The sequence below is a fragment of the Hemicordylus capensis genome, chromosome 4 (genome assembly GCF_027244095.1).
Source record: "Hemicordylus capensis ecotype Gifberg chromosome 4, rHemCap1.1.pri, whole genome shotgun sequence".
NCBI lineage: Eukaryota > Metazoa > Chordata > Lepidosauria > Squamata > Cordylidae > Hemicordylus > Hemicordylus capensis.
The window spans coordinates 204,580,881-204,869,238 of NC_069660.1; the positions used below are offsets into that span (position 1 = coordinate 204,580,881).

At 43.1% G+C, this 288,358-nt stretch overlaps 2 protein-coding genes and 2 long non-coding RNA genes across 10 annotated transcripts; 1 reads left to right on the plus strand and 3 right to left on the minus strand.

The window, feature by feature from the left end:
- Window positions 1-7,216: 7,216 nt before the first annotated feature.
- Window positions 7,217-74,354, minus strand: WRNIP1 (WRN helicase interacting protein 1). 2 transcript variants are annotated; one of them, XR_008306132.1, is made up of 8 exons: window positions 73,501-74,354; window positions 51,687-51,878; window positions 50,234-50,478; window positions 28,747-28,967; window positions 23,157-23,203; window positions 15,780-15,935; window positions 10,706-10,785; window positions 8,129-8,181 (listed from the first exon to the last, which is right to left on the minus strand). XR_008306132.1 is itself a non-coding variant. In XM_053245452.1 (7 exons), exons 1-7 carry the CDS (start codon window positions 74,110-74,112, stop codon window positions 7,906-7,908), a joined length of 1,782 nt encoding a protein of 593 aa, XP_053101427.1. In that variant the 5' UTR covers window positions 74,113-74,354; the 3' UTR covers window positions 7,217-7,905. The 2 variants fall into 2 exon arrangements, 1 of the variants encoding a protein (XP_053101427.1); XM_053245452.1 differs by lacking the exon at window positions 23,157-23,203 and having other exon boundaries at window positions 7,217-8,181.
- Window positions 50,405-208,777, plus strand: MYLK4 (myosin light chain kinase family member 4). Of its 2 annotated transcripts, XM_053245450.1 has the most exons (15): window positions 81,568-81,650; window positions 88,801-89,017; window positions 155,946-157,021; window positions 169,269-169,335; window positions 172,901-173,345; window positions 178,085-178,356; window positions 179,749-179,854; window positions 182,955-183,048; window positions 183,828-183,937; window positions 188,391-188,532; window positions 191,588-191,658; window positions 193,025-193,153; window positions 193,312-193,464; window positions 194,525-194,603; window positions 199,881-208,777. In XM_053245450.1, the coding sequence occupies exons 3-15, from the start codon at window positions 156,368-156,370 to the stop codon at window positions 199,983-199,985; spliced, it is 2,427 nt and encodes an 808-aa protein (XP_053101425.1). In that variant the 5' UTR covers window positions 81,568-81,650; window positions 88,801-89,017; window positions 155,946-156,367; the 3' UTR covers window positions 199,986-208,777. The 2 variants fall into 2 exon arrangements, with proteins under 2 accessions (XP_053101426.1, XP_053101425.1); XM_053245451.1 differs by lacking the exons at window positions 81,568-81,650; window positions 155,946-157,021 and adding an exon at window positions 50,405-50,541.
- LOC128323000 (uncharacterized) lies at window positions 104,707-143,522 on the minus strand. Of its 5 annotated transcripts, none has more exons than XR_008306136.1 (6): window positions 143,451-143,522; window positions 138,542-138,647; window positions 137,792-137,857; window positions 130,158-130,329; window positions 110,377-110,469; window positions 104,707-104,888 (listed from the first exon to the last, which is right to left on the minus strand). It is a non-coding gene; the product is annotated as an uncharacterized LOC128323000 (long non-coding RNA). The 5 variants fall into 5 exon arrangements; XR_008306133.1 differs by lacking the exon at window positions 143,451-143,522 and adding an exon at window positions 141,949-142,303; XR_008306134.1 differs by lacking the exon at window positions 143,451-143,522 and adding an exon at window positions 140,670-140,942.
- A 21,297-nt stretch (window positions 208,778-230,074) lies between the features above and the next one.
- Window positions 230,075-241,551, minus strand: LOC128325054 (uncharacterized). The gene is made up of 4 exons (XR_008307242.1): window positions 240,326-241,551; window positions 234,628-236,782; window positions 233,794-233,868; window positions 230,075-230,089 (listed from the first exon to the last, which is right to left on the minus strand). It is a non-coding gene; the product is annotated as an uncharacterized LOC128325054 (long non-coding RNA).
- Between the last annotated feature and the right edge of the window lie 46,807 nt (window positions 241,552-288,358).

The following is a 288,358-nucleotide window of genomic DNA, read 5'->3' on the forward strand; positions in this document are numbered from 1 at the left end:
ATGCCTTTCAGCATCTTCCCATATCGCTGCTGCCCGATATAGTACTAGTGGGGATTCAAACTGGCAACCTTCTGCTTGTTAGTCAAGCACTTCCCCACTGCACCACTTACTTGGGGTACTCATTAGGTATGCAAAAGTAGATAGGTTTGTACTTCCAAATAAAATGCTTTTTAAAAGGAAAACCAAAATGCCCCCATTCTCATTTAGAACCTACATAAAGTTGAGAGCTCTTAAGCCAAAGTATCAGTTGGTTTAAAGAGGAAAGAAAAGGGAAATGGAAGAGAGCAGGAAGTGAGAAGAGATTGGCCTGCTGCTCAAGCAGGGGCGTAGCAAGGTTGGAGTGGGCCCAGAGACAAGATTTTAAAATGGCCCCCCTCACTGAAGCTCAGCTCATGAAGTAAAGAAATCTTAAATGAGGCTGAAGTGGTAACAAAAAGCATTGTGTGTGTGTGTGTGTGTGCGCGCTATTTTATTTATTTATTTATAGCATATCACTAAAAGGTTATCTATCTACCTACCTACCTACCTACCTATCTATCTATCTCCTATGTGCCACAATAGAACATTATCCTAAATTTAAAAGGTTTTGTCAATTGTGGACGATGTAAGTCATTTAATGGTACTAGAGAAAGACATTCTGTTCTGGTAGTTCCAGGTCTTAACACTCACATCAATTTCAGAGGATGAATAGAACTGAAGGAAGCCGGGCAGGTGCACACCTGAGGGAGTCAGTCATGTGGTTTGCCTCTGCCCCCCCCCAGGCAGTGGGCCCCCAGACAACTGTCTCCCCTTGCCCTATTATAGTTACGCCCCTGTGCTCAAGCCTTGTTGCTGTAAATAGCAAGTATCCTGAATATGTGCCATGAGACTAAAGAACATCCCACTCTACACTATACAAAGACAAAGAGGAAGGAAATAAAGGGGGGGCACACCTTTTTTCCTTTCCCTACTCCCCAGATACCAGCCAACCTCCAAACAGATCCTTTAGTGATACATAGCACTTCTGGGGAAAGCCTCAAGGCAAAGAGGCGGCGGTGGGTGGGGGGACGGTGCCCTTTGCCCTCATCCCTCTCTTGCAAGTCTCCTTCTCCTATAAGACTTGAGCATCCCTACACCACTATGCATCAAGACTGGTTGCTGTCTTGAAGGTGAGCATCCCTTAGAAGCTGGAGATATACTGCAACATTTTTCCACTAGTTCCACACCTCTGGTATGTCATTGTTATTACAGTATTGAATGTATACATACCTCTGTGACCCTCTTCACTTGCTCCTAGCTTCATTTGCCTGACCTTGTGGAACAAAACCACTCATTTGTGGCATGGCACAATTTGCATGGCTGGAGTGGGCTTGTTCTCCGTTTCCCAAGGGAAGGACTAGAACCAATGGGTTGAAATGGCAAGGAAACAGATTTAGGCTGGAGATTAAGAGGACTTTCCGAATGGTAAGAGCTGCTTGCCAGTGGAACCATTCACCTTGTGCTGTCAGGGATGTTGTAGCACTTTCCTGTAGGGAGTTGGCTTTAGAGACCCACAAGGTGCCTTCTAGCTCTAAAGTTCTACAACTTTGTGAGGTTGGATTCCATTTTAAAATGCCATTTGCTCTCCAAAGACCATTTCTCTTTAGTCAGCCTTGAGTGAACTTAATTCAGAAACTCAAGCCAAATTGCCTCCTTGTGAGCGGTAATTTAGTCTTTTTAATTTCTTAGTCTTGCTAGTTTGGTTAGTTAAATATTCTCTCTCTCTCTCTCTCTCTAATTCTCTAAGGTGTACCCATGGCTAATCCCGTGTGTGGCAGTTCTCGTGACATTTCCTGGCAGGGCAGGGCAGAGCAGAGCGAGCACAGCAGGGGGAGCCTCTTTCTGAGCCAGCCTGCCGAGGAGGGAGGGAGGTCAAGGAGGAGGTGATGGCGCCACTGCGAGTCAGCGGGAGAGCGCATTGTGGGCTCCAACCACTCGCCTCCTCGCAAAGACGGCCAAGCAGGCGGCGGCATGGGCAGCGAAACCAGAGCTGAAGGGATGGGGTGAGAACTAATTGGCCAAAGGGTGAGTGTGTGTGTGGGGGGGGGTGAGAATGAACTGGCCGAAGGGATGGGAGTGAGAAAGAGCCAGCGTAGTGTAGTGGTTAGAGTATTGGACTAGGAATGGGAAGACACGAGTTTGAATCCCCATTCAACCATGAAACTCACTGGGTGACTCTGGGCCAGCCATGTATCTCTCAGCCTAACCTACCTCACAGGGTTGTTGTGAGGATAAAAATAACCATGTATGCCACTCTGAGCTCCTCGGAGGAAGAGCGGAATATAAGTGTAAAATAATTTTTAAAAAACAAAAACAATGAACTGGCCAAAGGGATGGGGGAGAAGGGATGGAGATGAAATGAAGATGCAGCAGGGAGTTGGATCGGTTGTGGGGTGGGTGGGACAGGGAGAACTAGGGGTACAGATGCTTTGCACCATTTCTCTTCCTAAACCCCTAAACCCTATAATAAACCTGATTCTATTTTTGAACTTTAACGTCTCTGTTCAGTTCTTCCCGCATCTGAAGCTTTGAACATATCTATTCTCAAGTGGGCTGCTCCATTCAAGCTCACTAGTTCCCCACACAAGCATAAAATGTAGCCAGGGGTATTTGCCAATTCCCCGGGAGCAGTTCCATTAACAGAATCAACATTAAACACACAACCCTGATATCCTCAGTTTTATTGAGCATGTTATGTGCAGGGGGACCGAGGTAGGGGGCTTCCCTGGGTACAAATGCTTCCCTGCCCAAAAGCACTTCATTTTGAAGCAGTGTGTCATCAGAGATATCTTTATCTGAATTTGGTTTAAAAAAACAACAAAAACTAGATGGAATTTCTATTCTCCGAGTACCCAAGGAATGGATATGAATGTGCTACATTTGGCACTCAGCCCACTCAAGTCAGGCAAAAATTGGGCTTGCTCTGTATGCTTCAGTTTCCATTCATATTGGCCAGTCACACGCGGTTTTCTTTCGGCTCTGAAATACATCCTTGGAGGAATTAAAAGGGGCTAAAAATGAGGCGATGCAAGGTCAAGTTACTAGCAGGGGAATGCTACATACCTGTGTTAAGCCGTGGAGCATGCTCAGTGTGAATGTAATGTTTTCCAGATGCCTAATGGAGCAGGCAGGGTGAGTTGAGTATCCATGAAATTTAGATTAGTAAGCTACCAAACAGCACTATGGTGCCTAAAGGGCAGAGTGAAGAAGACTCTCCTCCTTCCTGAAGATAAGTTTGACCTAAAGAAACACTCACATTTAAATGATCTCATGTTACATGTCCGTCATGAGACCCATTTTGTGGTCCAAAGGTGAGAAATATATATGTAAAAATAAAAAAACCCAAGTATCAGGAAATAAAGGCAACTGGTTTTAAATTTACACAGAATCTTTGTAGCAATATGTTTTTGGTTCCTCAGTGAAGGGACCAAAGACTATATTAAATACACGAGGAACAATATAGAGGCAGTCTCTATACATCCCCCCCCCAATTAGAATAATGCACCTTTCACAGCTCTCTTCAATTTATCTCCAAAAGATACATTAGTACCATGGGAGCTGTGAAAGAGCATATTGAGAAGTTGACGAGACTAGATTTTGCATAAAATGAACTGACAGGTTGGTTTAAGTTTAGAATCTTGGAGCTGCTTCACAATTTACAAGAAATGGTGACAAATTTATTTGCAGATCCACTCAAATGTCTGCTGTCATTTTTTGGAGGAGAGCGGGGGGAGAGAGAGAACACACAACCTTTCAATAGATCCAGGCTGGGGAAAGTATTCCTGCAAATAGTGTGTGAATAAATGGTATAATGTGGCTGGCTATGATACTCCAAGATTCCTGGCTTGTCAACTCTTGGTAGGGGTCCTTCCACTGTGGCTAATCTTAAGTCACCTTCTCTTCAGTAGATGCTAACCTTCTCTGCAGAGGATTGAATTTCTCCCAGCTCCTGGCAGCTTAAGGAAAAACCTGGAGGAACCAATTTTTTTTTTAAAAAAAATAAATAATAATAGGTCTCTTCCAAGCTGAAAAGGCATAACCAAGAGTTCTTAAAATCCATCCTTCAGTGGCCTCTTGATTTTCCAAGGCAACTATTTGTTAAAATATACTCCATCTTTCCATTCTAAGTGACCCTGAATCATTGTAAACACATCCGCCAATAAAACAACATTAAAATTATTTTAAAAACAAAAGTGGTAAAGCAAGAGCTTTAAACCAGTTAGACATAAAGGATACGCAAGGGAGCACTCTTAGCAATTGCAAACACCCACTTGAACGATAGTATCTGAATTGGTTGTTGCAGGGGGAAAGGGAGGTTTGCTGAATCTTTTGTGGCAAGTAGCTCCAAAGGGTGTCACCCCTGAGAAGGCCCTTTCTCACATATTCTTCCCCAAAGAAAAACAGAGATAGCATGTTGTATGCATTCCATTTTACATAGCCCTTGGGTCTGTCTGGGAGAAAGTCAGACATGTCTCTGCTGGTCCACTCCATTTTTCCTTCTAGACTGGGCTTGATGGTTGGGCTTGATGGAAGGGGAGACACTGATAGATAGCAGGGTGTAGCTCCCTACCCTTGCCCCTCAATATTTCCTAGCAGCTACTCATCCATAACAAACTTAAGTGAGAAGACAAATGCAAATGACCATTTCCCCCATTTTGTAAAAATGCTTCACAGTTAGGGCCAAGGTGAATGCCCCAGGTGAATTTTTTCAGCTTCTAAATGGCAGCTTTAGCAAAAATGTTTCATGAAACCTTTCCCCTTTTTATTTATTTAGCCATCTGCTTGTGGTCCTGACAGCAATGGTGATTGCACTTCCCACTGCTGCTGGGTACTATTTCATTTATTTATTTTTGCCCACAAGATGCCTGAGTAAGGGCAGGATATTACTGATTTAGCTTCAGTTTCATTGGCTGACATTGCCATGAACTCCTTTCAGATCAAGAGGTGAGGGGAAAGAAGTATTGCCCTGACTTTGATTTGGCTACATGATCATGTCTGAAGTCAAATCAGTGCCCTTATTCTAGTAGTGTGTGCATGTGTGTGCGCGTGCACACACACACACACACACACACACACACACAGCCTGTGAACAGGGTGGTGAAGCTGTAGGGGCTGCTTCAGCATAGACATAGATGAATCCATGTTGCCTGTTAGTCAATGTTCTGTTGCTTTCAGAGTAATCAGGAGCATCCCCAATGATTTAAATATATTTGTTTTCAAATATAAAAGTATGGAAATAGATTGATTTGGTTTAATATACAGGAACCTGGAACACTGTAAACAGCAGAAGTCGAATAATGAACACTTAGGAGAAAACGGAATACCATCAGCCCCCATGTTAAACAACATTCATTCATGTAAAGGAGAGAGATGAGATTTCTGATTTTCCCTTCTGATAATATAGCATTGTAAATGGGTGGAAGTAAATTGTTCAATTTCTTAGGTGTCTACAGCAGCATTTCCAAAACTTTTGAGAGCAGACACACCTTTAAAAATAAAATTGGAGGCATACTTCACTCATGCCTGAAAGGGCTGACTTTTCAAGTGTACAATAAGAATGACTTGTCCACAGAAATTCCAGTCGCCTTTGTTTCTGCATAAGTCACAATCCTAAGCATGCTTTCTGGAGGGATTCAGTCACACCAGACAGCCTCCATAGATGGACAGATAATTTTGCTGAGTGCTCCAGTGGGAATGATGAATGATTCAGTCCTACTTAATGCAAAGACAAGAGTCCTACCTAACTCACTAGAGGCTGGTTGCAAAGAGGCACTGTTAGAGCAGTGAACCATGCAGAGGCAGCAAGCATGCTCCTTTTGTGAGTGGATGCTTTGGGTTCACAGGGACCATTATAATTAATTTCCTTGTGGGATTCTAGTCTGTTGAAAACCACAGGCTTCTATCCTGAGACCTTCTTCCTCTAGAACAAGGAGTCTTGTTCCTTTGGAGGAAGCTGCTTCCTTCAGATGAAAGAATTCTTAGGAAACGACCCATTGTTTGGGAATTACTGTTCTATAGCACAGAACATTGTCAACAATCTAGCACAACTTGACAGAAATTAAATCCATCATTATTTTTACCTAGTGGAATGATTCCTTAGAAAATATGAGCTATGGAAAGTGAAAGGTCAAGAGATGGTGCTCTTTCTTCTTCAGCTAGAAGTGGGATGTGATGTGGGGAAAAATCTCACTTGAGATCAGTTCAATGAATGGAGGCATTTACACCATTTGCAGGAAGTTCAGAGAAAACCTTTATTTGTTTAACAACATCGGGAGCTCTCTAAAATGGAGACACACCGGAAAAGGAAGCTACAAGGCTAATATAGTAATAGTGATGTCATTAGGCAAACAACCTCAGGAGAGATAGTTTAGTCCAATCACAGAGCATAGCATCAGTGGCCAATCAGAAAACTAGTTCACAGTTTCATTTAATACAGCAACATATTAACTGTGCGCAAAAGGAAGTAACCGTGTGCAAAAGGAATAACCCAAATATGATTATTACATTCATATTGCCACCTGCTGACATACACAGGTCAGAACCAGCCAAACCTGTTTTTCCTTCAGCAGATGCCAGGCATTCATAGTAAGGATTAGGGATGTGCACGAACTGGTTTGGAGGCCATGTTGGAGGCCTCCGAACCGGTTCGGAAACGGACCGGTCTGGCGGTCAGGCACAGGGGGGGGGGTCTACCTTTAAGGGTGGGGGGCGGGTAGAACTTACCCCTCCCGCCGCTCTTCCCCCTCCAGTGCTGCGTTTAAAATTGAAGTTTTCAGGGCGGCAGTGTTCCTCCCTGCCGCCCCTGCCCCCGTCGTTGCCCGGAAGAAGCTGTAATAGAAGCACGCATGGGCGCGTCGCGGTGTGTGCTTGTCGCCGGCGTGTGCGCACATAGCAGCGACAGGCACGCGCACGATGCGCGCATGCGTGCTTCTATTACAGCTTCTTCCGGGCAACAACGGGGGCAGGGGCGGCAGGGAGGAACGCTGCCGCCCCGAAAACTTCAATTTTAAACTCAGCGCCGGAGGGGGAAGAGCGGCGGGAGGGGTAAGTTCTACCCCCCCCACCCTTAAAGGTAGACCCCCCCCCGTGCCGGTCCTGACCCATGCACATCCCTAGTAAGGATGAGCAAGTGGGAAAGAGGAGAACATTTAAAATATTGTTAAGTAGCACAATCAAGATCCTAACAAAACCATACACATGATTTTAAAATCAACTTTTATTTACAAGTTTTATATATCAAAACTCTGATAATGTACTGAATTTCAGTTATATTGTTTTGACTTCCTAAGGTGCAAATGCACTATTTTTCTTACTCATTCCATTTTCACAGATTTTGAGTAATTTAAATTAAAATGTGTTAACCAAGGGCACAATCCAGCCAAAACTATCCAAGGGCACAATCCAGCCAAAACAAGGGCACAATCCAGCCAAAATCCAAGCATTTTAAAATCCCTTTGATTTAAATGGGGGAGTTAAACACATGTTTAAATCAATCCCAGTAAAATAAAAGGAACCTTAAAAGTGTCCAGCTTTGGCTGGAATGTAACTCAAATGTTTTCTTTTGATGATAATGGCTGCTGTCCAACGCAGAAATGCTTATTTAGGTCCCAATGAGTTCAGTTGCTCTTAAGCTCATGTAACTATAAACTGAGTGGCAGCCAATGTTTTTCTGTATACCTTTGCAAAAGACAAAGTGGCTTAACTTCAGCTCCACAGACTTCAATAATTAACAAATAATCAATATATGGGTAAAAAGGGATAGAGGCATGCCACTATGAGCAAATTCACTTAACGTCATAAAACATGGTAGCTTTAAAACAGAATTAAAATGGTAAGAAAATTACAAAGTTCACCAGGGGAAAATAAGAAACAGTCATAGGCAGTTCATCACATTCTTCTTTCCATAAAAAAATTGATCCCTTTCAGCTCTTCAGGCAAGTATTCCTGCTCTACAGGTTCCTTATAAATCGGGTTATATTTATAACCTTTAGCATAGCCTAGGTCTTTCATGAGCCTGGTTGGTGCATTTCTTAAGTGCAGAGGAACCGGTGGAAGTGGTCCTTGATGATTTCTCAGGCATGCCTTGACCTTGCTATAAGCACTGTACACTTCTATGGACTTTGGTGCTCTGGCAAAATAGAGGACACATTGGGCTAGTAGGACCTGTTCAATGAAAGGAAACCCAACAGAAGTTAGGACTAAAGGACTTTCAGGAGGCTCCTGTGACCATCACCAAAGCCAAACCTATGCATGGTCTGGGCCTCCTCCCCTGTAGGCTCTTGCTGCTTCCGTGACACTTAATATCTCCGCAACTGGCTTTGAGCAGCTGCTCATGATTATTCCAGGGGGGATGCAGAGTCAAGTGGCTAACAACTTAGAGACAATGCATGCAGTGAATGTCCTTGGTCTATAGTTTCACCATTTTATGGGGTACAGCTGACAATTGGTCATGAGAAAACTGATATCAAGACGGTGAGCTCTTCAGATAAATTTAAAATGGCACTAAATGCAGACTCAGAGCTAAAAGATGTGAACAAAAGAGTCATAAGGTACAGCTGGGGTGTGTCATTTCAGAGCGAGTGAGACTGGACATTTTGATCATATTACGCCAGTGCTTCATCAGCTGCACTGGCTCCCAGTCTGTTTCCGGGCCCAATTCAAAGTGCTGGTATTAACCTCTGAAGCCCTAAATGGCTTGGCACTGGGTTATCTGGGAAAGCACCTTGTCCCATAAGTCCTGACTCAGACCTTAAGATATTCTTCAGAGACCCTGCTCTGAGTGCCCCTGACAAACAAGGTGAGGCCAGTGGCTACTAGGGAAAGGGCCTTTTTAGTGGTTGCACCCCATTTTATGAAACAGCCTCCCCAGTGAGGTTCACCTGGCATCATCACTTTGTTCTTTTAGACACCATATAAAGACCTTTCTGTGCACTCAGGCTTTTTAAATTTGATTTTTTAAATTGACTTACAAAAACAAATTTTAAAATATTTTATTATGGGGTGTGTGTGTGTTGTTATTTGATGTCTTTTATGTGTTTTTGTTGGATGTTTTAATGTTGTGTTGTGAACTGCCCAGAAAACAATTTGTTAAGGGGTGGCTAATAAAGTGCATTAATTATCATTATTAGTGAGACAAATCACATTTCAATACTTTTCAGACATATAAAACAAATCCCTAGACTAGGACCCCTCCTCCCAACTAATTACTTATATATTAGACTTAAACATGCAGTTCTTTCCCATATCCTAGTCTGGAATAGTCCCAGCAAAAGCTGCAACATTTTATTAGACTGACCACACTGTTTCTGAGACAACAGTAGCCTTTGAAATGATTGATAATAATTATAATCAATAAGCTGGTCTTGTTGTGACAAACATGGATTGCCCCCTTTGTTAATCAGGGTCCACCCTGGTTGCATTTGAAGGGGAGACTACATGTGTGAGCACTGTAAGATATTCCCCCTAGGGGATGGGGCCGCTCTGGGAAGAGCACCTGCATGCTTGCATGCAGAAGGTCCCAAGTTCTCTCTCTGGCATCTCCAAGACAGGGCTGAGACAGACTCCTGCCTGCAACACTGGAGACGCCGCTACCAGTCTGTGTAGACAACAGAGAGCTAGATGGACCAATGGTCTGACTTGGGTATAAGGCAGCTTCCTATATTCCTATAATAAATAGTGGAAGACTCCCCAAGTTGATGCATAATTGGCATCAGCATAAAGAGCTATTTTCCCCTCCCAAAACTATTATCAGGAAATAGCTCAGTCTATTCTAAGCCTCTGAGAGTTTCCACACTCTCTCCCATATGCTTACCTGGCTGCTGCTCTAGTGGCAAAAGGAGGGAGAAAAGAGATGAAGGTTTCTGCCATGCCTGGACTCTAATATAGAAGTGACCCAGATATCAGTAGCTTTGGGAAACATAGCTTAGTAAGAGAGACCTCCCCGCATATCTCTTCTGCAGCTGCCAGAGCAATTGCCAGCTAAGTGGGTGGGAGGGGATTCAGAGGCTGACTTGTGGAAGGAGTTGAGTTCTTCTCTAGTTTTGAATTGAAATAAAATCTGTGCCCGAGAAGAACTCAGGGGTGGTGGAGGTCACAATACTCTGCTCTTATTTAAGGTAAGCATTACCATTTGCCAAGATTTGTATCCTATGCCAAGGAAGCACTAACTTTAGCAGTTTCTCTAATTATACCAGTAATAAAATGTTTTGCCCTACATGAGGAGAAAGGGAGTTCTATGTGAGGAGAGAAAGGTCTAGTCAAAAGAAAGCAAGAGTAAAGAGAAAGTAAACATTAATGGTTAAATTGTTTACAAGTGAATTAATAACTACTAGCTTAACCCGTGCAGAGCATCTGCATGCTAATACTTGTTCGCCCTCCTCACCTCAGAGATCTCTCCACCTTCACCTGAACTGCACGCCTGCTCCTCCTCCATCCCCCTCACCTCTTTTGGTCACTCCTTCATCCCTTTACTCTATCCCCCTCACCCCTCTTGGTCGCAGCTGCAGTGTTGCTGGCACCAACCGGACAAGCTGCAGCACCCTATCCCCAGAGACCTCCCCACCCACACCTGAGGCCCGCTCCTGCCCAATCGCCACGGTGCTTCTGCTCACGAACTCTCATGAGAGCTGCCACACACAGGATTAGCCACAGGTATGCCTTAGAGAATTATATAGATAGAAGATTTTACCTCACACTCCGGCATTCCAATAAAGTGGCAGCCTTGATAAGCAGCCACTGCTTGTGATAATGCCAAGGGATCAGCCAATCCTATAAACAGAGAACACAAGGGTACATTAAAAGCAGAAATGTACTCAAACCAGTGTCTGCTTTATATATCTCACATAAGGTCTCACATAATTCAAGTATTAAATGAAGGGTCCGTTTTATGTATCAGACATTGCACCAAATGGAGAGCAATCTCAGCCAACACCTAAGAACAGCCTGGTTGGATCAGACCCAAGGCCCATCTAGTCCAGCATCCTGTTTCACACAGTGGCTCACCAGATGCCGCAGGAAGCCTACAGGCAGGAGTTGAGGTCAAGCCCTCTCTCCTGCTGTTACTCCACTGCAACTGGTACTCAGAGGCATCCTGTCTAGGAGGCAAGAGGTGGCCTATAGCCCTCCGACTAGTAGCCGTTGATAGACCTCTCCTCCATGAAGTTATCCAAACCCCTCTTAAAGCCATCCAGGTTGTTGGCTGTCACCATATCTTGTGGCAGAGAATTCCACAAGTTGATTATGCATTGTGTGAAAAAATACTTCCGTTTGCTGGTCCTAAATTTCCTGGCAATCAATTTCATGGGATGACTCCTGGTTCTAGTGTTATGTGAAAGGGAGAAGAATTTCTCTCTATCCACTTTCTCCACACCATGCATGATTTGATAGACCTCTATCATGTCTCCCTGCAGTCATCTTTTTTCTAAACTAAATAGCTCCGGGTGTTGCAGCCTTGCCTCATAAGAAAGGTGCATTAGGCCCCTGATCATCTTGGTTGCCCTCTTCTGCACCTTTTCCAGTTCTACAACGTCCTTTTTTAGATGTGGTGACCAGAATTGTGCACAGTACTCCAGGTGTGGGCGCACCATCATTTTGTAGAAGGGCATTATAATATTAGCCATTTTATTTTCAATCCCCTTCCTAATGATCCCTAGCATGGAATTGGCCTTTTACACAGCTACCGCACATTGAGTCAACACTTTCAACGAGCTGTCCACCACAACCCCAGGATACCTCTCCTGGTCAGTCACCGACAGCTCAGATCCCATCAGCGTGTACTTGAAGTTGGGGTTTTTCGTCCTAATGTGCATCACTTTACACTTGCCAACATTGAACCTCATTTGCCATTTTGTCACCCACTCACCCAGTCTGGAGAGATCCTTTTGGAGCTCCTCACAATCCATTTTGGATTTCACTACCCTAAAGAGTTTGGTATCATCTGCAAGTTTGGCCTCCTCACTGCTTAGCCCTACTTTTAGATCATTTATAAATAAATTAAAAAGCACCGGTCCAGGTACAGATCCTTGGGGGACCCCACTTCTTGCTTCCCTCCATTGTGAAAACTCTCCATTTATCCCTACCCTCTATTTCCCGTCCTTCAACCAGTTAGCAATCCACACATGTACTTGTCACCTTATTCCATGACTGCTAAGTTTTCTCAGGAGTCTTTGATGAGGAACTCTGTCGAAAGCTTTTTGGAAGTCCAGGTATACTACGCCAACTGGATCACCCTGATCCACACACTTGTTGGTGATTCTCTCCCCGCACGTATGCTGAATTTGATCGCAATATGGTCACTAAAGGATTGATGACACTGACATAATGCACCAGGTCCTGGGTGCCACTCAGGATTAAGTCCAAGATTGCCTTCTCTCTGGTTGGTTCCAAGACCAACTGTTCTAGGGCACAGTCATTCAGCGTATCTAGAAATTTGACCTTTTTGTTATTACTCGACTGAATTTACCCAGTCTATGTGTGGGTAATTGAAGTCACCCATTATTACTGCTCTGTCTCTCCTTGAAGCCTCTCTGATTTCCTCCTGCAACTCCCAGTCACTGTCAGCGTTTTGATCCGGAGGGCGATAGCATGTCCCCAGTAGCACATTTCCTTTCAGGCCTTGTATTGTCACCCACAGGGTTTCTGTGGACTCAGGTCCACTTAGGTTTTCTAGCTTGTTAGATTCTATCCCTTCTTTAACATACAGTGCTACTCCACCTCCAAGGCACCCCTCCCTGTCCTTTCCATAGAGTTTATATCCAGGGATAACAGTGTCCCACTGGTTCTCACTGTTCCACCATGTTTCTGTTATGCCCACTATGTCTATTTCTGTGTTAGCAACCAAGCACTCCAGCTCCATCCATCTTGGCTCGGAGGCTTCTGGCATTGGCATATAAGCACCTATTCACGGAATCTCTTTCCTGGTGTATGCTATCTTTCTTTTGACTCTTTGACCAGCTGGCACAGCCTTCTGTCTGCTCTTTAGGTGGTTCTACTCTGTCCCCTTCTCTTTTATCTGAATCCTTTGCACTCTCGCACTTTAAAGGATGGCATTTGCCGAACCAGATACTGCCCAGCTCCTGTCGGCTATTCCCCAGGCGTCATTTTAAAAGCTGTTCTGCAACCTTTTTGATTTTAAGTGCCAGCACTCTGGTTCCATCTTGGTTCAAGTACAGCCTGTCCCTTTTGTACAGGCCTTGCTTGCCCCAAAATGTATCCCAGTGCCTAACAAATCTAAACCCCTCCTCCCGGCACCAATGTCTCATCCACGCATTGAAACCCCTCAGCTCTGCCTTTCTCACTGTGCCTGTGCATGGAACAGGTAGCATTTCTGAGAACTCTACCTTGGGGGTCCTGGACTTCCACACATATTGAGGTGGTGTGCCCCAAATCTTGTGAAGCCCAGTTAACAGAGGCTGGTTCAGCTACAGCTAAACGACTGCAGCTATATAGACCACTGCCAAGCTAACAAGTCAACCCTTTGAACTTCAGTTGTCCTAGTGGTTTAATATTTGAGCTCTCTGTAGTTTGTAATAGCAATTTTAATTTTGGCATGACCAAATTCTACCTGAGATAGGTCCAGCATAATTTTGAGAGCCATCTGTCAGTCAAACACATGTTTGACTGACAAATATTTGACTGTACCAGCTATTGGTTCTTATTCAATAGCTGGTACAGAAGCAAGCACACCCCAAGTTTCTATGGACCAAATCTCTCTCTCACTAAGTTTGTTATTGAACAGTTGCAAGGCCGCTGCATGCACTTGGTTAACATGGCCCCAAATGATTCTTGAATTAGCTTTATGTGGAACTGATCCAGGGCAATACTTACTATGTAAAAATACAAAGGAGGAAAATGAGGCGTAACGCAATGGATTCAAAAATATTAAGAAATCACAAGCGAATCCCCAAACAAACAAAAATCCCTAAAAAATACTGAGAAAAATACAGTGTGTATATTACAAAGCTTAAAGAAATACAACAGAGTGAAGAATTGTTTAATTCTGTGCTCATTTATATTGCTTTTGGCTTTTTTTGTTTGCTTTTAAAGAAAGTTTGCATCATCTTTTGGATAACTGTCTCTCTCTCTCCAGCTGATACTTTGGGACATGTGCTTCTTGACCATGTCGTCTTAGGTTACTTTGGATTGGGTTTACATGCAGTATTGTAATGGATCATTTTAATTAATTGTTCTTTTTAATTCTGTACTTTTTTGTATTGCTTTATAATATTATTAGTGTTTTCAGGCCCGTTAAATAACGGGCGCTAGTAAGTGCTCCGGGCCCACCCCCACTCCCTCTTGCCCTCCACCCTGGCCAGAAGACTCTTCTACCTTTTATTCGCTCCCTGCGGCGGGCCCTGGCTTTCCCCGCGGCAGGGTCGGTTCTGCCGCAGCCGCCTCTGCCCTCCCTGGTCCCCGCTTCTCCTTCGTTCCGGGAGACCCCGGCCCCCTGAGTGCGGCCGCCAGCGGGCCCAGTCCTTTCCTGTCTGTCCTGTCGCCCCGCCCTGGCCCCCGCTCCCGCTTGCCGAGGCGGCGGCAAAGCCGCCGCCTTGGCCGCACTTCCGCGGCAGCGGCCACTGCCATGGGGCCAGTCGCCCCGCTGCCGCCTCACCAGCACTCCCGCCGCCAGTTGCCCCATGGCGGCCACCGCCACCTTTGGCCGTGGTCGCGGCTCCGCCGCCGCCGCCTCGCCCACACTCTCCTCCCGGCGTGGGCGGCGGCCACTTCTCCTTCTCCCGGCCCCAACATGGCCGCTGGGTGCTGGCGTTCGCGGCTGCCTTGCTCTGTTCTGGGCATGCGCTTCGCGCATGCCCAGAACAGGCAGGCACAAACGCACACTTGGTGTCCGTCCACGGACGGACACCAAGCGTTTTATTAGAGAGGATTATACTTTTCTTAATTATTCTATGTAAAAAGTACAAACAGGTTATTTTGTAATAGGTTACAGACAACCAATGAATAAATGCATATAAAATGGGGTATCATTTGTTAGAGTAATACACAGATTGGTACTTAGTGATGAACAACACTCTTAAGAACTGATCTATTCTCTAGAAACTGTTTTTGAGCACTAAAAACCATCAGTGGTTACTAGTCATGATGCATATCCAGAATCAAAGGCGGTCTGCTTCTGGATACCATTGCAGAGGAGAAATGGCAGGCGAGCAAGATGCCTTCATCTCCTGTTTGTGGGAGTCCCAGAAGTATCTCACAAACAGGAGATGAAGGCATCTTGCTCACCTGCCATTTCTCCTCTGCAATGGTATCCAGAAGCAAACCGCCTTTAATTCTGGATATGCATCATGACTAGCAACCACTGATGGTTTTTAGTGCTCAAAAACAGTATCTGTTGCCCCCTGCTGGAAACAAGATGCTAGTCTAGACAGGTACATAGGAAGACCATAGGTCCATCTAGTTCAGTACTGGAGATGCCAGGGAGGGAACTTGGAACCTTATGCTCTTCCCAGAGCAGCTCCATCCCCTTACAGTGCTCACACATTGTCTCCCATTAATATGCAACCAGGGCAGACCCTGCTTAGCTAAGGGGACAAGTCATGCTTCCTACCACAAGACCAGCTCTCCTCTCCTTTAGATTGATTAGTTCTTGACCTGCTTGATTAGGTCAAGAAGGGCCCTTCTTATGTTCGTGTATAAGACTGGCATAGCATTAATTTAAAATCAAATGAAAAAGCACAAAGGAGGGTTTGCATTTCATTCATTCATTAATTCATTTAATTGATTGAATTGATTTTTATATCGTTACTCACCTATATCTTCACTTGCAAACCTTACCAATCTTCTTGCCACATACAGTGGATCCTCACCACCTTCAAGCATTCGGGCAAGCCAGTAAAGGGAAGCATTTTCATCAGAGCCTCGCATAGATTTATGGAGTGCAGAGATGCAATTATAATGCTCTTCACCTATTTAGAAGCAGATAACATGACAGGTGTTAGCCATAACATGCTGGGTCATCCAGCACAATCATCGGTATGTAATTGCTACAAGAAGTGGTGATGGCCACTAGTTTAGCCCTATAAAAAGGATTATATGAAAACTTGAGACAAACTGCCATGAGAGATGCACGCAGATTTTATGTTCAGAGGCAATATATTTCCAATTACCAGATACTCAGGCTGAGCAATAAGGGATGGTCACCACTTTAATGTCCTGCTTACAAGTTCCTAAAGATATCTGGCTGACAATTCTTAGAGATAGAATGCTGGACAAGAAACTCTTGGTCCAATACAGCAAAGGAACTTATTAGGGCATATACATCCTCACAGATCTTAGTGGTGCTTGCAGACCTAGATGCTTAGGACTACAATTCCCATCATTCCCAGCCTTTGGCCACTGAGGCTGGAGATGCTGGGAGTTATAGACCAACATCATCCAGGGACCCAAGGTTGGAAACCACTGATTGGGGACCCAAGGTTGGTAACTAAATTTCATTCAGTTGCACATCTTTATGCTAATATAAACAAACTGGACCATGAAAAGTAACAGTACAAATGTGACTGCTGTGCATTGGTACTCGCTCGGCCCAAAACTGTTTCCTGGTGTGATGAACAAGATCAAGACCATTATTCTAAAGACATAACAATAAAAGGCCTGCAGAGAGCCATCACAATCGTCATCTCTGAAATTAAAGCAGAACTTTACTATCTCGATTAATGAAGGGATGAGCCTGCATCCCTGTTTCATGCACTTCTCCTCGAGTTATTCTGTCCAGATCTCACAAGGGTGGTCTCTTCTGGAGCGCACAAGGCCAGCAGACAGCTATTTTTAATAGCGCTCCACACAAAGAGCCCACTGGTATGCCAACATGATCAGGCCAATATAAACAGCATGTCTGTGCTCTGTCACAGCATTCAGGCTTTCAACTTGAGCTGGCGGCAATAAACCAAGCAGCTGGGAGTCTCGTCACACTCTCAGGAATGGCGTCGCCTGGTCTCTTAAAACCAAGATGGCCTTTAAATATTTGAAAAGGCAAGTGCAGCCTCTCTTTTTCGGCTGGTCTTCTTTCATGCAGTAAGTTGCGAGGCTTCTTGGCAGTATTAGAGGGGAAAGGGCAGGAAAAGGCCATGGTAAGAATGATGATCACAATATTACAAAGGATACGCACTGTATAGCAACAGTGGAGCACGAAGAAGAAAGGCTCTTTCTTTTCCTTGAAAATATTTCCATGTAAGAAGATCTGGAGATAAAAAAGCTTTGGATAGAGCAATTTTTAAAAATGCTTTCATGCATTCGAGGAAATAGGATGGAGCCTATGAAAGCTTAATTTAAGCTCTGAACTAAAGCGTTTCCAAGGTTTCTAAAGAGTTTCCACAAAACTCAGTGCATCTCCTTAGCACTAAAGGTGAACATGGCTCCTAGCCTATATTTTTTCCTTAGTTTATGCTGCACGAGAATATCCCATATTCAAATTCAGGCTCCAGCAATGTCAGACTTGTCAACAATGTCAAACTAAATTATGGAACTTTTTTTTATAGGACCATCTAGACATAGGCAGGAACCATTTTAGTGTATGGTTAATCTTTCTGGGCTATGTCAAAATATATTACTATCTTAGGGTTGCAAGTAGCTGAATATTTTAGTTATCTGTAATTAACTTAGTTTCCATTTCCTTTCCATTAGCTGGCTAAGGTGCACATACTCCAATTACCGGTTAGTTTGCACAACCTTTCTGGATTCTTTTGAAATTCTCACCCTCCAGTATTTTAAAAAAACAAAAACAAACCAATCTTGCTCTATAGACTGGACACTTATGGAAACTGAAAAGAATAAGTAATAGGACCATGCTTATCTTGTAAACCACCCTGAGCAGTATTGTATTAGAGGAGCAGGATATAAATATTTGAAATAAAAATCAATATAAGAGACTTCCTTTTGCTTCTCTGGTTTCTAATGCTTTTGCACTTTCACTCAAACACGTTTGTCACTGCAAGGGGTAGAAAGGTTGGGCAGCATTCTGCCCTTGTGTTAGAACATTTTGCACACACAACCATTTTTACCAATCCCCTCCTTGCTTCTGCTGCCCCCTATATATGTCCCTGAAGTCCCTCAGCTCTCAAGGACATATTTTTTGAGTAGCTTTGGGGACAGCAAAGGAAAGTGGAGGATTGGCAAAAACCAGTACATGTGCAAAATGTTCTAATGCAAGGGCAGCAGTAGTCTGGATGCTGTCCGTTATTTTTAAAAGGCCCTTGCGGTGGTGGTGATACTTTCATGTTCCTAAATGCAGTGGCCACATAACATCTAAAAAGCAAAGCTATATTAAAGCCTAGCTAGCAAGTTTGAAGATGATCAACATTCATTATCCATAATGTGGTGGTGAAGGCAATTACTACCAAAAAAACCATGTGAGGTTTGCTACATCTATCTACACTGTTGTACTGGTTGTGTGTTTTTGTCTTTGGAAGTTTGGTTGCATAGGGTAGCTGTCACCAACAGTAGATTGATTCTATGCGGTAACAGCTGAAGCCAATTATGGGTGAAATCTATTAGGATGAGGTAAAAAAAAGGGAGCAGAAAGTTAAGAAAGTGCTGCTTCTTCAGCTTCTTCATTATTCTTAACTGGAATAATAGCAGGTGAAGTAATGCAACACTTATTAACTAACAAACAGCTTCCAGTTGAACAGAAAGGAAATTGCCCAAACACCAGAGGCACAAAAGACCAGCTGCTGATTGACAAAATGATTTTAGAAAACTGCAAGAGAAGAAAAACCAATCTAAGTGTTGCATGGATTGACTACAAGGAAGCCTTCGACTCATTGCCTCACACATGGATACTAAAATGTTTAGAAACAACTGGTGTCAGCAAAAACATTCAGATATTTATTTAAAAAGCAATGAGCATGCGGAGTACACAGTTAACAATCAATGGCAAGACACTTGGACAGGTTAGCATTAGAAGAGGTATTTCCCAAGGGAACTCACTATCCCTCTGTTGTTTGTAATCACCATGACCCCACTTTCACAAATACTAACAAAACAGGCCTCGCATACCAAACATCTAAAACATCAAGTAAAATCAACCATCTGCTGTACATGGACGATCTGAAGTTGTATGGAAAGTCCCAGTCAGAAATCGAATCACTGCTAAACACTGTCCGTATATTCAGTAGCAATATAGCAATGGAGTTTGGACTAGACAAGTGTGCTGCATTAATAATGAACAGAGGGAAAATAAGAAAAACAGGAGGAATAGAACTGCCCAATGGAAGCAACGTCAAGAACCTGGAAGAGAAAAAACATTACAAATACTTGGGCATTCTCCAGGCTGATAACATTGCACATACTTGGGCATTCTCCAGGCTGATAACATTGCACACACTGAAGTTAAAAGAAAAATTGGAAGTGAATACATCAGGAGAGTTAGAAAAATCCTCAAGTCCAAACTCACTGGCGGGAACACCATACAAGCCATAAACACCTGGGCTATACCTGTTATTAGATACACTGCAGGAATAATAGACTGGACCCAGGAAGAGCTAGAGACGCTAGATCGTAAGACCAGGAAAATAATGACCATCAATCATGCTCTGCACCTCCGCAGTGATGTCGATAGGCTATACCTCCCTTGCAGCTCAGGTGGAAGAGGAATGCTGCAAGTCCATCAAACAGTAGAGGAGGAGAAATGAGGCCTTGAAGAATATATCAAGGACAGTGAAGAAGATGCACTTCAAATGGTCAATAACGAGAAACTATTCAACACCAATGAAAGAAAGCAGGCCTACAAGAAAGAACAAGTCAAGAACCGAGCAGAAAAATGGAGAAATAAGCCCCTGCATGGTCAATATTTGCACAATATAAGTGGGAAATCAGACATCAGAAAGACCTGGCAATGGCTTAAGAATGGCTACTGATGGTTTCATACTGGCTGCACAAGAACAGGCACTAAGAACAAATGCAATAAGAGCAAAAGTAGAAGTCAACAACAAACAGCAAGTGCCGCCTTTGTAAAGAAGCAGATGAAACTGTGGACCATCTAATCAGCTGTTGTAAAAGGATCGCACAGACTGACTACAAACAAAGGCATGACAAAGTAGCAGGGATGATACGCTGGAACATCTGCAAAAAATACAAGCTACCTGTAGCCAAACATTGGTGGGACCATCAAATTGAAAAAGTGGTAGAAAATGAAGATGCTAAAATATTATGGGACTTCCGACTACAAACAGACAAACATCTGCCACACAATACACCAGCTATAACTGTAGTTGAGAAGAAAGAAAAACAAGTTAAAATAATCAACATAGCAATACCAGAGGATAGCAGAATAGAAGAAAAAGAAATAGAAAAAATCACCAAATACAAAGATCTACAAACTGAAATTGAAAGGCTGTGTCAGAAAAAGACCCAAATCATCCCGGTCATAATTGGTGCCCTAGGTGCAATTCCAAAACAACTTGAAGGGCACCTCAACACCATAGGAGCCACAGAAATCACCATCAGCCAATTACAAAAATCAACTTTACTGGGAACAGCGACATATTTCTGCGACAATATCTATAATAACAGCAACAACATTGATAATAAAATTCAGCCATCCCAGGTCCTTGGGAAGGACTCGGTGTCTGGATAAAACAAACCAGTCAATAACACCTGTCTGACTGTGTAAATAAATAAATAAATAAATAAATAAATATAACCACCTTGTACGAGCTGCCGTGAACCAAGTCAGACCTTTGGTCCATCTAGCCAAATACCATCTGTTCCAGTTGGCAGAGTCTCTCCAATGCAAAACTCAGGGATAATTCTCAACCCTCCTGTCCCAAATCCTTTATATCTGATCATGCCGGGGATTGAATCTGGGACCTGCAGTCAGGTCAAGTGTTCTACCATGGACCTATGTCTATGGTATCTCCTCTGCCATATTGCTGAATACTGGACACTGTAAATAAGTAAGTCTTTTCTGAGATTTCCCATGTAACCTGAGCACACTGATGATGTGAAAGTGTGCTGGTACAAATAATCAGGGTAACAGTTTGTGTCTGTGTGTAAATATAAAACACGCATAGGACTGGGGCATAATGGGGTATTAGACACTGGGAAATGAGGTCTAACACTATATTATCTTAGCATCACTGGCTAGATTTAATAAAGTTGTACTGAGCTGCTTATGAAGGATAGAAATGGATAAATAATAATTACCAAGACTTCATACCAATGTGTTTGGGTTAAGAGGGGAGCACTATTCTTGCACTGCAATGTTCCCTTCGTTGTTAGAGTTGTCTTTTTCAAGAATTTAGAAAAGAACTGCACACAAATCTCTCATCAAAGGATTTACATTACGTTGTTAGAGATAATCCAACATATTTACCAGCTGAGAAATGGATAAGAAAAGCAACAGAATAAAGTCAAGGAAATAGGAAGTGCATTTCTTCAAAGGCTAGTTAAATATGAGCATGTAACAAGGAGACAAGTCTAATCCTCAGTGCGCACCCTCCAGTTCTGATCTCCACCACCAAAGACAGACAGAAACAACCAGCGTTTGTGACACGTAATGGTGCCAAGTCACGACTTTAGCAAGAGCTGGTATCAAATTAGGAATCCTTGTACGCAGTTATACGCAAGTGGCCTGACATAAGCAAATTACAAAAATTCATTTCCTTAAAAAGGAATGCCAAAAATAAAACAAATCACTGAAAATTTCTACTGAGTATTGGCATTAACTGAAGCCATGGAGGTGGCATAGAAAAAAAATGCTCTAATTAAAAAGTGAAAATCCTGAAAGTGACACCTTCCAAAATAGCCATCAACTGGAAAGTGCTTAATGTGAATAGACGTTTTAGTAGAAAAGCATCTGTCTACAAATCATAGTTGAATAGTTAGTTCTCCATAAGCCATGCTGGGAACTGAATGATTTCTCTAGTATTCCTCCAGATTTGAGGGTTACACTTTTTAAAAGTTCCATCATTCACTATGTAAGATTGTGTGTTGCATAAAACATCAATTCCAAAATTAAATGTTTAGATCTGGTGTTAGGTTTATTCCTGTTTCTCCAGGAAATAAAGGAACATGTTTTCACTAGATCCCAGTGGATAGCACTGCTGTTTGATTTATGACAGTTATACAGGAGAACCTCATTAATCACAGGTCCAGCACCCACAGATCCATGTATCCACAGTCAGGTAATGGACACCTAATTTTGGTATAAACGGTACACAGGGGGCAGGGGCAAAGAAAGGGTTTAAGCCTTAAATTAAACCAACTTGTATTCACAAGTTGGAGGTGGTCAGAAATGATCTCATTTTTGGCTGCCATTTTGAGTTTGGAAGAGATCAGGAGCCATTTTATGGCCCATCCCCCCCCCCCAACGCTGGACCCAAAAACCCCATGATTTTTGGCCTAATTTTTACTCTTGGGGGACATTGCTGGAGTGCTGGGCACCCATGGAGCATAGTAGGTCACTTCCACCCACATTTCTAGGGCCATTTAATGCCCTTTTTGAATATATTTTCCCAACCTCTGGGAACCTAACCTCAGATTTCCTTTGCCCCAATTACTCAGTATTCACAGTTTCCATATTCACTGTAGGAGCGGAGAATGGACCTCCCCACTAATACTGAGGTTCTCCTGGTTCTCCACCTTTTTTCATGGTGGTCCTTACCACCATGAAGAGGTATCCCATCTAGACAATAATCAGCGGGTGTATGCTGTGCCCTCACACAATATCCTGGGATACTTTAAGAGTCTGAGTTCACAGAGTTCACCACTAAAGAGTAGGTTGGTTTAAGGTGGTTTCAGAATTGTATGAAATGGCTCATCAAAAGCTGCAATCATACAAATAAGATGGCAAAAAATTTCATCCCTGCAGCAGGTGAAGGGGAGGGATGTTTGAATTATCCCTCTGTACACGGTGGGGGGCAGGGGCAGGCAGAGATCAGGCTAAACCCTTCCCCCCAACATGCTAGTTTTCTAAAATTCAGTAATCCAGAAGTTTGATTTAAGATTAAAGTTAAGAAGTTTTACTTTTTCACTTCTGCTCTAACAAGCATGGAAATTGCACATTAAATTGCCCATCTTAACTTTCGTGCCACAGAAATGGCAAATAAAAACTTTTATACAAAATCTTGTAGCGATTCAGATAGAAATTTATCAGGGGCATCTCTAATAAGTGAAAGAGGGAATGACACCTGTTGAATTTTTGCCAAGATGCATCTCTCCCCAGCCCAATCTTGACCTGAAAGACAAAGACAAGGTCTGGGTACTCGATGCTTAATATCTAAAGGCAACATAATATATGAAACTGTACAAAGTCTTTAAAGCATACATGGCAGGCAAGTTAAGATGGAAACCTTAAATTTCCACACTTTAGAAGGCAAGTGAACATTTAAAGCATCTTAACTCTCATCTTAATCTCAAGATTTTTAGATTAATGAATTTCCAGCCTAAAAAACCCCCAAACAAACAGAAAACCTATGGGACACTGTGAGACAGAGAAATGCAACAGCGGCTCTTACCTATGCTGGCTAAGGGAAGCCTCCATATCCACAAGCCGTATACTTCTGATGTAGAATCTCCATGGACAAAAGCATTCCCCCACTGCAGGGCTGCTCAACTTTGGCCCTCCTGCAGATGTTGGCCTACAACCCGCATAATCCTTGACTATAGGCCACTGTGGCTGTGGATTATGGGAGCTGTAGTCCAAAAACAGCTGAAGGGCCAAAGTTGAGCAGCCCTGCCCCACCGCCATGGGTGCCTGCACACCTGTGTGCCTGCACACTGCCATCACCTCATAAGCCCATTTGCCACTCCATCACTGCCTCACATGCCCTCACCAGTCCATTTGCCAATTCACCACAGCCTCGTGTGCCATTGCAAGGCCCAGTACCACCTTGCTGGCACTGTTTTGAATACATTTGCCACCTTGCTGCCACCTCAGTTTCCCTCACAAGGTGCCTTGCCACTTCGTGAGCCCCACCCCCACCTTACGATGAATACAACAAAAATTTTATACACGTTATATACAAACCAAAGTTCCCAAAAGTGGTCTGGCTGAATAGATAGACAGACAGATATAGATAGACAGACAGACAAAAATAAAATGGTTCCCTGTCCCCCAAAGGCCTCACAATCTAAAAAAGAAAAATAAGGTAGACACTAGCAAGTCTCAATGGAGGGATGCTGTGCTGGGGATGGAGAGGGCCAGTTGCTCTCCCCCTGCTCAACAAAGAGAATCACCACCTCTAAAAAGGCACCTCTTTCCTCAGTCAGCTGCTGTCTCAGTGGAGGGAGAGATAAAAAAGTCCATAAAACGAATAGGAGAAGGAAGAGAACAACTAACTATAAAATGCCAAAGTTCTCCTAGACCAATTATCATCAATATTTTTCAAGTGAGGGATACTTTGGCAAAACCACCACCACCACCACCCTTCAATGTAAGAGTGATTTCCTACCACACTGACCTCCATGCAGTGCAGTGCTTTTCTCAGACCTGAGGAGAGGCCCTTTAACCCTCTGTCAAGCCCCAGTACCATCATGGAAGGCATGAATGGAGTGCTGGGAAGTGTCATCCTTTCCACTGCTTTTCTCATAGGAATCTATGGGGAAAGTGCTCTACATGTACCTTCCAAAATGGTGCTGGGGCTTAAGAGAGCTCCGCTTCCATAAAGGAGTCCACAGGTACTGGATGAAGTGCAGCACTGCATGATGGGAACGGTCAGCTCTGCACAGTGCCAAGGGAGCTGTGAAAAGTATTTGGCTTCAAGTGAAATTGACACACAGGCCTAATACATAATTAGGAAGCCATCCTTGGGGGTGATGCAAACCACAGGCTCCTGGGCTTTGCAATAAGGAACACTATCCTAGATTCCCCTTATCAAGCAGCTACATTCAAAATCAGGAAGTCACTCTCCAGAGGTTGCCAGGACTTTTTCCTCCCATCCCTGGCTTCAGAACCCTCAGTGGGCAGAATTGTGGATCTGTGCCCTTAATTGTTCTTCACACAGTTATTATGGGGACTTTAGGGGCTAATACCGGAGAAACACTGGATCCCCCCCCCCACAACAAAGGATTGTGCTGAATTTTTAGAAACAATTAAGGGACATTAAAAATAAATGAATGAATTAATGAGTTAAAACATGTTTAATGTGTGTTAACTGGCGGCAAAAAAGGTAGCCAACAGTAGTTTCCTACAGTTTAAGGTTCAACTTTTAAACTGTTACATATTAACCATTTTACATCTGATCTGCGACAGATTAGGAGTACTGGTGTCACTTGTTACTTAACTGAAGTCTGCAAATTGGAGAGCAGGTTTTAATTTTATGACCAAAAAATCAAAGTTCAGGGCTTGAAGAATGCTGAAACAATTTATCATCAGTACCAATACAGGTACTACTGTGCTAGTATAATGTGTCGGGAGTGTTTTTATGTTGAAGCATTCAAACAAGCAACCCCTCTAGTGAGCCAGCTCAATGCAAACCGCAGTTTGAACTTAACCGGAGCAGTTCAGCTGGCCCAAGATCAGACTGGACTGGACCCAGTTCTAAAACAACTGGTTCGAACCAGTTTGGGGATATATTTGTGAAGGGTAATCCGGCGAGGATAGGAGTTTTCCCTATCCTAAGGCCAGTGGGGGTAGGGGGGAGAGAAGAGAAAGGGTACTTTGTACCTTATCTGAGGTGGTGGCGGAGACATCAGCAGTGGGCTCTTCTAAGCCCCCAGCCAGCCTCCTGAAGGACAGCCTGAGCCAGCTGTGGCCCAGTTTGGACCTCTGTGCATGCATGGAGGTCATGCAAATGGCCTCCGGCACGTGTGGAGGCCCGAATCGGCTGCAGCTGGCCCAGGCTTTCCTTCAGGAGGATGGCGGGGGGGGGGGAGTGGTTGAAGAAACCCAACCACTGCCCCCTGCTGCCGCTAATGTCTCCGTACCTCTGATAAGGTACAAAGTAACCTTTCTCTCTCTCTCACATACACACACACACCCAGCCTTAGGACAGGGAATGGCACTTTACTTATAAAGAGGAATCCTTGTCAGATTCCCCTTTACAAGTATATTCTCGAACTGGCCTGCAAACCAGTTTGGCCCAGTTCGATGGCCAAACTGGAACAGACCTGGTCAGTTCAAATCCAGTCCAAACTGGAACTAAACTGGTTCCATGGACACATCTAAACCCCACCACCACCTCCCATCTGCAACCTTAAGTGGTCCAGTCCTGGAAAAAAGCCTAAACATATGATTCTGCTGACTGTATAATCAACCCTTAAGGGTGCATCACTGCAAGTGAGGACAAATGGTTTTGGGATGGTGGTTGTTTTCCAGGAAAAATGCAACCACATCGCAGCTGAAACACAAATACACAAAGCTACACTTTGCAGCATTATACACAAATTTTAGGAGACAGATTCTTATCATTATGGAACGTTGCTGAAACTGTTCTTGGGCAATGCACAAAACACCAAAAGCTATTATTAGTCAAGAACAAAGTCATTTTATTCAACTGCCACACTGTCCTTAGGGAAAACCAGTATGTGTTATTCTATCCCTTTAAATGTTGCTCCCTTTAAGGAGATAATGAACAGTTCACAATATGTTCCCTCTTTGCCAGTCTTGCCTCATTAGTTCCCTCTTCTCTAGCAGCATGGCCTCCTCACATGCTTCACACCTATTGTTGAAACAGGTGCAAAGAGCAATTCAATGAGAAGCAGGCCCTGACATGTTCCCTCTCAAGCCAGATAGAGATATCTGAACAGATGCAGCTGCTTGATACCAAATTAGACGTTTGTCCGTCTACCTCAGTATTGTCTACACCAGGGTTTCTTAACCGTGGGCCCCCAGATGTTGTTGGACTACAACTCCCATCATCCCAAGACATGGCCTTTGTGGCCGAGGATGATGGGAGTTGTAGTCCAACAATATCTGGGCGCCCAAGGTTAAGAAACCCTGATCTACACTGACTGATAGTAGCTCTCCAGATTTAAGAAAGAGATCCTAGCTGGAGATGATAGGGATTGAACCCAAGACCTTCTGCAAGCAAAGCAGGTACTCTACCACTGAGATTTGGCCCATCCCCAACTGTGAATAAAATGCAATTGCATCTATAGGTTTGTACAGCATCTCCTAAGAAATCATTGTAACTGCTGAGTATCAGAGGGCATTGACAACCTTCTAGTAAAGAGTTCCCTCATATTTCTACAAAACACCTCTTAGGTTGGATCACTGGAAGGGGGTGGATGGAAGTTAAAGTGAGTTAAACTGGGTAGGTTTGTAGTGTAGACACTTTGACAGTGCTGTTGACGGTCTAATACTATATCTAATAACACAGTAAAAGTTAGGCTAAGCAACAGCATCTTAGGTACAGTTTCACAGCTTATACCCTGTTTCCCCGAAAGTAAGACCTACCCCGAAAGTAAGACCTAGCAGTAATTTCTGATGTACCGCTAATTGCCCTAGTGCATTTTTTTGGGCTAAAATTAATATAAGACACTGTCTTATTTTCGGGGAAACACGGTAGCTATGTTGATAGGCCTTAAAATGCAGGGACAGTATTTATTTATTTAAACATATTTATATACTGTCCACTACTGAAGTCTTTAGGTGGCTTACATTAATAAACACAAACCAAGCAATTTTAACTATTAAAACATATCAAAAGATCGAATTAAAATACCCATAAAAACTATCAGCTAAAACAGTTTTGTTTGGCCTGGCCTTCCAAGGTTTGTAAAGTGTTTTTAAAAGTATTTTAATTAGTTTTAAATATTGTAATTGTTTTTGAGTTGTTTTTATATTGTTTTTAGCACTGTGTTTTGAATTGTATGTTTTTATGTCTTTTTAAATTTGTTGTGCACCGCCAGAGCCTTTGGATGGGGTGGTTTATAATAAATACATAATTAAAAAACCTGGCTGAAGAGGTGCGTCTTTAGTTGTTTCCTAAAAGCCAACAAGGATGGTACAGCTCTAATCTAAGCAGGAAGTAACTCTGGGGCAACTACAGAGAAGACTCATCTTTGAGTTATCACTAGACAAGCTGGCGGCACCCTCAGATGAACCTCCACTGAAGATCTTAATAGGCGGTGGGATTCATAACGAAGAAGGCATTCTCTTAAATACCCTGGGACCAAGCCATTAAGGGCTTTATAGGTAATAGCCAGAACTTTCTATTTTGCCCAGAAACCTACTGGTAGCAAGTGCAGTTCTCCAGAATCTCCCTTCCAAACATGGCTCAGGGCGGTTTACACAGACTAACAAACAAACAAACAAACAAACAAACAAACAAACAAACATAGATGACTCCCTGTCCCCAAGGAGCTCACAATCTAAAATTATTAAATAATTATTAAATACAATCCCTCCAATCATACCTATATGCTTATTCATATGAACAAGCAGCTTTTCTGTGGTCACTGTGGAAGCTTGCAGAAGGAATTTGCCTTCATCCTAGCCCTATTCAGAAATTATATTGTATGTGTATGCATGTATGTTTTTGTGTAAATGTCTATACATGCATTCATTTTAAAAATAAACCTAAGTACAGACCCTCCTAAATATAGGTGCAGATAGGATGCATACTACTGTAATTGTGTTCCAAAAGCACATTAAACAACAAACAATAAAGAGCCCTGTGGCACTATAAACACTCACTGTTGTTTTTGCTGAAACAGACTAACATGGCTACCATTTTGGAATGTTGAACCTATTTTAAAATGTATTTGAATGAGAAAATCCACAAAGCACTTTAGAAAATGTATCTGGCCTCATTCACTGATATTTCAGCTGCTCACCTGCTCGGTCATACAGAATGTGGGATCGCTGGAGTCCTTCCTTCACATGGTCTTCCGTTATGACCAATCCATTAGCAGAACAGCCAGTATTACTCTGATGGGGGAGTTTAGTTAACCTGGCCTGGACAGCCATCTGGAGTCCATTCAGCCCAGTTCTTGCATCACCGTCACAAAGGTAAGCAAGGGTGCTGATAGCTTGTCTCTCGATGCACATGCAAGATCTGAAATAAAATTATGCCATATTGCTTTTCACTGGTACGTGACATCTAAGCACATTATGTGTGGTTCACAATGCCAAATTTCTTTCTACTGACTGTTGAAAGCCAGTTGGATTTAAGCTTTATCCTTATGAAATGCCATGGCAGTCAAACGCTACAGGGTCTTTTTGAATAGTATGTAATTTAGGCACTGTGCCTTAGGGAACATAACATGATTGAAATGTACATTTTAAAATCATCATCTCAAACCTCTGAACCTGAACTCAAAACCAAACTGAACCTTCCCCCCCCCCCGAACTGGCACAGAATCCTAAAAGAAATTAAGCCCTGATGTGGGGAAACACATTCACTGGCCCCATTCAGCATGTAAAACTAATGTCTGGGGGGATTTAAACACATTTTATGTTTGTCTAAGTGTTTATCCTCTTAAATGACTCAGAAGCAGTAGGCAGGATAAAGGCCGGTTGCTTCAAAGTGAAATCCACTTAAATTCTATAGTACAAATTTGTGTGTATTGCAGTGCAATAGCTTTACACCACATTTGCTTTTACTAGACATTACCAGAAGAGAGGGGAAGGGGAAACACACAGCTTCTGCTTTCAACAGGAGTTTTGCATTCTCTGTAACATCTAGTTCTGGCCATCAAGTTAAAGAAATTCTCAGAGATGGGCAGGCTACACATCATTTCTGCAATGCTCACATGCTGGATACCAGCATAGTAGAACCAGAGGATTGGCTTGAACTATATATTTGTTAGGCCATTCCGCATTATGTGGGGGAGCGGGGAGCATGTGCATGCATGCCTCCATCATCTGGTGAGCCACTTTGTTGCCACATAACTGTGTGGGGCTGGTTTTCATCCAAATCATCTCACAATGTATGTATTAAATACTCACATTTGGGGAACAGTTCATCCAAACCACTTTCCCCATGCAATTATGCAGCAGTGGGATAGGATGCCTGGTGGGGGAGAAAAATTGTGTGCACATGTCCCCCCACCGCCCCACCCCCATACAATGCAGAAGGGCCAGTGGCAGAAACATCCAAACCGGTCCACCATTTGGAAAAGAGAGAGAGTGAAGCGCTACTGTGCAAACATTCTGTAAAAGACTGATTAAAAAGTAGGAAAGACAGAGGAAGGGAAAGGGGAAAAGATCTTAAATCTTTAAAAGGTCCTAAATAAAGACCTCTAAATCACATAACATAATCAATGGTGGCAATACTGAAATTTAATACAGCTTGCTATTGATTCAGAAGTGCTGCCTTCTCCTTTCATTTGGGGTGTGCAGGCATGATTTGTACATGCATGGTCAGAAGCATGTATGCACCGATGTCTGAAGATCTGTCTCCCTTTTAAAAAAAATTGTTATGAACAGATAGTAAAAATGTTAAGGAATCTCACCCGAGAAATACAGCCCGTTTTATTTTTAAGAGCAGAAGCTACCATGCTTAACAGACTGGCACACATAGTGTCTCAAGCTGTGCTGTTTCCAGCTCTTGACTCATTGCACCCAGTATCCAATAGGGATTAGTGTGTGGAGACTGGAATAAGCAGCAATTCCTTACAGAGTACGCTGGCCCTGCAAATAAATCCTGGATTGCCAGCAGTTCTGCACTTCATTCACTGAAAGATTTATTGATATTTTCCTTAAATGGTTTGCAAACTAGGTTCAGTAGGTTCAGCTTTAATTGAGCAATCACCAACTCATCAGTTAAATTTAGATACATCTGCATCTCAACAAAACCTCAATATATGTGCATTTTGGGATTCTGAAACAAGCGTGACATACAACAGTTTAACAACAACCACCACCACAACAACAACCCTACCACTCTTAGTAAGAAGTAGTTTCTTTTAAAATTAAGTAGGATGGTTAAAAAAAAAAAATCTCTATTCCAGTCAAGAAATATTCTACTGGTTTCTTCCTAAACCAGTTCTAAGGATGAGACATGCAGCCCAATCCTAAACAGGTTTACTTGGAAGTAAATCCCACGGAGGTCAGAGGGTCTTACTCCAGATAAGGATTCCTTTAAAGATGTATAGATTACAGCTACAATCTTTTCATTGCAGCAGAGGAGAGGGGAAATTTACACTATGCCTCCTCAGGCTTTTCCCACCCGGAGGCTGGGGTAGGGGCTGGAAGCATCTTGGGGAACATTCCTAGACAGGGGTATTCCTGCTGTGTCTTGAAAGTTCCTGTGCAGGCAGGTGGTGTGTAGGCCTCCCAGTTAAGCTCTTGAAGCAGACCCTTTTTTTCTCCCTACACCCTGCGGGGAGAAGTAGCAGAGTCCCCGCTTCTGAGTTCTCTGTGTTTGTTCCCTCCTCCCCCGCCCCCTGCACCCATCCAGATCGTACACAACCATCACGAGAACACCCTCCACAGACATAGAGGGCTACCTGCCACACAGTAAATCCACTAGACCCAACATGTAAAAAAACCAAAACATGCCAACCAACAAAATATGCCCTTAAAACAATAAGGGGGCCCTCACAGATTAAAACTGGCTATTACCAACTAAAGTTCTGTCTACCAGTGAGCACTTGCAGCCCTAAAAACATGTCTTATATCTAGAGAATACCCCAAAGATTAGTAGACATTGAGCCCTTTCTCACGAGCAGAGAAAGGGCTCCGACAGGGCAAGGGAAGGATGCCTTGGAAGGCTGACCTCCCCTGCAGACGAGCAGGTCCTTGCCTTTGGCCAGGCGGATCAGACGATCACTGGCTACTGCCGGTAGCTCCAAGGGTCGGGGTGCCCGAGTGCATTGCCCCGCCCCCCCGAGCTCCAATAATGCCCCATGCAAGTGTGCAGTGCATTAGGGGGATCCCTCCTCCCGCTAGAGCGCCACAGTCTGGCAGCCGCAGCTGACAGATGATCCAAAAAACGAGGACTTGCCACTGCGGTGCTGCCTGGATCGGGCCGGTCTCGGCAGTACACACGAGCATGCAAAACCGTCCTGGGCTTCCTTTGCCCGGTTTTGCAAGCGTCGGTGAATAGCTTCAGTGCCTTGTAAATCTGAACTATACACAAAAAGTTACCTAATCCTTTACTTAATTCAGGTTACCAGGTGTGCATCCCCAGGTAGCTTGTGGAGTCCCAGAACTCCAGTAAGGCCCACGGTGCTGATGCCTGCTCTTGGCCCCAGCCCTGCTCTCAGGGAGGACTGAAGTTTAGTAGCCACAATCTGACTGATGGCTATCTTTTTATTTTCCCCACAATACTCCATAATGTCAATCTGGGGCACAGTGGGGAAAATAGTGGCTCCCATGCTTTTGTGGTGGCTGCCATTTCCCCCCCCCCTTCAAAAAACACCCAAGCATTGTGCAAAAACACAAAATGGTGGCCTCCAAAAGGACACTAACCAGAGGAATTCTGCCATTTCTTTCCATTTAAAAACATTTGAAAGAGAAAGAAAAGGCTGCCGCACCAAAAGGTAAGCCTCACTCCTGGTGAATCCCAGGGGCGCCCCCAGGAGAGAAATTTTGTCTCATACCTGGAGCCAGCCCTACAAGTTATGCTGTGCTGGCCACCATGCCATCTTGTGGCAGTGAGTTTCATAGGTGCTAAGTGAAAAACAGTCATAATGTTCTTTTAGTTTAAGCATGATTCTTGTTTATTAATGCTAGGACTAGAAATCTCTATGGTGAACATTAAGTTGATGGAGCCAACTATTATTTATTCTTTTACATCCTGGATTTGAAAGAGAACAGCACTCAACTCTCAGGACTGTATACCTCAGATAGGAAATGGGGGACAGATCAATGGTTTCAATCATCTTCTATGCCAACATCCCTCTGCAGGCCCAAAGCTAACACATTAAAAAGAATGCGTGTAGGGTTCAGCCTTCTTCGCAATTCATAGCTTTACACGTCCTGGAGATATTATTGCTTGGAGAGCATTCAAATTGGCTATCAGCCATGTCCCTGTCTGGATGTGACCCATTTCTAGGAAGGAAATTTCCATGCAGGACAGTTTGCCATATCCTGCAACCTAATATTGTGTTACATAGGTTTCCTGCCTAGGTAACGAGTGAGAGGCTATTGCCTATATATGTAACCAGATACAGACTCACTATGAATAACTGTTGCTACTATGAGATATAAACATTTGGCCACTTTATGGCCAACTGACAGTGGCCAGTGGACCTACATAACCATATGGCTTCCTATTTCAGTGGTTGACGGAGCTACAAATAACGAAAGGCAGGGCCATCGACCTCCTCCCTATCACTGCCACATGTAGAATAGCTTCAGATGACTCAAGCAAGCCACCACATAAAGGGGGCTGCAGAGCTTGAGTTGACGGACACAGCTGTAAATTGTCCACACACAAGTTCTGTAGATTCTATTACTAACACAATCAGAAAATGATGAAGTAGCCCACTTCTTTCAATCCAGAGAGAAGTCTGTTTTCAGCATTCAGTGAAGCCAGGAGAATATTACATCACATGCATGGCTCATTTCACCATTATCTCTTGAGCCTAGTGAAGCAGCTGGACTATTTCAAGGTAGCTTCACAGTCAATTTGGGAGGAAGCACAGTAAATCCCATTGTCATAAACACAGCAGCATTTCTCTACAGTGCTTCTGTGGGCCATTAGGTTGATGTCCAATTGCTGATTTTCAGGAGATGCTACTATGTTTCTCAATGAGCTAACTAAACGGTTATTTTTAAAAGCAAATTGAGCTGTGCAAGTACATATCAGATCACAAGGACTTGCATGAAATGAAGGCCAAATAAAAAGCAGCTTAAAAAGAAACTGGATCAGTTAAAGAGGCTGAAGTGAAAAGCTTCTGCAAAGAAAAGTAAAAAGAAGGGAGGGAGTGTTTTGTTTTATTTTATTTTTTATTTCCTGATCTGTAGCCTGATTCCAGAAGAACAACCTTTCTGAGGCATACAGATAACTTTTCAAGGTACTTGACAAGCTTGTCCCAGATTCTTAAGAAAGTACACAACAAAATATGCTCAATTTCTTGTCATTTAGTGTCAGCATGTGTAGTGAACAGAGCATTTGCCTTGCACCAGGCAGGCCTATATTCAAATCGACACATGGCCAGGAAGTTCACCGAGTGTTGCTGGGTAGGTTATTCTCTCAGTCTAATCTACCTCACAGAGTTATTGTGCAGATAAAGCTCATATATCATCATGAGCTCCCTGGGATACATACACATGTAATAAATGACTGCCTGTTTCAAGCAGATCAAGGTGTAGGAATATCTCAAGAATAAGTATACATCATCATTCTGTCAACCTTACACAAAGTTATGTAGTCCTTTTCTTAATGCAAGTTATACTATCTTGGCCATGATCTTGTGGCAGCAAGTTCCACAGGTCAACTGTGATTTGTGTGAAATAGAATTTTTTTAAAAACCATTGTGTATATTAATGCTTAATTAAAGAACTAGAATCTGCTCAGAAGTATTACATGAAAGGGCAACCAACCATTCCTTGTTTTTTTCTTATAGTTCGTTCATGACAGATTTGCAAAATAGCAGCAAGGATTCCAAAACTGTAAGTCAACAATATTCTTTGAAGATGGGATAAGTACATACAGGTGAAACTCAGAAAATTAGAATATCGTGCAAAAGTCCATTAATTTCAGTAATGCAAATTAAAAGGTGAAACTGATATATGAGACAGACGTATTACATGCAAAGCGAGATAAGTCAAGCCTTAATTTGTTATAATTGTGATGATCATGGTGTACAGCTCATGAAAACCCCAAATCCACAATCCCAGAAAATTAGAATATTACATGGAACCAAGAAGACAAGGATTGTAGAATAGAACAATATCAGACCTCTGAAAAGTATACAGTGTACTGTGCTTGATTGGCCAGCAAACTCGCCTGACCTGACCCCATAGAGAATCTATGGGGCATTGCCAAGAGAAGGATGAGAGACATGAGTCCAAACAATGCAGAAGAGCTGAAGGCCGCTAATGAAGCATCCTGGTCTTCCATAACACCTCATCAGTGCCACAGGCTGATAGCATCCATGCCACGCCGCATTGAGGCAGTAATTGCTGCAAAAGGGGCCCAAACCAAGTACTGAATACATATGCATGCTTATACTTTTCTGAGGTCCAATATTGTTCTATTCTACAATCCTTGTCTTCTTGGTTCCATGTAATATTCTAATTTTCTGGGATTGTGGATTTGGGGTTTGAGCTGTGCGCCATGATCATCACAATTATAACAAATTAAGGCTTGACTTATCTCGCTTTGCATGTAATGCGTCTGTCTCATATATCAGTTTCACCTTTTAATTTGCATTACTGAAATTAATGGACTTTTGCACGATATTCTAATTTTCCGAGTTTCACCTGTACTAGGTAGGCCCATGTAGTCATTTGAACAACCAGTGTTGGCCCTGGCCAATTTCACCTTTGGTATGATGATTAACTATCTTGCACACACTCACCCCTCTAACCTGTCATGCACAGAGAATTAAAAAGGATGATCATTTAAAATCTACTGGCTCTAACCGTAAATCACACATATTCTCCTATCCCTAGTTCCCTTCTCTTTTCATTAGTCCCTCTCCAACACTGGCAACATTTCCCCCGCAAATGTTCAAATGAAAAGAAGGATGGGCCAAGTTACCAGATTTCTTCCCATGCACTTCTGTTACCAGTAACAAAGCTGACGGGGGGAAAGCACCTGAACCAGCTATCAAGACCCCCTCTGCATCCCACCCCACAGTGTTAGATGTGGTCTATGATCAATGTCACAGAGAGCCAGAACTCTTCTGATAGATAATGGGCTGGTTCAGATGAACAATGACCCTACAACAGCCCAACACACAACAGTGTTTGGAGCTACTGATGCAAATGCACCTGCCCTGATGTCATGTCCTTGTGCCAATGGGATTGTGGCACATCCTTTAATCACGTGTGAGGGGCAATAATCCAAATTGCCCCTCTACACACACTACAAAGCTTTGTTTAAACAGGATTTTGCAGAGCCTGTAGAAGGGCAACTCGGATTATCGCCCCTCACGCGTGATGATAGGATGTGCTACAATCATGTCAGCACATCCTTGAGTGATGTCAGGGCAGTCACATTAATGCCAGTGGCCTCAACATCACCACATGTACCACAACTATAAATATTTATATACTGCTCTTCAACCAAAGTTCTCAAAGCATTTTACATAGAAAAATAAATACATAAATAAGATGTCCCCAAAGGGATCACAATCTAAAAAGAAACATAAGGCAGATACCAGCAACAGCCACTGGGGGGTTGCTGTGCTGGGGTTGGATAGGGCCAGTTGCTCTCCCCCTGCTAAATATAAAAGAATCGCCACTTTAAAATGTGTCTCTTTGCTCAGTTAGCAGGGCTGTATGGCTGCCCTGGGCCTTCGCAGGAACTGGCCCAATAATGGGATAAAGGAAGACATAAAAATAAAACAGGGAAGAGGCAAGATACACAACATCTGTAAAAGAACTTTGTTCTCCTACTTGGTTGGAAAAAAATAAGTGGATAAATCCCAAGTACTTTGTTATAGGGCAAAACTGTACATAAAACCAGAAGGATTTCTTTTAATGGCATGCAGGTTTATATCATCAGCCACAAAATCATCTTCTGGCAAATCCCTGCTTGTCTGCCATGGAACCAGGGTGTCGCAGAGGATTCCTGGGGCATGCTCTACACTACAGCACCAACTCAGCAGGCTCCTGGCAACACATGATGGGCCCTGCTGTCACCCTGTAAAGACTTCACTCCTAAACATACCCAACACTCCCCTACTGGTGAGCACTGCATGGGAAGATCAGTAGTGGTGAAGAAGCAGACAGAGAACATATGAAACTGACTTGGTCAGACATTCCATCTTACCCAGTATATCTGACGAGCAGTAGCTGTCCCAGACCCTTTTCACTACGGAAGCAAGGGGTTAAATCTGGGGGCCTCTTCCTGCAGCCACTGAGCTATAGTCCCTCCCCTTGCCTGCCTACTGATGAACACCTAAGAAGCTTCCAAGTGGCCTTCAGAGTTTGAAAATCACTAGTGTACATAATTAAAAATAGAAATACACCTACTACTATGGATATTTATATACTACTTTTCAACAAAAGTTTATCAAAACAATCAACAGACAAATAATACAATCTTTTGACAAATAGATAAAGGAGGCAACAGCCACTGGAGGGATGCTGTGCCAGGGTCAGATAGGGCCAGCTGCTCTATCCCTGCTAAATACAAAAGAATTGCCACTTTAAACAGTACCTCTCTGCTCAGTTACTAATACTACCACCAAACTCTAATACAATCTTTTGCCGAATATGTCCCTATCATAGCCCCATTTAATAGAACAGTTATGGGGCAAAAATGAATGATTCATCAAGAGACCTGCCTTATATTGAAGAGAAGTCAGTAGAATAACCACAAGCAGATAATGCACTTTCTCCAGAATAAAAATGAAATGCTGACCAATCAACAATTTCCACAAAACAGTATTATATTTTAGATCTGAACCTTGAAAGTAACACCCTTTTCCCTTACTAAGAACTCTGAAGGGGAAGATAAGATCCTTTGGCTACCACCTTTCCAGGATAACAGCCAGTCCAAATCATCATATAATAATTTAAAAAGATGTATGTTTAAAATGACCAAATATAGTATAGAAGCCGAATTAAAAATAAGCTGGGCAGTAAGCAATCTAAGTGATTAAAAAAAGTTTCAAATAATATTTCAAAAAAGTTTCTAATAAAATAATAACAGTATCATCATCAAATACCTTTTGGTCATTGAAATATATTCTCATTTTCTTAACTACTTCTCTGGTGAAAGTTTTCCAATAGCCAGTATTTGATTTTTCAAGCCTGATGGCTTTGCATTAAGGTATATTCCATTTTCACCTTGTTTTCATCTGATATTTGTGTCTACATCTCTTTGGGGGCTGGCTCTATCTTACATGAAGTAACAATTGCAAGACAGGAAACTAACCCACTTTCCAACCTCTGAAAACATCCATACTCTCATCTTACACTTGCACTATTCCGGATTTTTGCCAGTCTCCAAAATTAACACAGGACATATTGGACACCAAGCCTTGATGTTTGTACCTTGTAACCAGTGACACTTGGAGACAAAAATACAAACAAACAGAGTGGGAGGCCACCCCAGGCCCTAACACTGGCTGACCTCAAGATGGTATGTCGACTAAAAGGTGAAGGAAAACTACAGCTATTGCACAAGTAATGTTGACACCTTAACTGGAACATTGCTAGTTTTATCCTAAATGAACAAATCTATCAGCATTGGCCCATTACTTTTTCTTGCTTTCACACATGAATCCCCTGTTGATAGATATAAGTAATGATCTTTAGTCAAGTGCTAGACACCACTTGAAGACACTGTATATACTGGGTTCCAACCTTCAGAATAAAATATCATGGGGCACACTATCCACAACTAATTGATTCTGAAGTAGTCCTCTTAATATATCGGCAGAGTATTTATATTCTGCTCTTTTCTTCAAGAAGCTTAGAGGAGCAAGGAGCTCATTTTACCTGCATAACAACCCTATGAGGCAGGTCAGGCCAAGGGTAGAACTATATGTAGTGACAGCAAACTCATGTCTTCACACATGGGTTACTGCCCAAACAACTATAAAATGAGGGGATGGAGGCTGTGGTAATCTTTTCAATTGAAAAGAAGTATGGAGAGGGTACTTACCTTTCCTCTGACTGTCCCTCTCCCCCACACCCACCAGCTGCTTTTCTCCCAATTCAATAGTTTGCTTGGGCTAGAGGGGAAACAATGAGAATAGGAAACATTCCGATTTTCTGCATCAAAATACGTTCATCTACCCCACTTCACTGGTGCTTAGACCTGTTGCTTCAAGCGGTCTTGTAGTCCTGCCCCGAGTCAGAGAGTGATTTGCCCAGGCTCACCTAGTGAACTTCATAGCCACGCTTAAATGCCTACATCCAAGCTCACCTCTTGAAGTATACCAACCACACTGGCTCTCTTTAGAATAAACTGGGCCCACTCTGGGAGAAGTAGATTGCTTCAATCTACTTCAGTCAGGCCATATTCTGATAGAACATTCAAGGTGACATACTGTTTGCATTAGTAAACAAGTGTAAGGCGCATGGACTTTGTATAACTATGTGGAACTGAAAAGCACAGAGAACCTTGTGTGGATATAATTAAGCAGCTTGCTGGATAACTAAAGAAGAGTAAAACCATCCTGCCTGTCAGTTGCAACCCTACTGCAAAAACCTAATACACTAACCAGGCTCATAGTTTTTCACCAATATACTGGTTTTAGGGCAACTAAAATTCCCACTGGACAGCAGTACACAAGTTCTCGCCATACTACCCCGATCTCACCATAATACACTCTCATGCAATCAATTTCTCAGCTATTTTGCAACTTGTATAACTTGCTGGGTGTCAGTCATTGCCTAGGCCAGTGGTTCCCAACCAGGATTCCTCCAGATGTTGCTGAACTACAACTCCCAGCATCCCCAACCTCAATAAATTGCCACTGGCTTAGGCAGTAGCTATTCATTCACTCTGTTGAATCACCTTATCAGCATAGGCAGGAGGCCCATCCACTCATTATGTTCAACACTCACATGAATATACAGTGCACACGGATACAGATCTGTACACAGGTGCAGTCATGAACGTAGGTACAGAAGTACATTTCCTATCTGTACCATGCAGCTGAAGGGCCTGTATTCAGGTTCACTTTTAAAATGACCAGTAAATGGCCTCCAGGTCAGATGAGTGCCAAAGCTGTGGCAGCCGCTGGGTGGGATGCCACTGCTTGTGCCAGCAGCAGGTGCCAGCAGTATTGCCAGTGTTTACTTTTTAAAAAAGGTACCTCTTGCTGCCACAACCCCCCAGCGCTGCTCTCAGTGGCTGCCACTGGGTACAGCCATTCACACAAACTCACGTATGAGTGTACAAACATATGTACACTCATGCAGCATAATTTCTGAATCAGGCTTCGGTCACAACTGGCACACCATCCCAAACACTACTGCTGCATTGGCAGAGTGGTCTCTGCAACATTGGATGCTGCAGTTTTAATAAACTATATGAATGGGAGATTGCAGTACACAACATGAACATTTACTTGAACTGTGCCACTCTTACAACAATATATAAAAATGTTTGCTGCTCCTGGTTTCTACTCATTCTTTTCTTGGTGTTCTCCAAAATTCCTTTCCTTCATACAACTGCTTGTAGAATACTTTGGTTGGCTGTACCCCTATTCAGATATTATGCTGGACCTGTATTCAGATGTCCAAGTTTTTGTGTTATTGACAGCCTCTGTGCATTCCACATTCTGTGGGGTTCACCACCGAAGTGAGCAAGCTAGCATACACTACAGAGTTTTGCACACTACAGCTCTCATTGGTTCATTTTTAAATGACAGATTTCTATCCTTCATAACTGCGAAGATAAGATGTTGGCAGAGTCTGTTATGAAGACTCAGGAATACAAGAAGAACCCTGCTGAATCAGAATCAAAGCCTAACTAGTCCAGCATTCTGTTTCCCACAGTAACCTGCCAGATGCCTCAAGGTAGCCCACCAGCAGGAAACAAAGGCACGCCCCCTCTCCTGCTGCTGTTCCTCTGCAACTGGTATTCAGAGGCAAACTGCCTCTGAACCCAGATGTAGTATATTGCCATCAAGACTAGCGGCCATTAATGGAGTTCATGGATTTGTCTAATAAGCCATCTAAGTTAATGACGATCACCATATTACGTGACGGCAAACTCCATAGATTAATTATGTGCGGTGTGAAGGAGTACTTCCTTTTCTCAATCTTCTGCCAGTTTCATGGGATGACCCCTGGTTTTAGTGTTGTGAGAGGGAATGGGGGAAAACCCCTCTCCAACCACTTTCCTCCAAGCCATGCATAATTCCAAATGCTTCAGACATCTCCTCCTTGCTTATTTGCCTCTTTCTAAGCTAAGAAGCCCCCCAACACTGTCGCCTTTCCTTGTAAAGAAGGTATTACAGCGCCTGGCTGTATTCCCTCTAACAGGGATTCCCAGATGTTGTTGACTACAACTCCCATAATCTTCAGATGCGATGGCTTTTGCTTGGGGATTACAGGAGTTGTAGTCAACAACATCTGAGTATCCGTGCTAGAGGGAACAATGGCCCTGGGATCATTTTGGTTACCTTCTTCTGCATCTCTTCCGGGGGCAACCGGGCTTTGGCAGGCCAGACCTTCCGAGTGGTCAGCAATAGGTTTCACTCCCATCCATAGTAATCCCCACTTCTCTCTCCCCCCCAGCCCCAATTCTTGCCCACAAATACTTTGCTCCAATCCTTTCAAAACATGACTCTTGGAAGCTCAACACATTCCACAACGAAAACATTTACTTCATTTATTCACTTCACAAAGTGGGGAGGGAGGGGATTAACCTGGAGCAGAATTTCTGGTGTCGTCTGTTTGTTTTGGAGGAAGGGAGAGAAGAGAATACACTGGCCCACACAATGTGCAAGGCAATGCTGGCATTCCCAAACAGCTAGCGCTATTGCACAGATGGAAGCCAGCCTTGGTGGTGTTACGCAAGAGTGCAATTGCACAACTTAAAACAATGTGCCTACACTTACACAACACTACTTATACTGTTTCCAAAATAAATAGTGCTGTGCAAGTGCAGGTGTGCTGTTTTAAGTTACCACACAATTGTACTCTTATGCAAAACCACCAGGGCTGGCTTCCATGAGCACAGTAGTGCCAGCTGATCAGGAACACCAACTTTGCCTTGTGCATCACGTGGGTCATTGATAAGCTATCTTGCCTCACTTTTGGCATGGACAAGAATGTTTGAAGCAAAATTTTTAAGCTTCTAAAGGGGTTTAGTAAAATTTGCAAGATCCCAAAGGAGTACTTTGAACAGAGTGCATGAGGCAAAACTAGTAAACTAAAGGACTTGGCATTAATGTGGCAAGCATAATGGCATCTTACAGTAAAATGTGGTGAAATACCAATGAGATACCAATGAATCTGCTAGGGCTCTCCGCTCATCATCTCAGGCTCTGTTCATGACTCCGCCACTAACAGAGATCCAGTTGGCAGGGACTAGAGACAGGGCCTTTTCGGTTGTGGCCCCTTGGCTTTGGAACGCCCTCCCTGAAGAGCTTTGCCGTGCTCCCCCTCTCAGTGTTTTTAAAAAACATCTTAAAACACACCTTTTTAAGGAGGCTTTTTAATGCTCCATTATATATTTTTTGTTATATCTGGTAGGTTCTTTAACTTTTTATAATTTTCAGTTTTAATTTGAACCTAATGATTGTGGTTTTTAATCTGACAACTTTTTTCTTCTTTTTTCTTTTCTTGTTTAATTTAGTTAATTTTATTTCTTTTATTGTATCTTGTGGCTATCTTATTGTTGTGAGCCGCCCCGAGCAATAGTGCAGTGGAGGGGCAGGGTATAAATATATTTTAATAATATAATGATGATGATGAGATCTTCCTGATATGTATCAGCAGTGCTGGGGCCACCTCTCCATGGCTGATCCCCATAACATGGTTTAAATGTTTCAAGGCCTGGCACCGCTTGAAAGGGCTGTTGTCACAAAATGGTTGCCCAGTCAGAATCAGCAATCGGGTGGGAAGGACCCATGCACTTGGCTCCACCCAGGGGGTGCCTGGCTTTCAAAGATTACTTCGGTCCTATGGAATAAAGCCACCAGAAGGCAGCAGCTGCTGCTCTGAGGTATAAGAGACACCTAAATGACCCCGGTTATTTCTTGGTTCTGCCTCTTGCTTACTATGCGACCTTGAGAAACCCTGCTGACCTTTCTGTGCTTCTGTTTATACATGTTGACTCAACACACAGAGCTGAGAGGATAAAGTACTCTGATTTCCTGCAACTAGTAATATTACACAACAAAATAATTAACGAACAACCTCATTCTTTGTGTTAAGTGAGATAATAAAACATTTGTACCCAGAAAAATCCTAGACACCAAAAAACTAACTAAAGGCCCTTCAAGTTGCAGGACAGAGGTTAAGGGATGTTTCCTTTTCCACAATCCTGGAACTTTGTTCAGAAGGCAAATGAGCAACACTGACCCCAACGGCACCCAGGTCATTCAGTCTCTGTCCTTAAAGATAGAATTAAAATGCTTGACTAACAAGCAGAAGGTCACCAGCTCGAATCCCCACTGCTACTATATCGGGCAGCAGCGATATAGGAAGATGCTGAAAGGCATCATCTCATACTGCACAGGAGGAGGCAATAGTAAACCCCTCCTGTATTCTACCAAAAGAAAACCACAGAGTGTCAGTATCTGGCCACCTGGCAGGGAAGTTCATGGTCTCAAACAGAGTTGCAGAAAGAAGATATGGCTCTGACACAGTTCTTCTTATCGGGCTTGGCTGCAAGCTGTCGACACGGAAGTTTGACAAATGTTGCTTTCCAGCAGTGAATAGAAAGCTGGTGACGCAATTTATAGCACAAGCCGAGAGCTCCCAGCTGGCAGGAATTCAAGGCTTATCAGCCCTCTGCAAGAGGTGTTTACTCCTCCTAATAGTCTCTAGCTGTGCCCTCCTAATAGTCTCTAGCTGTGTCCTTCGTCTTGTGATTCTCCTCTGTTGTGGAGTCAGTGGAGGTTGCTTGCATAGCTCCTCTTCTGATTGGTCCGTCACGGTTTCTGCTGTCTCAGGTTGTTGTGCCTGCTCTGAATCATCTGCCTCAGCCATTTCTTGGAAACTGACAGCCGGGCTCTGCCCCTCAGGCACCCCAGCTTTGGCTGGAATGTCGACAGCTTCCCCTTCCTCCTCGGCTCTGTGGGAGCCAGGAGTCGAAGTTGACTTGACAGGACACTTTACCTTTACAGCGAACATATGGTACAAACCTGCAAACTGCCTAAAGCCTTTGGAGTCAGGCGGTATATAAATTTTAAAAAATAAAATAAATTTGCCACAGGAGAGAAAGAAGAGGCTCTCTTACACCCACTGCTTCTTCCCCATGAGGCCCTCAAGGTAATTTTTCCTCCAAGCCAGGCTCACCTCTGGTTTTGAAACCTCACTTGAGGGGAAGGGTTCCCCCCTCCCGCCCTGCAACAAACAAACAAACAAACAAACAACCCTAGCCAGGGCTGGTGTGGCAAAGAAGAAAGAATGCAATTTGCAGGGGAGAACTGGCAGGCAGGGAAGGGTTAAGCATTAATTTTTGGCCACAGATTTTCTCTTGAAAGTGCCCTTCAGCCCCTGAATTGGGAATTCATGAAATTGAGTGGGGGTGGGGAGAAAATGAAATGGAATGTCAGCAACTGGCTTTTGTATATCAATAATGAAAATTTGATATTTGAATTTAAAATTGTATTTCTACTAAATTTTATTGACTAGTTAGTATAGCATATCCAATCAAAATGCTGGTGAAACCTTTCAAAATTTCCTGTAGGTTGATGCAGTCACAACACTGGGCTCCCTGTTAATCATGGTTAAACTGAGAGCCCGCCTCAAAGTAGGGGTGTGCACCGGACCGCGGACCTGCGGCTCGGCACTGGGGTGGGGGGTTCCATTAAGGGCGGGGGGGGCTTTACTCACCCCTCCCGCGCTTTGCAAGTTTGGTGCCATAATTATTTTTAAAAATGCGCCGCAGAATTTCTCGTTGCTCGCCGCTCCTTCTTGACTTCAAAATCGGGCGGCAGGATACTTCCCTGCCGCCCCCGAAGCCCCCTCAAGCCATTTGAGCTCTTGAAATCTCGCCCGGACCGAGTGCCAAAGCGCTCGGGCGGGCGGCGGGGAGATGTCTGTCCGTCCGCCCGCCCCCTTCCCTGCCTTCTGCGAAGTGCACTTCGCAGAAGGCAGGGAAGGGGGCGGGCGGACGGACAGACATCTCCCCGCCGCCCGCCCGAGCGCTTTGGCACTCGGTCCGGGCGAGATTTCAAGAGCTCAAATGGCTTGAGGGGGCTTCGGGGGCGGCAGGGAAGTATCCTGCCGCCCGATTTTGAAGTCAAGAAGGAGCGGCGAGCAACGAGAAATTCTGCGGCGCATTTTTAAAAATAATTATGGCACCAAACTTGCAAAGCGCGGGAGGGGTGAGTAAAGCCCCCCCCCGCCCTTAATGGAACCCCCCACCCCAACCCTCCCGAACCAAAACCACCCCTTGTCCGGATCGGTTCGGAGGCCAGTGGAATGGCCTCCGAACCGATCCGTGCACACTACTACCTCAAAGAACACAAACTCTTTCTTCATAGCCTCTTCCCCAGTTACCAATACTTGCATACTTTGTCAGCAACACTGATATTAAATCACAGTTAAGCTTTGCCAGGTTTCTCATTTAAACAGAATCTGGGTTCAGATTTTGAACTGGGGAGCCTTAGTTAATCTTAACCATGATTAACACCTGTGCCAAAAAAACCCACAAACCATGTGGTTTTGGGAATGAAGAAGGCTGATGATTCATTAGCCAGGAAGTGAGCAGTATGTCTGTCTGCACCAACCTAACCAAACCCATTATCCTCTTCATAAATCCCTTCTGTCTTCGGGAATGAAAGAACAGGAAAGGAACTGCATAGAATGATGCTCAGTTATGATTTTCAACCAAAGAACTTCTCCCACAAATCACTTCCATAATCAAAATGCTAAGAACTAGAGCTGCTTCAAACATGAATTTCCTTTGCACAAATGTTTTGGCCTTAGGTTCAGCTGCCTATATAGGCAACTGGCTACAGCTTCTCACATGCGGCCATGCAGTGAGACCGACCTGCTTACACATAGTTTTCATGCAGATATCATGCCAAAGCATGATCTCAGTGGGTTTATATATCCTGGTCTGTGCCTGCTGAGGTCTGACATGATGTCTGAATTGACAAACCATAATTTGGGCCATTGCTCTGCCTCTTCTGCTGTGGAAACAGGAATGAATTCATGAAACTTAGTGGGCAAAAAACAGCAGCTCTGTCACCTATTATAGCTGTGGAAGCTGAAAGTAGGGCTTGCATCTGAATCCTTATTTATTTTATGAATTTATACCCCATCTTATCCAAATTAAAATCAAGGTGGCTTACAAGATAAAATATCACAAGTGTTAAGAACAGCAGATAGCATACAAGAGGACACAGCAGTTAAGTGAGAACTACAACCACAGCCAATTAATGAAGCCATAGTTTGGCATGATGTCTAAATGGAATAATAATCGTTTAATGGCACATTTTTATCCATGGAGGAAATCTATCACAGTGCAAACACACTGACAATTTTTAATACTTCCAAGGAACACAGATACAGAGTACCGAATATCAGATCTCGAACAGAATTACAGCTGGCTGACATGTGCAATGCAACACAATCAGTTCTGAGCCACCCACACTGCTGCAGGTGTCTAAAGCAATGCCCATGCAGTTGCAGTAGAGGGTTCATCTACTACTATTTAAAATCATGCCATTGCACTTCTGCGGTGCTACATCCATTAGAAATAATAGACATAGTGCCGTGGAACTGTGATTGTACCATTTTAAGTAATAGCAGACGAGCCCTGTTCTGCAACTCCACAGTGGCACAGCAGTTGATCAGGCTGCGCAACATCTCAGCCACTTATCTTTTGTGTGTATAGCCAATAGACATTACAATTATTTTTTACTACTGCATATTACATCAACAGCTGACTTGAGAATTCATTACCAATGGTCTCCTTTTTACTTTTTGGAATTCATGCTTCTGTTCTGCATGTTAGTCCAATATCAACTTTTTGCAGTGTCCCACCAGTATTCCTTTATTTGAATTTCTAACCTGAGCCCTCCTTAAGACTTATGAAGATACAATTTGGGCTGCTAGACAACTGGGGGGGGGGGGGAGAGATGATCATTTAACTGATTATTTGATTAAGACACTGGCTACACTGAAATGAATTCTGCATATTTTCCCCAAAACAGGGGGAAAGAAGCAGCAGCACCAGAAATGGAAAAGGTAATTGAAAAATTATGGATTTGCTTTTAACAGCACAACACATGGGCAAAAACCATTTCTTTCTGTTCCGTCTTTAGGGTCCTTTCCTCAAAGCATGTATTATAGTCTCAAAAAACCAAATGAATTTCTAAGATGTGAATGAAGTGTGAGATAACAAAAGTTAATATTCATTGTTTGACAACAATATATATCTAATATTTCCAAACCCCGTTTTTATGACAGCAACACAGCAAAACCAACATTCTAAAGAGAATGAAGACATGTGCTCTTCACTTTTGGCCCAACCTACTAATGTGTCCCCCAGACCCCCACCAGCAAATCAACTGATTAAAAGCTTGCAAAGCTAATAACTTACAGGTTGATTGACCTCATGCATTTCATTATTACACATTATGAGAAGAGGGGGAAACTAGACTACTGTTTCTAGTGCAAGCCTAGTTTCACCCATAGTATAGACAGGATTTTATGGGGGAGGAGGGAGGGAGGAAATAGGGGGGAAAATTAAGCATTTTAAAATCCCACCATGACATTTTAAAGCTCATTTTGTGAACTGATGGGATGGAATTGACAAAAGCCTTTGCATACATATTATCAAGTTGAACCAAGAAAGCAAGCTTGTATCTGACTAGTGAGTTTATTTTATTTGTCCCAACTACTCCATATCAGTTAAATAATATTTATTCAGTGTACACCTATGGACACAAAAAGTGTCTAATAAAGTGTAAAACCCAGGACAGGTGGAGCTGAAAGAGTTCCCTTTACCTACATTCCATAAACATGGAAAGCTTCCAAGACTGAAGCCAAGGAGCCGTCACATAACACAGCTGTGCCATTATATTAAGCCTGACATACTCTATTGAGTCTGTCCCATCCCTCCAACCCCATTTATATGCTGCTGCAACCAGAACAATGAATGGTGGTCGTACAGTGACAGGTGTGACATTCTAAATAAAGAAAGAGAATTTCCTCATGCTCTCTTCTTATCACTGAACTGCAAACTATTTAGATAACATTAGTAACATCTTCTAATTAATTGTGCTAATGTTTTGATTGTTGTGTTCTATATTGTAAACCAATGAGAGATTTGTATATAGGGCATTATCAAAATGTGCTAAATAAATACACAGAATTAGCCAAATTAGACAGTGACCCCAACCTAGAGCAAATTAGTTGCATGCCAAGTCTCATTGAAATTAATGAAACTCAAGTTAGTCACAAATCCTTTATGTCCCACTGATTTCATGGAATTTAACCAATCTACTAATTTTCTCTGGACTGGAGCCAAAATCTAAATCTGCAAAAAGATAATTGATTCTATGTGTACTTTCTTTCACTGTAAAATGAATACACATTACTGAATTATGTTCGGAAAATTGGGAGAAATATGGAATCCAATGGGTTAAATTTTATATACTACGGTAGTAGGTGGGGCCTGTCATTGGCAAAGTCATGTTGCATAGATTACACTTCTAGGAAAGTTCAATAAATTAAATATATGTAATAGAATCTATATATTTATTTCTCCAAGACATCTATATATTTTTTTCTCCAAGACATACCCGTGGCTAATCCCATGCGTGGCAGCTATCGCGAGAGTTCGCGAGCAGCTGCCAGATAGCCACAGGTACGTGGAGAGAAAATGGTGGCCGCCGCCAAGCCAGCTGGGAAGGAGGACAGGGAAAACTAGGGGTGCAGATGCTCTGCGCCGTGTCAGCTAGTTTGTTATTAATATGCTTGCAAAAGGGAAGTAAAAGCAGTTTGAAATTTGTAGAATTGCAACTTCGAACATTGTTCATTTTATAGTATAATGACCATATATAGCAAATTTGAAACTTAGTAATTTTGAATCTGAGGAAGATCTTCTGCTTCTCTTGGGCATGATGTTGCTTGTGAATTATTGATTCATCTAATTTCAGTGGCAGGATTGTACATGCAAAATTTGGGGTCTGCAGGTCATCGGGAAGTATGACTATTTTATTTATTTATTTAAAATATTTCTATACCGCCCAAAACCCGCATCTCTGGGCAGTTTACAATTAAAATCATTTAAAACATCAAATCAACTAACAATTAAATCATTTAAAACACTGAAAACATTTAAAACCCAATATTAAAAACATTATAACTATAAATCTAATTAAAAGCCTGGGTGAATAAATGTGTCTTCAGTGCCTTTTTAAGAGTTGCCAGAGATGGGGAGGCTCTTATTTCAACAGGGAACACATTCCAAAGTCCAGGGGCTGTAACCGAGAAGGCCCGTTCCCGATTAGCTGCCAGACGAGTTGGCGGCAACTGCAGATGAACCTCCTCAGATGATCTTAACAGGCAGTGGTGGGGCTCCTGACAAAGAAGACGTTCTCTTAAATACCCAGGGCCTAAACTGTTTAGGGCTTTATAGGTAATAACCAGCACCTTGTATTTTGCCCGGAAATGTATCAGCAGCCAGTGTAGTTCCTTCAACACAGGAGTGATATGGTCACCCCGAGATGACCCAGAGACCAACCTGGCTGCTGCATTCTGAACGAACTGCAGTTTCCGGACTACGTACAAAGGCAGCTCCACATAGAGCGCATTGCAGTAATCCAGTCTGGAGATTACCAGCATATGTACCACCGTTTTGCAAACAAACCAAGTCTTAACATATGTAATAGACACTCCAAGTTTCTGTTTTGAACTTGAAATGGCCGCTTCTCTAATTTTTAAAACTTCAGAACTTATTGAGCAATTTCAGACACAGAAAAAAGAATGGGCAAGTTTAATATTTTTAGTTGGAAGTCTGTTTTTAGTTACTTCTTTTTACTGCCCAGAAATGTTTGGTTGATATCATTTTTAAATGGATAACTCATATATTTAAATAAAAGATGGCATACAGCACTATTATGTGAGATTAATTCTTACTTCCCTTCTTCATTCCCAAACAAGGTACCCAGCACATAATGGCATATTTGAGTGACAGAATCAAGACAAGGAAGAAAGGGATGTATCGTCTGTGCTTTGCTGTAACATGATGCATTCACAACCAACAAGAAATTATTGCATGCAAATGAGACAGAGACACCCAAAGCAAAGCCTCAGTTTTAGAACAAATATAAATGCCCTATGGGCAAACCCTCTCTGTTATCTTGAGCATATGATTTTTGAAAAGCAAAACTGATACAGGAATTGATGCACTTCTTTGCCTCTACCATTTGTATCCAACCTACACAACTTATTTTCTTTACTATTAAAGGAGTTTAACTTTTCCCATTCCCTCCTCCCCTTATCCCCACCCCATAACCTCTCTCACACTTCTGTTCTGGCAGACTGTCAATAGATTCTTTGGGTGGTGTGTGTTAACACACTGCAGTCCGTGAAAAGCATACTTACTCTGAGCTCTTGCTGTTGCTGCCATTCACAGAGCCTGTGTGTTGCTCTTCTTGGCTCAAGACCTGGATCCCTAAAGACCTGATAGCTCGCATCAGAATAGCTTCCATTGCCTCGACTGAGAGCTTCTCAAGAACAATAACACGGCACCGACTTAGCAGAGCAGAATTGACCTGGAAAGAAGGGTTTTCTGTGGTTGCCCCAATCAGAGTGATAGTGCCACACTCAACGTGAGGAAGGAAAGTGTCCTAAGATATGGGAGGGAAACAGAAGAAATTGGTCCCAATCAGTGACAACCTGAAGCATCCCATGTGAGTACTTTATTTCATAATTCCAACTGCATTTTTCAGGGCTTTCATTTGTTCAGAGGGTTGAGCCATGCACATTTGATTTTTCTGACAGCTCATCCTGTTTCTTGACTAGTTTCTTGCTAGTCAAGAAACAGCTTCATTCATTTAACTGACACAGTGTATGTTTCAGGGATCTCCCTAGATAACCCATCACTAAAGATATATTGTTAAAAGCAATATATTTTTCTGAAGGTGCCATTTGTTTCTGTAATTGCCCCTCTCACTGTTTGGGAGAGCAAGTGAGCAACCTGACTTTATGAGTAACTGATGTAGAGTTAAACAAATGACAATAGGTTTTTGGTAGTGCTTTCCAAAATGATTATTCTGAAAAGCTTTAATACCCTATGTATTTTTGATATTTTGGATTAAAACAAAACAAAAAATCAGTCTAAATCCAATGTTATGAACTTTTGGAACACTTAGCATAGATCTTTTCTTGTATCATTCATTTCATGTGTTTCATAACTTTAACCCCATTTGTGGCCAAAATTCTCCATTATTGCTATGTTCTCACGTTCACTTTCAGCTACTTAATTGAAATGTTAAGGAGCAAATGGAACAAATAAAATAAAATAGCAACAAAGCTGTTAATGCATTGCCTTCCTCCAGCCCTCTCCTGAAGGCTGGGGAAAGATGCTTTTGCAGTTTTAAATTATGGGGCGTTTTAAATTATTGGAGTGCCTGCCACAAGTTTGTGGTTTAAATTTGACTACCATGTCTTTATTATTGCAAATCGGTTTGGCAAACACCAAAAGCATGTTTTCAATACAGATTGAACCTCAGCTTCTATAACCAAGAGTATGTAAAGCATGAAATACGCGAGTATTGCGTAGGAGATCAAGTGTTGGACTTGGATCAGGGAGAGCCAGGCTCAAATCCACACCCAACCACAAATCTTACTAGGTCACCTTGGACCAATCACTCTTTCTTATCCCAACCTACTTCACAGGATTGCAAAGACAAAATGAGATAACCAACAGGTACATAGCCTGAGCTTTATAATGAGAAAGAGAGAAACAGCAATTTCCCAAAGCATCAAATATAAGCTACTAATTTTCACAGGGAAACCTTTCAATTACACACTTCTTGGGCAGAGCTATCAATACCTGCTGAGCCTTATTGAAACGGTGTATTTCATCAATAAAGAGGATGGTTTTCCTCTTGAAGAGTCTCTTTTCATTTTGGGCTTGGGAAATTACTTCACGGACATCAGTGGTTTTGGCACTAGTCGCTGATAAAGTCACAAATCTTGTGCCATTCTTCTTACTGTTATTTGCTATGATATGTGCCAGTGTAGTCTGAAACAAATAAAGAAACATGCATGTTGATTTTACTTTGAGAGCAGAAAATTCTTGGTTAAAAGACATCAAGAAAAGGAAAAGCCCAATTAGGGATATGTTTGCATTGTAAAAAGAGAACATCCATTTTTCATTTTATTCTAGTGAAGAAAGATAAATAAGTGAAAGATTTACTTGAAATAGGTTTTAAAAGAAACATTATTCTGGCTGAGACTGGGGCGGGGGTGGGGGGAGAGAATTCTATGCTCTGGCTATGATCCAAAGAGCTACTTTAGTCATTTGGGATGCCCTGTGGGATTTTAGAGGGGTTTTCCCTTTGAACAGCAGACCTTCATGCCAGACCCTCATGCCTGAAATGCTTTTGAAAGTTCCCCTCAGATTCAAAAGCAGTTTCTCATGAAGCATGAGGAGCTGCTGTTTGAGAAATGCAGACACAAGGGCCCCCACTGGAATACAGAACCAGTTACTAGATTCTGTAAGCAATAGCTGAGAGAAATATCATGGGCTTTTGGTGCCTGTGTTGTTTTTGAGAATTTTGTCTGCAAGAAACCATTGTGCACTACTAGTGAGTCAGGCTTTTAAAAAGCCACCTGGAAGGCACTTGCATACTGTTTTAAAATAAGTGCAACAATAATATTGGCCGACCTTAAAGTTCCATTTTAAGGATTGTTGAGATAATATACAGTATGCAAAGCATTTTGAACAATTTGCCATGGCTGCTAAAGTCTTAATATTTAGTACCGCTCATTTAAATAAACACTTTAATTGAAAGTGTTGTATGTATTTCAACAGGCTATTTCCTCTTTAGCCATTACTTGGCCTACACAAATGTAATATAATAACTACATGTTATTGGCTGCCAGACAAACTGTTGATTTATCTTAAAGGGTGGTTATTTTGGTTTCCTGTCTTTGCCCTCTTGATATGACACAATTTTATGCCAGCAATTATTTATGGGCACTTTTTGGTAGTCTGCAGCAGGTCACACAATGTGTGACCTGACAAGCGGAATGCAGCCACCAACCATGCATTGCAGCCTGTCAGATGTCTAATAAATGCTCCTCTTTTTTTAGTTCCATAAGAAGGGTTGGGGTTTTATGGAGCTCAAAGTGGCTGCTAAGCATGGCTGGCGGCCTGTGGTTAACTTGGTGGGTCACAAGTTGTCCGTGCCTGCCTTATTATATTGTACATCAAATCTACATCTATTTGATGTAGAAAGAACATCAGATCCATGAGGGTTAACATAGGGCTGGTTTGGAGGACAGCCCATCAGCACACGATATAAGGTCGGGGATGTGCTGAGAATGTGCCCACCCCAATGAACTCTCAAGGCATCCCTTAATCATCTAAGCGGGAGTTATTCTGAATCAAGCCACTACAGGTGCTCCAAAATCCTGTTTAAAACCTAATAAGAAAATTAAAACAGGAGAGTGAAAATATACTCTGCATGGCTGTCAGAAAAAGAAATGGTGGCTGGAAGGAAGGAGGAAGAAGAAACAGAAAAGGAGGGGGAAGAAGAAGCATAGGAGGAAGGTTCATGCATCACAGCTATCTGGGAAAACTTGTAAATTTGCAAGTGAATCATTGCTGCCAAAGAACAGGAGAGGCAGTCCTAGGAACCTACTCAGCCACTCAATTGTCTTCTCATGGATCTCCCTAAATTCAGCAGCACCTTTTAAAAGTCTGACTCTTTTCTCTCCCTGCATTTTACCAGATCCTATTTTCTCCCCTCCCCCTTGTACTTCCCACATCCCTCTTCATTCACTTCTTGCTTGCACTTTTTTTTTTTTTTAGTAATTACTCATGAGGAGGTTTGGAGATTTATTCCTTCAAAAGGGTAAATGTGGATCCAGTGCTAGTATGGCCAGTAATGTTTTAATTCAAAAAGGAAAGTGACAAGGCTTTCCTTTGACTAGGGAGCAGAGAGAAGGGCAGGAAATGGCAGAAGAACAGGCAGGCCTCAGAAATAGTGTCAACAATGGAGAGAAGGCTAGCATGTAAGCAAAGTCTGTCATCTATCAGTCAAACACTGCCTCAGTGGATTGTACTTTGGAATGTCCGAGGCCAAATAATGTGTACCACCCCTTTAGAACTGCATGGAGGTGGCTGCTCAGCACTGCCCACTTCTGGCATGGAGCAGATCCCATACTGCCCAGTGACAGCTGGGAAGGTGTGCAAGAAGCAATGGGAGGTATAGTTCTTTCCCCACAGGGGGAAAAAGGACTACATCTCTCCCAATGCACCCTGTGCTCCTTGCATGCCTTTCCAGCCATTGCTGCTGCAGCTCAGCCTCTGCTTCCCATAAAGGAGCCCTGTCTGCTCTGCAAGCGTGCAGTACTAAACAGAAACAGACTTGCTGCCTCCAAAGGGGTGGTACACATTATTCAGCTTTCGGCATTCCAAAGCTTAGCCCTACTTCCTCATTTATCGAGGAAACCACACTAAAACATGTAAAGGAACAAAAGATAAATCCATAATAAAATCATTAAAAGATCAAAATGATAGCAGTAGTTTAAAAAACAATGTTAAAAGTAATTTAATTAAAAGCCTCAAGGAAAGGAGGGCTTTCATAGCCTTCTTGAATATTGCCTGGGAGTGTGTTCCACAGATCTGGTCAATTCCAAGTGAATCTGTAACAATCGCGGGCCAGAGAGAAGGGCTTGCAAGGCTGATCTTAATTCTCAAGCAGGTTCAACTGAGCATAAGTTCTCCTTCAAGTATTCTGCACCCAGACTGTGTAGGGCTTTTGACGTTTCCATTATGGCTCTCCTTCGAGTAAGAAGCACAGGCGACTGTGGGGTTACCAGTATTCAGCAGAAATCAATCCCAGTATATCCTAAATCTGGGTTTTGCACATCACTGATAACGTGGGAATTATGGGAACTGTAGGCCAACATCTGCAGGGGGGCCAAAGTTGAGCAGCCCTGGACATAGACTGGCAGTAGCTTCTCCAAGGTTGCAGGTAGGAGTCTCTCTCGGCCCTATCTTGGAGATGCCAGGGAGGGAACTTGGCACCTTCTGCATGCAGATGCTCTTCCCAAAGCAGCTCCATCCCCCAAGGGGAATATTTTATAGTGCTCTCATTCATAAGCAAGCAGGGTGGACCCTGCTTAGCTAAGGGGGCAAGTCATGCTTGCTACCACAAGACTGGCTCTTCTCCCATCTTCAAATCAACATTTTGCAAAATAAAAATGTTATGTCTCCTCTAGAGATTCGGGAATACAGTATATACAACTATAACAACTGTTCTGCCAGGGCAGGGGGAAGTCATATACTTAGGGGGCAGCATCCGGACTAATGTTGTCCTTGCAAAGAAGATTTTGCTCACACAGCAGGGAAAGGTGATATCACTTATCCCCACTTTCCTTTGCTGCCCCCAATATATCCCAAAAATATGTACCTGAAGGTCTCCCAGCCCTCAGGGAGATATGTGGGGAAGCATCAAGGCAACAGAGGAATGGGGAGACCAGAAAAATTCGAACCACCACACCAACATTGTACATGCAAAACATTACTACAAGAAGGCAATGTTGGTCTGGATGCTGCCTATTGTTTTTAGCTGGTTTAAGTGTACATCACAGCAACATCACCGGGCAACATCTCAGCCTTCCCTCTTATGAGCGAGTGAAGGGAGGGGATACCTGTGTGTGATATTTTACTGGTAGATAGTACTGAGCAGCAGTGTGCTGGAGGGATGGGATATAAATATTTTACATAATAAATACAATGGCTGCTGCCATCTTTAGTTATAAAAACTACAGATGGTAGCTGCCATTGTATTTATTATTTAAAATATTTATATCCCACCCCTCCAGCACACTACTGCTCAGTACTACTACGGATATTTATATACCTTCAATCAAAGTTCTCAAAGTGTTAAGAAAAATAAATAATACATAAATAAGATGGTCCCCTGTCCCCAAAGGGCTCACAATCTAAAAAGAAACATAAGGTTGACACCAGCAACCGCCACTGGAGGGATGCTGTGCTGGGGTTGGATAGGGCCAGTTGCTTCCCCCTCTGCTAAATAGAGAATCACCACTTTAAAAAGATGCCTCTTTGCTCAGTTAGCAGGGGTTTTCAGTAGTCATATTAAAGTAAAGATTTCTTTAAAATTGTAGTGGACAGTTTAAAAGCTTTTAATCAATTAATCTAATTGAGCAATCAAAGGTTGCAGCCGTAGTTCCAATAGACAGATGGATGGATAGACACACTTTTCAAATTGGACCTCTCTTTCTCACTGCACGTAGTTGCATTAGGGTGCTAGGAGAGAGAAAAAGGAAAGCAGAATGTTCTTTAAAACACAGTAATGAAGAAGCAGCTCCTTACAGTCTTCTCCTCCAATAGCCATTTTGGCCCAGAAAGCTAAAGGGAAGAGATTTTCAGCAGCTGGTGTAGACAGGTGGTGACAGGCCTAAACACTGTTTGAAAAGATATTCCGAAGATCAGGATTACTGCAGCAGGTGGTCTGAACCTGATCCTCTCCAAGATTGAGCTTCTGAGTCAGACGTTGTCTCCTGGGGACTGTTAACTCACAGTGGAGCAGAACACTCTTGTGTGATCCTTTCCTGGCAGGCAATGCTTTTTCTCACTCTTCAGTTGCTCCCTCTTCTTGTCCTTTAGCAAGCCTGGAGGAAGACTTGCCCAAGTTAGGCCAAGAGATGCCTAACCAAAGTACTGGGCCATATTCTTCTACTTGTAGGACTGCGGTGGGCAGCCTTCAGGTTTCAGAAATCTACCTGGGCTTTTTAAAAACTAAAATTCTGAGGCCAGTGAACTGGAGCGAGGTGTAAAACAATAGCTCAGGATATGGAGCTAATTACTGCTACAATGCATGTGCCATACATACACCTTTATGTATGCATACAATACATACAACTTTGTATACAACTGTTGTACTGGGAAGACTCTGGTTGAACTTGCATAAATAAAAATCATTCCTGCACCATTTGTATCTAGTGGGGGAAATAGGATGGGCTATGGCTCAGATGTCACACCAAATCATAATGTGCATTAACAGTCGTTTAGAATTCAAACCATGGTTTGAGCTTCCAAGGCTACAGGCAACTATGGCTAAATTGCTTCTCTGCTTTGGTCTGCTCAGCACTCCTGTGCAGGTACAATGGCCTCTGGACACAGATTAATGATAATAACTATGGTTTATCAGCACAGATTCACAGCAAACCTTGGTTTGTTGCAAATCCACTTCATATCAGAACGGACCACCAGGGACCTAGTACTTTCATGAGAGGGCCAGTCTACTGGGGAGAACCTCCGGCTCGACAGCCTTTGGTCTTCCATCGGACTACACACATGAGTTGAGCCATCAAAAAAGGGGGGCTGCTTGAGTGGGGCCCCCATTCTCGCTGGTTAATGATAGTACTTTTGTGTTGCAACCCCCTCCTCTCCTGGGGAGCCTTTCATGCACCCAAAGGGACTGGGGACAGTTCCTTACTCTCATTCAGATTTTCTGGGTTTGGACTGGCGTTTGCAGATCTGCCACTGTGGGGAATTGCAGGGAAAGGGGAACCCCAGTTGTCTGCGACCCCAGTAGAGTGCAGTCGCCATTCCAAACAAAAATAAAGATGGACATGTTCAAATAGGCAGACGGGCTGACAGAGGGCCTGCTTTGCTTCTTAATGGCAGCTGCCAAGAGAGGGAGAGGTGTTGCCAAGGTACCAGGCTGGGTGGCATCTGCTGTCTGGCCCACACACGCATCTCCATGGCCTGACACTCTTGTGAGAGAGTAATCCATGGGAGAATAGTTGTCAACACACATTATTAGTGATTCTACCTATCACCCCTGTACCCACAGACGGTTCTTCTAATGAGTTGTGAAAGGGTATACCCATGGCCTTATACGCTCGTGAGTGAGTAGTCTGCTCAGGAACAGCATCTGATCATCACACGTGTAGAATCACTCCTTTCACTGGAGGCAATGCTGATCCTGCTGCCCAACCCTTCTCATGAGTAATCCTAGAGACCACACACGTTCAGGGGCTGCTCTCCCCTTAACAACATCACTGTACACAAAATACACCGGAGCCATTCAAGAATTCTTGGTTGGGGGTGCCCTTAAAATCAGACCCCGGGTATCGCTGCCCTGCCATATGTCCCCGTCCCAGTGATCTAATGGGGTTGCCCTGTTCATGTTGCTACTGCCACTGCATGTGCTTGTGAACATACATCTTGGTTGCTTCATTTTCGGAGAGCTAAGCACATAGTGCCCGTTTTACCATCCTGCCCCCTTTCTCGCCGGATCGCCTGGGTAGAGGGGGCAATACAATGGACAGACTGGGAAGAGGCCATGTCTCCATGTGATTTTCTACTTTGACAGGCTTTGAAGATTGGGATGGGATGTGCCAGTGTTCCTGTTGCCAGGCAACTGCTTTATTGAACCAGGGACAGGGCAGCAGGGCAAGTGTTCGGAGAGGCGGCCAGTGAGAAGCGCTGTAGGCACGGAGCAGGCGCAACCCCAGATGGGTCTGGGCCACCCTCTCTATGATTACAGTTCCAGAAACTGCACAAAACCACAGTTATGGTGGTATCTGAGTTTGGAGATAACACTGTTGCCAAAAAACCTCAGGTTGGGGCAGCCAACATCACTACAAACTAAAAGTTCAATCCGGAGTTTGGCGAGGAAAACTGCAGGTCACTTTTGCCACAAAACCCCAGTAGCAAACATCTGGACATTCACAACAGCAAACCTCTGCCCCATTTAACTGTGGTTTCATGTTAAGCCATAGTATGTTCTGAGCTATCCCCACTTGCCTATGATTAAGAATTTTCACATTCACATTCTGAAGATCCAGAAAACAGAACTCTCTGGACTACTATGTAGCAAGGAGCAAGGATTCTGCACAAATTTAGTTGGGCAGTGTATTATCAAATCACTTAGTTCTTTCATATTTCTTAATATTACCTTAACAAGAAGTGATACGTTTGGGGGTTTTCAGCCGAGGACATCTGAACTTTCTAAATGGTTGCTGATTCTGTAAGGTATACAGTCTTCTCATAGCTTAAATTTGTCAGAACTTCAAATATATAATTTTTAAAAAAATTATTGTGGGGCAAAATTTTTCCACATCGACTCCTTAGGCTATAACTTGCAGTCTGATCCCACTGCTTGTTTACTCACATGTACACCCTACTGAGTTCAGTGGGGCTTACTTTCAGGTATCTGTTATACGATTGCAGCCTTAATTACATACAACAGGTGTAAGGCAACAGGTGTAAAGCATAAGAATACTTGACTTTTTTTTAAAACAGGATACATAAATAGATGGTAAATGGAGAGGATTTTTTACAGTATGATATATGGCAGTTACTCTCAATTCTGCCATGCTCCATATTTGGAAAAGGCAATCAAATCTCAAGAATTTATTTCCCTCACCCAACCCACTTCTATTTACAAGTTGTTACATGGAATCCATATTCTACCCCACACTCCACTCTTCTGTTTCCAAGAGGTAAAAGTCAAAAGAAATACCAGTTAAGAGAGATGGCTATGCATTTTCTTCTCTATGTTTTGTACAAGATAAGTTATTTGTTTTTACACAATTCATTAATTGTCTTTCCTTAAAAGCTTAAGAATATGTACATATTAAAACAAATAACCTTCTAAAAGACATACGACAACCACCAATGCAAAAACCAACACAGCCTAGTTTTCTCCCTCCCGACATCACACCAAAGTTAACAGTTCTAAAGTCTGGAGAAGTAAAAAGGTCTCGAGTAACTGAAGCTGTATTAATGGTGTTGCAAGCCAAGCCTCCCTGAAAGAGACTATTGCACAACTGAGGCACCACCACTGAGAAGGTCCTGTCTTATCTCCTGGATGGATGATATCCAGAGAAGAAGCAGGTTTTGTATGTCTGTCTCAGGGGAATTAATTATATACTACACACAAATGGACGTAACAGAACCCTGATACTATTTTGCCCTTGTAAAACAAGTTAAAAAACAAAACAGTAAAATGAGAGGAATGAATTCAGAATGGAGAAGTGACAGGAATTGTTTCATTCTTTCCACACACTTCCAAGCCACTGCCTCCCTTTGGCAGGATTCAAAGTGTATAATTGCCTCATTAAGCAGCTGGGAGCTGGGAAGGGGATTGATGGGTGAAGAAAGAGTTAAGCATTCTCTCACTTCTCCATTGCAAACTTTCCCCTCCCAAAGCTTTTCTTCTTCCCAAATAGTCTTGGGGTTCTATTACAAAGTTTTGCATGTTAATCCACCACTTACAAAAAAATGTATTAAAATTATAGTTTATAACAGTTTAAGATGATATACCAGCAATAAAATATTCATTGCACTGCTCCAAAGACAAACTTCAAATGACCTTTTTAATGTGTAAAATATAAAAATAACTTACTGCTCTTTTCACAAAACATGTACACTAAAACAAAACTGAGCAAAGGTTTCAGTGCAATATCCTCAATGCTCCATTTAGCATGCCAGCTGAAAACATTTAAATGCAGAAGCTGAGAAGGAATGCAGCAAACAGAGAATAGATAACACATGAGGGAGGAGAGAGCAGACCTTTTGTAGAGAAGATATTAACTCTTTCAGTTTAGATAATTCTTGTCCTGGAAGTAACCTGCATGGGCACACCTACCAGTCAACCATTAGAAAACGTCCTTTTCTGCTTAGATCAACCTTGTCCATAGGCTACAAGTCCCCCAAAAATGTTTAAAGAAAAACAGAAACAAGTTTCTGAGCGCTACTATAAGATTAAGCCCAGTTCATTTCTGTCCGCCTCCCCCACTCCCACTTACAGTGAAAAGGAAATTTATTTACAGCCTTATTTCTGAATAACTGTGTGTAGGATCAGATTGTAAATCCTACTTAATAGCACTTCCTGCCACCTAAGTATGCATAGAACTAGGTTATAATATTTTGGGCACCTTATCTGGGAGTAAGACCCTTTGAACACAGTGGGATTCAGGGTAAACATACATAAGATTGAGTAGCATATCTGCAATCCAAAGCACACAAGTGAACATACATACATAGGATCAGGGTGTTGATTAGATTAAGGCCATGGGCTTCCTGTATCTCCTAGGACAAAAGCAGTCATAATGGAGAGAACCTGTTCACTTTGATAATATAAAGAACAACAGTAAACCATGTCTGTTCCTAGTCCTAACTGAAATTAATGGGTTCCTTGGAAGTCCAGCACGGATATAAAGTCAAGCTTACTAGTCTTTTGTTCTTGCACTACATATTCAAAAGCGGTTAAAGTGAATCAGAGGTACAATTGCACTGAGCACTAGTAAGTAATAGGTTTATTGTTGCGACCACTGGTCATAAAAAGACATAACTGCATAAAGGTAAAGGTAAAGTGTGCCATCGAGTCGGTGTTGACTCCTGGCAACCACAAAGCCCTGTGGTTGTCTTTGGTAGAATACAGGAGGGGTTTACCATTGCCTTCTCCCACGCAGTGTGAGATGATGCCTTTCAGCATCTCCCTATATTGCTGCTGCCCGAAATAGGTGTTTCCCATAGTCTGGGAAACCTACCAGCGAGGATCCGAACTGGCAACCTCTATGACATAAAAGAAACAAAACAAAAAAGAGAAACGCAGCATAGCATGAAGTTACTTCAGCGGTCAAATTAAACTAAACCACTGCTACAATTTAGAATAGGGCATAGCAGTTATAAATTTCTTTCTGAGTTTTAAAGAAAGCAAGGCAAAAGTAGCAACTTGACAACTGACATATGGAAACACATCGGCAAGAACATAAGTCAGAAATTCCACATCAGAACCCTTAAATGTATCTATAATCTGTCCCAGCATTCCCCCCCCCCGATCATATCATAGATGGGATAGTGTAAGACGTAGTGGCTAATGTCCTCCACTTGGCCAGAGCCTGTTAATGGGACTGCTCCTGAGTGCTGGCTAAACACTCCAATTGGGCTTTTGGGCTAACGTGGGGAATCAGCGCTAGGGATGTGTGAACAGGTTCAACATTAGACACGTTTGTTGTCGAACCAGTTCGGTTTGAAGGTCAAACTGGCCCATTCAGCTGGCTCTTCGCCTTCCCCCTCTGGCGCGGTAGCCATTTTGGAGGCCACTGTGCCTGTGCAATTGGCCTCTACGTGGCCTGGGTCATGCAGAGGCCAACTGCAGGTGCAGTGGCCTCCAAAATGGCCACCATGCCTGAGGGGGAAGGCGAAGAGCTGGCCGAATGGGCTGGTAGGAAGGCCAGTGGGGGAGGGGGAACCTCTATGCCCCCCCTCCAACAACCCCCCTGAAGGGGTTAAGGGAAAAAAATTTTTTTAATTTTTTTTTTTTTAAAAAAACAAGGTTCCGTGAACCCCCCCAGACTGAACCAAACAGGGGTGGGAGAGTTTCGAAGCGGTGCCAGACTGAACTGGCCCGGTCTGCTTCAAGTTTGGTTCAGACTCGGTACACACCCCTTACCAGCATGACTATATAGAAGAGACCTACATAGTATAAATGTAAACAAAGTTTTGGTCTGGAAAACGATGAGGAGGTGGATATGTAATACAATCAGATTTATTTAAGGATAGAAGGGGGACAGGAAGAGAAAAAATGTGATTAGGCAAAGCAATAAAATTTTAACTAGCAGTAACAGCAAGAATCTTGCATAGAGGCGTTTGAGCTTATGGTCCAAATTGTCAATGAATTGGCTTATGGCTTACTGGAGAAAGGACTAAAATGCAGGCTTAAAGGAGGAAAGAGAAGGGGGCAAGGAGTTTTAAAGTAATAGGAAGTTAGTATTACCAACCCCGTACCACTGGTGCATTCGGTGCACTTGCAGAGTAATACCCGGGCAGGCCTCCTTGCAGGGGCAGAGCAGAAAGGCAGGAAAAAGAAGAGGTAAGTGGCACAGCATGGCCACTCACAGGCTGAAGAACCAGCGTGGTATAGGTCCATGTAAGTGGGGTTCTGAGAGTTCTCTAGGTGTCCTAAGTATTCTAAGCGTGAGCTTAGATCTGGGATACAAATAGGCAAATTCATGCCCTGGGGCAATGCACAAGTTGCGCACCCTGGCTGGAGGGGCTGAAATCCATGTGGAACAAAGGAATTCATGTTTGTATTAATTCATCAACTTGGGTGTAATCCTGGGGAACAAAAGGCGGAATGGTTTGGAAGGAAGAGCACGTGAAGGGTTTGAATGGGTGAACTTAAAGCTTATCTGCCAACTGGGATGTTTCCCGGTGGAGAAGATATGATTCTTTTTAATTTTAACGTCTTTACCTCCTGGTCTTTGCCAAATCATTAGCGTGCTGATGGTGGGCTGGGGATGCGCCATGCTTATCTGAGTTCCTGAGGAAAAGATTAGCGAAGCTACTTCTCTTTTGCAAGAAGGGAGTTTGTTATTTCTTTTGTGAAGGTCTCCTTGGCCTAAGGTCTACTTTGCTAGCTTTCCTTTTCTTTTGAAAGACAGGCTATGGGGATAACTCCCTATAGTCGCTTGTTATTTTATTGCCTCATGTTTGCTTGTGCTAAGCGACATAATTGTGTAGTTTGCCAAATATGGGCATGTGCAGAGTTCATGATCCAGTGAGCTCAGGTATCCAAGATGGAGGTTGTGAGCCCACAGCTCCAAATCACATAGAAGGGTGCTGACTGCAGCCCCAAAAGAAGGTGTTCTGGCAACACACCATAAGGGCAAAGGCACTGTTCCACTGGGAGTTTGCAGAATCTCCCTTCAAGATAAACCGTGGGCATAGTTTGGGAGTGTAAAATTGTAAAAGCCTTTCTCAGTCATACACAGCTAAGGTTTATCAGATACTGTTATAAACTTCTGTGTCTTTTATAAAAGCGGTACCAAAGTGAAAGCTTTGGAGACTGTACCACAGCAGCACATATACTGGCATCCCATTCAAGGAGCTAATCTCAAATGTTTTCTCTGCTGCAAGATCTAAGTTCTCCCACTAGAGGCAGGGAACACAACCGCAGGATATGAGAAAGAAGCTTGGTCCATTGATTCCCACCCACAAAATGTGAATAACAAAATTTGACTAGATGATGTTCCAGGAGGCTGTCTAACTTCTTGAAATGCCTTAGCAATGCTAGATGGATTCTAATGGAGACTGAAGGTAGTCCTACCTCCATTCTTAGATAGGCAGCAGGAATGCCCTGGGGAAGGCCCAAAATCTTCCTTAGGAAATTGTTCTGGACTATTTTCAGCTGGGCAATAATCTTTTCATCTCACCCCCAAATCTCAACACCGTACAACATCTGTGATAGTAGACACCAAACAGTTACCAAGATAAGCATCAGAACTGGTCTTTTCTACTTCTAGAGGATGTCTTATAGCCCTCAGCACTTTCTGATGGCAACTTTGTCACCCACCATGACGACTAGCAATCACCTCCCATTTGGAAATTATGACCCCAATATCCCACTCCTGTTGTGTTTTGAATGGTGCTGTGGCCAAATGCTGCTTCAGGCCCTCCTGGTGGGCTCCTTCAGAGGATAGGCTGGGAAACTCCATGTATTACAAAAGCACGTAGCCAGCTGGGAAGAAGGCAGGTGCTGAACAGACAAGGAAGCAGTAGCTGGATTCATTTCACAGAACCTATTGACAAGATTCTGAGGACACCAGCTGTGAAAGCAGTTCTATAGAATAATTAAGTTGGGAAGTTGATACAGAGGATCCATTTGCATTCTAAACTATAAAATACTGGCCAATATGCAGTCTAACGTCATGTGCAGGGAATAATATTTTGTGCACACAAAAGGAAAGGGGATATTTTTTGCCAATCCTCCCTTACTTCAACAGTCCACTGTCCCTCCTGAAAATTGTTCCTGAGGGTTGTATGACCTTCAAGGACATATTTTTGGGAGGGAAAGAGCAGCTGCAGAGCGCAAGAGGGACTGCCAAAAAATCAACCCTCATGAATTGTTATTCCACACATCTGACATTAGTCTGGATGTCAGCCACTATACATTCATTGATGTACATTACCTTTACACATACTCCCACCATATATGCAAAAGATGTGATATGCGTCTATGCCCAAATTCCATGATTCTTCTGCTTCAAAAAAAGGGATGGAATAATCTTAGAAATTTGAGACATCTGTGCATTTGGCCACCTCACTCATCACATCAACATGCAGTGATATAGACTGCTATGCCATCCGAAATGGAGACTGTGTAAATTAGCCCTAAGAGATAGTGGCTTGCCTATGCAAGTTTCCAACTTAGCTGAGTTTTTACCTGGGGACTCTTTGGCTCAAAGTTCATGCTTTGCTACGTGAGCTCTCAGTTGAAAAGCTTCAGCACAGAAATCTATTAAACAGTAATAGACCCTGTCAAGACAGATTCTGTTACACTTCAGCTGATTTACCTCAATAAATCACAGTGCCAATTACTGTGAAAAACAGTTTTATAATCTGATTGACAGTTTCACACAACATCAGCTCTAACCTGGTTAACACAAAGACAAAGCCACCCAACTCCAGATAAACCATGATCACACTGAATAGTGGCTGACATCCTGACTAACAAATAGACACTGAATGGCTATTGCCACAAAAAAATACTTCTGTATTTGAACTGTATTGGGTTTGATCCATAAGCTATAGTAACACCAAAGTAATATGTGAGATCTACAGAAAACCCTATGTCTATGCATCTTCAACAGGAATATGGCATTTCGATGCATTCAGTCATCATAGCAGAACTATAATGTTAAATTTTTCTTTTGAGAAAAACTAACCTAGTTATTTTAGGCTACTTTTGTACTTGTTTGGTACTTCTGTAGGAGAAATAAGAGTCATTTTCAAGTCATCCCCCAACACCAGGAAGATAATTTTCAGTGTTCCAGAATTCGTTTCTACTGTGATTTTCCCCATAATTAATTGCAAGTGATTACTCTGTCTCTAAACTGGTAAGCTGATTCCTAGAAAGGAACTAATCTCTTCTGTGGTCATGCATACAAGGGGGGAAAACTATTTATTCATGAATGTTTTTCTATTCTTCACCCAAGATTGGCTCCCAAAGCTGCTTATATCTACAAAAAGGTATATGACATTCAGACCAACACTTCACTAGTGCAATGAACAAAGATATGCACACAGTAGAAGGTTGTGTAGCTGTGTGAATGCTCAAAGTTGTGCAGAGTTGCTGTCTCCGTCTACTTATGCAAGCATTGCATCTGTACAACAAGGACAGCAGATATCTGTGTATCATCCCCTGCAACACTAGTCTGGAACGCCAGCTCCTCTTAGCAGAACTAGCTAGCACACCGTCTTTCCATTAGTAAAACATGTTTGCCCTAGTGCAGCATTAGTCTAGATATCAGCCAAAATGCAGAGGTGGTTATGGCAGTCTCTTCAAGTTCCTGGCAACTGATGACATATTCAGGGTTCTGGGCTATTCATTCCAGAGGGATAGGGAAGAAGGACTTGCAGACAGATTACAGTCACACATAGCATGGATTATTGATACTAAACTGAAACCCAGAGCAGATAAGGGAATCAACTTATTCATGCATCTCTGTGATTAAAGTTGTACAACCTGGAATTAGCAATTAGAATGGAAACCCATTTAATCTAATATGCTAGAATTTTACTGATTTGTTATTTGAAACTGAATTCTATATGTTTTAATGTTTTTAAATTTCTGGGTTTTTTGTAAACTGCCTTGAGACTTCTGCAATAAGTGATATACAAATGTGATAGATAGATATCCACCCCGAACAGTAGTGTACTGGAAGGGCAGGGTATAAATACATAATAATAATAATAATAATAATAATAATAATAATAATAATAATAGATAGATAGATAGATAGATAGGGCCAATAAGAACCACAGTGGGACTATTGCCCTTTATAGTAAGAAGTAGGGCCCTGGGAAGGAGTGGGGCACATCAATAACTTCTGATGAATGGGCAGTTCTGGAGAAGGGTTTTGTGGACCAATGACGCAACCAAGTTGTCAAAATACACACCATAAAACTAAAGCTCTAAAACATATTAGTTTTCAACTTAGTTATAGAAACCATATGTATCCCAGGCCTCAACTACAGATAGTTTTGCCTTGTCACGATGGGGTTTAGAACAGAACACACAGAATGCTAAAAGATAAAAAGAAGCCCAATATAAGCTTTGAGAACAGCATGTTGCTTTGAAGTTAGCACATTCCTACCAACTATTGCCTACATTAATTTTGGATAAGATTGCACATGTAAAATCAAAAACAGCTGGTTTGCACTTTTCACAGTCAATTTATTGAACAATAGTGTCATACATTCAGTGACAAAGCCCTTTTGCAAATGTGTTAAACAACATACTTACATAAATAAGGTTACCCCTATGCAAATACCAAAGTTTGGCAGCCCCCAAGTCCATTTGCAACACTGAAGTTATTCTGTGATTGGGTTACAGCAGTGGATGTTCCCCTGCTGTCTCTCGACTAAAATTGGGTGCCCCATGGCAGACAAGCAAAAATGCAAATCTCGCACATTAAAGGGTCATAAATCACAGCACAGCTTACTCAGATTGCAAGCTTGTGTTTAAGCAGCTGGCCACTGGAGATGGTCATAAGTGCTTTTTGATTTTAATCTGCGGTCAAGTTGAACAAACGGATGCCCACTAGTTCATATTGCTTAGTCCTGGACATATCCGTGATGCTTAAATTGGGTGTAGTTTATCAGTGCTTCCAATCTCTGCAGAATCCAGATATGCTGGTCACTTTAGCCCATCCTATTCCTTGTAGTCTACATGGCTGATGAGATGACCAGTCTGGGCTTTCAGTGTCTGCATCTGGCTTCCTGGAGCACCTGTAATTGTGGTGTAGGAAACATATTCTGAATCCTTAGTGATATGCTACAGAGCCAAAATGACAGAAGGCAGTACAGGTGTACCCTCGTTATCTGCAGGGGTTCAATTTCCACAGTTTACCACAGATAACAAGGTATTGAGTCAATGGGACCCGTGGGGTGGGGGGGTGTTAGGTTCCTGAAGGCGCGGGAAATGGGCAAAAAGAGAAAAAGGGCCCTGGAAATTGAGAAATAAGTGCCCTACTGTGGTCCATGGGTCTCTGGGCATCCAGCAAAGTGTCAAATGCAGGGGAAATCACACACACACCCTGGTGTTGTTGTTCTTGCTTTTTCTACACAAATGAGCCACAAAATGGCTCTTCTTCCTAAAAAGGCAGACGGAAATTACCACCAAAGCCATTTCCAGCATCCTGAACCCAAAGATATGCAGAATAATTTCCTGGGTGTCAATTACACGACAGCGGATACGTGAAACCGCAGGTGTTGGATCCACGGATTATGAGGTTTGCCTGTATCTGGATATACCCTTTTCTTTTTACTTTTTTATGATGCTTTATTCTCAATCCATCCAGTTATCATCCATGAGTGATTTATCAAAGCTTCACAAAACAAAAGTGTGGTTCATAGCTGCTCAATGTTTATGGATCAATTCAGAATTTGTTGTCAAAACATAATGAAATAACTAAATAATGGAAGGTGTAAGAGGAGTAGGTATTAAAAGGCTGTGGAAAAGAAACTAGGATTCAGGAGTCAGACTCACATTTCCGATTTTTTAAAATTATTAATATTTCTTGTTTACACAGTCAGACAGGTGTTATTGACTGGTTTGTTTTATCCAGACATCGAGTCCTTCCCAAGGACCTAGGATGGCTGAATTTTATTGTCAGTTGTTATAGATATCGTCGCAGAATATAGGCTGTTCCCAGTAAAGCTGCTTTTTGTAATTGGCTGATGGTGATTTCTGTGACCCCTATGGTGTTGAGGTGCTCTTCAAGGTCTTTTGGAACTGCACCCAGGGCGCCAATTACCACTGGGATTATTTTGGTCTTCTTCTGCCACAGCCTTTCAATTTCAATTTGTAGATCTTTGTATTTGGTGATTTTTTTCTATTTCTTTTTCTTCTATTCTGCTATCCCCTGGTATTGCTATGTCAATTATTTTGACTTGTTTTTCTTTCTTCTCGACTACAGTTATATCTGGTGTATTGTGTGGCAGATGTTTGTCTGTTTGAAGTCGGAAGTCCCATAATATTTTTACATCTTCATTTTCTACCACTTTTTCAATTTTATGGTCCCACCAATTTTTGGCTACAGGTAGCTTGTATTTTTTGCAGATGTTCCAGTGTATCATCCCTGCTACCTTGTCATGCCTTTGTTTGTAGTCAGTCTGTGCGATCTTTTTACAACAGCTGATTAGGTGGTCCACTGTTTCATCTGCTTCTTTACAAAGGCGGCACTTGCTGTTTGTTGTTGACTTTTCTACTTTTGCTCTTATTGCTATTATTATTATTATTAATTTATTTATTACATTTATAGACCTCCCCATCCAAAGGCACTGGGAAGTGCACAACAAATTAAAAAAGACATAAAACAAATACCATCTAAAACATACTACTTTAAACAACATTAAAAAAATTAAAAGAATTCAAAACCATTTAAAACTAATTAAAATACCCCAAAACAATTTAAATACCTTGGAAGGCCAGGCCAAACAGATAGGTTTTAAAGGGTCTCTTAAAGGCCAACATCGAGCCTAAACTGCAGATATCTGCTGGGAGTGCATTCCATAGGCCAGGAGCAGCTACATAGAAAGACCGGTCCCCAGGTCTTGAAAGACTACAACTCCAATCCCAGCCACAACAGCCAAAAGCTGGAAGAAGGGGACATTCTGCAGGCCAAAGTATATCGCAGCTGGGAATGGTGGGAGTTGTAGTCCAACAATATCTGGGGACCAAAAGTTAGGAACCCCTACCACAGCTTTTAATTTACTTTTGGCAGCAAAATTACATATTGCCCCAACTTGGGAAATGATGAATTATAATAGGCTTGTTATTTCTAAGCTGGATTGATATCTAGAACGTAAATTGTAATGACCTACCTCAAAGATTTTGTAAGACAGACAATGAAGAACCATACAGTATTTTGTACTGTAAGGCTACTTAGGAGTAAATCCCCACTGAACACAGTGGGACCTACTTCAGAGTACAGAACAGGGCTGTAAATGTACCATATAAATGCTTTTTAAATTGAAATTTGGATTATTTTTCACTTTCCATTGACAGGAAATGAGGTAACTTAATCTCTGCCTACATTCTGAAGCCTGGATGACCTGTTTTGACAGTTTGTCTCTATATACTGACATTAGTTCTCAATTGTTAGGTATCATTTTATAGAGCAATTCTAAACTGGAAATGTTCTGAATGGCAGACATGGATAACTCTTCCACACATTCTCCAAGGATCATCTAACAAATTATTCAATGCTTCTTTCACTCCACAAGATTAACACCCCTTTTTTAGATTTTTTACTTAGTCATACGCCATTGGAAGAGATGACAACTGTTAGTATACAATCTAATAAAACAGAAGGCAGACTGCCTCCAGTGAAAATGTAAAGTACTGTATTCCATAAATTCAAGTTTGCTCCATGTCAGCTTAACTCTGGCCACCAAAACAACAACAAAAAACCAGAGAAGAAAGATTTAGTCTATTAGAGAAAAGTACTTCTTTGCCTCTTCCCCCATTATAAACATTTGGCAGTACACGCCAGTATATTTCTTGTACCAGTGATGCTCTCCACAATACACAAGAGTCAAATGAGAACTTTTGTTCACCTATACATTGGGTGAACACACTACATGGAACCTCACTTGTCTATGGCTCCCTGTGGATACACAGAATTAAAAAATGACTAGTTTTGTTATCACATGTACTATGACTACATCAGGCCCAGTGTTCCCTCTAAGGCGTGCACATGTCTGCACGCTCATACAATTTTTGATGTCAGCTCAGTTAAATTTAGATCCCGCTCAGGTTGAATCAGGAAGGCCCCACTCTGAATGCTGGTGAGCACACACTGCCTTGATACTGCCACCCAGAACAAAACTCATTCCGCACACAGATGGAAAAAATTAGAGAACACATTGATCAGGCCTTGACAATTTTTCTCAGGGTCTAGGAGCCAGCCCCAAAATGTAGAAGCAGACAACGGACAGTTGGCAAAATTACCAGACTTAGTGACAGATGCTGTGAGGGAGGGGAGGGGATAAATTGGCTTCTTTTTATTCCTTTTACAAACAACATATTTAGAATAGAAATTGGGCTGCCTAGGGCAAATAAAATAATTCTATCTTTGAAGATCCTAGTCTATGGAACACAGTTAAATTTGTAGGCACCTTGGCTCCCTGGCACTTGAGATTTGTCAGTCCCTTGAGTACAACACTGTATACTAGCATGTTCATTTCAGTGCGATTCGATACATGCTCACTCGAACACACGTCCCACAGTGCTCAATGGGGTTATCTCTACTAATTGCACTCAGGACCACAATCTTTGACTTTCACAAGCCTCCAGGAGAAGTGTACAGTTAAAGAATAGCCACCAAGAATGCTCTCTACATACTTTCTAATGTGTACTTGGTGCTGACTCTAAATATATGCAATTTGCTTGAAATGCATTATAAAATTATACTTTGCGATTTTGAAGTAGTTCTTACTGGAAATGTGCATGGAACAATATTTGTATTCCGTTCTGAGCTCGGAACAGAATGCAAATGCCCAGAAAGTTCCATTTGAACAACTGGTTGGGCTTGTTGTTCTGATGGAATGAGTTTGGAACACTTGAAATCTTCTGAGCGCCATTTTGGACTCCAAAATGGCACTCTTCTGGCTTCTGTGCATGCACAGCAACCATTTGAATGGTGGTACTCACCATGCAAATGGCTGTCACATGTGTACTGGGACCAGAAGAGCACCAAAATGGTGCTCAAACACCTGAAACATTCTGGCTTGGAATGGGGTCATTCCATTCCGAGCTCAGAACAGGCCCTTCAATTGTAGTGTGTTCTTTTCCAATCTCGGAACACTCAAAATGGCCCATTCCGAGCTCAGAATGTTCTGCACATCCCTAGTCCATACACCCAGACTTAAACATGTACTTCCTGCTATAGGGTGGATTCATTTATTCTCTCTGTTCACAGTATTCAATTTGCTTAAAAATCCTAGTTGTTTCTTAAACATAAGAGACATAACACAAGGCCTGTATGCAGTCAGTCATTATCTTGCAAATATTCCATGGACAGATATTTCTACCTTCCAGTGTCTGTTTTTGCTTATGTGTAAAGTGGAAATTTTAATCCACGCTAGTGATCATTTCTACAACTATATCCACAATTTCATAAGTGAACAGGTTAAGGCATTTCTGCAGGAGTTAGCCAAGATGTGCCTCATTCTTTCAGTACTATCCGTACACATTTCTAAAACCAGGAACACATTGTTTATTTATTCAATTCGATTTCTATACCGCTCATCCAAAAATGGCTCAGGGCGCTTTACACAGAGAAATAATAAATAAATAAATAAGGTGGCTCCCTTATTTATTATGCTCTTCCCTGCCCCCCACCCAACACAGGAGGATCATAAGTAAGATATCTCATGTTTCATTGTTTTGCTTTCAACATAAGTACTACTGAGTTCTGCTTTATAGTACACAGAAAAGCCCTTGGAAGGTGAACAGCAGACCTACTCTTGCAGTGTTCCAGTTAACAGCAGAGCACTATTACTTCTCCTTAAGTCCTCTTCAAATGATTTTTAAAAAAGGGACATTGTACACACACACAGAGCATCCTAAGAGTGGCACCACAATCCCTTTCCTAGTGCTGCTGTACTCAGAAGTCTCAGCCAACACTGTCTTCCTGCAGAGACAGTCTTCTGATTGGGGAAATAATCCTTACATGCTTACAGCACTTGCTTCTGCAGACAAACGCTGTGGTGTGACTATCATGGGGTTGAGGCTTCTGAGCACATGGACACTGGGACAGGGTATGCAGATATGCTCTTGGGATGCTATAGATGGGTACAGCATCCCCACCCACCTTTCCACCCCCCCTTCATGTCCGAAGAGGCTTAAGAAGAGCCTATATAGCACTTAGCAAGAGCACTTACATTTATATACCGCTCTATAGCCGAAGCTCTCTAAGCAGTTTACAATGATTTAGCATATTGCCCCCAACATTCTGGGTACTCATTTTACCAACCTCGGAAGGATGGAAGGCTGAGTCAACCTTGAGCCCCTGGTCAGGATCAATGACTCAAACTTGTCATTCTTGGGGAGCTCTTGGACATTAATCTGTTTGGTAGAAGAAGAAAATAGGCACTCCCATTTCACCACCACATGGAGACTATCACTGGCCTGGTCGAGAGTATGAAGTGAGGTTTAAAGAGCTCTTAAAAACATAAAACATCTTTGTGATAAACTTTAAACACAACCATCTGTAAAAAACACAAAAATCGAATACAACACTAGATGCATAGTAGAATGGAGAGATTCTGAAAATTTCTTTCATAGTTTTTAAGGGTGCTAGAACTGAGGGGTCTGCATGCCACCTAACCCGTTGTTCCTTAAATCCCAAAGTAAAGAGCAGGCTGCAATTACTTGGTGGGCTGTAAGGCAGAAAGATGCTCAGCATATACTCAGAGGCATTTTATATATGCTTCAGTATTTTGTTTGGGTCTTGGGAAGGGAAGGGGGTGATTCTGGGGGTTAGAACAAACCAAACTCTGGCTGTGATGTGTATGCTGAGATTGCCACCAAAGGGAGAAAAGACCAACGTGACCAGGGCAGCATCGGAATGCCACTCACCTTGCCGCAGCCAGGTGGCCCCCAGAGAATGAGGGAGGGGATTTCGTGGGCTTCCAGCAGAGACCGCAAGAGAGTCTGTTCTCCCAAGACCTGATTCTGCCCCATGTAGTCTCGCAAGTTTTTCGGCCGCAACTTATCCGCCAGGGGCTTCCCCTCCAGCTTTTGGGCCAGACTCTCGCCACTCAGCTCAGGTACCGAGGCATAGAGGCCTTTTCCTGGACTCTCGCCATCCGGCTGCTTTTCTTCTTCCTTAACCCGGGTTGGAGACGCAGCCCTGGAAGTCCCCGGTTTCCCTCCTCCGGAGCTTTTTCCTTGGCGGAAAAGAGAAAACACCGGGGATTTCTTGAGGCTACTCCCCGCTTCCCTGTAGTCCTGCTCCGGGGACTTCGAGAGGCGCGATTTCTTGTTGCAGGGCTGCTGAGACCCCATCCCCGTGTCCTCCTCTGAATAGCTGCTACTGCCCGCCCCACCCTCTGTGACTTCCCGGTCTCTCCTTTCTCCCTGCTGCTGCAAACATCTATCCAGATGCGAGTTAATTTGAGCAGCTGGCAGCTCCCGTAGGCAAACCGGGCAACTCACTAGAGGCTCTTCCTGTACTCCAACTCCTTCCATTTCCCGCCAGATGGAGGAATTGAAACAAACAAAAACAAAAAACCCACCCCCCACCAAATTAATCCTGATCTGCTGCTGTTCCCACGCTTTCCGTCTTCAAATGTGATCTGTTTTGGAAATGCACATCGTAAACATTCCCAGCGGGAGAAGAAAGAAATCAAGATACAGGAACAATGTCAACAACTGTCCAAAGTAGCCCGAGATTTTCCCGGGCAGGAAGAGAAGGTCAACACGCCTCTCCACCTCTGATGGGCGCCTGCAACGCGCAGACTTTCGGGAGTTGTAGTTCAATGGCGCTGGAGGAGGAGTGCTTTGCTAGACGTGTGTTGCTATGTAAGGTGCACAGTTTGTATGTCTCTCCTATTGTCTTGTCGAAGCTCAGAGGTACGCGGAGATGTTGATACTCTCCAACGTTTCACAGTTAGAAACAGGACTACTCCTGTGTACTTATAACACTCCTTTGAATTTCATTCCTCGCCCCAAGGACGGAGGGAAAGTATTACATATTACTGAGATTGTCAGCTCTGGCTGCAGCTATTTCTAATATCTCCCCTCCCAATATTTTCTTTTTCATTTTCCTCCCCACACCATAAGATCAAGCTATTTCCAGTTTGCTTTTTAAAAAACTCTCATTAGACATATAATAATTGCCATACATTAAATTTCAGTTGTGAACACATTTTAAATAGCTTGAATATGAACAATGCCATGGGAACTAATGCAACATTGTAGTTCCAGATTTTATATGTGAACTAGACACACACAGAGAGATTTCTGTTCTGTAAGCAGGATTTAATTTGTCTGCCTGCGGAATTTCAATTTTTATTCAGATTCTTGCAAGTCATGATCATAAATTACAGCTCTGAGATCTGTGGGTTGCATGATACCAAAATTGTGTACATACATATTTATTCTCAGAAGAACTGGAAGTGTTATTTACTTTCAAAAAGAACTGTATGATTTTCCTGCTAGCTTGTCTTGCTGATGGACATGAGCAATCTTGCCCACATCTGAGGAAACTGAAGCTTTTGCCTGACTTGCCCATAGAGCAATTGGATGCTAAGAGCTGGATGGATGCTTGTTCCCATGGGAGCAATGGTGGATTACCGCACAGGCAAAAGAGGCATCTGCCTACAGTGGCGAAATTTGACGAGCTGCAACTTTTGCAGCTCCTCAGATTTTGCCATCGCCACTGCCTCAGCTAGCTGGCTGCAGGGAGGGGGGGTGAGGAGGGGAAAGTACTTTTTAAAATGCGCCAGGAGTGGTGGTGGCCCGACTCCAGCCCCGCCGCCCTCCAGGAACTGTAAGATGCCTTGCCTTGGGCTGGCAAAGCCCAGCGAGCTCCTTTCCCTGTCTTTTCAGGCAGCCATAGCTGCCTGAATAGCCTTTATTTCTCTCCCTCTAGCGAGGGAGAGAAAGGGAAATAAACACTGTTCAGGCAGCATCAGCTGCCTGAATTGCGAGGGGGAGAGGAGCTTGCTGAGCTCCGGAGCCCTGACCACTCCCCCTTTTGGTGTGACATCCCACTCACGCACGAGCATGTGCACGAGTGCGTGCCCAGCGTGTGCACTCGTGCCTGGTACTTCCGGCCACTTTGGGCCGAAGAAGAAGGGGCAGCAGGGAGGTACACTGCTGCCCCAAGGGATTTTGCACAACTCCAGCGCCGGGGGGGGGAGCGGGGGGGGGCAAGTGCACCCTCCCCTGCCCTTAAAGTCCTACCCCCCACCCCTTTGAGCCACCTTCTCTCGGTTCCATGCACATCCCTAGGAGAAAGTAGACAGCCTTGTCTTACTCCTTTGCCGATCTGGAACCAGTCTGTTTCACCATGTTCCGTCCGGACTGTGGCTTCCTGTCCTGTGTATAGGTTTCTCATGAGAACAATTAGATGTTCTGGGACACCCATTTTCCTAACGGCATTCCACAACTTGACATGGTCGATGCATGTAGTCAATAAAACATATATTGACTTCTTTCTGGTATTCCTTGGCTTTCTCAATTATCCAGCAGGCATCAGCAATGATGTATCTTGTTCCCTGGCCTTTTCTGAAACCAGCTTGAACATCCTGCATTTCTCTTTCCACGTAGGGCTCTAATCTGTGTTGGATGATCCTGAGCATAATTATGCTAGCATGTGAAATTAAGGATATTGTGCGATGGTTTGCACAATCTGTTAAGTCTCCTTTCTTTGGTACGGGTATATGTAGACTGACCTCTTCCAATCTGTTGGCCACTGTGCTGTTCTCCAAATTTGCTGGCATAGTTTGGTTAGATCCTTGACTAATTCTTGATTGTTAGAGTTGCTAGCTCTTGTTTTTAGCCTACTTTCCAGTAGGCTTATGAGATTACCCAGCATTCTGTGTCTGTGTGTCCATGTGTCCCTCCCATCAACTTTGCAACGCCTGGACCAATATGAACCAAATCGGGTACAGTTGTAGGAACACGTAGGGGCACCTCAATGGCATAGTTTGTGATGATGTCATCCACCCCAATCCAAGATGGTGGATGCATAAACCTTTGAGGTGCAAGTGGGCTAACTTGTGAACCACTTAACCAATTTGAACCAAATTTGCTACAGCTGTTGGGACACAAAGGGATGTCCAAATGGCGTGGTGTGTGATGACGTCATCTACTCCAATTCAATATGGCGGCCATGTGAACATCTGAGGTGCAAGCAGGGGTAATTTGTGGACTGTCTAACCCATTTGAACCAATTGGATAGAGTTGCAGTGAGTGACACACAGGGACACCTCAATGGGGTAGTTTGTGTGATGTCATCCACCCTGATTCAAGATGGCAGACGCATAAACTTTGGAGGCGCAAGTAGGCTAACTTGTGAAACTCTTAACCAATTTGAACCAAATTTGCTACAGCTGTTTGGACACATAGGGACACCTCAACGGCTGTCGTGAACTGATAGCCCAGCTATCCCTACAGGATTTACAACCCCCGGAGAGAGAGTAAACAGAAAGCAGCAATGAAACTGGATGAAGGAAAATAAAAGGCTCACAAAGAAAACAGTAAATGAATTAAGTCCCCTGAACTGAAACTAGGTACCCCTCTCTAACAATAACTGAGTAATAAGTGGAAGAAAAGACAAAACAAGGAATGAAACAAGCAAAGGACACAGAACAAGGAATTAAGGGAACAATACAGGGAAGTACAGACAAGACAAACTGGAACACGGAAAAGATATAATTCCAAGAGCACAGTATCTGCTGCCAGCGAAGTTGCAAACAGCAACTCAGCCATGAGAGACTATTGAATATATAAGGCTCAACAGAACCAGGACCCAATCAGGCTTCCCTGAGTCAGCAGTTTGGCTTTCTTCCCTGTTATCTCCTGCACCTGCGTGAGTCCCTCTGAGCCTGCCTCTTGATACTTCGTCTCACTATAGGTGGAATCCCAGGCTCTTCCACATCGGAATTCAAGTCTGGCAGCTGTTGAGAATCCTCAGGTCCCGAGTCTGGTTTCTCTGCCAAATCTTGCTGCTGTGGCTCACTAGCAGGCGAGTCTTCCTGCTCTGAATCTTCTGATTCTGAAGTCTGAGCCATGACACCGGCATAGTTTGTGATGATGTCATCTACCCCAGTCCAAGATGGCAGACACATAAACATTTGAGGTGCAAGTGGACTAACTTGTGAAACGCTTAACCAATTTGTATCAAATTTGCTACAGCCATCGAGACACATAGGAATGCCCAAATGGCATGGTGTGTGATTATCTCATCCACTCCAATTCAAGATGGCAGCTGCTTGAACATCTGAGCCGCAAGTGGGCTGGTTTGTGGACTGTCTAACCAATTTAAACCAAATTAGGTACAGTTGCAGTGAGTGACTCACTGTCATGCTCTCACCCATGGATAGCAATGAGGAGTGGGAGGCTGGCACCCTCCAGTGGGCGAAGAGGCACCTGAAAGGGAGAGCTTAGTTGTTGGGCTGCAGGAGGTAGCTGAGACGGGCCATGGTGAAGGTTCAGGACAAGAAGGCCCTTCGGGAGCAGAGGAGACCGGGGGTAGAAGTCCAAACGCTGAGCCAGAGGATGATCAACCATTAACCCACCCAGAGACATGCAAAATGCCAACAGCAGGTGAAGGCACTCAGAAGAAGTCAGCGCCTCCTCGGCAAACTAGATAAGTATTGAATCTCTGATATCTGGCTGGAGAAGCAGAGCAATTAAGCCAAGGGACATCTCAACAGCATAGTTTGTGATGATGCCATCCACCCTGATCCAGGATGGTGGACGCATACACTTTGGAGGTGCAAGTGGGCTAACTTGTGAACCGCTTAAAAGATTTGAACCAAATTTGATACAGCTGTAGGGACACATAGGGACACCTCAACAGCATAGATTGTGATAATGTCATCCAATCCAATTGAAGATGGTGGACACGTAAACATTTGATGTGCAAGTGGGCTAAATTGTGAACCGCTTAAATGATTTGAACCAAATTTGTTACAGCTGTAGGGACACATAGGGACACCTCAATGACATAGATTATGACAATGTCATCCACCCCAATCCAAGATGACAGACACGTAAATATTTGAGGCGAAAATGGGCTAACTTGTGGATAGTTTAACTGATTTGAACCAAATTTGCTAAAGCTGCATGGACACATAGAGATTTCCCCAATGGTGTAGTTTGTGATGATGTTATCCACTTTGATCCAAGATGGTGGAAGTGTGAACTTTTGAGGCACAAGTGCACTAACCTGAGGACTCTCTAACCCATTTGAAACAAATTTGATACAATTGTAGTGAGAGACACACAGGGATACTTCAATGGTATAGTTTGTAATAATGTCATCTATGCTGATCCAAGATGGTGGATGCATGAATATTTGAGATGCAAGAGATCTAACTTGTGAACCTCAATTTGAACCAAATTTAGTCCAGTTGTAGAGATAGTGAAAGGAAATTAGCACTTAGCAATAGCAATAGCAATAGCACTTACATTTATATACCGCTCTATAGCTGGAAGCTCTCTAAGCGGTTTACAATGATTTAGCATATTGCCCCCCAACATTCTGGGTACTCATTTTACCGACCTCGGAAGGATGGAAGGCTGAGTCAACCTTGAGCCCCTTGGTCAGGATCGAACTTGTAACCTTCTGGTTACAGGGCGGCAGTTTTACCACTGCACCACCAGGGGCTCATTAGGCTGATTAGTTCTTACTAGAACAACTTGTGTTCCTATTTTATCATGTCTATTAGGTGGCATGTCATTAATTTAACTTGTAGACCATCTTGAGTGTACTGGCAGAAAGGCAGTATTTAAATGGAGTTGATTAGCACATTAATTAATTAATTAACTGTGATTGTCTGCATACAGTTTGCATGTTATTTCCTATATGGAGGTGCTTTTCCTGCAACGTGTAAATCAGCCCTCTGCACAGCTCTACATAGAATTATAAGGGAATTTTGCTGAAATTAATAGTTGTCCATGATGTATAGCTTATGGCATCTTCCTTAGAGGTCTCACCTTATCTCATCTATTTGTAGAGGTTCCTTTATAAAATAAACCCTTTCTTACAAGCCCACTGCCACCAATCATTTTCAACCTCTGAATCAGTAACTCAATTCTTTGATAGAATGAGATAGAGATAGGAAAGAACCAATCAGCTACCTGGTTTGCAGGGAGGAAGCCAAAAAGTGCTTACTTCCCTGCAGACGATCGTTCGGCTGTCCCTTGCCAGGCGGATTGCCCGCCCAAACGAGCACCGGCTGCTGCTGGAGGCTCTGAGGTTCGGGGTGCCAAGACACACCACGCTGCATTCCCCCCCACCCCAGAGCTCCAATAATGCACCACATGAGTGTGCACTGCATTATGGGTAGGGATGTGCAGACCGGCTCGGATCCAAACCGGTTCAGATCCGAACCGAACGGGGGTGGTTCATTTCGAACCTGTTCAGACCGGTTAGGACCAGTTTGGACACCTGAAAATTGGTAGAATAGTAGCTGGCACCCAGGGGTACCTGTCCCCCAAACCCCAAAGCAATCGGACACTCATATGATTTTTTATGAATTTTTGAAAATTAATTTTATTTTTTCTCATAGGATATAATGGGACTCGAACCAGGCCATTATTCCTTATTGTGGAGCACCCATGGGTGCCAACAACCATGCAAACCCTGAAGCAATCAGATACACCTATGATTTTTTATGAATATTTGAAATATTTTTAATCATTTTTCTCATAGAGTATAATGGGACCCGAACCAGTCCATATCCCCTATTGTGGAGCACCTATGGGCACAAAAGCGGGGTGGGTGGTAGACATACAGGGGTGCCTACCACCCAAAAAATCTGAAGGCAATTGGACACTCCTCTGATTATTGGTGAATTGTTAAATTATTTTTGAATTCCTCATAGAGAATAATTAGGATTGCAGCAAATGTATAGCTTCACGTCGGGGGGGAAGGGGTGTTGTAGAGTGCAGTGTGGTGGCTGGTAGTTCCTAGGGTGGGCAAGGAAGCTACCTGAATTATTGGAAAGGAATTGGGCAAAGGGGTGATTTTTAAGTGATTTTTGAAGTTTACGCGCCTTTAAGGTTTTTCTCCATAAAGAAGCATGGAGGTGTCAGAAAATGTATAGCTTCACGTCGGGGGAAAAGGGGTGTCGCAGAGTGGAGTGTGGTGGGTGGTAGTTCCTAGGGTGGGCAAGGAAGCTACCTGAATTATTTGAAAGAAATTGGGCAAAGGGGTGATTTTTAAGTGATTTTTGAAGTTTATGTGTCTTTAAGGTTTTCCCCCATTAGGTATAATGAAGGGTGTATCGCTTCACGTCGGGGGGAAAGGGGTGGCCTAGAGCGGTGTGGGGTTGGTGGTAGTGCTGGTTAGGGGCAGGGAAGCTACCTGAATTTTTTCAAAGGATTTGGGCAGAGGGCTGATTTTTGGTTAATTGTTGAAGTTTACGCGTCTTTAAGGTTTTTCCTCATAATAAGTTATAATGGAGCTTTCAGCAGCCCCATAAGTGCACTTGGGGGGTGCTGGGGTGGCTCAGAGCGAGTGGTGGTGTACTGCACATAGGGTGCCAACCACCCCCATGGGTTTCTAACCTATGGGGTACAGGGTTCTCTTGTTTCTGAGATATTGAGTGTGGATTCTATGATAGCAAATGAGATTTTCAATGAGACACCATGAATCCCCTCTAATATGAAAGCTCCATTATCGGGGGGGGCGGGGTCATGGCACTTTTTGGCGCGCCCCCCACATGACCCACCAAAGTGGCACCCAGGGCACGTGCCCTGCCTGCCCCCCCTATAGTTACGTGTCTGTCTCTTTGGACCCCGCATTAGACTTAATCAGCTACCCTTGTCAGCACTTTCTAGCCATACCCCCTGCCTAGCAACAGTATCATTTGCTAGTATCATCTGCTGCTTAGCAACAGAGTGGCCAACAGAGGGCCACACCAACAGAGGGCCTCAGCCTCCTTGAACAGTAAAAACAATACAAAACAAGACAATATTTTACCGCAGACAATCCTTTTAAAAAGAGTTTAATTCTCTATACAGCCCAGTCAAATGCATGTTATATAAAAGTAAGCCACACTGAACTTAGTGGGACTTAGTTTCAAATGAGTTCTGCTTATCAATCAAAAGTGAGGGCTAAAAGCATCTTTTTAAAAGTGGAAGCTCAGTTTTGGGGTCAGGGAATATAGTGTGCTGAATAACATGATAGTGAAGCAGTGCAACTAGCAACCTGATATATGGGTAACCCATATGTGTTGGGGAGACACTTAAAAGGATCTGAATATGATCCTGTCATAGATCTGTTTCTCTTCTCCAGTTAATATATTTAGTGTAAGAACATAAGAAGAGCCCTGCTGGATCAGGCCCAAGGCCCATCTAGTCCAGCATCCTGTTTCACACAGTGGCTCATCAGATGCCTCTGGGAAACTCACAGGCAAGAGCTGAGGGCATGCTCTCTCTTTCCTACTGTTGTTCCTCTGCAACTGGTATTCAGAGGCATCTTGCCTCTTAGGTTGGAAGTGGCCTATAGCCCTCATATTAGTAGCCATTGATAGACTTGTCCTCGATGAATTTATCTAAGCCCTTCTTAAAGCCATCCAGGCTGGTGGTTGTCACCACATCTTGTGGCAGATAATTCCATAGTTTAATTGTGTGTGTTATGTTAAAAAGCACTTATGTCAGTCCTAAATTTCTTGGCAATCAGTTTCACGGGATGACCCCAGATTCTAGAGTTATGTGAGAGACAGATAAAAGTTCTCTCTTTCCACTCTCTCCATACCATGCATAATTTTATAGACCTCTATAATGTCTCCCATTAGTCATTTCCCCCCTAAACTAAATAGTCCCAAGTTTTGTAGCCTTGCCTCGTAAGAAAGGTGCTCTTAGTTTCAATCCCCTTCCTAATGATTCTGAGCATGGAACTGACCTATTTCACAGCTGCCACATGTTGAGTCGACAGTTTCAGTGAGCCCAAGATCCCTCTCCTTGTCAGTCACCGACAGCTCAGACCCCATCAGCGTATATGTGAAGTTCTGTGTGTGTGCGGAGGCGCTCTAACCCCCGGACCTTGGGGCCCCAGTCCATGGCCTCCAAGGTCCGGGGTCCTCTAAATGGTGGGGGGGGGCTCCTACAGCTTCCCCATGACTGCCCTCCATGCCACAGCTAATCTATGTGCCAGGTTTTTAAAAACAAAGCTGCCACGTGACTGAGGGGTGGCTGTGGGCGGGGGCAAGCCGAGTAGTCGACCCTTCCCCCCCCCAGTGGTGGCAGTGGTGATGGGGGGAGCAACCACTTGGCGCATCCTCTCTGTCCTGCGGTTGCTATGAACTGCGCAGGCGCACCACGCAGTTCATAACAGCCGCTGGGCAGAGAGGATGTGCCCAGCAGTCGCTCCCCCCGTCGCCATCGTCGACTACTCGGCTCCCTCCACCCGCAGCCACCCCTCAGCTGCACGGCAGCTTTTTTGTTGTTGTTGTTTTAAATGGCAAGTAGGTTAGCTGCAGCAGGAGGCCCCCCAAAAGTAGTTTTTGGGAGCCTTGCGGTGGGGGGCCACCTGGTGGGGAACTTCGTGGAAGGGCTAGTCCATGCGCCAAAGCCATCTAGGTGCACCCCTGTGGGGGGTTTCCCCCAATATGCATCACTTTACACTTGATCCCCCCGGATCCCGTTTTGAAAATCAGTGTTACATTGGCTACTTTACAGTTCTCTAGTACAGAGTCTGAGTGCAGGAATAAGTTAGATGTTTTTGCAAAGGAGGCCAGCAATTTTTCATTTGAGTTCTTTAAGGGCCCTTGGTTGGGTGCCATCTAGCCCTGGTGATTAATTTATTTTTCATTTTTACAGACAGTTTAGAACTTAATCTCTTGTCACCTCTATCTGACTCAGTTCTGTAGCCTCTGTCCCTGATAAGCTTGGTTCAGGCACAGGTTTACACTCAGTATCCTCTGCCATGAAGACAGATGCAAAGAACTCATTTAGCTTCTCTGCAATCTCCATATCCTCCTTAATAATCCCTTGCATTCCCTCATCATCTAATGGTCCAACCACCTCCTGGCAGGTTTCCTGCTCCTGATGTATTTAAAGAAGTTTTTGTTATTTCCCTTGATGCTTTTAGCTAAATGTTCCTCAAATTCTCTGGTTTTATTCGGATCCCTTATTGCGTCCCTTATTGTCTCCTTACATTTCTTTTGCAAGAGTTTGTGTTCTTTTCTGTTCTTTTCATTTGGGCAGGCCTTCCAATTTCTAAATGAAGTCTTCTTCCCCTTGGCTTTACTTGTTAGTCATGCTGGCATCTTCTTGGACTTGGTGGTACCGTTCCTCCTTTACATTCTAAATGGGATTCTATTACTATGGTTTTAAATAAACTCCATGTATTCTGGAACAAAGTTACTCTCTTGATTTTCATTTTCAGTTGATTTTCATTTTCAGTTTTCTTTTCACCAAACTCCTCATTGTAGAGAAGTGTCCTCCTCTGAAATTCAAAGTGTCTGTGTTAGACTTGGCAGTTCTCTCCTCACATATATGCTGAATTTGATCATGCTGTGATCTCTGTTCCCTAAAGGTTCCACAAGACTGACATTTTGCACCAGGTCCTGTGCACCACTCAGGATTGAGTACAAGGTCACCTTCTCTCTGGTTGGTTCCAGGGCTAGGGGTTCTAGGATCAAGGGTGTGAGAGCTGGCCCTGACATGGAACTGGCTTGGCTCAATGGGTTTATGGTTGAACCAGAGCAGCCGAGTCTAGTCTGCATTCAAGCCAAACTGGGCCTGTTTCGAATTGAGCCAGTTTGGAGCTCTACTGGTAATGGGGATTCGGGTAAGGATTCCCCTTTACCAATAAAGGGGCAGGGAGGCTTCCTTAAACCTAAAGGAGGTGGGAGGGGAGTGAGTGAGTACTTACAAGTCCCTGCAGCAGTGGCCGCAGGTGTGGGGGCAGTGGCGGCTCCCCCCTCACCCCAGCCAGCGTCTCCCAGAGTAGCCCGATATAGTGGTGGCTCAGTTTGGGCTTCTGCACATGCGTGGAGGCCATTTTAGTGAGCTCCGTGCATGCACAGAGGCCATTTGCATGACCTCCACTGCTGCAGTACTTGTAAGAATTCACTCACTCCCCTCCCACCCTCTCTAGGTTTAGGCAAGCCCCCCACCCCTTTACTGGTAAAGGGGAATCCTCACCGGATTCCCTTTTACCAGTAGAGCTTCAAACTGGTTAGGCACTCCAAATTGGGTCCAGTTCAACTGATGCCAAAACCAAGCCGAGCTGGGTCAGTTTGAATCTGATCCGGATTCAAACCAAACTGGCCTGGCTGGTTTTGTGCACATCCTTATCTAGGGCACGGTCATCTAGCATACTATTTGTGGGTAACTGAAGTCACCCATTATTACAGCTCTCTCTCTCTTTGACCACTCCCTGAGGGAGTACAGGTGGGGAGCAATGGAGTTTGCACCTCATGGCAAAAGCTAGCCTGAAGAACTCTCTCATGGAAGGACATCTGCAGATCCTTGGGAGACAGGATTTCAGGAAGCTTGAATCAACTGCCATGGATTTGGTGAATTCAGAAGGGAAGCTTTGGTTTCAGGGATAGGTTTAGCTAGGGAACTGTGTGTTAGGCAGCCTGCAATGGATTATTTTGATTTTGTTCATTGCAAGCTCTTACAACTGGTTTAGTGTGTTTTTACCTGTAATGTAACAAGCTAAGAGCAACGCTAGCCTGAGCCCTTTCTTTCCAACAAGGGGGCTTTTGTATTTTCTTGCATTTATGTTCTATGCAACTGAGTAACCACGATCTTTAAAGTGTGCCACTCCAAACAAACCAGCCGAAGTGCTTTTTGGAAGTAATCTTGTAAAGTATTGAGCATTTTTTCACCCTGTAACTAAAGCTGCTAGAGCCTCAGACTGAAGCAGTCTGTAGTCTTTTGAATAAAGTTTTCTCTGTTTATTCTTTGTAATTTTACCTGCCTCTGAGTGGATTTTTAACTCAGGAAAAGGTTTTACTCTGGTGCAGACACACTTCAAGGTTAATTGTTCAGCAACCTACCAAGTTCTCTCACCACGTGTAGGCTGCACATGGGAGGTTTTTGTATTTTTCCATTTGGTAAAAGAAAGAGAGTCTCCTTGGACACTCACCCAAATCCAGAGAGGAGTTAAACTCTGTAATTAGGGTGTGGTGGCAGCGATTACCAAGAAACGGTTAAGTTTTAAAGGAACAGCCTTTGCTGAGCAAACATGGAGAGAATGAATCAACATTTATTTCCCCCCACATGGACTTGCTCTGAGACAAAGGCTGGGCTTAAATCCACTATTCGCTATTAGCGACATCCTCCGAGTAGCCTAAAGTGCATGGTTATGTTTATCCTCACAATAACCTTGTGAGGCAGGTTAGGCTGTGAGATAAGAGTCTGACACAGAGTCACCAGTGAGTGTCATGGCTGAGTAGGGATTTGAACTTGGGTCTCCCCAGTCCTGGTCCAATATTTCATTGCATACACAGTTAAGGAGCTTCAGAGATATGTGTGTGTGTGTTATTAATTTTTTTAAGAGTCTGTACCATTAGAATGGTTAGGGGTCTAGTGTGCAACCTTTGAAAAGACTTACTTTTTTCTTCACTCTGTGCTAGTGGTTCTTTGTCACATTTGGTTATGTCTGCCCCAGAGCTCCATTTCTTTTTCTTCACATTAGGCCTTCACTGCCAATGTCACACACGGCATGTCCCTCTCTTTTGTTTTTGTTGCTCTTTGTATGTTTGCAGTCCACACGTCAAAGACCAGTAGAGGCACACTGATAGGAAGGTGCTCAGTTTTGATACTGAAAGTGAGGCAGGCAAGAGAACATTGCTTTAAAAAATAAAGTGAACATGCATGCAGAGGAATGGGTGAGTTTCATTCCTCTTCCCTGTGTTGTCCTTTTTTGGTTAACAGCAGGACCCACCACACACACCTGCTATGTGAACAGGGCAGATATGTACATAAAGCACAAATGGCTGCCCCATCACTTTTAGTTTGGCCCTTAGGTTGATGCTTAAATGAAACAACCACCTACAGTGTCTCTTCACATGTATATCAACTTGTGAGGAGGAGGTGCAGCACTACGCATTACCTCAGCAAATGCTATTTCCTTAACTTTCAAGGATTTGGCCATTATAAAATGGCCATTTTATATGGCCATTTCATACGCACTACCCTCAAGTAAAGTACAAAAGGAAGACTGTGGCCAAAGGCATTTATTTATTTATTTATTTAACATTTTTATACCATGCAAAACTTACATCTCTGGGCAGTTTAGAACACAATTAACAAAAAAGTTAGAACATTGGTTAAAACAAATAAATGACAACAACAAAAATTAAAACATTGGTTAAAATAAATGACAGCAAAAAGTTAAAGCATTACAACAATTTAAAATTTTAAAACAATATTTTAAAACAATGTTAAAACTATCAAAACAGTATTTAATTAAAAGCCAGGGTGAACAGATGTGTATTTAAAGATTTTTTAAAAATTGTCAGAGATGGGGAGGCTCTTATTTCAGCAGGAAGCACATTCCAAAGCTTTGGGGCAGCAGCAGAGAAGGCCCATCCCCAAGTAGCCACCAGAGGAGCCGGTGGCAACTGCAGACAGACCTCTCCTGATGATCTCAATGGGCGGTGGGTTCATGGCGAAGAAAATGTTCTTTTAAATACCCAGGACCCAAGCTGTTTAGGGCTTTATAGGTTATAAGCAGCACCTGGTAGTTTGCCCAGAAACATATCGGCAGCCAATGAAGCTCTTTCAATACGGGAGTAATATGATCTCTCTGAGATGACCCAGAGACCAACCTAGCTGCTGCATTCTGAACCAGCTGTAGTTTCCGGACTACATACAAAGGCAGCCCCACATAGACTGCATTGGAGTAATCCATTCTGGAGGTGACCAGCATATGTACCACTGTTCTGAGGTCATTTATCTCAAGAAACGGATGCAGCTGGCGCATCAGCCAAAGCTGATAGAAGGCACCTATGGCTACTGCCTCAACTTGGGACACCAGGGAGAGGCTTGGATCCAGAAGCACCCTCAGACTGCATACCTGTTCCTTCCAGGGAAGTGTGGCCCCCATCCAGAACAGGCAGATCAAACTCATCTCCCGAGTTTTGACCCCACACAATGAGTACCTCTGTCTTATCTGGATTCAGTCTCAGTATGTTATCCCTCATCCACCTTATCACCGCCTCCAGGCAGGCATTTAGGGAGGTTATGCCTTCTCCTGAAGATGTTGACATGGAGAAGTAGATTTGGGTGTCATCAGCATATTGATAGCACCCTGCACCAAATCTCCTGATGATCTCTCCCAGCGGTTTCATGTAGATGTTAAACAACATTGGAGACAATACAGAGACCTGAGGGATACAATACGAAAATTCAGGTTTTGAAGAACAGCAGTCTCCAAGCAACACCATCTGGAACCTGCCCCAAAAGTCAGAGTGGGACCACTGCAAAGCAGTGCCCCCCACTCCCAACCTCCTCAGACATTCCAGAAGGATACTATGGTCAATAGTATCAAAAGCTGCCGGGAGGTCCAAAAGGACCAACAGTGTCACACTTCCTCTGTCAGTTCCCAATTGGAGATCATCCATCAGGCCAACCAAGGCAGTCTCCACCCCATAGTCTGCCCAACAGCCAGTCTGAAATGGGTCTAGATAATCAGTTTTCCCCAAGACTGTCTGGAGCTGGGAGGCCACCACCCTCTCAGTTACTTTGCCCAGCCATGGAAGGTTGTAAACAGGCCTGTAGCTACTCAACTCTGAGGGATCCAAGTTAGGCTTCTTCAGAAGTGGGCTAATAATTGCCTCCTTAAGACAAAGAGGCATCCTGTCCTCCCTCAGAGAAGCATTTATGATCTCTACCAGGCCTGCTATAACAAGCCCCCTGCCATATAGGCCATGTCGGGCAAGGGTCATGAGAACGGGTGGTAGGTTGCACCACTCCAAGCAGCTCGTCCATGTCCTCAGGAGTCACAAACTGGAACTGATCCAACCTAACCACACAAGAGGAGTCACTAAATTAATACAATAAAGTGCAGCTGTGCTTGTTTTTTGTATCCTTGTAGTATATGGTGTTCTGAATGGATCATAGATTTGCACTGTTCTTATATATAACCTTGTCTCTGCATACCATATTGCTGTTAATTGGCAGCTTTTGTGGGTACTGAATTGTGTCAATATTTTATTTTTATTTTTTCTGTTGCAGACAGCAAAAAGGAGAAATCAGGGGTCACTCCTATTCACTGATTTATGGAACCAAGTTGGAGAAATGTCAATATAGTAATGTAAGAGGGATTTCTACAAAGTTCTATAAGCTTAACCGGTTGGATGAAATCAATACACGTAACTTCGATAGCAGGCAGGATAGAATGGCTTTCTTCCATGGCCTGGAAACAGTAGAAAGTTTCACCAGGGATGAAGAGGTATGTGAAGGCTTAAGTAATACTTTCTTCTGCACATGTTTGATTTGTTGCTTTCTCTCTCTCTCTTCCATTATCTCTCTCTCTCTCTCTCTCTCTCTCTCTCTCTCTCTCTCTCTCTCTCTCTCTCTCTCATTACACATATTAAGCTGAGTTACTAATTACAGTTGTATGGGACATGTAAGGTTGATTTGACTGGTGAAATAACTCACAGGGCACAGAAGTAGTAATTGAGGATATGTCTGAGGGTGACTTGGAAGCCAAAGGGAAGGGAACCAGAGAAAAAATACTCACTTTAGGCTTGACTGTTTGCTGCTGGAGTAACAGAAGAGAAAAGGACTCAGTTGCAAATATTTTATTCAAAGTAATCCTCTGGCTTCAAATCTATGGTAAACTCTCAGATGTAGAAGATACAATTAATTTCAGGTTATTTCACACAACATTATACCATTCTTAGTTGCTTCAAGATTTTTGAATAGAGTATATATCTCAGATTAAGTACATTTTTAGCTCATGGACTATATGCAGGGTTGGATTATTATTATGCATTATGTGAAGTTAGTTGTACAGCGGAAGCAGAGCCAAACTGGTCTTCTGCTATAATTCCATTTTCAAAGAGTCCCTATATGTAGAAAGAACATTTCTCATACCCCCTTTGCTGGCCTGTTTAAAAACTTCCCATTGTTCTATCACACAGTAGAGGAGGCTGTGTTCTTGAATGTGGGATTCCTCTTGATTGAGGAATTTAAAATACTATTAGTATGTCTGGCTTGATAAATAGAAAGACCAGAGGCCATGCTTTGATAGAATTTATGTTGGGGATTGGTAGTATAGAGGATGGGTGCTGGACTACCAGCTGATGCTCCACGTTTATTTAGTGTTGATCTGTATGTTAGGTGCTCTATGATAAATACAGAAATGGCATGTTCCCTGCTGAGATAAAATAAACCAGACGATAGTACAGGGGGGATCACCAAGTAGTAAGGATAAGGTAGAGGGGATGATTGTTATGTTTAATACTTACTGGGGCCATTCACATGAACTACCAGGTGGGTTGGGGGAAGGCTTTGCAAACTTGGCCTTCCCCACAGATGATCATCCTGTTCTTGGTGGGAGCATGGAGCACACTCCCACATGACCCATGTTTCTCCATGCAGCACGGAGCAGGGCAGATCACTCTGAGGCTGGGACGCATTGTCCTAGCCTCCAGGTATCTCAAAATATGCCATGTGCCGAGCATGGTGCACTGGGGGATTCCCCCAGGGGATGGGCACTCTTGGCACCCGTCACTGTATCAGCGTGAGCTGCAAGTAGCCCGCACAGACACACAAGCTGAGAGCCAGGCTTTGGCGTTGGGTTTGGCATGGTTCTCACGGGCTTGGCTGCTCGTGAGAACAGCCTCAGTATTTGTGTGGTACTCTTTGAGTGTTCAAAACACTCCACTTGAATTTTTTTGATGTAATCCTTCCAACAATCCTGTAAGGTAAGCAGTTATTCTCATATTACAGCTGGGGAGCTGAAGCTGAGAGAGGGTGGCTTGTATAAGGACACCTACTACATTCATAGCAGAATTTACTTTGTGAGTTTCAAACCTTGGTGAGTGCACTTTGGTAAGTTTCAGTCCAAGGAAGTCCTTATTTGCAGCACAGTTTCTTCACCACTACCAGTTCAGATTAATTAATTGGGAGCAGAAAGCATAGAACTCTGATCAGCCTAGTTTTACTGTATAAGAAGCCCACTTAGTGGAGTGGTGGAGGGCAGACATAGGCACCACCTCCATCCCTCAAACAAGGACTGTCTGCAAGTTCTACAACTTCTCTTATAATAGCCATATATTCTTCTCATAATCCTCTTGGCTTATCTAATTATTAACTTCTCAAATTACCCCAATTGGGATTGGAAGCATAAAAAATTCAGAGGAAGGAAGGAAGAGAAAATTAACCATCTCACCTGTCTTTCCCCTTTTCTCCATTCTGCTTCTATTCAGAGACTGCAGAATGCCCACCCTGTAAAGTTACCATTCATTTTGGTCCACTTAAGTGCACCAGAAACCGAGATGACTGGGCAAAAGTAAGCTTGTAAACAGATAGTCATTACCACGTGTGTTGCTGTTGTGAGTAATCTTACAAATCCTTCAACACTCATGATGGTTTTGTTTTGTTTTGTTTTGCAGAATCCTTTGTTGCAAGCAGGTTGTGCAATGTGGGAACGATATTTTAAGGTTGTTGATATATTGAACTGATTTAAAGGGTAAAATACATTCTTAGAAAAGACCTTCAAGCTCAGCTAATTGTTAAGGATAGCTGTAAAATTAGTTTCACTCAAGTAGCAGCTGTTTAATCTGCCTCTAGATGGCACTCTCCTCCATGTTAGAATCTATGACTGCACTTCAGATTCTTTATCACAGAATACTGCTGCCCGCCAGCTCCGTCACATTTAAAGGGGGTCATGCAGAAGCAGCTCATGGTGAACTTCATTCACTGTAAGGCTGTGGTGCTAATTGGTTAGAAGTAAGTACGATGCAAAGCTATCTTGAGGTTTACTTGCAAGTAAATTTATTGAAGTTAAGTTTCTGATTGGCAGATTTCAAATAATAATTTATTTATACTAGCTGACCCTGCACAGAGCATCTGTGCAGTTGTGCACTGAGCCTGTGGCATTCCCCCCCGTAGCTCGCTCTCCCCCCCGTAGCTCGCTCTCCCCCCCGTAGCTCGCTCTCCCCCCCGTAGTTCGTTCACTAGTTCTCTCCCCCCGCAGCTCTCCCCATTGGGTGGGCCAGGGCCAGGCCATCCCGCCACCGCCTCCCACCACCTCCTCCCGGCTGGTAGGGCTTTGCCCGCTGTCTGCCCACTTCCTCACCACCACCATTATTTCTCCCCGCCATTGCCTCCTCTTCCTGGCCGGCGGGGCTTCACCTGCCATCCACCCACCTCTTCTGGCCGGAGGGGCTTCGCCTGCCGGCCCTCCACCTCTGCATCCTGGCCGCCGCCATTATTTCTCTCCACTTCAATGCTGGAACTCTTGCACGCTCAAGAGCATCTGTGCGTTAGTACTTGATTGCTCCCCTCACCTCAGTGATCTCTCCACCCTCACCTGGTCTGCACTCTTGCTCCTCCTCCATCCCGTTGCTTCCATCCCCCTCACCCTTCTTGGTCATGGCTGCAGCATTGCTGCCGCCTATTGGCCAAGCTGCAGCCCCGTATCCCCAGAGACCTCCCCACCCTCACCCGAGCCCCGCTCCTGCTCCTCCCTCCAGGAGCAGCAGCAGTGGTTGACCAGGGCGTTCCTCACTGCTGCCACCACCATGGTTGCTTGTTCCCCTCAGGCAGCTGACAGGCCCGGGCCCATCCCTTGCCTGGCTGCCTTCCTCTGACAATGGCCTCGGTAGCCCCAAACAGTAGCAGTGGTTGACTGGGCCCTTCCTTGCTGCTAGTGCTGCCATGGCCGCTTATTTCTCTCAGGCTGCTGACAGACTCAGGCCTGTCCCTTGCCCTTGCCCTTCCCCCTCCCTTCTCTCTTCTCCCTCCCTTCTTTTTCTCTTTCTCTCTCCTCCACTCGCTCTTCCCCACTCTTTCTTCCCCCTCCCTTCATGTTTTTTTCTTCTCTCTCTCCCTGAGTTATTTAATTCACACAACGGCATCCTCCTTCTCCTGAAGGGGCTCTTTCCTCCCTCACAACCCGTCTTTTTGCAGGCCCCTGCCTGCTATCCTTTTATATAGAGAGATTCCTCTCCTCTACAATCAAGAACATCTTCCAACCAGTAACAGTTGCTTTCAAACTGACCTTAACCATCACAGGCCCCTCCTCCTTATCTGCATAGGGAATCCCCACTGCCCAATCTCCATGGTGCTTCTGCTCTCACAGGCTCCTTCTCCCTATCTGCATATGGAATCCCCACTGCCCAGTCAGGTGCTTCTGCTTGCAAACTCTGTCAGCCAATCACCTCCTTTCTACCACGTCCCCTCACATGGCCCGTCTTGGAGAATTAATAATATAGATATTTGCCCTTTTCATAGCCTTACATTCAGATCAGATCTTTCATATTAATTTGTGGGGTGGGGGACTTTCAGGAAATACATGTGCCATGAGGGGGGGGGGATCAGAATACCAAAAAACCCACACCAAAAACAAACAAAACCAAGAAAATTAATGATTTCAGATCTCATTTTGGTTCTCTGAATTGTGTGCTCCTTTTTTGTACAGAACCCAGCATTCAACCTAGATTAGGGCTCAATTTGGATCACTTTGGAATCGGCTCATCGTTTATGAGTTTTGTCAGAAAACTCTTGGACAAATCAGTCCTTTGTTTTTCATGAGTTTGATTCCAGGTCTTAACACTGGTGCATGTTTGCTGATACAGCATGTGCACGTGAAATGCCAAGTCACTGCTATGCTTCGCTTGAGATAAACAGCAGTAAACCACACTGGCCCCACCCCCTGGGCAGGAGACTGTACTAAGGCTGTGCCCTGTCTCTTGCTAGCCCTTCACCACATCACTGGCCTAGACACCACCCCTCTTCCTCCTTGCCATTGGCCCTCAGTCCTGGGGTGTACCACTGCTGCTGAATGTTTCTGTGGCACGTACGAGGCAATGTGGAGTGTGTCTGACATTTTCTCAATGCTGCTGTGCCAACAGCAGTTCTCTCCCTCCCTCCCCCCTTCCCCTTTCCTCTCTATCTCTTTGCTCAAGCACCAAACTTGTCCAGAGACAAAGTGGACAAGTTGGATGCTGAAGGTAAGAGACAGCAGGTGAGGGGCGGTGAGGGGGAGAGCTGATATTGGCACAGCAGCATGGAGAAGAGGCCAGCTAGCTCTGCTGGAGGTACACTCCACACGGTCTCAAATGTGCCAAGGAAACAGCCAGCAATGGTGGCATGCCCCTGTAATTGAGCCAGGGTAAAGGGACAGCACCTGGGCCATCAAGGTGGGCGGCATGCCAGTGAAGGAGGCATGCGGTGGGGTAAGTGAGGGAGTGGGGTGCCAAGTGGGGAAAAGACTGACATGAGATAGTGATGCCAGAATTAAGGTGACCGTGGCCGGCAGTCATTTCTCTGTAGCACACTCGGCACCTGAATCTCACCTGGCTTCATGGGAGGAGCCATGCATGTGCCATTATAGTTTCCCTGGGAATTGTAGTTCTGAGCACCAGCCATGTCAAAGAGCCACCTAAAACTGCACCTACTTCATCCAAACAAAAGCATCAAAAAAGAAGGGAGGGTTTTAATCTGGCTGGGGGACATCAAACACATAAACATTTGCAAGAAGCCATCAATTGAATCAAACAGAGAAGTTACTGAAGGCTGTTTAGATGTTCTGCTTATGTCTTTCACAGCAATCGGAGTGAGCAACAACAGTACTTATGAGCATAGTTTCACTGAGAGCAGGGGCTCTGTCAGCGGTCAGCCAGATTGGGCATGAGCCGTGGGCTCACTGCCATTGAAGAGTCTGTCCACTTGCCCTTTACCTTTACCAAGTTGAACTCTTAGGCTGAGCAGTCCACTTCCTGTTTTAAGTTGAGTTTAATGCCATGTGTAATTTGACCCTGAAGGGTAAAATCTGAGGAATGGGACTGTAGCTCACTAGTAGAGCATAGAGCTGAGAGAGATGCTTGCCTGAAACCTTGAAGATCCACTGCCAGTCAAGGCAGAAAGAGGTGACCAATGATGTGGGTTTTCTGGATTCCCCCCACCCCCTTGTATTTGCAAAACATTTGCATAAGAAACTTTCTCAGAAAGTTTAAATATGCAAAATTCCCAGATGCCCTAAATAAGTTGTGCTCTGATTTGGTATGTTATTTGTAGTGATATGGGGCTCTCCATCTGGAAACCCCAGAGTCTGATCGTTTTAAACAGTTCCCCACTCGCTGCCGTACGCCATTGCCCAGCATTTTTAATATTTGCTAGACTATAGCCTGAGGAACCATTAAGAAAAAACCTCTAAAGAATCTGACTCTTCCTCTTCTCCAGCTCCACATAAGTATGCCATGATTTTCATGGAATAGCACTCATTACACTGTTCCTTAGCTTCTTTTCTGTATGCTCTTTATGGAGTGCTCTACATACTTATGGAGTGTTCTACATGCTCTTTAATATGGAGTTTAATATGGAGTTTGTTTTTCCTTTCTAAATACACATTTAATAGGATCTCCATTACTGACATCAGGATGAACAGATATCCAGTAGCAGCTTCCCAGGGTCATTTTAAGAGAAGCTGGGCACCATTTTTTCCTAGGGACATATTTGCAAATTGATTCACACTCCTTCATCTAAGGCTGCTTCACACTTGGATGCCGCTTGAAATTGTGCTTGCACAGCAGCTACTCACATGCTGAGTTGTTGGTGTGCAACGGCTTGCCATATGAATCGGCCATCATCATGTGGCTTCTCTCCATACTACCACAAATCATTCCTTCTGGCAGTGCAGAGAACACAGTATGTCAGTGGCCAAACCACGTAGTCGGTTCTGGAAAATCCCCTTCTACAAAAACTGTAATTCAGCCTCTGTTTCCCGTTCGTAAAGGGAATAATAATGGTTTGATTCAATGAGCTGCTGGAATGAACAAACAAGGTAATGTTCATAGGTCGTTTGCACATTAAAAATGCAACTCTCAAGATAAGCTATAATAAGTGTGGCAGTTTTCTTGTGGTTGTTGCTCTGCATGGGAAGACATTTGTGTGCAGCACATCTTTATGCGGTCTTCCCATGATGAGCAAAAACCACAAGGAAACTGCCACATTTATTATAGTTCATTTTGACTGTTGCACTTTTAATGTGCAAACAACCTATTAACATTACCTTGTTCATTCCAGCAGCCCAGTGACTCAAACTGGTATTGTTTCCTTTTACAAATGAGAAACATAGGCTGAATTATTGAATGTACTGAAAGGAATTTTCCAGATCTCCTGTGCTGCAGTACTGCACTTTTCAGTTCTGTGCTGCCTTTATATATTATATAGTGTTGTAGCAAAAACAGCAGAGTCCTTCTGGTTTACCTTTAAGACTATCAAATGTATTGTGTCATAAGCTTTTGTGGACTAGAGTGCTGCTGTATATGCTACTGAAAGCCTTCACAGAATTGTGAAAACCATGTTGGTGTGTGTGGATAATGTATATAGTAGGCCTGAGGCCAGGGGCTTGGCTAATCCAAGGATAGTCCAGACAAGTAAAACAGAAGATGGGATTTGTTTCTCCTCTAATGTCTCTTTATTTGTCAGTTAACACAAATCAGAACTCAAGCACTGACATGATGTCAAGGTACATAGCTTCATTACAGGTATTCAATTTCAAAAGCAGTAGCACTACAGTAGCAATAACAAAAACCAAAAGATGTTAAGGATGCAAAAAAACCCTAGCTGAAAATTACAAAACTGTTCCTCTCTTTTTCTTGGAGGGCTTGCTAAAGAAAAACTTGCAGTTGATTTTTCCATCCCAGATATCTTCCAACTACTTCAGTGTCCACGCCAGATCTTTCCCTTCTGCAAGGCTGGCATTGTTGAGCAGCTACTGAGGGCCCAGGTACTTCAGAGGAGCCCATTTCTATTATTTCTGGTTTACAGTTCAGTTTTTAGTGTGCTGATTAAGGTTAGTGTGACTTCTCTTCCCCTTCCTCTTCGGTACTTTCTTCCTATGACCACAGTTTTGATGGCAAATTCTATTCAATAACATAGGAACATAGGAAACTGCCATATACTGAGTCAGACCATTGGTCTATCTAGTTCAGTATTGTCTTCACAGACTGGCAGCGGCTTCTCCAAGGTTGCAGGCAGGAATCTCTCTTAGCCCTATCTTGGAGAAGCCAGGGAGGGAACTTGAAACCTTCTGCTCTTCCCAGAGCGGCTTCATCCCCCGAGGGGAATATCTTGCAGTGCTCACACATCAGGTCTCCCATTCATATGCAACCAGGGCGGACCCTGCTTAGCTATGGGGACAAGTCATGCTTGCTACCACAAGACCAGAGAGAGCAGTGGGAGATTTTAATAGCCACATTGCTGTTTGCCAAGCCCTAACGTTTAAACCATAAACTTGCCTCATGTTGAGTTTTGAGGTTCCAAAATGTTCTGTTTCTTTGCGTCTTTTCCTCTTCTTCCTTTTCACCTCTAGGAAGATTTAAAAGGAGTAAGCACATGAGCTGCAGCATGAGCTGTTAACTTCTAGGGTTGATGTTCACAGCCCTAACCCATTTGAGAGCTCTAGAATGTCAGAGTGAATTATCTTCCACAAGATGCTCTGTACATCATATCTGTGGGCTGCAGCACCTGTTTCATGCTTGTCATTGGACCATCGTGTCACTTCCCTTATAGGTACAAGAGAGTGTGTGGGTTGCTGTGACAGGATTCTTTTCAGCTGGCAGCATGTCCATATCTCCTGCAGCTAGGCAGTGCTGGCTGAGCTGGAGGGAAACCATTGAATATGCCCAGGAAGATACTTCTAGTCATGTCAAGGATCTAAAAGCAATCCTAAAACATCCCAAAATGGAAATTCTTTTGAAAGGAAAAGCTGTCTGGATTGCTGGTAGCTTCTGCTCTTTAGCCTCATTCTTCTGGCACATGTTGTGGACTATACTAACCCATGGAAGAAAGAGAAAGACTAAAGCATCTGACGATACACAGGTAGTAGAAATGCTTTTAAAGAATTCAATGTGGTAGGTGTGCTGCTAGATCCAGAGCCAAGTGTTATAGACTGCAAGGCAGATTATGGTGTTCAGACAACATTCTCTGTATACATTCTGTACATTTTCCTAAACATATATGTTCTTTCAGATCTGCATTATTTCAAAAACCAATTTTTGTAATGGAAAGAAAAAAAGACCTAAAGAGAATTGCAAGATGTCACTCTACAGAGCCATACACCTTGATAGCCTGTTTAGAATTCTAGTTCAGTGTCATTTTTTTATTTCACTGTCAAACTGTTGCACCTTCCCATCTTTGTTATCCTAAATTCTCATTGATACAGCCTCTAGTGACCTCTGCTGGGAGAGGTAAAGTTAGTCATTATCTCAGTCATTGTTTCATGATAAACCCTGAACCACTACTTGAATCCTGTGGATATTATGCGAATCCTGTGGATATTAGTAACATAATATCCACTTATGTATAATAAGTGGATATTATGTTAATATCTGATATAAAGCTCACTCTGCACTGAAAAATACAGTATTTAAAATTCTGACCATTCCTATAGGAATTGATCCATTGTCTATTATCTTGATCCATTCTCTTGATCACATGATAAACCTTTCAATGCTTTCCCCCTTTCCCCCCCAGATTTCCCCCGTAGGGTTAAGTGTTGCAAGGCATACTGTGGCTTTTAGATAGTAATTGCTTATTGATTTCATGGTGAATAACTGGAGCTATCTTTGCCATGCATATGTTAAAGTAAGATGTATTCATTTCAGAAATAAGAGTATATGCTTGCTTTACTAGGGAAAAATAACAACTGAGTTGCTTCAGTATGATGGGCAGTAGTTAACCTCAGTATAACATAGCATAACACCATAGCTTGAAAAACAAAAGGTAACTTAGCGACAAACCAACAATATTTGGGAATTCCACTGTCACCCATCAACCATGATGTTACACACTGACATCACCCCTACATTACCCATGCATGGTAGGGACACCAGTCAGTTCATAAGGATAGCCTGATGACCACAGAATGTTACCCAATCCATATATAGCATTAGGCCATACCAAGAGGCCATACCTGCCCTGCACAAGCTGCCATGTTAAGCAATCTCCATGAAGAATCTGGGGGTATCCCAAGAGAAGGGCTTGAGACTCACTGTGGGAACAGTGCCCCCATGTTTATATTGTTGTCCATTGCTTTGAAGGAGAAAGAGAAGAGGGCCATATCACAAGAAAGGAAGGAAGCTACCGCAGCAAGCTCACAGCAGGCAACACTGTAAGCTCCTATTTGTGCAGTTGGAAAATATCATAAAGGAGAACAGGAGATGAGATTTGAGTCCCCCTGTGGAAAAATGTAGATGTGGCCTCCACAAGGCACCACCCTACTTTAGGGTGTTCTGTTGTTGGCTATTATTTTAGACAGGGAAAGGGTGATTCAATGGGACTAGACTTAAGCTACTAGATCCAGAAAGTGACTCTCTACCATGTAGCCATGGAGAGGGGTTAAACATCACAAAAGCAATCACAGCAACCACATTACTATAGGTATATGTAAAGGGTCCTTGATATAATACCCAGAACAGAATGATGTGGCATCAAGCATCTAGTAATATCCAACTGTAGCCAAGCTTTGAGTCGACCACCAGTTCCTCAGTCTTTCCCAGAAAAAGCAGACTGGAAGCTGTGTTGTAGTTGGGTGAGGAATGAGGATCAACAATTGGTTAGACAGATCACTATAAATCTGTTGCTATGCAGTACAACCCTAAACTAAGGTGTTGATAGCCCCATTCATCAACCCAGATGGCCTCTACCAACCAGGATTTAATATGGATCCAGCTGAGTGCTGGTCAAATGCATTTCTACAGGGATTAGTTGGCAATAGCAATTGAAACATCCATATGAACAGGACTAGTTACAGTTCCTTTGTTAAACTTGTGCCCCTGCCCCCACAAAAGTTGTGTGGAATAGACATAAACATTGTATTATCAGTGAAGTATGCAGAATGAATGCCTAGTTCTAGTGGATATTATAGGCTGTTATCCACTCAGCTGGATGATAGTTCACAGATGCTAGAGTAGTAGTGGCAATACATATTTTGTATACTAGTCCTTACTGGGGGGCAGGGGAAGCAAAATGTGTGAATTTGAAATTAAATTTATTGTTGCAGATACTAATTATGTGGATACATTTTGCTGATCACAGAAGCTGGGTCCCCTTCTTGGTATTTTTTGTTAGCAGTGTGCTAAAAACATATCAGAAGCTGCACACTTGTGTGTGTGTGTGTGTATTTGCTTCTAATATAAAATGCATGGCTATTTGCTTGTTAAGGCAAACATATGTACACATTTGTCATAACAGAGAAAATAGCTGGTTTGGGTGGTGGTCATGGCGGTGGGGTGATTTTCATTTGGAAAATGGTGCAGGGGGAAAGGGTAACCCCGCCTGCACATACAGGTGAAACTCAGAAAATTAGAATATCGTGCAAAAGTCCATTAATTTCAGTAATGCAAATTAAAAGGTGAAACTGATATATGAGACAGACGCATTACATGCAAAGTGAGATAAGTCAAGCCTTAATTTGTTATAATTGTGATGATCATGGCGTACAGCTCATGAAAACCCCAAATCCACAATCCCAGAAAATTAGAATATTACATGGAACCAATAAGACAAGGATTGAAGAATAGAACAATATCGGACCTCTGAAAAGTATAAGCATGCATATGTATTCAGTACTTGGTTTGGGCCCCTTTTGCAGCAATTACTGCCTCAATGCGGCGTGGCATGGATGCTATCAGCCTGTGGCACTGATGAGGTATTATGGAAGACCAGGATGCTTCATTAGCGGCCTTCAGCTCTTCTGCATTGTTTGGTCTCATGTCTCTCATCCTTCTCTTGGCAATGCCCCATAGATTCTCTATGGGGTCAGGTCAGGCGAGTTTGCTGGCCAATCAAGCACAGTACACTGTATACTTTTCAGAGGTCCGATATTGTTCTATTCTTCAATCCTTGTCTTCTTGGTTCCATGTAATAATTTTCTGAGATTGTGGATTTGGGGTTTTCATGAGCTGTACGCCATGATCATCACAATTATAACAAATTAAGGCTTGACTTATCTCGCTTTGCATGTAATACGTCTGTCTCATATATCAGTTTCACCTTTTAATTTGCATTACTGAAATTAATGGACTTTTGCACGATATTCTAATTTTCCGAGTTTCACCTGTACATACTTCCCCAGCACCATGGTCGCAAACTATTTTCTTCCTCCTCTTACACCATGACTTTTGTTTGCCAAAGTTTAAAGAGACAGGTGATCTGATGATAGGTCTGAGAGATTGCAGAGAAGCTATTTTAGCTCTTGGACAGTCCTAATCTTCAATGTCATTGTTTAGAAAGCTCCGGTGAAGCTTACATTGATCACAATAAAGGCAAAGTTGGGAGATCAAATGTCAAAGTAAAAGCTCGGTGGAGATAAGCCTTCAATCTGGATAAGCCTTAAACCTGTTGGCCACTGGAGAGACTAAAAATCGTAGGTAGCCATATTGGTCCATTAGAAGAAATACAAAAGCTGGTCAGGTAATACCTGTATTAGGGTCAACTAAAAGATCACAACATAGTGAGCATGCTTTCAAGTAATCCAGAACTCTTTTTCATTAAACAAAATGAATGTTAAGCAAAACAAGGAAAGTGGATGAGAGAAAGAGATGGGCATGAAACTGAAGCTCCAAAGTCTGCTGTTTATGACAGCCTTAAGATGGAGTGCAGGAGGTGTTAGGCATCCTTAATTAGATTAGAATCTAGTCAGTGCAAAACAGATTTCAGGTTGCACCAAGGGTCACTGCCACAAAGAAACAATAATGGCTGTTTCCCTGTTTTCTTGAAAATATAAAATCTAGCTGTTTCTCCTCATTAAACAGGTCCCATGTGAGGCAGAGAGAAAAAGTAAAGATACATTTAATTGTCTTCAGCAAAGCTGGAGATTGATTTTAGGTGGTACAGAGACTGTAGACTCAATTGAGACTTCAGTACTCACATGTTTCATAGGGTTACATTAAACATGTGCTTTACACTGACCTGGTTGTTTCTTTAGATAGCAACTGGATCAGACCTGCCCCATGGATTGGAACAATGGTGTGAAGAGAGGGGACTTTAACCCAACCCCCTACTCCCCCTACTAAGTTTTAACCTGCATTCCACCCCCCCCCCCACATGGCTGTTATTTGCCATGGGAAAAGCAGCTCCCACTGGTGCCAGTGGAAGCCTTTTCCTCTGGGAAGAGAGCTGGCCTTGTGGTAGCAAGCATGACTTGTCCCCTTAAGCTAAGCAGGATCCACCCTGGTTGTATACGAAAGGGAGACTAGAAGTGTGAGCGCTGTGAGATATTTCCCTTAGGGGATGGAGCCGCTCTGGGAAGAGCATCTAGGCTCCAAGTTCCTTCCCTGGCATCTCCAAGATAGGGCTGAGAGAGATCCCTGCATGCAACCTTGGAGAAGCCACTGCCAGTCTGTGTAGACAATACTGAGCAAGATGGACATATGGTCTGACTCAGTATATGGCAGCTTCCTATGTTCCTCCCTCTGGCAAATAGCAACCAGAGGTTGGGGGAGGAGGCTATATGATCCAGATTAAAATCATGGAAGTGGTAGGCTTTAGGGATGTGCAAAACAGTTCATGGTTGGAATGTTCTGACTGCGAACTGAGCCATTTAAAGTGTTCCAAGCTTGGAACAGAATGCCTTTCAAATGTAGGGCCTGTTCTGAGCTTGGAATGGGATGACCCCGGATGGGATGAGCTTGGAACGGGATGACTCAGAATACTCAAAATATTCTGAGCGCCATTTTGAGATGTAAAATGGCACTCTTCTGACCTCTGCACATGCATGGTAGCCATTTGTGTGGTCAGCACCATGACCATACTGAGAGGGTATTCACAGCCATAGATCTGTTTTGAAGTAGACTAAATACTGGATCTTGAAGGTGTATCGGTAGAAACACGTCTGGCTCAGGACATCAGAGTATCAAAGTGTCTCCTTGCACTGCACCACAGTAGGAGTAGGAGTAGCAGTAAGAGAGAGGGAAGCCCACAAGCCTTTACCTGTGGGCTTCCCAGATTTATCTTAATGTGCAAAGCAGGATTCTGGACAAGATGGGCCTTGGGCCTGATCCATCAGAGCTCTTCTTGTGTTCTTATGTTCTTACACCACGGCAGTATAAACTACATGTGAAACAGTTCATTTCATATACCTCTATAGACATTTGTTAACACCCTTGTTGCTCAGGACTCCCCATTGGGGAACCCATTTTGGGACTTTTTTGTATATATTTTATAGGCTCACAGATCTATCTGTATATTTTTGTGATGGCTTTTTTCTTTACCATGGAGAGTATATTTTGTTAATTGTCTTTTTAGATACACGCTGTCTGAATTTATATAAGTTTTACTCAGATTACTTTACTTTACTTATGGTCATATGTTACCTATCTTTCGTAAAGTAAGAATATAGATTGTGGTTCCAGATTGTCAATATATTTATATTTGGGATTAAAATTAATTCAGACAAGGATATTAATACAGATAAGGACAATATATATCTGTTTCTAGTGGGAGCTCTTTTTTGTTCACCAGTATATTTTCTCTGAGACCCTATAAGGTTTTGTATCATCATGGTTCATGTGCATTGAGGCTAGAAGAGTGTCATTTTAGAGTCCAAAATGGTGATCGGAACATTCTGAATCAGAATGGGGCCAATTGGTTGTTCTGACAGAATGTCCCGAGGATTTTGCATTCTGTTCTGAGCTCAGAATGGAACGCAAAATCTGTTTTGCGCACATCCCTAGTAGGGTTAACAACCCCTTCTCCCCACACCATGGCTGCAATCAACAGAATGCTGATCCAACTGCTCTTTAGGGGTGGGATTTTTTTAAAGCACATGCTTAACATAACCTGCAGTTTACTTGTAAAAAATATTTCAAACTCAGCTCCAACATTAATCATTCAGTCATTTTAGTCAGTCAGAACGTTAGTGACAAATCTGATGGTACCATCTACTACATAAAATTCCATGATCAGAGCAGTTTAATACAAATGCATATGGTTGCCAGGATTAAAAGAGTTATTTTAAGCATGCCCAAGGGCTTGGGCACAACCACTTTGTTTAAAAACAAAACAAAACTTAATTCCCCTGCCAATTCACAAACTTCATTTGAAAGCCCCCTTAGTTTAAAAGTGGTTTCCCTTGTGGCATTGGAGGCTGCTTTTTCAGAGACACAACTCCAAAGTCCCTTTAAGCACTACTGGAGGGAAACTTACCAGCTGAGGGTTCAGCTGACATTTTCCCCTGAGGGCTTATCTCCCTTGACTCTGGCTGATAATTTTTATTCAGGCTGGATGAGAATCCTTGAGGAGCAACTCCAGAGTTACAAGCATTCTCCTCCGGCTTTGGAATCCTTGGCTTACCCAGGAAACCATAAAACAATGCATTAGGGACACTGACCTTCAGAGGGACACTAGCATGGCCTCTTGCTGCCCAGAGGTCAGAAATTATAGTGAAGATCTTCCTCCAGCAAAATATCTCTACAATCTTGTTACAGTAAATCACTGGAGAGCTGAGGGTTGGTGTAATGGCTATCCAAACTGGTGGCCCATCAACACTCAGGCTTCTATAAGATACAGTACCTCATTAACAAGCTAATGTGTGAAATAAACGTCTGTCTCTTGATTCATATTTTCTATCCACTCTGCTGTGCCATGGCTGTCAACATATGTGTGAACTGTCCAGTGTTATCACTAATCTCCTCTGGTCTTTATTACACCTTTGGCACTTCAGACCGACATTCTTGGGCATTGCTGTCACTTCCATTGATTCTCTGGCATGGCTTCTCTGCTGGACCATACAAGGAGAGGGCAGCATAAGATCTTAAAGTTTGGGTCTATCCTGACTTTGATCCAGAGGCATTTACATTTCTGATGGAATCTCTACAATGGTGAAACAGAATAAAAGTACTGTAAGTTGGCATCTATGCCAAGAAGAGATAAAATAAATTAAAACAATCTCCAAGGCCCAAATGGTGAAAGAAAAAATGGACACATTTTTATTTAGTTAAGTGCTGGTTGCCAAATGGAGGATTATTTCACAGGTCTCTGCATCTGTGCTTGTCGGTCAAAAGAAAGGCATGTTCTTGCATTGCTTTGAGGCTTTGCATCAGTTTCTTGTTACATGTCATGCTTGCTATGTGTTAGCCACTTGTCTACAGAATAAAAATAAGACATAAGAATTTGTTAATTAGTCCCACCAGATCTTCATGTTTGTGTATGATCATTTGATAACTTTATTACTTTTCTTTCTCTCCTGATATGGAAGTATTGGTTCTTATCTGGTTACAGTCAGGCTGCATTCACACATAATGCAAAAACGGAGGTCACTGGACCCATGGATTTAATTTGAAACCATGAATCATATTGCAGACGTCTATTCAACTGCGGCCCGGCAACCTCATTTTTCAGGACAAGGAGCCCCTTCCTCTTCCTGGTCCGCCAAGGCCACATTCCAGCAAGGTCCATAGTGCTGGCATAGCCAGACTGTGGACAAGGCATCAGCATGTCACCAGGGTGCCTGCCACTGGCCATGATCTTGATTGTGCCAAGCATGATCATGCCTTTTCAGAATGGGCCTCCCATCCTTGGCATGGAAAGGGCATTTCTTCATCCATCCATCCATCCATCCATCCATCATATTTTGTACCACCTGATATGTACATCTCTAGGCGGTGTACAAAATTTAAAATATTTAAAAGTCACAAATTAAAATACATGACAATAAAAACAACAGAATAAAATAATTATTAAAACAAGTTTTTAAAATCATTAAAATTAATTCTAATTAAAAGCCTGAGAAAACAGGAGAGGTTCTTCATGAAAACAAACAGAGAATGAGATGCTTTTATTTCAGCAGGGAGCATATTCCAAAGCCCTGGGGCAGCCACAGAGAAAGCCCAGTCCTGAGTAGCCACCAAATGAGTCATTGGCAATCATAACCAGACCTCTCCAGAAGATTGTAACAGGTGGCAGGGATTATGACAAAGGAGGTGCTCTTTCAAATAGCCTGGACCCAAGCCATTAAGGGCTTTATAGGTAATAACCAGCACTTTGTATTTCACCTAGAAACAAATCGGCAACCAGTGCAGTTCTTTCAAAACTGGTGTTATATGGTCCCTTCGTGTTGTCTCAGAGACCAATCTGGCTGCCACATTATGTACCCACTTTTGTTTCCAGACTATGTACAAAAGCAGCCCCACATAGAGTGCATTACAGTAGTTAAGCCTGGAGGTTACCAGCATATGTACCACTGTTTTAAGGTAATTCACCTCTTGAATTGGATGTAGCTGACGTATCAGCCAAAGCTGATAAAAAGTGCTCTTGGCCACTGCCTCAACCTGAGAAAACAGGGAGAGCTTTGGGTCTAGGAGCACTCCCAAGCTACATACCTGATCTTTCACGAGGAGTGTAACCCCATCTAAAACAGGGAGATCTACACCATCTCTCAGGTCTGAGCCCCCACAGTCAGTACCTCCATTTTATTTGGATTCAACTCCAGTTTGTTATCCCTCATCCAGCCCATTACTGCCTCCAGGCAGGCATTTAGGGAAGATATGCCATTTCCTGATGAGGTTGGCATGGAAAAGTAGATCTGGGTGTCATCAGCATATTGATAACACCCAGCACCAAACCTCCTGATGATCTCTCTCAGTGGTTTCATGTAGATGTTAAAAAAGCATTGGAGACAGTATGGAGCCTTGTGGGACTCCACACTTCAGTTCTCACTTAGCAGAATAACAGTCTCCAAGCAACACCATCTGGAATCTGCCAGAGATGCAGGAGCAGAACACCTGTAAAACAGTGCCACCCACCTCCCTCAGGCGATCCAGAAGGATACCATGGTCAATGATGTCAAAAGCCACAGAGAAATCCAAAAGGATCAGCAGAGTCACATTCCCTCTGTCAATAGCTAGTTGTAAATCATCCATCAGGCCAACCAAGGCAGTCTCAACCCCATAGCCCACACGAAAGCCAGTTTGAAATTGTTTGAAATCCCTTTAAGATTTAAGAAAGCAAGATTTAAGAGCAAGTGATATAGTGGGGAAAGGGAATGCCACTGTGTGACTTTACTGTTTGACAGGGTGACAAGCTTGGTCTGGGATGTGGTGGTGTTCCTATTACCAGGCAATTGCTTTGTTGGATTGAAGACAGGAGGGGTGAGGTGAGGGCTTGGAGAGCGACCAGTGAGAAGCACAGCAGGCATGGAGTGGGCACAATCCCAGGTGGATCTTTGCCACCATCCCTATGATTGCAATTCAGAAAACTGCACAGAACCGCAGTTATAGCAGTGTCCGCATTCGTACGTAATGTTGCAGTGGGAAAACCTCAGCTTTTGGTGGCGGATCTTACTGCAAACTGAATGTTCAAGTTGGAGTTTGGCGAGGCAAACTGCAGGTTGTTTTGCTGCTTAACTGCGGTTGCATGCATTCACATGTAACAGAGTTAAAACCTCTGCCCCGTTTATCTCTGGTGTCGTGTTATGTCTGAATTCGGCCTCAGTGACATTGAAGGAGACTCAATTCTATGCTTAAAAGTCTACAGGATGACACTAAATTCAATAAATGTTATTGATTCCATAATATGTTACCTTGATTCTGTTTTCTACAAACCACAATATTTTCTGCCAACAGTATTCTTATGGGAAACTTATTTAGGTTAAAGGAGATCACTGTTAATGTAGTTTGAAGAGAAGGTTTCCACTTATTAGAAGCATTCAGTTCTGGAACTGGATCCCTAGAACAATCTTTTAAACAATTAACTTGGTTTATTGGCATACTATCAGGTGGAGAATCAATCACCTCTAGCAGCTATTCATGTAGTAAAGAGAGTTTTACCACTCCTTGGTTTCCTTGGATTTATCAGGTGCTGATGTGAGACAAAATTCTGCTCACAGTAAGGGCAGATGCAACATATGCCCAATACTGCACATGTGTGTATGCTGCCCAGAGTAATTTATCCTATGGTAAAGTAAAGTGTGCCATCGAGTTGGTTTTGACTCCTGGTGACCACAGACCCCTGTGGTTGTCTTTGATAGAGGGGGTCTACAGGAGGGGTTTACCATTGCCTCCTCCCATGCAGTATGAGATGATGCTTTTCAGCATCTTCCTATATCCTATGTATTCCCAATCTTCCTATATATGCTCAATATGAGTGTTGCTCATAATCTAGGAAACATACCAGTGGGGGATTAGCACCGGCAACCTCCGGCTTGTGAGTCAAGTCATTTCACCTCATTTCACCTAATTAGTAAAATGTGTCCAGTTCTAGATTGAAACAAAGAGTTTTTCTAACAACTGTTTCCCAGAATTCCCCCTCTCTAGAGGTGAGGAACTATCATCTCCATCCTATATTCATTTATTATTTTTATTATACAACTAGTAGTAATAGGTGGCCTAAGCCTCTTACCAGTGAGTGGGGAAGGTTCTTTCAGACCAGCAGGAAACTAGATCACAGGTTTCACCACTACCACTACTTCTCCTCCTCTTCCTCCTCGTCCTTCTCCTTCTCTACTACTACTCCTAACCTCCTCCTCATTATTATTATTATTTATTAATCAGTCATATTTCTATACCACTAACTGATGTTAGCATCAGTTTGCCTGCTCTTTCTTTCACACACAAAAGCATAGACAAGTAAGTGCTCATTTATTTATCATTTAGATTTATAAAGTTACTATAAACACCACCTGAACTACAAAGGCAGTATCATCTCCAAGATTTTGGGGATTCCTGAGAAGAGCATTCTCAGTAGGTGTAACCTAAAAGAGGCAAGGGTTGCAAATTGAGCATTCTTTCAGGCTGCTTAGGCTGTCCATGTTGTTCTGAGCAAAATGAAATGGTGGTGCTGTTGGGACAGTGGGCCCTTTGCCAGTCATGTAAGTGAATCCTTTATTGCAGTTTTTGATCAGATGCAGTAGGACATAGTGATACTATAATGCCAGATGTGATGTAACAATAGGAAATATAAACCATATATATATATAAAATATGGTTTATAATATGTGTTATCTATCTATCTATCTATCTATCTATCTATCTATCTATCTATCTATCTATCCATCTATACTGTATAATATGTAATAATAGTTTAACCATAAAGAACTTACATATCAGAAATAATGACAGAATAAAATAGAATCAATTTTGCACAGAGACCAATTAAATTCAGTAGTTTAGCATTAGTCAGTTCACCCAATTATAGATTGGAGGAGTCCTTTGTTAATTCATGACGCACTCTACTAGCCATAGTGCAAAATTTTGCCACTAAGTTATCACTGGTTGCTTATCTGATAATAAAAAAGACACACAAAATTCTTCTGAATGACACGGCAACTGTGAGAGAAATGGATCAATTATCTTACTGCAAAATTGGTTACAGAAATTGCAGTATAACAACACATGTCCTACTGTCTCTACCTTTCCTGCACCACAGGGGTAGACAAATTAGTTATATGGCATTTTATTAAACCTGCCCTCCAGAAGTGCTGATGGAAGCACATTAAATCTGGCCATAGAAAACAATCTTTGATGTTTAGGTACTTCAAGCATAAAGATATACTCAGCTGGGCACAAACTGTGAGCTAATCTCCATGATGTAATCTGTTCAGAGACTAGCTCAAGATCTTGTTGATGTGCTACATCTAATATACACTGTTTCAACAGATTTCTAGCGCCCTCATAGCCCAAAGGCATCATGATTTCAGGTGAAACCCCGCAAGTTAGGAACTTTTCCATCAAGGATCGTTTCCATGATGACTGAAAACTATCTAACAACATTAGACATGCCAGTCCTTCGGGTGGGGAAAAATAATTTTAGCCAATAACTAAGGCCACAAGTCCAGGCACAAGATTCCCCTGTCTGCAATCCCGCCCCCAAATGCAAGGCTTCATTGGGAACACACCTAGCCATCTGCAAAACTGCTCTCAAAATTTTTGATTGGATAGTCTCTAATGGGGCACAGTTGGCTTGAGGGCCCATCTAGGCTCCGTAGAGAAGCTGTGATAGAGATTTGGCCTTTAAAAGTTTGATGGCCACAGGAACATAATATCCTCCTCTAGTACAAAAGTACCTCAGAATAGCAGCCACACTTCTTTGTGCTGTGTTGCATAATCAGTGTAGGCCTTCTTTCCCCTAGAAACATGAAAAGCCATGCTGAGGTATTTAATGCATTTAACCTGTTCAAGATTGTTACCATAAATAGTCCACTTCGAGATCCTAGGTCTTTTAGCAAACACCAGTATCTTGGTTTTCTGATAGTTAATCATTACACGATTGTCCACACAGTAGTGAGTAAGTGCCTTTAATGCTTTCCTTAATCCAATTGAAGTCTGTGATAAAATCACTGAAAGAAAATGGCAATGGCAATATCAATGGGCAGGCCGTTTTTGGAAGGGCGGTATAGAAATCAAATAAATAAATAATGAATAAACTAGCTGGGGTGGGTGCAGAGCATTTGCGCCTCTAGTTCTCCCCCCATTCCTGCCACCGCCATTTTCTTTCCCACCCTGCCCGCCACCGCCATAATTTTCTTGTCCACCTACCACTGTTTTCTTGCTCACCCACCGCCGTTTTCTTCACCAGCCTGCCCATTGCTATTGCCGTTGCCATTTTCTTTCCCCCGCACCATTTTTCCCGCCTCACCTGCAAGCCCGTCCAATAGCGCTGGCGCTTTCCTCTCCCCCTGCTGGCAGTTCACTCGCAAACTCTCATGAGAGCTGCCATGCATGGGTACGCCTTAGAGAAGTAGAGAGAGAGATTAGTTCTATAGGGATGTAGTCACATCCTGGGGCTTTGCTAGTTTTCAATTGTGTTATCAACTTATTGACCACATCCACTCCCACAACAGGCCAGTCTTGAAGACAGTCACTCCTAAAACCTAATTGCATAGAAGTTTTATCCTGATTCGTGTATAGTGCTCTAAAATGGGCTTCCCATGCCCCAACCGGAATATGACAATCTAACCAGCACATATTTTTTTCACAATTTTCTGCTGTAATTTGTGAACAGGAGGCTGTATCATTATTTCTTACTGAAAATATTATTTCCTTCCACATCTCTAACATATCTTCTCTCTTTTTTTTAAAGAAAGATTTTAGATTGCCTTTTGTTTGCTAATATCACGTGTGATGAAATTAACATTGAATTGGCCTTATAGAGCTTATAGCATGAAATAAGTGCTTTCTTGGTGCACTTATTTGTGGCCAAACTATCTCTTATATCTAGGCTGGAGATGTTGATTACTCTTAAAAAATTTTTACTAACCAACTCTCCTTCAACTTATGAGTGAGCATGTTATAGTTGTCAATAACTGAGTCTTCCAGGACTGGGTGCAGTATTGAAGCATGCAAGGACTGGAAAACATCTGATTTAAGCAGTTGAGAAGTGGAGTTATTCAACTGGTTCGTCCATCTGATCCTAGTAGCTCTACAATCTGCTTGAGTTCTTGGCTGGAATACAGACTCTGTATGTGTCTGTTGTCCAAAAGATTTTAGTTTTAGGACGAGTGGGAAATGGTTACTTCTGTGGTGACACTCAACCTCTAGATTTTCAATTATAGTGTAACATATTACGAGTGACCAGAAAATAATCAATTGTATTTGAATTTTGTCAGGCCCAATGGGTAAATTCACCAGGAAGAGCCCCACAACAAAACAGTCTCGCACAAGCACAATTTCTTGAGGGAGGGGATGCTGAGGGGCACTATTTTTCTGTTACTCAGGAAAGGGAAGGAATCATGATGACTTCCTAGGAGGGGAGAGGTATATGTGGGAGGGCAAAATATCCTAGGGTCTGGCCTGCTGTGACCAAGGATGCTCTTGCAATGGCTCACACTGCCAAAGCAGTCCATGGTGACCAAACCACACTCCTGCCCCCGTGGTGGCTTGCTGTCAGGGCACTAGTATTCTCATGAGGGGTCCAGTCTACTGGGGAGGACCTTAGGCTCACCAACCTTTGGTATTCCATCAGACTGCACACTCATGAGTTGAGCTATCCAAAAGGGAGGCCCCCACTTATATGGGCCCCCCGTTCCCTCTAGTTAATGATAGACCACAGTGACCCCATCTTCCCCAGGGAAGCCAAAGGATAATTTGATGCTCCATGTGTCTGGGCATTGCTGGGTGGGCATACTAGGGGAAAACCTGGATCGATGACAGACCTTTACTCTCATTCAAATTTCCTGGGTTTGGAATGGTGTGGTGGTGTATGCAGATCTGCTGCTGCGGGGAATTGAGGGAGAGGGGAGCCCCTGTTGTTTGTGACCCCAGGAGAGTGGAGTCACCATTCTGGGCAAAAATAAATATGAACATGTTCAGATGGGCGGACGGGCTGGCAGAGGGCCCACTTTGACTACTTCTTTGTGGCAGTCACCAAGACAGGGAGAGGTGTTGCCGTGGTACCCATCCCTGTGACTTGCTTGCATCAAGCAACCAGGGTGGGCAGCATCTGCCGTCTAGTCCACATGCATGTCTCAGTGGCCTGACACTCTTGTGAGAGAGCAGTCCATGGGAGAAGGGATGTTATCGCACATTATTAGTGTTTCTGCCTCACACCCCTGTCCCCACTGATGGTTCTTCTCATGAGTTGAGAAGGGGCATCCCCATGGCCTTCCACTTTCATGAGAGAATGGTCCACTCAGGAGCAGCATCCATTGTCATCCCAGAGGAGGAATCTCCCCTGTCACTTGAGGCAATGCTGATCCTACTGCCCGGCCCTTCTCATGAGTAAGCCTAAGGACTACACACATTCACCCAAGTGAAGGGGCTGGGCCCTCCTTCTCCAACACATTGTGCCAAAAATAGACCTCAGCCATTCAAGAATTCCTGGGTGGGGCTGACTTTTAAGCCCAACTCAGGGTATTGCTGCTCTGGCATATGTTGCCATCCCAGCGATCTAATGGGGTTGCCCTGCTTATGTTGCCGCCGTGACTGCATGAGCTTATGAACATACATCTTGATCGCTTCATTTTCAGAGAGCTAACCACATAGTGCCCATCTTGCCATCCCATCCCCCTTTCTCTCCTGACTGCCAGTAGTGGGGGGAAAGAGGAAAGGGGGGGGGAAGGGACAGTGTGGGAAGAGAGCATGCCCCCATGTGCCTTTCCCATTTGACAGGCTTGGAACTTTGGGATGGGATGTGGTGCCGTCCCTGTTGCTGGGCAACTGCTTTATTAGATTGGAGACAGGGGTGGGGCAAATGCTCGGAGAGGCAGCCAGTGAGAAGCGCTGCAAGCATGGCCCATCTTTGCTTACCCCCTCAATTGTGCGTTCACCTCTGTCTTCGTAGAGTCAAGGACCTTTTTGCATAAAATGCTGCCTTGTCTATTTAGAGCAAAGAGCAAATATCGCAGCACATTTTCTATTGGTCACACTTTCATTTACTCTGCAGCATTCTGGCAGCCAAAATAGGCCTTAAAGTGGCCTTAACTCCTGTTTACACTCACTTTAAATTCCTCTTACATTGCCAGAGAAGAAGCAAAGGGCTTTTATATACAGTATCCGAGAATCTCCCCTTCCCTACTGTCTGCTGACTGTCTACATTGAATAGTTACTTTCATTTCATTCATCATTCACATTTTGTTAAAGTGATTCTGAATCTTTTACGTGCCTATGTGAAAAAACTAGATCAGCTTTCATCTGTTTATGATATGTGGACTGGATGTTAACACTAGGGGTAAATTTCATTTCTCACATAATGTGTAGTTCAAATGACAAAACAAATGGAAATTCTTGAGCAGAAAGAGTTTGTATTGTGTAATGAGAAAAACAATCTGTAATCTTCCTATATATTCAGTTCTGAAGAATGTGCATTCAAATAACTGAGTTTTAAAAAACCTTTATACTGTATGTATATATATATATCTGAGTTGCAGTCAAATGTAGAATATTACAGTTTGGTAAAGATCAAGGAAAACATCCATTAACTCCTATAGATGCTGTGACTGACAGCCTGACTAAATTACTCAGGGATTACCCTAAAGGACTACTAAGTTTCAGTAAGATTTTCTCTAGTGAATTTAGTCAGGATGTCAGCCAGTGTTTTGAAATTTTAGGCATATATTAAACTCTAAAGAATTTACAAATCTTTATATTTGATGGATTTAAATTGACTTGTAGTACACTATACGATTTGGATTTGACTAAATCTACAATATCTAAAACAATTCGTTGAAGCCAACTGCAAAATGAACTCTTCAGTTCTATGGTAACTAGTCAGTCCATTTATTGCAGAAGAGGAGCAAAGAATTCCTAATATGTTAAGTAGCTATTTGTGAAGAGAATAAAATTAATCTAGATCAAATTGCAATTGAATACTTAAGCTCACCAGGCAATTCTGAATCTGGATGTGTATAGTGGAATAGAAACTAGCTGGATGAGGGAGAGGAGAACTAGATGTTGCAGATATGAAGTAGTGGATTGGGGGTACAAGCAAATATTACAGGCAAAAAATGGCCATCATAATTCATATTTATTGAGAACTAAAAAACCTACCCGATATAAGCAGCAGATAAAACATTAAAAAGCCTTTTTAAAAAGATATGTTTTAAATTGTGTTTTAAAAACACTGAGGGAGGGAGCATGGTGAAGCTCTTCAGGGAGGGCATTCCAAAGCCAAGGAGTCACAACTGAAAAGGCCCTGTTGCAAAGGCCTACACCTCCTTGATGGGTTTCATGTAGATGTTAAACAGCATAGGGGACACAAGAGATCCCTGTGGCACCCCATAGGCCAAAGGTCTATGGAGTGCTTTGGCACATAGGCCACCTTCTGAGTATCACCCTCCAGCTAGGAGAGGAGCCACCATATAACTGTGCCCCCAAGTCCCAACCCAGAGAGACACCCAGAAGCATACCATGGTCAATGGTATCTAAAGCCTCTGAGAGGGCTGCCAAGGGTTCTGTTTGATGGTCTTGGGGCCCTCATATAGGAGCCCCTGAACCTCTTGAAAAATCTCCACTGGACAACATTGAGCAAAATAGGATTTCTTCTTCACTGCCATCACCGCCATAGAATAGAGATGATGTAGTAGCTGCCAAATAAACATTTCCTTATTTCATATCTGTATTGTATGAAAGATCAAAATCCAAATATGATGCTTATTGTGAGGCTGCCACTGAAAATGGCAGTACAGTGTCAACTTTCTGCCTTTCTTTATAATATTAAGATGCTGCCCTGTATCACTTTTCTATGTTTTTGTGACTCCAGCAAAATACAATGCAATGACATCTCAATGCAGATAAGTCTGCCTAAATTGCTCATATCCTAAACCTTTTTTGAGAAAGGGGGAAATAACTTGACATGGGACTATCTTTTTTGGTGACAACCGTATGTTTAGTGTCATATCTTATTACCTGTCTGCCATTACTGTAGGGAAAGGGTTTTACAGCACCTTGATAATATATGATATTGGTCTGTTGAACAAAGTATATACAAAATTAAATCCAAACCCATGAGAAACATTCATTTGTGTATATTAGTTTTGACAGAAAAATTAAATCAAGAAAAGCATCTTTCTACACCAGTTATAAACAGTTTTAAGCAAGAGTCAAGAGACAAAATACATTTTAAAAATAATCATAATTAATCATTCATTACATTTTTTTTTAAAATCCAAGAAAATATTGTCTGAGTGGGAAGTTCAGCCAAAGGAGCAGCTCTATGGAGGACAGAGCAGAGAGAAAGGGCAGAAAAAGCCTTTAACATGTCTCCTACTCTTCAAGAGAGGATGTTGCCATAAATCTCCATTCAATAAATTGGTACAATGACAATGCAGTATAGAAAATAAATCATTAAGGTTTACATGCCAGCAAATGCTAGGCGGCAAATGGCACTTCAGCTTTCTGAATGCAAATATCGAGCATTTTGCAGCAGATTTTATGCTGCTGCTTGGCCTTGGGAAGGAAAATCCTAAATTTTAGGGTTACAGTGACCTCCAGTGGCAGAAATATATGTAGATGAAAATGATATGTTCCACTGACATTGACAATTCTAGTGGCAACTCATACTCTTTATCAGGATTCATAAAGGATTGGAGTGAAGGGATGGAAAGCAAAAAGGACCCCCAATGACACTGAAAACTTCTTTTCCCTCTAGCCCAAACATAAAACATGTGTTTGTTTCTTCAGAAGTTTTCACCTATGTTTCTAAATTGCACAATGACTTGATCTTTCGTATCACAATTGATACCTCTAAATATAGTAGATGCAGACCCCACTGAGGAACCCAGATGAACCTATACACTTTTGATATGGACTCTGAGGAGGAGCTCCCTGAAGTCCTCTTTGAGGAAGAGGATAAATCGTCATACAGTTTTGAGTCCGAGTCTATCTACTTCCATCTTTCAAGCAATGAGTCCAAATTCCTTTCTGTGACACCACGACCCCTATCACCCAATTTTATCAATTCTCCTGGAGATCCCTGGTTGTGGAAGTTGCAAAGGGAGGGCTACCCCATGGTACCATACTGAGTGCTTCTAAATTACGGAACCATACTTTTAACTACTCACAAGGTTCAGCATTTGAGGCAGGTCTCTGGCAATCATCAGTCCTGCTCAAGATACATAGAAGCTCACTTGAGATTAACCTTTCTTAAAGCAACATCAATGCTGCTACCCGTGAAGCTATTTAAGATGTTGAGACCATTGCTACTTACTGTGGTACCTACTGCCCTATCACTTGGTTACCTCTGCATATATTGTCACAGAGGGCTAGTCCAGAAGAATGTTAACCTGCTGCCACTCCTACACAAGACTAGAGCCTTGTTGCAAATGCCCCCCGCCCTTTGTCACTCATGAACTTGCCAATACATCCTTGGTTGTCCGAATTGCCCCTCTGAATGCTGCAAAACCCTGTTTAAACAGTGTTTTGCAGTGCATGTGAAGAAGTAATTTAGATGATCATGCTTTACACATGAGTAAAGGGTGTGCCAAGAATGCGTTGGCATGTCTGTGAGTGATGGAGAGGTGGGCACGTTCACAACAAGGCTCAAGCCTTACCACGTGTAAGAGCAGTGATGGACTGAAGTTCACCCAGCTGTTGTCACTGTGTCAACTCAATCTTTGCCCTCTGCCTGTTGCTTGTTACCTTTGTAACCCTGATCAGCCAGTTGGAGGTCGACCTTCCTGTAGTCTTTTTTGAGTTCCCTTTTCACCTGGTGCATGATGTATCCCTCTCACTGAGCAGGAGAGGCTAGACTGCAGAAGGAGAGATCCCTCCCCCCTCTCTCTGGCCCACTTGTTGAAATGTAAGAATGTGGTGATGCTGGTAAGAGAAGCTCTGGCAATAGAGGTTGATAGAACCTATTCAACCAACTGCCCCCCACCACGCACACACACTTTGTCATGGTGATTTGGCTCCAGCTCGGAAGAAGTTTTGAGGATAGGAGCTAGCAGCACACAGTCTGAGAGTTGCACAATTGCACGGTCTGTGACCTGTGGTGCACCTCTAAGGCTATGGAGTATTTCTAACTGGAGCAGCAAAACATATCGGGCTGTTCTGATATGTGCCAAGAAGGGCTCGTCAAATCCCAGATGCCAGGGAGCCATGGTGCCTAGATATTTAACTGTGTGCCTAGACTAGGATATTTAGAGGTAGTTTGTTTAATAAAATCTGTATTTGTCCCAGGCAGCCCTGTTTCTGTTTTACTATGTTACTTGTACAGGGGATAAAGAGAAGCCCATTTACCCACTTCCTCCATGATGTCTGTCATTAAATCTGGTAATTTTGTCAAGTGTCCACTGTTTGGCTCCCAAATTTTTGGGCTGGCTCCAAGATCCAAAGAAAAATTGCCAGTGCCTTGATTGGAGTCACACCAAATGGCTTTATCCACATGCTGGCAGCAGGTTAATGGCATCATACACTCTTCCATTCAAGCATGTAAAAAAACAGCTTGCCATGATCAACAGGATTTAACTTCACAGCAAGCAAAGGATTTTGCCTTACATACATTAATGGAGGGCATTTCATGTTGGTTTTGAGAACTGATGGCAAGAAATTTCTGTGAATATGAGGATAAAGCTAGAAAGTGCATCCCACAATAAACTAGTGCAGAAAGAATTCAGAGCCAAACCCAAGGAATCCCAGATAAACTGGGCTGTATACTCTTCTTTGCTTTTAAAGTAAAATATGTCTTTGTGCCAGAGGGATTTGTGTGACTCAAAACTGCCATGTGAAATTAAATGGAAAGCTTCAGTGCTATTATGTGCTCAGACAATACCCTGTTTGAGGGGAAAATCTACTGCAAACATGCAAATAACCACTCACTTGTTGCCAGGGCCTACGGTAACTACCTCTGGTCAAGGATGGACTGCTACTCTGAATTAATTGCCAATGACCCCCTTACCCATGGTCTTCCACCACAAATTTGTCCAGTTTGTCTGCTCCATATTGGACAAATTATTTTTGGTAAAAGGTGGCAGTTGGGTGGGGGGAAAGAAAGAGAACCAGAAAGAGTACGATCCAGCTGTTAGATCAAGTAAACCAGCAGTGATGAAGAGAGTTCACAGCTGCATGCAAGAAGTTCCATATTCTGCCACCCTACAACTTTAAGCAGTGGCATGCCCGGAAGGTGAGGCAGTCTGACAAGGGGGAAGGGGGAATGCAAACAAGGAGGGAGACAGGGCCCAGGAGCTCCTTGCCTTTTGCCTCTAGCAGCAAAGGGCAATTGGCCAGGGCTGGCAGGAATTGGTTTCTCCAAATCAGGTTTATGACATCTAAAGGGCATGCAGATCAGAGGAGATCAGCCCATCATAACCTCATCATAACCTGTCACTTTGGAGACTTAACCCTCAGCCCAGCTGTAAAGGGGGGAAGTGTTCCTGAAGCAACTAGAGCATGGGGCTGTGGAAAAGGGGAGATCTCCCTTCACCTGTGCATTCTTTTTAATGTTAAGATTAGACCTCACCCCCTGCTTTATATGTGAACAGGGCAGAACATGATAAAGTCATGTGGCTCCCTCCATCATGCCTAGCTTGCCCCTTTATTTATTTATTTCTCCAGCTCCAGTATGGACAAGCTAGGCATTTATTTTTGTGGACAGGTCAATTGTTTTAACTTATCTGCAAGGTTGATCTGTTATAGATGAAGGTTGTAGAACCCAGCTCTAACGGTTGGTATGTCTAACTTAGATAATCTTCTTGGCTAGGTAAACAGTCCCTAGAGAATGTTGACATGCAGAAATTAAGGACACAGCTTTGATGTCCAATTAAATGCTTCTAGAGGGCATCTCGAAATAGCCTACTTATTTATTGGAATTGCAAAGCAGAGGCAAAACACGACTTGCACACGTGCCAGGATGAAAAGGTGACAAGTAGAGCTAGCCTCGCTTACGTCCCAGGGCTAAACATGTGCCTCTTTCCCTGTAAGGTTGGTGCAGTTGTAACGTGGACATCAGGTTTCATGTCCACGTGAGATATAATGGACCTTTGAAGAGATGTTGACAGTACTTGTGCATCATGGAAATTTAGAAATCTGTAGCCATCAACAGAGCAGCAGGTGCTGGTGCAGTGAAGGTCCTAAACTTGTGACTCAGAAAGTGGTGGTGTAAGCATATAGCTGGCTCCAGTACTATGGCATTCAAGTGAAGCACCTTTCAGACATTTGCCAATTTTGAGTGGTTATTGTTTTCATGGTGACTTTCCCTCATGGTTTTTGTTCAAAGGCATTTAAGTTTAATGTGTGTTCTGGCCACCCACAGCAAGTGTCAATTTTCTTTTTTAAAAATCATGTATCACAGAGTTCCAGGAAAGAGAAGCAGGGCTGGCTCCAGCTTTTCAGGTGCCAATGGGCAAATGGGCCAAGGAGGGCTTCTGGTGGAGGAAGCAGAGGAAAGGAATGGGCCATGTGAATTGGACCCTAAGCATGGTATGGAGGAGCCTGATACAGCTGCCTCACTGAACCTAAACAGGACTGGGTCTCATTGGTGCTTTGATGGAAAACTATCTGGGCACCACATATTTACTGCTTTTTGTTCTCTGGTGGAAAAAAGGGAAGACATTTGTCAATTAAATATTTGATGTATTGCCCTAGAATTCCTGGACATATTGATGAGAAAGGGTCAATATGCCATGCTAGCTTGCAGTTGTTGGGCTCCGTACAGTAGTTCTGGGCTCTGCTTCATCTTGCCCAACTCGATTATTGGCCATGGAGAGAAAACCAGAGCCCTCTTTGGAAGTGATTTTCCTGTGTTTACTGAATTCAGGGAGTGGAGATGCAGGAGAATGCTAACTAGCTTGTCAGTTCAGGGTATGTGGCTAATTGGCGCACTCCTCTTCCCTCTCTCTCCCATGTTCAGTGAATGCAGGGGGTGTGGAGGAAGGCCAGGCATACATGCAAAAACTTAGTGTTCCGGCCTCTGCATCTGCAGGCTCCTCCTAAACAGGTTTCCACTGCCACTACCAGCCTTTAGTAGGCTGGAGACACACCATGGGAGCTGCTGCATCTTCCAAATGCAAGTTGTGGTATAGCACACTTTCACAAACACTAGAATTGCGTGAGGGAGTTGTGTGAGTGCACAACCATTATTTTCAAAGATTGTGCAATTGCGCAACTCTGTTGCATGATTTTGGCATTTGTGTAAGTACTCTACAGCAGAACTTGCTATAGTACAGTAGTTTTTGAACTATAGCATTGGTTCCACAGCGACATGATGCATTGTTGCCCAGGAGACATTCTGCTACTTAGCCAATTGGATTCATTAAGCATTACATTGTATTTAGAAATTTAGATTCTGATACTTCCTCTCAGGTGTTTTGCAGTGCAACAAGCATGCCCTCAAGAGGTAGCTGAGATTGAAAGTGTGGCTGCTGGTGGCACCCCATAGAAGAATATGCAGTATGCGGAGAATGTCATAAGTATAGGAGCAGATCTAGGGAAATTGGTGCCTAGTAGTGATGTGCACGGACCGGTCCGGAGGCCATTTTACAGGCCTCTGGACCGGTCCAAGCATGGGCGGTTCACGATTTGAGCGGACTGGGTTCCTTTAAGGGCAGGGGGAGGGTGTACTTACCCCTCCCGCTGCTTTTCCCCCTCCAGCATACTTTTTGTGTTAGCAAATGGGGCCCCTTCCCCCTCTTGGCTGCAAAAGGCTTCAGGAAGCCTTTTGTGCATGTGCACGTTGCGCATGCGTGTCACATCTCCGCAACGTGCATGCACGTGGCCACACACATGCGCGCATGTCACAGAGACATGACGCTCACGCGTGATGTGTGCCAAGAGGGGGAAGGGGCGGCAGGGAAGTATCCTGCCGCCCCGATTGCTAACCAAAAAAAAGGCGCACTGGAGGGAGAAAAGTGGCGGGAGGGGTAAGTACACCCTCCCCCCGCCCTTAAAGGTACCCCCACCCCAGTGCCGGACCGCAGCTCTGCGGTTCCGTGCACATCTCTAGTGCCTAGGGCAAGCACTGAAATTGCGCCCCCTGTACAAACATCTGACACCCATCTTTCCATAATATCAACTGAAAAATACAAGTCAAGCTCGTTAATCTTTTAATATTTCAAAAACTATTTAGCAGTGGACGTAGCCAGACCAAAAAATACTGGAAAACTACAAATTTCAGTATGCTAGGGCTCATGAAATATCCAAATACTATGTGGAGGTGTACTTGGAAAACTAAACAGAAGTGCCTGTCTAATTCTCTACTATGCATTGTAGCATCACTATTACATAAGTTTTAAAAATCAATGGAGAATTGGACTTTTCCCAGATACTCTGAAAATAATTAAAGGAAACGCAGAGCAAACTGTGTCACTGCTTGGGATATATTCTAGTATTTCAGAAAGACAGTTAAAATGAGAGAAAGAGAGCAAGAAACTCCCAGTGGGCCTTAATACTAAGGATTTCACACTGATTCAAAGACAAACTCACCATTAATAGCCATATGATTAAGACATCACATTTAACTAACTTATCACAAGAAGCAAAGTAAGAGCAAATGAATACAATCCTAGCTCATAAGCTTCAGCTCAGTATTCACAAGCCCTGATTCTCTGTACATAGTGCCAAACTGAATATGTGTACGGTGACTTATATTATATAATTTTTTTAAAAAAAAATACCTGTAGCCCCTTCGGGGGGGGCTTCCTAAAGGCTGTGGGGGGTCTGCAAAGGTTTCCCCTCCCTCCACTGGCCTCTGGGGCCTCGCAGGTACCATTTGAGCATGTGCGGTGGCTATTTTTTTAAAATAATGTTCTGTAAAAAAATGGCCGCTGAAAACAAAATGGCCACCGCACATGCTCAAATGGCCTCTGTGAGGCCTGGCATAGCCTAGGGCCTCACAGAGGCCATTTGAGCATGCACGGTGGCCATCTTGTTTTTGGTGGCCATTTTTTAATTTTTAATTTTAAAAAATGGCGCCCCCCTTCAAGTGGCACCCAGGGCATGTGCCCTGTCTGCCCTACCCTAGATACGACCCTGGATAGGAGGTGATGATAGATAAGTGGTTACTTATCTGTAAGCAGATTTTATATTCCCTGAAGAATAAAATGCTGCTATTCTACAGGTTGACACATGCATTAGTTTCTACAGTTTATCTCCACATTTAGCAGCTCACACTTGTTACACAATCCTGAAGGCAAATTTATGTAAGCAGAGTATGCTATAAAGCCAGAGATAGCTACACAGAGAAACAGATCGATGGGAATGCATTTCCTCCCCAGAAGTTACACTGCTCACAAGAGTAGGCCAAGTGAGCTGTTGAATATGCAAACCCTTAGAGTTTCTGCTCTGGCAGGGAGGCATGACAGTAAGCCTGACCACTTACATTGTTCCATAAAGTCATGTATTTTGTAGATTAACATTTTCAAGCAGGTAGCCTTTGCTTTACCATGAATGAAAATGAATTCTACCTTTTATTTCCTATACAGTTATTTGATCCTTCATATGGCAATATAATTCCAGATCTCACACACAACTGTCTGCTTTTATCTAACATTTTCTGGTGTGTGTATCAGTTGATCATGAAATTACATGAACATAAAAGTTGAGTTTGAATAATCGTATGCTTACTAAGTGTAGCTGTAATTACAACAGCTTTTTCTGAATATGTCAAATTTCCTTAGACAATAGTTTAAAACTACCATTCCCTTAGACTTGGAATTATGTCATACCGCCAATATTTTTGGCATTTGCACTGGAGAAAACATATAGGAGACTCATTCTCTGCATTGGATACGTACAGAGGAATCAAAAGAAGTCTAAACTGAATTTTTCTAACGACTGAATTTATCTTCTGCTTTCTTTAAAAAAAAATTAATAGGTTTTTAAAAAATCTCTGTCTAGAAAATTGTTACAACAGGGCCTGTTGGCCAAGATTTTAAAAAGGTGCCTGATTCTTTCCTACATTTCCAACAGCTGGGAATATGAAATGCCTGATACCTAAGGCCCCATCCAGACATCCCACTCTTTATTACTAACAGAAAGTCCTGCCATCTTACACTGATCCCTGACAGTGAAAATTCTGAAATGTGATATTTGATGTTTGACCCTTACCACTTAATCTTTTTCAGGGAAATAACTGAAATTCAATCTTTTTTACTGCTGATTATCTAAGAATGTGATATGGGTGAAGTCTCCCAATGGGCATGTAACTGCAAAGAGAGTGAGAGAGTCCTTGCTAAATCCTTGCATTGCTGAATGGACCTGAGGTCAAGTCCATTGCATTGCTGAATGGACTTGAACTCAGGTTTTACCCCACTGGAAAAGCACTGAAGAGTGTAAAGGCAGTACAAACAAGCATAGGCTATCCCTATTTTAATGGAATAAATGTTGGCTAATTTTTTTGTTTTGAACATTAATCCTTACATTAGCGGCAAATACAAGAAAAAAAGTGAAGGGCTAGCTGAGAAGAAATGGTATGGGACATTTTCAGGAAAAACGAGAAATGATGGGGTTACAAGGAAAAGGCCAACAGGAGTCGGGGAGGAGAACTGGGAACACTGACATTGATGGAATGTAGGAAGAACAGGTGGAAAAGTGGAAAATATGAACAATTTTCTATAACAGCTTATGATGCTGGGGTTGGGGGGGAGTGACTGTTTGAAATCGACAACCAGGGCTGCTTTCTCTCTCTCTCTCTCCCTCTCTCCCCCCCTCTCTCTCTGGCTGTCCCCAGAATTAGAATGGAATCGTGTTTAAAAACAGATGTCACAGAGGTCCTTAAAGTGTAACAGTAGCCCCTGGAGTAAGTAGATACTGAGTCCCACTGTGTGTCATGGATATAACCATTTGTAGGACTGTCCCCTCTGAGAGGTCAAGGAGTAAAAATAACCGCTTCACCATTGCTCCCTCGTGCCATACTGTCACATGAATCCTCTGCAAACAATAAGGAGTCAGACAGTGCAATCATATGCATGATTACTGAGAACTATGTCCAGTTGTGCTCTGTGAGCCTTACTCTCAGGTAAGTGTGCCTAGGATTGCAGCCTGAAGCATTTACATTCCCCAGTTTGGAAGGCAGGCAGCTAGGCAGAAAAAGATGCAGAATTGGGGTTGATTTGCAATGCACAGCAAGCAAAAGCAAAAGTCACTCCTGCTTCTGAGGCAGGAGACATGGGGTCCAGATTTACAAACTCTTTTTTTTTTTTTTACAATGTAAGAATCTAAGCAGGCCCTTGCTGGATCATATCAATGGTTCATCAAGTCCAACATCCTGTTTCCCAGTGTTGCCAACCAGATGCCTCTGAGAAGCTCATGAGCAGGACATGTGGGCAAATCTCTCTCACTGCTGCTTCCCACGGCAACCAGTATTCATAGGCATGTAAACAGTGAAGTGGACAATCATCTTGTATGTCAAAGATGAGAGAACAACCATACTCAATGGCTGCAAATTAATGGCGTCACATGAACTTGAGTGGAGTACCACGGTGTTCAACATTTTCATAAATGTATTTGAGGAGGGAGTGAAGAGAATGCTATTTATTTACTTACTTACTTACTTACTTACTTACTTACTTGTAGACCTCCCAAACTTTCATCTCTGGGCAGTTAACAATGACATATCCTATCACATCTGCAGATTATACAAAGCTAGGGGAACAGCTAACATCTTAGAGGACATAATCAATATTCAAACCAATCTGAATGAACTCTACTATTCAAAAAGATGAAGTTCAACAGGGACAAATGTATTGTTGTTGTTGCTGTTGTTGTTTATAAATATTTAAACCCTTCGGTGCACTACTGCTTAGGGCAGCTTACAACATTAAAATAGACACAATATAGAACAATAACAATATTAATACAATTTTTTAAAAAATAAAAAGATCAGGCAAAAGCCACAATTAAAATGACAAATTTTAAAAACCTGCAGTTAAAGGTTATTAATAATTTTTTAAAAAGCACTAAGAAACCTACCAGATATAAGCAGTGGATAAAATATCAAATGTGAAATCTTGCATTTAGATAAGAAAAAAACAAAAGCACCAGTGTAGGAAGGGGGAGACCTGGCTTAGCAGCACTATTTGTGATAAGTATCTAAGTAGTCCACAACGTGTTCATGAGCAAGCAATGTGTTGCAGCTGATGAAAAAGAAAATGCAATCTTAGCCTGTATGGACAAGGTGTAGTGTCCAGAGAACAAGAAGAGATAGTTCCACACTGTTCTGTGCCAGTTGGACTTCACTTGGAATACTGTGTTCAGTTCTGGGCAATACGTCTCAAGAAGGACATTGATGAACTGCAACTGGTTCAGAGGAGGACAACACAGATGGTGAAGGGTCTAGAAACCAAGCTGTCTGAGAAATGGTTGAAGTACCTTCTATGTTTAGCCTGAAAAAGGAAAGACGAAGGGGAGATTTGATACCCGTCTTCAAATATCTGAGGACTGTCACATATGAGGACTGAGCTTGTTCTCTGTTGCTCGTGAGGTCAGGACTAGAACCAATGGATTGAAATTACAAGGAAGTGGATTTAGGCCAGATATTAAGAGGAATTTCCTATCTGTAAAAGCTGTTTGGCAGTGGAACTGTCTGCCTCATGCAATAGTGGGCTCTCCTTTTCTAGAGGCTTCCAAACACAAGCTGGATGTTCATCTGTCAGGGCTCTTGTCGCAGTATCCTGTAGTGAGCAGGGAGTTGGACTAGAAGACCTCCCTTTCAACTCTATGATTTTATGAGTATGTGTAGAATAATGGAGTGATCCCAAAATGTCACATTAAAGAAACACATTGCTGACTTTTTGTAAAGGAAGAGTTTGTTCTCACATTTTGGTGCTAAATCTCCATGATATGGAGGCAGAGGCTAATTAGAAAGCACTTTAGAAGCCAGAACCAAGCCAGAACATGGTTACTGGATTTTACTGGATTTAGTCAAAGAACAGTGGGTGCTTGCTTTTTTAGGACAAATGAAAGCATTTTTCTCAAATGAATGGAAGCAAGATGAAGCACTAGCCTTTTGCAGAGTCCAAAACAAGCAGTGCTGAAGGAGCCAGAGCTGAGAAGTTTCAGCAGTAGCTTTTGGGATAACATAAGAGAGATCTGACTTTGAAGTTCTCATCCCATGAAGTATGGCAGGCACACAGACACGCTGAGCAGCTTCTTACTAGGCTTCCTATATGCATGTCCCCATCAATTCATCAGTTCAAATCATTGAATCAAGCTATTGTACTATGTATCTAGTTCTACTAACCAAGAAGAGAAATCTGGTGTCCTCACATGTGTTTCAGGTTGTAATTCTGAACAAACTGGTCTAGGTATTGAAGGATTCTCCTGGATATCAGTGGAATGTTAGGAATGAATGGGTTTGGGGCTGTGCAGTTATTCAGATCTTATTGGCAAATCATTCTGGTAATTGTGCACCTAGAAACCAGCTGATAATTTAACAGGAGCACACAACAACATACTGATCTTGTAGGAAGAATCTAAAACAAAGTTTTGAAACATGTGGATTGTTTATAGAGATAAATATATTGCATATTTTAGCATGCCCAGTATTCACAATGCTCAGCTGATCATTCTGCTAGCTCGTAGGGGCATACACAAAACTGGTTTTCCCAGTCCAGTTTGAATCCAAACCAGATTCGAACCAGACTGGTTTGGTTTTGGCCCCTCCAAGCTGTCCCTCAGTTTGATTTGAATTCAAACCGGTTCAGAACTGGCTCAGAGCCCTTAACCGGTAAAAGGACAGAGGGGGGCTTCCCTAACTGTAGAGGGGACTAATGGGAGTTAATAGAAGTACTTATCAATTGCACCTGTGGCTGCTGCAGAGGCCAAAGGCGGGCAGCAGCAGCTCCCCAATCCCCACTGGCCTCCCCTTGAGTCTCCTGGGCTGGTGGTGGCCCATTTCAGGCCTATCCTGGCCTGTTTTGGGCCTCTGTGCAGGCATGGTGGCCATTTTGGGGGCATCCGCCATTGCACACAGGCCATTTGCATGACCACACATTTCAGGTCACACAAATGGCCAGTGTGCATGTACAGCAGTCCCAAATATGGCCTACAGGCCTCCACAGAGGCCTGTAGCAGGCCAAAATAGGTCCGAAATGGGTCTGAACTGGGCCACCACCAGCCCAGGAGACTCAGGGGGAGGCCGGAGGGGGTCAGGGGACCTGTTGCTGACACAGCTGCAGCCACCGGCGGCAGCACAGTTTGTAAGTACTTCTATTCACTCCCTTGAGTCCCTTCTATAGTTAAGGAAGCTCCCCCTGGCCCTTTACCAGTTAAGGGGAATCCTCACCAGATTCCCATTTGCCAGTAGGGTTTCGAGCCGGTTCCAAACCAGCTGAACCAAGCTGGCTCACACATCCCTGCTAACTTGAGAGAAGAGTCAATATAGTTGCCTAGGTATGGTATTTAAGGATCATGCCATTAGTACACACCTCCACCAGTATTTTTCTATTGCCTGATGTTATTTTGATTGGTGTGTGACTAAGGAATCAGCTAGTCTATTTATTTCCTCAATTATAGGAAGTGGTAAAAATTTCTGAGCTGTGTTTATGACTCCAAATAAGAACTATATTATTCAACCAGGCAGATACATTTCAAAAGTAAGTTGGGACTAAGGAGAGCTGACAATAGTTTAACCAGCTCTTATACATTTCAAGGCCACAAGGGACAATTATGATAATCCACTGGAGCCTTCTACACATAAAATCCAAGGCCATAGAATTTCCCAGTGATTTCTGCATCAACAACTTGTGGCTGAAATAGTTTGAGTAGCACCATTTTCATTCTACAAATAGAAAGTGAGAGGGAGAGAGCAGATGGGGCCAAATTAGGGGAGGGAGAAGAGGGCTTCTGAGGTAAATTGAGACTTTGTTTCATAACAAGACTCTGCTCTACTCAAGTTTCTCCATCCCAAGAGTGAAACTACTTGACAATTTACAACTAGTCATTCACCAGGAAATAGAGACAAAATTTTCAAAAGCATAATTCATTTCTCTTACTTTTTATCACCAGTCTAATTATTTTATTTATTTTTATCTATGTAAACCACTTCAGGAACTTTTGTTGAAAAGCGGTATATAAATATTTGTCATATTCCTATTTGTTGTATAAATAAAAGTTGATCTGCTTTCCCAGTGACAGGAAAAGAACATGCCCATTTGTTTTCTCCTACTGCTATGTTAATCCTCCAAGTTGCATAACTGTTACCGTTTCCTTTGTTGCCAAATGTATAATTTGTTCTCTCTCTTTTTTCCTGTTACTAAGCCCATAGGCTCTAAATCTTGATCTGTGTTTTACTGAGGCAGAGGCATTGCCACTTTTTGTAAGCCACCTTGTGAAGCCTTCATACCTAAAAGGTGGGATATAAATCCATGGAAGGAATGAATGAATGAATGAATGAATGAATACTGTTTTCCTAGAAAAACATATACAATCTTGTTGTATGTGTTTTTACGTTATTCCATACAGCGATACTTACATTTCAGTCTAATTTTCAGTCCACTTCACAAAGACAACGAGCAGTATCCAAACTAACAATGCCCTCACATTAGAACATTTCACACACAGAGCTGTTTTTCCAACAACAACAACAACAACCACCCTAACCCTCAGGGACCCCAACCCTCAGGGACATAATTTCAGAAGGCAGCAGAGAGAAGGTGGGGGGAATCAGCAAAATCATTGTATGAGCAAAACATTCTGCTGCACAGTCAGTATGGATGCTGTTCCATGTGTCTACTGCAGCCAGTTATATAGATACAGACAGCTGAAGCAGGCTAAAGTGTGTGTGTGTGTGTGTGTGTGTGTGTGTACGCACACACATGCACACACACACACACACACACGAAAAGCCAAACAGCAGCAGCCTGGATTTTTCTGGGGAACTGGTTTAAAGTTTAGGACTCTAAAATTTATGTTGCTTTGTCACTGCCATTATGGTCCTGTAGTATTAAAAAAAAAATTGACAAGGCAAGTTGCAGAACCCTGGAAAGCTACAAGTGAGTAACTTGCTCTGACAAAGACAGAGATGGAACAAGACCTTAAATACCCCTAAGCTCAAACTTCCCCTCCCACTCTCTGCCTCCCGGTCTGGAGTATAGAGAAATGTAAATGAGCAATCCTCTGGCCTGAAATCTGTCACACTTCTCTTGCTCCATCAAGTCCACGCTGGCCTGCTGCCAGCACTGGTCTACAGGCTTGGAGGAGCAGGAGATAGTTGGTATAGATGAAGCTGGTTCATTATGGGCCTTGGGCTCAGTGAGTACTGGTTCTGGGGTCACCAGTTCTAGGGGTTTGGGCTTTGAGATTTCCCAGCTGACAAGCTCAGATTTCAGTCTGGATGCAGAGTTTGGGGCTGGGGCTCACTCTTCTGACCTGACTGCTCCCCACACCTCAGGGCTGGACTCTGAGCTACTGCTCAGCTTTGGATCATGACAATTATCTGCCTGTGTGCTTGCTTTTGCATCCCCATAATATTTGTTCAACCTATACATTTACAAATGAAAGATTATAACAAAGACATCATAAGACTCTAAAAGGAGGAGCTGCAGATTTCAGAAAACTGCCTTCCATGGGTCCCTTTCTATCTGGGTGGACCCCATGACAGTCACTCTGCCACTACCACATGAAGTCTGCAGACTCAGAGTGGTCTCAAGGTTCAGCAGTGGCAGTGGTGGCCCAAGATTTCAATGTGCCTGTTGCAGGGTGCCACATACGCCCCCCCCTTGTTTATGCACACCCTCTTCCTCCTCCTCCACCAAATGCTACCCCACATTATGCTCACTTCTGCCTATGCCTCCTTTACTGCAGTAATAGTCACTGTGCAGTGTGCCATGCTCCTCCACCTCTTCTACCTCCTCTCCTGTCTGCTGCTATGAAAGGAGGAGGACACCAAAGAGGAAATGAGAATGGACAATGCTGGAGGCACAGTGCTGCACAGCACAGAGCTGCTTCAATGGTGGGGGTTGTTGGAGGAGGAGGCAGTTGAGGCAGTAGGAGGCATCTTGCTAACCTGTTGGCACCCCAATAATCTGCTGCTTGAGACAACCACCTCACCTCCTGGAAGAATCACCCATGAGCAGCGGGCTCTTCAGAGAGCCTTAAGTTCTCTGCAGTGACAGCGATGCTGACCCCTGATGCTGGACCTGAATTCCAATGCTCCTCCTCCTAAAGGAAACTTATCCCATGAAGACTGTCTTGAATGTTGAGCCACCTGGGGGAAGGGGACCTGTAAATAACATGGGAATTCAGTTATAGAAAGTACACAAAAAGAAAGATACACTACAGATAGAAGAGCACAATCAATCCATGGCTAACTACAGTACTATGTAGTACTATATAGCCAAATTTATTTATTTATTTATTTATTTATTTATTTATTTATTTATTTATTTATTTAACATATTTTTATACCGCCCAAAACTCACATCTCTGGGCATTTTACAAGAAGCAAGCAAACCAACCAACCAATGGAAAAAGTTAAAACATTAGTTAAAATAAATGATAACATAAAATTTAAAGTATTAAAACAAAATAAATGGTACAGTAAAAGTTAAAATTACAAAAATTTAAATTTTAAAACAACATTTTAAAATGATATTAAAATTGTTAAAACAAATCAAAAGCTTGGGTGAATAGTCTTTAAAGACTTTTTAAAAGTTGTCGGAGATGGGGAGGCTCTTATTTCAGCAGGGAGCATGTTCCAAAGCTTTGGGGCAACAGTGGAGAAGGCCCATCTCTGAGTAGCCACCAGAGGAGCAGATGGCCCTCTCCTGGTTATCTCAATGGGTGGTGGAATTCATGATGAAGAAGACATTCTCTTAAATACCCAGGGCCCAAGCCATTTAGGGCTTTATAGGTTATAACCAGCACCTTGTATTTTGCCCGGAAACCTATTGGCAGCCAGTGTAGATCTTTCCATCATCCCTCCGAGATGACCCAGAGACCAACCTGGCTTCCACATTCTGGAACAATTGTACTTTCCAGACTACACACAAGGGCAGCCCCACATAGAGCGCATTGCAGTAATCCAGTCTGGAGGCTACCAGCAGATGTACCACTTTTCTGAGGTCGTTCAACTCAAGAAATGGATGCAGCTGGAGGATCAGCCAATGCTGATAGAAGGCACTTCTGGCCACTGTCTCCACCTGGGACACCAGGGAGAGGCTTGGATCCAGAAGCATCCTCAGACTGTGTACCTGTTCCTCCCGGGGAAGTGTGACTCCATTCAGAACAGGCATCAAACTCATCTCACAGGTTTCGACCCCGCACAATGAGTACCTCTGTCTTATCTGGATTCAGTCTCAGTTTGTTATCCCTCATCCAGCCCATTACCACCTCCAGGTAGGCATTTAGGAAGGTTATGCCCTCTCCTGATGATATTGCCATGGTCAAGTAGATTTGGGTGTCATCAGCATACTGATAGCACCCTGCACCAAATCTCCTGATGATCTCTCCCAGCGGTTTCATGTAGATGTTAAACAACATCAGAGACAATATGGAGCCCTGAGGGACACCATACAAAAGTTCAGATTTTGAAGAACAGTCTCCAAGGGACACCATCTGGAACATGCCCGAGAGGTAGGAGCGGAACCACTGCAAAGCAGTCCCTCCCACTCCCAACCCCCTCAGACGCTCCAGAAGGATACTATGGTTGATACTATCAAAAGCCACTGAGAGGTCCAAAAGGACCAACAGAGTCACACTTCCTCTGTCAGTTCCCAATTGGAGATCATCCATCAGGCCGACCAAGGCATTCTCCATTCCTTAGCCCACCCAAAACCAGTTTGAAATAAGTCTAGATAATCAGTTTCCTCCAAGACTGCCTGGAGCTGGGAGGCCACCACCCTCTCAATTACCTTGCCCAGCCACGGAAGGTTGTATACAGGCCTGTAGTTGCTCAACTCTGAGGGATCCAAGGCAGGCTTCTTCAGAAGCAGTCTAATAATTGCCTCCTTATGACAAGGAGGCATTCTGCCTTCCCTCAGAGAAGCATTTATAATCTCTAACAAGCCTTCTACAACAACCCCCCTGCCAGATAGTATAAGCCATGTCAGGCAAGGGTCAAGAGAACAGGTGATAGGTCGCACCGTTCCAATTAGCAAGTCCACATCCTCAGGAGACACAAGCTGTAACTGATCCAACTTACCCACACAAGAGGAGTCGCTAGCCACCTCCACATCAGACACTGAAGTAATTGTGGAGACGGGGACTAAGTTGGCCCAAATACGAGAGGTTTTTCCCCCCAAATGGCAGATTAGGAATGAGAAAGTAGTTATGTTTGTGTGCAAAGGTTCCCAGTAAATCCTGCATCACCACTATACATGCCATTACTTAACACATTGTTTTAAAATTTTACCGATGTGAAAATAAATTGATAGAATAGATATGTTCGAAAAGTCAAAGGCAATTTCTTGCATTCTAAAATATTGTATGTTAAAAGTGAGTCTTTATGTAATGTTTTCTTTAGTCTTGTTCCCGGTGCTCACCATATTTTTAAGTGCAATTTTCCTAAAGTACATTAACAACAAAAATATCAGATCTCTCAGTGAAAAATGAGAACAAGTTTGTCCCCTTTTATCTATATAAATTGCTCAGATTGCTGTGTATATTTTTGTGGTTCTCCAGTTCTCCCAATGCACAGTTATGACCTATGGCATTTGCATCAAGCCCTAAGGTGTCATTTGCTGCAGCATTTTAGAATTATACTTCAACACAGAAAGTAAAGGTGAGTTATGATTGCCAAGAGGTAAAGGTGTTGTGGCTCAGGGCAGGAGACAGTCTACATTATGTTCTTTTATTCTGTGAAGGAGGCCAGCTGTGTTTATTGGACCAATAGATCTAGCTAGGGGTCTGTTTCTAGTACACTTAAAAACACTCTGTGTGTGTGTGTGTGTGTGTGTGTGTGTGTGTGTATCTTGTTCTATTAAATCTTTCTTTAATTTAATGCTTATCATGAGTTGCAAAATATGAGCACTAGTCTCACTTGGAGATTGTTGTTCTGCAAAGAAGAAGTTAATGTACAGAGTTCCAGAAGGCTTTATACTTCTCCAATGCTTTTTAACATCTGCATGAAACCACTGGGAGAGATCATCAGGAGATTTGGTGCAGAGAGTTATCAATATACTGATGACACCCAAATCTATTTCTCCATATCAGCTTCATCAGGTGATGGCATTACTTCCCTAAATGCCTGCCTGAAGGCAGTAATGGGCTGGATGAGGGATAACAAACTGAAATTGAATCCAAGTAAGATGGAAGTACTGACTGTGGGGAGTCAGAACTCGAGAGATTGTTTAGATCTGTTCTAGGTTTACTTACACTCCCCCAGAAAGAACAAGTATGTCATATGGGAGTGCTCCTGAGTTCAAAGCTCTCTCTGATCTCTCAGGTTGAGGCAATGGCCAGGGGTGCTTCTTATCAGTTTCAGCTGATACACTCATTTCTGAAGAAAAATGACCTTAAAACAGTGGTACATATGCTGGTAACCTCTAGGCTTGACTACTGTAATGCACTCTATGTGGGGCTGCCTTTGTACATAGTCCTGAAACCACAGTTGGTGCAGAATGCGATATCCAGACTGGTCTCCAGGATAACCTGAAGAGACCATATAACACTGATTTTAAAAGAACTACACTGGCTGCCGAAATGTTTCCGAATGAAATACAAAGTGGCAGTTACTATCTATAAAGCCCTTAATGGCTTTAGTCCAGGGTGTTTAAGAGAGCACCTCCTTTGTCATAAACCCTCCTGCCTATTAAGACCATCTGGGGAGGTCCGGTTACAGTTACCACCAGCTCGTTTGGTGACTACTTGGGACTGGGCCTTCTTTGTGAGTACCCTAAGGCTTTGGAATGCACTCCCTGTTAAAATGAGAGTTTCTTCATTTCTGTCTTTTTTTTTTTAGACCCTTAAGACGCCTCTGTTTTCATAGGCTTTTAATGAATTTTAATTTGTTTAATATCAATTGTTTTACTCATTTTATCCTGGTCCAGTTGATATATGTGTTGTATTTTAACTTACGTACAGTGCCTAGGGATGTGTTGAATTTTAACTTATATATGTTGTATTTTAACTTATGTACAGCACCTATACCATTTGTCAAGTGATATAGAAATATGATAAATAAATACATGTTTGTGAGAATCAAGTGACAAAGTTGTAATGAGAATATGAAATTGTAATAAGGACTCATGGCCCCTTGAAGCACTGGGATGGGTTAGATGTAATGGGAAATAATAGTTTCCTGCTCCAAGAGTGAGCCCCACTAGAGAACCAGGGCTTGCATGCCCCTCATCTCCTCTCCCAGTTTCTGGCATTGCATGAGTCATGGAGCTGTGGTTTAAACAAAACAAGATGTCAGTGTCACCGCTATATGACAGAACTGAGGGGAAAGGGAAGGAGGGAATTTGTGAGCCCACAGTTCTCTAGGGCTTATTCATGTAGCAGGAAACCATGGTTTCCCATTACATTACAAGCCCAGTACATAAAGGTTCAGTTCATATACTCAACAGACTTAAACAATGGCCGCCTTTGCATATAATGGAAAACCAGAGGCGAACAAGCCAAAGATTTGATTTGGTATTGGTCTGAATGCATGAAACCATTGTTCCATCACAAAAGCGACCCAAACCCTAATCTGAACCTTCAGTTTGTAGATTTGGTTGCCTGAACTTCAGATTTGTAGGCAGCATAATGCCGTGCAAATACTGCCGCTGCCATAACTTGAGGTTTGTGCTGTGCCCGCACCCAAAACCATAGAGATCGCAGATCAGACAAGCCCAGAAGTACATCAGATCTATGCCTGCCACATGTCTCACTGGCTGCCTCTCAGATCAGTTGCCTTACCCTCAAGAGTCTCTGCACTCCTCCTGCCATTGCCCAGCATTAGGGATGCTGCTAGGGGTGTGCAAACTGGTTCAGTTCAGACCCCTGTTTGACTAGAACCAGGGCAGTTTGAGTGGTCTGGCTTCAAACTGGCCTGGCTCCAGTTTGGAATGGTTCAGGAACTTCCACACCATCTAGCTCTAGGAAGTCCCCCTGCCCCTTTACTCATAAAGGGGGTCTACTCTTTATGAGTAGACCCCTGAAACAGTCTGTGAAATCAAATCAAATGAATAAAAATAAATGAAAATCAAATCAAATGAATGGATGAATTGGTTCGAACTGGTCCAGAAGTTGCACTGGGCTGGGTCAGTTCGAATTCATTTCAGATTCAAACCACCATGCACATCCTTAAATGTTGTGTTCCCATGTTCCATGCTTCAGTGCATGTAAAGAGAGAGACCCACTTTGAGGGAGGCCTGTTTTCCCTTGCATCTTATGTCTCTCCTTTTCCCAATCTGCATAAAAACGGGATTGGATAACAAGATGAGCACAGCAGGAGGGGTCTCCACAAAGCAGGGGCTGCAGAAGTACTTGCACAAGCACATGGAGTCCCAGTGACACCAGGAACCAGGCAGCTTGGTTGTTACCCAACAAAGATCACACATGTCAGGGGGGAGAGACCCAAAGTTTGTGTGAAAAGACACCGCCTGGAGTTCTTGGGTGCTGCTGCTCTATTTTTTGTGCAAGTTTGCCGATGATGGGGGCCCCAGCCCCCTTGAGTGCAAGCATGCAGTCGCTGCATAACCCATGAGAAGAACTGTCCATCTCGAGCATTATTCAATCCAAAGAAGAGATTCTTTCTGTGTGACAAGGATGGTTAATGCTCCACAGTGGACCACCCTTTCATAGGAGTGAAGGGCCATGAGACATGCATGTGGGCTGGAGGGCTGTTGCCACCCAGCCTGGTTGCTAGAGACCCGCAATCCCCGAGAAAGGGCACCCAGCAACACCTTTTCAGGTCCTGGCGACTGGTTGGCAGCAGGAGCCAAAGAACTCCCTCTGGCAGTCTGGTCACCCCATAGCGCATATGCATGTTTTTCTTTGCCCACCACGGCCACATGGCTTGGCAGGGATAGCTGAAAATAGCAGCTCCCCTCATCCGGGATTCTCCACAGTGGCTGATCTACATATGCCACAACGCTGGTCCCAGCCCAGGAATTCCGAACGTGTATTAGGAGACATTCCCAATATCACTCATCTCTGCCCACCTGGGAGTACCTGGACACATGGAGGAGCCTGGACTCCTTGGGAGTTTGTAAGGATTCCGTGGAGAGGGGAAGGCACAGAGTGTGAGTTCTATTGTTAAACAGAGATGCCAGGGGCCCCACATCAGCATGGCCTCCAATAGTTGGATTGGCTGAGAGTGCATTGCGATGGAGACCCAATAGTTGGATTGGCATGAGACTGCATTGCAATGGAGACCCAAAGCTCATGGAGCGTCTGGTTCTCCCCAGTAGATTGGTCCTTTCATGAGACAGCTAATCGCTGGCCAGAAAACCAACAAGGGGACAGGAGTGTTTTGGGGCTTCCTAGACTCCTTGGTCCAGGTCAACATGTCCAAGAGCATCCTTCGTCATGATGGACCAAACCCCATGATCCTTTGCCTGCCTTCATATTCATATTCCCTCCTAGGAAGTCATCATGATCCCTTCCTGGAGCAACAGAAAACAAATGCCCCTCACCTTTCCCCAAAACCAGCAGTTCTGCTTGTGTAAGACTGTGTGGCTGCTGGGCCCTTGCAAAGTCTGTGGTGCAAGTGGTTTGATGAAGGAGTTTAAATGCCTTTTCCCTCCCAAGGGCAGCTGACCAATACCCAAAAGGCACATTTGTGCTCAGCATGCCCCCTTGAAAATTGTGGCCAGTGGTGGCAGCCCTAATGATGTGCTGATGCCTTGCCCGCAGTCTGGCTATGCAAGCAGACCACGGCTTGCTGGGATTCGGCCTCAGTGGACCAGGAAGAGGGACGGGCTCTTCTGCCCAGAATCTGCAGGTTGCTGGACTGCAATTGGGCGATTGTCTGCAGGACAATTCCCAGGTTCATGAATGAACCTCGGGTTTGTAAACCCAAAAGTGGCCAATAGAACCTTTCCTAGAATGTAGCACATAAGGATAGCCATGAATGGAATATATTCTAGAATGTTTGTTTGTTTGTTTAATTTTTATACTAAAAGATCACATTTAAAACCTTAAAATCAGTTAAACAATAAAAACCATAACACACACACACAAACCCATAAAAAAGACAAACATAAACAATATTCCCTGCACATGAATAGTATGTTAAGGACAATGCTGTCTGAGTCCTTCTCCTTGATGTGAGAAGTCCTTCTCCTTGATATATTTTTAAATATTGGAAAACAAAGACTCCTAATGACATCCTAAAATGGTACATTGCAGGGGAAAGTTTACCACTTGATTATATTGAATGTATAAGCAGTCCTAAATTAGACAGATGAACATGAAATCCAAACTGTGAAGAGAAACTGGCAAGCATACAGCAGGGTATTATCAGCTGGAATGTCTCCAAGCACAAGAAGTTTATTAGCAAGAGGAAGGATACAGATCAATTATACAAAGATGTTCTGGGCACTAAAAAAGAACAAAGTAAGAAATTCAGTATACAGATCAAAAGAGCAAGCTTTGCACCAGCAATGATTACAATACTGGAAATTGCACCCAGGCATTGTTGGAAGTAATTCAACACTTAACTGAATCTACTTGAAAGATTGGCTGATCAACAGCATATATAAACTGAACTCTAAAAGAACTGCAGTGAAAAATAAATCTTTGAAGGAACATCTTACCCTGCATTCCTAGACAGAAGGAAATGCTAGCATCTATAACCTTTCTATGTAAATAAGGAGCTGGACCTATGTAAATAAGAAAGTTGAATTAGCATTCTAGCATCTAACTGACCATTTATACTTGCTGTCTTACTGCATTGAGATAAAACAGCTAAGAGAGCCTCTTAGAATCCCATCAGTATGTTCCTAATGTAAACAGACTTTAGTCTTAGCAATGTGAGAGACATCTTAAGAGGTGTGGGCCTTTCCATGACAATAATACACTTTTAGTTCTCAGACAAGCTGAAAGATAATCCTTCACCTGGTGTTCACTCATTATATACTATTCAGCTTGCAGCTTTTCATAGGTCAACTGAGTTATTTATTAAACAGTCTTAAACAAACATGCACATCCAACAGCCAAGGCTGACTCTACAAAGATTCTTTGTCATTCTCCCTGAAATGTATGGAGGCAACAATCTTTCTATCAATTAATGTATGTCTTTTCAAAGTATGGTATAAAACCTTTTAATTAGTATCTTAAATGAAATTAAACATTAGAGCAAGATGAACCTACCATTTAATCACCAAAATTTAAGTCTTAAAAATACACCAAGTGCTTAGCTTAGCTTTCAGTTTAGCAGCTTGAACATGATTTTTCAGAAGCCATGACTTGACCACAGGATTCCTAAATATTGGAAGGAAGGGACTAGGTAGCTACCTGTGGGGTGGGGAGTGGTTCTCTTAAAAAGCAGGTGAGGAGCTACTTACCAGCTCATCCGCCACCTCACCACTTTTCCAGCAGTAGTGCCCACTCTCCAAGAGGCTGCATGTGGCTGCAGCACTGTTTCCTGCATGTGCGGTGGCATGCACATGGCTGGTGCGCATCCCAAGAGGACAAAGATGAAGAGAGATGTAAGAGGAGCATTGCCAGATGTTAGTTAACAAATAGATGCAATGTTTATTTTCTTGACCATAGGTCATACCAAAATCATTTACATATATGCACATGGATATATAGCACTCTTCATGCTACTGGGCGGGGTAGGTGAAAATATGGGGGCTTGGGTAGGGGAAGATTAGTACATGGCACACTCCACATGCCATGGAGGTCAGTGGGACATTGGGCCTCAGGCACCCAGGTGGGAGGTCTGGCCTGGGCCTGAAGGAGACTCCTAAAGCCTTCCTGCAAGCAGAAACAGGTTTATTTCCTATTCAAATGAAAAGCTTATATGTAAATATTGAGTAACTGAATTAGACTTCAGATGTGAGGAAAAAGAGGCTACTACTGGCCAGTCTTTCCACCCTTCATTTGAAGGGGAACATTGACTGCAGAAAATTCATTTAGCTTTTATTTTGCTTATTTTCACACTGTTTGCCTTAAGGTAAATGAAATCCAATGAAAAACTACCTAAGAGATATATTCATTCAACAGAATTCTTACCCCATCCACCCACTAAAGTTAAATCTACTGCACCATTTAGCATATTCAAATGTCAGCATGTGCATGAAATGTATCTTCCTGACCTTACTGTTTGCTAATGAGAGAGATCCTAATTTGTTGGAGATTTTTCAGGCAAACAAAATGTTGCTGGCAAAGAAAGGCAGGTCTGTCATTGTCAGAGTTGTTTCCTTTTCATTAGCAGCTAAGAGATCCAGACAGTCAATGTGAATACACAGGTGACTAATTTTATTTATTTTATTATGCTCCCCTTACATCTGTCTTCATCTTTGTCCTCTGAACTTGTCCAACCAAAATTTCAGATGAGATAAGAACATAAGAACAGCCCTGCTGGATCAGGCCCAAGGCCCATCTAGTCCAGCATCCTGTTCCAGATGCCGCTGGAAGCCTACAGGCAGGAGTTGAGGGAATGCCCTCCCTCCTGCGGCCTGATCCAGCAGGGCTGTTCTTACGTTCTTATAGGTCTCTAACTAGTAGCTGATTAGACCTCTGCTCCATGATGTTATCCAAACCCCTCTTAAAGCCATCCAGATTGGATCTTTGGAGCTGCCATTTTTACTTTAGTAGTAGGGGTTGTAATGTTCCAAATCTGCATTGCATTGACCCTTCTCACTAATGATGAAATAGTTCAACATTTCCTCTAACTTTAAATGTAATACTAATGCCATGTAATGTGTTGGAGCATTGTTTGGTTGTTTCCTTGTAAAATGTATTGCTCCTTTTTTCTCAAAAAGGTGTATAATAATAATAATAATAATAATAATAATAATAATAATAATAATAATAATAATAATTTGATTTCTATACCGCCCTTCCAAAAATGGCTCAGGGCAGTTTACACAGAGAAATAATAAATAAATAAGATATATCCCTGTCCCCAAAGGGCTCACATTCTAAAAAAAAACACAAGATACACACCAGCAACAGTCACTGGAGGTACTGTGCTGGTGGTGGATAGGGCCAGTTACTCTCCCCCTGCTAAATAAAGAGAATCACCGCGTTAAAAGGTGCCTCTTTGCCCAGTTAGCAGGGGATAACAGTGAAATAGCAGGGATAGCAGGGGAATTTTCAGTGAAATATTTTAAGAAATACATTTCAAAAGAGCAGCACAAAACAAATCACATTAAAAAACTGTAGCAGCAGAAGTTTAGTTGCACAGGGCACACTAATCAAACTAGTTTGAAGGCCCATCTGAAGAGGATAGTCATCACTAATTTAAAAGATACCAAACAGGAGGAAGCTAGGCAAGCTTCCCAAGGCAGGAAGTTCCAAAGTTGGGCACCATGACCAAGAAGGCCATGCCCCATATATCCACCAATCATACTTCAAGGGGAGAGAGGGAGAGAGAGAGAGAGCCAGCCTCGCCTCCCAGCGAAGCTCAGACAGTTTATTATATCAATATCTTCATAATTTTAGGAAATAATAGTTGTGAAATACCTAAATAATATGAGCACTATTATATGAGTTAAAGAGCGAGTCCACCTGTGCTGTCCTCACTTTCAGCATGCTCTGTCCTTGGCTATTTACACCTCAAGCTCTTCATGCTGGCTGGCTGGTTTGGCTTCATTGTTGCTGGTGCTGAAAGGTGCTGAATTCATTAATGGTGCAAGTTGATCTAGACTACACTCTTGTAAGTCCAGACCACCATATCAGCCCTCTGGCTGCTAATTACTTGAAACATTCCTAGAGTGCAACTCTGGACAGAAAATAAAACTTGTGGTAGAATAGATCATCTCTCTTTGCACTAGGGGTGTTCACAAAACCAGCTGGCACAGTTCGGTTTGAGTCCAAACTGGACCCAAACCAGACTGGACCAGTTTGGTTTTGCCCCCCCCCCCATCAACCCCTCCTGGTTTGGTTTGGTTTGGTTTGGTTTGCGGGGGCTTTGTGAGCCTTTTAATGCAAAAAACTTTAGTACTTACCCCCTCTGGGGGGCTTCTCTGAGGCCGCAGGTGTCCAAGGAGGTTTCGCCTCCTAAGCTAGCCTCCATTTTGACAAACAACACCCAGTTCGGGCATTCTTCGGCCCATTCCGGGCCTTCCCCCTTTACTGTGGCCATTTTGGAGGCCACCGTGCATGCGCAATGGGCCTCTGCGTGGCCTGGGTAATGACCCGGCCATGCAGGGGCCCATTGCACATGTGGTGGCCTGCACAATGGCCGCTGTGCTGGGGGAAAGGCCTGGAATGGGCTGAAGAATGCCCGAACTGGGTGGTTTTTGCCAAAACAGAGGACTGTGGGGGTAGGGGGAACCTCTGCCAACCCTCCCCCCCTTGGCCTTGGAGAAGCCCCCCGGAGAGAGTAAGTACTTAAAAAATATTTTTTTACACATAAAAAGGCTCACAAACCCCCACTCTTGAATGGTCAGGGGGGCTCAGTCTGTGGTTGAGCCAAACTGGGTGCAGTTCAGTTCAAACCCAAACCTTTGAACCAAACCAGTTTGACGTTGAACCAGTTCAACATCGAACTGGTTTGCACATCCCTACTTTGCACCACCTCCACTCTGAAAAGCATGAATACATTTTGTTAGAAAAGGACTATAGTTATACATCCCCTGATGCCCTTTCCCTCCCCAGCATCCTAACACTGTTGCACAGAGACATGTTCTGACACCGATACAGGACTAGGAAGAATGTCTATAACTAATAGACCATTTGTTAGATTCTAGTTCAGAGAAATATTGATATGGGGTCAAAACGAATGAGCCATCATCCATACCTTCTGACTAAGCAGGTGTGTAACAACGATCGGGCAAGGGGAGACAGTTGTCTGGGGGCCCCACTGCCTGGAGGGGCCCCCCAGAGGCACCTCACGTGACTTCCCATTGCCCCCTGCCCAGCCCCAAGGCCCCTCAGCCACTTGCCCTGTTCGCCGTCTCTCCAGCTTGTTCTCCTGGCCGGCAATCCAGGCGGCAGACAAGCTGCAAAGAGCTCCTTTTCTCCCGCCTCTCAGCTGATCGGCGGGTGGGCGATGCTTCCACGGAGGCCTCCGTGTAGGCCTCTCTGAAGCCTGAACTCCAGTAGGGCCCAAGCCAGCCAGGAAGGAGGAGGCAGCCAGAGTGGCCACCACTGTTCTCTGCAGCAGAAGACCCCCTGCTGCCAGGTAGAGTGTGAACTCCTTTTTGTGGTTACCTTCCCCACCCCCCCACCCGGATATATAGGGATCTGCTTGCCATAGGGCTTTGATATGGGGGGGAGGGACCGAGAAGTCTCTGAATATTTATTTTGAAACAGCTTGGAAAATTTGCTGACTTAAAAAAAACTATCTAAAAAGTCCTATAAGTGGCTTGTTTCATGGCAGAAAATTACAAAAACTTCTGGAAGAAACAGTATTATATTTATTTTATTCATTCATTTATAAATGCACTTATGTTCAAGTTGTTTTGCAACCCAGAAGGTCTGAGTGAGAACTGTGAAGCATGTCTTCTGCTTTTATTTTATTTTATTTTTCTTGTGTGTGAACTGCTCCCCAATAACCTGCAGGGACTTCAGGATAAATCTGGCCAACATGTGAATGCAGCACCTCCATTCCAGAGGAGATGTGTGTTAAAGGGCTTTAAAAGCCTCTTGTGGAAAACCTCCTGGAATCAAACTTGATTGAATTTGTTCAGAATTCTGAGAAAACAAACATAGGCTCACCCTGCATGGTTGAAAGTCTCCTTGGCTAATCTGCAGCGAGGGGCCCATTTTAATCATTCATCTTTCTAGTGTGTTCTAGGCATTAAAAGTAAAACAAATGTATAGTACTCAATGTATATCACTATATATTGTGACGTGTGCGTGTGTGTGTATTCAGTGAAATGTATTTCCAGGCAGCAGACTTATTTTGGAATATCAGACTTACATCCTTGGGGGCCTGGGGTGTGCGGAGGCCCTGGACTTTGAGTGGGGGGGCCCCATTTTAAAATCTTGTCTCTGGGCCCACTCCAACCTTGCTACGCCCCTGTGACTAAGGAATGTACTATAATCATCTCATTACCTCAAGAATCAACATGGTACCAAAGCTTAACAGGAAGAGCAACGAGTCAGTAGTTAATCATCTGATTGCTTCATACCTCTCTGTTTCTGTTTATTATTTTTATTGGTATAAATGTTACTGGAGAGGTTTATAGAAATTTTATGCTTATCTCTTTCTTAATCAATTGTATGAAATACAGATACCAATCTTGACATTGTATATTGTTTATATGAGGCTCAGTTCAACCAAAGTTAAGTACTCACTCTCTTTCTTTCTTTCTTTCTTTCTTTCTTTCTTTCTTTCTTTCTTTCTCTCTCTCTCTCGCTCTTTCTTTCTTTCTTTGATTTGTATTCCGCCATTCCAAAAATGTCTCAGGGCAGTTTACACAGAGAAATAATAAATAAATAAGATGGCTCCCTGTCCCCAAAGGGCTCACAATCTAAAAAGAACCATAAGATAGACACCAGCAACAGTCACTGGAGGTACTGTGCTGGGGGTGGATAGGGCCAGTTACTCTCCCCCTGCTAAATAAAAGAGAATCACCACATTAAAAGGTGCCTCTTTGCCAAGTTTGCAGGGGTTAACTTGACATCTATTGATTTCAATGGGAGAGTTAAGGACACGCATCAATGGGATTTCAATGTGCTTAATTTTGGCTGTATCGTACTCATTGTCAGAGAGAACTGAGGTAGTTGTAGAGGCTGTTGAATGAAGTTATTTCAAATCAACAACCCTTGTTTATGTCTGCAGGGAATCCAAAAGTGCTTTAGGAGTACTCAACTGATCCCAGTCTAGTTCATTCTCAGTGTTGGTGTGTACCTGAAGCAAATTTCTAACCCCTAGATGGCCATGAACCTCTTTGCATAATTACTTATCCCCATGCGAATGAAAGGAAATTTAAAGCCCCCTAAGTAATCAAAGGCTTTTCCTCAGAAGCCATAATCATAATGTCTTCAGTTTCTGCTGCCATGTGTAAGACCAAATGCTGGACATTCACTAGCTGTCATCTTGATTGCTCCATTAAAGGATGGTGTGTGGACAGTATTAGAGTTTTGAAAATGAATTAAAATGCAATAATAATAATAATAATAATAATTATTATTATTATTTATTTATTTATTTATTATTATTATTTTACACAGTCAGACAGGTGTTATTGACTGGTTTGTTTTATCCAGACATCGAGTCCTTCCCAAGGACCTGGGATGGCTGAATTTTATTGTCAATGTTGTTGCTGTTGTTATAGGTATCGTCACAGAATATAGGCTGTTCCCAGTAAAGCTGCTTTTTGTAATTGGCTGATGGTGATTTCTGTGGCCCCTATGGTGTTGAGGTGCTCTTCAAGGTCTTTTGGAACTGCACCCAGGGCGCCAATTACCACTGGGATTATTTTGGTCTTTTTCTGCCACAGCCTTTCAATTTCAATTTGTAGATCTTTGTATTTTGTGATTTTTTCTATTTCTTTTTCTTCTATTCTGCTATCCCCTGGTATTGCTATGTCGATTATTTTGACTTGTTTTTCTTTCTTCTCGACTACAGTTATATCTGGTGTATTGTGTGGCAGATGTTTGTCTGTTTGCAGTCGGAAGTCCCATAATATTTTTACATCTTCATTTTCTTCAACTTTTTCAGTTTGATGGTCCCACCAATGTTTGGCTACAGGTAGCTTGTATTTTTGCAGATGTTCCAGTGTATCATCCCTTATTATTATTATTATTATATATCTTATTATTATTTATATCTATTATTATTATTATTATTATTATTATCCACCAGTGTAATTACTACAAGTCACCTTATAAAGTTTCTATGTACCAAGCTAAGAGAAAAACAGGAAAGCTCTAATCTGAAGATTTCTACAAGCATTTTTAATCAGCATGGCTTTCCTTCCCATGGAAATTGCATTTGCTGTATTTTTAGTTCCGATGGAGCAAGAAGCCATTACTTGCATCCAATTTTCCACATAACTGCTTCTGACTGCTGTCTCTTTTAAAGTCTTTTCAGGCTATCCATCCAGAATTAACTTTCTTTTAAGAAAAGGCCTTTTGTGGTTTATAAATTTTTAATACAGGATGCTAGCTGCCAGAACTGCTTTGGATTGCACCCAAAGATTTGAAGCAGTCTCCCTAACATGAAATGAGGTACAGCTCCTGGTGCACCTGGAGACAGTACCTCTTTCATTCCCCTTCTTCAGAGTTATTACACCTCTGGCTTTCGCCTCAGAACATCAGGAATTTTCCTTCAAACTGGCTTCTTGGAACTAGACTTGTGCACTATTAGTGGATAATTTATCACATCATATTTCTCTGCTTGAGGAATTCAGCCTTTTTTTTTTTTTACTGAATGGTTTTTTTAAAAGAAAGAAAGAAAGAAACACGACTGCAGTTGCTGCTGCTAAAGTCGTGCAGGAATCTTCAGATGAAGGCAAATATAGTAGACAGTGGGGAGTAAGTTAGGGCTATAGGTAGAAAGGGAATAGATCGTCAATGATACATTCGTCTTAGAATTCTGATTATTTCTCTACATACAACTTCTCATTAAAGGCCTGATCCTCTACTCTTTGCCTGTAACAGTTTTGCTGATATCCGTTAGATTGGTTTTGCAAGAACTTTCTGGTTGGCCTGAGTGAATTCTTCTTAGCAACACTCCATTGCACTTCTTCCTCTGAGTAACTGTGGGAAATATTTATGGTGTTGGTCCTGCAGAAAGGTGGGAAGAATCTTCCCAAATAGTACTTCTAGGCAAATCAAGTATGTTGCGGCCTTGTCACCAGAGTAAATCGTAAGAACATTCAGTTTTAAAGAACTAGAGGGGTCATCTAGAGACCAGTCTTCCCCACAAGTGTATAAGCTGGGCCCTGTGAATAATGGAAGGAGACCATTGAGGCTGAGGAGAATAGAGGGCGGCAAGAATTACAAGAGGAAATGTGAGCAAATGCAGTAATATGTATTTATACTCTGTTGCATATGTATGTTAGACTCATTTGGGGATGGGGAATAGAAGGAAAGTGATCTGTTTCTATATATGAAATCCTAACATTTGTGAGTCAAGCATGTTCAATAAATTAGCATGTGTTGAAGGAATTTATTTTAAAGTACTGAGCGAATGAAAGAAGTAACAAGTAAATTTCCTTAACATTCTTATGTTTCTTAACACATTTTAAAGTAGTATTGCATTTACCTTTTGAAGAAAATTTGAGCCAATAAAGGTCCCATGAATATTGGGACCCCAGAACATGCCAATTATAAGGAGCTACTAAAAGCAGCTATTTACTATTTTCTGTCATTGTATGACAAACAACATTTGAGCAAAAAATTCCACCAGACACAAGATGGTAATTGAACATTAGATGTCCTGTAGTGATTTATCACCAAAGGGATTTGCAGAACACCTTGTAGCCAGTTAGCTTATGGTAAGGTAGGTCAGGATTCATAATTGATTAACAGGTGGTAGAATCATTGTGTGTGAGACCACATTGATGCTATAAATTCCCTATCTCTGCCTCATTGAGCTTAGGGCCAGAACGATGTCTCTGTGTGCGCTCTAAACGTTGTCGTTTCCTTTGGGTAGAGCAAAAAAGAGCTGAATGGAGTTCCAGACAACCATTCGAGATGGCTCTATGGACACCCCACTCATATATCACACAAGACACAGCATGTCACTTGCTTGGGGTTTTGTGCAATCACTTTAACTTTCACAATGAGAGATTCCAAAATGAATTAGCAGTGAACATATTTAAAGTAAATTCTTGATATAATCAGATCTTAGCAAATGTTCTGATACAGTTTGCTTGGGGGAGCTAAGGTGAATTTCTAGTTTTATCAATCCCTGATCTGTGTGAACCTCTGAATCTTGAAGTGCATTTTCAGATCAGATAGTTCCTTTCCCACAGTGATGTTCAAACTGTGTTACAGGGAGCCCTGGAGTTCCCCACAAGCTTATCGGGATTTAGTCACTGGGATCAGTGATCGCAGACAAGCTCTCCTAAAGGACAGCTAGCCCACAGTTATTGATTTTTCCTAACGATGTCCATGCAGTGTTGGATATATGTTTTAGAGTGCACAGGCTTGGCATTAGTTGGGCATCTGCCAGTACCCATGGACTATCAGCGGGCCCACCACTGACCTGTTGACAGCTGGAGCCCCTGAAACTGTGGCACAGTTTAGGAACATAGGAAGCTGCCTTATACCAAGTCAGATGATTGGTCCATCTAGCTCAGTATTGTCTACACAGACTGGCAATAGCTTCTCCAAGGCTGCAGGCAGGAGTCTCTCCCAATCCTATCTGGAGATGCCAGGGAAGGAATTTGGAACCTTCTGCATGCAAGCATGAAGGTGCTCTTCCCAGAGTGGCCCTATCCCCTAAGGGGAATATCTTACAGTGCTCATATGTAGTCTCCCATTCAAATGCAAGCCAGAGCAGACCCTGCGAGCAAAGGGGACAAAGGGGACAATTAATGCTTGCTATCATAAGACCAGCTCTCCTTTCTCCAAGCACACTGAAAGGGGCAGGGAATTAGGTCAGGATCTGACAGCAGTAGCAGCAACTAAGACTGCTGCAGAGTAGACAGTGAGGCTATTCCCACAAGTGAGGCTATTCCCACAATCACTGGAAATCACTGGTTCCCAGTGATCGTGGGAAGCACCGGACTCACAGGCAAACCCGGTGCTCCCAAGGCGGCTAGCCTGCCTAAAACACCCTCCCCTCAAACAAGGTTAATGGAGCAGGCACTCTGTTAACCTTGTTTCCCTGCTCATGTGCCGCCATGGTGCATGGCAACACATGATTAAACCCCTGACCGGGAGGGTGCCCCGTACGCCTTGGTGTCCCGACCAACTTGCACAGGGCATGCTAGGATTTCTGGGGGCCAAACAGCACCCGATCCCCACAGTCCCCACTGGCTCCGTGACGGAGCCGGTAGTTGTGTGGCCAGCCGATCTGGCCACCCAGGACTGCACGACTACTGAGCCGTCCCAGGCTATACACACAGATCCTGTGCTGAGCCTCAGTGTTTCTCGGAGTCAGGCTGCTGTGGCATGGGTGAATAAGACACACTTCCTCACTTTCCTAAGTCCTCAGACTGTGGGACATAAATGGTCTCAGAAATCCTTACAACCGGCCTATAAAGCCATCCAAGATTATTTGGGGTAAATGGGAAAAATAAAATAAATGAGCGAGGCTAAAGGTGACAATTGCGGCTTGTCCAAATTTTATTTATTTATTTATATTCCAGCAGTGTCCCTCCAATACACTGCTGTTCAGGGTGGCTGTGTGAGATTTGAACCTTCAAGGGCTTCTTGGTTAAAAGTAAAGTAGAGTGTGCCATCGAGTTGATGTTGACTCCTGGTGACCACAGAGCCCTGTGGTTGTCTGTGGTAGAATACAGGAGGGGTTTACCATCACCATCTCCTGTGCAATATGAGATGATGCCTTTCAGCATCTTCCTATATTGCTGCTTCCTGATATAGGTGTTTCCCATAGTCTGGGAAACATACCAGTGGGGATATGAACCAGCAACTTCTGGCTTGCTAGTCAAGTCACTTCCCTGCTGCGATTAGGTGGTTAAAAGCCAGTTAAGAATGGATATTCTTCTTTCTCAGGTCAGTATTCTATGAGTGGCTTTCAGTTTGAGTCAAGTCTTTCAAGCTTTATTTGTCATGGCTTGGCTTTTTTCTAATGTTTTATTGTCTTGTTTATTATAAGTCAGTTTCATGAAGGCATTTCACATCCGAGAATTATGAGCAGAAGCTGAAGTTTTTTGAGGCCATGGTATGAGTATTCCAAGCAGATAATCTGGCAACACTGACTAGAAGGCTGTTGACTAAAGAGGCTGGAAAAGTCCCATGTCTGTCCTGGGCACTATTTAGGATCTTGCAACTTGTTAACTAGTGTTAACTGCCCAGTCCCTGGCAGTAGGAACATAGGAAACTGCCATATACTGAGTCAGACCATTGGTCTATCTAGCTCAGTATTGTCTTCACAGACTGGCAGCGGCTTCTCCAAGGTTGCAAGCAGGAATCTCTCTCAGCCCTATCTTGGAGAAGCCAGGGAGGGAACTTGAAACCTTCTGCTCTTCCCAGAGCGGCTTCATCCCTTGAGGGGAATATCTTGCAGTGTTCACACATTAAGTCTCCCATTCATATGCAACCAGGGCAGACCCAGCTTAGCTATGGGGACAAGTCATATTTGCTACCACAAGACCAGCTCTCCTCTCCTTGATAACCCCTTGGCACGTGTTCCACATTTTTTGGAGCAGATGTCCCCAAACATCAAACAGCTGTATTATAGTGTATTCCAACCACTGGCTTATCCAGGACCAAGAACTTACTTGTGGTAAAAATAATCCCAAAGAGGCCAGACCCATGGCCTGCTCTTTATATACTCAGGCAGGTGGCCAGAGAGACACAGTTCCATTCCTGCAGGCTTACAATCTAGGAAACTGGACACATGAGGGGAGAGGAGGGAGGAGGTAAAGGAAGAGCTCTATTGGAGAATGTTTAAGCGAACAAATGACTCTAATGTTTTTAAATATGGAAATGTAAGGAGCCAGCCAGAGGACAGTATTCCAATGGTAATGAGTGGCAAATGAGAAAGGGCACAGTTGGGGGTTGTAATGTTATATTTAATTACATGCAATTAAGCATTATATTTAAAGAATAAAAATTTAGGGTTCTCTACACAGCAGACTTAAACTGGTTTAATAGTCATTCCCCTCTGTAGTGAACCCTTGGAACTATAATTCTTTTTTCAGGGGAAGTGGTTACGCATCCCTAAAAGAAGTCTCAGTATCTTCCCTAAATTACACTCCTCAGGATTCTTTGGGGGAAGAAGACAGTTAAACTAGGATAAAATTGACACAAATTTGTAGTATAGATCTATTTAGTAGTATGTATGTACAAGATGAGAGCATTTATACTATAGGCACGTGTTGCAAACCCACATAAAGCAGGTGCTGAGATGCTTTAAGACGTGTTGGAGAAATAAGCGGGGGGGGGGGTCTAAAATGAAAAGGAGGGAATACTACATTTTTGAAATATTCAGGAAAAATGACTCTTGATACACTGAAGATAAAGTGCAATGGTGGTTATAATTTCTGAATGGTAGCCTATCCCAATATGTGGCTTGCAGTCTGAAAAAGCCAGAGCTGGCCTCTAGAAATATTTCTACTTGAGTTCTTGTTGGTTATGTTTGATGCCAGCTGCCATAAATTATGAGATACTCATTCTTGGCATTCAGCAAATAAGCAATCTGAAATAATTTATGGGAGGTGCTAGTCAATCCAGAAGTGTGATATAAAATTGAGACTGTGGGAAAGGAAATTCCACTTTACTCTTTCATATAATAGAAACTTTTAGAATAGCACTGAAAGAAATTAAGAGACAGCAGGATTGCAACAAACTATCATAAGATTGTTCAATTAAAGACATTCTAAGCCTGTGGAATTCATTACAATGATACTGGGCAGCTTCATAAGTAACAGAGCATGTATGGTTGTTCTGATCTGCCAGTTCCCAAAGTGCACACAGGAGCTCAACTTCTAGTGTTGGGAAGGTTATGCCAACACTGGGCATGTCAACTGAACTCCCCAATGTCAGCATATTCTACACTACTTACAGTTCCAAACCTGCCATCTGTAACCTAGATTTGAGGTCAGTTACAGATGTCTGGTTCATATTGTACACCTGGAGACTTGAATGAAAGCAGATGTTACTTGCAGAGAATTTGCTTATGTATCATTTTGCCAATTTTGAAACTCATTGTGAGAAGTGAAATGTGAAAAATCCTTATGCAGAGGGGATGTACAAATCTGTAGACTCCTGCTCAACACATTGATTGAGCCACTGATTAAGAGCAAGAGAGGTCTAAATACATCTGACCAATAGCTTATTTCTGGCAAATTGTCTACTTGTGACTTTGAATACAACTACTTACTCTCCATTGTCAATAGTTCATTACTGGCAAATAGTCCATGTGAGACTTTGACTGGAACCTTTTACTCTTTGTGTTTATTGTTAATCTATGGGTCTCATGTTCACATTGTATATTGGGTACTATATGTTTGTTTTAAAAACCTCTTTTATAAATTTGATATTTTATTTTTGGATTAATGTTTGAATAAATAACAGAATTCATCTATTATATAACTTTGTCCTGTTTTTTTTTTAATTTTAATTTTAATGTAAACCATCCTGAGCCACTTTAGGAAGGGTGGTATATAAATTGAGTGAGTGAGTGAGTGAGTGAGTGAGTGAGTGAATGAATGAATGAATACATGCATACATACATACATACATACATACATACATAATTCACTCAATATTTTATTATGACATGTTTAATTCCAAGGAATTCAGGGCAGCATACATGGTTCTTCAATGCCTTCTTATCACCTCAACAAACCTGTGAGATTTGCTAGATATATAGAGAACAGTGAGTTTTATGTCTGTGTGAGGTTCTAAACTGAGGTCTCCTCAATCCAAGTCCAATACTCTCACCACAACAACATGCTGGCCCATTATTAAATATGCACCTATATTTAACAGCATGAACTCATCCTGGCATGGCCCAGAGTTGCAGTGACAATCAGTAAATTAGAGAATAGCAGTCTTAAACCAAATCATATTCTGAATAGTAAGGTCTCTACTTAGTAACCCATACTCTGAATACATATCTTTAAATCCCACAGTGCAGTGAGAGACAAAGCAACTGTGGCTTTCCTCGCCCATTCCCATCCCAGTTCTTTCATCTGCCCCCTACCTCACTGGCTGTGGTGAGCAGGCCTCACAATAAGTGAGGGAGGAGTGCAGATGACCACACTAGGGAAGAAACAGGTGGCTAGAGCTGTGGCTATATTATCTCCTGCAGCATGAGGATCTCAGGTTAGGGTGTGTGATGTCTGAGTCACAAAGGTAACCCTACTGACAGTTCAAATCTCCATGACCCAGATATCATCGGGAGACATACAAACTTGCTCATACTATCTGTTGGGTAACATGGTTAACGGAATTCCCATTAACTTAAGTCCTTGGATGTTTCCAACATCCAGACTCAGTTAATCATAATTAACTTGAGTCCCATTAACTTGAATAGGACTTAGCCATGACTAACATATCTCATTTATTTCAATGGTGCTTAGTCATGCCTGGATGTTCATCTGGATGTTGCCCATTGATTTTATACCTATCTTGACAAAGAAGCATAGGACAAGGAGGCTGTTTGCAAAACCCAACCCTTCCACTTTTCCATCAGGTCTGCATCAAAATCTGCTCCTCAGAGGGACCTGTCTCCAAGCAGAAGAGTCCACTGCAGTAGCAGTCTTCCTTCACAACCACTGACATGTGCCTAACCTTGACCTCTGGTGTGTTTGGAAGGAGAAAGCAAAATACTGTGTTAAAATTATGTGTGACCTTGTTCTCACTGATGTCACTGGTGAGCCCCACAAATACCTCAGAGATAAATGTTTCTGTGAACAGTGTTGTTTTACAGATGGTGCAAACACCTCACCCGGTGCTTTGTGGCTAACCAGGGCTTTTGCAGATGTCCAAATGTCAGGAGGATTTAGATATTCTTTTAGCAGACACAGTGTGGAAGTCCCTAAGCGTTTTAAACATAACTCTTCTTTGCTGGAACTTCCATGCTTCTGGCTTTTGTGGTCTTTTCAGGGATGCCTCGTATATTATTCTTTCCATGAAATAGGGATCCCCAAACTCTGGATTTTTTCTCCCTCTTTCAGTTTCCTCCTTTTAAATCACAGGCATTTAAATCAATGTAAGGAATGCATTTCTAGTTATATTAGTGTGCTGTTAACTCTCATGGATATCCCTTCTAGACAGAGGAGATCTTAATCCAGGATGGCTGGGCACAGTTAGCCTGTCCAGTAGTAATGGTGTTAAACTGTACCTTTAAAAAGACTGGTGTTTTCATTTTGCATTCAGCTATGAGAACAAAAATGCTTTTGGTTTCCAGCAAATTGTCAATATAGCGGTGGACATCCAGTCCCAGACTCAAGTTGCACTAGTGCAATGGACAAAGTTGTGCATGTATGAAGGTCATGTAACTGCGTGGATGCTCACAGGTGCACTTGTGCTCTCAGTCAGCTTGGACAAGTGCTGCACTTGCGCAATGAAGCAGAACATGCTGCAGACGTCTACTTTCTGCCATTGCACAAGTGCGCCCTCTTGCACTAGCGCAACACTGATCTGGAATGTAAGCTCCTGACTTAGTGCAACTAGCAAGTGCCACAGCCTTGCAATCGCGTAACCTGGTTGTGCAAATTCAGCATTAGTCGATTCTGCCAATTATAATAAAGGCAGAATGATATTCAAAAGAACTCTGTGGTTCTCTCCTTTCAGACAGAGATATGAACAGTTGCAACGTTAATATCAGCTAGTGAGATAATATGGGCATTTTCAACACTAGGGCCACAGTCCTGTTTATGCTTTCCTGGAAGTAAATCCTGCTTAAAAAGGGACCTACTCCTTACACATAGATTATGGCTGCATTGGACCAATCAGATGCACCGCTCCTAGCCTCTACATGACCAGCCATATTTAGATCCCCCAAGGCCTGGGCCTGAGTGTTTCCTGCTATTGTCCTGCTCCTAGTGATGCTGCTTTAGCTGTGTTAAGCAGTTTCAAAAGCTCTCAGCCAGGAGCTATATACCCCACAATCACTGATGTTGGGCATGCTACAGCACTGGTATGCTGTGTAGTGACCAGAAAACTCACTACCTATGTCCTCCAATCCCTCACCATGAAGCATGTGGTGATTTGCTTAATTTGCTTGTTTCTGCACCCTTGCATGGGGACCTGTTCTTGCTTCTCTTACAAGGGAGGAACAGGCCACAGATTTAATTAAGGTGAGGTACGAGAGGACAACAAGTGAATTTAGCTCAGGTGGCAAAACAGCAGCATATTCTGTGGTAAGGAAGCAAAGTTTGTTCATTTTTACCTAACTGACATATAAGAGGTTGTTTTCTCATTACTGTATAGCTGGGATTTTGTTTATCTTCCAGTATTTGGCAACCAAGTCAACTATTCTGTTCAAGCTCAACTGCTTTCACATTGAGCTTGCAATAATAAAACTTTTGTTTGTTAATTAATTAAATTAATTAATTAAGCAGGACAGAACCCAAGTTTAGTTTTAGGCTGACAATTTTATTTACTTTACCAGATATTATTCCAACAAGTGTTCACCAAAGGATAAGACAAACATTTACTATTATTTATTAAGGATATTTATATACTGCTTTTCAACAAATAACCACTTTTCAAAGCAATTTACATTTTTAAAAAATTCACGACACAGCAGGCATGTTGTCCTATTTGCTCCCCCCATCACTGGGGCACTGGAGCCATCTGACTTGCGGGCTGCCTTTTCTAAGAAAAAGAACAATGATTCCCACAGTCCCCTGTGCCAGTTGGGGACCTACAAGGGGCTTTAAAAGGGTGTGCACCTGTTGTTATTTATTTGTTATTTATATCTACACTGCCTTTTATAAAATATCTCAAAGCAGTATTCAAAGATATATTAAAATCTAGTAAGAATGTTGAAATAATGAAATTAATAACCGTTCAAAACACATAATAAAAGCATAAGACAGCTTACAAAACAGCAGCAGTAATTAAAAAAAAGCACACCCTAGAGGATGTCTTAATAGCCAGGTCCTCAGTTCCCTTTTAAAGGGAGTGAGGGAGGCCAAGGAATGATTGTCAGCTGGGAGAACTTATAAAGTTGACGCTGCAGAAAAAGGCAAGTAGCAATTTGGCTGGTTCCAGTGCTCCAGGAGAAGCAGAGAGCCTCATGCCTGATGTCGCCTGCACCCTCCTGGGTCCCAGTTAAGGGAGGAGAATGAGGAGAGGGGGTGGCTCTGATGGAAGGTCAGGGAATTGTCCGATTCCCCACATCATTCAACCAAGCCAGACAGTTTGGGGAGGGGGTCCTGTTGGTTTCTCTTGACAATTTCCCTCTTGGGTCGGATCTAATCAGGTCCAACAGTTGTGAGCCTGCACAGGTCTACTATTTATATTCAGCAGGAAAGTCGGCTCATGCATTATATGCATCTCAAAGGACCCACCGAGCTTTGGCTAGGAGCCCAGTCAAGTCATCTCCTACTTTATAGGTTACAAAAAATAGAAATATTTTAGTGCAAAACATGATTATTTTATTCTTAGCAAATTTAAACTATGGTAGGTCCTTTTAACAAAAAGGCAAAGGGGGTGTGTGGTTAATGGGGAACCTCCATTTCTCCTCACTCTGGTGCTAGAAAATAATATCAGAGTCCAGCAGCAGAAATTGTGACCCAAACCTACCAGATTATCCTGTCAGCTATCAATAGATGGTTCATATATTGGTTCCGATCATTTTGTATTGATTTGGTGCAATTGCTTTGTACGGTTTTTAAGCTTTGTACAGTAAACTTTGTACAGTTTACTAGCTCCCTTGAGCAGGCCAATGGAAATGAAGAAGATAAAATAAACATAAAATAATACTTTCAACCATTTGAGCCTGTTTGTTGTTAGACTTTATGCAGAAAAAAGCAGAGTAATGCATTTATATGCTAAATCTGTATTCAAGTAGTTCTCTAAATTTTATTTGTCTAAATTTTAATTGTTATTTCCTGTGCTTAAAAAATCTCCATGCAAAGAACTCTCTCAGAGCAGCTGGTGTATTAATCAGGACAACAATTAGCATTAAGCTGTAAAAATTCCAAGCACCCAAATTTAGCTTCCCCTCCTGTGGGTTCTTGTTTTGTTCAGATCAGGGATCCAATTATCTGATGCATATCTTTGACGAGCAGCAACACTGAGGCCAAAAAGGGACTCTGCCTCTGGAGCTTCTCAGATGTCTTGTAGCCTTTATGGTGTCAAATTCCACTTGGGTGCAAATAGTTCTGCCATCTCTGAGGCCTGACGTCACCAGCCGCAAGTGCATTTAGGATGCTCAGCAAATATCTGCTGGGACCTTCCTTTGATTTTATATGAACTTTTTTTAAAAACCAAGAAGGTTGTAGAAGGTTGGCTGTTCTTGCTCTTCTAGTTATGTCTCTAACGTATGGAGCTTTATTTGAATTGGTGGAGCTTCATTTAACAATCTAGACTTCCATCCCCGAGGAAAAGGGGTGAACAAGTTTCTGAAGGTTCTTTCATTCACTATCTGTGCATCTATGTAAATAGATATAATGACTACCTCAAGCAAAAAGACTTCTCCTTCAGTGGTGAACTCCTTGGCCAAAATATTTGACCTGAATGCTTTACAAAACCAGCAACCTTCTAATGAAGAAGAATCTGCATCCACTCCCCATTTTGCAAGCAAGAATGTCAGCTCCCCTGAAAATGTGAGTGCATTAGATAGGAAGGTTTCTTCCTTGGATCAGAAAATAGACAAGTTATTGACTGTGCAAGACAACGTTCTTCAGAAGTTGGACTGTGTTTCACAGGAAATCTGTTGCATGGAAAAGGACATTGCATTGCTTAAGGGAAAAGGAAGAGAATCTGAACCATCCATCATAACCTCCGAAAAGCTGAGTAGTTTTGATGTGAAGGTATTGTGCACCGAAATCAACAATAAGCTTTCTGCTATGAACAAGAGTGCCGAGCAACAAGCCAATAGGTTAGACGGACTTGAACAAGTAGTGCTGGGAGTACAGCAGCTTGTTGGCTGTTTGGTGGAAAAATTAAAGACTTCTAAAATCACTGATCTCATTCGCAGAGATGAAGCTCATAATTTTGTTAGAATTGGTGGCTACTTGAGAAAAGATAAATCAGGCAATCTTTTCCGGATGCAGACGTTCTCAGACAAAAAGGATGTTTTGTTCAACAGAAGGAATGAAAAGGTGAGCTCCGGATTGCTTTTAGGGGCATAACACTTCCTCCCACCTTGTGCTCAGTGCAAATTATTAGGTAATCTGAAGTAAACCATTTAGCTTTACATTTAAAATGTATTTCACAAAATTATATGCAGTGTGAGCAACGTTTTGTGAAACATTGCAGCCTGTTGGTGATAAATGACTTCTTTTTTAATGTTTGGTTGACAGTTTGTTCATACGAGAAACTATAATTAGGGGTGAAACCCTGTATTCATTGGTCTCAGAGACAAATTTCCTATACATTTCAAAGCACTTCTGTTATAAGCTAACAAAAGAACTTTTTCTCGTATTTCTAGTCATCTGGCAAACCATTAGAGCAGTGCTATAAACTTTAAAGTATCTCCTGCTAGTTTGCATGTGTCAGAATATTAAAAATTGGGGTGGGGGATGATGTATCTAAACATTGTATTAAAGACTTTGAGACTTTTAATAATTAGAACTAGCAAACGCCAGTTTTTTTGAAGTCTCTCATTGCATTTTTAGTTTGTTTAGAGGTAAAATTATTTTCCCCTTTCCTTTTTTGGTAAAATATAAAAGGAACATTTTACCAACAACATCTTTCAGTGCATACAGCGTTGTTGATATTATCTAGTGATGGGTGGACCTCATCTGCCACATCCAATATGCAATTAATGACAATAATAGTGGGCCAATGGGAAACAGGATGCTGGACTAGATGGGCCTTGGGTCTGATCCAGCAGGGCTGTTCTTACATTCTTATGACATAATTGGTATTCACCAAGCCTAGAAGCCTTCTGGATCTTTGGGGGTCCCATTTCATAGTCATACAGTTTCTGAAATGGGTCAAAAACAGAAGGGCCTCCACGAATCCAGTTCCTCTCTAATATTAACTGAAAAAGAATTATTTGAATTCAGAAGTAGTAACCATAATAATATTATTGATATAGGACATTTAAGGTGTTCAAAGTGTTTTACATACATTCTGTCAAAGCCATGATCTACTAATTTATCAGGTTCAGCAAAAATGCTCTCCTCATGCTAAACAGAAAAGATTCGCCACTGAAACTGCTGAGTAAACTTAGTTAGCTAACTGCTAACATCTGACCACCGCCATCACATCATGAAGGAAGCAAGTGGCACCTGTTGGGCCCACCTATCTGGGCTCCTGCATCATGTGGCGCTGCCACCTACCACTGAAGCAGAACCTCCCCTCTGGCTTCCCCTTTGGATGGATAGTCAGTAGGATGCCACAGGGGCAAAAGGAGGCCAGCTGCAGCCCAGGGGCTCCCCCCAACCCCAGATGCTAAGCCACACCCCTGCATCTGATGTCAGACGCAGGGGGGATATCTTAGCTTGCAAATGGGGCAGTGCAGCCCCGTTTGCAAGCAAAATCCCCCAGCCTGCGCCATGTTCACAGTGTGGCTGGAGCGGCTTTCTCTGCCTAAAAGGCAGGGAGAGTCACTCCTGGCCGCGCTGTGAACGCGGCCCTGGTTTAGTTCACAAACGGGGCCACACAGCCCTGTTTGTGAGCAGGGTTGTGCTCCCTGTTTGTGAGCACAATCCCTGGGCAGCGGGCATATTCGCAGCACGGCGGGGAGTGATTCTCCCTGCCTTTTAATCAGTGGTAGGGAGCGTGGTTGGGGCACCAGGTGCAGCCCCTGATCAACAGCAACCCAGACCCATTTGCTCAATGGTGACTTCGCCCCTGGGATGTCAGCAGGGGAAGGAGACAAAGGGAGAGAAGCTGCTCATGAGAGCAAAGTGTTCTGAGTGAATAAAATGTTCTAGCTGCCCCCAGAACTTAAGACAGCCCAACACATGCAAGAAAAAGTTGTTTGGTCCCCAAAATAGCCTCTATTCCTCCTAATGCAAAAAAAAAAAAAAAAAGTCATTTGGTCCCCAAAATAGTTGTATGGCCTCTATAAAAATCCCTAGCTGGCAACCCTAAACAGTATTAAGATGGAATATAAGAGGAGCTAGGCAGATTCATGTTGATTACTAATCCTTACCTAAAAGGGAAGTTAGTGTTCCATACTGCATCTGGGACTGAGACAATAGCAGTTTGCCTCAGGCTTCCTAGTGAGTTTGCAGCTGAGGGGCGATTTGAACTAAGAACTTCCTGACTTACAGCTCATACGCTTTACTGTTACATGCACCCACTAGGGATGTGCACAGAAACAGCTCCCTTCGGGGTGGCTTTAAGGATGGGGGAGGGTGCACTTCCTACACACACACACACACACACACACAAACTCTTCCCCCTCCGGTGCTCTGCAGATAAATAATTCCGCAGGGTGGCAGCATACCTCCCTGCTGCCCCGTTGGTTCCGTGACCGGAAGTGCGTTGTGTCAGTCATGTTTCAGTCGTGTTTATTTACGGTCATAGACCAAAATTTAAAGCATACATAATAATACACATATGATATAATAGTAATATATACAGAGATCCAATATTATCTCATCCTAATCAGCAGTTTCCAGTTTACATAATCTGGTTGACCATCTATTGTCTAGCATTCTTAGCTGCTTCACAAAACTTAGCATGTGCGGGCAGGCAGGTGCATGTCATGCATGCATGTGACATGCGCACGTACCCACAACGTGCATGTGCACCCACAACGCACGCATGCAAGGCACAAAAGCAACATGGTCACAGAAGCAACATGGTGGCAGGGAGGTATGCTGCCGCCCTGTGGGACTATTTATCTGCAGAGTGCCGGAGGGGGAAGTGTGTCTGTGTGTGTGTGTGTGTGTGTGTAGGAAGTGCACCCTCCCCCATCCTTAAAGCCACCCCGCCCCACCATCAGCTCGAAGGGAGCTGTTTCTGTGGTAGCAGGGAGGGTAAGTGCACCCTCCCCCATCCTTAAAGCCACGCCCGCATTCGAGCCCATTCAAACATGGGGTTCCGAACCTGTTCGGCATTCTAAGTATAGAATACCAAACAGGTTTGTGCACATCCCTAGTACCCAATGCCATATTAAGTAGTGCAGATTACTTTAAAAAAATTCACTGTGGAGTCAAAGCACTTTTCAAAATCATTATCCTTAAACAGCCCCATGGCCACTTCCTTGTTAGATAAGACATGCTGGAGTAAACATATGTAATTCAATAAAGGCCAAAGGAGCCTGGACAGCAGCAGGGCAACATCTTGCAAAGTGTTTCCTTTCCAGTAATCCACGCCAAAGTTTTCCCTTATAAGTTCGATAACTTTGCAAGCACCACTTTATAACAATGATAACCAAATGGAAAAATAATTTGTTGCGCAAAAGAATGGAAGCCTGGAAAGTATTTGTTTACATGCTCCTCTTTGAGGATATCAAGGTGGACAAATCATCGTTCAGAGGTAATTTAGTAAACGTTTATACTGTCTGTTAAATTTATTTTAGCTGATATGTGCTGCTGTTTTTGAATAGTATCAGTTTGGATGTTGGGAATGAAGTCCCATTGCTTCCAATGAAAGAGTATGTTAATGTTCTCACTGAAATCAATGGGATCAGCTTTGGCTGTATTATGCCTAATAGTATGTGAACCATGAGTTCTAATTCTGATGTTATTCAGATCCAAGGACCTCAACAAGATTGCAACCTGCTGGGTAAAATGGTGGATAGAGAAAATAGTGCTGTAAGTCTAGCATATGTGCCATATGGAAGAATCAAAAGCATTTCTTAAGATACAAGGCCAAGTGGAGAGCACAGGCGGGCTTTTAGTGTGGATCTGGGAGTGCATCCACACTAAATTGTACCACGTAAGAACTGCTGCAATCTCATGCGCTCACTTGTTTTCCTTAATTGGAAAGAAAAACTTTGCTTGACTGACTCACCGCCATGAGCACACATATCTCCCTCCACAGTATGCCATCCTTTAATCACATGGGAGTGATTTGTCCAAATTTGTATTTGGACTATGTGTAGATGAGTGATACAGAGACATTTCACATGATTAGGAAACAACATGCAGGGGAGAGACCCACACACACATTCATGGTGCACTCATGTCTTTATCATGTGGGGCAGGCCAGTTGAGCAAAGTTATTGTCTGAACCAGTCTCTGACTTAGATACAGCACTATGAGCTGTTCACCTAAGGGGATGTGGGCTCACTGACTCTGCGGCTCTCAGCAGCCCACCTGCTGAAGTGCAGGTGTGAGAGCCTTTGTGGGAATGACACGTTGCATCACTGCTGTTGTGCCTAATTTCAGGAATGCTGGGATTCAGCATTGCTGGGATTCAGCAATGCAACATGTCGCTCCCACAGAGCCTCTCCTTTTCAGCACAGGTGGGCTGCTGAGACCTGTGGAGTCAGCAAGCCTGCAACCCTCTTGGGTGTGCTGCTCACAGTGTTGTATCTCAGCCACTGAACCCACCCCTCTCTTTCTATAGGCAAAATAATGCCAAACAGAATCCAAAATCAACTTAACTATCCTTGGAAAAACATTGGCTCTGTCCAGTAAACCACAGCTGGATTTACTAAGCATGCATCTGTACAATGTTATGTAAAAACAGACTGCAATTCAGATTTTCTTGAACAAGCAATGGACTGAAGTCTTGGTAATACCTTACATATGGGTTTGTCTGTTTCTTTTGCTGAGACTACCTGTCATGTTAGGCCTAGTATTTACTGTTGTTCTGAGTACAATTGGCAATTAGAAACTCATCATCCACTCCACAGGGAGGAGAAACAGTAGTTTTCCTAGAGAACTACTGAAAACTCTGAGGCCTTTTGTTCCAAACTGGATTGCAGTTAGAACCATGCATCATATCATCACCACTTATTCTAGGCTTGTAGATATTCACTATGACTGTCTGCGGAGGGTGGGGGGAGGACTTTCTGTGTTGAAACCTTTTCATAATAAAAATGCAGATAACCGAAACCTTTTCTTAATAAAAATGCAGATAGCCGGTATAGTGCATAAAGCACTGCTAGTGTTCATTTAACTGAGGCTCACATCTTGATGGGCCTGTGTCTTTTCCTTTAAAAAAGATTTATGGAATAGTGTTTTTTCAACTTTTTCTACTTTTTTCTGGTTTATTTATTTATTCCTTAGATTTCTATCCCATTATTTCTGATAGGCTCAGAGCACTTTAGAGAAGTTTTAAAACTAATAATCCTATCCCATACGGACTCACAGTCTTTTTTTTTTTTAAAGCAAGAATTTTTTAAAAAAAGAACGGAGAGATGCCTGTCCAGCCTCTTTTTTAAAAACTTCCAGTGAAGGAGAGCATAGCACTGCACAAGGACAGTTGGGAATTTCCTCCTAATGTATAGCCTAAATCTGCTTCCTTGTAATTTCAATCCAATGGTTCTATATCAGCTCTCAGGAGCAACAGAGAACACGTCCACTCCTCCTTCTGTGTGACAGCCCTTCAGACTGGTGATCATGTCTCCCGGCCCTGAGTCTTTTCTTCTGCAGGCTAAACATACGTACCTAGTTCCTTCAACTGTTCCTCATAGGACTTGGTTTGCAGCGTCGCCATCCTTGTTGTCCTCCTCTGATCCTGTTCCAGTTTATCAACATCCATCTTAAAATATGGGGTCCAGAACTGGACCCTGTATTTCAAGCTAGGTTTGATCAGCACAGAATAGAGTGGAACAATTACTTTTTGTGATCCGTACGCTAAGCTTCTGTTAATGTCATATAAGATTGCATTGGCTTTTTCAGCAGCTACAACACACTGCTGGCTCACTTTCAAGTTGTTGTCCACTAAGACACCTAGGTCCCTTTCACATGTGCTGCTACAAAGCCAGATCTTCCCCACTCTGTACTTGAGCATATGGCTTCTAAAGATCTTTTAAGATTTGATTCACACATGCATGTTTATTACTTGGAGGCTTATCATGATGCCTCTCAACCGAATGTGAACTGTTTCCCATGAAAAATATTGGATTTGAAGTGACATTGGATGATGTAGAAATTGTATTTGTGTTGATTAAATTATAATGGCTAGTTCACATCTGCAGTTTATTTTTTATTTTATTTATTTATTATATTTCTATACCACCCAAAACTTGCGTCTCTGGTTTGTGGTTTGATGCTATAGTCAAGAAGTTATGAACATGCACATGTGAAGTGTTCCTTACTAGTAGTCACTATAATACATTTCACTACATCCTACATTGTGTATGTGTGATCACCTATGAAGTCCTCAAGTATAGAATAGTGAAGAGATGAGGAATGAAGTTGTATACTTGTTTGTGTGAATCAGGCTTTGCAGTCAAATATCATCCTTAAAGCTCTGACAATCCTGAAAATAGATTGACCAGAAAATACATTGTTTGAGGTGAAAAGGCTAGCAACCTCAGATAAACCTAGAACTGGTCCTCCCAAGCACAATCCGTGCAGTTTTTGCCTTTACCATGCCTTTCTTCTGCTGCTCTTGCCTTGTCTTGTGGCATGGTGCTGCTGAAGAACAGCAACAAAAAGAATTTCATGCTATTAAAGAAAATAAAAAATCCATTTAGTACATAGCCGGCTAATAGGGAAACTCCAACAGGAGAATTAAACACAAGTTTTATGAGTCCCTTAATGTCCTTGAAAGGACTCCATGAAGAGCATGTAAGTGTGATGGCTTATCAGCCATCCATGACTAGCTTATCTGGTATACCCTGATCTTGAATCTCATCAGTATACAAATCAAAATGAATGGAATGTCGCTATTTGTAGACTACTAAATGTCACAAGACAAATGGGGAGACGTTTGTAAGAGGAGTGCTTCATTTCAGAATCCCTGGAACGTTTAGAGTAAGGCAATGTCTCAAGCGCTTTCTGATGTCAAAGATATCAGTGTATTGAAGAACTGCTCCAGTTAAACATAGGAAACATAGGAAGCTGCCATATACTGAGTCAGACCATTGGTCTATGTAGCTCAGTATTGTCTTCACAGACTGGCAGCGGCTTCTCCAAGGTTGCAGGCAGGAATCTCTCTCAGCCCTATCTTGGAGAAGCCAGGGAGGGAACTTGAAACCTTCTGCTCTTCCCAAAGCAGCTCCACCCCCTGTGGGGAATATTTTACAGTGCTCACAAGTGGCAGTGCTAGGATCAGCCTCGATCATGGCAGTGCACATGAGCAGCCCTACTCAGGTAGGGCTGCTCTTGTGCACAGCCTCAATTTCTCCTCTGTATTGGTGCTTATGTATTAAAATCCACAATGTTAGTTAATCTGTCTGGGAATAACATGCTGAAGTACTTGGTGGTATCATCACTCAGATCAGGTAACTCAACCACAACTATTAATGGGACTGACATTGAAGTGAGATATCTGATCCTAATAAATCTCTGAGGGCATTTTTAAGCAGCCCTTATGTAAACACTCTTGTGCAGGCAATGTAGTGTTTGCAAATGCAAATTTCCATATATTATGACCTGTTAAGTGCAATTGAACTGAAGCCACAGAATAGTTCAATTTGGCACCAGATTCAAACTGATGGGATGATAAAGGGTAAAAGCTTGAGGCAACTTCATGAAAACATTCATTATAGAGCTTCTGGCAGTGGGAAGAAAATCAAAGGGTTTTATTAGGTGAATACAAAATAAAAGTTGGCTATTAGAAACATTGCTTGGTGGTACATAAAGAAGGAATTCAGGAGCTCTTTTCTTTTCCAAAAAGAGTCAGGTGTACATAAAATTGCAAAGTTAATTTTGGGCTGAATTTCAGTTTGCTACTAAAACTTGTGCTATGTATGCCTAATGACGCCTTAATGTCTAATTCCTACCCTTTTCAGCACATATTTCTTCAACTAATCTCATCCAAGTATCAGGTCAGACCAAGGCAGTCAAGGGAGGAAGTGGGGTGAGCAGAGTTAAAGGCAGCTCTTCTGCAATGACTGCTCAGAGAACACATTGCCCTAGCAAGAATATTTTGGCAAATAATGTGTTCTGGTGGGAACAGCCAGAGACCTGAAAGAAAGAAGACCCTGTTCAGCATGGCACAACACCCGCTCCCCTTTGAATGTAACCTGCTTCACAGCTGCCAACTACAGTATGACCTGCTGGATGCTTGAGAGTGGTAATTGAAAATAAATATTTTGTAGCGTTAGAGTGAGGCCTCGTTCTTACAAACAGCAAAGGAGTAATAAACCTGTCTCTGGATTGTACCACTTCAAACTGCAGGTAGGAGTTCATATGAACAAATGAAGGCTACAGCCTTTAAAATAAAAGCTAACTTAGGAACATAGGAAGCTGCCATATACTGAGTCAGACCACTGGTCTATCTAGCTCAGTATTGTTTTCACAGACTGGCAGCGGCTTCTCCAAGGTTGCAGGCAGGAATCTCTCTCAGCCCTATCTTGGAAAAGCCAGGGAGGGAACTTTGAAACCTTCTGCTCTTCCCAGAGCGGCTCCATCCCCTGAGGGGAATATCTTGCAGTGCTCACACTTCTAGTCTCCATTTCATATGCAACCAGGATGGACCCTGCTTAGCTAAGGGGACAAGTCATGCTTGCTACCACAAGACCAGCTCTCCTCTCTAGACCAGCTCTCCTCTCTAAGTCAGACCATTGATCTATCTAGCTCAGTGTCGTCTTCACAGACTGGCAGCAACTTCTCCAAGGTTGCAGGCAGGAATCTCTCTCAGCCCTATCTTGGAGAAGCCAGGGGGGTGGGGGGGACTTGTAACCTTCTGCTCTTCCCAGAGCGGCTTCATCCCCTGAGAGCAATATCTTACAGTGCTCACACTTGTAGTCTCCTATTCATATGTAACCAGGGTGGGCCCTGCTTAGAAAACAAGATATCTGGAAGAAGCATTCTAGCTCACTTTCCCCCTAATTTCCCTCTATGCTTATTTTCTCTGAGTAGTAATGTTTTTTGTGCAAGAGCATTCTGTCACATTTTGTCCCAGATGAAGTCTGAAGTAGTACAGACCAGGCACTGGCTGATCACCTTAGTTGCTGATTGTGAGATATATGCCTAAGCTGCACAATTTTAAAAATATATATATACATTTTTAATTTGAAACAAAGTTTCAATCTGTTTCATTCAAGTGAACAAGACAATTCTATTAATTAATGGAAACCACTCCATTAATTATTTGAGGTCAAATGCACAGCACAAAGGATTCAGATGACACGTTCAAAAGCCATTAATACAGTGTCCCTCTTATCACCTGGGAGATTTTTCCCTGTGGAGGTGAAATGAAAAAACTGTTCCTCGATGAGAATGTAATAAAAAGTTCAGGCTGTCAGAAATCTCTGATAATCCTGCTCTGCAGAAATGTTCCCATAGCAGGGCAAAGTATATTCATACAAATATGTTCATTGAAATCTAATATGGCCATGATTCAGGGAGGCAACTGCTCCCACTTCCCCCACTTGGATGATCATATAATTGCTATCAGTTCATGAATAATGTGGCTGTCGCAATTCACACTGATGTTAGAAATATTGTGAATACTATTAAAAATGTGGCCCTTGTTATCCACAGACTCTGTATCCATGGTTTCATGTATCCATGATTTGGTCTTAGAAACCCAGTTTCATTATCCATGAAATCTGCCTATCTGTGGTTTTGAGTGGGCAGAAGTGACCTGGAAATGACTTCCGATTTAATTCCCCACTGCCATTTTCCAGCAGAGAGCCATTTTGTGGCTATTAAAAAAAAAATCCGGCAAATATTTGGCTGCTTGCAGGGCATTGCTGGAGAGCTGAGGGCCTGGAGAATAAGGTACTGCCCTGCCCCCTTGCTTTTTTGGCCCTTTATTTGGTTAGGGATCTAACACACACACATCCCAGTTCCCATTGACTCAAAGTTTCATCATTCACGGTTTCCATATCCTTGCCTTTAAGTGAGTACGGAACCCGCATGAACAACAAGGACCACCTGTATTTCCCAGCCACAGTCTTGCAATAATTACGTGAAGAGCAGACAGCAGAATTTCTACATGCTACAAGGAAGATGCTCTAATTAATCTACAAGGAAGTTAGATTATGTGCAGCCCAATCTTAGCCGTTACCTCCTTGGAAGGAAGTTCTACCATTTCCAGTGCAACTAATTTCTAAGTAAATATGCTTTGGAAATTCTTGCATGCAGCTTTGGAAACTTTCAACCTAGCTCTATACATTTTTGTTCAGAAGTAAATTGTGGTATATCCAGTGGGAATTATCCAACTCCCAACTAAATATGCATCAAATTGCAGACTTGGTTGGTAGTTTCATTAGCCCCAATTCACTCCTTTTAATAATGTACGCACACACCCACACTAACTTGAATGCTGGTTATACCATTTAAATTTGGGGTTGTTATTTTTACCATTTCATCTGTGGTCTATGAATTTTTAAAACACATGATCCATATTTATGTTAACAGCCACAAAGCACACTTATACATGGCATACTCTAGATAATTAAATGCTGGGCAATAAACAGGAGGAGAGGATTAACTCATCTTGTAAATTTCCTAGAGGTACCAAGCTGGCCAGTTCTGAAAATAGAATGCTAGACTAGATGAATCTTGCAGTGGACTAGTGAGGCAAATCTTATTTTCTGATGTCCTTATAGCTTTTCTGTGAGCTATTCATTAGGAAGAGCTGCCTCTAGATGTCACTGTAACATTATAGAGACATACAGTATACAGAACCCTGATAAATGTGTCATCAGTCTTCCATAGTGAATGACATTGGTTTATTTACAGTGCTGCTTTCTATTCTAATGCTTCTCTGTCATCAGGATAATATCTAAATGAAATCTGAAAGAACAGCTAAAATACAAAGCAGACCAAAAAACTGGCAATCATCTCTGAACCTCCTTCATCGAGTCATTAGCTGAGCTGCTGTGATCATCAAAATGTTTGTGAATATTCTGGTTGTCAAGGGGGAAGGGTTAACTACGAGATGCTAACGTCAGTCCTGTTGTTGTAAAGGAAAGAGAAAGTTGGTTTGTCTGAGAGAAAAACCTCTCATAGAAGTGGGGGCCAGAACAGAATGTATGCTATTAGTGCAAATGAGATAGAGAGGCTAGGAGCTAGAAAAGCATGGGTGCTGAGGGCTAAGGAAGCCAAAGACCAAGGAGATATCAAGTATGGTAGGAATCTCAAACATGGATTGAAAAGAACTAGACTGGTGTTTGGTTTCAGGCCTCTAAAATCAACTAGTGGAGCAATAGAGACCTTGCATAGCCATATTTTAAAGCAACTAGTCTACTTATTCACTTCTGCAGAGCAACCACTAATTGCTTAAGAATTAATTTTTCAGGCATTCAGTTGTGAGCATGTTATAATATTGTTCGTACATTGCTGTAACTTTGTGGATTAAAGCGCAGTAATGGTGCAACGTTTACACAGAATTCAGTTCACTTTATTCGCTTATTGGACATCGCAAAACAGAAAGAAGTATAAATTGTAAAATATACAGCTAACAATGCAGCGGGGGGGAGGGGTGGGATTGGCCACTCAGCTAATTAAAATATCGTCAAATAGCTATCCACTGTGAAATTAAAATTTGTGCAGCAAATTTATTTCTGCTTATTGGAAGGGATTGGTTGTTGTGCTGCTTGAACAAAGATTCAGTAGGAGTTTTGCATATCATATGTTTGTGTTAATCAGAAAGAAAGTAATGGATAGTCACATGCTAGACATTGCAGACAAATTGAGAATTTCAGACAAAAATCTTTTTCTCAGCAAAGCATGAAATGGCCAGTACACTAAATAATGATAACTATTATTTATCGTTATTAGTACAATAAGTAATGATAAATAAATAATGATGAGAGCCAGCGTGGTGTAGTGGTTAGAGTACTGGACTAGGACCGGGGAGACCCAAGCTCAAATCCCCCATTCAGCCATGAAACTAGCTGGGTGACTCTGGGCCAGACACTTCTCTCTCAGCCTAACCTACTTCACAGGGTTGTTGTGAAAGAGAAACTTAAGTATGTAGTACACCGCTCTGGGCTCCTTGGAGGAGGAGCGGGATATAAAATGTAAATGTAAATGTAAAAATAACAACTACAAAGCCCACAAATAGAAATACAACAGTTCATAGAAATCTTCATGTACCTTTCCATCAGACAAGCAGATGCCATCGTTTTGAAGCAAAGGGTCTAGAGTGCCTTCCTTAAATGGACACTATTCGCTTCAAATAGGTATGTTGCAGTTGCAAAATAATACAATTCAGAATGGTGACTGAAATGGGAAATAAGCAGAGATACTCTCAGAATTGGATTTTGAGGGTCATAGAAAATCAGTGACTTACAGAAGAAATTCAAAGTTTTGCAAAGGGAGTATGCAATTTGGATAAAAGATCTAATGTGCTTGTTTCTTTTTCCCATAGGAAAAGTCGTATTTGACTGCAAAAGGAACAAAATCTATAAAAAAGAAGAAACCACCAGATTCTTCAGGTTAATTTTTTTTATTCTATTTGAACCTAAAGAAAAGGACATTGTTAATGCACTCTTGTACCCTAGACAGAAAGTCTAGACTCTCCCAGTGGAAAAAGAGATCCTCAGCCGCAGGGCATTCTGGGATGAAATTTCTCAACCTTGGAATTTTGCCCATGGGATGTGTGCCAGCCCTACACTTCTAGACACGCTAGTTGTATTATCAGCCAACTCTTATGCCAGCACTACCTAATCTGAACAGCTAGGTTACTTATCAATTAATAGCAATATTTACATATTTGAGACAAAATTCTACTACTGCATCTAGTTAATTCTCTTTTGCTTTAACTTGTTACTGCAATTTTTTTGCTCACTGCAAATAAAGTTTTGGATTAGCTTTGATATTAAGTTAGAATGCGAGGAAATATAGGTCAGCTGACCACTTTAAAGAGGTTTTTTAAAAAAAAATCTTGGCATGTGAAAAAAGCAGTAGGTCAAATGGATTCTCTTTCTCATTTTTAAACTGTGATTTGGATTAGAGATGCTGGTGAACTTCAGGTTCGGAGAATAACTTTAGGAGTTTGAAAAGACTCCTAGTTCAAAGCAGAATTGAGCTTTACAGTCCCAAAGTTGTTCTGTGTTCAGAGAAGTTCACCAGTATTCTCTTACCCTGAAAATTATCTGTCAGCAAAGAAACAACAGTAAACAGAAAAAGGACAAAATTCTCACATTTAATTTTTTTTAATTGGTTAACATCTAGACTAATGAAGTACTGGTGCTACAGAAGAAACACCAGTGCTTCTAAAGAGTTCAACTACCTCAGCTCCACCACTCATGCAACAAGGTGGGAGAAGATTTCAACAATCTCCCCTTCCCCCAGAAGCACTCTGTGCCACCCAAAAACATGTTCCTGAGGGTAGGGCAGCCCTCAGGGACATCTTTTTGAATGTCACAGAGTGCTTCAGGGAGAATGATAGGTGGCCGCCACACATGCAGAGGACCAAAATGGCCCTGAAACTGGCCAAACGGACCCATGGAGACTCGGGGGAGGCCAGTGGGGGAAGGGGGAGCCACCGAAGACCCCCTGCGGCCACAACACCCCCCCCAAGGCCTCCAAAGCCCATGGTGGTGGTAAGTAAAACCTTTTAAAAACAAAATGTAATGCCACCAGGCACTCCCGTACCAGGCCCGAACTGGTTTGAGTTCAAACCAAACTGGAGGCTCCATTTGGGGGGACTGAACATGTCTGGTCTGGTTTGACTCCAGTTCAGATTCTAACTGAACTGTGCAAACCAATTTTGTGCACATCCCTAACCACTGTAGCCCATACAAAACAGAAACAAAAGTTTAAATAGGCTTTTAAGATGTTGGAGATAATTGAAGGCATCAAAAGTTTCTTTGTGAATCTTTAGAGGGAGAGTCTTGTGCAGTTCCAGAACTTGTCTAACCTAATCAAGTTTTGTAAAAGCTTCTCCACCCACCTAGTTCAGTATGTATGTATGTGTACATGTATTGTGTATGTGTGCATGTGTTTTCAAGAGCTTGCTAGCCACTCCAGGCTTTTCTCCAGTAACCCTTAAAGTGGGAGTGGCTGACGTGATGCACAGCACTGGCATTGCTCATCAGCTGTTGCTGATACGCACATGCCAGGCAGCCCCAACGGTGCTGTGCAAGCCGGCAGATGCACAACTACTTAAAACTGTGTACCACAGTTGTTCAGTGTTACTTCCCTTGTTCAGTGGAAGTAGTGCTGCGCAAGTGCAGGCATGCAGTTTTAAGTAGTTGCACAACTTCCTGCTTGCCCAACACATGTGTAGCAGTACCAGCTGATTGGCAACGCTAGTGTTGTGTTGTTCCGCACATTATGTCAGCCTGTATTTTCAGCATGCAGAACTACTCCTTTCCAGATACTTTTGAATGTTCAATACCCTGCACATTAAACTATCAAGAAATCAAATTGAAGTATTTGGGCATCATGACTGGGAAACCTGAAAACAACACAAAACAAGAAACCTATGACTTAAAGGCCTACTGGCAAAAGAGGCTTTGAGTGGCTACAAGATAGTCATTAAACATCTTATTAATATAATACTGCGCTAACTGGGTGAAAAGGGTTTTCAAGAACTTTGTTAGATTCTTAGACTATACAAGCTTTCATTTCCCAAAGATCCTTTGGCTAGTACAGGGATTTCTAAAACTATAACAACCTATTCATTCTTCTCTTTATGACTGATATTAGTGAAGATTTCAGCTCTGTATTCAGACATTTCATTTCATTTCTAATTTGTTCACTACTTTTCTACATTGCTTTACTCAAGGCATTTTAATACCTATAACATGGCAAAACAATAACAAAATCCACATTCTAACAATTAAATGCAATCAGAATAGGTCCTAATGAAAAATATAACTCAACATGAAAACTATGTAATCATTTAATATAACTCAAAATGAAAAATCATTTCACATAATATTACAGAATAATAGCAAAATAACAGTAAATAATTTAAAAAAAATCAATCCATGATGAAACATAAATCCACCAACATATACTAACAACGAGGATACAGTACCCTGTATGTCAGAGATCATGCAAAAAAGTATCCATACCTGAGTACAAAACTTAAAGTAAAACAGCCTTAAGATTCTTGCTAAGTTCTAAACCTTTCGTGAATTAGCTCTCTATGCAATGAATTAGCAATGAATTGCAATGAATGAATGAATTCCAATGAATTGAACCCAATGAATTGAATGAATTGAATTGAATGAATGAATGAATGAATGAATTGAATTGAATTGAATTCATCCAGTGAATTGAATGAATTGCAATGAATGAATGAATGAATTGCAATGAATTAGCAATGAATTAGCTCTCTATGCAACCTGTCTTTACAGCTTCCTTTGCTTTTAGGCAGTTTTCTTTGTTGCAGGGAACACATGGTCACTATTGAGCCACATCTCCTCGCATGTCTCCCTAACAACATTTAGTCTCTTATTTTACATTGTATCTGTTTTATTAAGGTTGTGAGCCGCCCCAAGCAGTAGTGTACTGGAGGCGGGGTGGGGGATTAATATTTTAAATAATAATAAATAAATAATAAACAAGCCACGTGAGGTGACATAATCATGCTCAGCATTTTATTACACTCTGTAAGCGTCAACCAGTGGAGTGAAGCTTCTGAGAGGAAATGCTGAATACCATTGTATCACGTCACATATCACGTCACAATCATATCACACTTGATTAAATGGGCTTACTGGGTGAATGTGGCAGAAGAGGGAGGATGATGGCAGTGATGCATTCCTTATAATTTGTATTTTTACTAGATGGAATTTGATTGACCAGACAGTGTATGTCAGATGTTAATATTTTGAGGTTCTGTTATACATGTTTGTGAATTGTTTCAGTGAAGACTGGATATAAGTTTTCCAAATGCATGCGTGTGTGTGTGTGTATATATATATATATATATATATTCCTGGTTTTCGAGAAAGAGAGAAAGGTGCATGTTCTATAAAGAATTGAAATTATTCTCACCATGCAAGTCTTTTATTCATATTGTTGGTGTTTTCTGGTTGATTCTAGAAGAATCTGAGGAGAAGACAGAATCTTATTCTCACACAGAAAAGGTCCATAAGCTCAACAAGGAGAATACAGAGGCAAGCACCTTTTTCGTTCAGAAAAGTTTGCTTAAATCCCATACTCGAGGATCAAAGGACAATGCAGAGGAAAGCCATAGCAACAGCTGGAAAAGTCCTCTTCAGAAGACAACAGGAAAAAGCCAGGTAGAAGTGAATGCCATGGATGAAGCTAATAAAAAAACAAGTGGCCAAGATACAAAGAGTGACTCTCTAGGACTTGTAAAGAAGTGTGATGTGTCTGAAGAAAGCCAAGAGGAAGTAAGAAAAGAGACTGAACAAAAAGATGCTAACAAGGATGAAGAGCAGGAAGTACGAGCAAGTACATCCCAAAGTGAAGAAAGAGCAGAAGATGTTGAGGGTTCACCAAAAAGCCAGGGTCAAGATGCAAAGTATGTTTTAAACATCATACCATATCACTTTATATTCATTTCTAGAGCATCACACAGTGCTTATCGGACTGTAGGGGTTGATTCATACATCAGCAGTGGAGCTAAATAAGATTAGTGCAAAGGTAGTGCCATGTCCCATGACCAAACCTATCAGCTGCATCCAGCTTTGAGTGGGCATAAATACAAGACCTGTCCTAGTGAGACAACCAAAACATGAACATTTTGGTTTGGGGATGATAAAATGAAAGAGCTGTACAAACAATTAATAATTGTTGAAGTGTGTTGTTTTGTTTAATATATTGTTATATAATCACAGTATTATAAAATAAATACATGTACAAATAACACAACATGGTACTTTTGAGTATTCTCAAGTTTCCGGTGTCAAGCCAGCACAGTTTTTGCAGATTCATTATGAAGTCTATTTTGTCTTGTAATCCCTTGTGATAAACTATATATAGCACTGTAGCACTTCCCTAGGCAGCACATCATAATACTATTTATAGCATCAGTTATCACATCCAATAAGTTTGGACCACCACTGGACCACCAGAGATATAACACAATTCTTGTTCAATTACATTTCCCAAACTCACAGACTTTCTGGGGGGAAATTCAATTTAGGATACCCTTTAGGAAAACCTTTTAGTATACCCTATCTTGAATAGGGATGTGCCCAAATAGTTTCGGAGCCTCATTAGAGAGGCGCAAAAATGATTTGGGCGGCTGCATCTGAAAGGTTGTGGGGGCAAGCTGTAGCTGTAAGAACGAGGCACAGAGGTCCTTACGTGCTCCTCTGCCCTCCCCTCCACTGTTGTTACAGTGTGCAGCCTTTTGGGAAGGACAGCACCATGACCAGGACAGTGGTGGGGCAGTGGAGGAACAGGTAAGGACCTGCAGCGGGGCAGTGGAGGAGCAGGAAAGGACCACTCGCCCTCCCACCTCCCTGTGGCTTCCTGAAATGATTCAAGCACATCCCTAAACATCACAAATCTTGAATGTGCTTGTCTTTTGCCTTATTCCATATGCAATAGAATAAGGTGGCAGCATCCTGAGATTGTAGAGTGAATGGCACACTTCAGACTGGAGGATACCATTTCTGAATGTTTCCCCAAATAAATATACCCCGATGGTTATAAAGGCAAGCTAATAAATAGATCAGGGCAAAAGGTTCTAGACCAGTCCATTCCATACTGGGGCAGTTTTCTCATTGCAGAGAGCTAGCTTTCTTTCTTTCTTTCTTTCTTTCTTTCTTTCTTTCTTTCTTTCTTTCTTTCTTTCTTTCTTTCTTTCTTCCTTCCTTCCTTCCTTCCTTCCTTCCTTCCCTCCCTCCCTCCCTCCCTTCTTTCTTTCTTTCTTTCTTTCTTTCTTTCTTTCTTTCTTTCTTTCTTTCTTTCTTTCTTTCTTTCGTAGGGAAGCATTCAAAAATGTGATTCCCCACCTGCAGTCTAAGGTGATATAATCTATTCTCTTACCTCTGAATGCTACTATCTTATTCCCATTTCTCTGCTGCATATGTAGACCAGTAAATTCTGACAAAGAGAAAAATCATGTGGTGATTATAGTTTTTTCAGTTACTTACAGATATAGACACATATACCTGTTCCATTTTATTTTGAATTGATCAGATTAATATTCTCTAAATCCAGGAAAAGTTAATACAGCTGTGACAGAATATGCATTTGTCTTAATGGTATGCTCCCTTGCAATCTCAACATGTAAAAATGTCTCACTTGAAAGTACTGAGGAAAATCATTCTTTGTAAGAGAGGCTTTATATCCTACAAAATATTTGATATTAAAACAGTATCAATTTTTAATCTATCACCTATGGGTTTGAAGTTAAAAATGAAATTAGGTAAAACTAGGGGTGGACAACATTGAGTCAGTCAACTATAAGTGACTTTTAACTTCATGGGTCTCAATAAAATGCCTCCCTTTCTTTTATCTGTCATATAGAGAGCCAGCGTGGTGTAGTTGTTAGAGTGCTGGACTAGGACCGGGAAGACCCGAGTTCAAATCCCCATTCAGCCATGAAACTAGCTGGGTGACTCTGGGCCAGTCATGTCTCTCTTAGCCTAACCTACTTCACAGGGTTGTTGTGAAAAAGAAACTCAAGTATGTAGTACACCGCTCTGGGGTCCTTGGAGGAAGAGCGGGATATAAATGTAATAATAATAATAATAATAATAATAATAGATGCAGAACAATTATAATGACAAACTGCTAGTGAGCTGGAAACAAGGCAGCATGCAAAATAAACTTTCATTATGGTTTTCAACTCTCATAATTTCTAAATTCAACACTGAGATCCCCCGCCATCTCTTATTTACCCAAATAATTGCAACTTCAGGAGGGGAAGCTGATCAGGAAAGTGGTGTAGCAGGAAAGAGCTAAACTCCACTTTCCCAAGTCTGTGGCTCTAGTCCAGTTCATGGGGTCCCATGGATTACACCAAGAAAAAAAAATGTTGGGAGACCTAATTACAGTTCTGCCAAGTTGCATCTAATTTGGCCCTGACTGATGTTTATCACACTGGAGAGTAACAATATTAACAGTAGAATGTTAGTGCTTTAATGTCAATTGGCATTATATGTAGATGATCTGTGTTCACAACAGCACTGCTGCAATACCCTCCCATCCCTGTTAGTGTTGTGCATAATGGCAGCCATTATTTAATAATATTCAGCTACAATATAGATATTATAAAAGGGCCTCCAGTTGATATTACCTCTGCTATGGCCCTTTCATGTTAAACCTAGGAAGCTGCTTTCTACTGAGTCAAACCATTGAGCCATCTAGCCCAGTATGGTCTACACAATACTGGCAGTAGCTCTCCAAGATTGCAGGCAGGAATTGTTCCCAGTCCGAACTGGTGATGTCAGGGACTAAACCTGGGACCTTTGCTTTACTGCTGAGCTGTGGCCCATCCCTTGGCTCGACTTGAGCAGATGCTGTGATAATTACACGGCCCAACAGCCATGTAAATACATGAAAGTTGCCCAGCAAGCCAAATGGATATGCTTGTTCACAGTGGTATCTATAATCCTCCAGTCTGTCAGGAAGTTCTCCTGAATAAGCCCCATTGGAATGAATAAGAGTTACACAAGAGCACCATAGAAGAATTTGCACATGGTAGCTTCCTTGTGGGTTTTGGCCAACACCATTGGTCCTAGTCATCATTATAAACAAAGGAAACATTTCTATGGTAGGCCCAGCTTTTTATGGATGTGGTAGGTAGCAATAGAAAGAATCATGTCCCAGTCTACAAATCAATGCAATGCAAATTAATATATCAATTTGATATATTCTGATATCTTCTTATTTCTATGCACCGGTGGAGCCACCATAGTGCGAACGGGTCCAAATAACACGGGCTGCCACACTTCAGGGGCTGTCGGCTGTGCCTTGCACCCCAGCCATGCCCCCAATGGCAGAGGTTGGCAGGGAGAGCCGCCCTGGCCACCCTGAGAATGCGGCACTGGCCGGATTTTACTCACAAATAGGGCATGCAGCCCTGTTTGTGAGCAAAACATGTCCCCTGTGTCTGATGTCAGAGACTGACGTGACATATGGGGCATGGCTAGGGGGGGCCGTGGTAGCAAGCTGTACCTGGGCTGCCGCTGGCCTCCTTCCGCACCTGTTTCTAGGGATGGGCAGAATGGCTTGATTCTGTACCAGAAAGTATTGGCGGGGAACAGAATTATTCTGTTCTGCCCTGCCGAAACTCCAGAGTGGATTGTGGAGACTGAATTCCACAGAGTGTTCTGGGCATGTGTAAAGGGATATGACATGTAAGCAGCAGTGAAGATACGGAACCCTTGCTGCATCAGAGGCCTTATAGTTATTTTCTGAATGGGTCTGAAACTTGCTTTTGGTCTGAAAACACTTCTGCCCCAGCCAGTACTTGGGGAGTTAAGAGAAGGTGGGATTTGGCAGCATCTCTGTTTATTTCATCTGTGATTGGTGATTCTCTGATATTATTAATAATGTAAGGCACTTGTAGATTGTAAACTGCTTTTCATATTTTATACAGTCTCACAACCAACCTGTGAAAGTGGTAATTAAGAGTCTTGTTTCATTGATGAGAAAACTGGTAGTCAGACTAATTTCCTATACAAACAGTGAGGGCAGAGTCATACAACACAAAAAAAGCTGAGACTCTGGTTCCCAGAGTTGAGTAGTGAGCCCAACTGCTTGGGGCTGAAACACTAACCAAGTTGCCCAAACCCACCAGTTTGGGTTCTGTCAGCCATACTTATGGTTCCAAAAATGATTTCTTTAACTGACTTCATCTGCTGGTTACAGATATCTGTTTTGGAACTGTAAGTAGGGCTGATGGAGCTGACATTGGCAAATTCAGACAAGATGACCAATGTCAGTTTCCTGACCCTCCCAATGGAAGTCAGGCTTGTTACCAAACTCCAAGAACTAGAGCTTCATCTTTTATCATGACATGTGAACCTGACCTGAGTGTCAAGCATCGATCAAGGATTTGAACCAAGATCTCCCATATCCACGTCCAATCCCACTTGACTAGACTGGCTGTCCAAAGGTGGGCAGGTTTTTTAAAACACAGATTTCCATTCTTGTCACCAGTTAAACTCATAAATGTACTCATAACAACAACAACCAACCCTCTAAAACTAATAAGCTCCTGACATGTGTGGCCTCTATTTCCCTCCAACACACCCTCCACTCTAAAAATGGCACTAGAATAATCTACATTTTGTCCTGTAGGAATAAAGAAAGTGAAAAAGCCCCATTTTCTGTGAAAGACGGGCAGACCAGCAGCAGTAAGCGACGGGTGAATGATGGAGGGCTTACTCAGGAGGACAACAAAAAGAGCAGGGTAGCCGCGGCAAATACTGGTAATGAACAAAAACCAGAAGATGCAGATAAGCCCAGGACAGCAGAGCCTACGATGTCAGAAAAACTTGAGAGATCAGATTCTGCTACCAACAAGAGCGAAAATAATCAAGAGGCTGCTTCAGGAGACATTTTTACAATTGGTACACAACAGCTTTCAAAATTGCATATGCATGACAATTCCCAGCACAATTAATCCTAAGTGTATACTGCTCCGCCTGCCCCCCTAAACAGAAAACCCATACAGGTGGAATGAGGCCTGCTGCACTGAAAAAGCCTCCAAATCTTCTACAACTCCCAAGAACCACCAGTTTCTGATCAGTTCAAGTGCAGAATTGGACTTCTGAAATTCAGAATAGATTCTGGAGGGTGTGTGGAAGCTTTGGCATAACAAGCTCCGAAGGGGTCTGTGTGCAAGAATTGAACATGGCTCCTATTGGTTAATTTCATCTTAGGGACCAATGGGAAACTCAAAAAGATTAATAACTATTGAATGGGTGGGCTGGAAGCTCTGAAACAGTTGTAGAAACTTTTTTAAAAATTTAATTCCAGAACTTCTTGTAAATTTCTGCCATGAAACAAAGTGGTTCTGACACTTTTAAACAGTGGAATCCCCCACTCTGCCCATCATTCAAGCCTCATTTGGAGGAAACTGACCCTTGCTGCCTTATAAAAGGAATAGTGTCCCCAATTTTTGCACCCCATTTTATAACTCCAAAGTGGCTGTGCAGAAAGTTCTCAAAATTCATATGTGGCTGTGCAGAAAGTTCTCAAAATTCATATGTTGGTAGCACATGGTGGTAGGATTAAAAGGCATGGATGTTCAAGGAGATCAGTCCACCTGTTGATTTTTAATGAATTTTTTTTAAAGGTTTTAAAAGGTTGAGGATTTTTTTAATCCATTAAAATCAATGTGTGGACTGATATCTTTGATATCACACACCTTTAATGCAACTGTCATGTGCTACAACTATATGAATTTTGAGAACTTTCTGCACAGCCATCCGGACATTATTAATATTTTTTAGTTTCCCATTAATTCCTATGGGGAAATGTTGATTTAAGTTTGAAATCTGGGCATGGCTCCCCCTAGTGGTGGTCTAGTGTGTTCATTGCATACATTTGCTCAATTGTAGATCTGCCCCTGCATCTGGATGGAAAGTCCTAGTCTGCTGAACATTTGGCCTAACTGTGGCTCACATACTGCGCAGGGAGCTGCCAATCTAAATGACAGGTGCACTTGTTGCTTTGGAGTCCTTCAAACCCTTCAGGCACCGTTTGCGAAGGCAGGGAGACTCCATGGCTGCTGTGACATCACACTTCTGCTGCTACTCAGATGGGGAGTAGCAGCGGAAGGAAGATGATGCAGTAGCCAAGGAGCCCTGTCTTCTCAAGCCATGCTGATGATGAGCCTTAAAAGAGCTCATGTCAAGCATAGCTGCTGCTTAGATCAGCAGCTAACTACACAGTATGCGAGTCCATATTTTTTAGTAGCATATGTGGCATTAACAGGCACTCTGTCTTGTTATTTGTAGATGACAGCCCACCTCCTTCAGCCCCTTTTGATCATCGGATCGTCTCGGCAAAAAGAGCAGGGATCAATAGCTTCTATCATGTCCACAAGGGTGAAGTCTTGGGAGGGTAAGTGCTACAGAGAAAAGCCATTGTTGGCAGAACAAGTTCCTTCAAATTATCAAAACAGAGAAACAAGCAATATTGCAGGGGATTGTTGTTGGGAATTCTCTCTGGTAAGAGATACTCTTCTATTACAGCAGAGTGCACTGAGGCACAACACAGCGTAGTCTGCCTAGGCATGCGTATATGCTGAGAGTAAAAGTTCATAGTTTCAAATCAATATAAGGAGTCTTTATTAGTGAACTCCATTCTAGATTCTGAACTCCATTCTCCATTCTGAGCCCCTGGTGGCGCAGTGGTAAAACTGCCGCCCTGTAACCAGAAGGTTACAAGTTCGATCCTGACCAGGGGCTCAAGGTTGACTCAGCCTTCCATCCTTCCGAGGTCAGTAAAGTGAGTACCCAGAATGTTGGGGGCAATATGCTAAATCATTGTAAACCGCTTAGAGAGCTCCAGCTATAGAGCGGTATATAAATGTAAGTGCTATTGCTATTGCTATTGCTATTGCTATTGCTATTGCTAGATAGTAAAATGGAGATATAGGTTCTCTAATCTAGCTAGCTAGCAGGATGCCCAGGGATGGATTCTGCATCTCTGCACACATGGTACAGGGAGAGAGGAGCATGTGTGTTGCAAGAGAGAAGAAAGGGAAAGAGGAAGTGGAAGGCAGGCAGGCAGGAAGTCCCTAAGAGTAGCATTCTACATATCAAAGGGATAATGTCAGAGCAGTAGAGAAGGGATGACCAATGTCTTGACCCCTCTAGCCCTCTGACTCACTAGTCTGTCCCCCTCTGTCACTGAGACATGAGACAGCGCAGAGTCCTTCACTTCCAACAATTGTAGTACTAGTTTTACCACATAACAAGCAGTAGTGTGATTAGGCTGGAGCAATAAGGACAGCGCACGCCCACCGCAGGTGAAACCTGGACAGTGGTATAGATTCAGCGTTAATTGCTATGTAACATACTAACGGTTCTAAAAATATCTTTAGACTATTCTAATTCTTTTAATTACCCATGTTTTACTCATTTTTTTTACCATGGTGCTGGTAAAATGTCAAATTATCAGCTTGCTCACAGTCTCAGTGAGGGCAGCAAGGTTCCCAGCCTGAAGGGCCTTCAAGGTCCATAAGGTAAAGTGTGCCATCAAGTCAATTTCAACTCCTGGTGCCCACAGAGCCCTGTGGTTTTCTTCGGTAGAATGCAGGAGCGGTTTACCATTGCCTTCTCCCACACAGTCTGAGATGATGCCTTTCAGCATCTTCCTATATTGCTGCTGCCTGATATAGGTGTTTCCCATAGTCTGAGAAACATACCAGTGGGGATTTGAACTGTCCGGCAACCTTCTGCTTGTTAGTCAAGAATTTCCCCACTGCACTACTTAAGTTGGTTCAAGGTCCATAGCCATTCTGAATTCATCTCAGATTCTGCCAGTTATACTACACAAGAGTCAGTTCAGGATTAACTCCCATTTCCCCCCTTCTATTTAAACTTATATTAGTATATATTTGGTACCTTTCCTCATATTTTAGGCAGGACTGTGACAGGTTTTCAGAGGTCCAGCTAGAACTAAGAGATAAATATATGGGCTGACATTCAGACAAATGCTGTGCTTGTGCAATCATGTTGTAGTGCAAGAATGTTGTGCTAGCCATGTGCACTACATCAAGAGTTTTTGCAACAAGGTGTGCCTTCTGCTGTGATATCTTTTCCACATTTGCACAATGGTATAAATGCACAATTTTGAACAACCCTACGACTTTGCACGGCTACGTGACTGTCTTGCACTGGCGCAGTTTTGTTGCATATGTGCAACATTGGTCTAGACGTCGGCCTTGACCCGCAGATCCACATGATTTATATATCTTTGGGCTGTACCACTTCAGATTACCAACCTCTGTTCCAGATTAGCTCTTTAGCTAGTGGAAGATGTGCTTCCTCTAGCTCAGTGTGGGGCAGTAATTAATTGTTAGAATGTTACACTACCCCACACAATTTGTTGCATACTTCTCACACATATACAGTATGTCCTGGAGAAAGTCTTCCACTAGTAGTTGTGCAACATTACAGAGCACCGCAAAACACTAAGAGCAGTCTAGGACATGGAAGACTGCTAGTCCCAGGATGGGTCTGGTGGGTGCCTGTTGTGTATGTTATTGCTCTCTCTTGGGCAATCTTGATATAGGAACATGGGCAGCTGCCTTATACTGAGTCAGACCATTGGCCCTCCTAGCTTAGTACTGTCTACACTGATTGGCACTGGATCTCCATGGTTCAGGCAGGAGCCTTTCCCAGCACTTCCTGCAGACACCAGGGATTGAACCTGCGACCTTCTGCATGCAAAGCAGATGATCTAGCACTGAGCTGTGGCCTCACTGAGCTGTGGCCTCATCCCATCACACAGAGGTTATTTTTTCTTCTTCCCTTTAGGGTTTGGCTGGATTCACTTGCTCTAATCAACTAGAACCACTTCAACATTATTCAGCCCTGCCCTAGGGTTGCCACCTTGCAACCCTGGCACCAGATATAGCCTTTTCAGTCTCCAGATGTAGCAGGACTGCCTGTTCTTTCCCCAGACCCCAGTCCTGTCATCCTCTGTCCTTCCTTACCTGCTGTTCAGTATCTGCTTGTTGAAGTTGGTGAGGGAAGGGCTGGATGGCAGGAATGAAGAGGGAGGAGCTAGCGCTGCTTTGTATCCCTTTGCATTGGGAGATTTAAAGGGTTATGCCCAGTGTCTACGTTTGTTTCATGGTGGCAGCCCTATGCCATTTCCTTGTGCTCGTGCATTAATTGATAGGCTGAGGCAGAAGGCTGATATATGGAAGGTAATAGAGCCTTGGAGCACAGAAGGGGTTCCATGTCCTTCAGATGTCTTCCAGACCCCTGCAAAACCTTTCTGATCAAAGTAGTGTATAATACAAAATAGAGTGCATTTGTTACTCAGAACACACCTTTGATATATGTTGTGTCCTGTCTCTGAGAATGATATTCTAGTAGAGTACACAGCAGGCTAGGATCTTCCTAGTCCAAGAAAAAGACAAGTTAAAACCTAATACATTTAGGAGGGGGTCTGGATTCAGCAACTTTCCCCTCTTTTCTTTCTCCAGTGGAAGATTTGGCCAGGTGCATAAATGTGAAGAAAAATCAACAGGTCTCAAATTAGCAGCCAAAATTATAAAAGCCAGAGGTGTAAAAGAAAAGGTAAGGGTGACTTGAGTGTGAATAGCAGCTTATGAGATTTTATTATCCCAAGATTGTTGTCCCACATGTGCAAAATCTTCCAAGTGGCAGCTGTTTGTTATACTGTTTTCCATATGATTTAGTTTCTTTTGTCAGTGATGGCACATTTGTGCACAGAACTGCATGAACAGTTATTTCTTTTCCACATGTAGCCCTTCAGTTCCCTGTCCCTAGTCAAATCCTAGTCAATAGTCCATTAGATTGTTCACATATCTATCCTATTATTTCATGTGTGTGAGAGAGAGGAGGGGTGGGGGCGGAGAGAGAGAGATCGAGATCCATTGTTCTTCATGTCATTTCTTCTTCTCATCTTTTGATCTTTATCAAAAACCATGTTTTCAGCATTTATTTGATTTCATTCTGTTAGACAACAGACCACAGTTGCCATTATGCAGAGCTTGGGCAAAATTTATCTGGTTATCTTGAACATAAGGATTCTCCTAGCTCTTACACTATCACAATATACCTGTAGTTCCCACATAACACATGATTTTTGCTGGTTTCCCTATCCACTCAGAGCAGTTACCACCTCAGAATGAACAATTTATCTTCACTATTTTAGGGAGATACCCAACCCTATTGTCTTACTAATATAAAAACATTTATATTAACTCAAACATCAACTGAAACCATGGGAGCAGGTGAGGAAGAAGTAATGTTGAGGTCAAGTGATAACTTTACAATCAGTCTTCTTCTGCATTTTCACCTCAGATTTAATGCCATTCTTGCTTCCTTCACAGGATGAAGTAAAGAATGAGATCAATGTAATGAATCAGTTGAACCATGTGAACCTCATTCAGCTATATGATGCTTTTGAATCAAAAAATGACATTGTTCTTGTCATGGAATAGTACGTATCCATCTAACATTTCTTCTACTTTCTTCTCTTGGAATTATGGCTATGTCTGCACCAGGATTAGGGATGTGCACGAATTGATTTTTTCATTTTGATGTGTACCTGAATTGAATCACCCCCAATTTGTTTCGGGTCCAAATCTGTCCCTTCCCCTCCAATCAAATTTTCCAAATCTGAATACAAATCAATTCAGTGGAAAGGGGTCCCAGGGACAAAAGAGTGGGCGGGTGGTAGTGCCCAATGGGTGGAAGCGACCACCCAAATGTCAAAGAAATTGGGGAAAGGGGTGATTTTTAAAGAATTTTTGAAGTTTAATTTTTGAAGAATTTTTGGCTTTACGCTTTCCCCCATAAGGAATAATGGGGATTTCAGCAGCCTTATAGCTCCACCAGGAGGCACCAGGGTGGCCGGGGGCAGCGGCTGTGGTGTGCAGTAGTGCCCAGTGGAAGCTACCACCCAGCAAGAAAGCTACCACCCAGATTTCAAAGAAATGGGGCAAAGGGCTTGTTTTTAAATGATTTTTGAGGTTTACATGGCTTTAAGCTTTTCCCCAAAGGGAATAATGGGGCTTTCAGCAGCCTTAGTTATAACTCCATGAGGGATGGCACCAGGGTGGCCCAGAGTGGGTTGTGGTGGGTGGTAGTGCCTAATGAGTGCAAGGAAGCTGCCACTCAGATTTCAAAGAAATTGGGCAAAGGGGTGATTTTTAAAGAATTTTTGAAGTTGGTATGTCTTTGGAACAGATTTGGGGCAGAAAAGGGTTTGGGGGGCAGAAGAGTGGGTCAGGTGGTAGTGCCCCAATGGGTGCCTGCTACCACCCAGATTTCAAAGAAATTGATGAAACGGGTGATTTTTGAAGAATTTCTAGAGTTTGTCTTTAAGCTTTTTCTCTATAGGGAATAATGGGGAATTTCAGCAGCCTCATAACTCCACTTGGAGGGCACCAAGGCAGCTCAGAGTGAGTGGTGGTGTAGTGCACAAAGGGTGCCAACCACCCCCAAACCCACAAGCCCATGGTGCACTGGGTTTTGTTGTTTCTGAGATGGTTGGCACCCTATGTGCACTACACCACCACTCGCTCTAGGCCACCCTTTAAAAATTCTTTAAAAATCAACCCTTTGCCCAATTTATTTGAAATCTGGGTGGTAGCTTCCACCCATTGGGTGCCACCAGCCAACCCACTTTGGCCACAAAATGGAGGTCCAAATCTCCAAAAATGTTGGGCCCGAATCTGGGGTGATTTGTTTTTTACCCGAATTTGGGCAATTGAGGACAGGGGTGATTTGTTTTGCCTACAAATCATTTTGTACCCAAATCGTTTCACACATCCCTACCAATGATGTTCTCCTCCTCCTTCGCCACGGTGCCAAAAGCATTGGTTGGTCATACAAATTCATCCCAACATACATTCATTGTGGGAGCATGGAGGATGCTGGCTGAAAGAGAATTGCTTTGTATACCATCATTGGGTATCATACAACCTCTGCAGTTTGCATAGTAATTCACTTGGCCCAGTGTCCTCCATGTTCCCATAACATCTTTACCTTTGGTCAGGCTTTCAGGGCTTGGAATGCTGGACTCAGTGGAAAAGGACAGTGCCTTTGATTGGCACTCTGTCATCCATGGAGAAAAAACTCAGTTAATTTTCTGCTATGTGGGGCACATGCAGATCAGTGCGGATCTATAGACTGGCTGTGCAATGTTGGGAAAGTACTTCAGTTTTAATATTACATTCAGAAGAAGCACAGTACATACACATATGTAGTAGGGCTATTTCCTTAGCACATGCTGCATCACAATCAACTTTGTGCAGCCCAGAGAAATTCCAAAAGTCACGTGCTGTGTTAAGTGTACCTATGGATCTATGGCACCCAAAAAAGAAGAACACAACCTAATTATGCAGACCATGCAGATGAAGAGGCTATGTGAAGGGCTGAGAAGTGGGGTGTGTGAGCTATGATGATGAGCAGTGGTTAGGAGCAGCTAGTGGCTCTGTCCTCATGGGAACTGGGGGGCTAGGTCCCATCCTCATGGAATTTGCCGGTGTCACAAAGCACAGAAAGGAAGAAAAGAGGATCAACGTTAGGAGTCTTGGGTGGGGTAAGTAAGGAGGAGCCCCTGTAGTACTGTAGCTGTGCTTAAAGACATGGCAAGAGGAGGAAGAGCTGGGTATCCTCTCCCCTTCAGCCCAAAGTTTATACCATTGTAATGTACCTGCTGAATCCCAGCATGTACCTGCTGAATCCCAACACGTACTATCCATTGTACTGGGTTCTCTGAATTGGGGCTAATGTCTATAGGATAAAACTGAACTGGGATCTGTGATATCCTTGAAAATTTGACCGTTAGGCCTAATAAATTATCTACAGGTGGCCCTTGTTATCCGTGGGGATTCTGTTCTCGACTAAAACTGCAGAAAATGAAACCATGGATAATGACACCTTGAACCCATGGGAATTGGGGGAGGGGCAGAGCTTAGGTTCCTTGGGGTTAAAAAAGGGCTAAAAAAGCAGGGAGGAGGCAGAAATAGGAGCAATAAAGTACTGTATCATGCGCCCCAAACCCTCGGTGCCTCTAATTATCTGTTAAAAACCACAAGGATTTTTTAAAGAGCCACAAAATGGCTCTGTGCTGCAAAATGGTGGCTGGAAATGACGTTGGAAGTGATTCCCGGCCACCCAGGAACCGCAGATAGGCTAATTTTGCCTATTTTTTAAACCGTAGATAACAAGGTCTATATAGCCCAGGTGTGGATACGGGAAATCACAGCTGCTGGGACAGCAGATTATTTATTTATTTATTTATTTTATTCGTCAAACTTATATACCACCCAAACTTTAGTCTCTGGGTGGTTAACATAAAATAATGAGGGCCACCTGTATTTTAAGCCTTCCTATCTTACCTTGCTAAAGCTCGAGACAAGTTACAATCCAAGACAAAAACTGCGACTAAATGGCATTTTAAAAAAATACTACAAATAACTCATAGCATTATCAACAAAGTGTCAGGAGGTGCTCGGCTTCACAAAACAATGTGGGGAGGGGATACCATAACCATCTTTGACTGGATGAGCCTATCAATTTCAATGGAAAACACGTTTCAGAATTGTAATCACAGTAATCTCCTGCCATGTGAAGGCTGAAAAACTGAATGGGAGTTTTTCTCCTCCATGGGAGGAGAGCTAGTCTTGTGGTAGCAAGCATTGTCCCCTTTGCTAAGCAGAGTCTGTCCTGGTTTGCATTTGAATGGGAGGCTACATGTGAGCACTGTAAGATATTCCCCTTAGGGAATGGGGCCACTCTGGGAAGAGCATCTGCATGCAGAAGGTTCCAGTTCCCTCCTTGGCATCTCCAAGATAAGGTTGAGAGAGAGACTCTGCCTGTAATCTTGGAGAAGCTTCTCCCAGTCTGTGTAAACAATACTGAGCCAGATGGACCAATGGTCTAACGTTATATAAGGCAGCTTCCTATGTTTCTATAAAGAAGGCCAAGATTATCATGTTCTGCATGGGACAAGGGTCTTTAGTCTGAGAAATCACTCAGGAGGAGGCATCAGGCATAGTCAATGGAGCAGGAGGTCAAAGGCCATGAGTCAGTACACATCAGTTTTCAGGAGCAAGCAAAGAGCATAGTCAGGGTAAGCTGAAGATCAGGAACCAGGAATCAAGACAAGCTAGGTACAACAGACAGGGAGCCCTTGCAATGATGTTGCCTCAGTGCTTACTGAAGTCTGAGCTCTTCTATAGCCCTGCTACTGAGTACAGTCCTAGACTCCGCCCACACTCCCAGAGACAATGGCTAGTTAAAGGGCTGAGCCCTGTTTCTTTGTCGCAGATTCCTACAGAGCTGGGGTGATCCTTCAGTCTCTGGAGGAGGGAAGTCTTGAATCAGAGAATGGGGTCAACAGTATTTCCTCAGGGTGAGGTGCAGGTGGTGGCTCCTCCAGCCTCTTTGGTTCCCTCATCCTCAGAGCTCTCAATACTAGGTTGAGATATGGCTGGGGATATGGAAGGTTACCAGAAAGGAGCCTTGGAGCCACGTTGTGCAGGTATCTCCTGGGGACCAGGAGCCTCATGCTCAGAGCTCTTGCTGTCTGATCCCACCTGGTGTGGTGATAGGCCCTGGTCAATTAACAAAGATGGACGCCAACTGGTCTGTATAGAAATGCCCAAGCTGAGTGACTGTCCATCTCTGGTGACTATTGATTTCCAATTCCTCTGAACTAAAGTTCATATTACAAAATTTTAGGGATATCACAGATCCTCATGCCTTCCATATCTTTGTTTCTTCATGTTCTTTGAGGGAGAAACGTCTAAATCATATAAAAATGGTATGTTGAAAGACAAATATGATTTGAATGTTTTCATAATTGCACATTTATCCAGCAAATCTCTTTCTCTTTCTCTTTCTCTTTCTCTCTCTCTCTCTCTCTCTCTCTCTCTCTCCAGTGTGGAGGGCGGAGAACTGTTTGATCGAATTATTGATGAAAACTGCTTCTTGACAGAGATAGATACCATCTTGTTCATAAAACAGATCTGTGAAGGGATTCAATACATGCATCAGATGTATATTCTTCATTTAGATCTGAAGGTACTGGACATTGGTTACACCACCCATGTGATTAACATGAAAGTTTGGCATCTGAAGTTCATTTACCAGCCTGAAGCCTAGTGATCCTCAACATATTATAACTGCAGTTGATGCTGTGTATAGCTTCTGGTGTTTGTTCTTTTGGGATAATTTTGCAGTGATCTTTAAAATTGATTTTGCAATGACTTAAGTCCTTCTCATAAGTTACCTTCCCTGTGTCACTGAATGCATGGAAGGGGAGCAAAGCCACCCCAACTAGCCATGCTCCCACACTAACATGCCTGCTGACCACCACCACCCCAGCACCTGTGCATTTAGTGTTTCTCTGCACAGGGCAGCACTGAAAGTGGGGAGGGTTCCTCCTTGTGATTTGGAACCCTGGTGGGCCATTGAATATATGGAGAGGGATTTCTGTAATTGGCTTAATGAACTGTGTCCTGCTTCACACACTGATTGACTTTCATCCATAATTGGGCTGACTCACAACCCCTCCAAGCTAAACCTGAGCACCTGGACTGAGAATCAAAATCTTCTCATGTTTCGGGACTGAAGGTAAGTTGATGTCCAAGAAGAATTTGTGAATGTAGTTCAGTTCTAAGGCCTAACTAGATGTTAGACACAAACTTGTGTAACAAAAACTTGACAGGGAATGCCTGTTTGGGAGGAGCAGAGAAGCAGAGTTTGCCATTCTGAACATCTTTGGGACCATGGAAAAGCTAGGGAGGTGGGACTATCTATCTATCTATCTATCTATCTATCTATCTATCTATGAATTTATATAACACCTTTCATTAAAAACAATCCCAAGGTGGTTTACAAAAGTTAAAAACATAATAAAAATGACAGTTAAAAATATGACAACAAACCTGATTTAAAATATCATTTAAAATATGATTTAAAATATGATTAACGGCTGTCCCTGCTTCTAGTTATAGTTGCAGCCATAGCCACCGCTTGGACTCCAAGACTACAGATGGACTAAGCAGCATGAACAGGATGTCTTTCACACCCAGCTTTTAGTTCACATCTCCTCCAGAATGGAGATGTGCATTCACATATCGGCCAAATTCACCCCGAAGTCCCTGCAAGCTATCAGGGAGCACTTCACATACAACTTGAGTTTTTCGTGGTGTGTTAGAAGTGTAGCCTGATTTTTAGCCAGGCTTTAAAAATCCATTTTTAATGTTATTTTTGAGGGGCAACTCTTGAAAACCCATGGTAAAGCCTGTTTTCTGGGAAAGCTCCAGGGCAAAGCAGTTCCAGGCCCAGCAGCCAGGATCAATCTCATCCCTGCTCTCATCTCTGCGATGTTCTCTTTCAGGGCAGGATGACTGCTGGTTGTGGGCAAGTGGCAGTCCCTAGGCGCAGGTAGTAGTTGAGACACTGCAGGCATTTGAGCTGGTAGTAGTGGCAAGTGGAATAGCAGCACTTGCTCTCAGCCAGTTTTGGAAGGCTGTGGTTACCAGCTGGCCATTTTGCACGTACATGGACTCCAGCAGGTGCCCAACTGTGCTACTCATTGATCATTGACCACTATTGCCAGACCTGCTCCTGAAGGTGCTTTTAAAAGCAGCCACTGAGGGTTGTTTTTTTACATGCATATGCTGCATGTAACATACTGCCATGCCCTAAGACAAAGCAATATAATTTGTAGTAGTATAATTTGCCAATACCTTTCTCTCCCTTCTTCCATTGAGACGTTCATTGTGTGAACCCAAATAACTTGACAACTTTAGGTGAGAAGTCATATTATATTACTTGGACTTTCCATTTATTTTTAATTCTGTAACATTAGAACTAGCAGGAACCACCCACCTCTCACCAAGAGAAAAATCTAATTATTAGTCAGGCCAAGTTTTTGTCTGTAGAAAACACCAAGTTTGAACTCTAAATGAGTGTGCAATAGGAACCTTGCCATCTCGTTATGCTTTCAACATTTATTTTGCCTTGTACAGTAGTTCACTGGAGTATTCAGGGGCTAGCTGGCCCCCACACCACTGGCTTTTAGATGGGAAGTCAGGAAGACCCATCATTTTTGCCTGACTTTTAATTGGTCTTTTGTTTTTAAGGTAGTTTTATTGAGCATGTTGGCCGTACTTGCTCCTGTTCTTATCTTGGCTTTTATTTTGTGGTTATTTTTAGGTATGCCATTGGCTCCCTTGATTTCCCCTTATATGGGACCAAAAGACAGGATGTACATATGTAAAATAAAATAAAATTCAGAAGCTTGCATATCTTTTAACTATTGTTTGGCACAATGGAAGATATAGTCTCAGCTATTATATGTTTCTCTACCTAGATTCAAGACTATTTAGTCTTATTCATGTGATGGCCCTAATTCCAAATTCTGCATCTTAACTAGCTTGAGTATTCTAGTCAAAAATAACGAATTTGGCTCTGAGAACTCCTGTAGTGCAAGCAATAACTGTCCTTGTTTGGTAGCTGCAAATTTGTGAGAAAGAGGAAATGAAAGGTGCAGTTCTGATTCTATAATGAACTGGGGCTAGGGGTGTTTGAAGGCTCAAAATGTAAATTTCAGATAGCTACCTTTTGAGTAAGTTCATAGCAGATCTCAGCTGAGGCAATAATGTTTGAATATTTCACCAGATCATACATTAGAGTCCATGAGAATAAGGTTTTGGGGAATTTCCTCCTGACAATATAAGATAAATTTCAAAGAATGGTGAACATATATTTTTCTCTAATGTCCTGGTGTCAGCTCATTATGAGCTGGAAACTCACAATATTGACTTCCGGAAGCCCAGTCCAAGAGTTCTCTTTCTGAAAGCTCACTAATGAGTTCTTTATCTTGGGTTGCTGTGTTATGTCAAACTGAAATGCCACTGCCAGGGAAAAGCTGTACTGGCAGAAAATTCCCAGCCTCAAATACCACATGATTATAGTCTGAGATATCCACAGAGCCTAACCTGCTTCCAGACGCCAGTACTGAGATGCATATTTTTATACTCTGCAGTCTTTTTAATGCTGATTCTACTCAATTCACTCAATGCCTTTACCATTTCTCATAAATGTGTGCTCTTCTTTCTTCTGGCAGCCTGAGAATATCCTGTGCGTGAATCGAGAGGCAAATAAAATAAAGATTATTGACTTTGGACTGGCAAGGAGGTATGTTGTTTTAATCAAGCTACCAGCACCTCTCATTTCCTTAATCCAAGGCCCATTTTCATTAGAGGTGATAATGGGAAGGAATAGTTAAATAAGAAGCGGGCGGGGGGAGGCTCACCAGCCTACTGGAAGATGATTAGGCTTGGCCCTCCAGTGTGAACATTTCTATAGGATGAAGTCAATAGTATATGGCCAAGGTTTTTGAACTGGCATTCTTCTCAAAAGTCTAAAAGGACTGCTTTTGGCATGCAAGGCATATACACAATGGCTCACTCACATGCTCCGCAATCTAATGCGGGCAGCCTGCTCAGGCCCAAACCAGTGGCCAGCAGCTCACAGTCTAGACCAGGGCTGCTCAGCTTTGGCTCTCCTGCAGATGTTGGCCTACAACTCCCATAATCCCTGGCTATTGGCCACTGTGGCTGGGGATTATGGGAGTTGTAGTCCAAAAATAGCTGGGGGGCCTAAGTTGAGCAGGCCTGGTCTCGACTAATGCTGCTGCTACTGCTGTTGCTCGGCTTTGGTCCCTCCAAATGTTTTTGGAGGGACCTTCTTGTCACCCAAATCTTGTCACCCAGAACATTCTTGTCACCACCACCCCCCCCCGCTTCTTGTCACCCAGATTTTGAGTATGGCTGAGAGGTGAAGTGGGACTTTATGTTGACCAGCTTCTATTGGCCCTGGCCAATGAGCCTCCAACAGGGGAACCAACAAACTCCCCTATCACCTGACACAGGCCATGGCCATCAGCTGCAAGACTTTCTCTTCTTCCCCTTCTCTGGCTGCTTATTTGCCCCCCTTGCCCACCATTGGGGGTGGGAAGGAGCACAATTCTTTAGAATGGTTCTCAAATTTCCTTCTTCATCAAGAGAGCTGTTGATTTGCATTAGTTCCTGATACTGATTTTTATCCCCTCATTATGCTTCCTGAGGGTGAAACTACACATTACATTAAAAAGAAAAGCAGAGCTCGAATTAGTGGAGAAAATGTGGGGGAGCCTTTAATGAAAACAACAACCTGCACCCTCTGATTTCCCCCCAGTTTTGCCAAATCATACCTCAGGCACCTTCAAAAACAGTAGCTAAGGAAAGCTTTACAAATGGTATGGGGGCTAGGCCCTTCTGCCCCTCCCCACATAATCTGAGCTCTAAGAACAGGACTAACATCAATTGCTACCCTTTCACAAGTTCTCTCCATCACCCTTAATAATGTATGGGGAAATGTTCTAAAGTCATCATGCTGTCAGTTTCTCCAGTCCACCAACTACTTATCTGAAACTTTATAATGCTGAGCTCTTAAGCATGTGCTATAAAATTAATCTTGGCTGTCATTGGTTTTCATTTGTTTCACTGTTGTTACTTATTAGGTATAAACCAAGGGAGAAGCTTAAGGTCAACTTTGGCACTCCAGAATTCCTTGCCCCTGAAGTTGTGAATTATGACTTTGTCTCCTTTCCTACTGACATGTGGAGTATAGGGGTCATTGCCTATATGTTGTAAGTAGAGTGAATTATCAATTTCTTTTTAATAATGAGCTGAAGGTTACTGCTAAAATTGCCAACAAAGCTTTGCTTAAAGTCCAGAAACACTGAACACTGTGATTTAAACAATGTACATAGAACTTTGTCTTTTCCCTCACCCTCCCGCCCTATAGGCTCAGTGGATTATCTCCTTTTCTGGGTGATGATGACAATGAGACTCTGAACAACATACTGGCTTGTAGGTGGGACTTTGAAGATGAGGAATTTGAAAATGTGTCTGAGGAAGCCAAGGACTTCATCACAAAGCTTCTCATCAAAGAAAAGGGGTAATTGAATCCCAATAGCTTTAAGGCTTTAATATGTTATCTAATATCCAAGATGTGGGTCTCACACATGTAGGTGGTTTGTTAAATGCCTATGGACTTTCTTAATGGCATCTGATAAGCTCTATAGAACCATGTCGAAACCCTTAAAATGTATCTCCACTAAAACAAAGAAGAATATATAATGTGATCAAATATAAGAGCTTTTAATTTTCAATACCTTCAGTGGGAAAGAATAAGCTTAAGTTTATTACTTATGTATTGTTAGATATTATTCTTCATTCATTTATTCATTGTGTTAATAATAAAAACCCCAGTTACAGTGAGCAGGAGTGTAGCAAGATTGAAGGGGTGAGATTGAGGCAGCGGCCCACCCCCACCTGCTTTTGCAGCCCCTGCCACCTGCCATTGCCAGCAGCACCTACCCAATTCTGTGCCGTCAGCAGACTGATTATGTCATGTGTTGGCACACTGCCCCATGCCGGTGCAAGAACAGCCTGCCTTGAAGGAGGTGCCTGTTCTCGCTGGGATGTGAAAACTCCATGCTGATTCAGTGACATGGCCGGCACTGGGCAAGCATGGGGTGGGAGGAGCAAACAGGTGGCCCCTAGAGACCCATGGCCCAGGGCTTTTGTCCTCCATGTTCAGTGGTGGCTACACCACTGACATTGAGTAAACCCCCCATCTCTCCCTATCCGTCCCTGTCTCTGGCCACCATCTTAGTAAAGAATTTCCAGAGGAGGTTCATATTCACGCTTTAGCAAGTCTCCAAGGGAAGGGAATCTCACAGTTGAGAATATCTCTCTGCATACCCTTAAGATCCTGATTTGGTGCATCAGATACACTTAAGAAGACCCTCCTGATGTATCCTGATGATCATAATGGAATATGGAGACCTTTGTTGGGTTGGAAGACCCAAACTATTGCTGAAAAGCATTGCCACTGATTGACTGCTATCTTATATAAAACACTTTCAAACATGAACATTTTGAATGCTACAATTATTACATCACATTCCAACCATCTATTGTCCCCCCGCCCCGCTCCCGCTTTTCATCTTTAGCTGGAGGATAAGTGCCACTGCAGCCATAAAGCATCCTTGGCTATCTGACCAAACACTCCATTGCAAACTCCAAGCTCAGGTCTGTAAAACGAAAGAATTGTACTTCATGTTTATTCCAGTGCTCCTTTCTTAAATTATCTTTTGTTTAGACATTTGTTTTTCTTGTTCTTAAGCCAGCACTGCTCTTGAATTCTTGCTGTTTTCTTAGGTCTGCACTAATATTAGTGTTTTAAACTGTTCGTGTGTGCATGCACTTAATGTTTGGGTGAGGAAATGCTAACTACTGTGATACTAACTAGACCATACATTTAATAAAGTGATAGTCTTACATAAATTTAGGATTAAGAGCAACACAACTGGCTTTCCTGACATAAGTTCAAAATCAGGTCCATCTACGATCTTGCATTTATATGAGCCCTATACAGACATCCCCCCCCCATATCTGTGCTGTGAACACAATATGGTGGGTGAGTGGGGCCATGTCTGCTGGCCCTGCTTCCAATATCAATGTGCTCACAATATCCATGCATTTGCCCTTAGTGTGAAAGGGCTCTGTGCACATACAAGTCTTCCATGCAGTCAGAAACTTGGGACATTCAGGGTCCACAACCATGTGGAAGAGTGCTATGTGTGTACAATAATCTCAAACAAAGGGAAATCACACAGACATCAGCAGTGTGCCTAGTAAGCCTGCTAATATCTTTTGGAAGCAGCTGGAATAAATAAAGCCAAAACAAACAAACAAATCTTAAAGATATTATGTTTGGTTTGGTTTTCAATAGTTTGGACCAGCTGCCTCATCTAGTCACTAGAGGAAAAGGTAGTTTCCTGACTGTTCTGCTGAAGCTCTTAAAATAACCATCACTGTGGCAAGGCATAAGAAATTGTGCTTCATAAACTGAAAGTGCAGAAGAGCTGTAATTGATGTCTACATTACATCAATATTTCGTGTTCCATCTAGTAGGATTATGGGTGTGAACTCTATGCCTTCGGTTGGCTTTCACAGGAAATTTGCCTCTGCAGCCTTCTTCAGGCATGTACCCAGGCAGTGACAGTTTTTGCTTGATGGAGGTGTGGTCAGGCATCATGTATTTTGCAGGCTTTTCACATGAATGTCCAGTTTGCATGGTTCCCCTACTTTCTGGAGGGAAAAGGATCTTGTATTATATTGCATCCATGTGGGCTCATGTCATAGTAGATAGCATGTGCATAGTGGAGGAAAGGAGACCCCCCTCAAAAAAAATTGCTTCACCACAAAAAGGCAGTCACTATTTGGGGAAGTGTCTAAACCAGGCACTCCATTGTCCAAGTCCATTGTTAAGCAAACCAGCACTAAGTAAAAGTCCCTATAATTATATAGGTGGTGGTGCAATTGTTTGCCATAGAGCAAAGCTGGGAGCTGCAAATGTTGTTACACTATGTTTTCATGTTGTATGATGGTGTGTTTTATTTTCATTGCTGTCATAGAGGAAGGCTAAAGGTTCCTCCAGAACCAAAGCACCTGAAGCTCCATAACTTCTCTGAGAAGTGAAAGGTTGGTATCAAGTTCTACCACAGTGTACACATTGCAACTACCGCAGAAGGTTCTTTAGAATAGCTGTTTCCATGCGGCACATTGGATTGGATGAGTAAATCACCAGATTTGTATATGAGGTCGCGTACCATGTTCTTGGTAAGATGAACATGAACATGGCAGGCAAGAGACACTGAGACTTTTTAAAATAAATAAATAAATCTCAGTCTGTTACAACTTTTGCCTTCTTCCTCTTTTCCCTCTATTCTCCTCTCTCCTTGCTCCTCCCCTTTCCTGTTCTACCAGGGCTCTGTAGGATCACATTTTTGAAAATCAAACTGGAGAGGGACTACAGCTATAAAAAAATACAATGTATGGCTTCCCCAGCTTCAAGTAGTATTGGTGGATTTATATTGGTGGACACTTAATATTGCCAGTCAGCCTAGTGTTTGATCAGTAGTGCCAGGAGGTTTACATTCCTAAACACACTAGGGCATAAGTCCTCTTGAACACAGTAAGGCTTACTTCTGACTAACAAACACAGAATCGTGCTGAATTTGTTTGTTTGTTTACATTTATATCCCACCTTGCTTCCATTATGGAACTCAAGATGGCACCCACAGGAATTCCCAGGTGGTCACTGATCCAGTCAAAGGTGGCCATTGATCCAGTCACTGACCAAGCATAGATCTGTATAGCTTAAACAAGTTAAACAACAATACTAAATGACAATGGTTCTATTGTACACCCTCAGTCTATGCTTGAGGGACCAATGCCTTGCAATGCAACCATGACCCATATGGCATAGAAAATGAAGGTTTATCCATCCTTGTAATTATGAATAAGGTTGCGTGCATTCCATGCTCTCTTTCTATACATACATTATCTGCAGCAAATTCAGCCAAAAGGAAAGCTGAATTATACAATCTGAATAGATGATGCAAAAGTACATTTAATACCATTTTGCATATTTTTCTCTTTTTCCATAGTTTATTTCAGGGTTTTTAGATTGTTGTAGGGGTTTTTTAATGTACCTGTTTTTTAGGGTTTTTAAACTGTTTTATTATTTAACTGTTTTATGGTATTTTATATTTTTAAATTGTTGATTGATTTTAACTGTCTTTGTTTTATTTGTAAACCGCCCTGAGCCAATTTTGGAAGGGCGGTATAAAAATTGAATGAATGAATGAATGAATGAATGAATAAATAAATAAATAAATAATACATTTTCTAAATAATTCATACTGGGATTTTTAAAAAAACCTTTCTCACATAATTTATTCTGCTTCCACTAGTTATGTGGAGGGGCAAAACCTCCCCCCCCGCTACAATTTCCTTTTGCTGGAAATCATACAAAGTAGCCCCTCAGACTTCTGAGGTTTCATCAGATATTGCCTACATTTTCAAGCATACCTTTGTAAGCATAAGGACTAGAACCTTGCTCTTTTTCTTTTAATGAATGTTGAAATTCTTAGAGGAGATTGAATCCCCCAGTCACAATTACATTCCACAGCTTCTCTGTGTTTCTAAGCAATTATGACATTATGTTCAGCTCTGATTCTAAACAGCAAAATAAACAATAAATCAGCCTAAAGCCATATATTCTGTTTCTTTATATGCTGCCTTTCATAAGGCATATTCCAAGGCAGTGTGCAGAAAACTAATAAACATTAAACAGCTCTAAAACAATAAAACACAATGACAATTAAATATAGCTGAGCAGAATCAGCAGTAGTGCAAAACCAACATGACCTTCTAAGGGCTGAACAACTGGGCAAACAAAATAATCTTTACCCAACTCCTGAGGGCAGTAAAGGGTTGGCAAGGAGCAAACATCCCCAGGAAGAGTGTTCCGGAGCTTGGGGACAACAGCTGAGACGGATCTGTCCTGCCTACACACTAACTCGGCCTCTTTAAGGATTGACACATGGAATAATGACCTTGATAGGCAGGCAGAAACATTTGGGAGGAGATGATCTCTCAGGCTATCTACGTCCCAAATTCATAAGAGCTTTAAAGGGCCTGAACAGCACCTTGAATTGTACCTGGAAACAAAATGGCAGCCAGCACAGCTTGTTTAAAATAGGAGTGATATCCTCCCAATTGGTGGAAAGAACCAGGGCCACCAAATTTTCATTAGCTGTCATTTCCAGATATTTTTCAAGGGCAGCTCCATGTAGAACGTGTTGCAGTTATCCAGACATAACACAACTAAGGCATAAGTAACTGTGGCCAGATATGTGTGCTGCTGACACACAAGCTAAAGCTGCACAAAGGCCCTCCTGTCCTGGCCACAACCTGGGCATCCAGGAGCAAAGTAGCTGTATAGATCTATACAGAGGACATGCCATGACTAAGAAGATTAATAAGTTCACACTGAATGTCTTCGCTTACTGGTGACTAAGTTTTACTTGAAAACAGCAAAAATGCCTTGTATTGGCAGTAATTTTTTTTTAATGGAATGGTCCTATACTCTCACTCTCCATGGAATAAACACTATGCCCAAAATAGAAGATTGTGGCATGGAACCAGAAACTTTAGTCTCTTTCCTTATTAGTGGCCTTTGGTCATTTCAATAGGAAAGGCTCCAAAGAATGCAGTTTTCTCCTTCTGAGTTTTGAGCAGGACTGCATTTATTCACTCTCCAGAATTCAGTCTTCTGGCAGAATTGCCTCATAAGCCACTGCATCCATTCTCACAGAGCCTGTTTTGAGCTTACCACAGGAACTGGGTTTTGGGTAGGTTTTTTGGTTTGTTTGCTGTTTTTAAAAGCAGCGTGGGAACCAGCTTAAGGGATTCTCAAGTATATCTAAAGAAGGCTCCTTCTGGATTTGCAAAGACTGAGAATCTCTGTATTATTCATACCCACATTAAAAATACCTTGCATATTAATGCTAAGTCCAAATATATGAAATATGCCACTTCTCATTTTGAGTGGTCATTCTGAATAGTGTTCATGTGGAAATATACAGTCTGCATGATGGGGCTGCAAATCTAATTAGGAGGCATGTAATTCAAGCATTGTTTTGTAAAGACTGCCCTGCAGAGCTTCAAGGTTCTGGCTTATAATGGATTCCTGTAAGCAGCATTGCATGTCTGTAGTTCTTAGCCACCAAAACCACATTCTTCCCAACCACTTCAATGTGCTGAGTCAACCTTGTTGGAAAAGTTATATACTGTATGTGTCATCTTGAGAGGGGCAAGGCAATATCACTTACTCCTCCAGGCCTTCAATTTACTGTCCTTTCAGTGAACAAAGCATATATTAACACACTACCTTAGTATCTGTCTTTATAAGGTTTTCTCTTTGTTGATTGTTTTGTATTTTTTTAAAAAAAACATTCATCAGTCACAACTGCATCACAACACCATTTAGAACTCACATGTATGACCCTTTCACCAGCCAGAGCTAATAAACATGATATTTTTGTATGAAAGGGAAAAAATATCTCTACATTATCAAATTCTGACTAGTATGTGCAAAAAAGTTTGCTTATTCCATTTATTTTTGGTATTAAAAACTTCATTTGTGTGGTTATTCATTTGTTAAAAACACATTAATCTCTTTCATGATTCAATTCATGTTCCTTTCCTGCCATATCACAATCTGTTTTTGAAAGTTTCAAGGACTGTTTGCCCTGTAGCTTCAATGCTCTGCTGTTTCAGAAAGACAGTCCCCATCCTGAAGTCCCCTTTGACACATTCGGTATGTCACAGTGTTCTTTGGATTCTTCCAATCACTACATTCATCCATTCATCCCGGCTTTCATCGGAAGTTCAACCAAACTGATGTATTATGCAATATTGCATATTTAACCAGATTTTTGCTTGTTTCTTTTGCAGAAAAACTGCTGTGTGATTACTGCTGCTATGAGATTTGGAAATAAAAATCAGCAGTTCTGGTGCTTTGACCCTCCCCCTCCCATGATGACTGGAGGCTTTTACTGAGTGGACCAACACCACTTGAGCTGCGGGACTGAGTTCCAGCAGTGCTGAGCTGCATTATTATTATCCCTTCTCTCACTGTGTCAATTTTCAATAGCTACTGGAGGACCCAGGAAGGTGTTGCTGTTGGAAAGCTATGTTGATTGAGGTTCTAATTTCTTGCTTGCATTATCTTTGGTTTTCCTAACTCAGCTGTTGAAAGACTGGAGGGAGGGTTTTTGGGGTGAGTGTGTGTGTGTGTGTGTGTGTGTGTGTGTGTTTAAATTATCAAATCTCAGCTCAGCAAGCAGAAGTTGAATTTGATTTGAGAGAATGGTGGTTTCAAACTGCACTGAAAAGCAAGCTAATACCCAATTGAAAAATTGTGTGTGATACTTAAATTTAAGCCAAGGTAATCTCATTTTACACACTATAATAAACAGAGTGAATCTACTACAAAGATGTGAGAATGGCAAGAAAGAATGTTTCTGAAATGCCTTTTCTCTACCTGCATTGTTAACAATACACTCTGATATTGTTTTAAAGGTAAGCTCGGGCAAGAAACAGTTTGCAACGTGATGTCTGAATGCAGAGATTTCAGGGTTTACAATCACTGTTTTTGAATTTTGTTCAAGACATTCTCTAAGTGTTTGTGAATGTGTATATTGAATGACAAAGGTAAAACAGAAAGAGAAATAAGCTCTGTTTAAGAATGTGACAATCATAATATCCTCCAGGGCGCTTTCCAGACTAGCTGCTCAACAGCAGCAAGATGCCTCCATTCAGGCAAGTCACATTTGAAACGTAAACAGCAGGGGGAGCAATCTCGCGGAAACTAACAACCCAGAAAACCAGCAACTTTCTTACACTGGATATATGTCCTAGCTCTATATCACAGTGATTAAATTCAAAACAAGGCATTGGAAATGTGAACGGCACCCCGCTGTCCACGTAGGGAGTGCAGTATCAGAATACAGGAAGTGTGCAAGCACACTTCCAAGATACGACATGACCCCGTTGCAGGGTCTAATCTGGAAAGCACCCTGGTTTAGAGCAGTTAAGAGTATCAGCTGTAAATCTCCTGATTCAGTCTCTGGCTAAAATCTTCATGATAGGTGGCCTTAGGCAAACTTCAGTCTCTTAGCCTTATCCCCTTCTCTCCAATACTGGGATAACAAAATGGCTTACCTTACAGGGTGTTGTAAATATTATTGGATAATATGTGAAGCAATTTGAACATGCAAAAAGCCCCATGTAACTGCTTAGTACGATTTTACATGACATATGATGATAATGCATATTTATACAGCACTTTTCAACCAAAATGTTTCTAAGTGGTTTACATAGAAAAATAAATAGAATAGTTGCCTCTCTCCAAAGGGCTCACAATTGCAAAATAAAAATAAAGTAGAGCCTGCACCAGCAACAACCACTGGAGGGATGCTGTGTTGGGGTCGAATAGAGACAATTGCTGTCCCTCTGCTAAAAATAAGAGAAATATAAGAAATAGATCTATATTTCTTTCATATAAGAAACATATATTTTTAAAAGTGCCTCTTTGCTCTGTTGGCAGGGAAATATAAGGGAAGTAAATCTCAGATACTGCTCCAGAATAGTTAAGCCACCTTGTTATCAACAGTCAGATATGATCCTGTATATTTCACTATGCCAAGATTCCATGCACCTCAGTGAATACTACATGATCAATCACCAGGAGCTTTTTCACACAGGGTTTTAAGTTCGCATCTCCTCTGGAATGGAGGGTGTGCGTTCACGTATTGGCCAGATTTACTCCGAAGGCCCTGTGAGCTATCAGGAAGCACTTCACACATGATTAGGGTTTTTCATTGCATGTTAGGGTGTAGCCTGAATGATGTATATCTGGAGTTAAACAATCCGCTTTTTGCGTTGGGTTTTTTTGGGAAACTTCAAACTCGCAGTAAAGCCTCGCAGTAAACTCACAGTAAAGCCTGTCTGTAGATGCTCCAATAAAAGGAATTTCCATTAGCTGTGCTTTACCCTTCCAATGGACATAATAATAATTAACATGACTACAATAGGTTTTTTTAAAAAGCCCCATGAGGGCGTTTGAAAGAAGAGAGCTTTATTTTTCTGCATAAAATATTGAGAAATAATATTTTTTATCCAACCTCCCCAAATCCCAATTCCTTTGGCACTGGAAACAAGAGCTTGGGGTCAAAGATCTTGCCAAGACACCAAGATTTGGTGTAACTTGCATTTAAGAAACCAGCTATTATTAATATATTCTTTTTAGAGAGCAGTCCTCTTAGCTTACTCAGAAGTAAGTCCAATGGCATTCAGTGCAGTTTACTCCCCAGTAAATGTACTTGGGATTGCAGCCTTAACCCCCTTTTTCAAATGGTGAGAACTACTAGCTCTAGAAAGTTAGAAGGGATGGGTTATGCTGTTGTTCAGATGGCAATGGGCATCCCTAGCAATATAGTGGTGGTTTGTATAATATTCAATTCAGTGATTTCACTAGAACTTCAGGCTAAGACTACAATGAATATTTATATACTGCTTTTCAACAAGAGTCACCAAAGCGGTTTACATAAATATAAATAAATAAATATAATGGCTTCTTGTCCCCAAAGGGCTCACAATCTAAAAAACAAAACCTAAGATCGATACCAGCAACAGCCACTGGAGGGATGCTGTGTTGGGGATAGATAGGGCCAGTTGCTCTCCTCCTGCTCAATAAAGATAATCATCACTTTAAGAAGGTGCCTCTTTGCTGAGTAAGCAGGGGGATATGGAATGAGATTTCAATGTAAACTTTAGTGCCAGTATTAAGGACTTTCCCCTCATCCAATGCATTAGTTGCATGAAAATTTCGGTCTTGATTTTCAATCAGACTACATGTATATAGCTGTGTGATTATAGAATTCTAACCAGGGGGTGACTTGGATCTTTCTAGAAAATTAGAATGATATTTACACTTGAGTATGGATTCTCGTCTTTAGATTTCTGTCTTCTGTTTGTAAGATGTGGACTGGAACCAGTTCTGGCACAAAGTTTGCATCCATAAGAAGGATCATGAAGCAATTCCTATGTATATATATACAGGTGAAAGAAAAATTGTCCAAATACAGCTTGCTAAATAATCCCGTAAGCCCTGACTTGGTTCCTGGGCAGTTCCACATTATGAGATTGTTTAGTCGTTTCGACTGATGAGCATACTGCTGAAATATTTTCATGTATATTCGTAGGAATCAGACAAAGAGCCGTCTGATTGATATAAATGTAATGCTAGGATTGCTCCACATATGTATTTTGATGAAAAGAGCACAGTCATAATAAGAGTTCTGTGACTTTTGTGTGTATTTGTTGCTTCAGACCACAATCCTAGGGCAATTAGAAAAGTAGCTACATCCAGACTAACAAAGTGCTGTTGTAGAAGATGTGCAGCATGCATTACAGGGGAAGGGCCTTTTTATCAGTGCCCCCCTCCCCTGTGAAGCTGACTGTGTATCACTGAGGGTTGCAGATTCATCGCACAAGCACTTCATTAGTCTGGGTATCAGCCAGTAGCAATTTATTTTTGTCTTTAGGTTTCCCACTGCAGTGTCATTGGCAACTTCAACAGTATTGGGAATATGACAGTGGAGATAGGCTGATAGCAGTCAAAGCTTTACTTGTAGTTGCTTTCAACTGTCAAATCTACCTCATGACAAAAGAGTGGCACACGTCACCCAGAGGTGTTCCTATGGCTTCATCACTATTCATGCTACTTGTTCAGACAGCTTTAAAAAATTGATTGGTAACAGTTCTCTGGTTTGTTGGGTATTTTAAAAAAGTTCAGTAAATAGCTTAGGAATTGTGCAGTCAAGATTTGCTTGCTAACAGGATTACCAGATGTAGAAGAAAACATTGAAACATAATATTTGTGCATGTCATGGACTAAAATGGTGGCTGGACATTAGTGATCTAGTCTGCAAACTGCACGGTGGTAACTATCAGAGGCATGAGTTACATATAACATGCACCAGGAACTTCCGGTCCAATGCACATTTGCCGCCCCACACGGGACCATTTTAAGCACAGTGCCGGTGTGGGAAATGCAGCAGGGGGAGGGGGTAAGAGCATCCTCCCCAATCCTTAAAGGAGCCCCCACATTCAAACTGGTTCAAATGTCAGTTCTTGAACCAGTTCGGTGTTCTAGGAATAGAATGCTGAACTGGTCATGCACATCCCTACTCACCACACTATTTTGACAGAGGTGCTGCATCATGCAAAAGAAGGCAAGGCTGTTGGTACATGACATGTTGTGTCTCAGAGATGCAAGGGCACATCTCCCATAGGTTTCTGAAAAGCAAATCCTGTACATAACAGTTCAGTCAAGAAGCAGTTGTGAACAAATCCACAAGTTCTTCATTTAGGGGATTGGGTTGCCACTTGCAAATCTAAAACTCTGTTCCTTTAAAAGAGCTGGGTAGGAGCAGTGGGAAACCTATGTCTAGCCACACCCTGCAAGGTAAACTTGGCCTTTAGAATCCCCCAGAAGCATTTTGGAATCCTGACAGCATTCAGTTCAACTATAACAATTCTTTGATGAGACAGGCAGGTATTTTGCTGATAGAGTTGGGTCTAAAGGGGTCCTCAACGTTGGGCCCCCAGATGTTATTGGACTTCAACTCCCATAATCCCCAACCAAAGGCCACTGGGGCTTGGGATTATGGGAGTTGAAGTCCACTAACATCTGGGGGCCCAACGTTGAGGATCCCTGGAAAGAAGTGCATGTTTGTCACTACGCACAGTGTGGCTTGTGATGAAAGAGGTAAGAAATGCCACCTATGTATTAGTATCACCATTGTTATGGTTTCAAAATATTAGTCGCAATATGGTCTTGTTCATGGCATCTTTGTTTTCTGACTGATTTTGTTGATGTAATACTAGATACAGACTTTTATAAAATATTATTCTATATGTATTTCACTTTGAAGAGCATGTTCTTATTCTAGTTGATTTTTTAAAAAAGTAATAATATAAGCATAGGTTGCCCTATTCAGTTTGTTCCTTTGTTTCAAGACACAAGTATTCTGATTTTATTCTAGCTAGTCAAATGGAGCTTTAAGAACAGAGTGAGGGTGTAGATGTGCGTGTACTTTTGCTTCTTCAATTAGTTTTCTGCTTTGAGAGATTTTGGAAACTGTGCGTTACCGTGACTGAGAACAGGTTGGGTGTGAAAGGCACTTTACAAGCTGTGGTTATTGCACTCAGCTGTACAGGTGGCCCTTGTTATTCATGGGCTTTCCATTCTTGCCTATAGCTGTGAATATGAAAACCACAAATAATGAAACTTTGTCCCTATGAGAATCCAGGGGCTAGGTTACTAGACACAAAAAAAGGGCTAAAAAAAAGCAGAGAAGAGGCAGAAATAAGATAAATGAAATACTGTACCTTTTTCTCCAGGTCTCCAGCTCTCTAACCCCCAACTTCCTCTGTTTTTTCATGAAAAAATGCAGGATTGTTTTTAAGAGCCACAAAATGGCTCTGTGCTCTAAAATAGTGGCCAGAAATGAGATTGGAAGTCATTTCCAGTCATTTCCAGCCACACAAAACCATGAATAGTTGAATTTTGCCTATTTTTTAGACGACAGATAATGAAACCGGGTCTCTAAGATCCTTTCGTGGATACATAAAAACACAGTTGTTGAAACTGTGGATAATGAGGTCCACCTGCAGGGGCACACCAAGGTAACTTGGGTGCCCGGGCCACCCAGCCATGAGCCCCCCCCCACCGTGAGGCCCCCCCAGACTTCCTTTGTGGGGCCCAGCTTGCCAAAGCTCCTGGGGTTTTTTGCTTAAAAACTCTTACTGCGGCCAAGGCGGGGCTGCGGGGAGGGGGAGAGAGCAAGCCTTCTCCCCCCACTTCCCCGGTGGAAGTTGAAATCATTGCAAGCCCATGACATCACAGGCTTGCGACGATTTCTAAACTGCGCAGGCATGCCTCACAGTTGCTTCAAGACGCTGGCCTGAATGGATTGGCTCAGAGTCATTCCTGCTCACACTCCACTGCCACCAGGGGATGGGGGGAGAAGGGAGAAGGACTGGTCCGCTCCACCACCACCCCGCAGCCACCCCTCGGCCGCGTTAAGAGTTTTTAAACAAAAATATTGACCTTTGGCAGGGTGAGCGCGGGGGGTGCCTCAGCTGCTGGAGGCCCCCGGCCCTGGCCATTTGGAGGCTCTCCCAGACCTTGGAGGGCTGGACTGTGTCCCCCAAGGTCTGGGGGTTAGTGCGCCTCTGGCCATCTTTTTATTGGCAGATGCCTAGAGGTGACTGTGGATATGGTTTTTGTAACTAGGGAACAGTCAGAACATAGGTTCTTGGTAATAAATATCAAAAGAAAGGTGTCAAGATCCAGAATCTAGTGTTGTTCAGTTCAAATTAGGAGATTTATGATGACTCCAGTACAATTCACATAACTGCAAACTGCCGGAATTGTGAATACCTAGTGATGCCTGAGTGATTAAAATTACTATATAGTGGCTTTCTGCATCTTTAGTATTCTGTTCCAGTTCATCTGTAGCATTGCACTGATCTTATGACAATCTGTATTAAATCTTATATTAGGGCATGCTGAAATTGGGTTCCTTTGAGCCAGGGCCCAGCAGGGCTGAGCCCCAGACCCTGTTTTCAGTGCACATGCTCATCTAAATATGTGAAGCAATAATAGATGCATGCAGAAATGCCTTTTCCTCCCCACTAAGTAACCATAACCATCCTATACACAGATGAATGCATTACTGTGTAATGATTTCCAGTGACCATCCAACAGACAGCTGCATTTGCACCATCTAGAGAACTCTTGCGCAACTGTGTGTACGTTCCATTACAAGGCAGATGGAATACTAATTGTGCAGGATTTTGTGGAATCCATATGGATTCTGCCCCATCCACACTAAACTCATGATTTCCCATGTATTCTTGATGGATTTTCAATAATTAACATGGAGTTGTAATTGTTGCTTTGTGGCTTCCAAGTACTTTAAGAGAGAGCCAGTGTGGTGTAGTGGTTAGAGTGCTGGACTAGGACCAGGGAGACCCGAGTTCAAATCTCCATTCAGCCATGAGACTTGCTGGGTGACTCTGGGCCAGTCACTTCTCTCTCTATTTTAGCCTAACCTACTTCACAGGGTTGTTGTGAGGAGAAACTTAAGTATGTAGTACACCGCTCTGGGCTCCTTGGAGGAAGAGTGGGATAGAAAATGCAACAAATAAATAAATAAATAAATAAAAATGGAAATCGAAATGAAAATGAAATGAAATAAAAATTACTAGGCAAAAGCCCATGAGAGACCATGCCTCAGTACATGAAAACTCATGTACTTCATAGAGTAATAAGAACACAAGGCACTTTAGGTTTGGTGCTACTGGTAGTTCAGATATCCAGAAAAATATACAGTTTAGTGTTTCAGCAAACTGATGTTAAAAGCAGGTTTAATGATTACTTATATTTTTTCAGTAATGAATCAAATCATACACTGGATTTTAAATTTTATCCTTCTCCTATCCCCCCCACTCCACCCAACCCCAGTTAATCCTATTTTACAAAAGACAAAAAGATAAATTTGGTCAGCAAAACATGGATGTTTCTGGGCTGGAAAAAAGTTTCAGTTTTCACTTGATAACTGTCTGATTGTGATAACCACTGACATGTTTATCTATATACTCAATGAACTATTTAATATAGATAAAGTGAACAAAATGCATGAAGATTCAGAAGCCTGCAGTGGTGATTGGTTCACAGCAGTGTTGTAAACTCACTTTTAAAGCTTTTTGCTCTCCAGAACAAAAGGGCGCTGCATCTTAACACATCATTTTCAGCAACAGTAAAATTTAGCTGTGTAAGATTTCGTTATGTCTAGTGTGAGTGAAGTTTAATATTGCGTCAATCCATAGTAGGGACATAGACCAGAGGCTCTTCATGTGTGTGTGACAGTGTGTTTTCCTTCAGTGTCTAAGCCTTCCCAAGTTTAATCAAGGCACAACTGAATAGGCAACACACTTCATAGCACCCACCTGTCTCCATCTCTTGGAGGAGGACAAATCAAGTGGGAGGTAGGGCTAGGGACTAGAAGTACATGCTGTGAGATTGCACAGGTAGAAAAGTCCAATGAAATCAAAATCCCATAAAAACAGAACTTTACTTCATTGACCCTCAGAACTATCCATCAATTCAAGTGGTGCGGTGGAAGTTAGAGCTTTCTAAATTTCACTGAAAACACAGCCAAATTTTGCTAGGGGTTGGTCTGGGAGGAGCTCATCATGCTCCCTTTAGCAACTCCTCATGCCTTAAGGAATCCCACTCCCCATGAAGAACCCTGGATGTAGGCTGACAATTTCACCTTCCATGAAGGCTTATAGTTCAACACCTATTTGTAATCCTAGATGAAATGTGCATCAAGGTAACTGTTTGTAAATATGCTGTTGTTCATGTCTATATGTAAGGTCATGAAAATCACAACTCCATACTGTGGCACTTAATACTTTTGTCTTTTCCTGCCATACAATTTTTCTTAAAGGTGGAAAATGGCTTGAGTAGATATAGAACTATTACAATGTGCAAATGCTTGTAAAATATAAGCAATTTTTTTAGAATATGTTTTTAGAAAATGTCCAAAATATTTTAGAATAAACAAATAATAAATAATTATTGACAATATTATTTATTATTTTAAAATAATAAATAAAAATTTGATTCTAACACCTCCTCTGGCATTATGAAAATAAAAAATGTAGCACTTACGCATACATTATTGTAGAATAAATGATTACTTTGTTTACTCTGAGGTTTTGGGTTGACTGTGTCTTTGTGTTTTAATTTCCCCTTCAGATATCAAATATGGCATTCTAGTTTTGAGTAAAATATTTCCTCAAAATTCAGATGCTTTAGAATTGTTGACATCTCTCGATTATTTTGTCAGCTTCCAATACAAAATCTTATATATAGTTAGCTGTGAGGTATGATGAAAATTGCACATCAGCCACCAAATACCATTATGTCAGCATCAGCTACTGAAATCAAATATCAAAGTTAAGTATCATGCAAGCAGATGCTCTATCACTGAGCTACAGCTCCTGCCCTAAGAGAAATATCGTACAGTAGAAAGTGTTGTAGGACTGGATTTGAATCACTCATGGATTTGAATCACCCATTCAAATGCAAACCAGAATGAACCCTGCTTCGCAAAAGGGGGAAGTTCACTACTGTAAGTACATGTACATATTTAAAATGTGTTATTTAAGTACATACAGGTTGACTAGAAAAGAGAATTCGAGAAGGAACTTTCATAATCTTACCACAATAAACAGCAACTTTTTTCCTCCTTCCCTACCTTCTCAAATTATTTCAAACACCTGCTCCCAGTAAATTTTTTTTTGCCTAGTGCCTTTAATATTTTGAAGTACTGGAAACACACTAGGTGTGTCTCCCTTTTTAATTATTTTCAATTTAATTTTAATGTTCTCAATGTATTCAAGGCTGACCATTTGTTCAATAAAACCAAACTTTAATTAATATTTTTCAGTTTAAAGTCTCCTAAAGTTTTCAAAGTGTGCTTTATGGGCTGTTTTAATGAAATGCTTTGGAATGGTCCTAGATATTTTCCAATTCCTCTGTTAACAGCATCTTGTCCCATACGCAAAATAATACGTTTTAAAAATCCTCTGCTTACATCAAATGAGACTCACCAAGATGTGCTGGCATAGCAAGGGTTCATTTGGGAGGTTTCCATATTCTAGACAGAGTTAAATGTAATCAGAATGTTTGAGTTCATGAAATCAGCATGTTCTGTTCCATTTTCAAGAAAATATTCCCATCTCTATTATGGATAGCAATGAACTTGCCCTATAAGGTATGTACACAACAATGTGGAGGACTCTGGATGGGATTTAGGGTGAACAATCAACCTAGCCTATGATTAGGGCTGTGTGGATTCTGTAACTCAGAAATTGTTATTGACTGCAGAATTCAGATTTCTCACACTCTCATTTCTAAACTACAATCTTATAAGTAGCATGTGAGCAGTAGTAAATAAAAATTCAGCAGTTGAAGCGACTTGGGTCTCTAAGGAGGATTCCCAGTGGAGAGAAGGAAAGGTTTTCAAGGGCTAGTAAGAGGGACTGGTTTAGAGTCAGAAGCCCCTCTGGCTTCTGAGGCTTTGAGGGGAGGGTCTATAACACAGTGGTTCAATCTCTGGCACCTCCAAATCGGGTCAGAAAGAAGCCTTGTCTACAACTAGGGAACTACAGCCAGTCAGGGGTGGGGCAGGGGTATCAAACTACAGCCCACCAACTGTTGTTTGCCTACAACTCCCATCATGAAAAACTGGCCACCGGCAAGTTCTTATGCCTCATGTCTTGGTGGGAATTTAAACAGGTGCATTGCAATTTTGAAAGTAGCCCTGGGGCCAAGATTTGAAGAGGAGCGCCTTGGTTCGCATCTGCCTGCTTCACTGACACTGCTGCTCCCCAGTGTCACCACTCTTGGTGCTGCCTGCACAAATGCCTACCTTCTCTGCTGCCTGGCAGGCCTGCAGTTGCTACTCATCTTCACCACAGCCATGCCTATGCACCAGCGTGGCCTGATGACATCGCTGAACTGGTACGTAGGCCTCGACTTGATAGGGCCAGGCTGCAGATGCCAATGAAGACAGGCAACCTGTTCTTGCTGGAATCAGGGAAGTGCTGAGATAGTGTCCAGTGCAGGGGCTTGCAGCTGGTGGCCCCCAAGCAGCAGCAGGGCAGTGGCAGCCCTGCTACAGCTGCACCTCCTGTTGCAATTGTCCCTATGCCTCTGAATTTGAACCCGAGTTACCCTGCTCCTTAGCTGACATGCTAATTGCTACAGTACATTGGCTTTTCTTAGCATACAATTGGGTGTATTGGATTACATTGATTCAGATTTGACTGTATGTGGGCCTGTGTATGTGTGCACTTGCAGAACACTACTGTCCTGCTTGAAAATGCTATGTGTCCTCAAGCCTGTCACGCTAGGGTCCTCCACACATCCCATTTCACATTCCTGAGAGCCCTGGGCTTGAGTGTAGAAGTTCACCACTTGATTGCTTCAAAATCTATGCTGTGCCAAGTGCTTGGAAGCCTGGGCCAAAACATAACCTTGGGGCTCTCCACTGTACCATTTCCAAATGCTGTGAAGTACTGTATGAACCAATACTTTGGGGGCCCTCAGATCTGTGGGGCTCCAGGACAGTCTCTCCCCCCACCAAAAAAAACAACCCCTTGGACATAGGACTGCCAGGGTCCTAAACCTCCCTGCCACCCTGTCCACTCCTCAGACTGGAAGTGACCAGAAGTATTGTACGTGTGCATGCACATCAGGTGCATGCATATGCACATTGCACTCACATGCGCGCACATTGGGCGCACGCACATGAACTACTTCTGGTCACTTCCGGTCCCCGAGGACGGGGTGGCAGGGAAGTATGCTGCTGCCCTCCCCCAGTAAGTGCACCCTCCCCCAACCTTAAAGTTATCCCCCCTGCCTTCGGACCAGCCTCCTCCAGTTCCATGCACATCCTTAGCGCAAGATTGGCCTCTATGAACAGAAGGCATTATGAAGCCTCTGGATTGTTCAGACCGGGTATCAATATTAAAAGTCTAGCTTTTCGACTTTACCTGGTCAACAGAGCTGTATCATTTCCTTGCTGCACTCCAGTCAAACCACTGACAGCAGAGACCTTGAGCTAGATTATGCACCTTCCAGCTCTAAAATGGTATGGCCACCCACAGCCCTAACTTGAATGACATGATAGTATCTCCAGATTTTACAGTGGAGGGATTAGTCTATATTACACTCTTTTGGGCAACAACCGGGTGGCAAACAACCTGTTCTCCAGTCCTGGCCTGAGTACAAAGAGTTCCATCTTGCTAATAGCTACCATCTGAGAACCTCCTCCAAATACACTGAAGTCCAATGAAAGACTCACCTGGGCATCTGATCAGGCCAGTGACAGCTTTGGCTGTGACTTCAGTGAGGACTCAGCCTTGCCAAAACTGATGGAACTAATTAGAGAAGAAAGAGTCGCTTTGCAGTTTATTCAATGACTCACTGTTTTTCACAGTTTCTGGACGTGACAATCTCGCCTTTCTGAATGGTGCTTCTGTTGAACCTATTTGGCAATACCTTTCCTTGCAAACATGGCACTGCTGGATTGGCAGAAAAGCTTCTGTCTCACTAATGTTACTAGTATATTTTTGTAATTTCTTAAAATGTTGTACCATGCTCATACTGCTTATAGCCAAAGTTACAGACACTTCAGCCCAATCCCCATCCCACTGAAACTGAAGTCTTACTGGCACATTATATCCAAGTGTGTTGGTTTTACAGGCTTCTGGATCAGAGCAACCATCTCTACAATTTGCTTGGGCTGTGTAGGTGCTTTTGCTTACCCATAAAATGAAGGATGTTCTTGTCACTTCTATACAAATACTACTCCAAGACTTTGCCAAGAAACTGCTTGTAGAAGAATACTTCCAAAGTCTTATTAGGAGCCATCTTGAAAGCTCCTTCGGTGAGATGAGATAGAAATCTAGTCAATAAAATAAATAAAATAAAAAGGAGCCATCTTGAAAGCTCCTTCGGTGAGATGAGATAGAAATCTAGTCAATAAAATTCTCAATACATGCATACATACATAAATGACTTTTACTTATATGGAGGCTGCAGACACAGCACTTAGGAACAAGCTGCATATATCGAGTCAGACCATTGGTCTATCTAGCTCAGTATTGTCTTCACAGACTGGCAGCAGATTCTCCAAGGTTGCAGGCAGGAATCTCTCTCAGCTCTATCTTGGAGAAGCCAGGAAGGGAACTTAGAACCTTCTGCACTCTTCCCAGAGTGACTCCATCCCCTAAGGGGATATCTTACAGTGTTCACACATCAAGTCTCCCATTCATATGCAACCAGGGTGGACCCTGCTTAGCTAAGGGGGGGAGTCATGCTTGCTACCACAAGACCAGCTCTCCTTTCCTCTCATCTCACTTGAAATGGGATGGGCAGCTGTAGCAAGTTTGTTCTCCTACCATGTTATGCTGGAATTGCTTTCAGTATGGTTTGGGAAGTGCCATTTTTGGACACTTACCAGTGTGTGCTAAAAAGCCAAGTCTTGCCTGTGACTGCAAGTGAATGCCATTAGCTCACGCTAGGATGGAAACCTCTCAACACAAGCTGTTCCCAGGCCACGACACTCCCACATGACCATGTGACTAAATCCTCAATCTCTGACAGGAAAAGGGTTTTGCTTTGTTTTCTAACCTTACACAATGGTTCCCGCATGTGGGTGGGAAAGTAAATTAACTCCAACTCAAGCTTCTCACCTTCAAGGAGAAATTTCATTATCGCATATTTTAAGTATTTCCTTCTTAATAAATGGAACTGCACATTTCTAGGCTGAGTCTTATTTTACTTATTTATAAGTATTTATTTAACTGTATCTTAAAATTACTTATTTTACTGAATGTAACCAAGCTGAAGTACATATAAATCAGGGCTGCTCAACTTTGGCCCTCCTACAACTCCGATAATCCCTGGCTATTGGCCACTGTGTCTGGGGATTATGGGAGTTATAGTTCAAAAACAGCTGCGTGGGGGGGGGGGCAAAGTTGAGCAGGCCTGTTATAAATGAAACATTTTTATATTCTTCCCCTGCTTTCCCCTGTCTCCACATTCCTCCCTTTTCTCTGTTGTTTCCCTTTTGTCAATATCTATATTGTAAGACCCTTGGGGCAGGTGCCTATCCTCTCATTCTTTGTAAAGTGCCATGGGCATGGATGGTGCTATATAAACAAACTAATGTATAGCCCACCCAAGGGCTCAGAGTTGATACTAACATGTTAATTGCAAAGGTCCCAGTGGCATTCTTTTACACTGCCTAATCCCCCCATAATCCTCTTCACCAAAATGCAATGGCTTGGATCCAAGTAGCACAAGATTGCTCCTGGTCATACAACAGGGGGTTCATAGAAGGGGGTTCCACTCTTCGCCCCCACACATCTTCACAATCTCCTCTCAGATGTTCAGGGACCCAATGGAGTCACTTTTTGAAGGGCACGTAGGTCTTTAACCAGGACAGAAAACCAGCAGCTCCCTCTCCCCACTCTGATATGCATCTGGAAGCACCTTCTGCTCTTACACAGGGGATGCTAGTTGGATCCAAGCCAATGTGAATAGAATGAACTATACCCCTTCCAGAAAACACCCTGTTCAGGCATTATAAAAAGCAGGAAGGCTCTGCTCATGGACAGCATCCCCCAAGCCCCTCTAATTTACTTGTAAAAAGATTTCAGAAAATTCCTTATGACAAGCATACCTGCCCCTGTGATTTAGGTAAGACTGAAACTAGTATTCATCTACTTTTGTATTATTTCTTTTACTGCAACATTCTTTTTACTCTTATTATGTTCATTATCACTAAATATCTGGGTAGACGAGATCAGTTTTACTTCCCCTTATTATTTGATTGGGATCCTCTTATTACTGGAAAAGTTTCAAAATTTATGGCTGCTGCTATTATTTACTTACTTTTTTATACACCACCCCAAACTTCTGTCTCTGGGTGGTTTACAGCAACATAAACAAATTAAATCAGAAATTAAAACCTTAAAACAATTGAAAAACACAGATCTAGTTAAAAAGCTTGGTGAATAAATGTGTCCTTAAAGACTTTTTATTTATTTGTTTGTGTGTTTGTTTAACATATTTCTATACTGCCCAACACTTATGTCTCTGGGTGGTTTACAACAAAACAAAATAAATGACAACAGAAAAAAGTTAAAACATTAGTTAAAATAAATGCCAGCAAAAAACTTAAAACATTACAATTTAAAATTTTAAAACAGTGTTTTAAAACAATCTTAAAACAATTAAAACAGTATTTAATTAAAAGCCTGGGTGAACAGATGCATCTTTAAATAGTTTTAAAACATTGTCAGAGATGGTGAGGCTCTTATTTCAGCAGGGAGCACATTCCAAAGCTTCGGGGCAGCAGCAGAGAAAGCCCATCCCCAAGTAGCCACCAGATGAGCCGGTGGTAACTGCAGACGGACCTCTCCTGATGATCTCAATGGGCGGTGGGGTTCATGGCGACGATGTTCTCCTAAATACTCAGGGCCCAAGCCATTTAGGACTTTATAGGTAATAACTAGCACATTGTATTTTGCCTGGAAACTTATTGGCAGCCAGTGCAGCTCTTTCAATACAGGAGCAATATGGTCTCTCCAAGATGACCCAGAGACCAACAGCCTGAACCGGCTGTAGTTTCCAGACTACATACAAAGGCAATATATAGAGCACATTGCAGTAATCCAATATGGAGGCTATCAGCATATGTACCACTGTTCTGAGGTCTATCTCAAGAAAAGGACACAACTGGCGTATTAGGGAAAAGTTGAAGGAAAGAGAAGAGGACAACCAGCACCAAGGTGGATGGACTCAATTATGACAGCAATGAATGCACCACTGAGAGACCTTAAAGGCTTAGTTGAAGACAGATCATCCTGGAGATAATCTATCTATGTGGTCACCAAGAGTCAACACCAACTTAACTACACTTAATCAATCAATCAATGCTGGTCTCTTGTCCATAATAAAGTTCTGGTTCAGCATCCACGAGAACACACTCTGAACCCCACCTTGCACACTGTCCACAGTTATAGCTTTTGTATGCAGAGACAAGTGCTGTACCCATGAAAATATTCTTCCTATGACTGGACATAGGAAGCTGCCATATACTGAGTCAGACCATTGGCCTATCTAGCTCAGTATTGTCTGCACAGATTGGCAGTGGCTTCTCCAAGGTTGCAGGCAGGGATCTCTCTCAGCCCTATCTTGGAGAAGCCAGGGAGGGAATTTGAAACCTTCTGCTCTTTCCAGAGCAGCTCCATCCCCTAAGGGGAATATCTTACAGTGCTCACACTTCTAGCCTCCCATTCATATACAACCAGGGTGAACCCGGCTTAACTAAGGGGACAAGTCATGCTTGCTACCACAAGACCAGCTCTCCTCACCAGATTGCCAGTAGAATGCCTTCAGTGAAATGGGCAGAATCTATTCACAAGCAGAGCAGACAAATGCTGCAACTGTGGACAGGTAGGGGCTTCTAAGCACATCACAGTGCAGGCCTCCAAAGTATGTTCTCTCTAACATCTGAACAAGCTGTAGGCTTGGGCTTTTGGCAAGTCTACCGCAGAGTGGAATTCCAGAAGTGTGTGGCAGCCACTGAGAAATCATCTCTACATTACGAGCCATTGCAGAGGTGATTTGGCACATCAGTAGTAAGTTCAAGGGATGTTCCCAATCCGTTCTAAAAGTTATGATGGACTACAGTAGTCAAGGCAGCCTTTTGGATATCATAACCCCACATGAAAAAAGGACCTAAAAGATTTCGCTATCCAAAATGCTGGATTCCCAAACCAGTTGGCTATTGTATTAGCAAAGTGTATTATGAGAGAAGTCATGACTTGTTATTTCAGTGTAGTTGAGCATCCTTCCTTTTCTCAGGCTATTTTTAGCAAGCTTTTGTCTGTTCATGAATACTGTGGATTTTGTGGGTAGCATCCAAATGTGACAAATGACCACACTGCTGAAATACATTATTATGTTAACATGTAACATCATTTTTATAGGAAATTTGGGTTGGAAAGAAATTGCTTAGATTGTTTTCCCATGCTTTTATTACAGCTCAGCAAAAAGAAGAAGCTTAAACACATGAGAACTCATGTAGCATCATCAGTTCACGAGACAAGTATCATAGTTGCTGCATTTTTAGCCAACTCTGTGCACATCCCAATGTTTCCTTTGCTTTATTGTCTGACACTAGGCACTGAACAGATTTTTGTTTCATTCACAGTAAGCCTAAATGCTGTCCCTGAGCAATCACAGTTCATTAAGAATCCATACATGTAACTAAATAGTTCCAAGCTATTTCTTTCCATTGTTGCATTTGCCAACAATGAGTATAACCTGCCTTCTGACGGTCTGTTCTTCTTCATGTATTAGATGTGTGACAAGTTGCTCATAGTTGTGTCAAGGTTAAGGGTCTGCATTCATCCACTGAAGACCCCATCCATCTAACCCAAGTTTTCCAACTCTCCCAATTTGAACAGCAGGCATTTGGCTGTGTCCTATTTTGCAATGTGCTCTGGAAACTATGAGTTTCTCATTGACATGGACTTCCACAAATACATTCACAGAATTTCAGGGGTAATTCTGATCAAACTTAGGGGTGTGAAGAACTGGTTCGAACCAAACCTGTTTTGAGTCAAACCAGCCTGGTTCAACCAGTTCAAGCTTGAACTGGACCAACTCACCAAAAGGCAGGGGGGCTGGTCTGAGTTCGAACCCCTGCCACTCAGGGGTGGCAGGGATGTGCAGAAGGCTACCTTACCATTGGTGGTGGGCCAGCGGCAGCTCCTTTAGGCCCCTTTGATGTTCCCCCTAATCAGCACAGGCCAGCTTGGCCCAGTTCAGTGACCTCCCGCTCACCCCCTACCACTCTTTTCAATTTAGTCACTACGGTCACTCCCCCGATGCTTGTAAAGGGGAATCCTTGCCAGTTTGACATGGTTCATGTGCCCGAACCAAACTGCCCTGCCTGTTCTAATGAACTGGTTCACGGACCAGCAGTTCAGTTCAAATTCTCAATACCTCTCAATATCAGTTGAAGGGGAGCAGCAGCAGGAGAGAGGACATGCCCTCACCTCTTGCCTGTGGGCTCCCCAGAGGCATCTGGTGGGCCACTGTGTGAAACAGGATGCTGGACTAGATAGGCCTTGGGCCTGATCCAGCAGGGCTGTTCTTATGTTCTGTTCACAGGCGGTTCCTTGCATACCCCTCGTCAAACTGCTCTGATTAACCAGCATTTCACCAGGATAAATAGATTAGTAGTAGTAGTAGTAGTAGTAGTAGTAGTAGTAGTAATAATAATAATAATAATAATAATAATAATAAGTCCTTGGGAAGGACTCGATGTCTGGATAAAACAAACCAGTCAATAACACCTGTCTGACTGTAAACAAGAAATAATAATTCAATTTCTATACCACCCTTCCAAAAATGGCTCAGGGCGGTTTACACAGAGAAATAACAAACAAATAAATGAATCCTACTTATCTATCTTGGTTAAATGCTGGTTAACTGGAGCAGTATGACCTGGATTGCCCTGAAATTTTGTGTTCTCACAATCAGCTCCACGGAGTTCAGTAATTGTGAGAATGCAGTCTGTGTATTGTTTCAATCAAATCCAGGGTTCTCCGACAATTTTAAGTGTATTTCACTTGGTATAGAAAACATTCCTGGTTGGCAGTCTGCAGACCAGTAGCTAGTCCTAAAGGTTAACTATATCTTGCCATTCACCAGTCATCTGTGTAAAAGCTGACTTTGGTGAGATACTGCTTATTTTTCAAGTGAAAGAGCGCATATTTTTGTTAGCTGCTCAGGCTATTTCATTCTTAAGTTCTTTGAACCATCTAAAAGGGGAAAACAATCTTAAGAGGAGTGGGAGAGAGAAGAGTGGGAGAGGGAAGTATCTTAAAGCTTCTCAGAGTCTTGGAATGTTATGAATACTCATGGGTAAAGTTCAGAGGTTCGCACCAAAATGGGCTTTAGACAGTTGGAACACTATTTGTCCACAGTGGAAAAAAGCTGATTTTAATTGCAATTTCCAAGCAAATACTGCTTCCAAAAACAAACTGCAAGACAGCCACAAACGAAATGGGGATGAAACAAGATGAGCAAGCTACTATTTTGACTTGAAATGGCACTTCATGGTGATTTTCAAAAAAGGAAAGAAAACGTACAATTTTCTATTTCGTCTAGTAAACTGAAAAGTCAAGTTCCTTCTTAGTGTAATAGAATCCCTCCTATTCTTCTCCCAGCAATAACCATGCAAAGTAGAACCAATACCTCTCAAGGTACCCTACTGCCCATAGGTAAATGCCCTTAAGCGTTTTGAAATCAATAGGCATAGGCACACCTACATCTGCATAGGTAGGTGTCTTTTGAAAGGAAGTGTGAAAGGAGAGTCAGTTGTAAGCAACCCAGGGCTCAAGTCACTTTAGCCAGAGTTCTTCAAGGGACTAAACTGGCTTTGTCTTAAGAAGCTTATGGATATGGCTGCGTGAGCATTCGCCTTCTTGCTCTTGAGTGCAATACTAGCAGGGCGGAGCCAAAATTGAGGGGAGCACATTTTCTCCTCTAGTCAAATGTGCTTCTTCTTCTTTTCTTTTTCTTTTGTTTTTGAGACATGGGGATGTGCAAAAGGAGGTGGAAAATGGCTGTGTGACAGGTGTACCTCTAGCCCACATTCAGGCAGTGGCCCCATGATGCTCTTGTCAGACATTCAGGTGATAGGCCACATGGTCCCCATAGGTGTCTACAGGACTTTTCCGGGGTGTGTGTGTGTGCAATCTGATACCCACTTACCTGGGGGTAATATCCATTGAATTCAATGGGCTTAATCAAGGGGGAGCAGTTTCCTCTCCTCTGGATGCCCATGATGGTTCCCCCATCCCATGCCTAGCTTTCAGGAGCTGATGGAACTCCAAAATGAGCTCACCTCAATCCCAGTCATGTGCTGCTTCAGCACCACTTTTTGTTTTAAAATGTGTGGTATACGACTGGTTACATGCCCATGTCACTGTTCCTAGGGTGGACACCTTTAAAAAGAAAGGTGCTAAAAAAAGCAGCAAATTGGCATGAAAAGATAAACCCTTGCAGTCAAATATAACCTCATGAAATATTCTGAAACTCTTAAAACCTCCCAATTTTCTGTGAAAAATGCCCAGTCCAGAACACTTGGCTCATTCCTAAATACTAGTAAGTTAAGCAGCCTTTCCCTGAAAGTGGTTTAAGTGGCCACTAGAGGTCAGTTTTGCCATTCTTTTACTCAGTGAAATGCTTATACAAAGGTATCTCAGCAATGTTGGAAAGCGAATATGTTCCACATTCTCTTTATTTGTTTTGAAGTGAGTGGCCAAAGGCTTCTGTCAGGAGCAGATGAAGTAAATATTTCTTATTTGGGGACACTATGGGTCCAGAATTTTCCTTATCCCTGTACAAGCATTGCACAAATACACGTGGAAAATGAAGATGTTTGAATTACGATATACCATTCTTTACCGAATATAAACACAAAATAATTTAAAATAATAAAAGCCAGTTGGGTTCAGGAGGAGGAATGCCAGAGCTGCATCTAGGGGGCCCTGGGTCAACCCTTCAGCTCCTTGGGTGGCCTTCAGCAAATCACTAGATATATTGTAGTAATGAATAATGTAAAACATTGACAATGTTGTTTCAAAATAGTTGGGACAGAACCAGATACATGCCACCAAGTGGAGCCCAATAAATAGATTCCTTCCAGAGTGCAGCACATTTTCTCTAAATCTATCAACATGCATACACTTCACAATGTTAAGCTACATGGGTGACCTTAAACTGTGGCAACTGTGTGGATGTGTTGGACAATAAAGAGCTACTAGTCAAACAATTAAGATGGACTAGATTGTGTATATGGAGAAAATGCCCATTTCAGTCTCTGGAGCCCATTATGTTTTTAGCCACCATGGCAACTATTATTTTTACACAATGAATTCATCTGATGCTGCATCTGATGCAGTGTGGGAAAATAAAATGGCAGCGAGCATGAGGCAGCTGTACAGAGGATATCCATCTCTTGCAGGACAAGGAAAGCACCCCTCACCCCAAAGAGCTGACTAAGTATCCCATTTTTACCTATGTTAATTTTGGAACTATCAATGACACAAATGAAATCCACTCATTTCGGTTTCAATTCATCACATGTCAGGGGCATAGCAAGGCTGGAGTGGGCCCAGAGAAAAGCTTTTAAAATGCGCCCCCCCCCACTCGCTGAAGCTCAGTTCATGAAGTAAAGAAATCTTAAATGACGCTGAATAGTGGTAACAAAAAGCATAGGATAGATAGATAGATAGATAGATAGATAGATAGATAGATAGATAGATAGATAGATAGATAGATAGATAGATAGATAGAACCTATGTGCCACAATAGAACCTCATCCTAAATTATTTGGAAAAAGGTTTTGTAAATTGTGCATGATGCAAGTCATTTAAGGGTACTAGAGAAAGACATGTTGTTCTGATAGCTCTAGGTCTTCAAACTCACATCAATTTCAGAAGATGACTACAACTGAAGGATAGGGATGTGCACAGAACCGGTTTGCCTGGTTTGGTTCGAATTCGAACCAGGTTCAAACCAGGAGGGGTGGTACGGTTTTGGTTTTGCTTGAACCTCCCCCTGATTCGGTTAAAATTTGAACTGGTTAGAACCAGTTCAGACACCCAAAGATTGGTAGGATGGTAGCTGGCACCCAGGGGTACCTGTCACCCAAACCCCAAAGCAATCGGACACTCGTACGATTTTTTATGAATCTTTGAAAATTATTTATATTTTTTCTCATAGGGTATAATGGGACTCCAACCAGCCCATTATTCCTTATTGTGGAGCACCTATGGGTGCCAACAACCATGCAAACCCCAAAGCAATCAGACACCTCTATGATTTTTTATAAATATTTGAAATATTTTTAATTATTTTTCTCATAGGGTATAATAGAACCCAAACCAGCCCATATCCCCTATTGTGGAGCACCTAGGGGCACAAAAGCAGGGTAGGTGGTAGACAACCAGGGGTGCCTACTATCCACAAAGTTCCAAGGCAATCGGACACTCATCTGATTATTGGTGAATTTTAAAATTATTTTGGAATTCCTCATAGAGAACAATGCGGATTGCAGCAAATGTATAGCTTCACGTCAGGGAGAAAGGGGTGTCCTAGAGTGGAGTGTGGTGGTTGGTAGTTCCCAAGGTGGGCAAGGAAGCTATCAGAATTATTTGAAAGGAATTGGGCAAAAGGCTGATTTTTAAGTGATTTTTGAAGTTTACGCGACTTTAAGGTTTTTCTCCATAAAGAAGCATGGAGGTGTCAGAAAATGTATAGCTTCACGTCAGGGGGAAAGGGGTGTCCAAGACCAGAGTGTGGTGGGTGGTAGTGCCCAAGGGGGGCCAGGTAGCTATCAGAATTATTTGAAAGTATTTGGGCAAAGGGCTGATTTTTAAGTGATTTTTGAAGTTTATGTGTCTTTAAGGTTAGCAATGAGAGTGGATTCATGGTTTGTCATTGAAAATCTTTTATGCTACCAAAGAATCTACACTCAGAACACTACAGAAACAACAAAACCCAGTACCCCATGGGTTAGCAACCCATGGAGGTGGTTGGCACCCTCACTCTGGGCCACCCCAGCACCCCCCAAGTGCAGTTATGGGGCTGCTGACACCTCCATTCTTCCCTATGGAGAAAAACCTTAAAGCCACTTGTGGGGTGCTGGGGTGGCCCAGAGTGAGTGGTGGTCTAGTGCAAAGAAGGTGCACTAAGCAAGAATAAATATGTTGGTAGTAGAGGCAGAAGAGACATTACAGGATTAAAAGTGGTGGATGTAAAAAAGAAGTAAGAGATGGAAATGGAGAGGAAAAGCCAGGCTACCTTATTGGAAGCAGACAGGTGAGTGGTGACCACTTGAACTCCATTAACCAGAAAGGATTTACCAGTGAAAGGTATTAATGATCTGAAACTAGATTTCAAGCCCACAAGGCAGCGGAGGGGGATGGGAAAGCAGAAAATGGAAAGAACAGAAAGCTACTCATCGAAATTTGGTTCAAGTTAATGCATCAGACTGTGGAGATGGATAGAGCTAAGTGGTTCCATGGAAGAATGAAGAGAAAAAAAGACCTAGAAGACAATTAATGTTACCTAGACCTGTAGCAAAGTTCAGTTAGAGCCAAAACTGTCAAAGCTAAAAAGGTCTAAAAACAAAACAAAAACCAGCTCACTTTTTGATCTGCACTAGTACAAGCAATTTTTCTTGATGGTTTTAATGTTTTATTTGAAATTGCAAAGTCCCCATTGCTTGTTTCTACCCATTATTGCTAGTTTGTTTTTCCATCCGGAAAATACTGTGTAAGGAGAGGCAATTATGCCTGGTTACATAGTGTCCCCTACAGGCTGGGGCTCTTAATACGTACGTAATCCACTTGTTCAAAGATACAGAAGCATAGTCATCAGGAGCAATCATTCCCTAATATTACAGGAACCTCCTTTATATATCAATGAATAACCTCCTTCAGGTACCCTATCAGGCAAGATATATGTCCTATTTCATTAGCACTGGCATTTCCCCCAGCTACTTGGAACTGATTACTCTCCGTACACCAGAGTGGTTCCTTAAAATGTAACAGGTGCTTGTTGGCTGCACACATTCCATTGTACCGCTCTCATCTCTGTTCAGATCAAATAGGTTTTGCAGATTATGGAAGTGCTACAAAACTGGCTCACCAAAGACACAGTAGGTGGGATGTGTGTGCACACCACAGACAAAGAGGCCCTTGTCATTCCACCCTCTGAGCAACCTCATGTTAATCTCCAACCTAGTTTAATCTGGCACTTTAAGTTGTCAATTTAAAAAGTAAATTGGTTGGCCTGATGGCTAATCTCCAATTAAGAACTGACAGAGGGAGTGTGACTCTGTTGATCCATTTGGATCTCTCAGCGGCTTTCGATACTATCGACCATAGTATCCTTCTGGAGCATCTGAGGGGGTTGGGGGTGGAAGGCACTGCTCTGCAGTGGTTCTTCTCCTACCTCTCAGGCAGATTCCAGATGGTGTCATTTGGAACCCAGTGCTATTCGAAATCTGAACTTTTGTATGGTGTCCCCCAGGGCTTCATACTGTCTCCAATGCTTTTTAACCTCTACATGAAACTGCTGGAATAGATCGTCAGGAGATTTGGTGCAGAGTGTTATCAGTATGCTGATGATACCCAGATCTATTTCTCCATGTCAGCATCATCAGGAGAGGGCATAACCTCCCTAAATGCCTGCCCGGAGTCAGTGATGGGCTGGATGAGGGATAACAAACTGAGACTAAATCCAGGCACTTATTGTGTGGGGTCAGAACTTGAGAGATCTGTCAGTTCTGGGTGGGATCACACTTCACCAGAAGGAACAGGTATGCAATCTGGGGGTATTTCTGGATCCAAACCTCTCCTTGGTGTCCCAGGTTGAGGCATTGGCCAGAGGTGCTTTCTATCACCTTTGACTGATATACGTCAGCTGCGTTCTTGAGATAAATGACCTCAGAACAGTGATGCATATAGTGGACTTGAGTACTGCAATATACTCTATGTGGGGCTTGAGAACTGCAATAAACTCTTATGTGGGGCTGCCTTTGTACATAGTCCGGAAAATGCAGTTGGTACAGAAGGCGGCAAGCCACCTAATGGCGCAGCAGGGAAATGTCCTGATTAGCAAGCCAGAGGTTGCCAGTTCAAATCCCTGCTGGTGTTTCCCAGACTATGGGAAACACCTATATCGGGCAGCAGCGATAAAGGAAGATGCTGAAAGGCATCTTCTCATACTGCATGGGAGATGGCAATGGTAAACCCCTCCTGTATTCTACCAAAGACAACCACAGGGCCAGGACACTGACTTGACGGCACACTTTACCTTTACTGAATGAGGCAGCCAAGTTGGTTTCTGGGTGCCTTGGGTTTTTAAGGGAACGTCTTCTTTGCCATGAGCCCCACCACCAACTGAGATCACCTGGAGAGAGGTTCATCTGCAGTTGCCACCAACTTGTCTGGTGGTTATGCAGGGGCAGGCCTTCTCTGTTGCTGCCCCGAAACTCTGGAATGCACTCCCTGCTGAAATAAGAGCCTGCCCATATCTGACAACTTTTTAAAAGACTCTAAAGAATTATTTCTTCACCCAAGATTTTTAACTAGACTGTGGTTTTCAATTGTTTTAAGGTTTTTGATTTAATTTGTTTTATGTTGTAAACAACCCAGAGACAGATGTTTGGGGCGGTCTACACATCTGATAAATAAAGCCCTGTGTTTGATATAATTCTTTCCTGTTATTCAAACCCTTAAGCAAAGCTTCTCAATAGCCAAACAGCATGGGAGGTAGAGGTCCATTAGTGCTGAGCATAAGAAATACATGAAAAAACTGAGAAACACCAAGAAGGCCAAATTTAAATTACAGCTATCTCAGGTGACGATAGAGGTCTGCAAAGAAAGTATTCATATTGTTACTGGCTATTCATTGATCACTCACACAAATCGTCTTAATGACTAGTTTTTAGCTGACTTTCCTTAAGGAAAGTAAGCTTATGAGACCACTCAGCATTCTGTGTGTGTGTCCATGAGTCTGTTTCTCCCCCACCCATCAACTTTGCAATGCCTGGACCACTATGAAGCAAATTGGGTACAGTTGTAGGGACACAAAGGGACATCTCAACAGTGTAGTTTGTGATTATGTCATCCACCCCGATTCAAGATGGCAGGCACATGAACATTTTGGATGCAAGTGGGCTAACTTGTGAACCGCTTAACCGATGTGAACCAAATTTGGCACAGTTGTCATGAGTGACACATAGAGACACTTCAGTGACATAGTTGTTGATGATGTCATCAACACCAACTCAAGGTGGCAGATGCATGAACATTTAAGGCTGAAGTGGGCCTACTTGTAAGGATGGTAATTATCAGTTAAGATTATAGTGAAAGGAAAGTAGGCAGATTAGTTCTTACCAGAACAATTTGTTCTCATGTCAATTAAGAAATGAACTGAAGATTGAAAAACTTTGTAGTAAGCTTGCAAAGTTGTTTTTAAAATATATCTTACTGAAGGGTAATTGCACTTTGATCCAAAAATGTTTCATGCATTTCAGATTTGTCTGGAACCTTCCATCCCCAGTACAAGGAAACAGGGTGAATTTATTTGGTATGATGTGAATTTTATGAGAGCTTGTTTGTTTCATTTCAGGAAATGAAAATGTTAAACTGTATGGTATTTGTCTACACTCCCTCTTATACTGTCATGTTCTTTCAGTGCATGGTTGAGCCAGCCAGTTTTTGAAAATCTCACTGGCTGACATCCAGACTAACTTACTCAACAGTACTACTCAGGAGTTATTCTAAAGGACTATTAAAGTTCAGTGGGGCTTCTGCTAGTAAGTTTTGAAATTAAGCAACCTGGAAAAAAAATCAAAAGAACAATAATTAATAAGCACAACTCAAACAGTAGATAAAAAGGAACAAAAATAAGTAGCCAGTAATAAGAATAATTTCCAATTAAAGGGGGAAGGAGGAAGCAAACAGCATAACAGTAATCAAATGCCAGTAAAAACTAGAGGAGTGCATGAACCTGTTTGACGTTCTATCCTTACAACACTGAACAGGTTCAGAACCCCCGCATTCAACCCGGTTCAAGCCGTGTTCCAATGCGGGAGCGGGGGTGGCTCTAAGGACAGGGGAGGGTACACACACAAACACACACACCCTGCCGCACTTTCCGCACCGGTGCTCTGTGTATAAATAGTCCGGTGGGGCGGCAGAGTACCTCCTTGCCGCACCATTGTTTCACTGACTGGAAGTGCCCACAAGTGCCATGCGTGTGTGTTGTGGGTGGGCATGTGCATGTCGCTCACACGCATGCACAATGTGTGTGCATGCACCCGTGATGCACACACACGCACATTGCACTTCCGGAAACAATGAGGTGGCAAGGAGGTACGCTGCCACCCCGCCGGACTATTTATACACAGAGCGCCAGAGGGGGAAGCGTGGTGGGATGGGGGGGTAAGTGCACCCTCCCCCATCCTTAAAGCCACCCCCACCCCACCATCGGCTTGAAGGGAGCTCGTTCTGTGCACATCCCTACTAAAAACATGTGCGAACAGTACAGACTTTGCATGGGATCTAAAGAATGGTAATGAAGATGCCACATGAACATGAATTAAGGGACTCCCACAATTCAAGTGCCATCACTCAAAAGGACCTTTTCAGATTGTCAGGTTGAATATCTTCTGAGTCTCATGGGAGCATCGCTGAATGTCAGCACAGATTGCCATTAGCAGAGGCAAAGCAAGGTTGGAGTGGGCCCTGGGACAAAAAGTGAAGATGGACCCCTTCTCCATCTTCTTCTTCTGCGAGGTATGGGTAGGAGAGCAAAGTCAGCAGGGTCCCTTTCCTCAGGGGCCCAGGGACACATACACACATACAGCTATGCCCTGAGCAGAAGATGGATGGGCCTTGTACTTTGGCATCATTTGAGCTATGAAGTTCCAGCAGATTCTCATAGATGATGCAGAAGCAAGAGGGAACACATCATCATCATCAATTTTATTACAGCCATTGGCCAGCAGAAATTGAAATAACAAACATATCCAATACAACAATTCTAAAACACAATAAAACAAAATACAGTCATTCATAAAAAAATTAGTTTAAAAAACATAAACAGCTCCCACGAGGGAACACATCTGACTCAAACTCTTCTATTTGGTTCTGCTGATAGGACTCAAAACAGAAGCAGGGAATTTCTGTCCTAGTTGTTGGAAGAGTATTTGTAGGTTGTGCTAGTGCTTTGCGGGGTGGAGGCAGGAGTGCAGACAATTGCCCTGGGTCTCACACACAGTGCTAGGTTTTGGTATTTGAAATGATAAGATATTTTTCCAAAAGTATAATCCAAGACCACAAGTAATTTCAATATTGGGGGGGGGGGCAGGTCTTAAATAAACAAACAATTGGCCTCTCAGCATTTTTAAAAGGCCTTGAGCCATTTTAGATGGCTCAAGGCCATCTAAATGGAGCCATCAGATGGAGTGTAGATAGTGCTCAGGCATTGGCTGTTACATCTTCCTAAATGAGAGAGAGGTTCTGGCTAAATTCTATCATATGCTTTCAGGTCTCCTAAGGAAAGGGTTCCCAACCCTGGGTTTCTAGATATTGTGGACTGCAACTCCTTTCGGCCATTGTGGCTGGGATGATGGGAGCTGAAGTCCAACATCATCTGGGGACCCACAGTTGGGAACCTCTGTATTTGTCAACCAAGAATCGCCATCACAATTGGGTCATGCCCCATCCGAATGGATCACTCCACTGTCATTTTCTTTTTTGCACTCTAGGTTTATTTTTAAGCTGAACCCATACAGTAAGAAATTAAAATTGGAGCTCAAATTAAGGTTGGGGCTCAAAGCAGGCTCTGGGTTTGGGAAAACTTGAAGACTTATCCTAAGGCGTAAAGCAAAGTTCCTAAAGAGTTTATTTCTGATATTTATGCTGCCTTTTCAGTAAAGAAACTGAAGCACACACATAGAATATAAATTCCTCTGTGAGTTCTGGTTAATAATGAACAATCTGTGGCCATATCTGCAGATGTCCCAACTGTGCTGCAGCTAAGGAATCTGGCAAGCTACAGTTGGAAACAGAATGCTACATGAGATGGACTTTTGGTCTGATATGTCAAATCTGTTCTTTTGATCTCATTTGGTCTTATTCTTCCTAAGAGAAAACTACTATAGCCCTAAGCAAAGCAGAGTAAGTAAAAAAACCTAAGGGAATGTGTAACTGGAGGTAATCAGAACTTTTCATGTTCATACTGAAGTAAAATACAGTACACCTAGGCTATGACAAGCTTTGACATTTAGGGTGATTTTAATATTCCTCCTTTCCATCCCCTACTCTGCAAAACATGCATCAGAAATTAGGAGTAATTTCTCATCATGAGTTGCAGTTTCTCCAGAGAAAATCTCTCCAAGTCCTGCAATGGTTGCTTGCATGCTGTTGGCTGGGTCAGTACTAAATATGCTCTGGAACGAGCTACGTCTCTATCCCTTTTGTTTATTTGTATAATGGGAACTAAATTCTCAGTTGAAATCTACACCAGCTAAGAATTTCCTGGAAAACTTTATTCAAGAAGTGCGTATGTGTGAGGGGTGGAGAGGCTGCTTACCACATTAACTTCAGGGAAAGTTGCTTCATAGTTGAAGGGTCAGTGAGGGCAATTTTTGTACAACAGTGAGGGTGTTTAGGAAAGGAACAACACAATAGCTTACCATGCTGTCTGCCAAAAAATTACCATTACTTTCCAAAACATGGTTCTATAAACATGTTCAAGAAGAAGCAGTGTTTCATTTCAAAGACCTGGGTAGTCAAAATGGGTAGTCAGCACATGGGTTGCTGATGATAATTAATTGAAGTTTTTCTGAAGGGATGTTATTCTCTTATTTTCTGAGGTGTGAATTCTCATTCAATGATAGCAAATGAGATTTTTTTCAATTAAAGAACTCTCATGACCCCACTTTCACTTTTTCACACTCGCATTTACTATGAATATGATGAATGAATCAATCTACCACACTGCACTTTATGAAGAAAAACCTCAGAAAATCAACAAAATTCAGCCCTCTGGCCAATCACTCTGAAATTGGGGACGGGTGGTAGCCTCCACCCATTAGGCACTATCTACCAGCCCAGCCCACTCTTTTGGGGCAGATCCACTTTCTGCCCCCAATCTGCCCCAAAGACACAAAAACTTCAAAAATTCCCAAAAAATCACCCCTTTGTCCAATCCCCCTTAAATTGGGGTGGTAGCCTCCACCCATTAGGCACTACCACCCCACCCCACTCTTCTGCCCCAGGCCCACTTTCTGCCCCAATCTGCCCCAAACTGCCCCAAAGACACAAAAACTTCAGAAATTTCCCAAAAATCACCCCTTTGCCCAATCCCCCTGAAATTGGGGTGGTAGCCTGCACCCATTAGGCACTACCACCCCACCCCACTCTTTTTGCCCAGATCCCATTCTATGCCCCCAAACTGCCCCAAAGTCACTAAAACTTCAAAAAATCCCCCCAAATCGGCCATGAGTCGAATCACCCGAATTTTTCAGGCCCGAAATTCGGGTGATTTGGCTTGGCCCCTAAAAATATCGGGGGACATCGGGGGTGATTCGGTTCGGCCCCGAATCACCCGAAATTGCTCATTTCGGGCACAGATCAATCTGTGCCCGAAATTTTTTGCACATCTCTAATGCTGCCTAATATTGAAATCGCTAGGCGGCGTACATAATTAAAACACAATATAAAATATAAAATGTTTAAAACTCATAAAAAGATAAAACTCATAATACATACAAACACATTAAAATTTAGAAGTTTAGTCTTCGTTGAAGGCCTGCGAAAACAGGCACATCTTCAGAGTCCTCCTACAAAAAAACAGAGAAGGAGATGCTCTTATTTCAGCAGGGAGTGTGTTCCAAAGCCCTGGGGCAGCCACAGAGAAGGCCTGGTCCTGAGTTGCCACCAAATGAGTTGGCAGCAATTATAACCGGACCTTTCCAGATTATCATAATAGGTGACAGGGTTCATGGCAGAGAAGGTGCTCTCTTAAGTACCCTGGACCTAAGCCGTTAAGGGCTTTATAGGTAATATAAAGGTAATAGGTAATATATTTTATATTACCTTTATAGGTAGGATACTGGTAATATAATATATGTGGCAGTTTTTTGTATTTCGTTCAGAAACATATCAGAAGCCAGTGCAGTTCTTTTAGAATAAGTGTTATATGGTCCCTTCAGGTAAACCCAGAGACCAATCTGGCTGCCGCATTCTGAACCAATTGTAGTTTCCAAACTATGTACAAAGGCAGCCTCACATAGAGTGCATTACAGAAGTCAAGCCTAGAAGTCACCAGCATATGTACCACCATTTTAAGGTCATTTGTCTCCAGAAATGGACGTATCAGCTGAAGCTGATAAAAAGCACTCCTGGCCACATGAGTTAGGCAGGTAGTCACTGGAGAAAGGACTTTCTATTGCATACTATATCTGGAATACTTTTCATGGGAAGGCTCATGGGATGCCAAATTGAAGGTCATTCTACCACCAGGACAGAAGACAACCTTTATATTTGGCTATACTTGCACATCAGCTAGCTGGTTTTTAATCCGTTGGTTTGTTGGTTTGTTTTACTGGATTTTGTTTTGGTTTTTCTTGTTCCTGTGCCTTTTAATCTCTACATCGTTATGAATTGTTTTGTATTTTTGAATTGCATTATATTTATTGTTTTTTATTAGCCATCCTGGGCATTTTGAACTGATTGGTGGCATATGCATTTTAAAAATACCTACCTACCTACCTACCTACATGTTGGTGAGATGTAAATTTAAGATGCTTCAAATCAGCACTGACTGCCTTTGAAAACAATAGCAATGCAGGGTGTTTCAGTGATTGGTGCAGTTCTGGCAAACTTCAATCTAACTTCAGCACACTCTCTAAATCACTTTTTCACCCTGAGCAAATTGTTTATCTCTTCCATTCATCAGTATCTCAATTGGTACACAAAGAAATGATAATTTGCAAGCAAGATATCATGAATGTATGATACAAAACACTTCTCAGGCAATGGCTGAACATGCATAAACATTCTATCCTCTGTTTGAGCCTGCTTTATACATTTATATTTGTCTTCACCCTTAGAAGGAAACCTCAGTCAATTTATCCTTATTTTTATGAGAACAATTTAAGGAAGCATATCAGACCACATTTGCTTGACGTGGGTATCTGGTGAAAGTGAGTAATGTGAATTCTATGAACATCCAACTCAAACCTGAACCCTGCTGCCTCATCATGAACCCCGCCTACTGAGATCATCAGGAGAGGTCTGATTGTGGTTGCCATTGGTTCGTTAGGTGATGAATTGTGAATCAGGCCTGCTCTATGGCTGCCCTGGAACTTTGAAATGTGTTCCCATCAGAATAAGAGTTTCCCCATTTCTGCTTGCCTTTAAGAAAGACATGCCTGTTTCTTCAGGCTTTTAGTCAAATACATTCTGTAGATTGTTTTAATTATTTTAACTGTTTTAATTGTATTGTAGGTTGTTCTTAGGTTTTTAAAAAATTTTATGTAAACCACCTAGAGAGGTTTTATTAGGCAGATTTAATTGTATTAAATCTAATTAATAAATAAGCAAGCCATTTGTTCAGGAAGCTATCTTAGTTCAGCTGGTAACCCACTGGGGGTTGCCTTGTACCAAACCAGATATAGCTAGCCTTATATCTAGCCCAGTATAACCCACACTGACTAAACATTTTTTAAGGCTCAGCTTCACAGTTGGACCTGAGAGAAGAAATGGTATGTCTAAACTGTACACATTGAGGATGCTTCCAAATGAGCCACATTACTCTATAGCCCTCTTCTATTGCTCCCCTCCATGCATTCAGTCATCACATAGAGGGCGGCAGGACTGCACCAGAGGTTTAATTTCTTAACAGATTATTGAGCAACATGTGTGTGTGTGTGTGTGTGTGACAGCTGGTGGCATATCTGTTCTGTTTTGCTGTGGCAGCACATGCTGATGTGAATTACTTGGGAAAGATCCTTCTATGAACAGGGGATCATCCTGACCCCCTGCCCTCTGTGCATTGTACACTTACAACTGTACATATGTATGGCCTCTATGTACAATGGCCTTGCTTCTCCCAAAATGTTGATTAAAGAGGGAGCATGAGAAGGCTAAAAAAAATATTACGCCTGTCCTCAAGCTTTGAAACAAAGTCCCACTCCAACTCTCCTTATCAGGAGAACCACATAAAGAACCAGCAGAGCCTCTTTCTCATTGTGATTTGTACTAGGATAGGGAATATCAGCACTGTTTGGGAAGCCATAAGTTTGGATTTCTTAGCAGATTCTTGAGCAACATTGTCTCTGACAGCTGGTGGTATATCTGTCCTGTTCTGCTTTGGAAGCACATGCTGATGGGAATTACTTGGGAAAGCATACAGCAAGGGAAGGTTCCTTCAACGACCCACTTCCTAAGGAAGTCATTTGGTTTTAGAAATGTCTGAGGGCTGTAAAACATCCACCCACATTTCTAATTCCATGCTTGCCTAAATAGCCAAGTTCCCTTAGGACCAACATACCACAGCATACCATAAAGAAGGGGGAACTCTTTGCCCTGTAGATCAGCAATGCCCTCTGGAAGACTTTTTTGTTTTACTGGCAGCAATAAAATATACAGTACTATCAGAGGTGCAATATCAGCAGAAATAAAGAATGGGGCTCTTTCAAACTGGCTGCATTTGTCTGATCTTCAGTAAATGCATGAATATAAACATCACTCTGTGCCTCTCTGTGGCACAGTGGGGAAATGCTTGACTAACAAGCAGAAGGTTGCCAGTTCGAAACCCTGCTGGTACTATATTGGGCAGCAGTGATATAGGAAGATGCTGAAACCCATCATCTCAGACTGTGTGGGAGGAGGCAATGGTAAACCCCTCCTGTATTCTACCAAAGAAAACCACAGGACTCTGTGGGTACCAGGAGTCAAAATCGTCAAATGTCATCAAAATCGACTTGACGACACACTTTACCTTTACCTGTGCCTCCATCCCACGTTATTTTGTTAAGGGGCATATGCTCTCAGAGGATATAAGCAGAAGATGGGGTGCTGATTGGGCGGGGGGAGGGGGAGGAACAGTCATCGTTCTCTCCTGTACCAGTATCTCAAACCACATGGTTAAATTGTTTTAATATACAATGAAATAGGTCCATGTAGTAGAGATGTATGCCAAATGTAAAAATCACTACACAAGAGCACTGTTGCACAAGCGCAAAACATACTGTGGCGCAGAGCAGATATTATATGTAATGGCTGCATTGTTGCACAACTCAATTTGCACAATTTTTGCACTTGCACAACACACCCTTGCCCAATTGCACAGAAACTACTGGGTTGATCTCAAACCGTTTTGGCAATGTCAGGGAGACCCCTTATTTCAGTGATTTCTTGCAGTGATCACTTCAAAGGAGACTGAACTTGTTTGTCCATTCCAGGAGCAGCCAGTGTGGGTGCCGCCAGGGGTGGGGGAGCAGCGAGAGGCACTTTTAACCACAAATGAATAGGTGCTTACCTCTGCTCCAGTTGCAGCTGCAAATGACTCCAAGCAGCAGCACGCTGCCCAGCACTCCCTGCAGTGGCCGATCGGCTTAGACCCATGGGAATAAACAATGTGAGAACAATGGAAATAAAACAGAAAGGTCATCAAGAATCTGATATGGTAGTTTTGCTCATGTAAGGGGGTGGGGTAGTTCATCAAACTGCCCTTTCTTCTGCTGCCCCTTGTATCCCATCAAATCTGCTCCCGAAGGTTTCCCACTTCTCAGGGACATATTTAGGGACACATGGATGTCACACGGATGTTAATGAGAGTCATATGTTGAATCAAAGCACATCTAGATGATCCTGTGAAAATGGGCTTTATAATCTGTTTAGCATTCCCATTAGTTTCACTAAACTACGTTTGTGGTAGCCTTTTATTGGATTGGGAAACTACCCCAAAGTGATATTTTTTATGAAAAACAAATCACCTGCTTTACTTTTCCTAAGTGAAATATGGAACCACAAAAATGTGTGTCTTTACAGGCACTCTTAAATGTTCACTTTCCCTATAGGGAGACTGGGTTCTGAAGCTGAAATTTAGAAAGTGATTCTTTGTAGCTAAACCTTGTGTGTGCTTTTAAAAAAATATATTCTAACCATAATATATCTGAAATCATTGGGATTAGCCCTTTTTTCTCTCTTTCCTGTGTGCCTTCAATTAGCTGCATAAAAGCAAACTCACGGCTTTAGAGCTGAAAATAGCTGAAGCAAAGTGACGCAGATTTCACCCAAGATGAAAGCCTGGATTCCAGAAGCCTAATTAAAAGCAACTGAGACACCAGTATTTGATACAGAGTTTACTCACCTGAAAAAATAAATGGAGAACTGTAGCGTGGCTTTAGTGGGAAAGAGGCTGGAGGGTTTTCGCTCAGGTCACAGGAAGGCCTAGCACTGCGAGAACACAAAATCTGTCTGTTCCTTCAGAGTCAGGGGGAGGTCAGTTCAGGAGGAGAAGCTGCAGCTGTGGCTGGTGTTCACTGCCCTGAAATAGAGAGGAAAACACAGACTAGAGGCACATGCATGGTTTTTAAAGGGGCTGAAGGTATTTTCAGCAGCATCATTTTCAATAATGTACATGGCACATTGTACCCAGACCCCAGCCCAAGAAGACACAGAGACATTTTTTAATGGGAGAAACGGGCCACGCTTTATTAATATAACAACATTTGTGGCGGACTGGAAACAAGGTGATTAATCACCAACATAAAAACAGTGCGGGCACCTAGGCGTGGGCTAGGATTCAAAACGTCCTACCCATCGCCTGCAAGGGCGACACACCCTGGCTCAGGAAAGAGGCAGGTAGCTCCCGCCCAATTCCTTCAAAGCCAACCACCCCTTTTAGAAGAGGGGATCTGGACAGCTTCAGATCTTTACCTCCCCGGACCGCACAGCCCAAAGGTAGGTGAAGTCCTGAAGCAGGTTTCTTGGCAATGTAATTCTTCCCGTGCCGCACAGGCCACAAGGAAGCAATTGACCAATCCACCTTAAAATGTCCAAGGGTGCTCACCGAAATCTAGACCTCCTTACCCACAGCCCGCACTGTTACCGCCAACGTGGCCAACCTAGAACCTAACTACCAACTGACTGCAGAACAGAGTAGGCGGAAAAACCCCCAACAACAGCCAATAAGTTGAGAGCAAAAAATTCCTACTCGGCCCATAGGCGACCAGTCACTAGACCTGCTCTGCAACAGGGAGGGAGGGAGGGGGAAACAAACAGCCGACTGAGAGGCCAGAGCGGGGAAACGCTCGGCCTCTCAGCAAGCCCCGCCCACCACGAGCCAGCCAACCAATCAGGCTTCTTCTTGGGCTTGTGAGTCCCGGGCTGGGACAAACACCCTCCCACTTGCACGAGGCAAGGGGAGGGGGATTGTACCCAGACCCCAGCCCAAGAAGACACAGAGACATTTTTTAATGGGAGAAACGGGCCACGCTTTATTAATATAACAACATTTGTGGCGGACTGGAAACAAGGTGATTAATCACCAACATAAAAACAGTGCGGGCACCTAGGCGTGGGCTAGGATTCAAAACGTCCTACCCATCGCCTGCAAGGGCGACACACCCTGGCTCAGGAAAGAGGCAGGTAGCTCCCGCCCAATTCCTTCAAAGCCAACCACCCCTTTTAGAAGAGGGGATCTGGACAGCTTCAGATCTTTACCTCCCCGGACCGCACAGCCCAAAGGTAGGTGAAGTCCTGAAGCAGGTTTCTTGGCAATGTAATTCTTCCCGTGCCGCACAGGCCACAAGGAAGCAATTGACCAATCCACCTTAAAATGTCCAAGGGTGCTCACCGAAATCTAGACCTCCTTACCCACAGCCCGCACTGTTACCGCCACCCAGGAAGGTTAGCCCTCGCTTGACCTTCCTGCCCCACCCCCTCCAAACCTTCAGCAAGCACTTCCCGGATATTATGCAGATACAAATCACAACCTTTCTCAGACAGGTGGACCCCGTCAGGGCGGAATAACTCGGGAAAGCGAGCAGCTATATCTGGCTGCCGCACCACAGAACCCCCGGCCGCCAAAACCACTTTACCTATTGCGGCTGAAATCTTCCTGCGTGCCTTTTCCAAGCTAAGGCAAGAATGAGCACCCCGCCACACCCTGCGCTGGAGCCAATTAACCCATATTATGCGCACGCCAGGCATCCAGCTGCGCAAAATAGACAAATCCGAGGAGGCTTGCTGAAGGATGGCGAGGCCAGGCCGCCGGCCCAAATCATTCTCCCCTAAATGAAGAACCAGGATGTCGGGAATGGGAAACCTATCTAAATGCTCCCTCAATGCTGGAAGCAACTGATTCCAGAGCATGCCCCTCATGCCCAACCAATAAACTGAAGCCTTGCTTCCTAAACCCAACTGGGATCCCCAGCGGGTGGTGCTGGCCCGCTTGAAAGCCCAGAAGACCAACGAATGGCCACACATCAGGACTCGGACCGGGACCGCCGCCCCGCCAGCACCTGCCAAAAGAAAGCAACAGGTCAGTAGAGCCCACACCTGTCCGCTGTCAGCGCACATAACGCCTGACCGCCACGGACCTCCAACGTCCAATCCTCTGAACTTCGACCTCCTGAAGCCCCATACGTGTAGCGGTGGTGGCCGCACCAATACGAAATGAATGTAGAGTAAGCCCCTGGAGCGCAACCCCCGCGGCCAACAGAGCCTTCCTCACCACCGCCAAGAATTGATACTGCGTCAGAGGAGTCTGATTGCTGTGGGTAAAAAGACATCCCCCCGAAAAGGGGCCCAGCCCAGCGTACTGCCTCAGGGCCACCACGGGGCATACATTGATATTCCCGGCCGCCGCGAGGCAACCGTCTGGCCTCTGCCCCTCTGATCCGTCTTGGAGCGACGAAGGAGCAAACGCACCTCCCCGTCACCGAACGATAAATCAGAATATTGCAAGCAGCGGTCCCTGGGGGAAGACCCGCTGCGGGGAAGCAACTCCCCTGGACGGAAGGCCCCAAAAAAGGCAACCAACAGTGCAGCCCTAAACAGCGACACCTCCCATGGGCCAGAGCAGCACCCCACTAGGTGGCCCAGCGTTGAAGCCACCAACTCCAGAGTAAAAGGGCGTCTGGGGTCCCTAGTCCTAGGCTCCCCCCTAGCCCAACCCTCCAACATGCGCCGCACCCGCGGGTCGGAGGAGGAATCACCAACCCCACAAACCTGGGCTTCAAAAGCTAACGCGGCAAGATAGCCCCCCAAAGTGGATACCGCACGCCCCGCCCTGCGGAGGAAGACCAAAAACTGCTGAAGTTGCTCTACAGGGACCGGCCACACCTCCGCCAAACCTTCAGTCTTTCGAAAAAGAGAGAAAGCCTCAAGCTTGGCTGTGTAGCTCACTCTGGTGCTAGGCGCCAGAGATGCCGCTATGGCCCGCTGTGCCTCCGCCTGCCAAGTTCCCACAGAAAAGCTGGCATGGGTTCCGGGTGAAGGGCGGCCTCGGGCGCTAACGCTCTGAACCTGTTTAACTGAAAACGAGACAAAGCGTCAGCTATGTCATTCCGGATACCCGGAACATGGCGGGACCGGAAAAGGATGTTAGCCCGCAGACACTGCAATACCAATGCCCTAACCAAAACCATGAACCTCGGGGACTGGGAAGTCTGACTATTGACAATCTGAACAACTGCCAGATTGTCACACCAAAACACAACTGAGGAGTTGGCAAACTCAGCGGACCAAATATGCACGGCCACCACAATTGGAAAGAGCTCTAGGAAAGTCAGGTCCCGGGAAACCCCCTGCCTGAACCAGTCCTCGGGCCACCTGGCGGAACACCAACGTCCCCTGAAATAAACCCCGAAACCTATTCCACCTGCAGCGTCAGAGTGGACCTGCAGGTCGGTTTCCAGAAGTCTAACATCCCGCCAGAAAGACACCCCATTAAAATCAGTGAGAAATGCTTCCCAAAGAGCCAGGTCGGCCCGGGCACCCTCCGTAATTCGTACTCTGTGATGGGGAGCCCTAACGCCCACAGTCAGGTCACATAACCGGCGCAAAAAGGCCCGGCCCGGAGCCACCACTTTGCAGGCAAAATTGAGGTGACCCAAAACAACCTGGAGATCCCTAAGGGAGACCTTACGGGCGCGACCAAGGGACCTAACCATGTCCAATAAAACCCGCAGCTTGGCCTGAGGCAGCCTGGAGCAACCGGCAACAGTGTCCAACTCAATCCCCAAAAAGGCGAGGCACGTGACCGGCCCCTCCGTCTTATCCCGTGCCAAAGGGACACCTAGCCGGTCTGTTAGCTCCATGAAGGAGCGAAGTAAATGGTGGCACTCCCTCGAATTCCCCCTGCCTGTAAAAAGAAAATCATCTAAAAAATGAGCCGTGTAGGGAAGACCCGCCTGGCACCTAACTGCCCACTCCAAAAAGGAGCTGAATGTTTCGAATGCTGCGCAGGAAATCGAGCAGCCCACAGGCAAAGCCCTATCAAAATAAAATTGGCCAGCAAATGCAAAGCCCAGCAGCTCGAAGTCATTTGGATGTACCGGCAACAGGCGAAAGGCGGATTCAATATCACACTTCGCCAAAAGGGCCCCGGGGCCCCTACCCCTGACCACTTCCACGGCCTCATCAAATGAGGTATAACGTACAGAGCATAAGCTATCAGGGATGCCATCATTTACTGAGGACCCCCTGGGATGAGAAAGGTGGTGAATCAACCTAAATTCACCAGGAACCTTTTTAGGGACCACCCCTAATGGGGAGACCCTAAGGCTGGGGAAGGGGAGACTGGCAAAAGGCCCCATCACCCTGCCCACAGCCACCTCCTTACCAATTTTCCTAACAACGACTTCCTCCTTACCAACCACTGATCTCAGATTGCGAGAACTGCCTAATCCCCTCCGGGCCGAAGAGGGAATTCTGAAACCATCCCGGAAGCCACATAACAAATAAGAAGCTGCTGACTGGTCAGGATAGTCCAGCAACAGCTGCTCAAGCACCTTCACCTTGATAGGGCTAGGACCCTTTATTCGGAGCGGGTGGAGGAGGGCCACCCTTTTTACTGCTCCCCTGCCTATACTTAGCCCCGGAACCCCCAAACTTGGCCCTGGGGCAGGAGGAACTGGGGTGCCTCGCCCCACAGACCCCGCAGGCATGCTTAAACCGACAAGGGGAACGGGAGCACTTGCCATTGGAGTTAAACTCCCAGCAAACAAGGTGGGGTTGAACCCACTGTTGCCCAGGACTCCCTGAGGGCAAAACCCCCGATGGTTTAGAAAGCAAATGCCCACTGTCAGACCTATCTCCCTCTATGGGCCGGGCTGGAGACATAGTAACCAGCCACAACTCCTGCAACGGAGCATCCCAGGGCAATGTGGGGTCAAGGGCAGCCCTCATTCTAAAACTCTCATCGTACCGTACCCAGGAAGATCCAGCAAAGTCGGAGACCGCCCTGTGAATTATATCCATGTATTTTAACAGGGCAGGGCCCCTTGCGGGCTGGGCTTGGACAATAACCCCCATATAAATCGTGAAGCCAGAAAGCCAATTATTCCAAGTCTTTTCGACCGGCTTTCTCTTGGTGGCTTCGTGCTCCTTACAAGATTCCCCCTCTTTATGCTTAACCTCAGGTTCCCTGAACAACAAGCTAAAAATGTCCACATATTCACCCTTAAGGATTTTTTCTTTTGTAGAAGGGAGTAAGTGATCCCCTAACGGGAGGCCCATGCTACCATAGGGCGCATGCTGAGGTGACGGCAGAATCCCCATCGGATAATAACCCGCCTGCACCCCCGTGGCAGATCCAGCAGAGGAGGCCACCCCCGGGAGTGGGAGCGACCCGCTGGAGGGCCGGTTGCCCAACCAGACCTGCTCCGCAGCGCCTTGTAAGCCTGCAATAACTCCAGGAAAAACCGGCGGGGAACCCGCCACCCAAGGTTGTGTATATGGGGGCCAGTAAGAAGCTGGGCCCCATCCACCCATGGCAGGCATCGGCCAGGGACAAAGCCACTGGCCGGTGACGCCGGGTGGTGTAGGTGCTGCAGGCTCACCCTGGGCCAAAGGAGTAGCCGTATCCACTGGAGGCTGAACAACTGGTGCCGCAGGCGGAGGTAGCAATGGTGAAGGCGACTCCGGAACTGGAGACTCAGGTTCAGGAAGCGGTAACGCAGGAGCAGAAGGGCCCGGTCCAGCAGGGTTCAGCCCTTCTTCCAGCGCAGCCAGCCTACTAGAGAGAGAAGTTAGCAGCTGGCTTTTCACAGAACCCCTGGTCCTCCGAGGGACCTTAGGAGGAGGCACCCCCCCACACACCTGAAGGACCCGCACCTTTGTCGGAGGGGGCTGCTTTTGCTTTCTCTAAAGCTTCCATCCTATTAATTAACCCCCGTATCAGAGTCATCTCCTCATCCTCCTCCTCCGAGGAGGACTGCGGGGGAGCAGGCCTCTTGGGCTGCTTAACAGGGCGCCCCCCTTTCTTGCCCTTGGCCTTCCCCGACATACTGCCTCCAAATAGTGGGATTCCAAAAGGGGTTGGAGAAAAAAAAAAAAAGCGCCAACCACACACAGAATGAAGGTAGCAAGGATATAGAACAAAAGCCAAGCCCTTGTCCTGAATCAAAAACAATACTCAATCCTATCCAGGAAAGCACCAGAGCCCCCCACCCAAGGAGAAGGCTTGAAAAGGCCTTTTGACTCTCAACCAGGCCAGGCCCACCAGGGCACCGATGAGCACAAACACCCACCTGCTACCCACCAAACAAATAAAAGAATGTTGGCATCAAAGTAGTGCTCCAGGGAACGGAAAAGGGGCCGCTGCCCAGCCACCCAGGCTGATGGAAACCCCCCAAATACCCCACAAACCAAAAGGGCAAACGCCCAGAAGGAGAACCACGCCCAGGAAGCCGAGTGCCGACGCCGCGCTGAAGAGGCCCAAAGACGCTGCTGCTGCAGCTGCAACCCAGCCGGGAGCAGTCCCGGGAGTACCCCCCTACCAGCGGGGCCACCGCTGACACTATGGCCCCCTCGACGGAACGCCGCCGAATGCCGCCTCGCCCGCTTGTCGGGCGCACCCCCCCAACTAAGGCCTTCGAGGAAGGAGCTCCCGGACTGAGCTCCTTCCTAATCGGAAACAAACAGCCGACTGAGAGGCCAGAGCGGGGAAACGCTCGGCCTCTCAGCAAGCCCCGCCCACCACGAGCCAGCCAACCAATCAGGCTTCTTCTTGGGCTTGTGAGTCCCGGGCTGGGACAAACACCCTCCCACTTGCACGAGGCAAGGGGAGGGGGATTCTTCTGCCCCACTGTCAGCTCTAGTCAAAGCGTTTGGAATCACAAAACCATATAATGTTAGAGTTGGAAGGGACCTTGGAGGTGCTCTGCACCAGCCCCCTGCTCAGGGGCGTAATAGGGCCAGTGGAGACAGCGGTCTGGGGGCCCACTGCCTTGGAGGCCCCCCGCTGAGTCAAGTCACATGATTGACTACCCCAGCCACGCACCCACCCGGGCTTCCTTCAGTTGTATTCATCTTCTGAAATTGATGTGAGTGTGAAGACCTGGAGCTACCAGAACAGCATGTCTTTCTCTAGTACCATTAAATGACTTGCATCATCCACAACTGACAAAACCTTTTAAAAAATAATTTAGGATGAAGTTCTATTGTGGCACATAGGAGATATCTATATATCACTATGCACACTAAGCACACTATGCCACTATTCAGCCTCATTTAAGATTTCTTTACTTCATGAGCTGAGCTTCAGTGTGGAGGGGCATTTTAAAATCTTGTCTCTGGGCCCACTCCAACCTTGCTACGCCCCTGCCCCTGCTCCATGCAGGAAACTGCTACAGCATCCCTGACGAATGGCCGTCCAACCTCTGCTGGAACACTTCCAGAGAGGGAGAGTCCACAACTTCATGAGGATGTTCTGCTGTCGACTTAGGAAGTTCTTCCTAATGTCTAAGCTGAATCTGGTTTTTGGCTAGATTCAGCATTACAAAGATCTCCCAAAGCTGTGAAAACAGACAAGAACAAGATAAGTATAATTTACAGCCACCACAACTGGTCCAGACAGTGTTAATTTTATGAACAAAGGAGTCCACAAGAGCACACACTTCAGCAGCAACCATCTTGTGGCTCCCTGCTCACAAACCGAGAACACTCAGCCCACCGGACAAAGAGAATCTCACTGAGAATCTCAACAACCCAAGTAAGTTAGACTACTAACAGTCTAGAGGTCAAACTCCTAAAAGACTACACTCCTTCCCCACTGTTTAAAACAAGTACCCCATAAGGGAGAAAGAAAAAAAGGAAAACAAACAAAAACAGCACAAGGATAAAGAACAGACCCTAAACATGCATGCATTAACATACAAGTTAACCAGTCTACAAGTTCAGTCTCTTCCTGGGTTTGGGTATCTGATTGGAGTAGTGCAGAGGTGCTGCAACAGAGGCTGGGACATTTTTGGATGTTGTAGGGGGTTCCTGGGCAGGAAAAGTATCTGGACAACCTGGCTCAGAGAAAGAAACTCTGACATATACTTTTCTTCTGAAGTGGCCGCAGGCGGACGTACAATGAAATCAGGAATATCAAGGGATGGCTCGTCAGTAGTATGCAGTGGTTGCTGTTGAGGCGCCACAGAAACTGGAACAGGAACCTCCACACTCTGGCCATTACAGGGGTGTATCTAGGGTGGGGCAGGCAGGGCACATGCCCCGGGCACCACTTGAAGGGGAGTGCTATTTCTTAAAATTTGAAAAAAAAATTTAATGGCCACCCAAAACAAAATGGCCACTGGGCATGCTCAAATCGCCTCTGTGAGGCCCTAGGCCAGGCCAGGCCTTGCAGAGGCCATTTGAGCAAGTGTGGTGGCCATTTTGTTTCCAGCGGCCATCTTTTTAAAAAATATTTTTTTAAAAAATGACCACCGCACGTGCTCAAATGGTCCCTGTGAGGCCCTAGAGGCCAGCAGGGGGAGGGGGAACCTTTGCAGGCCACCCCCCACGGCCTTTAGGAAGTCCCCTGAAGGGGCTACAGGTAATTTTTTTTAAAAAAAAAATAAATCTAAATATAATATAAGTCACTGTACACATATTCCGACTGGCACTATGTACAGAGAATCAGGCTTGTGAATACTGAGCTGAATCTTATGAGCTAGGATTGTATTCATTTGCTCTTACTTTGCTTCTTGTGATAAGTGAGTTAAATGTGATGTCTTAATAATATGGCTATTAATGGTGAGTTTGTCTTTGAATCAGTGTGAAATCTTTAGTTAAGACCCACTGGGAGTTTCTTGCTCTTTATCTCATTTTAACTGTCTTTCTGAAATACTAGAATATATTCCAAGCAGTGACACAGTTTACTCTGCATATTCTTTAATTATTTTCAGAGTATCTTGGAAAAGTCAAAATCTCCATTTATTTTTAAAACTTATGTAATCGTGATGCTACAATGCATAGTAGAGAATTAGACAGGCACTTCTATTTAGTTTTTCCAAGCACACCTCCACATAATATTTGGGTATTTCATGAGCCCTAGCATACAGAAATTTGTAGTTTTCCAGCATTTTTTTGGTTTGGCTATGTCCACTGCTAAATAGTTTTTGAAATATTAAAAGATTAACAAGCTTGATTTGTATTTTTCAGCTGATATTATGGTAAAGTTATCTGAAAGATGGGTGTCAGATGTTTGGACAGGGGGCGCAATTTCAGTGCTTGCCCTAGGCACTATTTCCCTAGATACGCCTCTGGGCCATTAGTAGTTGCCAAAAACCTGGAGCATGAATGTATTTGGTTGGAATGCTGCTGGATGCACCCACCATCTGCTAATCTTGCCCACCACGAAGATGACCCTGCTTGTGCAAAAACGTGACCATTGAGCCAATGAGGACCATTGGCAAAATTTTCTGCATATACTGCATTGCCCTCTGTCAAAACCTGTGCAACCACTGTGTGGTCAAAGTTATACTTTTGTTTTGCCTGGTATGATGGTGGTATAATCATACCACCAATCTTTTGAAAAAAGGACTTTTCTTTGCCTCCAACCAGAGTTCAGCATAATTATAGGAAATGCTTCTCTGACTGCCCCTGTGATCCTAGTTCTTTTTTCCAGGGGCAGCAGGTTCTAGGGATGTGCATGGAACCTGCTGGCCTAGTTTGGTTCAAGTCACAACCAGTCCCAAACTGGACCGGGCCAGGTCGGTCCAGCACCCCCTCGAATCCCAACCGCCCCCCATTTGGTTCAGTCGGGGGGGGGATCACATTTTTATTTTTTTTAAAAGTCCTTTTATCACTTACCCCTCTGGGGGACTTCCTCTAGGTGGCAGGGGGATCTGCAGGGGTTCTCCCTCCCCCCGCTGGCCACCTTGCCACCCTAACCGGTCATTCGGCAGGCTCTTCGGCCCATTCAGGCCTTCGCCCTCCAGCGCGGTGGCCATTTTGGAGGTCATCCATTCTGGAGGACATCCCAGGCCATGCAGAGACCCATTGCACAGGTGCAGCAACCTCCAAAATGGCCACCACACCTGAGGGTGGAGGCCCAAATGGGCCAAAGAGCCAGCTGAATGGCCAGTTAGGGTGGCAAGGAGGCTGGTGGGGGGAGGGGGAACCCCTGAGGACCCCCTCCCACCACATAGAGGAAGTTCCCCTTTGACGTCGAACCTGTTTGCACACACTTGCACGTTCTTCACATCGGCTTATGTGTGTAAATTAGAATACCTGAACAATCTCTATGCATACAGCTGAATGTGCAGAGGGCTTCCTGCAGCACAAGGGTACAGCTAGGTAATTTTAGACCCTGGACCTAGTGGCCTTACTGGGGTTGGGGGGGTGGGGCGGCTTGCTTCCTGGTAACTTCAACTTATTGTTTCTAGTCCTACCCTCCATTCTCTACCCAGACTGGCCTGTGGTCATGTTCCCTGAAGAGTGCCAGCTTCCAAAGGGTAGCCTATATATAGATAGCCCTCTTTGTAGGCCTCAACTATGTTCTGGAGGGGTAGGACAGATCATGTCCTAAGATAATGCACACACACACATACGGTTCTATCATGTTCTTGGGGAGGGAGAGTAAAGTAAATGGCTGCCATTCATTCTTATGGGCAAAAGTGAAGTGGGGTAGGGGGGAACACTGCTTTTGGAGCAAAACCTATCAGGCAGTGGGTGGCACAAAGCCATATTGCATTCTCCAGGGGTTCTTGCATATTACCTGTCATACATGAAAGCCAGTGTGGTATAGTGGTTAGAGTGTTTGATTAGGACCTGGAAGACCAGAGTTCAAATCCCCATTCAGCCATAAAACACATTTATTAGGCAAGAAACACACTTATCTCTCAGCCTAACCTATCTCATAGGATAAACAACTATGTACACCACTCTGGGCTCTTTGGAAGATGAGCGGGACATACCATGTAATAATAAATAAATTCTGCATGCCAAGCAAGTACTCCAGCTGTGAGCTATGTCCCAGCCTGTCTTCTGAATGGCTTGTATGTAAGGGGTAGCAAACCAGCAATGGAGTCAAACACTTTTTAGATGACTAAAAATCTCTGTATCTCCATAGTAAGAAATATTCAAAAGTTCTATAAAATTAAGTCAAAAAGCATGCAATTTGTGGTCATCTAAAAAGTGTTTGATGCCATTGCTGTTTTGTACCCTTTGCATACAGGCCATTCAGAAGACAGAGTGGGGGCATCGCTCAAGGTTAGAGTCCTTGCTTTGCATTCAGAAGGCCCCAGGTTAAATCTCCAAAATCTACAGATAAGGCTGGAGTCAGATGACCCCTGTGTGTCACTCAGGAGATACCTCTAGCCTCCTATATTTGTTTTATATCAGTTTAGATCATAGTTTTATAGCAGTCTCATCATAGTTTTATAGCAGTCTTTCTGTAGTCTGTAGCAGTATTTAATAATAGTATTTAATAACATTATTTTAGCAGTATTTCACAATCGTTTTACAGCAGTTCTAATAGCTTTACAGCAGTTTTACAGTCATATATCAGTTTTATCGTAGTTTATAGTCGCTTTTATACCACCGCCTTTAATTTTACAATATGCTTTTACCTATGCTGGTCAAAGGCGGTAATAAAAATATTGATTGATTGATATTGATTGATTGACTCAAGAGACCCATGGCCAGTCAGCGTAACCAATACTTAATAAATATACCAGTGGCCTGGCTCAGTAGAAGCAGCTTAAAATGTTCATGTGGCAAGGTTTAAATAAGAATCAAATACTTTTTTAAAATTAAAAATGGCTGACATTCTGATTAATTAAGCACCAGTGAGATGTTCCAGTGCTATGGATAAGTTCCAGACTAATGCAGCATCGGCATTCGTGTGTGTGTGTGTGTGTGTGTGTGTGTGTGTGTGTGTGTGTGCGTGTGTGCGTGTGTGCGTGTGCGTTTGTGTGTGTGTAGTGTAATTCAGATTACTTTCCCATCCCCTTGAAACCCCCAGGTCACCCAATAACATGTCACTGAGGGCAGTCTGACCCTCAAGGATGTATTTTTGGATGGCACAGAACACTTCTGGGGGAAAGGGAGGTGGTTGAAATTTGCCCTCATTTTGGTGCTTCTTGATCTCACTGGTGATGCCAGCACTTGTTAGTCAGGGTGTCCATCATTACCTACAATCCATTGTTTTAGTAGAGGGTGTTATGAATGTAGAAGCTGGCATCAAAAGGTATATTTCAGAATATTCACATCTATTAAAAAGGAAACCCTAAAACCTGTCTTCCTCTTGCATGCTGAAAAACAGTTTGATTTCAAGGGAAAATCTCTAATCACTGGTGCTATGGATTAGTTTTTGCTGTAGTGGCAAAAGCATCACATTTAGACCTATTTTGGAAGGACATCCCAGGTTCAGAAGGCCCACAGAAAATATCAAAAACCACCAGGAAGGAACCTGAAACATATTTTCTTGAGGAAATTGTTTTTGTTCTTAATCATAAAGCAAAACAAACATCCTGATCCCTTACCACTGGAATGTGCTACCATGAATTATCTCCCTATATGCCCCCTAGAAAATACTAGCAATGTCAGCTAATTCTAGTTACATGTGATAAGATTTCATTGAAAGTAATATGATTAAATTCCCTTCACTTGTAAAACCTAGGGAGGAGCCTAAGGTTTCCCCTTTAATACAACTTCTCAAATGTTTTTCATTGCCACTTTGTTTTTATAAAAGTTGATTTTGATATCACTCTGTGGTACATTACCTCCATGTGTGAAGCATTTATTAGGGGGGAAAGAGATGTGTAAAAAGATATTCCTATGAATGTAGATGGCAGAAGGAATAACAAATAAAACCATACGCATATTTTGCTACTGTAAATTTTCTTTAAGTTAAGCAGAAGTGACACATTTTGGGAAGTGAACATAAAATCAGTTAACCTCCATTCTTTTAAGGAGTAAATGTATGTCTATGAGAATCACTTTGGAGTATCACACATATTGCTTCATTTTCATAATGCTATTTGTGTAAATGCTTTCCTATGCGTTGTTTTTGTGGTGCTGGCGCCACCGGGGGGGGCGGGGACAAGAGGCACCTTTAAGTCTAAATTAGTAGGTGCTTACCTCTTGTCCCACCACACCTGAAAGCTCTTCCCAGCAGCGGTGCACTGTCCAGCACCCACTGCACTGGAGGATCTCAGCTGGCAGAGGCTATTTGAGTGGCCAGCAAATAACCTCCACACGTGTGGAGGCCAGCTGAGTGGTGGAGTCGATCCTCCACTGCAGTGAGTGCTGGGTGGTGTGCCTCTGCTGAGAAATGCTTTCAGGTGCACTGGTATGAGAGGTAAGCACCTACTAATTTCGAGCCTCAAACACTGGAAACACATAAATAAAGGGTGGTGTGAAAAAAGTGTAGCTTCATTTCCTTGCACTTTACAGCATTTGTGCTCAATGTTTGGAGCTTAACAAAGATGTTGCACCTCATCTAGTCTCAGGTGCAAAGACTGCAAAGAGCAAGGGATGAAACTGATGAGATTTTCCCTTAATCTCTAAAGTAGCTCCTCTTGACTCCTCTGGAGAAGTGAAGGGAATTTTGTCATTTTCATCCCCATACTCATCTTTGTGCAAAATTCAAAGCTTAAGCAAGATCTTGGCATTGTTTGTTTGTTTGCTTGCTTTGCTGACCATTACACACAAGGATTTGCACACTTAGCCATTGATAAGTTTTTCCTTATCCTGTAAGTCCCTTATCCTGTACGTTCCTGTAAGTTCCTTACAGGAATTCAAGGAAATTCCAGTCCCTGAGCAAATGTGACAAATGAAGGTTTTAAAATGAAAAATACTTCATTGAGAAAAGAATAATGCAAATATTGCATCTTGTCTTTAAAACTATCACAACACAATGGAGGAACTGCAGAATCATAGTAGTATACCACAATGCCACCATTCTACTGGTGTAGTCGCAACAGGACATTATACAAACAAACCGACTCAAGAGATGTTGGGATGTGATGACGGATAGGAACAGACCAAAACAATGGTGATTGATAGGAAAACAAGAGGGAACAGAATGACACCTTCTACAGAGAAAGCAGATCAGAGTGAAAAACCTATAAATGCACAAACATGTCAGAAAGAGCTACATGAAAAGGAATACATACATGTGGCTCATTCACCATGACACAGATGAAGATGTATTGTTACTCCTAGCATTTCATATATTGCAAAACCTTCCATATGTGTTTTGATGAAACCTGCTTGCAGTCGCGCAAGAGTGCTTTTGCACCAGTGCACAAAATGGCACAAATTGAGTTGTGCAATAGACAACCATTGGAAATAATGGCTGTCTATAGCTGCCTTGCACAATTTTGTGCATTGGTGCAAAAGCACTCTAGTGCAACTGCTTACGTTTCATTAAAACACATGGAACGTTGTGCAGTATGTCCACCGGATTTCCTAGAAATGCAAGTTAAATTGTGGCAAATGATAAAACAGCTTCCCCCCGCCAACAACTTCACATGTTTCTCACTCATAGCCCAATCTGAATGCAAGCAATTGACCCAATTTAGCTTTAGCCACACACAACTGTTGTACCATACCCAGCACCCCCAGATGGAGTGCCCAGCCTCACCTGTATCAAAAAGTTGCTTAATGAAAACAAATTAACACATCAAATCTAATCGATTAGACCTTGCTTGTATATATTGTGATGCAGATGGAGATTTTTCCCTTGCTCATTTGGGAGTAAATCAATGTTAGAGAATAATACTGAAAAGAATGAGTATTCTTTTTTTTAAAATACAGCCCCTCCCTTTGTGTGGCACAGCTGTGTTGCACAGTGTAATTAGAACTAGTGTGGATAAGTGGGAAGTATGAATGAAAAGTATTATTTGGTTTTATTACATTTTGACATAGTTATTTTTAGAAGTCTAATATCTGTAAGTATAATAATGCATGAACAGAACTGCCATTTTGCTCATAACCTCCCGGTAGTGTATGTTTCTGAGAGTTGAGACAAAACCACAACCTTCTTTACACCTTAGGTCAGACCAAGCTCCTACTGGCATGAGTATGAAAGAGAAACAGACTTTCCAAAGAGAAATAATAAGGAATGAGTTCCAAATAGAACTCACAAAGATGAATTTTGTAAGATGAACCCATAATAACCAGAATCACCCTAAGGAGATATAATATTTTTGCAATTCTGCAGCTCAGGCAAGGTGCTTATGCTGTTATTTCTGAAGAAACAATGGACCTGCCTGTCTTCTGAATATCTATACATTAAAAGTCTGTTCTTGGGGGATTACAGCCTGTGTCACAAAATACTTTTAGGGCTTAAAGGAAGCAGAAGATTTCCAAGACCACTCACACCCAACCTAAACATTAGTTGTCCACACATCCACCCACTTAATCCACAATGTGACACCAGAAGAAAGCCGACAACAACAGCACAATGAGGTGTTATAGGCCTAATTCGAACTAAAAAAACCAGAACCACAATACTGCTCCCCTCTTCCCCCACTCTCCTGTCCAAATTCAGACATCACTGAGAACTCCCTTGCTGCAGTCAGCGAGACTGCAGAGAGGAGGGGGAATTGGCTGTCGGGGCTTCCTTCTGGACTGAAGGACAGCCCTGCCATGGCAGCCAATAGCAGCCAAAGCAAACTACAGTTGCAGAGCAGGCAGACTGTGGTGCCACATTTGGATGTAATGCTGACACTGCTAAACTGAGAGTCCAGGAGGCAAACCTCACTACAAACCAAAGGTACAAATCAGAGTCTGAGGAGAGAAACCCTAACTGTAGTCGGGAGTACACAAATTAAAACCAGAGGCCCCTTCACCTCTGGTTTCGTGTTACATGTGAATGCTGCCTTAGAAGTCTTGCATCAGTAAGCCAAGTGGCACACTTCAAGAAGAGGCAAACATTGCCCTTTTCACCCAAAGGTTTCAGTTCCCTCTCAACCCATAAGAAAGGGAGACAACACCAGAGAGTGAATAATCAAAAAAGGGAGGCAACGTCTCAAAATGGTGCTTTAAAAGCACCATTCGTCAACATCTAAACTGACAGAAGCATTTCAATTTAAAACATTCACATTTTTCAGATGAAATTTGGTAGGATCTTAATTTTTAACAACCCACCAAATAAAACACTAGTGAAAACCAATCTTCTGGTTAACAGGCATGTTACTGAGGAGGACTGGTGTAAAAAAATTATATGTGGTTTTCTCCTTTACAAATGCACCATTCCACATGATGAAGAGACATCACATGGAAGAAAAATTGAGCCCTCACAAATGAGAAGGAAACAAAAAGGCCAAACTTAATGACTACATAGGAACAAGACGTCCTATAGAGACATCTTTAAGAAGGTACTTAATATTTTTAATATTTTTAAAAGAAATAATTGTTATTAAATACTTTATATTCCAACTTTCCATTTTTACAAAAATCAGGAAGGCAGCTAAAGTTAAAATCAAATCTAAAAATTAAAAAACTGAAAAAACTTAAGTCTCAACAAGTTCAATCACAGCATTCAAATTCCAACTTATTCTTGATTCAGATGATACGCCAAACCAAAAGCCCACTAAAAACAATGTGGTCTTGATCAGGCACAAAGGAAGATGCATGGATTACAGAATGATGGGGGAGGGGGCATTCTAGGTTGGCACTACTCCTGAAAAGGCCCTCCTCTGCAAGGCTAACTTCTGTAGGGTGGGTGCATCAAGCAAGATCTCTCAAGAAGATCTTAATGTGTGGGCATGCTCACATGGAGAAATCAGTATTTCAAGTAACCAGGATCCAAACTGTTTAAAACTTTAAAGGTCAGCACCAGCACTGATTGATCTTGGAAGCAAACTGGGAACCAATGCAACTGCTATGTTTAAAATCCATGTTATATGCTCAAAGCGGTGAGCCCTACCAACAATCTGTAGCGACATAATCTAATCTGTACCAACCGAAGTTTCTAAGCATTTTTTCAAAGGGAGGCCCAGTAGTCAGGTCCCCGAATGGGTAGTAGTGGCCAGGTCATTATTCGTTTTGGAGTCATGTCATTCCCAGCAGAAAATATTTATATGGAAGACACGGAAGTGGGGAAAGGGCTGTGGAGTGTGAACCAAAGCAGGGGGCAACTGCTCAAGTGGGCAGTTGGATGCATTTGGCCATATAGGAACAAAAAGGCATATGCTTTGTGTTCCTACATTTGGAATGTTAGTTCCCCCACATCTTTGGAAAACGCATACTTCAGCATAATATTAAGAATACTTTGAAACTGACACTTGCAGATTTTGCACTTGCATACTACTCATTTACATTTCGCTTTGCGCGCCCTACTCAGTTGGGCCTCTCTTTGTTCTTTCACTGAAGAAACTGGTCTGTGGAGAATGAAAGTAAACTATGCAAAGTCTGGGGCCAGTTGCGAGGCAAGGCAGCCCTTCCAAAAACTTGCTGCAAGCATTTCCCTTGCTGGTTTGCTGGAATGACTTGAAGCTCCAGCCAACTGGCAAAGGCTAGGCCCCCTTTTTTGTTGTAATGCAGCAGAGAGTGAAACAAGGAGAACATTTTTTAGGAGACTGTTTTTCAAAAGCATATGTAAGGGAAACAATTAAAAATGTGCAGTCATTTCATGATGGTGAAGAAATGTCGCAGCTGACATCCAATACAAATGCACCAATTTCCCCCCACTAGATTTATGCAGCAAAGGCTGCCAGGCAGACAAAAAGATATGCAGCATAATGTTTTGGTTTAATATAACTTTAATTTAATAATAATGGCCCAAATAGCCCGGCAGGTTTATAGCGCAGCGGTTTATGCTATGTTGCGTTCTCTGCTGGTCTTCTAATACAATAAGGTGCTTTTTGTGCAACTAAAAAAAAAAAAAAAAAGGCCAAGTATTTGGTCAGCTGTAAATCTTTCAAACTTCATTAAGCCTTGAGTTTTTAATCTCAACCTCTCGGGGATAGTATTTGTTTATATACATAATTCCAAAGGACAGCCCCATCCTGCCTTCGGCATTCAGCCAGTATATTTTATTTCTTTGAGAACTATCATTATATTAGCTCTACAAATTGTACTAAACCATTTCAAATGTATTTTAAATTCGTATGTCTCCATCTTCCTTGGAAAGAGAAGAGCTTACCTGATCCTCCCAGCAGTCCTCAACCTAAGCACCTGCTTCGCTTCAGTAATGCTACAGCCTCAGGTGCTCCCAGGCTATTGTGGCAGTGAAAGCGATTGGAAGGATTTGTGGACAAACCGTCTAAATATTACCCCATTTCTGAAATGAATTTGCGATATGACCACAAGCCAGACATTCTTTGTGTTTTCCAAGTCATTTTGGTTTTCCAAGTCATGAAAGGAGGAGAAGGAATGGACAGCATTTCAAGTGCTGTTTATTTTTATTTCTGGGGAAAATCCTTTCAAAATGTGGTGGAATATAATACATTGCGACTATAAGAAAGAAACACACTTAAGTCCCATTGAGAACACTTGTGCACAGTGAAGCAATTAAACCATATTGATCTCAATTAGACATAAGCATGCTTTATTTGCCCTAGGTTGTGCGTCCGAGGTATATGTTTATCTTCTGTACAATCACTGTAATTTACCAAAAAATGAGAGCCAAGTCACACATCCACTTTCAGCATGGTAATTGCTGTACACGTCTGCTGTTACCACAGGCAGAGGAGGCCGTTGTATGCCTCATGCACACTGAACTCGGTGCGGATCCACGTTCTGCATGCCACCAGAAGGGGAGCTTTTCAAATCCTTGCAGTAAATTCAAGAGCCCAGTCTGCATCTTTCTGTGTGCCCAAATAGCAGTCATGTGACCGCCTTAGTGCATAGCACTGGTGAGTACTCGTAGCAATCACAATGCCAAAAATGGTAACATGACTCAGGCTTTAGGAGTTGATCTGTAAGGACAAGAAAGTCACGTCTAGTTTGGCATAGGCATGGGACACAAATGAGCAGGAGCTTATGTTGGACCTGGTTCAAATATAATTGAAGTCTGAATTAAAAAACAATTACCTATTCTTAGCAACTTGGCTTACTGAGGACAATTAGGATTTCCCCCCCCCCCCCCCCGATTCTATTTGCCCTTTTATTCATTGATTGATGTTCTGATATCATTTTTTCCTGTGACAAAATATATTCATTTCTAGTTCATGCTGGAATATTAAATTACCCTTGTTACCACTTAACTACAGCAATGTTGATTAAAACAAAAACAAAAAGTATCTAAATACCTATTTTCAGCATTTCTTTAGAAATTTACCCTTCCCCTTACTCCTTATTCTGTGGGGCCACCCCATGCACAGTGTCTTTTGAGGACCTGGTTTGCATGAACAGGAAAGGAAGGGCTAGAGGTTTACATCTCCCCACGGCTTGGTCTGAGGTCACATGATACAACTACTTTGTTGAAGCTAAGCAGGTCTAGGTTTGGTCAGTATCACTCCAATAGCCTGTCCATGCTGTCTGCGGAAGCAGGGCTCTTCTGCGGCTACTAAGGAGTGCGACATCACAGCTGTGACACTACTCCCATTGGAAACGAAAGGAGTCATGTTGCAACTGCAACTGCACACTCCTTAGTTGTGGAGCAACCCTGCCTTTGCAAACAGTGGAGGCGGGCTTGAGAGTGGCTCACAAGCATCACGCATGCCTCTCACATGGATCGGTGGTTTCCTGCACAGTATGCAAGCCACTGTCTTGAGCTCCATGATGGAAGAAAGACATGATATTACTGTAATAAATCAGCTCCAAAATAAAAATATAATACAATGAAATAATATTGAAAGAGAAGATGGGGATCACAGATATTAGGTAGCAAAAAAGGAAAATATCAAAAATGACAAGGAACAGTGAGAACAGTGAGCCTTATGCTTTTGCCAAATGAAGAATTTATCAAAAGAAAAGGTATTTCTTAATATTGTAAATCACATTGATTTTTTAAAATAGTGTAAAGCATTCTGTATAAAATTGTTTTAGAAAAATTGAATAAAATTATCCTCTATAATAAAAGCCTTGAGCGTGATCCCATGTCCTTTTCCGGCCCGTGTCTTTCTCGGCCGTTCTGGGCATGTGCAGAGCGCATGCCCAGAACGACCGAGAAAGATACGGCCGCAGGGACACGGGCGGCCATGTTGGAAGGAAGGCCGGAGGCGGTGGCTGCGGCAGGGCGACTGACCCCGATGGTGGCGGCCACTGTGGTGACAATGTGGGCAAGGCGGCGGTGGCCACGCCGGGGCGACTGGCCCTGATGGCGGTGGCCGCCGCGGCGGGAGTGCGGACGAGGCAGCGGTGGCCACGGCGGGCCAGCTGGCCCTGCTGGCAGCAGCCGCTGTGGCGGGGTGACTGGACCCGATGGTGGCGGCAGTGGCCGCAAGAAGACTGGGCCCACTGGCAGCAGCTGCCACAGCAGGAGACTGGGCCCGCTGGCAGTTGCGGCCACTGTGGGAAGCCCGGAGGCGGCGGCCGCGGAACTGGACCAGCCATGGGAAGGGTAAGGGAGCCCTGAGGTGGCGGGGGGCCTGAGGTGGGGGGGGGCCTGGCCTGGCCGGGGAGGCCAGCGGCGGCCCTGGATGGCGCCGGCCCCAGCCGAAGGTGGTGGTGGCCCCAGGTGGGAGGAGGCGGCGGTTGAGAGCGCAGACTAGCGCCCATTAAATTAACGGGCTGAAAAATACTTGTATTCAATAAATAAGACATCAAATAAATATGGATTAAGATTCATGGATTACGATTATAATCCAGACAAATTATAATAACATAAGAACAGCTCTGCTTGATCAGGTACAAGGCCCATCTAGTCCAGCATCCTGTTTCACACAGTGGTCCACCAGATGCCTCTGGGAAGATCACAGGAAAGAGCTGAGGGCATGCCTTCTCTTCTGCCGTTGCTCCCCTGCAACTGGTATTTAGAGGCACCTAATAGGCAGGGGGTGACCCATAGCCCTCAGACATTGATAGACATGTCCTCAGTAAATTTATCTAAGCCCTTCTTAAAGCCATCCAGGCTGGTGGCTGCCACCACATCTTGTGGCAGAGAATCCCATAGATTAATCATGTGCTGTGTGAAAAAGCACTTCCTTTGGTCAGTTTCATGGGATGACTCCTCATCCTAGTGCTATGCGAGAGTTTCTCTCTCTCCACACCATAATTTTATAACCTGTGTCATGTCTTTCCTCAGTCATCTTTTTGCTAAACTGAAAAGCCCCAGGTGTTGTAGCCTTGCCTCGTAAGGAAGGTGCTCTAGGCCCCTGGTCATCTTGGTTGCCCTCTTCTGCACCTTCTCCAATTCTATAATGTCCTTTTTGAGGTATGGTGACCAGAACTGTACACAGTACTCCAAATGTAGATTTGTATAAGGGCATTGTGATATTAGCAGTTTTATTTTCAGTCCCCTTCCTAATGATTCCAAGCATGGAATTGGCCTTTTTCACAGCTGCTGAACACTGAGCCAACACTTTCAACGAGCTCCCCACCACAACACCAAATTCTCTCTACTGGTCAGTCACAGGCAGCTCGGACCCCATCAGCTGTGAATATGTGAAGTTGGGGGGTTTTATGACAAGCAACATTTGATAACCTACACTGCAATTGTATGTGATAATATAATGTAAAAACATTTTTTTAAGATAGATGTATACAAAGAGAATTTATCAAATATATGAAATAGTGGGCTATTCCACATTCTGGTAGCCATATCATAAGAACATAAGAACAGCCCTGCTGGGTCAGGCCCAAGGCCCATCTAGTCCAGCATCCTGTTTCGCACAGTGGCCCACCAGATGCCGCTGGAAGCCACAGAAAGGAGTTGAGGGTGTGCCCTCTCTCCTGCCATTACTCCCCTGCAACTGGTACTCAGAAGCATCCTGCCTTTGAGGCTGGAGGTGGCCCACAGCCCTCCGACTAGTAGCCATTGATAGACCTCTCCTCCATGAAGTCATCCAAACCCCTCTTAAAGCCATCCAGGTTGTTGGCTGTCACCACATCCTGTGGCAGAGAGTTCCACAAGTGGATCACGCGTTGTGTGAAAAAGTACTTCCGTTTGTTGGTCTTAGACCTCTTGGCAATCAATTTCATGGAGTGACCCCTGGTTCTAGTGTTGTGTGAGAGGGAAAAGAATTTCTCTCTCTCCACTTTCTCCACACCATGCATGATTTTATAGACCTCTATCATGTCTCCCCACAGTGGTCTTTTTTCTAAACTAAAAAGCCCCAGGTGTTGTAGTCTTGCCACATAAGAAAGGTGCTCTGGGCCCCTGATCATCTTGGTTGCCTCTTCTGTACCTTTTCCAGTTCAACAATGTCCTTTTTAAGATGTGGTGACCAGAATTGTACGCAGTACTCCAAGTGTGGTCACACCATAGTTTTGTATAAGGGCATTATAATGTTAGCCATTTTATTTTCAATCCCCTTCCTAATGATCCCTAGCATGGAATTGGCCTTTTTAACAGCTGACGCACATAGAGTCGACACTTTCAACGAGCTGTCCACTACAACCCCAAGATCCCTCTCCTGGTCTGTCACCGACAGCTCAGATCCCATCAGCATATACTTGAAGCTGGGGTTTTTCGTCCCAATGCACATCACTTTACACTTGCTAACATTGAACCACATTTGCCATTTTGTCGCCCACTCTTCCAGTTTGGAGAGATCCTTTTGGAGCTGCTCACAATCCGTTTTAGATTTCACTACCCAGAAGAGTTTGCTATCATCTGCAAATTTGGCCACATCGCTGCTTACCCCTGCTTCTAGATCATTTATGAATAAATTAAAAAGCATCGGTCCCAGTACAGATCCCTGGGGGACCCCACTTCTTACTTCCCTCCATTGTGAAAACTCTCCATTTATACCTACCCTCTGTTTCCTGTCTTTCAACCAGTTAGCAATCCACACATGTACTTGTCCCCTTATCCCATGACCGCTAAGTTTCCTCAGGAGTCTTTGATGAGGAACTTTGTCAAAAGTTTTTTGGAAGACCAGGTAGATTATGTCAACTGGATCACCTCGATCCACACACTCATTGACACTCTCAAAGAAGTCCTAAAGGCTGGTGAGGCAAGATTTACCTTTGCGGAAGCCATGCTGGCTCACTCCCAGCAGGGCCTGTTCTTTTAGGTGCTTTACAATTTTATCCTTGAGGATGCTTTCCAGCAATTTGCCTGGAACGGACGTTAGGCTAACCGGCCTGTAATTTCCCGGATCGCCACTGGGTCCCTTTTTGAAAATCGGTGTTACATTTGATACTCTCCAGTCCTCTGGTACAGAGCCCGATTTCAGGGATAAGTTAAATATTTTAGCAAGGAGGTCGGCAATTTCACATTTGAGTTCTTTGAGGACTCTTGGATGGATGCCATCTGGCCCTGGTGATTTGTTAGCTTTCAGTTTTTCCAGACAGTTTTTCCATCATCGCTTGTCACTTCTATCTGACTCAGCTCTCTAGCCTCCATCCCTAAAAAGCCTGGTTCAGGAACAGGTATATGCTCAGTATCCTCTGCCGTGAAGACAGATGCAAAGAACTCATTTAGCTTCTCTGCAACCTCCATATCCCGCTTAATAATCTCTTTCACTCCCTCATTGTCTAATGGTCCAACTGCCTCCCTTGCAGGTTTCCTGCTTCTGATGTACTTAAAGAAGTTTTTGTTATTCCCCTTGATACTTTTGGTTAAATGTTCCTCAAACTCTCTTTTTGCCTCCCTTATTGTCACCTTGCATTTCTTTTGCCAGAGTTTGTGTTCCTTTCTGTTCTCTTCATTTGGACAGGCCTTCCATTTTTGGAAGGAAGTCTTCTTCCCTTTTATGGCTTCCTTGATGGTACCTGTTAGCCATGCTGGCATCCTCCTGGACTTAGTGGTACCTTTCCTCCTTTTGGGTATACAATCTAACTGGGCTTCTAGTATTGTGGTTTTGAGTAAACTCCATGCACTCTGGAGCAAAGTGACTCTCCTGATTTCCCCCCTCAGCTTTCTTTTCACCATACTCCTCATTTTGGAGAAGTTTCCTCTTCTGAAATTCAAAATGTCTGTGTTAGACATCCTTGGTGATTCTCTCCCCGCATGTATGCTGAATTTGATGGCACTGTGGTCACTGTTCCCTAAAGGGTCGATGACACTGACATCATGCACCAGGTCCTGGGTGTCACTCAGAATTAGATCCAAGGTCGCCTTCTCTCTGGTTGATTCCATGACCAACTGTTCTAGGGCACAGTCATTTAGCGTATCTAGAAATCTGACCTCTTTGTCCTGACTTGAATGTGAATTTACCCAGTCTATGTGTGGGTAGTTGAAATCACCCATAATTACAGCCCTGACTCTCCTTAACGCCTCCCTGATTTCCTCCTGCAACTCCCAGTCACTGTCGGCATTATGATCCGGAGGGCGATAGCACGTCCCCAGTAGCACATTCCTTTTCCAGCCTTGTATAGTCACACACAGGGTTTCTGTGGAGGACTCCAGTCCACCTAGGTTTTCTAGCTCGTTAGATTCTATCCCTTCTTTAACATACAGTGCTACCCCTCCTCCAAGGCGCCCCTCCCTGTCCTTTCTATAGAGTCTATACCCAGGGATAACAGTGTCCCACTGGTTCTCACTGTTCCACCATGTTTCTGTTATGCCCACTATATCTATTTCTGCATTAGCAACCAAGCACTCCAGCTCACCCATCTTGGCTCGGAGGCTTCTGGCATTGGCATATAAGCACCTATACACTGAATCTCTCCCCTGATGTATGCTATTCTTTTGACTCTTTGACCTGCTGGCACAGGCTCCCGTCTGCTCTTTATGTGGTTCTGCTTTGTCCCCTTCTGTTTTATCTGAATTCTTTGCAGCCTCACACTTTAAAGGATGGCTTTTGCCAAACGGGATACTGCCCAGCTCCCATCGGCTGTTCCCCAGGTGTCATTTTAAAAGCTGCTCTGCAACCTTTTTGATTTTAAGTGCCAGCAGTCTGGTTCCATCTTGGTTCAAGTGCAGCCCGTCCCCTTTGTACAGGCCTTGCTTGCTCCAAAATGTGTCCCAGTGCCTAACAAATCTAAACCCCTCCTCCTGGCACCAACGTCTCATCCACACATTGAAACCACTCAGTTCTGCCTGTCTCACTGTACTTGCGCGTGGAACAGGTAGCATTTCTAAGAATTCTACCTATCAGCCTAAATTTGGCTTCCAGGACCTCCCGACTGCATTTCCCCACATCGTTGGTGCCGACGTGCTCCACGACAGCTGTCTCCTCCCCAGCACTGCCTAGGAGCCTGTCTAGACGCTGTGTAATGTCCGCAACCTTCGCACCAGGCAGGCAAATCACCGTGCGGTCAACACGCGGGTCACAAACCCATCTCTCTATCCCTCTAATGATCGAATCACCAACTACAAGGAGGCCCCCACCCCCCAGAGGAGTATCCCCCGTGCGAGAGAATATGGGCTCATCATCCACGGAAGGGGTCCCTACTAAAGGAGCATTTCCCTCTTCCTCAGACCGATGTCCTCCTTGCCCAAGACCTTCATTCTCCCTGACAGCAGAGGAGCTACCAGCCCTGGAGTGGGATGCCTCTATCACATCCCTGAAGGTCTCATCCACATGCCTCTCTGTCTCTCTGAGCTTCTCCAGATCCGCCACCTTGGTCTCAAGGGAACAGATTTGTTCCCTGAGAGCCAGGAGCTCCTTGCACCGAGCACACACCCATGACTTCTGCCCATGGGGCAAATAGTCATACATGTGGCACTCTGTGCAATACACTGGGAAGTGCCCCTTCCCCTGCTGACCTTCTATCTTCATACTGTTTTTGTTGGCTGTTTACAGTATTTAGGGAGCTTATTGTCCATTTATTAGATAGTTTATTAGGATAGGTCTCAGCTGTAATGGCCAACTATTTACCTGTCCAAACAGCCTTTCCCAAGAATATGAGGGATACGAGGGAGGGATATGTACTTACGTTCTCTTCTCCACCAGGCTCCTTGTGATCCTTGTTATCGCAGGGGCTTGTTCCAGGCTCCCCCGCACACTTCTCACTAAACCCCTGCAAAACTCCTACGTCCTGTTTGCTATCCCTGCTGGCTGTGCTCTGTGCTCTATCCATTAAAGTCCTACCAAAAAGTATCATATGATTAATGATATCTATATCTAAATCCTTTAGAAAGGATTTAGACATTCTCCCAAAATCCTATTTATAATACACATGGTGCAGCGGGGAAATGACTTGATTAGCAAGCCAGAGGTTGCTGGTTCAAATCCCCGCTGGTATGTTTCCCAGACTATGGGAAACTCCTCTATCATGCAGCAGCGATATAGGAAGATACTGAAAGGCACCATCTCATACTGTGCGGGAGATGGCAATGGTAAAACCCTCCTGTATTCTACCAAAGACAACCACAGGGCTCTGTGGTCACCAGGTCGAGTCGACACCGACTTGATGGCACACTTTACTTTACTTACCACTTTCTACAGAGATGAGCCAAGTAAGGTGCTCACCACAAGATGCAGATATTTGGGCAACCACAGAGATGGCAAGCTGCCTTCTGCCACCCGTGACTCACCTGCCTCCCTCTGCTGCCTACTGTCACTGGAGAACCTCTTAGCCAAGCAGTGACACAGCCTCTGCTTGGCAAAGAGAGCCATCTGAGATCATCCTCTACCATCTCCGCTTCCTTGCCCAGTGTGCACATTCCTATCTCCCTTGCTGGACGTGTACTGAAAAGAAGGAAGCGGAAAAGAAAGCAGTAGACTAGAGGAGGTGTTCTATGGAGCGTTGAGTACTGTACTGTCCTTTCCATAGAGTACAGGAGGAGAAGCAATACAGAGTGCCTCCTGTGTTCTACTGTCCTTACATCATTTCCTTTTCCACTTCCCTCTCCTTTTTCACTAGCCTTTCAGTGGCACTTTTTCACTAGCCTTTCAGTGGCACCCTCCTCAAGATAGGAGGGTGCACACGGAACAAGGCAGTGACAGTCACAAGCATTGCTGCTGCAGAGGTGATAAGTGTATGTTTATGCATGCATTTGCACACTCACCTAGGGGAGCAGCAGTTGCAGCTGCTACAACAAAAAAGTGGGGTTGACAGGGAGGAAATATTTGGCACTCTGCCTCAGATGTGCTAGTGTCTTGGGCAGCTACTAGTTTTCTTTATAAGCAAACCTACCAGAATCTTGATGAAAGCCTAAGTGCCTGTTAACTGAGCACATGACAGGTGCTACAAAGAACATAGGCCTTAGGATGCTGGTGTTTAATGTCAGGTCGGTCTGCAATAAGACCTCCTCCGTCTTCAATCGTCTACTGGAGGAACAGGTCGACCTGGCTTGCATTACTGAGACCTGGTTGTGAATGCCTTCTCATGATGTTGGGCCTACACAACAAGATTGGGCTTCTACTGATGTGCTGGCCACCCCACTGCTCAGCCTCTGCCCTCTCCGAGTTCCTTGACCTCATGGCGGGGCTGGTGGTTGAGACCCCTAGACATATTGTCTTGGGGGACTTCAACCTTCTGGCCTTTAGCAGGGCCTCAGTGTGTGCTCAAGAGTTCATGGCCTCCATGATAACCATAGGCTTGTCTCAGGTAGTCTCAAGCCCAACTCATGTGGGCGGACATACTTTAGACCTGGTCTTTGTCTTGGAGCAGTGGTGACGTGATTTGAATATGGAGGATATAGCCATCTCTCCCTTGCCATAGTCCAATCACTCCCTGATCTGTATGCAGATTACCACTGCTCCTTGCCTCTGCAGGGGTAGTGGACCCACTTTGATGGTCTGCCCCAGGTGCCTTATGAATCCTGATGGTTTTCAGAGGGCTCTTGGGGATGTTCCCAACAATCTGGTAGGCACCTCTCCAGCGCAGCTCATTGAGGCCTGTAACATCAAGGCCACAAGAGCTCTGGATGAGATTGCCGCTAAGTGGCCTCTCAAGATTCGTGGATCTTGGCTTCCTTGGTTTCCTCAGCAGCTTAGGGAGATGAAGTGCCTTAAGAGATGCCTAGAGCGCCACTGGAGGAAAATGAATACCGAGCATGGTTACTCTCTTATCTTCGGGAGTATTCCGTGGCAATAAGGGCGGTGAAGTCTGGTCACTTCTCAGCTCTTATTACATCAGCTGACTCTCATCCAGCGGCCTTATTCTGGATACCCATTCCCTGCCTGGGGATGCGGATTCGATGGAGGTTCCATCTGGCCGCTGTGACATGTTTGCTAGATTCATCACTGATAAAGTCACTCGCCTTTGGTGGAAGTTGGACTCCAATTGCACAGGATCCGATGAGATGATGGAGACTTCATCTTGTGCTGTCATCGGGGATGCTTTTGAGCCTGCTGAGGCTGAGGACATGGACAGGATTCTTTCTGGTATGGTTGCTGTGACCTGTAGCCTGGACCCTTGCCCCTCCTGGCTTATTAGAGTAGCCGGTGAGTAGCCGGTGGGAATGTAAGATCCTGGCTTCAGGAGTTGGTGAATTCTTCTCTTCGTGAGGGGTCTGTGCCAGCAGCCTTAAAAGAGGCTGTGGTGTGCCCTCTTTTGAAGAAAACTTCTCTTGATCTTGAGGTCCCTAATAATTATAGACCAATCTCCAACCCTCCTTTCCTTGCGAAGGTTTTGGAGAAGCTTGTATGTGCCCAGCTTGAGAGAGCTTTGGATGAAGCTGATTTTCTAGATCCTTATCAGTCGGGTTTGAGGCCACGGCATGGCATGGAAATGACATTGGTCGCTCTGGTTGATTACTTGTATCATGACCTTGATAAGGGTAGCCCCCCCTCTCTTGGTCCTTTTAGATCTCTCAGCGGCATTCAATACCATCGACCATGGTATCCTTCTGGAGCGCCTGCATGGGTTGGGTATTGGGGGCACTGTTTTGCAGTGGTTCCATTCCTTCCTTAGTGGGTGCTTTCAGTCGGTGTGCATTGGTGGTGAGTGCCCTGTGGCCACTCCTTTGTGGGGTGCCTCAGGGCATGGTTCTTGCACCCATTCTTTTTAACATCTACATGAAACTGCTGGGGCAGGTCATCTGTCTATTTGGGATGAGAATCCATCAATATGCCAATGATACTCAGTTGTATATTGCCACTCTAGGCCACTCTGGAGATGCCATTTCTGTACTTGCTCAGTGTCTGGAGGCTGTCAGGGTCTGGATGGGCCAAAACAAGCTCAGACTTAATCCCTCCAAGACTGAGTTGCTCTTGCTTACTCCTCGATGTGGCCAATTGCCGAGTATGAGTCTCTCTTTGGATGGGGTTGCGCTGCCCCTGAAGGAAGTGGTCCTCTTGGACTCGCAGCTCCTGCTTGAGCAGCAGGTGGAGACCATGGCCAGAGGTGCCTTTGCCCAGCTTCGGCTGGTCTGCCAGTTACTGCCCTATCTCCACCGGCAGGCCCTGGCAATGGTAGGTTATGCCCTCGTCATCTCTCATCTGGATTATTGTAATGTGCTGTACCTGGGGTTGCCTTTGAAGATGACCCGGAAGCTTCAGTTGGTCCAAAATGCAGCGGCCCACCTGCTTATGGGCACTAGGAGATATGATAGTGTGACACCTTTCTTGCGGTTGCTGCACTGATTTCCTTTTTGCTTGCAGGTCCAATTCAAAGTGCTGGTTCTCACCTTTAAAACCCTTCAGGGCTTAGCACCAGCTTACCTGCAGGACCACCTCTCCCGGCCAGTCCTGTCCCATCCTGTGAGATCTTCCCAGGTTGCCCTTCTTTTGGTCGCCTCCCTTCCTCGCGCCTCCCTAAATACGGTGGAGGGGCCCAGGGCCCACTCCAACCTTGCTATGACCTGCCAGGAATGTATGAGACCATTGTTGCCAGGCTGTTGTTACATGGACGTTCTGTTTTTGTGAATCAGTGTCTCTCTGTATGTGGGGAACACATCACAGCTGTAATTGTTGTAAAAGTGAGGGCTAGAAAAAAGTGTGCCATTGATTGATTGATTGATTAAGTGCCATCAGGTCGGTGCTGACTCTTAGCGACCACATAGATAGATTCTCTCCAGCATGATCTGTCTTCAACTTGGCCTTTAAGGTGCTCAGTGGTGCATTTTTTGCAGTCGTAATCTGGTTGTTGGGTTTTCTTATTTTGTGTGGCCACAGATCAGAATTGTGCACACCCGAGAAACAAACTGGCTGTGACATTAAAGTGTCATTATCTAATCAGAGGCTTATCACATTCCCACAAATGGAACTGTCTCTCTCCGTCCTTGTTACAAACTGTCACAGGTATTGTCAGCCTCTCTGGTTCATATTTTATGGACAATCTCTTAAAGGTGTGAAGAGCAGAATTTTCCTCTTTCTTAGGACTTACTGTGAAGCAACATGAAGCAGTCACTTCAGACACCTGATTCTAAAAAGGCCTCTATTTTCCTTAGAGATTAGGGTTTCCTTACCAGGAAACCCTAATCTCTGATTTCTGTGGATCATTTAAAAAATGAGCTCCAGTCCAAAGCAGTGGTACATCATTTTCACTCATTGCTGCAGTTCTGAAAGAGGATTAGTTTGAAGTACATTGTTAAAACACATAGAGGTTGTTCACATGACCAGGCAGGCTGGGTGGTGGGAAGCTGGTTGTTGTTGTTGTTGTTACATTTTATATCCTGCTCTTCCTCCAAGGAGCCCAGAGCAGTGTACTACATACTTGTGTTTCTCTTCACAACAACCCTGTGAAGTAGGTTAGGCTGAGAGAGAAGTGACTGGCCCAGTGTCACCCAGCAAGTATCAGGGCTGAATGGAGATTTGAATAGGGGTTACACTCACTTTCCCCCTAGACAAATGCTGCCTGTTTCTGGGAGTGCAGAGCATGCTCCCAGACAATCTGTGCTGCATGCCTGCAGCATGGAGCTCCAGAGGCTGTGATGATTCCTTCCAGCATCCAGAGATTCCACAATGCACTGTGTGACATGCGCAATGTATTGGGGGATTTCCCCAGGAAACGGGCGTTCTAGGCACCTTTCTCTGTGTCCACTGGAACTAAACAGAGTACCATAGCATATACGCCCATTTATTTATTTATTTATTTAATGATTGATTGATTGATTGATATACCGCCCTTCCAAAAAATGGCTCAGGGTGGTTTACATCAAAGCAAATACAGAAGCCTGTAGCCTTGGTTGAAGGGAGCACTTGCTCCTTTTACCTTGGCTAACAGCCAAGGTAACGACAAAGATGAGCCCCTGGTGGCGCAGTGGTAAAACTGCCGCCCTATAACCAGAAGGTTACAAGTTCGATCCTGACCAGGGGCTCAAGGTTGACTCAGCCTTCCATCCTTCCGAGGTCGGTAAAATGAGTACCCAGAATGTTGGGGGCAATATGCTAAATCATTGTAAACCGCTTAGAGAGCTCTGGCTATAGAGCGGTATATAAATGTAAGTGCTATTGCTATTGCTATTGCTAAAGTGGGGCTAGGTTGTTCTGCCCCACCGAGATTGGGTCTGATCCTAGCAGATCTCATGCACAGTCTAACCCAGGTTAGCCTGGGTTAGGCTGCACATGGGACCAGCCTCATTAAGTGATTAAAAAATAAAGAGTAAAAAAAATCAATACACCATAGAAATCCAAGTTCTAAACAGACGTATAAATTCACTTTGTAAAGGTTACATAAAACAATATATGTTATTGTTCTCCTGCTGACTCGAAAGTTAGGCTGAAATTTCAAAAAAGATGATACTGTTGGAATCCAACTGAATGTGCACCATGCACGCTGGATCTTGCATTTGGATATGAACAAGGGACCACTAATGTAATTAGATATTTCAGTCAGAATTCTGCTAGAATGAAGTGTTCATTCAGTGGAACAGATTGTTTAGACTAATATGGCTACTCCTCTGGTCACTGCAACATTGAGGCTGGAGTCTCTATTATTCTCAGGCCACTGATAGACCAGTTGGTGAGGAGTGATCGAGATGTGCCAACCTGATAATACAGTCTTCCCTCTCCACCACGTTTCCCTTACGTTCAGTGAGAGCTCAGATTGCCTTTTCCTGGGTTGCCTTCTTGACTCTGATACCAGGAAAGGGCCCTTTGGTCTACCTATTCTCTGATATCATTGTGCTGGAGAACCAGCAGCCCCTCTGCAACTAATTTACAGGGACACAGCAAGATATGTGACAGCCAGGGTCATAAAGAGTTCACCCTTTTCTTCGATATATCTGAACACATGCAGAGAAATATCTGATTGCACTAATAGCTTTTATTACTTTTAACATGTACTCACTTAGCCAAACAGGTGAAACTGATTTATGCCAGGTTTTTTATGAGCCCAAGGGCCAAGCAAGTGAACCAGACTTTCGTACATGTGTGACATGGCCCCAGCTTCTTCTGGTTCTCATCCCAGTTTGAAATTTGTGAGAAAATTCAATTTGAATGAGCACCCTTTCTCCCCCCGCCCCCACTCCCAACTCTGAGGCAAGCTCACGGCCACCTGAATCAAAACCAGATGTACTTATCAGGCCTAAAGATAACAAATTGCAGCTTGAGATCCTGTCGACGGCAGACCACCAGAGCACGGGTTACAAAACTCACTCGACGCGTGAAATTCTAGTCTGATGCATATTAATGCTCAGCAGATCTCAAGCCAGGCCTCCTCTAATTTTTGTGTGTGTCAATTCTGCAAAACATTCCTGCATTATAAACTGGTCATTTGAGACTGTTTAAGTAAAAACCAAAGGCTCCATTGCCCTCTGAGTCCCCTGTTCCTTTTTACCCCTGAGCTGACAAAGACTGGTCTTTTCAAGCCTGCCTGTAGCAGGGGATGGCTTGTTTTGGCAAGGCAAGCAGGTGCCTTCCCAAGCTTTGAGATCTGGAGTGTCAGCAGTGACCTGAGGTCTTGGGTGGCCAACTTCACGCTTACATTTCCCCTGCATCAGCTGATACACCTACCACCCACGCACTGAAAGATTCAAGCAAGTTCAGAAACTTTCAAAGGGAGCTGACCTTTTACTCCTCCCTCTTCTGCCTTTGCCAGCCCATTCCTCCAATCCCTGTGGAATAGCCTGGGCATATTAAGAATCTCTGGCTTTTGCTTCTTATAAACAGCAAGGCTGGGGGAGCATTTGAAAACTCAGGCTGTGTAACATTAGCTTTGTGAAGATTATTAAAATATGGCCAAGTAAACAAATGATGCCTCAAATCCCTAGAATTCTCTGCTGTGCCCTGGCCAAAGAGAAGGTTGGGAGGGATTAACTGGATATTTTTTCAAGCAAATGTGACTCGGTGCTCCTAAGCAAAAGGTATCAATTTCACAGCCACAGTGACCCATGATCCCCTTTTCATCATTGTCTTTTGCAATGTTGTGGCATCAGTACTGGATCCAATTTTCAGTTATACTTTGGACTCTTTAACTCCCATTCACTCTTTCTATTCAACTTGATAGCATAGCATTCTGATATTAAACATGTTTACCCATGAGTAAGTCCTACTGAGTTCAGTGCCATGAGACTTACTTCCAAATAAGTATCCTTGGGTTTAGAACCAATGGCAGCTACAATCCAAATATAGCCTTTTCCTTAAGTAAACAGATTCTCTTTCAGTCTGGTCTCCCACCAGGATTTGGTATGGAGATAGCCTTGATTCCCCTGGTTGATAATTGTGCCAGGAAACTGGAGTAGTAGAATATCCCTGTAGGATCTCACAGTAAGTTTTGATATAATTGACAATGGTACTCTCCTGGTCTGCCTAGCTATTATGGGATTAAAAGACCTGTTCTGCAGTGGTTCTGGTCATTTCTGGAGGGTCTGATGAGACATGGAGACTGCTGCTCAACCCCATGGCCTAAGGGATTTGGTAGGGATCCATCTTGTCTCTTCTTTAACATCTACTTGAAATCACTGGGAGAGATTTTCCAGAGAGCTGGGATGAGATGTCAACAACATGGTGGTGATACCCAACAAACTGAAGCCTAATCCAGAAGAAAATATGGACGTGTTACTGGTCAGTGGGATAGCTGATCTGAGGTTAGCCTCTTGGATGCAGCTGCATTTCCCCTGAAGACTCAGAGAGTGCTCCTGGATTACTATTGCTTTTGGATGTCCAGATGGTGCCAGATGTTCAGATAGTGCCACTTCCACGCATGCATGGGCGCCATATGCGTGCTGGTGCTACACAGGGGTTATTGGGATGCACGTCGCCTCAGCAGGAAGCTACATGGGGCAGCAGAGAGCAGGCAAGGACCTGCTCTCCTTTTTCTTAAAATTCTCTGTCCATTTCCCCAAAAGTGCTCAAACTGCAGTTTATGCACATCCCTACTTATTATTGCTGTTTATTTGGCTCATTGAGGCTGCTTAATTGTACTGTGTGTGCTTTTTTTTTTAATGACTTGGCTTGGTTTCACTGTTTTATCTTGATGTATTTTATGATATTGCAATAAAATCTGGATGTGTTTTATAATATTGCAAACCAACATGGGTATTTTGTGATGGGTGGAAACGTGGGGAAAACAGTGTTCTAGTACATTTATTAGATAAGCTCTAGGTGTTGAAACTGTAAGGAAACCCGTACTATAAAGGAAGAATAGATTTTAGCAGATGTTACTGATGTTGAGAAATAAACACACTCCCAGTGCAGTCCACCCCTTCTCCCATCACAGAGGCCAGTAGAACCACCAACAGCTCTGTGAGGAGGAACAGGTGTCAAGGAAGCAAAGTGTTTCCATCACCATCTCCATCTCCATCAGCCTCTCCAGCTGGAACTGGGCCCTTCCTCCCTTCAGAAAGTCCCAACCAATTGCCCTGTGAGCAGGAGAAGGAGGAGGGGAATATTAAGAAGTCATCAAGGAGGGAAACAACAAACCTACTTTGTATTGTATACTACTGCTGCCTTGCCTGCCCTTCCAATTCTGTTTCAGAAAGCTAATATGTGGGACACAGTTTACCCACCCATAAATGTAATTTTCCCCTTCTGTGCCCTACCCCCCGTCAGTTTCTGGGGCTGCCACTGTTTTAGGTAAGCTATTCTGGCAGCCCTGACACTTGAAGAATGGGGTAAAATGCTTTAAATACATACATACACAAACCTGGGTACATTTACTCAGAAGTAAACCCCAGTGTGCTCAATGAGACTCATTAGTAAGTGCATTGAGGACTGCAGACTACAGTATACTAAATCACATTTCAACAATTTATGACTTGCCAAACCAAACTCAGACTGCCAGATGCTTGACACCCCTTCCCTGTTTTTGCAGACCCAGGCAGGCATCAGAAATAGGCTTACTGAGTCCCTTGTGGCTGGTGGGCTACATTCAGCTCGATGTGTCAGAGGTCTACAGGCTTTCATTAAATTCAGAATGAGAACTCTGTTTATTGTGGCTGTAGGCTCTAAGGGAATAATATGAACATGTACATCATCATAACAACAACAACAACAACAATATGTTACATGTAGGCCTGCCAGTACTCAGTGGGTTGAGAAAGAAATGCTATTCTTTAAATATTAAACTTGAGTAGTATTTGCCCCATTCCCAACCAAATAGCTAATGGGAGTTGAAAGGGGCCTCATTGGGCTGAAGACTCCAAATATTTTCCCATTCATGTCCAGGAAAGGAGGGGATGGCTACTCAAGTCTTCTGCCTAAGTAGTGCCCTGAATGTATGAACTCAAAAGCCATCAGATTAGAAAAGCCAGGGAAGAGTGGATCCCTCTACTTTTCTGTCAACAAAACAACTTAAAGGAACAGTGAGATTGCCTCCAAAGCATGAAAACTCTCTTCCTTGTCATGAGAGGGAGGAGTTACCTTGTGTGAATAGGTGGCAATGAATGGTGTGTGTGTGTGTGTGTGAGAGAGAGAGAGAGGGGTGGTGGTGGTTACATTTGAAGTGTAACTGTTCAGACACAGATTTGCCTCATTACTTTGTTCATGTGGAGAATTAGTGGGCACATGCCCTTCTGCTCCAACACACACCAATTAATATGTGAGAAAGGCAAGCCTTCCATATCGAGGCCTGTATGTACTAGGGCTGAATTTATGTCATCTTCTGCCCCGCCCCTCCACATGGAGGGCCCACATCACATGATATATTCCTCCATCATTGACAGAATCAGATGAATAATGTCTGAACTGGTATTGAGTTGCCAGTTCGTGAGACAAAGAAAGTTCAGTTGACTTTACTAGCATTGCATAGAGAAGTTCAGCAGGTACAGCTTCCTCCATGACAGTTTCTTCACTTTAGTGAGAATATATGCCTGCCAAATCTCTCCTTGACATGCAACTATTAAAGGCACAGGAACGCCCTTCAAGATCAAGCTTTGGCAAGACTCATTTAATGTAAAAAATAGTTTTGCAACTTTTGGGTGGAAAAAGCCAACAGTAATTGCAAATGAAATACAAAATGTGTTCTAATGATAAATGGAGCATGACAACCAACATCAAGTACGCTGGTGAAGAGGAAATAACATTTGCTGGGTTGCAAACCTATTTCCTCAGCTTTTATTTAATTGACCAAGAAAAATCTTCTCATAAAATCCTAAGAAAATTATACTCCTGCTCCTCATGCTTTGCCACTAATGATAGCCTCAAACAACCTTTGGACACAGCCAGCCAAATTTCTGGCCCAACAATTAGCTGGGACCAAACTTGGCTTGTCAATGAAAGAAGAAGCTGGAGATTGATGGAGAAATTGCTTAAAGGAAAGCAAACAGGGAAAGTAGGACTAAATGGACCCAGAAAATTATCTAACTGTACACATTGCTTCCCAATTGTGCTTACTGGTATTAGAAAACATAATTTCTCCATATTTAGGAATTATGAGAAATCCGCATCACTTTTCTCTGTTAAGTCTTAGGCAGTGTTTTTCTTGTGCTATCCTAAACAGCTGCAGAGGGAGTTACCACAATGCTGGAAAATGGAACCAGCCCTACCACTGATGAATTAGGGACATCCCAATCCCTTTACAACTAGTGCTGCCAAAAGTCTTTGCTACAACAGCAACGCTTCTCAACATGACAACGGCAGTACCTTCTCAAACATGAGACTCATTGTCACAGCTCTGTGGGATTTTGCCCCAGTCCCTTCAATACCAGAGCACATATCTGGAACATAAGGAATAGTAATTAAGAACATTTGTCTCTGAACACATGCAGAGTGCCATTCTATCACCCATAAGAAACCATCAATAACTCAAATTTATATGGGATTAAGGTGGAAAGCTTCCGTGTCAGGTGCTGTGGCTCCTCTTTTAAAAAATTAATCTCTGCTCAAATATAATACGATGGCAGCATTTGGAATTCCACCAAATCGCTTGAGCAGAGCTCCAATTATTTATTTTACTTTGCAGAAAAGCTGAGGTTGGTAGTATTTGAAATTAAGCTGAAGGTCAGTTTCCAGGAGGTATGTACAATAGGATTCCCACATACTTTTAACAAGCTAACATCTCCAGGTATCCCCACCAGCAGCAGCACATGTGCAAAGGGGCAATGCGGCATTCCCAGTTCATGAGGCAAGGCAAGGCAGTTGTCTCAGGGAGCAGGTTATTGGGGTGGTGGCAAGATACTCCCTGCTACTACCATCAGAGCAGCTCATTGGGATCAATCTGACCCTTGCAAACTTTGCAAGGAGCCTCCAAGAAGCCTGAGGACAGTAGAGGAGGCTGCTGGCCACCTTTCCTCCTCCCCACCCACCTTCAGGCTTGGGTTTGAAAGCCCCACCACCCCAGGACCATCGGCCCAAGCAGCCTTTTGCACCGTGCCTCAGGTGCCACAAAACCCTGGGCCATCCCTAGGGGTATCTCATCACTGAAAAGCAGTCCTGATGGGGACACCATACATGCTGAAAAACCATGGATATTTATTTGAATCAATTACTTACGTTGCAAATGTTCATTCACCTTCATAGTATTAGTTTGTCTTCCAAAGGAGCAGAGCTGACATGAGTCTGCAACCATAATGTCTAAACTGTTACTTGTGACCTTTTTATTTGTGTGTACATTTCCTTTTCCTTTCTCTGCACAGAACAGTTACTTATTTCTGTTTCCAAATGATGCCAGCCTTGGAACTGTGAGTATATTTTCCCTCTTCCATTGTGTTCCTTCTTGTCCTCCCTTTTCTTTTCCTTTCCTCCCCTCACTCTATTCTCTGAGCCCCACACTGACTTAATGCCTGGTCTTGGGGCCCCAGGGCACAGAAGAAGCTGCCACTGATGTCTTATAGCTCTCAGGTCTCAACCACTCGATAACATCCAAGTCTGTTACAGTTCCTTAGTAATGGTTATGACTCAGCAGGGAAGAGACTGGCTAGACTGCAAGGGGGGGGAAGAGGAGGCTTTCTTTCTTAGCAAATGTTTTCCCATAATGCCAAGAAAGAGTATGGGGGAGATTAAGAAGACTGCAGTCACACTTACCTAATTTGTAGGAGGATATGAATGAGTGATCATTGCATATTTGCCAACTATTATAAAAAACAGATATACACAGGAGATGCTTGTTCCCAGAATTGGGATTTATATCTGCAGAACTTGTTGTGGATGACCTTAAGAACTCAGTTTGAGACAGTATACTAAATAGATAGGGCAATGTGACCAGAGTAATGTTTCTGTCACTGGTTGACTGCTTCTTATATTTTCCTTACCTGGGTGTACATTGGTGGTTAGAGAGCATACACTACTGTACACTGTCACGTGTGAAGATCACACATGTATACTATGCCATGCCATATCATACCAGATTAGTTGGGAACAGCTTTATAAAGAGAATATACACAGTACAACAGTAATTCTATTCTTTTAGACATTCCTGTGTACACACATTTCTATTCCAGTTTAGTTCTTTTTATTGTCTAAGCAGCACTTTTTCACCTTGAAAATTCCAACAATTGCAAATCCTGGATATGATATAGCCAACATTAAATGGATTTAATTCCCCTTTATTTCAACGTGAAAGTTAAATATGTGTTCATAGTTCCCACCCTTCTCTCTCTCTCCCTCTCCCCCTCTCTTTCTCTCTTTCCCTCTCCCAACAGCCAACGTATCTGACATGAGGCTTAATAGCACTGGCATTTAGACTGTCTGATGAGCAGACTCTTCCATCCAGCAAGCTGGCTAGCTAAAGGAATAACAGCCCATTTTGTGTGTCTAATGCCATGACACAAAGATAAATAATGTGGTGAAAGATAAATTGTGAAATTACCGAAATGTGAGGGGAAAGGAGGGGGGAGATCACCAGCATCTCTTACTAAATTTAGGAAGGCTGCCCATGGAAAGGAAATAGCTTTCACAAAAATAATCTAAACCTTGGGCCAAGTCATTGGGTGACCACCACCCTCCCAAAAAAATCACCTCTGTCATAAAGAGATGTAGTTATTTTATTGAACAAGGTCAGGATGACTGAGTAACTTTCTGACTTTTGCAGCAGAGACAACAATAAAATGTATTTAAAGGAATCTATTATATATTTTGAAGAATTGGTTGGTTGATTGGTTTGTGTAAAATGAAATCATACTTCCCGATGACCTACAGATACCAAATTTTGCATACACAATCTTGACTTGGAGATTAGCTGAATGGCCTACTTTTACACTAGAATATACTTAGTGATTTTCTAAATGTGTATTTTTTAGAAGAAAGTCTGAATATTATACTTCCCGATTAAATGGCAAACAAATTTGCCATTTAAATTATCTGAATGCATTACATTTTACACCAGAATATCCTTGGTGAAAATTTAAATAATGTTTGTGTGTTATAGTATCAACATAATCAACAGATTTTAACTGTTATTGTTCTCAATCAGACCAATAGTTCCAAAACTACATCATGCCCAAGAGAAGCAGAAGATCTTACTCATATCCAAATACATTAAATTTCAGAACATACTCCCAGATCCAAGTACAGATCCTCCAAATCTATACTCCATGGGAGCATTTAGGGAGAGGTAACAGAAGCCCAGATCCAAGTATAGATCCTCCAAATCTAGCTTTTCTAAATTCTGTATTGTATTGCATTGCATTGCATTTATTTATTTATTTATTATCATGTTTGTCTACCATCTTAAAGAACAAAAATATTAAACTTCAGTATTAAAAATAATACTAATTTATTAAAGTTAATAAAATACTAAAACACAACAACATAAAGAGCAGCAGCAAAAAGAAAATAGAACTTATCTAAAATCCTGGGTAAAAAGCCATGTTTTAATTTGCCTTCTGAAAGCCATTACAGAGGCTGAGGAGCAAATTTTTATTATTATTTATTTAACACATGTTTATTCTGCCCAAAACGCAAGTTCTCTGGGCGGTTTACAACAAAACAATAAAAACAACCAATAAAAAGATTAAAACATTTCAACAATTAAAATTTAAAAAGTTAAAACTATTAAAACACAATTAAAACAATATCTAATTAAAAGCCTGGGTGAACAAATGCGTCTTGACTGCCTTTTTAAAAGTTGTAAGAGATGGGAAGGCTTTATTTCAGCAGGAAGTGTATTCCAAAGCCTTGGGGTAGCAGTGGAGAAGGCCTGTCCCCGAGTAGCCACTGTTCCAATTGCACAACCACCTAGCTTCCCTCATCATCAACACATGGAGCACAGCCCCTATCTTGTCAGGCAGGCAGAAACTTTTGGGAGCAGGCAGTCCTTCAGATATCCAGGGCCCATACCATTAAGGGCTTTAGAACTCAAAACTAGTAGCTTGAATTGGACCTGGAAACAAATTGGCAGACAGTGTAGCTCTTTCACAATGGGTGTGATATGGTCCCAGTGGGCAACTCTGGATAAAATCCTAGCTGCCACATGTACTAGCTGCAGTTTCCAAATATTCTTCAAGGGCAGCCCCATGTGGAGCATATTACAGTAATCCAGCCATGATGTGATTAACGTGTGGGTAACTGGCCAGGTCTGCCTTCCTGAGAAAGGGAAGCAACTGGCACACTAGCTGAAGCTGTGCAAAGGCACCTGTGGCCACTGCCTCCATCTGAGCATCCAAAAGAGGAGCCGGATCTAGCAATATCCCCAAGTTCTTCATTTGATCTTTTCAGTGCAAGCCCATCCAGAACCAGTGGAATCCCCTCATCCCAGTATCAGTTCCTAGTTTAGGTATCATATCAAAAAGGTGGGAAACGAAAAATAAAGAGGAAAAAACTTAAAATATATGATGGAGAGTTTTATAATATTGATGAACCAATCAATAAATGGCAAATCTCTCACTGACTTGACGCTGCATTGTACCCTAAGCCAGAGGTTCCCGGCCTTGGGTCCCCAGATGTTAGCCATTTTGGCTGAGGATTATGGGAGTTGTAGTCTAAAACATCTGGGGACCTAAGCAGTGTTCTCTCTAACTTTTTTCATCTGTGTGCGGAATGATTTTTGTTCTGGGCGGCCGTATCAAGGCAGTGTGTGCACACAGGCATTCCGAGTGGGACCTTCCTGATTAAACCTGAGCGGGATCTAAAATTAACTGAGCGGAGATCAAAAAATGTGTGAGTGCACGCACATGCGCACATCTTAGAGGGAACAGTAGACCTAAGGTTGGGAACCTCTTACCTAAGCCATAAGCAACCCAGTCCCTTACAAGCTAAGGTAGAGTTCTTGGGTTTAAAATAATTGAGGCTGCAATCCTATGCACACTTACATGGGAGTAAGTCCATCGAACACAGTGGGAATTACTTCTGGGTAAATAGGCACAAGACTAAACTGGCTCAAATTCAGACATTTATGATTATGGGTCATGCTTTATATGTATATTAAACTCCACTTTAAATAGCAACATACATTTACTTCACAGCCCACTTCTCAGCAAACTGCCCTGCAATTTTTTAAGTATGAAGTGAGAGGGTGGTGGTTGGGATTGCTGCAATAAATTATTATGACTTAAAAACTCGCATTGCATTCTGAATGCTGTAAAATGTACATTAAATCTGTGGTTTTCATACCAGTAAATAGTTCTTATTATATTACAAAATAACGATTCTTTGTTCAGGCTCTGAAAAGAAGAAATTAAAAATATATGTGCACATATAAACATAAATGTACAATTTAGTTCTTATAATAAGGTCACATTATGCTATAAAACAATTTAATATAAAAACTCAACCTTCTCCCCATTTTTAAAAATTAATGTGAAGTATGATGAAGCCAGAGAGGTACCCCTGCATCACACTGAAAGCAGTAAAATATTATTTTCCTTCCTACCTCTTGCTAATTATTTTCCAGTAACAGAAATCTAGTAATAGGCTCTTGCATTTGCCAAATAAATGAAAGTACAAGGTATGATTTGTATGAGGCCATCAGAGCTGGGAGCACCTGCGTATAGCATTACTCAGTGTTTAAGCAAATCAATAGACCCTTCCTTAGAATCATTGTATTCATTAGAAGTGAAAAGTGCTCTGTGGGGGCCTGCCTAAGAAGCTACCTTCTCTGATGTCCCCTTGTGATCTCTACAGTCAAAAGCATCTCTTGAGCACAAACATTTCAGTATTAACTCTTTTATATTGGCTGTTCATAGCCAGATGTGTCATTCAGGACAGACAGGGAGGGATGTTGCTTGACACACACACTCTTCCTCAAAGGAAGTGCAAGGTGGCATACATAGTCCTCCTCATCTCTCCTCGCAATAACTTTGTAGGTTAGCCGGCCCACTGTTGGCCTTCCTAAGGCAGGGCTGCTCAACTTTGGCCCTCCTGCAGATGTTGGCCCACAACTCCCATAATCCCTGACTATTGGCCACTATGCCTGGGGAATATGGGAGTTGTAGTCCAAAAACAGCTGGGGGTCCTAAGTTGAGCAGGCCTGTTGGGCCAGGAGGGCATGGGTGGCCTCCATCAACCCTAAGTGCAGCCCCCTGACTATGTGTGAAGCTTCAGCCAAAGCTGAATACTCTCCATAGTCTCCCTAGCACCATGCAGAAGCAAACATTCCCATCATTCAATGCTGTGCTTTGCCCAGAGCTGGAGGGGGAAATTGAGCCCTCTATTTGGAAGGCATGCCAGAGTGCTAGGAAGTGTAGCCCTTACCAGCACTTACCCCACAGTGCTCTTAAGAGAGGGCTCGGTCTCTCTCTTCCCAGTGCTGAGAAAAGCACCATACTGTATGGATCAGGATAGTGGGAAATAGGTCTCACACTGAAGGTCTTCTGCCAAAGTGGCACTCACTTGAAAAATAGTGAATATCACTGGGTTACTGTAACGTCACCTAGTATGCTTCCTGGCCAAGAAAGAATTTGAACCCAAGTCTGGCATTCTACCATGACAGTATGCTGGCTCTCAAAAATATGCCTCAATAGCGCCTAGCTCTGGCCAGCTCACAGGTAAATATACTTCAAATGGCTGCTGTAATTAAACCATCTGTGCATTAGGTATGCATGACAAAAGCACAAATCATTTGACTTAAAAAAGAAAACTGTATATCCTATAATAACATTTGTTTTATTTGTTTATAAAATATATATTCTATCCTTCAGTAGAAAAATACTCTTAGGTTGCACTGCAACCATTAAAATCAATGTAAATAATAACACCTTGCTATAATTATTATGTCACCTTAAGTGGCGCAGCAGGGAAATGCTTGACTAACAAGCAGAAGGTTGCCGAGTCGAATCCCCGCTGGTACTATATTGGGCAGCAGCGATATAGGAAGATGCTGAAAGGCATCATCTCAGACTGTGCGGGAGGAGGCAATGCTAACCACAGGGCTCTGTGGGTGCCAGGAGTAAAAATCGACTTGAAGTTACCTTTTTACCTATAATTATTACAAGATACACAAGTATTAAAAAATAATTATAACTAATGCTCTTAAAATGCAATGCTTTTTTCACAATTTAACTTGGAATGTATCCCAGGACAAGCCTTTGGATGTAGCTATATCTTAACTCATAAAAACTGAAATCCCCCTTCTTTCAAAAACTGAAATCTAAAACTGTTCCCCTGATTTAAAAAGTATTTAGAAATTTAAATAAATTAAATATGTGATCTGGGATTCAAAGAACCCATACTCATATAGAAGAGATAACTAGAGATGTTCATGGAACCATTGATGGCCGTTTCAATGGCAGGGGGGTTACCTTTAAGGAGCAGGGAGGTGCTTCCCCCCCCCACACACACACACACTGTGTTTCCCCCACCAGAGCTGTTTTTAAAAATGGTCCCGTGGGGCAGCAGCAAACCTCCTTGCTGCCCCGGTGCACATTGAATAGGAAGTGCCCGGTGCACGTTCATGACACAGGGGCACTTCAATGGCATAGTTTGTGATCATGTCATCCACCCCAGTTCAAGATGGCGGACACGTAAACTTTTGAGGTGCAAACAGGCTAACTTGTGAACCGCCTAACCAATTTGAACCAAATTTGCTACAGTTGTAGGGAAACATAGGGATGTCCTAATGGTGTAGTTTGTTATGATGTTATTCACCCCAGTTCAAGATGGCAGATGCATGAACATTTGAGATGCAAGTGGGCTAACTTGTGGACTTTCTAACCAATTTGAACCAAATGAGGTACAGTTGTAGTGAGTGACACACAGGAACACCTCAATTGTGGTTTGTGACGATATCATCCACCCTAATTCAAGATGGCGGACTCATAAACATTTGAGGTGCAATTGGGCAAGCTTGTGAACTGCCTAACCGATTTGAACCAAATTTGCTACAGAGGTAGGGGCACATGGGGAAACCTTAATGCCATAGTTTGTGATTAAGTCACCCACCCCAATCCAAGATGGCAGACGTGTGAACATTTGAGACACATGTGCACTAACTTGAAGACTGTCTAACCAATTTGGACCAAATTAGGTACAGTTGTAGTGAGTGACACACAGGAATACCTCAATGGCATAGTTTGTGATTATGTCATCCACCTTGGTCCAAGACAGCAGCACGTAAACTTTTGAGGCGCAAGTGAACTAACATGAACCGCTTAACTGATTTGAACCAAATTTGCTACAGCTGTAGGGGCACATGGGGAAACCTCAATGCCATAGTTTGTGATGATGTCATCCACCCCGATCCAAGATGGCAGATGTGTGAACCTTTGAGATGCAAGTACACTAACTTGAGGACTGTCTAACCAATTCGGACCAAATTAGGTACAGTTGTAATGAGTGACACACAGGGGCACCTCAGTGGTGTAGTTTGTAATGATGTCATCCACCCTGATCCAAGATGGTGGACGCATGAACATTTGAGATGCCGGAGATCTAACTTGTAGACCTCAATCTGAACCAAATTTAGTCCAGTTGTAGAAATAATGAAAGGAATGTAGGCAAATTAGTTCTTACTAGAACGTGTTTATTATGTTTTCAACATTAACTTTTTGCCTGCTTCACTTAAACAGTTTTTGACAGTAGGCAAAAAATTGAGAAGTAGGAAAAATGAGAAGTAGGCAAAAAGTTGATGCTGAAAATGGAAGAAGCTGTCTTACAGAGCTGCTGGATTCCTTAGAGTTCAGCAGATGCAGTCCATTTGTAATTTAAAAAATTAAAAAAAATTAAAAGTAAATTACTGCATTTGGACTAATTGTCTGAATAAACTATACTTCAAAATGTAATATAACAAACATGATCAATGTTGTGAGCAAAGCAGGTAATACATAATAAATGCTCCTAAAGAAACAATGTGACTTTAGACTTGTAAAGGGCACTAAAACAAAAAGTATTACATATGTTTCATTTCCCCCAAAATTTCAATTTTTTTCTGGAAAAAGAGCAATTCAAGAGTAAAACTACTACACAAGAGTAGTTCAAACATGCTCAAATGCACCAAAACTTGACTTTTTCTCTTCCTCCATGGTACGGTAAGGTTCAGAAAAGCAAGAAGAAGAAATAAATAATACCTGCAAAACAAAGTTTAAGGCCAGTTTCCATGGGCATTGGAATCAAATGCATTCTTTAAAAGCTGGTCTGGATCAAGGATTTTGAAGAAACACTCTTTTGTCATTTGAGGTAAAATTGGAAGCAACACTACAGCATGTGCTTCTGCTTCAGTTGTGGCAACTTAATGGGAAGCTGTGTGATACACAATCCAGAGAATTAAGGACTGAATTACACAACGGTCAGGCAACAGAATAAATCCAACACATCTAGAATTTAATACAGCAAGTTATTCAGTTTTAGGCACAGCAAGTAAACCAGGCCAGCCTCCTTTCTTGTTCTGCTGCTTGTTCTCTCTCTGCTCCACCCTCTGTTTAGGACTGGGCTAGGCTGGAATCAAACACATTCTTTAAAAGATGGTCTGGACCAAGGATTTTGAAGAAACACCAAGTGCAGGATATATTCCTTGCTGAAGCTACCACAGTTTTGCCATATACAAATACATAAGCAATGGACAAAGTAAGGTCCAGAGTCAGAAAAAAGGGGAAATCACAATAAAAGTCTTTGTCAGAAACATGAATAGTCTCTGAATGGCTTTGGACCTACTGAAAACCAGCATGTTTTCTGTATATTTCAGTTTTCCAGCCTTCCATGAGTCAGCTCCAAACAAACTACAAGGAGACCGATCAGCCAACCAAAGTATTCAGATTTCCCATAACAGATACATATTTTTTCCATGTTCCCTAATACTTAACATTCAATCTTTTTTAGAGCTGCTGCACTTAAGCAGAATATTCTGGCAGAGAAGAAAATCACATTCAAATGTGGACAAATTTCAGGAGCTCTAATTTAGAACTTGATGCTTTAAGTACCCATTCCATTAGAGTAAGGATGCTGGTTATATAAACAAGACACCAGCTATATTCACTGTGTTTATTTTCAGAGGTACTGTGATTGCAATGGGAATTTATTTTAAAATTACATTTGTACTAACAAAACAAAAACATGAACAACCTATCAAACCCATTTCAATTCCCCTCTTCCTCCCTGCTGGTTGTAATGTTGTTCCTGTACCCACTCAAACTCTTAGAGGCGGGTCTCACGATCAAGGAAACCCGCCTTGGGAGGGTTAGTGGGGAGCAGGGTTGCATGTTTTGTATTTTTTCTGTTTTGATTTGTACCAAATCCAAATCAACCCCATTTTGTATTTTGTCCGAAATTAAGCCTTCCGAATCACCCCAGTTTTGTTTTGTATCCAAATTCATCCGAATCTGAATTAATTCAGATTTAAAAATGAGTCACATGGTCAAAAGAGTGGGTGGGGGTTATAGTGCCCAATGAGTGGAAGCTACCACAAAAATTTCAAAGGAATTGGGCAAACTGCTGGTTTTTTGTGAATTTTTGAAGTTTGCACGTCTTTCAGATTTTCCCCATAGGGTATGATGGAGATTTCAGGAAAAGTATAGCTTCACGCGGGGTGGGGGTGGCCCAGAGTGGAGTGTGGTTGGTGGTAGTGCCCAGTTGGTACAAGGAAGCTACCACAATTTTTTCAGAGGAATTTGGCAAAGGGCTGCTTTTTAAAGAATTAATGAAGTTACACGCATTTCAGATTTTCCTCGTAGGGTATAATGGAGGTTTATGCAGTCCCATAACTCCACTTGAGGGGCACTGGGGTGGCTCAGAGCAAGTAGTGGTGTAATGCACATAGGGTGCCAACCACCCACATGGGTTGCCAACCCATGAAGTACAGGGTTTTGTTGTTCTAGAGGTGTTCTGAGAGTAGATTCTCTAGTAGCATATGAGAGTGGATTCATGGTTTTTCATTAAAAATCTCATTTGCTACCAGAGAATCTAAATTCAACAGATCAGAAACAACAAAGCCGAGTACCCCAATGGATTAGCAATCCAGGGGGGTGGTTGGCACCCTCTGTGTACTACACCACCACTCGCTTTGGGCCATCCCAGTGCCCCCCAGGTGGAGTTATGGGGCTGCTGAAACCTCCATTATTCCCTATGGGGGGAAATCTTAAAGACACATAAACCTCAAAAATTCCTAAGAATTTGGAATCTGGGTGCACCACCCTTGAGGAATTGCCACCCAACCCACTGTTTTGCCCCTGAAGCCCCACATTAACAAGTTGAAAGAGTGAAGAGAATGATGAACAACAACAACACTTAATTTTATGGCACAGTTACTTGAGAATTTTGCAGCAGGTGGGAGCCTTTCCCTGTGGCATTAGCACAGCACCACAACCTATTTGTGGATTCAAGCAATCTTTCAATAAAAACACTCCCTCCCCATGGAACAGTGACCACCAGTCATTTGAGATAGCAAGATAGATCAATGGTACTTGGTACTATGGAACAGCTTCAAATGTTCATTTAACTGAAGTGGAGTGAGCTGTAGCCCAAACAAATCAGCTTACTGTTCATAATTGTTGAGATTTATCATCACTGCATTTAAGAAAGTGCAAAACCATGGATCATGGTTACAAGAAAGAGAGAAGCAACTAAGATTCCTGGAGATGTCAATAGATTGACAGGGGTATTCCCCACCTACCCCTCCTTTTGTCTTTAGTCCCATTTGGATGACCTGTCCCTGCAATGGCAAAAGTTGTGAACCACTGGCTTAGACATCAAGTCCCACCAAATTACATTGTGGCCTAAATTACATTAGACTGCTCAACTTGGGCAACAAAACTTAGACACCACTATAACTCATAAAAATCAGAAGAAAAACAAAATAGTCTTCAAAAGAGCCCTGAAAAAGTCAAGAGATTCTTTCTAAACCTTTGGAAAGAAAAACCTGTGTAATTTCAGAACTTTCCTAACCAGCTTCTCGAAAAGCTTCTCCACACAATTTATACCATGGCTTTTAGCAAGAGCTTTGGAATTGCATTGAGCTCCCAAGGATATTTGGGCATTTCTGTCTCAAAATGCTGTCTTCCAAATCCCTTTGCAAAGTCAGTTAGCATTTCAATCACACTGAATACAACACATACTTAACTAAACCATTCAACAGCTTTCTGCATATCTTATCTTCTGCTAATCACTCAGTGCCTCAGCTGGAGTGGAGAGAGTCAAAGAAGTCAATTTCAATTGCAGTGCTTTTCCAAAGAAAAAAGCATTCTGTCCGAAACACAGTCATTTCGATTTGGAAACAAAAATCTGTTTTTTAATTCTTGATTTTGTTTTGGTTACAAAACCTCCAAAATTGCCATTTTCGGGCACAAAACATTTTGTACCCAAATCAAAATGCACAAGCCTAGTGGGGAGAGAGGGCTTAGCTCGCTCTCCCCTCACACAAGCAGTCAGTCTGCTCCAGGCGGCTGAACTGGCCATCCACACGACTGCCGGCTCCATTATGGAGCCGGCGGGGGCTGGGGGGATTGCAGGCTGCGTGGCCCCCAGAAGTTACAGCATGCCCTGCTTTTGAGCCTCCTGGTCAGGGATCTGATCGTGAGTTGCCACGGCGGGAGCCGTGCCGCGGCAACACACAATCAGAAAAACCGGGTTTACAGAGCGCTTGCTCCAATCAGCCCCCACTCCCCCCAGCCCCCACCGGCTCCATAACGGAGCCGGCAGCCATGTGAGCGGCTGGTTTGGCTGCCCGGAGCAGACTGTTGGGTTGTCTGCGGGGAGAGCAGGCTAAGCCCGCTCTCCCTGCTAACCCAGGCAGCTCCCACTCATCGTGGGAACCGCCTCATTGAATGTGAAGTGAGGGCTGAGGCTCAGTTAGTAGAGTGCTGCAGTTGGGTCTGGGCTCAATAGAAGGCAAACAATTTCTCTTTGGGGCTAGTTAACATCTGGATGCACATCCCTTTAATATTTCTCAACTTTGATTATTCAGTACTAGAAGTAGTTATAGTACTAGTTGAATTACTTTTAATGTCGTTGAATGATAATTACAATTACTCTATGAAAAGTTGCTCAAACTACTCTGTTACAATACTTTTGTTAGAAATTATTGTAGTTTAACGACTAACACTGTGTGCTCAGTGAGTAACATTTCTAAGTTGGGGCTGACAGAACATTCTAGCAGTTCAGCCTAGGAAGTCAAGAGTTGCACAAGAGGGCTGGGAAGGCTGTGTGGCGTCCGCTATGTACATGTTTGTTTTGACTACTCACAAGACTCAAGTGCCAAAAAAGAAAATTATTATTTGACTACAGAAAATTATTTTTGAGTAAAGATTATTTGAGTAAAGTAAATGCCTAAGTCCCTAGTCACCAGCGAAAAGTACTGTTTGACTTATTTAACTTTAAAAAAAAAATAACCTGAGGGGAGTAGCTATTTTAAAAAAAATAGTTTAAACTACTGCTTAATTACTTCAAAGTACTCCCAAATACTTTTATGAAAATGTAGTTTACTAGTGGATGAAACTACTTTTTTAATATTAGCTAGGAGCTGTGGTTAAACTACTTTTAAAATAGTTACTGCCCATCACAGAACATTTGAAACTGGTTCACACAGAAGATCAAAGCTGGTCTTGTGGTAGTTGCAAGCATGAATGACCCTTTGCTAATCAGGGCCTGCCCTGGTTTGAATTTGAATAGGAGACTACATGTGTAAGCACTGTAAAATATCACCAATGGGACCGCTAGAAGGTTCCAAGTTCCCTCGCTGGCATCTCCAAGATAGGGCTGAGAGAGACTTCTGCCTGCAACCTTCGAGAAGCCCCTGCTAGTCTGTGTAGACAATACTGAGCTAGATGGACCAATGGTCTGACTCAGTATAAGGCAGTTTCCTATGTTCCATATTCATCACATTTTATTTATTAATTACATTTTTATACTGAACAACTCAAATGGCTCTAGGTGGTTTACATGAGTATAAAACAAGCAAAAATGATTATAATGAACTGTAAAAATTTAAGGCCCGCTTTTGAGTCACCACCAGACAACTCAAGTGGTAACTGGAGACAGACCTCCTCAGATGACCTTAACACACGGTGGGGATCATGTAGAAGAAGGCGTTCTCTAAGGTAATCCGGACCTAAGCTTTTAAAGGCCATTAAAGATATTAGACCTCAATTTTCTATAGGGTAAGCATTCCACAGATCAGGAGTAGCTATGGAGAAGGCCTGACCCCAAATTGCCACCAGACAAATCAGCAGCATTTTGAGATGGCCCTCTCCTAATAACATTAATCCATGGTCTTGCCAAAAATCTTCGGGAAACTGGTCCTAAACCATTTAGGGTTTTAAAGGTAATTACCAGCACTTTATATTTTGTGTAGAAACATATTGGCAACCAGTGCAACTGTTTTAAAACAAGCATAATATGGTCCCTTGAAATAGGGATGTGCACAGAACTGGAAAACCCAGCTCTGCTCGAATCGAACCTGACTCGAGCCGAACCAGGTCTGGTTTGGTTCTGTGCACAGTTGAGCCAGGCCCAGTTCGGGTCAAATCCAAACCAGTTCGGGCCCAGCTTGAGGGGGGCAGGGGGCAATAAAAGAATTAAAAATATTACAGACAAATATGAGAGAGGTTCAACCCTCTCTGCCCTCAAAATGGTTGCTGCACATGCACAGATGGCCGAAACAGCCCCAAAATGGGCTGAACCGGCCTGTGGGAGACTAGGGGAGGCCAGCGGGGGAGGGGGAGCCTCCAGAACCCCACCCCCATGGCTGCCACAGCACTGTCCAAGGACACCAAAGCCTTGGTGCTGGTAAGTCTCATATTTTTTAACACTTGTACTGCCCCCACCCCCCTTGAGCTGGCCTCAAACTGGCCTGACTAGTTCATTTCGAAGTTGAGGCTTTGAGCTGAGCTGGTTCAGAGTCAATAAAGCTTGACCTCAAACCTGCTTGCACAGCCCTAATGTGAGAACAATCTGGCTGCCACATTCTGAACCAACTGAATTTTCTGGAGTACATACAAAGGCATCCCTGTGTAGAGTGTACTGCAGTAGTTAAGCCTAGAGGTTACCAGCAAGTATACCAGAGTTTTGAGATCATTGTCTTCATGGAATGAACACAGCTTGTTATACAGAGGCATATCTAGGGAAAATAGCGCCTAGGGCAAACACTGAAATTGCGCCCCCTGTCCAAGCATCTGACACCCATCTTTCAGATAACTTTACCATAATGTCAGCTGAAAAATACAAGTCAGGCTCGTTAATCTTTTAATATTTCAAAAATTATTTAGCAGTGGACTTAGCCAGACCAAAAAATGCTGGAAAATTACAAATTTCAATATGCTGGGGCTCATGAAATACCCAAATACTATGTGGAGGTGTACTTGGAAAACTAAACAGAAGTACCTGTCTAATTCTCTACTATGCACATCACCATTACATAAGTTTTAAAAATCAATGGAGAATTTGACGTTTCCCAGATACTCTGTAAATAATTAAAGGATATGCAGAGTAAACTGTGTCACTGCTTGGAATATATTCGAGTCTTTCAGAAAGACAGTTAAAATGAGAGAAAGAGAGCAAGAAACTCCCAGTGGGCCTTAATATTAAGGATTTCACACTGATTCAAAGACAAACTCACCATTAATAGCCATATTAGCAAGACATTACATTTAACTCACTTATCACAAGAAGCAAAGTAAGAGCAAAGGAATACAATCCTAGCTCATAAGCGTCAGCTCAGTATTCACAAGCCCTGATTCTCTGTACATAGTGCCAATCTGAATATGTGTACAGTGACTTATTTTTATATATATATATATATATATATATATATATATATATATATATATATATAACCTGTAGCCCCTTTGGGGGGCTTCCTAAAGGCTGGGGGGTTTGCAAAGGTTCCTCCTCCCCCCACTGGCCTCTATGGCCTCGCAGGGACCATCTGAGCATGTGCGGTGGCCATTTTGGTTTTGGCAGCCATTCTTTTTTAAAAAAATTAATTTTACAAAATGGCGCCCCCTTCAAGTGGCGCCTGGGGCACGTGCCCTGCCTGCCCTCCCCTAGATATGCCCCTGTTGTTATATCAACCAGAGTTGATATCTGGAGCACTGTCCCGATCCAGGAGCACTGTCAGAAATTGCATCTGTTCCTTCTTGATTACTATAAATCAAGGTGATTTATAGTAATATCACTTTATTACTATAAATTGAAGTGATGAATTTCAGGCATGAATGGGCCATCAGAGATATAAAATGACAGATAGAACCTTCATGCCATCTCAAATGCAGTCTTTTCATTGGTGTCAGTCCATATATTCACTGGCTAATCAAGTGAAGAGAAACCATATTTTTACTTGCTAAGTAGAGAGAAATCAGGTGATGTACATGAATTTGTGAACCAGGTCTCAATGACTGGCAACTTACTGGATCCATTGAAAAACTTTGAGCTTGAACCAATCTGAGGTAATGTTAAATGTTCCATGTGGGGTGTTAATTTAAGATAGTCCATTTATATATGCAAATCACCACTTGATGTTGTGTGTGTGTGTGTGTGTGTGTGTGTGTGTGTGTATAATGGGGTGTGTGTGTGTGTGTGTGTGTGTGTGAGAGAGAGAGAGAGAGAGAGAGAGAGAGAGAGAGAGAGAGAGAGAGAGAGAGAGAGAACCAGGCCTCCTTCTTTGTCTTCATCTGGAAAATATGAATTATAGAGTTGCTGTAAAGATTAATGAGACTTTAAAAGTATTCCAAAGAGAGTATTATAAAGCATTTTGTACACAACAGGTCCTATTCGTTTGGCCATAATGTGTAGGGTTTGTTTCCTGGCTATCTCAATTGAGGGTACACCAAGAAGATGACAAGCTGATATATGTGGCAAGCAGATTTATATGAATGGAATGTCTAGTGGGATGTAAATATTCTAAACTCATGTCCCTAATAGACTAGTAACATAGCAGGGAAGTAACATAGATGATTTCACAATACGCAGTAAAAGCTATGTGAACGAGCATCTGGAGAACTGAATATGACAACTTGGCATGATATACCTAACCTAAAATGTCTGATACCGCTTGCAAATGGCATGTCAGCATGGATTTTCTGTAAATCC

Bases quoted from the DNA above. Each gene is read 5' to 3' on its own strand.
- WRNIP1 (XM_053245452.1), bottom strand. From the start codon at position 74,112: ATGGAAGGAGTTGGAGTACAGGAAGAGCCTCTAGTGAGTTGCCCGGTT. The intron at 51,879-73,500 runs GTGAGTGGCATT...TATTTGTTTCAG, and splicing joins GGCCACCTGGCTGCGGCAAG to ACTACACTGGCACATATCAT. The intron at 15,936-28,746 runs GTGAGCAGCTGA...GCTTCTAAATAG, and splicing joins CATTCTGTATGACCGAGCAG to GTGAAGAGCATTATAATTGC.
- MYLK4 (XM_053245450.1), top strand. From the start codon at position 156,368: ATGACTACCTCAAGCAAAAAGACTTCTCCTTCAGTGGTGAACTCCTTG. The intron at 169,336-172,900 runs GTTAATTTTTTT...GGTTGATTCTAG, and splicing joins GAAACCACCAGATTCTTCAG to AAGAATCTGAGGAGAAGACA. The intron at 193,154-193,311 runs GTAAGTAGAGTG...CCCGCCCTATAG, and splicing joins GGGGTCATTGCCTATATGTT to GCTCAGTGGATTATCTCCTT.